Source organism: Melospiza melodia, chromosome 22, assembly GCF_035770615.1.
Source record: "Melospiza melodia melodia isolate bMelMel2 chromosome 22, bMelMel2.pri, whole genome shotgun sequence".
Taxonomy (NCBI): domain Eukaryota; kingdom Metazoa; phylum Chordata; class Aves; order Passeriformes; family Passerellidae; genus Melospiza; species Melospiza melodia.
Genome location: NC_086215.1, coordinates 5,396,408 through 5,640,200, shown reverse-complemented (window position 1 = coordinate 5,640,200; position 243,793 = coordinate 5,396,408). Strand labels below are relative to the sequence as shown.

General features: G+C 45.5%; 1 protein-coding gene across 1 annotated transcript; it reads right to left on the bottom strand.

Annotated features, from left to right (window-relative positions):
• Positions 1-4,019: 4,019 nt before the first annotated feature.
• On the bottom strand, positions 4,020-185,131 carry PAPPA (pappalysin 1). Its single transcript, XM_063174550.1, has 22 exons — positions 184,434-185,131; positions 157,208-158,276; positions 133,134-133,279; positions 128,237-128,530; positions 123,759-123,951; positions 117,665-117,786; positions 111,735-112,242; positions 93,512-93,640; positions 91,880-91,971; positions 79,275-79,471; positions 61,759-61,872; positions 61,221-61,356; positions 57,477-57,690; positions 47,979-48,150; positions 41,363-41,546; positions 38,486-38,696; positions 37,716-37,887; positions 34,200-34,347; positions 31,536-31,645; positions 24,964-25,035; positions 20,740-20,838; positions 4,020-9,882 (listed from the first exon to the last, which is right to left on the bottom strand). The coding sequence occupies exons 1-22, from the start codon at positions 184,828-184,830 to the stop codon at positions 9,775-9,777; spliced, it is 4,887 nt and encodes a 1,628-aa protein (XP_063030620.1). The 5' UTR covers positions 184,831-185,131; the 3' UTR covers positions 4,020-9,774.
• Positions 185,132-243,793: the final 58,662 nt, after the last annotated feature.

The window sequence follows — 243,793 nt, the reverse complement described above, 5'->3', positions numbered from 1 at the left end:
GCAGCTGGCAGGGCACACAGAGGGGCTGATTGTTTGGGTTTCTGTGCTGCTGATGACACACCACTTTGGGACAGCTTCTTCCCACGGCACAGGCCTCTGGAGTCAAGTGCTGCGTTTGCTTCTTTATTTATTTGTTTGGTTTCTGCTTTTCCTCTTTTCTTTCTTTAAAAAAGTTAAATGAAATAAAAATCTTTTCCTTGGTTGGATGGGACTCTGCTGAGGCTGGGGAAGGAGCCAAGGGAGTGCCAGTGGCTGTGCTGTGTGGGCAGCCCAGGTTCTCATCATCCCAGGGGGTTCCTGGGGGGACAAAGCCTTGCAGTGGCACCAGTACCACTGGTACCAGTGCAGGGCAGCCATGGCAGTGCCCTGTGGTGCCACAGATGACTCAGTAGCCTGCAAACTCACGCCTTGTTTCCCTGGGAGGATGTAAACCACACGTTGTACCTGCTGGGCCAGGGGCAGGATTAGCTGTCCAGAAGCTGAGCATCATGGCATGAATTGTGCACTGTGGGACACAAAGGAAAAGGCTTCTGGTTTATTTTCCTAAGCCTGCCTGCCTCCCAGAGTGTTGGTGGTCATGATGTTAAACCAGGTCCATGGCTCACAGTGCCACCACGGTAGGGTGCCCATGCCCTGGGCAGCTCTGACCTTGTCAGTGCCCCTCACAGCCCTTGGCTGGGGCTGGAGGACACAAAAATCTGCCAACAGACTCTTGGGGCTGGGCACCAGGAGCTGCCAGGGCTCCAAGGGTTGGTTTGAACCACTGTGATGTGCTTCAGCTTGGACATTTCCTGTTGTGCCATGAGGGCTGGGGGGCTTCAGGTGCTTGGGTGGAAATTTGAGCATTGCAGTAGTAATAAAGAGTGCAATAAAAAGAATTCCCATTCCCTTCCCTGCACCTGCCCACCCTCCCATCTCTCCAAGCCTGTTTAGCAGATACTGTGACATGGAGCCTTATGGAAACACAGCAGCACAGGGCTTAGGAAAATCCATGTTATTAGGGTGGTGTGTGGAAAAGAACAGGTCTGTGCTACAAGGTGAGTGCCCAAAGACATAGGTGGATTTTGGCATTCACCCAGAACCATCCCCATATCTCAACTCTTTCATCAAAATTACCAATGGACTTGAAGCATAAGTTGGTTCATCCCTGTAGGCTGGATGAGGATAAAGGAGAGCAGCAGTGATCTTAAGTATGGGGCTCTTATGTTTCTTTAAAAAACATAACTGGGGAAGTAATTTTTAAATAAAAACACTGGCAGATAACATCTTAAAAGCAAGACAAGGAAGGTGGCTACATGGGATGATGTTGCTCTTTGGATTAGTTCTTCATTCATCATAAGCAAAATGATCAAAAAGTTGTGAATAACCTTTTATCTGAAAAAAAAAAAAAAGAAATTGTTTTTAACCACTAACAACCCTCCCCAGGCCCGAGAGAAGTCAGCCAAAAGATTGTCAAGACCTTTAAAACTATTTTGACACAGTATTGCCTCACTTGTACTTAAAAAAAAATGAAGACCCTGGCCCTTTGGCTGCATTCTATCAGAGAACTTAGGCCAGTTGTTGACTTGCATGATGTAGGCAGCTGTTACTCCAATTCAGGGCAGAGGCAAGAATCTGGGGCCATCGCAGTGTTGTGGCAGTTAATTAGCAGCAAAAAGCAGAATTTCGGCCCCAGATCCACTCACTTTTCTTCACCTTACAGATGTGTGTGCCTTAGAAACTGAAAAACTGAGGAGGTGGAATAAACAAATCCAGGAAAGGGTAGTGCTGGACCAGAAAAGGTTTGCTGGGTTTGTGTATCTATATGTGTGCAAGCAAGTGAACCCATGGGCACAAACCTACCAGCCTGAACATTAATTTGATTTTCAGATGTCCTTGTTTACATGGAAAGGAGTTTTGTTTGTTTGTTTGTTTGTTTTTTTCATACTTGTGAGTAGTTTTCTTTATATTCCTGTCCTCCTACGGAAGTTTTTTAAGCCTCCGTGTCTTTTCGACATGAATTTTTTCTGCTGCTAACAGCTTCATTTTCCCATTTCAGGATGATCTTTAAGGTCCCTTCCAACCCAAGCCATCCTGAGATTGCCACAGTCACCAATGACATGCCTGTCTGAGAAGCTTTTGAGCTGGGAGAGGATTTTGCCACATGAATTCAGAGCAATTTAACCAGATTCCTTTAGTGATTGATCTCCAGACAAAACACATAACCTGGGCATAGAAAATGTTGTTCTGACTGTGCATTCCAATTGATCCTGGGGTGGTTTTGCACGTGCAGGAGGAGTGGAGCTGAGCAGAGCCCAGCAGGGGCGAGCTGCCTGCTGCTGCCTGCCTTCATGGCTGCTCCCACCTTCAGGTCTTTATTAATCCCTAATAGATAGCTCGACACACAGCCAATTGATTTGTGCATTGCTATAGACACAGCCCCTTTAATCCTTCATTCCTGAGCCTTTTTATCTACAGCATGTGCTATTGATAGGGCTGTGTGTGACGCACTTATACTCCATTAATAATGCATTGACCAAAGACAAGGATGGTATAGAAAACACAATGCATTCTTGCTCATGAGATTTCTGTCTCTCCCTGCTCAATATGTTGCAGTGGTTTTTCACAGGTAAAATGCACAACTTTTTTTTTTTTTTTTTTTTTTTTTTACTGAATTATTTATGCCAGAGTAAAGGGAAAAAAATATTTATTCTCAGAAAAAAAAATTATTTATTCTCATCCCTCAGTATATTGTCCTGATGACACACAAATTATTGGTGCACACCTCACAAGGCCTTGGTTTGGTGGGGACCAGAGGTGTCAGGGAACGGGTTGGACTCAATGATCTTGAAGGTCTCTTCCAACCTTGTGATTCTGTGAGACTGCAACCGTGGCTCTCTCTAGAACACTGGAGACTGATTTATCTTTATTTGTCTGTTTTTTCATGTGTCCAAAGGCTCTGTACATCAGCTCTCTGGCTGCACAAAACTTGCTTTCAGCCTTGCTTCCCTTCTAGGTAATACCCCTGAGCCAAGGCAGGCTCCCACTGGGAGTGGTTTTATTGATGAACATGTTCTGCATGTGATGAAGGAGCTAAGAAGAATATGGACAATATGGATATTTTCAGGCTCTTTCACACCAAAACCTCCACCAGCCTGCCTGGAGAGAAGGGTACCTGAACCCCCCTTGGCAGAGCCAAACCCACTGGAGGTGAAATGTCCTCACAGGGCCCTGGCCAGCGCTGGCTCCCTCCACCCTCTGCACCCTCCAACAAAACACAGCGGTTTTCATCCCCCTGCCCCAAAAGCACAGAGATGGAGCAGGATGCTGAGCAGCTGTGCAGCCAGATGTGGGACCCCACAGCCACTCAGTGCCCACACTGGGCACCCCCATGGGCGTTGCTCAGGACTGGCTCGACCGAAAGCAAAGGAGACGTGGCAAGAGCGAGGGGTCCAGTTCAGAACTCTTTAATACAAGCTTATATTGTTTGTGTTTCTGATTCTCTGTTCTCCCAACATCTGGGGACATTAACCCTCATATGTGTGTGAGCATGTGTATGAAGATATATACAAAATCACACAGTTAAATATTTAAGCATACAAGGTATTATATATTTATATAATATAGAACTTTAGGGTATAGGAATCAACAATGGCAAAATATTTCTGATGAATCTGACATAACTTTTTTTTTTTTGAGTGAAACATGACCTGTTTTTGAAAGACCAGAGGAAGTTGTTGCTTATTCAAAGAAAGAGAAAAAGCTGTATAAAGAAATTCTGTGAAAATGATTTAAAAAACATCATGAACCAAAAAAGGACAACTGTTAAAAACTGTATTGAAAAAAAAATAAATTAGATGAACAATTGTGTAAATATAAATTAAAAAAGATGACAATCTTAATAAATAAGCTTTACTATTTACATCTTTATATATTGCTTGGAGACTTAAATTAGATCCGTTAAAAACAAACGAACGCAAAATAAAACCCAAAATTGGAGCAGCAAACGTACAGGCGTGAGGTACAGAATTAAGGGTTGAACTGTATTTTGCTTGTTTCTTTTTTTTTTTTTTTTCTTTTCTCTTTTATACAGTAGACCAGTAGAATTCTTGTGAAAATAGATCCTCAGCACTTCATTGGAGTATTGGTTGACGTGGCTTCCAAAAGGTGCCAAGAAAGATTCCATAATAATAACAATAATAATAATAATAACCATAATAATCATAATAATTATAATAAAAAGATACAATATGATACATAAATATGGAAGAGCAGTTGGTAATATGAATACATTTTTCTCTAGACGAGATCACAGTTTTATTTGTAAATATTACACTGATATATATATAATATTACACATATAATATTATATATATATCACATATATATTTATATATATATTTATATATATAGTACGGCTCAATCCTGCTCCCAGTGAAGTCAACAGCAACAAAAACCTGTGTTGACTTGATGGGAGCAAAATTCAGCCTCTCATCTGCAGACAGGTACGTAATTACAGAGGCCGTACAATGCAAACTCCACAATGGTTCCAATTCCCTCTTGAATTGCTGGTGAAATGTTTTGTTAAAGCCCTGGTTCTTTGCACTCAGAAGATGGAAACTTGGTGGTTGAATGTGGCCTCACCAAAAGAAGGAAAAAACAAAGGACTAAAAACTAAGCCAGAATGGGAACCAAAGACAACTTGGACTCGTTAGCTCCGCATCTCGACCCAACAGGACTAAAACTACCAACAAGTAGCACCAAGACTCCTCACTCAACACCTGAAGCCAACCCAAGCTCTTGAGTGTGGCCTCAGAGGAAGTGATTCTCACTCTCAATGAATCTTGGGTGTGTAGATCCGGTGAAAAGGGGAAAACTCAGTTTGCCAAACGAAGACAGAAACAAAACATTAAGCCTCGCTTTGCTCCTGCTAAAAGGAACAGGGGGGTTTGAACCCCCCCAGGTGGCAGGAACAGCCCAACACTAAATCCCTATTGCCCAAATTGACCTTAGCTCCAAGGAAATACATCTTGGGCCACCTGGACCTGCTCCTGCTGATGTTCTGCACATTGCTCCCACTGAACTCAGTGGTCAAGATCCTCCAGGGAAATGGGACTCTTCTTGGGGCTTCAGTATGCCCAGCACATAAGGTCACCTGGAGGCAAGAGTGCTGCTGCACCCTCAACAGGGAGATGGCCTTCACCAGAGGATGGGGTAACATGGAAAAAATCTAAAACTGATCAGCTCTGCTGCACCACTGAGACCAAAATGGGGCCCACAACCATAAAGATATCTAGAGCATATCTCTGCAAGGCATGTGGTCCTCTCCCAGTGATATGAACATGCCCATCAACTCTCACTGGGGCCTCCAGGGATTGGGCAAGATGCTGCTGAAAGGCTGGGAGTTTCCATGGCATCCAGAAATAGTTCAAAGGCCAGACTTCCAACTCTGAAACCCCTTTGGGCATCCCAGCCTTGGCTGACTTCACCCCATCCCTTTTTTGACTTCTAGTTCAGCCTTGAATGGGTACAATGGGCTGGAGTGAGGGAAGGGGGGGTCAGCACCCCACTTCCCCAAAATAGGAATCACCTGTCTGCTCAGGTAGCAGCTTTCTCCTTCCCCCTTCACTCCCAGTCTCTCTCAGCTCTCTGGGATTCAGACTGTGCAGTGCTTCTGAGTGCAGTAATTAGAGCACAGTGAAATACTGATTAAATGCGTATGTACAGTTGGATAACGTAAAAATAAGCACAAATACACACTTAAAAAAATAATCTGGAAAAAAAAAAATAACAAACTCCACCCCCTCCCTCCCCCCACAAACAACAATATACCAGGGGATCACCCCTTAGCCTTAGTTCCTGGACTTATCACAACACACGAGGAAAACAAAACCAGACAATGTTATAAAACCTCACGGTACTTCTAGGGAAATCTACACTTAGTATCTAGCTCTCTACTCAGCTGGCAGAATCGGTGTTTTCCTTTCAAACACACAAAAATAGGCTTTGCTCTTCTTGGATTTGGATTATGCGGGTTTTCTTTTCTTTTTCTTTTCTCCAGTTTTTATGGATTTTGTTGTTTTCTTTTTTTCTCTCCTATTCCTCTCTGTAAAGCCTCACACGTTATTTTTTTTTCCCCACTTGAATCACTTGCAGCAAAAAACTTTTGTTGGCTATGGGGCTTTCTCTTTTTTTTTCTCTCTCTCTCTTTTTTTTTTCCCTTTTTTTTTCTTTTTTTTTTTTTTTTTTTTCTTCTTTTCTCTTAGACACAGGTAAAACCTAAAACAAACCGACAGTTACAACCAAGTGAAACTGAAACTAGTAGAAGGGAGGTAGCTGGAACCCGATTCCAAGAATCCTCTGGTGCCATCCTCCTTTCTCAGCCTGGGGGGGTGACAGCGGAAGATGCAAGAAAAGCAGGAGGACACCAGCTCAGCCCTGTCTGCGAGGTGGTGGGGAGGGAGAGGGGTAGCAGCTGATTGGAGTTTCCCACCCCACCGTGCACCATTCGCCGCTTTCTGCTCCAGCTTTCCCTCCTGCTGGCCATGGGCATCCCCCACTGCCTGGTGGCCCCACATAAGGTGCAGCCCCGGCTTACTATGACAGAGAAGATCTTGGCACTAATGTGAAATGGATTTCATGAGCAGCTAAATTTCACCAGCATCAGCACCCTCTTCTCTTCCCCCAGGCTTCTGGTTTGGTGTTGTCCTATGCTGCTGGCTCAGTGGGTGGAGGTGGGGGTTGATGTCCCTCTCACCTTCCACCCATTGCCCACCACAGTCAGGGAGGGTCTTTCCCAGGGCTCCATTTGAGGCCCATACAGTGGTAGATGATGTGAGGATCCAGCTGGCCTTGCCCAAGGTTGGAAGCACAGGGGACAAGATCTGAGCATGTGTCCATTCCCCATGGCTCCCCTCCTGGCATCTATCTGGGTGCTTGGTGCAGCACCTGGAAATGCAGAGGGGATTTGCCTCAATGGAAAAAAACTAAAACCCGACAAACCATTGGATTTAACATCACTCAGAGCAGATCTTTTTTCCCACTCCTGATCCCATCAGCCCTACTGGAGGAGATGGACAGTGACAACATAGTATTTAAAAACAAAAATCAAATAGCAGCATGGAAAGCCTGCTGGTGGGAAAGGGAGTTGGGGCACCCCAGGGCTGCAGGAGGGAAGCTGAGGAGTGAGGCTGCGCTGGTGAGAAGCCTCTCTCCCTTGAGCTGAGGTGTACAGCTCAGCAAGGGCCGGTCCTGGCTGGCCAGAGGGGCTCAGCTGCCCTTGAGCTCCTGTGAGCCCACAGCAGCAAGTGGCAATAATGTCTGTACAGACCTGTCTCTCCTGGGCACTGTCCAAGTGGGAAAAGCAGATGGGGAATCTCCTCCACGCTGAGCTCTGCACCGGGAAGGGCATTTTCAGCATGCACCCAGGAGCTGATCTGAGCTGAGGCTCCCTGCTGGGGTGAAACCCAGGTGGGATGGACAGGGGAAACCATGCCAAGATGCCTCAGGCATTGAGGACACGAAGTGCTGTCAGTCTGACAGGCTTTTGAGGGTGTGAGCTCTTCTGACAGGCTGGGTGGCACATGAACAAACTGCCAACAGAACAGGGGAGGGCAAAGGGACCAGAGGGAAGCAGCAACTTTTGCACAGTTATTTACTTCCCATATTAGTTAGAAGGTGAAGGGCAAAAGTGGAAGTTTATGCCACTGCTCTCTAAGCTGGGGGATGCTCAATCTAACTCCATGGCAGGAACCCTGATCCCACTGCACCTCCCTTTCCAGGACACCCCTGCACAGAGGGGGCAGAGCCATCCACACAGCTCCTACAGCCAGGCCTTCTCTAGGGATAGCTGGAGCTTCACAACAGAGAGCTCCTAATCCTCTTAGTGACAATCCCCTCTCCAGGCCTCTACTTCAGTTCTTGAGACTCTTCTCTGGTTCATTCCAATAGAAACAACCCCAACAGTGGATGACAAGGACCTGGCTCCCCGCACTTATTATTCTAGATTTTTTTTTTATTTCTAGTTCTCCAAATAATTTTTACCTCCATCTCTATGAGCTAAACGACTCCTGCCCTTACCCTTCTGCCTTGCTCCAGTGCCTAAAGCAGGAGTTAGAAAAAATCTTTTTCTCTTTACCCAGTAGATTATGCAAGTCATGACAGTTCCAAGGAACAAACAAACCTAACACTGGGAGGGATGCTCTTTTGGATGTGTGTTCTTCTTAGCAGGAGTTGGAGCACATGCCCAAGCCCTGCTGGAAAGATCTCTGGGATTTCCCTGGGATGGGCTGCAGCAGCAGCAGCAGCATTGGATGCCCTGGGTATGTCAGTGACTCAGTGTAATGAACCCTGTAAGGAAGGGAATCACTGAGGGTCTGGCACATGTTGCTGAAGCAGGAGGATGACAGGGAAGTGTGAGGTCTGCTGCAGCTAATGCCCTTCTTTCTGGAAGATTACAAACAGCTATAGGCTCTTGGTCTATCCCAAATGTCCGACCCACTGGCCTGGCAGCTTAATACTGACAAATATGGCCAAAATTCTAATACTGTCTCCTATGGGCCTTTCCTCATGGCAGCTGTCTCCTCCTCCTCTTCCCCTCTCCTGAGACAACAGGAGCATGAAGCAGTTGTCAGAATCAGCTCACCCCAAGAGTGGGGTGGAGGAGGCTGGAGAGCCACTTGGCAGGGTGGAGACCAGAAAGCAGATTCCTTTGGCTGGCTGGTGTCCTGTTTTCTTGCCCCAGTGCTGAGGAAGAGACCAGAGGGTTTGAAAGGCAGGTTGTAGGTAAGCTTTAAGGCAGACTGTTTGGTTGCATGGGGTTGTTTTTCACCCTGTCCTGACACAGTAAGGAAACTATTTGTATGGGACATAGCAGCAGGAGTAGCAGCAGCAGACATGCTCAAATGACAAGTGCGGGTGCGAGTTCCCCTCTCTGTGCTCCTCAGAAGCAATCACCCATGTTCTTCCTCAATGCCAGCCCTTAGACTCCCCACTCCCTCACTCCACCACGGACCACCTGCCCAGCTCCACACAGGAACACCCCAGAAGCCCTGCAGGCTACAAGAGGGGGCTTTTTGTTGGCTCTTTGAGGGCAGGGGGAGAAGGAGGAGCTGTACAGAAAGGCCACTGCAGTCTGCTGAGCTGCCTGGCTGGACGTAGCGTTCCTGTGAGGAGCAGATGCATCGCACACCTCGAGCTGGCCGGGTGCCTGGCAAGGCCCTTGCCAAGGGGCCCAGCCCTGTGGAGATCCCACCCCAACCACAGTGCCCCGAGCATGCGATACCTTGGCATTCAGCATCAGAAAAGGCTCAGCTTGGAGTCCTCCAAGAGCTCAGCCTTTTCCACCAACGGTCTGAGTTGTGAGTGCTGGGGAGGGGAAAGTGTTTTTTTTGCGTTGATCATAATCTCTCACTCTCTCTCTCTCTCTTTCTCTACTTATTTCTATAAATATGTGTACATAAATAGTTTGTTTCTTGCCTTGAATCTAGATATGAACTGTTCAAATTAGGTGGGCATAACATGCTGTTTTGATACATGAAAGTCATCTTGACTTGACTCTTGGTTGCTTTTTTTTTTTCTCATGATCACTATTTAAGATATAATTAATACATAAACCCCTACTTTGAGTTCTCCTTGGACAAAAATTAAAGGCAGACTGGTTGAATTCTAAGGGTCCCTGGTGCAGAAATGCCATCCAGTTGAGCAGCTAAATGTTAAAAACGATACCAAAAGGGATGTGGTGTCTCTCCTAGCCTGCCTTGAGCAGTGTGGTCCTCCTTTCCACGTCACTTGGCTTTACCCAAGACTGAAGCCACGGAGGTCTTTCTGGTTGTGCTCTTGGGCGTTGGGGTCCCGGCAAGCACACTCTCCTTGTAGGTCACAGGACATAGGAAACGGTGTCACCTGGGGAACAAGCCAAAAACACAAAGGCATGAAGGAAGGAACACACCTACAGCAGCCTGGAGAACAAAGAAAGATCTCTGGGGTGAAATCTTCAGAGATCAGCTGCAATCTTCACTATTTTATTTTTTACAGTGATTTGTGTTAGTGCTGAGCGGGTGCTGCATGGAGGTTCCTAAGGGCCTCTGGTTTGGGTGCTGCTGCTTTATTTAAGTCCATTTGAGCGCTTAACTATGTTCTTGGGTTCAGTTAAGAATGTTTTCAAGAATGTTCTTGGGTTGAGCTCCTCAGGAGCAGAACCGATCACTGTCACACAAACCAGCGCAGCTGGAGTCCAGCAGAGACTTCTCGGAACACCTCTCCTGCTTGAGGTCAGGAGATGCAGCTAACAGGCACTGAGGCACAGCACAGGAATGCAGTGGGAGACTGCTGCATTCACCATCTGTCATCTCTCTGTGACCCCTCTGGAGAAGCGTGGGAAGGAGCTGAAACAACAGCCTGTGATGTTTGCCCACTGGAAGCTGATTTGGGCCTCTTGCATCACCGTATTTACCTGCAGAAAAGGCAGTGGGACAAGTGTCTCACTTGCCCTGAAGTGAATTCCCAAGAATTTCTCCCATCTGCACAGACTGAACAAATGACCTCATTCCCCTCCTTTACACTCCTTCCAAGGCAGTGCCACAACCTGTTCCAATGTTCCCAGTGAGGGCTGCACAGGCTCTGTCTGCTCCCCCTGGCTCTGCTGCCACACGTTCACTCTCCCTCTCACAAACACTTTTCTCCAGGCTACAATGCCTGAGTCTGCCTGTTCCCCATGCATCACCCACAGCCCATCTAGGAATGTGGACCCAGCATTGTGCTGTCATCTCCAGCTAGACCTTCCACACGAGTCCCTGCCTGTCCCTCTCCGGGATGCCTTTCTCCTGACGCACACCATTTGGGAAGGAGGGGTGTGGAGCTTCATTTCACAACTGGGTAGCCTGAGGCAGGGACATGCTGACAGAGACACTAAATAGCCAACGTTCATCACCAAATCAGGGTTTAGAGAGCCTCCTCCCCTTGCTTTTGATTCCATTCACAGAAGACCTGACCCTCCAGGTGGAATAGGGTGATGACTCTCCATCAAGCCATGGCCTTGGTGACTTAGGAACTAAATAACCAGTGAATAATCTGAATCTACAATTGCACAAATGTGCAGATTGCAAAGAGAAGAAAAAATCCAAAAAGTTAGAAGCTAATGAATCCAAATAACTGGCAACTGAATAACTTTATAAACTACAGAAAACAATAGGAGCTTAAGGGTCACTTGATCCAACAGAAGCCAGCCCAAGCAGGACTGTCTCATATCACAGTGTTATGAATATTCTTAGATAGGAAAACAGAGAAGTCTGTAAACAATGGGGTTTGGGGAGGAGGCTGAGGAGGGGTTGTTTTATGACTGAGTTAAAATACTGGAAAGGAAAAAGAAAAGATACATGCAAAATAAAAATTAAGGGTTTTTTTCTGTTCAGTGTAGAAGGAAACATTTTGGTTTAGATTATCTGCTACATTTCAGGTTTGACCTTTCCCTTCAAGACAAACAAATAAAAAGACTATTTCACAGCAAAAGTTATGTCTTGAAACAAAAACTTGTTTCACTTAGAAAATGCTCAAACAAAACATTTAAGTACGCCTGGAGTTTTCCGCTATTTTCATTTTTTTTATCCTGAATCATTCAGTTCAATCTGGATTTGGCAATGATTTTGACTTAAAAAATCCTCCCTGATGTACAATGAAGCTACTGGTTGGAGGCAAGACCTGGGAACCTGATTCTTTCATTTGTCTTGATCAAGCTTTTTCCTCTGCCTGGCCTGGATTCCCTGTGTTTGCCTGTAACAACCTGACAAAGGAGATTAAGTAGCCCCTTCATTCAGAGGAGAGACAGGGAAGATGGATCCACACTCTGCACTGAACACAGGTCAGCCACACACCCAATTCAGGCATTCCAGTAAAGCGGCTGAAATTAGACGTGACAGCCTACTGCACTTTGTCTCTGCTGCTGTCCAGGCTTAAGCAGGATGTGCTGCAGGCACGGAGATCCCAAACATGCTCCCATTTCACCTGCAGGGACATCGGAGCCAGGAGAGAAAGCCATGCATGGCTCTGTCTCCAAACCACCAGCTCACATTCCCCTCACCTACTTTCTGCTGAAGCAGCAGCCTTAGACACCCAAACTGGCATGAGTTTGATATTGCCTGAAGTGCTCTACCTCCTTCATTCTCTCCTCCCATTTCTCCTCGTGAACCCCTTGTTTTCCTCTTTGCTTTCTCACAGGATGTGCTCAGCCCTGCGGCGACCTGAAAAGGTGCACGTACAAAACTGGATTGCTGCTGCATTACAGCCAATTCCTGGGGAGATGGAGCAACCAGAGAAGAAATGTCTGGCTGTTTATTGTCTCCCAATGGTGGTCATGGCTAGAAGAGCAGAAGCTTTCTCTGAGGCAGAGCTGTGGCCCCCAGAGCAGACAGCTTTGTGGCTCAGCAGCAGTTCCCAGCAGTGGGTAGCCTGATGGAGAAGGGTTTCTTCCTGCTCAGATCCGTCTTATTCACTTTATGTCCCTTATGGAGGCTTTTTATGCAATTTGATTTTTACAGTGCTATTGTCCAGATAGATGAATTGTTTTGTCTTATGGCAGTGAGCTCCAGAGATCAGCTTTCTATTATGTGAAAAGGCAGAGATTTCTATGGGTAATAAGCACAGTCACAGTCACATTAGACAGGACAAAATTCTCCAAAAAACTTAACAGTAATATAGGGTTTTCCAGTTTAAACAACATTTACAACAAATACACATTTGAGTTCCCCAAGGACCTGATTTCCATAGGTATTTAGGGAATTTAACCCACACACAGAATCTGCTGGGACTGTGTGAAGTACCCAGCTCAGGGAAACTGTGAAAGCCCTTAGAAGAAGAACTGTCTGTTGCCTTGGGCTCACACAGTGACAGCCTCTGGAGTGCACAGCCATGAAATAGAGCTGCTGGATGTGCTAGAAATAATAAATGCTGATCCTTTCACTGAATGATAGCCCATTTAGGTGTGGAGCCCAGATATACATACTCCAAGATTAACTACCTCTTTTCTTTTTAAATAGGTCTGTGAAAGCCCAACTCATTACCAGGATACACGACCTGCATTGAAATTTCCAGATTTCATTGTACCCATTGTAGAGCCAGGAGTAAGGAGTCGGCTCCTCTTCCTTCAAAACAAACCCTGCATTTCACCTATGGCCATCTCCCCATGTAGAAAACCCAGAAAATGTCTAGGAGGGTGAGAAGAAAAAGTTAAAATTAAAATTAGGGCTTGTCTTGGACATTTGATAAGGTAATGCAAGATACTGTATCCTCAGACCAGCTAAAGTAGATTGAAAAAGACATAAGTGAAGAACACAGCTCCACACACCTACACACACAGCTCTTGGAGATGATCCAGAGCAGTCATGGCACTGGATCAACAATGCTCCAGGGAATGTGAGTCACACCACAACCACACTGGACCACAGACTATTCATCATCGAGAGAAGAGACACAATCCATCACTCCTGCCACCTGGAGTGTGCAGGACATGACACATCCTGCTCTGAACCTGGGGGAGCAAGGGCACCACGTGTGGGCTCACAGGTTGGGCAGGAGGCTGGCACAGACACCCAGGTGTAACTGATGGGGCATCCAAAACACCTCGACCAACTCACCACCATTGCTGCACAGTGCATGACCTCAGACTGCAAGGCATGGGAGCCCTGAGCATCCTCTCCCACACGGAGTGAAGAGACTTTGGATAAACTCAAGCTGCCTCTTAGAAACAGGGCTACACTTGTGCTGGATGCTGCGCTCCCAACTGTGGGAACAAGGGCAACAATGCAGAACTGGGATGCAGGTCATGGAATGAGTGAGAGGTCATAACTCCTCACCACATGCACCTATCTGAAGAGGCTGGTGACATCCCAAGGCTGATCCCTGCTGAGAAAGGCCAGTCTGCAGGGAACTGGTGGGAATGTTGACAGCAGAAATCACAGACAGGTAGAGGGAGGGATGGAAAACAGCTCTGCGAAGGCTGCAAGTTTGTCCCTCACAGAGTCTGGTATCAGGCTGACCTGGCTGTGCCTTCTGCCCAAGCCTGGGGCTGGCTCAGAGCAGCACCAGGACAGGCAGGATCGGGCCCAGGGAGGGGGAAGCAGGGGAGGAGGGCTGCAGAGTGTTGGGAAACAGGCTGTTGTTAGATTTCAGCCCTGAAGTGTTTGCAAAATCTCCCAGACAGGCTCACTGCAGGCAGAGCCTCGGCAGGCAGTGTGGCCTGGGAGATAAGTGTGGCAGCCTGTGCTGAGTGTCACAGCCCTGTGCCTCCCCAGAGCCTCCCAGCTCAAACACCAGCGACTATTCTGTTCCCTGACAAGGCCCTTGAGGGATAAAAAAGCATCTTGGAAGGGTCTTCCCAGTGTTTTTCAGCATAGAGGTCACCAGCTTGAGATAACAGAGCAAGAGCGAGCCCCCTTTTAGCTCTGAGCGCTGGTATGTGGGTTCACACCTAGGGCACTGCTCCAGAGGGCCTGGGAAGACAAAGCTGGCAGGAAACCTCCTCTCCATGCAGCGCATGCACTTCTAAAAGCCTGAATTTTCATTAAGTACCCCACCATAAACTGAGCTTTCCCCCGGTGAAACCAGCAACCGCAGCGCATCTTGCTCAACTCATCGAGCAACCGCGAGTCGTAGCTCAGCCGAACCCAACAGATGCTCGCCTCTCTCCATCATGTGCAAACTGGGAGCTGCCTCAGCAGAAGCAGTGGGAGCAGGATGGCCCAGAGCCAGCAGGGATTCCCGGGGAAGCCCAGCCCGCATGGATCCCGCATCCATCCCCGCCTGCCCGCGGAGCGGAGCAGAGCAGAGCGAGGGAGCCCCGCTTGCCAAACCACACGGAGCTCAGTTGCTCAGCAATCAGCTGTGCTTCCTACTCTCGTGCTACTGATTGTGCAAACATGAATGTAATTAGTCTAAATAATCACCAAAGATTTAATAGGAGCCAGACCACCCAGAGGCCAAATAGCTGGCGGTGGAGCAGGGAAGGTTTGTTCGCTGTTTTTTGTAACACTTGCTAATGAAGTGAGGTCGGATAGCAAAGCAAACACCCTCCACCAGCACATCCCCTGGGAACGCCGTATGTTGTGGGAAGCCCCACGTCCCTTGAAGCCAAGAACAGTTCTCTCAGGATAGGCAACATGTGCTGCTACCATCACTGCTTTTAATTTATTGACGCCTGGAAAGCCTCCCTGAAGGATTATGAAACCAAGCTCTGAGCCCCAAAAATAAGGTTCCCATCCCAACCAACCCTGACTGGAAACGCTCCTCTCACATGGCAAACAGCTACAGCCACTGAGCCCGTGACTGTAGGGCTGGTGGGGAAGTGAGTTCACCCACACTTTGGGGAGAACCCGCGTGCTTGGAGCGCTCAGCCGCTTCCAGAGGCATGAAGCAACACTCAGCATTGTATCCTGCCTTCTTCCCTACTCACCCACCATTCATTCTATCTGGCTAATTATAGAGCTGACAAACACACCCAGCTGGGGACAGGCCAGTAGTTAGGAGCAGCATCGTGGCAGGAGCATCAGTTCTTCTGGATAAACAGGATTTCCTCAGCTGGGGTGGTCACTTAAGCTTCTAATGGCACCAAACTGCCTCAAAAACATGTTGTGGCAATGGAGAAAGATCTGAGATTGCCTAAGACAGGTCTGTGTTGCACTCAGAGAACTGGGAGAAGGTGCTTATTTCTCCAAAACACCAAGAAGTGGCTATTTCTGTTGGCTTAGGGGTAGGAGTGCAGACTCATTCCCCTCCCTTCCCAGGGAGACAGGGCCAGGCTTTGGAAATCCCTGCAGCAGCCCCTCAGTTCAAAGCTCCTTTCTTTAGGCCTCGAATTCTCGGCCATAAAGTCTCTGAAGAGGTTTTGATAACTGGCCTATCTTTTAGATAAGCAAAGCTTTGGATGAATCCCACACAGCCCTCTATCTACCACAAGTCCTCATTTGTTTTCCGCCAAGGCACTTGCTGGTTTTCCTTTCCAAGGTGTTGGACAGAAATGTCAAGAGGCTGAAAGGACAGGACAATTTTTTCTCTTTTTTTACCAAGTGCTATGGGGCAAAGCAGTTGAAGGAAAACCTGAGTGATAATTGAGTGAGGCAGGTTTTTCTCATGGGACCTGTAGGTTTATCCCTCATGCGACAAAAAGGAAAGGCAGAGAGGAAAGACAGATGAAAGTTCAACCTTACAAATGGTTGAAGTTGAGGGAATTTTAAAAAAGTAAATTTAGTGTGTTTAAATCTACAGAGATCAGACTGCAGGACCTTCAACCAGGCAAATCTGCCATCCCAGTCTGGAACAAAGTACATAAGCAGAGCCTAAAGAAAGAAATTCTGATTTCTGTAAGGTGTTTCTAGACAGTCCTGTCTAGGGAAAACTTATAAAAGGGAAATGGAAGAAAAGAAGTGGAGGAGACAGTTACTGGAGAGAAGATTTCCTGAAATGAATCAGAGGAAGCAACCAGAGCCTCTCCCAGCAATGCTGCACACCCCACAAGATCCTCACCGGTGGCCAAGAGCCCAGAGACAGCCAGTTATGCCCAGGTTATTTATTTCCCTCACGCTGGCAGTGTCACGTAGGTAATGTTTTAGAAAATAGCATCTTCTTTTATCTGCAGCAGGATACAAAGCAAGAAGCAGCTTCCTAGAGCAGCCAGGCAGAAGGGAGCTGGCAACCTGTGCTGGGTCAGGAGGGGAGGAAGATTAAAAGGAGATGGGATTTTGCTTTGTCCTTCACGGAAGACTTTATCCCCTCCAGATACACAACAGAAGCTTTCTCTCCCTTGGAGGTTGGCCCGCAATGGCCTTCCTGTCTCTCAAAGCTGCTCCTGGGTCACAAACAGGGCAAGCTGTGAGCAGCAGGGCCCTGTCCCCTGCCCCAGCCACAGATCTGCCATCAGCCCCCTGCTCCCCACGCTGCCTGCCCGTGTCCCTGCTTCCTTGGGTGGCACTCTGTGCCAGCCCTGGCTGCTCGCCCGCTGCAGGGCGACGCTCATCAATTAGCGCACAACAAATAATTAAGCTGATGAATGTCTCTTTTTTGCTTTCTGACTGCACTTGCCTCGAATTTATGCCCGGATTATGACTGAATTTATTCGTTGCCACTTGCAGCATTCAAAAGAGGCCGTTAATGATTTCTTTTAAGCTCTCCAGCCTGATTGTGAGCAGTGCAGGGCAAATACTCATTATTTCCTATCTAAGCAGCAGTGCTGATTAGTTGGTGCTCGGTCAGATAAGTCACACTGCTCCATTCCCCACTCGCTGACGGAATCCACAAGGTCATTCCCTGCTAATGCTCAAATGCAAAGGGAAAACATGGGATAAGCATGGAAGTCCCTTGAGCATTTTCAGGGCAACAAAACAGGAGCGTGCAAAGTCTCACATTAAGTAAGAGGGCTTGGTTTTAAAGTGAACTTGGCTTGAAGTGTTTTGCTTTCAGGCAGCCTGTTCACAGCACTGTGTGCAGCCCAAAGTGTGTTTGGGAGGGTAGTGGGACTGCAGTGAAACTTAAGTCTTGACAGTTTGCGGACACTAAAGATCTGAGGCCAGCTCTTACTCGACTGTTAACTCCTGAATCTTCGCATGGTGCAATGTTAATCTTCAGCCCTTTCCCAAAATAATGTGTGGAGTTGCTATGTTCTCTTAAATGTGAACCATGTGTCACCTCAGCAATGGCTGCTGCAGGGAAAAGATGATAAATCTAAAGCTTTTAAAATGCCCTGTGACATTTTGGGAGAAAAACAGGTGTTGCATAAATGTTGGACATTTATGGGCAAACTTGCAGGGGCTTTAAAAGACTGACACATCTGCCACATAGTATGTAACCCTGAAAGAAAAGGAGCAAAGCAGTCTCTTTCATGTGTCTCACTCTCTCTACAACCGAATGAAAATACATCCTCATCTGGTATTGGAATTAACAGAGCTGGACTCGCCCCTCCCTATGTCTCCTCCAGGTTTTTGGCTTTTACACCCAATGTGTATTTTAAAACTGTGCCTTTTTAAGTAGGTGGCAAACTGTGCTGGAAGGATTTGGTATGCGGAGTATTTTTATTCAGCTCCTTTTTCTCTCACCTTTCATTGTTTTTCCCTTTGGAATATCTCCTGTAATGCTCCACTCATAAACCTCTTCAAAGGGAGGGCTGTATTTGAACAGCCTGGCCTGAAATCTGGTCTCAGTCAAAGGCCTCAGATGGGAAAATAACTGGGAGAGCCAAGCCCCACGGCCCCACGGCTGCTGCCGCAGGTGTCGGCAGCCGCTTTGCAGGAGCCAGGTTCTCCTGCTGCCTCCTTGACTCTGACCCCACAGCCCCCCTGGCTGGGTTATTATTCCCCCTTTTACCCTATAAATGTAATAAACTGGGACTTAGCATCTCGCTTTTAGTGTGGAAGATCCAAGGAGAAGGTGGTTTTCCTCACTTCTCCCGGGCGCCTCATTCGGCTCCTGGGATGTTGTTGGAGTTCTGGGAGACTTTGGATGCTGAATGCATGCCAGGCTTGTGATGGGCTCCACGGCTCAGCCCTCCACCTGTGTGATCCTGAGGATGGGGCATTCTAAACCGCCAGCTAGGGCAAGTCTAATTCCCCAGTCACAACGATCCAGCTCCTAGGGGAGTCTGTGAAAGCAGACTTATCTCCAAAAAGCTACAAAACCTCCCCCTCCATGGAGAAAATCCATCAGACGTGTGACCAGCTGCCCGTCTCTGACCATTTGCCCTTTGCATCAAGCAGTTTTAGCACAGAGCACAGCAACCCACTGGGCTACAAAGTGCTTCCCCTCCTTGGGAGGTCACTTGGTTTCTGGGTGGCAGGGAAGCAGCAGATATTTTGAGCGTGAGTCGCCTGGCTGGTAAGTGTTCACAACTCTGTGCAGATCCCACTTGGTCTCAACTCCCTGCCCAGCAATAAATTCTGCTCCCAAACCTTAATCCTGTCCCTTCTCACCCCCCCCCCCCCCTCATCTCAGCTCTCACACCCCCCTTGTTCCAGCTGTGCCCTCAGCTCCTGTCTTGATGGGGCTGGTTTGGGTCGGTCCCCTCCCAGGCACCTCGCTCTCGTTCCTCTGACACTGTTTGGGGTTTTTCATCGCCTGCTCTCCAGCCTGCAGGCAGTGAGATAAAGTTTCCCAGGCAGGCTGCTTTGGGAGGAGAAGACCTACACCATGCTGAGCTACCGGGCCCTTCCAGCTCTGCCCTCGCGGCTGGTGGGAGGTCAGCGAGCAAGCTGTGCTGCTCTGGGGCTGCTCCTCCCAAGGAGGTGGAAAGGCAGCCAGAGATAGGAATCTCTTCTTGCAGACAGCTGATGTCTGTCATCCTGCTCATCTCCTCAGAGGCTGTTTCACCAGGGAGCCCCTTTTGGGGTCTCCATGCCCTACTCCACCCGTGGGGAGCTGAGGAGCTGCCCTGCCTGGGCTTCCCTGCATGTAGCTCCCAGGGATTTTTTCAAAAGGAACAATAAAGGGGAATGTTTGTCCAAAAAGAGCACAGCTAGGGAAACGACCTCTTCCCCTGCATTTTCCCCAAAGGAGAAATTAACTCCTTCCACCTGCCAGAGCATGCCCATCTCCTTTCCCCTTCCTCTCTGGTCCCAGATGGACCAGAGACAGCCCACAATGCAGAACCAAGGAAAAGAAGTCTCCAGACAAAGCTGGAGAGAGGACCTCATTCCTCAGCTGGTAACATGGATGGTGTCATATGCTGAGCCCAAGCTCCCTCAAGTTTTGTTATTTATTAATTATCAGATACTGAATGCAGCTGGATTTTTCATTCTGTTCTATACACAAATCTGGAACATAAGGTAAAATATTCACCTGGCAGATGATAAAATTTGCTTTATTTTTTTGGGAGGAACCTAGTTCCAAATCCCTGTTGGTTAGAAACATATAAAATGTTGTACTGCTCCAAGCCACAAGCTCTATCACCCCAGTCACTGTCTCTAACAGTGCACAGAAATTTGTGTTAAAGAAGCAGAAAAAGGGGGAATGTGTGTGGAGGGACTCTTCCCCAGGCTCAAACAGCCAAGGGTTCAAATATTTCTCAGCCAGAATCTGCATCCAGATCAGAGTGTCTAACAGCCACTGAAGGAGCAAAGCTACACAAATAAGCCTGTTCTTTTTTTGACTTCAAATATATTTTTGTTTTAATAATGCTCTGTGGCAACTCATCCTATTACTCAAACACACACTGTGCCAACAAGGATGTTCTTTCGTCTGTTTGGATCCTGCTTCAAGGAAATTACCACTGCACCCCCTCACTGCTGAGTGATAAAAACCAGTGGATTTTACTTTCCTAAGCATCATGCCTACCTTAAGTAATGATTTTATAGATCTATGTCACTAGCTTTTCTCTTTTTGCAGGTTTATGTGGTCTCTGTGCAAAAAATATTTGACATCTCCACCCAGCCCTGCTGCCCTGCTCCACATTCTTCTCTGTCCCACTCTTGGATGGGACAGTCAGCAGCAAGCCAGGCACATGTGGGTACACATGGATCAAAGAACAGATCCACAATGAAGCTTTCCTTTTGCTCTCTCCTATTTTCCTAATGAAAACTATTTTCTAACCTTTAGTTTCCCTTTGGAGCCTTGAGGATGGATGATAAATGAACCAGCAAGAACTCAGTGCCTATGGTGAGCTGATGCCTGGGCTGAAGGTCCTTCTGAGACCTTGGATCTTCCTTTTTTGAGCAAAAAATAATTTTTCCAGGCACAAAGCAGCACTCAGCAAGGAATTCCCATGGGAAGAGGAAGGGGCATCCCTACCTTTTTGGTCTTGACTGTTGAGGCGCAGCAGTCCCCACCATCATAGTTGCAGAAGGCTCTGTTGTTGATGGAGTCACAGTAGTTGTCCCCCATGAAAGGCTGAAAAAGGAAAAAAAGCAGGAAAAGGCTGAGAGTGTGAACATGGATAAAATTAGCTCGTTCCTTATGGAGACAGAGTGAGAAAGTCGTGGCTGGAGAAGAGAAGGTTGTGTGGAGACCTCACAGCACCTTCCAGTGCCTGCAGGGGCTACGGGGGGACAGTTCATCAGGAACTGTGGGACAGAACAAGGGGAAAGGCTTCACATTGAAAGAATGGAAATTTAGGTTAGAAGCCCAGAAGAAATCCTTCCCTGTGAGGGCAGTGAGACCCTGGCACAGAGCAGCTGTGGCTGTCCCTGGATCCCTGGAAGTGTCCAAGGCCAGGCTGGGCAGGGCTTGGAGCAGCCTGGGACAGTGGGAGGTGGATTGGAAGTGGTGGAAGTGGATGACCTTAAAGCTCTTTCCAACCCAAACCATTCTATGATTCTATAGTCCCGAAACCTTTAACAATATTTCAGAAGAAAACCACAAATATTTGAAGGAGCCATATAGTTTGTAACATACCAGCTGCCCTGAAAAGCAAGAGATAATTATTCCCCTTTCCCTTCTAAACAGACAGAAAAAAAAAAGGACAGTAGATGGAAGGGAAATGAGCCCTTGTTGCCTCTTCACATCCCACATAAGAGGATGCTTCAGGAATATTAATTTGACTAGGCCCACAGACAGCATCCAGGCCTCTAAAATTGTGGCACCTTTGATAATTTTAAGCTAACCTTCCTAAACTGTGTGGGATAAGAAGAAGGTTATGTATTGCAGCAAAATGGGCTTGCTTTTAATAGCTGAGCTTTTCACCAGAGTTCTCCTGACTCCGCAACACGTGTCAGCAACGAGGGCACAAAACAAATCACCAGGAGGAATGGAAGGGTCTGAGCTCAGCACAGGGACCATGTTCTGTTCTCTGAACAGCAGTGACTGTGTGGGACCTTGGCCATGGCACGTGATCTTCCTCCACTCCACAGCTCAGAGCTGGGATAATGGCAATTATTCAGAGGGACATTGTGGAGAGCTGTTAAGGGAAATTCATAAATCACCTTGAAAAAGAAAATGTGCTCATTAGGCTGGGCAATGTGATCACCAGTCCATGTGCTGCACAGGGCCTGAATAATAACCACCATTCTGAAGGAAAGGCCTGAATTCTTTCATTGAACATTGGAGCCCCTAGACTTCCTTGGAAGTCTAAGCTGTGCCTAACAGTTAAAAAGGTCCATACCACATGTGAGAATCCCAGGCAGCAATGAAAGCTCAGAAAAATGGATGATCAGCAGAGAGCACAGTCGTATCTCTGTAACTCTCCATGCACAGGCTCATGAGGCCATTCCCATTTTATCTGCTCATTGAAAAATTCACTTATTTTGCACTGAGAAAAACACACCAGGGACTCTCCTGCAAGAAGACATCACTGCAGAGCAGGCAGGATGTCTTGGGGAGGTTTCCTGGGAGGATTTTGCATCAGTTGCAGACCCAGAGTGTCCCAGATGATGGATACCTGACGAAGCAGCCATGGGAGATCACCGTGCTCTCCCCAGAGCTCACCATGGCCACACTCATCAGAATTGAAATGGACTCAATGGAGCGGGGCAAATGCACACTTTTACTGCTGATGTGCTGCAAATTTAAATATTTCTATCAGGTAGAGGAAACCCAGGCAATGATGGCAATATCAGACCACAGCAGGACTACCAGGAGGTGACAGACTCCCTCAGTGTCACTTGTTTAATTACGTGCAGATACTGCAAATGTTGGCAAGGAAATCAGAGTTACAGTGTGAGGCTCCTGCCCCTCTAAACTGTATTAACTCCACTGATTTCCACAGATATTGATTTATTTATACAGGCAAAGGCTTTGACTTGAAAGCCCCCTTCCAATTTAATTAATATTCCAAGAGTTAAAAGGGAATGATTTATAAATACATGAAGAGATATTTTGAGGCCAAGCTGGTCATATTTAAAACTGTGAACTTTGCTCAACCTCACAGGAAATTCTGCAGGCTTCTCCATGTTTCTCTTGTGTTGCCTGGCTCTGCCTGCTTGATGGGAAATCTTGACTTTAAATTTCCATCCCTATGCCTGTACCCTACACCTATGAATGCTGGAAAATCCATAAAGAGACTCGTGGAAGAATTTGCTCTGGCACAGAGTAGACAAGCCAATCCTTTGGAGGGGGAGAAGAATGGGACAAAAACCATCTATTCTGATTTGGGACCAAAATCCTTGTTTGGGAGACCCTGGAGGGTGAGGTCTCTGTTGCTCTTCATGAACATCTTGGTGCTCTGATATTTTTGGAGGATGACACAGGAAGCCCAGAGGGACTCGTTCGCTACTGAAACACCCAAGTTAGGTGCAGACAAGTACGAGGCTGACTCATAAGCCTCGGTTCCTGCCACTAGGGAGCGACAAAAAATCACATTGCAGCAGCTGCAGGGGTTCCCCCTGCGATCACCAAGAGCCAAATAATGTCCCACTTACAGCCTCCTGTTCAGGGAAGCCTCCCTAACGCTAAGGATGCTCATACATTAGGGGTTTTATCAGCTTAATGGCCCACCATTATTGGCTTATTAGTCTCTGTTTCCATAGTCATGGGAAAAAAAAAAAAAAGCTTGGTGAAGATGGCATTTCTTCTGAAATCTTAATGCCAAGCTCTGGCCCATCCATGAATCCTGCTCTGAAAATGATGCTAGAGGCCATTATCAATTGTCTGGGCAAAGCCTTCCCAGATGATGGATTAGGATGCAGTGACACTGCTGAATGAATGTTGAAAAGAAGAAAGTTCCTGTTGATGCAGAGGGCTCTGGCAATTAGCAGTGATGGAAAGGAAGAAAATGCTGAGAAGAAGCATGTCAGTAATAATGGCTTCTGGTAAATTATTACATCATTGCAAAGTTCTCTCTGTAACAGCTATCCTGAAACAGCAGGAGGATGGACACCCAGTGGTGCATCAGCACCTGAATGGCATTTTTTAATGGTGGCTGGATGTTATTTCAGCTCTCTTTGGAGAATGGGGGCACCCAGCCAGCCTGCATGAATGCGATGTGTGAGACAGCTTATGACATTCAGAGCCCTGACAGCAGAATGCGTTTCATTTAGGGAACAGCTAGACAGAAACTATTACATTGTTGGAGAGTTATTACCCTCCTGGGCCCAACATTTGTATGCGAAGGAAACCTGTCTTTCACTTCAAGACAAATCACATCCCGTAGCAGTGTGGTCTGGAGCTTTGTGTCATATTCAGGAATTCAGTCCCATGTTCTGACACTTTGGGCAAATAACTTCAGAGTGCTTGGGTGCTGAGAGCCTGGTCAGCGTGGCAGAAAGTCAGGACACGTGGAGGGAAGACACAGCTCTGCCTCTACCCTGAGCCAGCTCATTTCCAAAATGCACATGGAGCGCTTCCCAACCTTACAGAGGTGCCACAAGGACTCACTTCTTGCTGCGGGTGAGATACTCATGATGGAAACCACACGAGTGCCATGTCACAGGCTGAGGTGCTCCAGCCCTGTTTAACCACCAGAAGCATCTTCAGTCTTCTCAGACATTTCAAAAATTGCTGCTGGCAGAAGCAACGTCCTTCAAAATAATTACTTTTTTCCTCAAGTAACTTGCAAGACTCTAAAAGTCTATCACAGCTGAAATGTAACTGTGTGTTTCTGATTGTTTCTTTTCTGGTTTAGACAGAGGTGGCCAGTGGAGGGAGGCGTGATTTGCTCCATGTCCAGCTGTGCTGTCCACCCAGTGGTATCATCTCTGGCTTTCCTAAACTTTCTCTGCCCACACCAATGCCCAAAGCTTAGCTGGCCTTGGAAAGAATTGTCCCTCAAATAAGTCAAGATCAAGGAAAAACAAGAGAAGGCTTTTGCAACTTCCCAGAAACTCCCAGATTCTGGGAAATTCTTTTGGTCAACCAATGTTTTTGAGCCGTTTGATCACTTAACTCCTGTGAGAGTCACCAACCATCATCTCTGGGAAAACCACCAATTTCCCCGCTGAGTGTCAGAACCAATGCAGGCAATCTGTCTGTGCGATAGGTGGTCATTGAAAACCAGAATTTACAGCCCACATGCCTGCAGTGATTATTTCTGTAAGATTTAGGAGAGTCACCATGGACCACCTGAGCTAAAGCCAAACTCACCTCACAGCCTTTAACACAATGAATCAGGGAAGGGTGAGGGTACCACTTGAGTCCTGCCGTGCAGACAACACTCTGGAGGGAAGAAATAAAATAAAATAAAAAAAAAGCAACAGGTTAAGACAAAGAAATCAGTGTACAGAAAGTCAGTGTGCTGGCTCCTATGGCTCTCCAGTACTTAACCAATGAAGTTCAGTTCCTAACACCTCTTGTGTTCTCAGGACCTGGCTGTCCTCCAGGTATTTACAAGAAGTGTTGGACTTGACACTTGCAATAACAGAGCATTTGAGATTAAAATAATATTTGAGGTTCTCCTAAAATGTCATGCCCAATATTTCACTCATGGTGGGGGAACGTGGCAGGGAAAGGCAGAGGCACAGGTCCACTTTTGCTCTTGGGTAGGGGGGAGGCATTCTAGGAATTAATTTAGGGATTTCTTTGGTGCTGCCAAGAATTGCTTTCTTTCACTGCCCATCATACCTTACCTTTGATTATTGAAGATGGAAGCAGCTAAAGGTGGATTTTCAGACACATTTTAGCACCATCTTAAATAAAAGCACCTCCCACCACACACCTTCAGAATAACCCCCAGACAGGACAGCATCCTTGGCTACATTTTATGAGCTGTATAATAATTTCTCTTCCAACTTTGCCTATAGAAAATAAGTTGCACACTCAGTTTTGGGCAAAAATGATGACCATTCTCCTAGATAATGACACAGAGAGGGACACCTAAAGAGTGGATGAAAACTTTGGCTGGTCAGTGGAGATGGTGGTCCCACACCATGGGGATCCTGGAGATAGGGCTCTCCAATGTTCCTTTGGGGTTGTTGCCCATGGATGAAGCCCTACAGTGTCCAGTTGAGGAAGATGAACACACAGGGACTCACCTAAAGCGTGGGGTTGGGGTTGGATGGAGGCCTGGGGAAGGAAGGGATTAACATTTGGGAAGACCCAACGCACAACCCATCCCTTCCCCTGTTCATCTGAGGGCTAATTTATTCCATCTGCAGGGGGAACCTCAGCTTGTTTTTACAGTTCCTGTCATTGGAGGCTTACCTGGCGTGTGCTAGGAAAAAGGACTTTTATACTATCTGACTCGGGCTGTTTATCTTTCCGATGCTCTTGGATTTTCCACTATTAGTCAAGCCCAGCTTGCCCCACCTGCCTCTCAACAGGGCCTGTCTGTGTGAGCAGAGAAGTGGCAGGGGAGGGGAGGATGTTGTTTATCCCCAGGGAAGGAGGGAAGGAGGGAGGGCGGCTGCAAGGTGCGGGGGCCCCGCGGTGTCACACGTTCCCCCTTGACAGACAGCTGGAGATTTCCAGGCCGCTGCCTGCCACAAATGGTGAGGGCTTTTCTCTGCCCCCACCCCCTTCTGTTTGTTGCACTTCAGAGGGAAGAGAAAGGAAACTTTCCTAGGTTTGAAAATAAACAAGGCCAATCGACAGAGAGGGAGCGGGGAGAGCAAAGGAAGCGGTTCAAGAGCATTTGAACCCAAGAATTAGAACAAAGTGGAAAAAATTCAGGGGTCTGTCTCCTGTATCCAAGGCCAGCAGACAATAAGTGGAAGAAGTGTACTTCCAAAGAGCACCTCACATTGCCCTGGTAAGAAGCATCAATATTTACAAAACCTCACACCCTGTGAGTGTGTGAGCATGCAGAGGGAACAAAAGAAACCAAATAGCCCTGAACCAGGCTCTTCAGAGAGGAGCTTTCCACACGAGAGCAATCCCTCACAGAGGACGCACTGACTGTTTTCCTAACCCTTCAAGTATTAAAACACCAGCACATCCCTTAAAGGAATGGATGGGAGGTGAAGTTTCTCAGACAGTTCTCTCTGAGTGCTCACTCAAGGTCATCTTCAACCCCAAACACAGCCTTGGGCTGGGCATCCTCAGGGAATGGGAATGAGCCAATGCTCTCCACAGCACAGGAAAGCCTGGAGCCAGGTGAATCACTGAGTCCTTTGGACATTCCCATTCCTCTGGAGAGGGACCTGCCAATAGCTTCATAGTTCCATACCAGTTACTTTGTCCTCTCCTTGGATCATCCTTTGCTCGCAGAGACGACTAGAGCTGAATTCAATCCTGCTAACATTCCTGGAGCTGGAAGCAGAGGAAGGACCCTAGGCCATAGTCCTGACCCCTTTTTCTGGTTTTCCAAGCCCTCAGTTCCTACCACCCAGCCTGTTTGTACCCTCAGGTTGCTGCTGTGCTGTGTGCAGTGCACTGGGAGAGAGAATGTGAGTAGAGAGAGAGACTGGGCTGTAAAACCGAGAAATTGGGAATGATTTGGATTGCTGGGCATTGTTTCTGCCTATTGCAATTCAAAGAGGCATACAGGCGCCACAGGGTGCTGCATGGGGCACCTGAAATGAACAAATGTATAGAAAGCAAGCAAGGATGGGTGAAGGTGGGTACATGAGGATGACCTGATGGAGTTGGTGTGCACAGACAGGTAGACTCAGAATGCCAACAAAGGATGGCATGGTGCATGGAAGCACCACATCCACCACATGGTGCCTGGGGAATAAAACCCATCTGGCACTGTCTCCTGAGAGCTCTGTCCCTCCCCTGTGCTCCCCTGTGCCCCAGGCCCCCATGGTGACATCTGCTGCCCCCATGGTGACATGGGCTCCCCTCGTGCAGCACAGCTGTGCAGCCAGGTGGGGTGACTGGGGTCCTGTCCCCAGCCCAGGAACACCACCCTGCCACATCTGTGTGGGTGCCTGGGACTCCATCTGCTGTGGAGGGAGAGGGAGCCGGGCTGTGCTCCCACAGTAGGTGACAAAGAGCCAAGGAAGCAAATCAAGCTGTCATTTTCTCCTTGTGAAGGAAGACCCAGTGCCTCCGGTGCCGGCTTCCCTCCCGTGGTGGCACTAACACAATGATGTCAACCCTTTGTGGGCTGCAAGGGCATCAGGTTTCCCCCAGAGAGGCTGGTGGAGAGCTTTCCTCCACCTCAGATGGGTCAAGTGTCCCCCCAGGCTGGAGCCCAGGGACTGACATCTCCTGCTTTCAGTAACTCACTCCTCAGGCACTAAAGGAGCAGGACAATTAACCGTGGGCTTTATGAGCGAGAGGATCAGCCAGGAAAGGGGACTCCTCCTATAGCTGCAGATGGAATGGGATCTCCTGCCTTCCCAGGAGTGGAGCTGCTGCACCACAGTGGGTCAAATCACTGTTCTGTGACTCAGTTTCCCTGCCACAAAATGAGCCTGAAACTCTCCAAACCCAAAACCAATTCAACAAACAAACAAACAAAAACCTACCAACCAACCAACCAAACAAAAACCCCCAAAAACCCAAACCTAAAAAGCCCCCACAAACAAACAAACAAACAAAACAGAACAAAAAATACTGGGAGGGGAAGGAAGGAGGAAAAGCACAAAGCTTTAGTGATTATGGGAGTATTTAAGGAGCATTCCCACTAACAAGTTCTGGACATTTTTAATCCCAGGCTTGCAGCCTGCATGGGAAGAGGGGCCATGGTCACGCTCAGCCCAGCAGAGCTGGGACGTGCAGACCCTTTGAAAGCTCTCCCAGGCATGCACATGCCTGCACACTATTTAGCCTGTCCCTACTCAGCACTAAGGCAAGAACCCAAGTTCAGACAACCTAAGAAATGAGGTGTCTGCTCTGTTTCTCTGCAGTCAATGGGAAAGAGCTGTCAAGCTGTCTCTTGGAGATATTTCCCTTTTTTTTCTCCCCACTGCCTGCACAGTCAGTCTTGGCAGCTCTATCCATCGGTGTCTTCAGCAGCTCCTTGTGCCACACACAATGAAGGGAAAATTGTGGGGACAGCAATGCTGCTCTGAGCACACCCCACAGCAGAATAGAGGTACAGAACATTTCAGGTGATTTTTTTGGGTTTTTTTTCTTGCTGAAAATTCTGATTTGGAAGACACTGCCAGCTTATACTGATTTCAGCAAAATGTTTCAGACCCAATAAAGCAACTCAACCTAAATGAATTCTGAAAAATACAAAAATATTTACACATTTTGTGAAATGAAATATCTGTTGTTGTTTATTGTTTGAGAGGACATTTAATTTCTAAGTCTTTGCTGTGTTTTTGTTTGTTTCTTTCATTTTCACTAAACAAAAAGTTTACAAAATCTTCTTGGAAATGAAATGCTACGTTATGTTCAAACCAACTTGTTTTTTCTTCCAATTTTTTGGTTCACCAAAAATCACAATAACAAAAGGGTCTCTTTGATTAAGGATTTTTTTTTTCAATTCAGGAGAACTTTGAGTGAACTGAAAAATCAAGTGATTTCCACAGCTCTGCTCTAAACAACCCTCAGAGAAGGGATAGTTCCTTCTTTCCACTTTGCTTCCATAACAGATGTTGCTTGAGCTGCTACAGACAAATTATTTATTTTTCCTTGTCAGCTCTCCCTGTGTTTTCTCCGTCCCCATCCCCTCAAAGGTAAGCACCACAGATCAGTCCTGCCTTTATCTTCTTCCCATCCTGCCCTCATTTGTACTTTACTTGTGCCTGAAATTAAAGCAACAAAAAAAGTGTTTCCTTTGCGTCATTCAAGCGCTCCGAGGTGCACAAAGACTCACCGTGTAAATGCAACCAGCTGCTCCCTGTGCTCATATGGCACAACAGCAGAGCTGTCACTGGCCATAAACAGAGACACGGCTTATTAATGATATATAACACATTGCCATGGGGACCTTCCCCCAAGGCATCCCAGCCCCATCTCTCCAGGATGTCCCCACTCCCACCAGAGGCAGCGTTTCTCCTGGAGGTGCCCCAAGAGGCTCTGCTCCCCATGGGTGACATCCCATTATCTGCAGAGTTGGATAAGATGGATGTTTTACAGCTACCAGTTTTTTAATTAAGGATTTTTTAATCCCTTCCAACACGAGTTCTCCAGCCCAAACCTCACTCTCTAGTCACAAAGCATTTGTGGAACTTGTATCTGCTCAGGACCTAAAGCTCTTGCAAGATCTTCACCATCAGGGGTGAAAAAAGGGGCTTATTTACTGCTGTGCTCTTGGAAACCATGATTTCTCCTCCATCCCTCACTCCCCTTGTCTCCCCCTTTACTACTCTATGTTTTCCCTGCTGCCTAATGAGCCCTCCAGAGACCTGCAGGTATAAAACTCGTTACAGCTCCCTCCACGTACCCGCATCAATAAGTGAAGGAGTGCAGAGAGAACAGGAGGGAAGCTGTCACTTTATTTCCCCATGAATTACAAACCACTTTAAAGTCTGGCACTCAGGAAAGGGCCAGTGAGAAATTGCCCCTCATACAGAGATAGGGGTTTTCTTTATGTTTCATGCCAGAAACTTGGCAAAGCCTTGGCTTATAAGGCAGTCACAGAACATCAGCGTCTGGAGCGAATGGGAAGCTGGGAAGGACATTATGAGCTTGTCATATTCTCTGGACTTAAGTTTCCCACTCCTTTCCCAGATTTATTCTCTTACTCTGCATGAAACAGTGAAGTTCAAAGTGGTGGAGAGTTCTGGAGCCACTTGCTACCCACAGCCAAGGCCAGATTTCAAAAATCCCAAACCCTAGGCGTACATTTAGGCATGTAGAGAAGCAAATAGACTGTCAAAGCTGCTCAAGACATGCTGGGGCTTTGTTGGCTGCTCGTTCTCCTTCTTAATGGAGTTCAGGTGTGTAAAACAGACTCCTGCAAAGCCAGGCCCAAGTATGTAAAAGCCAGAGGTGTTTGCTCAAGCACCATCAGTAACTTGCACCCTGGTGACACCTGATGTGCCACCGTCTTCCACCACACGCTCGAGCGTGTGTCCAGTTAGACTTCCACACCTGCAGAAATGCCATAAAGCCACAAACACCTGGTTTGTTTGTAGGAACACGAGGGTTTCCAGGAAGAGCTGGGTGAGTGTGCCTCCCCCTGACACCCGAGCGTGGGCATGACACCCAGCAGCTGTTTGCTGCCAGCGGGGCTGAGCGTGTTTGTGTGTGTGTGCATGTGGTGTGCACGTCCCCATCAGGGCACGCTGGCACTGCTGTGTGCTGGAGGACGCTCAGGACTGTGAGCAGCTAGTGCTGGCTCTGCGTTTGCAGCAGGCAGGAGGGAGAAGTGGTGACCTCTGGAAGGGGCTGTGCTGAGCAGGCAGCTCTCGCATGCGGGCGGAGGGGCGGGGGGAGCGCTCAGCCAGCTCCGCGGGGTCGGGAAATGAAAAACCCTCTGTATCAGCTGCTTTTGTCATCCAGGAGCGGCGCAGAAAAATCCAGCCCTGCCACCCAAAGAATGCAAAAATACGGAACAGGAGGAAGAAAATAAAGCCTGGCCAGTGCCCTTTCTCTGGCTGTCCGTCACGTCTTCCTGCTGGATTTCCAGATCCAACCCCACTGATGTGAGGCCTCTACCTTGAACTGACTTTCACTTGGTAAACACAGACAGAAAGCAACTTGGAGAGAAAGCCACTTGCAAAGAAAGCCACTATGTTACTGGACACAAACACAAGAAAAATCTGGAATTCTTTCCTAAAGGTCCAAATTCCCCATTTTCCACAGGTAACACTGATCACTCACTGCTCACAAACATGCAGCAAAGGATGTGGTTGGGACAGTCGCCAGGCACTGACCTTCACTCTCTGAGGGTTCATCCAGTGCTGGATGTCTTGCACGGTCTCGTTCACGCGCAGGAGGATGGGCTCGTGACTGTGATCCAGACAGGAGGTGGTACACTCCGTGCCTGCTCAAAACACAAAGGGGATAAAGCTAAAGGATAAAGCAGGCAGCTTCTGACCCTTCCAACATCCTTCCAGCTGAAGGACAGGATTACGGCTCATTTTTCCTAAATTGCAATTAGCAGTCAACCATAACTATCACATATCTCCTAGCCACACGTGAAGTGCTGAGTACAACCCTGTACTGAGCAGGGGAGTGTGGGGGTGGCAGGTTTTCCAAGGCCTTTTTGAACAAGCTGCAAATCTAAGTGTTTCTCTGGCTATTAACTCCAAGAAGGGGGTCAGGTTTTGCGCTTTCAGATCAAGACAATGTGAAAGTTTTTTCCATTTCAACTGTTCTTTCAAGCAGTGGGGCTGATTAGGGAGAGGCTGTCGAACTCATCTCACCTGTGACATGGCAGAAACCTATTGTTTGGTGGGTCAGATTTACAAACATCCAATAATAATCATCCAAAGGGTGACCAAACCTAATGATATTGGAGACCTGCTATCACCCAAGTCCCACAGTCAATGAGAAGTACGCAGAAAGGTAATGATGGCTTTGTTCACACATAAACCTGCTTTTTCTCTGATTAACTGTCATGCCCAGTGGGAATCCTGTCCTTTCTTTATTAAAACATGCTGTGATACTCTGCAGCAATATCCCAGAGCCCTGTGGTGACACAACCATAAGCCCTTGTGTGTTGGACCATTACCATTTCCCCCCTGGAAAATCACTCTTGAATGGCACAGCTGCTGCAAACATGTCATTAGGATTTCTGCACTCCAATCAGCGCTGAGGGAGGAATTAATCTCTGCACTGGTTTGGAGAGCTGAACCTTTGGCTCAACACACGCCTCAGCCTGGAAGGGCAGATTAGGTGTCTGAGGAATTACTGAAGGTGTGTGGGATTCATAGTGACCACGACTGGTTGCTATTATTTTTCCCACCTGCTTCTGCCTTCTCACATTCTCCACTTGGAGGAGTCAGTGGGAGCAGCCAGATCTAGGCTGGAAAGATGGGGAGTGCTTGAGGTTTGTTTTGCTTTCCCAGGACACCTGGAAGTGGCTCCAAGGACCTACTGGATGAGGCCTATTGACACCACCCCCAGAGTGAATGACTGGCTCCTCTCCATGAGCGTGGTGGACACTTTTTCAAAAGGACTTTGGTCAGGCTTTAAAAAATGCAAAGAAGAGAGGAAGACCCCAACATCTGATCCCAAAAGTTGGTGCTGGGTGAGCCTACAAAGTGTGTGGTATGTCTCCATCTGCTGAGAACGAGAGCCAGCGGGGCCACTGTGCCCTCTCTGAGCTCCAAATCCCTCTCCAGAGAGAGCCCCACTCCTGTGCGGGGTTTGCCCCATGCATCCCTCACCTCCATGATGCTGTGTGGTCCCATCCTAGGGTCAGACCCACCAGTCCCTGGGATTGGCACCTGCTGACAGTCACTGTGACAGGAGCCAGAGCTGGCAGGCACCCAGCACTGAGACGCTGCCCTCCAAACCAGGAACTGGGGTTTCTCTCCTTGCAAAAACCTGTCTGGCCCTGGAGGTAACCTCGTCTCAAGGGTAAAACGCCTCTCCACATTAAGAGTCGCCGCAGCCGCTCGCTCTCCCGGGCTCCACCACGCTGGTGGAGAGGAGCGGGTCGGGATTGTTTTGATATATGATCTGTAATTGGCATCATTACAGAGCGGTGATCTCATCCAGGTCGTGTTCTCCTCCCCGGGGAGGGAACACAAGGAGGCTCGCAGTCCTGCGCATGGCTGCGATATAATGAGGGAGCCGCGCAAGGAGGAAATTTCTCCAAGTTCAAAGGGACAGGCGGAGGCAGGAGGGGGATGGCAGGGGCTGGGAGGGGGGCTGCAGGAAGGGGCCTCGCAAACCTGTGTGGGCTGCAGGCAGTGCAGCTCCTGTTGCAGCCCTTACAGCAGGGAGACCCCCAAAATGGGGGCTGGAAGTACAATATGGTGTGTACAGGTCAGAGTGTCTGTCCCTCCCTGCGCCTGGGTGACACAAAGCCAAGCTGAGCACAGCAGTCATCACCCCTTGCACAGGGAACAGGTATCCCAGAAAGAAGGAGGAAAACAGACCCTTGAAAACAGCTCCTAAACAACTGCCATACCAAAGGGAATGCTCAGCTGGTCTCATACCGTTTCTGGAGAGACCTGAATTATCCTAGTGCTGCATTCTCCTGTCAGCTCCCTGCCTTTCAACTTCTAGAGCACAGGTTTGTGCATGTGGCTGAAGGAGTGGGGCATTACAAAAGCGTAAGAACAAAAGAGGGTACAATCCCTCCCTGGCACAGCCTGGCATGTTGCTGCCCCTGAAAACCAGCTGGCCAAGAAGGCACACCATGAAACTGGAAGCCCTGCAAGGAGCCTGCAGTCAGAGCATGTTACATGACGCCTGGTCTCTCAGAGCTCCACTTTTCCTAAACGCATTTCCCTGAAAAGCCTCCCATATCAGGCTCTTGGGCAAACAGGTTACTTGAAGGACTCCTTCCTCCCTCCCTCCCTTCCATCCCCATCCTCTCCCTGGTCTCCTGCTCCCACCTGGGGGCAGGTGTGGGTGTCACGCACCTATGCCGTAGCCGCCGGCGCACTGCAGCTTCAGGTGGCTGTTGAGCTGGGTGGGCAGAGCACACTGCCCCTGCATCTCCCTGCACAGGTGGAAGGAGCCACTCCAGGTGCCATCCTTCCGGCAGTGGATCACGTTGCTGCCACGGCCCTGGGAATGAGGGAAGGAGATAGTGAGAATTAACAAAAAACTAGCAAGGAGAGGCTGAGAGATGAGGAGTGAGCAGAGCTGTGGTGTTGGACAAAGTTCTGTTGGAGCTGGAAAAGCCCCTGGTTGGGATTGCCAGTCCTAGGAGTGGCAAGAAGGAGTTTTCTTCCAAAGAATAAAGAAAAGGAAACCTACAGTGTTGATACACACACAGATCTCTTCTCTTCTGTGCAATTCAAGGTCTTTACAAGCCCCTTGCAAGGTCTACACCTTAGAACAGCCCCACTCCTGTTGCAATAGAGGTGCCTTCACCCTGTTTGCCTTCCTCCTTGTTACAGAGAGGTTGGTGTCGAATGCAGACAGCCTTTTTCCTTTCTGCATTTTCAAACCAGTTACATCATCTCTGTTGAAAAAGAAAGAATCCCAATGGCCGTCTGAAGGAGGAAGGGAGAGTGGGACACGAGCTTAGCAGGGCAGAACGTGCTCTTTAGAGCTTGGCTGCCTTGAGTGACAGCAGGCGAAGGGGCTGAGACGGACACGCACAGAGGCAGGTGGGAAGGATGAAAAGATCCTCTGGTGTGGGAATGGGCAAGGAACAGAATATGACATTTCTCTTATAGAAAAGATTCTTGGTATGATACTGAAGAATGAATACCAAAGTCCGAGGGGAAATATCATGCCCTTTAAAGACAACAAAGGAGTGCGCAGGCAATCTTTTGTCAGATCTATCCACGCGGCGTTGGGGATTTCTGTGCAAACAAGCTGTTCTGTGGGATCTGCAGGCCCAGCTGACATGGGGCAATGTGGGACATTCAACAGGAGGATGTCTGGTGTGGGTGGGCTCCAAAACTCCTGTGGGGGCCTTACTGGGTGGGAGAATCATGCAGGATCTCTGCTTCTCCTCACCCGGTTTTCACGCCAGACACGTTGTCTGCTGTCTACCCGCCCTGCTCTTGGACACTGTGCAGGATATCTTTGGGGATTCTTTAATGTGCTGTCCATGCTGGGATCCCTGCAGGACTGCTGAGCGTTTTGGAGGAGCTCTGCCCCACAACTCACACCCATTGTTGCACAGGGACCTGCAAAAGCCCCTGGTACCAGCATGGAAGAGGGTTCAGCCTTCAGTGCTACTCTTGTCCTTAATATCCTAATGCTTCCCTTTTTTTGCTCATCTTTGTTAATGAACACAGTGTTTAGTGAGATGCAAAGTGGTATTAGCAGCAGACTACGGTGTGGGACCCGCTTCCCCTTCTCTAGACATCTGGCCATTGCCAGAAGTAATAAGGAAATCATATGAAAGGAATAATGGAGCAGATGGACTCAGGGTGAGATCCTGCTTGGTGATTCTCACCTAAGGGCCAGTTTGGCAGAGATTGATTAATTTAGATCTGACTGTTTATATGATTTGTGTACAATATGCAGAAATGGAAGACCCTTGCTCTGGTGCCAGGGGAGGTACCTGCTTAAATGGCCATTACATTCCTGGTGATTAAGAGATGCTGTATGTGCAGCCAAGTAATGGTCTTCCAGCATGGTGACAGAGTCAGGAATAAATTGCTAAATTATAATTGAGCACAATTTGCTGTTTTAGCAAGTTGGTGCACTTCCCTTGCAATTTCCATGCCAGGGTTCAAATGTGATTCTCAAAGATGAGCCATGAAACCTGATTTATGTTCCTGGAGCTGGCTGTGCTTGAGGGTACTCCTGTATAGTTTCAGCAACATACTCAGAGATCCCAGGATATCCATTGCTATAGTAACATCCTGTCCATCATCCCTTGACCTGCAAAATCTCTTGTGAAAACCCCTGCTGGGTTTCTTGCTTGGATGCAACGTGTATTATCACCTTATATAGCTGAGAGAGACTTAGTGGGGTTTAATCCTTAAATAATTAACACCTCTCAAGTGGTTCTGGCTTGTGCCAGGAGCTCTTGCTCTTCTTCTGTAGCCTATTTTCTGAGATATCTGAAAATACTTTTCACTGTAAATACCTTTCTCAAGATTTTATCTGCTCCTTTGCCCAAGGTGCTTTCGCAGCTGAGCAGTCACTCCTCTCCCTCCCAGTGAATAGACAGAGTTGTATCTCTTCCTTCCCAGAGCTTACTTCATTACTGCTGTAACCCTGACTCCACTGCTTGCTCCTCTTCGTGTTCACCTCATTCAAAAGCAAACACAAGCCCGTTCCACCAGCTGTCATTGCCCTGGATGTCCCAATTTCCCCACACTGGCAGTGCTGGAACACAGCACGGGCCATGCTGCCCCTCTGAGCAAGTGGTGGATGCACAAGGCCACAGCTGCTGTGTCCCAGAGCTCCCACCCCCTCTGCCTGCAACTTCTCATTTCACGCTGCTCAAAACCTCACTCCAAGTCTTAAACAAGGAAAACTTTCCCAGGTGCCCTGATGTGAAACGCTGGGGCTCTGTCTGTTGTCACCATGCAGAAGGCAGGCCAGAGGACAGGGAACAGGAGCTTTTAACATGTGGAGCAGGTACCAGAGGTGTCTTTCACGTGACTGCCCCTAGAGCAGGGTTGGTACCTTTTTAAAGGTTCTCAGACTCTGATCTGATGATCTGAATTCTGATGATATGAAACAGCCCTTGTCAGAGCACACCCTGCTACAAGCAGTGCCTGCAGCTGCTGCAGCTTCCACATCCCCACTTTCTCTTCCCAAGCAGAGGGAGCAGCAGCAGCACTTCTGGGAGAAGTTACTTATCTCACAAACTATAATTACCTCTGGTGAGGAAAACTAGGCATTTAAATAAGATAGTAGAGGCCAGACCTTCTCATATCAGTGAACACAGCTCCCAGGAAGCCAAAGGCAACATGCTGATTTGTGCCAGATGGGGATCTGACCTCTGATGCCAAATGACACCTTCACAGCCAGAAAAACATGGAAGTTTAGAGAGAATTCACCTGAATAGCTGTAATCCCTATGGTGCTAAATTATCACACAACACACAGAGATAAAATGGTAAGAACTGGAGAGAAAAGTGAGGTAAAACAGAATGAATATATGGGATAAGTGTAGATAACTCATATTCTACTTACTTTGATTTGTTGCTGCTGATTTTCTAGCCAGATAAAGCCACTGTGGCAGATTTTTCTGCCATTTACTGTCTAGAAATGGTAAGTCAGCCACTTCTAATCCTCCACAGGTAATAGTTAATACTGTTACTACTATCATAGAAAATAATCACTACTATCATAAAAAAAATAATATTTCCAGGCTCTCCCTCAACTTTAAACATGATTTTTCCTTTTGCATTTCCCTGCTTTTGGAAGAGCTCAATATCCCTTGGCCTCTCCAAGAGAGGGAAGGTATGAAAAACCAGACTTGTGTGGGCTGAGGTGGTTTGGGTGAGGCAGACTCACCGACTGGCTGTCATCGTCCTCGCACTTGATGCGGCACTCGCTGTTGAACTGGAAGCCGTTGGAGCACTGGTAGAGCCCGTGGAACTTGGAAGGTGGAGGGTCACAGGTGACGGGCACGCAGGCGCCTGGCAGCCACGTGCCGTCTTGCGTGCACTGGATCTTAAAGGCTCGCCTTTTTTGTGCAGAAAAAAAGCAACATTTAGTGAGTGGCTGAGTCAGCAGGGAGCCTCTAAAGGCTCCGAGCTCTGCTAGCAGGTTGCAGGAGATGGGTGTGCTCGAGCTTCTAACACTCGGGGAACAAGTTGTGAATCTGCGTCATGAGGTCTCTGAGCAAAAATAACAATTATTTGAAAAACCAACATTGAGCTGCCCAGCCTAAACTCCTCTTTTGGCCTTGGACACATCTCCCAAGAACTCAGCTTCCCAGGCTTGTGGGCTGTGGTTGGTTTGAAGTGGGTTTGTGCAGAGTCAGAAGTATACGACAGCACTAACCCTTTTCTTCAGGGTTTCAAAGGGGACTCCCCAGGCTGCATATCAAAGGGGTATTTCTAAGGTAAAGTCTGTTTTTTTGACCACTGGTCAGGATTTTTAAAGAAGCCTAAGTGAGCTGGGTGCCTAAACTGACCCTGCACAGCTATCTGCATGAAGGAATTGTTCCATGCTATTCCCTACGGCACACAGAGCCTGTGACAAACAACCCCTTCCCAAAATCATTGTAACTCATGGCTTTCTGAACCAGGCTGATGGCACAGCTTTAGTCTTTCACGTACTTTCTTGATTTTCTGGAGGATCCAGGGACGTGGTAGCCTGGTTTGCATTTGTACTTGCAGAAGGAGCCCACTTTGTGCTTGTCCTCTCGGCAGCGCGAGGTCTGGAGATCCGCATTGGGGACGATGGAGGGTGCTCGACACATCAGCTCACACAGGGCCTCAGGAAAGGACCACAGCCCATCCTCCATGCAGGTCAAGTTGCTGTTGTTTCCTGAGAAGAACAGTGAGCAAAGTTAACGACGTTCAGCAGGGCTATTTTCTTTTGAAATGTTGTTACACCCATAAGATATCAAAAGCCCCCTCAGCCGATTTGACAAATTCAGCTGCATTGAGCATTCATATGTCCTGTGCATTCTCTCGCTCTAGATGATGTCATTAAATCATTTAGGACTCTGCTTTCAGGTGACAGGCAGGCAGTGCTTATTTCAGGAAATGCTATAGCATAGGGGAAGCCACACGGGCTTTGTCATCTTTTGTACTTCTCTTCCTTATTTTGTTCCTCTCTGAAAGGAAGCTTGTTTCATACATCAACCCCCTCCTCTCCAAAGCCATGGCTTTAACAGAGGGTTTGGTGCCATCACATTCTTCATTCTGCTTCTGTGTTATATCTTTTCCCTGAATCTGTCCCTTTTATTTCAATTTGGAACCTTTTGGAGCAGCATCTGTTAGTATTAGAGTCACTACTCCAACACAATGAGGAGCCATTCTCAGCTGGGGACTCTCAGTCCTTGGGGACTACTGTGATAAATATGATTCATAATACTCATTAGAGACTCATTTTCCTCAGGAAGCTTTCTTGGCCAACACCTCAAAGGTAAAAGGTACAATAGATCTATTTGCCTCTGCTATGACCTACTTGACTTCAGAAGGTTAAGCTAAAAGTAGCCCAGTCTCAGTGTATTTTACATTCTTTGTTATTCTATACCATATGTTGAAAAGGAATAAGCTTTTCCTAAGAAACAAAGCACAGCTATGAGCCACTAACCCTTCAAAAATCCCTAATATTCCATTGAAATCCCTGAGCATTGCTGCAGGAACTCTTCTCAACCCACAAGGCATATTTTCAACAGTGAGCCAACTTCGGAGTTATCCGAAATAATACTGACAAACTGCTAACCCCGGAGCAATGCCATCTCTCTGCAAGGAGAGGAAGAGAGCCGGGTCATGAGGCTGGAATTCAAAGAAGAAGAAAACAAAAGGCTCTGGAGGGCTCAGGAAGGTATGTGGAGGAGCCCTCCTGCCCTGGCCTCAAAGATAAGAGAAGCCACATTAAATCAGCCCCGGATTTCTCTCTCCCCTCCCCAACTGCAGATGATTGCAGAGGCATTTTGTGCAGGAGGGAGCTCTTTTCTGGAGCACCAGCATGTTCCTCTGCTCTGACTCATGCAGCAGCTCCCAGCCCAGCCGTGGTGATATCATACTTGCCACTGCAAAGCGATAAGCTGTGACATTACCAACAGTGGCTGTCATGACGTCAGTGATTGAATTAGGCATGACTCATTCCAACGCTGTTCTCCAGAAGCTTTGTGGCAACATTTATTAGTCATCAGTGATGGCTCTACACCAAACGGAGCCTTTACCTCACAGCTCAGTGTTTCTGGACAGAAGTGAAGTGATGCTACACACCAGAGCTGCAGCCCCTGATCTGGGGTTGGTTGTCATCCCTCCAGCTAACCCCTGCCTGAGTCATCGGCTCTTGTTGGTCATGATGACTATAATTATTTTCACCGCCTGCTCAAAAATATTTAAAGCACTTAAAATGAAATAACACCTTTTGTTGAAGATAGCCCTGTGAGTGTCTACACAGAAAAAGGGAGGTTTTTGCTAAAAAGTAGTCTTATTTTCTCTTAAGTATCCTTTGAGTAGTCATAACGTTGTGAAGTTTTCTAAACCTTTTGAGTAGTCATAACTTTGACTGTATGTTGGCTGGTTTTGGTTATCTCCCATCAGAATTAAAAATAATTAAGCAATTTGCTTATATATGAAGAAATCAACATAGCCTTTCCCTGAAATGAAGAATACTTCCCATGCCTTCCTTCTTGGGGTTTGCAATGAATCCCAGCAGAGAAGGAGATACCATGGGTACAAAAAAAAAAAAATTATACAGTGTTTGTACCTGAGTTGACAACAGCAGTTAAGTTTATTTACAAGATGGACAAGTTCCTTCAAAGTAACAATTTTCTTGTTTCCTGAGGACCAGATCAAAAAGGGAAATGTGCCAGTGAGCAGAAGAGTTGATGGTGATGAGAAGAGGATGGGGATGTTAGCAGAAAAGTAGCAGGGAAGAAGATCGAGGAGGAGAGGACAGAGGGTGGCAAGCTGTGTAATTTCTAGGGGAAAAAATAAAAGAAAAAAGGAAAGTGTAATGAGTGCCAAACAAAAAGAGGACAAGGAGGTCAGAGTAGAACAAAATGAGTGTGGAAAAGGAGAAGGGTGATGTTGAATTAGAAAAAAACAGTGATGGGGGTCTGTGTCATTGGGACATGGGGCTTTTCAGTCTTCTCTTGTCTTTCCAAATATATAGAGGAGGCATAGAAGGGAAACAGACAGTGGAAATAGACAAAGCATGGGAAAGAAGATGAGAGAGTTCAATCTGATTTATCCCCATGACTTTTCCATGTTTTGGTTGTATGGAAGCAATATTCCCTGTCATTACTGCCTGGCCAGCCACGATCAAGGAAAGGTCAAAGCAAGGTAATAGAGAGATGCAGAAGAACTTAACTTCTAATATAAATAAACCTTCCATAGAGTCCCATAATTCTTCCTACTTAAAATATCATGAATAACTCTAAACCGACAGCAAGAGCAACATGTATTCCTGAGAGCAGTCTGTGTTAGCTGTGTCTCTCAAGTCACTGCACAGACACCCCCCAATACCTTTCAGAAGAGCAGGAGGCCGGCAAGTGAAGGAGCATTTCTTGCCAAAGGTGGTCCCCTCGCTGCAGTTGAAGGTGGCAGGGTAGACATGGTACTGGTCTGGGACACCACAGTCCACGGGCTCACACGTCACCTGCTTGTTCCACTTCCCATCCATGCACGTCATGGTGACGCTGGACTCCGTCTGGAAAAAGACACACGGCTACAGCCACTACAGCCAGCAAGGGACAGATCAAAACCATTTCAATCCTAATAGCCACAATTTTGGCTCACAAGATAAGCACAGCCATGTCTGGCCCCAACCATCATCATTTGGACAGCAGCTACCAAACCCACCAAGGTTCATAAGGAGCAGTGTCAGAAAAAGGATTTTCTGTCATGTCTGGGGTGAGACACCAAAGCCCTTCCATAGAAAGAGTGCAGCTCTACAAATAATCCAAACTCTTGTCTGGCCTCCTGAGACAAGGAGAGAACCTGCTGCTCTCCCCTGCCATCAGAAAGCAGCACAAGCCTGAGCTGTTTGGAGCTGACAGCTGTCCCCCATCCCTGTCACCTCTGCAGTGACAAAGCCACTCCAAAGGGATCCCCCTGTGCTTCCAAGTAGTCAAACTTGTTTTTAGGTTTGAAATAAAAGCCAAACTGACATGAAGCCATTTGGGACTCTCACCCAGGCTCTCCCGAGAGGTGTCAGTCACCCTTGGATGGGGATCTCAGGGGAAGTGCCTGGGGCCACATCCGCATTGTGTGCAGACACTGACAGCTGCTGCTGTGGCTTCCCTGGCAGAGTGCCCCAAGGCTCCGCACAGAACCAGGGCACTGCTGTCCTGACACCATGGACACGAATGCCTGAGGGACAGAACTCTTCTAGGAGAAATTTACCATGAGTGTCCAGAGTGTCCTGCCCATAACTGGCACCTGGAACTCGAGAGGATGTACACAGTGTCAGTGCCTGTGCTCTGACTTCCTCAGAGTCACTCTACCATCACAGCTACACAGAAACTAAACTTCTGTGGATCTGGGGAATAATCCAAACTGCACAGCACACTGTAATCCTGGAGTGCTAGGGGCAAAGAAGAAAAATAGGGGGGGAAGTAAAGAAGCCACCCATCTAAAGCTAAGATGAATTTACTGAGTGACTGAAGGACAAACAGATGTTGGCAGAGAGAACTGAGTAAACAACATATCCACTTTCTAATTAAAAATGGAAAATTATTAAAAGCTAGAAGAATCTAACTCTTCCCTTCACACCAGAATAAAGAGAGGGACAGAGGTTAAGAAATGTGAGAAACCCAAACATGAGAAGGGGAAGATGCTGGCGAGGAATCTGACCAAGCCATACAGCAGCACTCCTCTGCCTCCAGGGAATATTTTATTCAGGGCTGGTATGCTCACAGGAGATTTGCACCGCCGGCCATTGATCTGGGTTTATAAAAGGAAAGGGAATTTTTCTAGCACACATCAAAGGGACCTGGATTCCCTTTTCGCAAAAACACCCTAATGGTTTCAACAGAAGTTCAGACCTGTCTCCCTTTGATATATGGTTGCATTCAGAATGGAAAAAGCAGTCCCTGAGCTGGGAAACTGGACACTTCCCAAGTGGGCACAAAACCCCTTTTCTAGACCGTGGAGTTTATTTAAACAGGGAGCACTGCTGATGGAAAAAAATGTCTTTTCTACAAACTCAGAGTAGCACATTCTGGGATACTCGGAGCCATCAGGTGAAGTGATACTGTGTGTTCACATTCCCAATAATCTCCCTCCCCAATGGCTGTTAATTCTGCCTTTGTTGTTTATCAGAATATCTGTACCATTAAAAAGTGTATATAAACTGTAGGCAGTTGATGTCCTGAAGATTCCAGGGTGTTGCAGTGTGATGGCCACAGGAGAAGGGATCATACAGAATATTCCCATGTCTTGCAAACCATCAGCACTCCAGGATGAGCTGCTCCAGCACCCAACAAAGCCATCCATCCATTGCCCTTTAACAGATGCTATTATCAAATAACACAGCAGCAATGTGGCTGTTGGAACTTAAAACATAAACCCAAGCTATTGATGTCAATAAACTCAAGCTAATGATGTCAGGGGCTATCCAAATATTATGGAAAAGACGTGGGTCTTGCATAGTTTCATGTTGGATACTGGATCCATGATGAGCAGAGAGAAGCTGTATCAATGATAAGCGATTCAGCTCCAGGAATAAAGTTATTGGTGTTGCTGTGATCTAGTTTAGGAATAAATGAATGTTTCTACTAGCTGTTACTGGCTGGTGAAACACAGTATGGTGCATGAGGAAGTTTCTCTAATGACAGCGTTGCACATCAGATGTACCTCTGCAGAGCACCAAAGAAACAGAAACCAAAATATAACACAACAATTCAAACAGAAGCAATATCTGTGCACGTCACTCACACCTTACAAGGACTGTTTTGCCCAGGCTACCACTTGTGAGAGTATTTCAGCTGCAGCCTGTGGCCTTAGTTAGCAGAGAGCAGCAGGACACCAGAGCATGCTGGAAGTGCCACAGGTTGGGACCTCTCTTTGGGAGAGAATCCTCTCCACAGCCACCTTCTCACTGACCTTTGTGCCCTTGTTCTGGACCTTGATATCAAAATGTTAATAATTAGTGTCTCCATGTTTTCATCTCTGAGTTTTTCCCTGTGATATTTTCCCCACAAAGCCCCTAACCTAATCTGTAAGAGTTCTCAGATCCCCTATGGATTTTCCTCTTCCTGGCACACTGGGAAGGCCATTCCCCAGCAGAGAAGCTGTGCCCTTGGAGGTAAGACCCTGGCCACTCAGCTTTTCCCAGTAATTTGTTCCATGTTTGGTACGATGGAAGCTGAGGTTTTCAAGGTCAGACATAATAATGGCACATTTTAGAGCATGTCTATCATGTCATCACTCGAAGCACACGCAATTCTGCAGCAGGACACAGCAGAGAGCATTCCCTGCAATGGACACAAAGACCAGTGGCTCTGATTGGAAGCAAAGAGGACAAACCTCCCCCAGAAATTATTGCTGATGGCAGCCACCACCTTTTGACTTTCAGCATCACACCTGAGGGTGGGATCACTGCAGCGCCCAGGGACAGCACCCCTGGCTGCTGAGCAGGATCCTGTCCCTCCCCAGCTCCATGCCTCACCCTGAAGGCATTTATGAACGACTCAGCCCTTGGATCTGGTGCTGGGTCTTATGGCAGCATCTGCCCGTGCCTGTGCAGCTCTCCCAGCCGGAGCTGAGCAGGCACGTGCCTGTTTCGCCTGTCTGATCTGACAAGGTCACCCAGCTCACAGCAGCCCACACGAAGCACTTGGCTTTCTCGTCTGGTTTATTAGCTGTCACTTTGGGCACTTTGTGCTGCTTTGACTGGCATCACAGCAACTGCTTCCCTTCATGTCCTGCCTTCCAAAAGAGGCTTGAGCAAGGAGGAAAGAGGGGGGAGAGAAAAGGGGCCCCCAAAGATACAGTGAAGAGGATGCAAACTTAAACAAATCTGGTGCCAGAAAGATTTCTTTCTCGGGACTTTTAACAGCCTGGGAGAATTCATGTCTCCTTCCTGCTGCCCAAGATCCCAGCCAGCCCCTTCTTCAAGTGATGCTTCACGTGTGAAGTTTCCTCTCCTTAAAAATGAACAGCTGTGCCCTCCCCTCTAAGTATTCTTCCACTTCTGCCCACTACTGTGCCTCTAATTGAACCCACATGAGCCGTGCTTTCTTTTCCTGGCATGATTGATGATGCCTTTGCACAACATTAGGGAGCTGCTGGGTTTTAAATAACACCTCTTGACCAGAGCAGCAGTGGTGGTAGCTTCAAGGAGAGATGACAACAAGTCACTGAATGAGCAGAGCTTTCAGTGAAGGACAAGGGGGAGGGAAGCACTGAAAGACAAAGGGGGGAAAGAGGAAGAAGACAAGAAAGAGCGATGGAGTTGTCAAAGGGGGGTGGGAAGAAATCAGGGAGGGAGAATGAAAACATCCCCAAGATCTTCTTTGTGAGAAAGATACATGAAGGATTTTGCTCCATCACTATGCAAAGCCCTTTGTTGTTGTTGTTGAAGTCCCTAAATGAGGACGAGAGAGAGCCCAAGAGTCTGTAAACAGCTCAGCTTTCTTTTTCTTTTCAAGCAGCAAAGAGTTTCTGCTGCACAGAGTGCTGACAAGTTTTAGGGTTTGGTGATTTTACAGGGTTTTAACAGAATTTGGGAATGGGAGTTTCTCAGAGAGGGAATGAATGAATGTTTTGCCCTAAAACTGATTAAAATGGTGGCTTCAGAAGACACAGAGTCTAGAAAGTGCAGAAACTGTTAAGAAGATTTTTCAAAGACCCTTTAGATGTAAAAGATTGATTTGAAATATGACTTGTGCCCCTACATCACCAAGGTGCTTTTGAAAATGCCACTTTTTGTTGCTCTCTTTGCCATATTTTTCTGTCTTTCAATGAAAAAGGAAGACAAATATGGTTCAGATGCCAAATAAAGGTGTTTCCACTGGTCTGTGGATCACCTTCACCAGCATGTAGTGGTCATGAGCCACTGATGGTCAGTTTGCTCTTTGAGACATTGCACCTCACCCTCCTTCCTACCCATGAGTGTGAAACATCAACATGTGCAAAGCTGCTTCCTTCCTCCTCTTCATCAGGCAGCTCCACACACTGACAGTCAAATGAGAAAAAAGGTATCTCTATACCCTCCAATTAGTCAAATAAGTGAAATAACCAATTAAATGACAAAAATTAAACAAGGAACAGCTTCGTGCAAGCCATGACAGAAGGTCCCTCTGGCCATGGACAACCACCCATGTGCCTTTTGTCACCCCCAAATGCTTGTGACTGGAAGAGGAACTGAAGCTGGAAAGCAAGTAAGGAAGAAGCACAATGCCTTTTGATGTGAGAAATCCAGACCATGGATTCTGGACTTTCTCAGATAATTCATTTCTTGCCTACACGTTCCACAAGTTCTGTTTTGAAGCACCTGACGCCAAGAAATAAAACAAGATGATAGTGAAAGAAGCTGTCTGTTCCTTTCCAGAGGATCTCTGAAGCACACTAACAAAACTTTAAAAGCACGTGTTTAATGTGCTTAGCTGGTCATGGGTATTTTTAAGATGCTCCACTCCTTCCCTGATTTGAACAGTGAATGCACAGCACTGAGCAAAACAAAGCCACTGGCCTCAGGGGGTTTTATTGGTGGAAAAGACACCGAAGTGCAATAGCAGAGCAGGGTGAGAGGAAGCATGTTGTAATAGGCAGTGAATCACATTAGTGAGGGGTGCTAAAATCCTCTGCTCCTGTCATATGAGTCTGATCGAGGCTCTGAAACCAAACTTCTCCCAGCAAAACCATGCCCAGCTGGCTGAGCCTCCCCAAAAGGTAATGCCTGCATTTAAATAACACAGGGCTGGTGAAGCACACTCAGGCTGTTTTATTTGGTTTGTGATCCCTGTGTGCTTCATGTGCCCCATGTACAGATCCCTTCCAACAATTTCCTGGTTCAGCCACTCAGGCTCGTTTTGAGAACTGGTTTTCTGTTCTGTAAAAATGCTCAGCTGGAGCTGGGGTTCTGGTGCTGATGCCAATTAGGATGGAAGAGGCCCCAGCTCGCAGGGTCCTGTATTTGTTTTGTAATTGAGTTGAAAGGGTTGACTCATTCCCCTCCACTCTGTCTCCCCCCTCTGTGAGCTTATGAAGAACACAGTATTTCACAAGCACAGACAGGCTGCTGAGTGTGGCTGCCCCAGCCCCTGGCCCAGATGTGAGGCTGCCCCAGATGTGAGTGCTGCCCCCACAACCAGGGAGAGAAGGTGCTGATGGGGGAAACCACCCCCATGTCTCACTCAGAGGATGTGGCAGTGGTAGAGATGAGGGCACAAAGTAGGGTGTCAGCCTGCATCCCCCTGTCCCCAGCATCCTGCTCCCAGGGCCATGCTGCACATGCACCTAATCCACCTGCCCCAGCACAAGGCATTGGATTTTTTTTTGATGTTTAAACAAATTGCTAGCTTTCCTCAATACCATCCTCACTGCATGAAAATGTGCTGCTTCTGTAGGACTGGATTATTAATGCATGGATTAGAGAGGATGGGGAGCATTGCCTGCCCTGCTGGGAGAGGTTTTTGGTGATTTGTCTGGAAGCAAAAAGGTTTGGGCGTTTCTGTGCCCTCCATGCTGCACATGTCAGGGCTGGGAACAGATGGACTGAAACACTGCAAAGGAGTTAATATGTTGTTAGCCTCAATCTGAGGACTCAATATTAGAAATTCGTTGTGCAAAACCACGAGCATCCTACTCCCAAAACACCAACCCCTCTACCCTCTCTACTCAATGAAACCAAATGGTTTGGCTGAGTAGCGCCAGTGAGATCAAACAAGGACTGAACTCAAACACTTTGGTTTGAAAATTTCTAAATTCAGGGAATGTCTGAGCTTTGCTTATTGCCAGAAACTCTTCCTACAGAGTCAAAGAGCTCCTGTTCTGACGACAAGAATTTGGACAAGACCTTATCCCAGGGCTGGGCTGAGATTTTAGCGTCTACCCTGAGTTACCCGTCAATTTCTCCACAGCTGTTTGCTCATCCTGGTCTTGCGCATCACAAAAAAACCACCGTGGCAGGACAAACCTGGCTCTTGACGAGATCATCATCCCTGTGGATGTGCAGGATGTAGCCAGCCTTGCAGCTGACGTTGCACTGGGCGCCGCTGTCCCAGCCGCTGCCGCCGGTGCAGTTGAGCAGCGCGTTCTCGATCTCCAGCCGCTGGCAGTCGGTGGCTTCGCAGGAGTAGTGGACACAGCTGGGAGGGAGACAAGGAGTGGTGGTGGTGTTATTTGATTATTTCAATCCATTCCACAAGAGCAGTGGCTGACTGACAGACTTTGGTCAGAGAGTTCTGAGCCCAGCTCAGGAAAGGGCTCCACTGCCTCTTGGTGCATGTCCTGAAGGACAGTGGGCACAGTGGTGACAAAGACAGCAAATTAAAGGGTTTGTAGCAAAAGGGAAGAGCCTACCAATTCTGCAGAAGCATCTTCTGTTCTGCAATATTCCACTGCACTATGACCTCCCTATTCTTGTATTAATGCCCATTTCTCCATCCATCCATCCATCCATCCATCCATCCATCCATCCATCCATCCATCCATCCATCCATCCATCCATCCATCCATCCATCCATCCATCTCTCCTGTGAAAACACTCCCTCCAAGAGCAGTCCTCATTCCCCATCCAATTTTAAATCTGCTCAATCCATGAGTGTTGAAATTGGCAGTGATAAGTGGCCACATGTGAGGGGGGGTTTCTGTGATAGACACTCTTATCTTGGAGAAGCTTGATTGAAATCATCACATTCATTTTATTCCACTTCACGAGGAACACCAAACATCAACTGTGTAGCTGTGTTGATAAGCTCTTATCAAGCTCAGCAGCATGCTGTCATTTCAGATCTCTCCAGTTGCTCTCCTGCCATCCATAAAATCTTTCCCCCATGGAAACTGTTTGTTCTCCCTCTGGAAAATTATTGTAACATTTAGCACAACTTGCAAAAAGAGATTTTTGTTTAATTTTTATACACACAGAGATGTCTGATTGACACAAAATCTTTCCCCATCTCTGGTGACCTGACTCAAACATTATAGCACATCTTAAAATATGAGTATCGGGTAGCCCCTCAACAAAACAGCAATGAAAATGTTGAAGATCATAAAGCATGAGGAGAGATTAGCCTAGAGAGAGGGAAGAAATATTTTTACAATGAGGCTGGTAAAACACTGACACAGGTTGCCCAGAGATGCTCCATCCCTGGAAAAATTCATGGCCAGGTTAAGATGTCTCTGTTTACTGCAGATGACCTTTAAAGTTCCCTTCAACACAAACCATTCCATGATTCTATGTGCAAAGTGCTTCTGGAATAGAGATGAAATTTCTGGGATAAGGACCCCTACAAGGTGGTATTTCACTGATAAAATTAATACTTAATTTAAGTTTAACACAGTTAAATTAGTTCTGGGGAGGGAAAACATTAACTTATTTCACCATCTGATTGTTTAGGGAAGAAACTAAAAGAGAAAATTATAGAAAGAAGGGAAAGCAATGTATCAATATACATATTTTGAAATAGATGACAAGCAGTTATTTCTGTCTACTAGAAAAAAAGGGTTAACAGCCCTGTTCAGCTTAGTAAGCCCTGACTTAACATGTACATGGTGTTTTGCTGTGTTCAAAGCACTGTGCAGACATTATCTAATTAATTTTTGTGACACCCCTGCGAGACACCTGGGCTGGTATTGTTATCCCCATGTTACTGATAGAGAAGCACATCTGCACATGTCTCTACTGAGCTTTAGATCAGATTAAATGACAGTATTTATGTACCTGCACAACTCATTGCTCTGTCCCCGACTAGTGCTATATGGGAAGTGCCCACTGCTTGTAATTTAAGGTTGCTTGTTCAGTGCTGGTCCTTCCCTGGAGTGTGATGAGCTATAAGCAATTTCCACATTCAGAAATATTTTATTTCCTCATGGTGCACAAAGCATTGCTGCTGACAGAGCTGAGGAAGGAGAATTCCACCCCTGTGTTGGCCAATTCCATACCCTTGCATGCAACAAACCCCTGGCTATCAGCACAGCTATGATGCTCATCACCTCTGCAGGATGAATGATCCTGTGCCAGAGCTGGCCTGTCCAGGGTGATCCTGCTTTCAGGAGGATCCCCACCCACTAACCAAGGGCTTCACACGGTTTCCAGTCACTGCATCTCACAGCCTGAGGTACAGATTTAAACTCCTGTGGATTTCACTCTGAAAGGATTGACATGGCTGTGGATGGAGCAGCAACAGGACAAGTGAGCAGCACATCCCTGTGCCCAGGTGGCCATCACCTGAGAAACAAGGTGAGGAGAACAGGTGCTATTGCCTGGCAAATGCCCAGCACAGATCATCCAGAGGTGTGAACCACAGGCTTTACACACTCCTTACACACCATGAGCCTCACACTCTGCAGGTCCCCAAGCAGAGCAGGACCTTACCAACCTCTCCCTAACCCTACCAACCTCAGGGTCCTGCTGTTTGAGTAAATCCTCAGCTGACATCAGTGATAACATCTGATACTGGATGTTGGGCGAGAGTGTAAATGATGCTTTGTGGAACCCTCCCTGCTACACATCCCAGTTAGTCTGGCCCACGAGAGCCAACTCTCACTTTGCTCCCCTCCATTTCTCAGATGGCGAGGCAGCGGCACGAGTGTCTCCTGTGCCAGGGCTGCAGTGCTGAGGAAGTTGACTCACTGGGGGGAAAAAAAGAAGAGCACTAATGCCAAGCCACTCTCAGAAGCACATACTGCAAACCTCGACTGCCCGTTGCAAAACTGCCCCAGAATCTGAAAGCCTTCTTCAAAGTTGAAAAAATAAACAATAAAAAAAAAAAAAGCAGACATTTAATCTAATACTTATGTGAATTAGTGGAGCACTGAATTCAGACTTGAATGGCTTCAGAGGGAAGGATGAGCCCAAGAAAACCCTTGTAATTTGCACAGAGGGAAATCTGAAGCAACGTCACCGCAGCCAGTGGCATCACTTTTCATTTCCATCAATGTAAAGGAGAAAAATAATCTGGTTTCTGGAGTTCAGATCAGGACACCAGATGAGCAAGCCTGGGCTTAGAAGTCCTACAGAACTGAAACGCCACAGACAAAGGCATTAAGAAACACTTATTGTGATGTTCTTCTTTCTGTTTACAAGTCCCCTTGTGGTCTTCTGAAATGGCCAGGGAACATTTTTAGCCACCCCCTCCAGGCTCCAGATTATGCCTTGGTTAGCAGATCATCTGGGCAGCTCTCTCTGTCTGTAACTCTATATGAATGACTTCAGTGACAAACAATACAACCATTCACTTTTTGTAAAAAAACAACCACTGCCACCAAATGTTTCTAATTTAAATATTTCTGGTTCTCTAGCTACTGGTTCCAATTTGGTATCAGCTACTGTCAGCCGTAAATCCCAATGAATTTTGAAGTCATGATCCTGAATTGAGCTCTGCAAATGCAGAATTAGGAAGGAGAAATTAATATCTCCAAGTAGGAAGTTGAGACAAAGAACCCATCATATCCATTTGTGGATTACAGAAGCTCTTGCATGGGCACTGCCATTTAGCAGTGGTCAATCATCACATGTTCCAGAAAATGTGCATTCCTCAGGAAAGAAACAATATAATGGCATCTGAGAATGAAATTGCTTCAGCTTTAACTCATGTTGACTCCTGGTATAGGACAGTTTATCCCGTTTTCTTCCAGTCAAAATCATGTGACTTCATCAAAACTGCCAATTTCGAATCATCTCTGGTCTATCCTAATTCCCAAAAATCCTTACCAAAGTACAGAGCAGTCTGGAGCAAAGCCTCACAAAGGACCCAAGGACCATGCTGAGGATTTACTCGAACGAGTGTTGGTGCCTGGACATTCCCTGACATGTGTTTATTTTACTAAGTCCCCTTCAGGATTCACTTGCTCCTCTTTTTGCCCTGGCAGTGCATGATTTTCTAAAACAACATCTTCACACTGAGGTGAGCGCAAGGAGCAGAGGATTTCTTGCACACATTCCACTGTGTGTTCAAAACAGATCAAGGAAGGCTGTTTCAATGATGCAAAAAGCCCTGGACTGAGTTAGCTTCCACATGAAGGCTGAAGTTCTGAGCCAGTTCTTACTTGATTCAAATCCATTCTGCCCATCCCAAATCTAAACGAGCTCAGTCATTAGGCTCTAAATCTGTGTTTCTCTGTGCCAATATTGGCCCCAGTTCAGCAAGGCACTTAAATATGTGCTTAACTTCAAAAGCACAGTTAAGTCCCACTGATAGATTTGACTACAGGGGGATGTAAGCAAATAGCTCAGGGCTTTGCTAAATTGGAGCTTTAGTGACACAATCCTCGAAACATTTGTATTTTAACATGTTTATAGAAAATTATAACAATTAAGTGGAGCTTCCTTCCTCACATAAAAACAATCCAGGACTTCCTCTTTTGTAAAGCTTGCAGCAGCCAAACTTTCTTTTCCTAACCCCGAGGTCAAGCACTTCTCCAAGAACTCATCTTAACATGGTGCCTTAATTATTTATTTCCTTCGTGATGGTTCTGACACGTATCTAAGCTCAGGTGAGCCTAAAAGCTCATGGTGGGCACATTTTAGGAGAAGGGATACAACATTATCTCTTGGACAGAGCAAATAACTCCCCTTTCCACATTCTGGACCAGCCTGGGCTGCAGATCTGAAGTGCAATTTGGATTTGTCCTATGCCACCATCCACACAACTCACACACACGTAGCCTTCTGAGGGTTTTTCTAACATATTTATCCTTAAAGTGGGTTTGTGTTCTCCTCTCTAGAGGTTACTCTAAAGGCAAGAGCAGGTTCTTTCTCTCTATATATATGAAGAAGCTGCTGGCCATATTTCTTGCTGCAGAAATTAAAAAAAAAAAAAAAAAACAAAACAAAAAACCAAAAAAACCAAAAACCCAAAAAAAACCCCAAAAAACCCCAAAACACCAAAAAAACCTAAAACCAACGAAATTGAAAAGGTGGCAGTGACTTTGTCTTCTTCAGTCTTCAGTTAAAGAACATTGTCTCCTTGTATTAACACAAAATCTTGAATATCTGCCCAAATCCATGGGGCTGGATGGGGACTGGTGAACCTGTGCTGACTAGAAAAAGGATCAAGCCCTTTCTTAAAAAGGTGCCTTTAAACCCGATCCATGAGAGTGACAACACGAATGGTGTCACCTATGGTCCCTTCAGTGATATCTCCTCAGTACTGCTGGGTTTGACTCTGACAGCAATCCCAGCAAACCCCTGTTTCAAACTGAAAGGGTCAAAATGAAACTAAACCCAGAAGTTTACAGAAAATCCTTGCTGAAAGGGTCGAAATGAAGCTAAACCCAGAGGTTTACAGAAAACCCTTGTTCCAACCCAAGGTAAGCCCAAGAGAAAGGAGAGGCACGAGCCAGCACGTCCCCCTCACTGTCTCCATCACTGGCAGGGCAAATTCTCCTTGGTCTGGGCTCTGCCTCCAGCCTGGCTGCACCCCGTGGTGTGAGCTGCTCCTGCCAGGGGGGTCCATATTGAACTGATAAAGCTCTCAAAGCCCCATCGCCCTGCCAGCTTGGAAGTGGGACCGTGTCCCTGGGCGTCAGCAGCCCCACAGGTCTCCCTGCCAGAGTCTGTCCAGGCAAACAAAGAAAACGCATTGCCTTCCACTTTAATAAAAGCCAAATGATGCCGCTTGCCAATTACCAAAACGGGGCGAAGGTTAAAAACCCATTGAATTATAACACATGTCACGGACCAAAGCTTCTATGATTAACAGTTCTGTGAGAAATTCATTAATTTCACCCGAAGCAAGCTGACAGAGATTGTGCTTAATGACAGAATGCAGGGCAGGGGAAAGGCGGCCGAACCGGGAAAGAGAAAGCTGCATTAATTCACAACAAAAAGAGACGAGGAAACCCTTTTTTCCTCCTTATGAAAAGGGGAAAAAAAAGAAAATAAAAATAACCAGAGTTGTAAAGAGCGGTTGCATTTGTTCTGCTGCTGAAGATTTATCTTCATCATTTCTTGTTGGGGAAGCTGACAGCAGGCGAGAACAAGACAAAGAGAAGAGCTGGAGTGGGCTATGAATTCCTGGGGCTTGTTTGGGGCAGCAAAGGGTGCAGCTCCAAGGGAACCTCTCCACAGAGGCCAGAGCAGGTGATGGTGTGGTGGCCAGGGGTGGGTCTTGGTCTACAGCGTCAAAAACCCAGATATGCACACTTACAGAGGAAGGAAAACCCAAAATCTCCCCTGCAGAAGCAATTTTGAAGCCACAGCAGTGAGGCTGTGCCAAGGTTTAACCAGAGAAAGCAAAGGAAAATGTTTTTGCTACACTCATTAGAAAGCATGGGGTGGTGGCAATGTGAGGCAAGAGGACTGGAGAGCTGTGGGCAGTCAGGGGGGACCTGTCTGAAGAAAGAACACAGAGGTGATGGTGGATTAGAAAGACGGAAACTCCTGAAATGCACAGTTCTGACAGAGTTCCCCCAATTCTGGATTGGGTGAATTGGGCTTTCCTGCCTGCAGTTTGCAGAAGGGGTGGTGGAAGGGACAGGTCTGGTGACCATGGCAGGGAAGTGCCACCAAGGAAAAACAGCACTTACCACAAACTGCTTTGCCAGGGATGGGTGACCCACAGCTGATGTTTCCTACCCAGTGACAAAGACAAAAATCTGATTTTTGAGGAACCACTGCCAAAGGCAGCCACAGCACGTCAGGCCTTCTGCTAGAGTGACTGCAGGGTGGGAAATTACACCTCTGCTTCTGCACACCCAATTTCACCGTCCACTGCACGAGGCTACATAGGAAATAGTAAAAGTATAATAATTCCAGCTATAAAGCACAAGAGAAGAACTAACCAGGCCATTATATCTGCTCTAAGGATGTAATGTGGAAATAAAGAGTGTCATTTTTACAGCACGTCTCCAGCAGTGAGGTAAACTTCTGCTGAAAACAAAAAAAGAGACTGCAGTCACTGACAGCAGGAAAAAAAACAACTGGATGAATAAAACCAGAAAGGACAGAGCAGGAATTTTCAAACTATAAATGTCTTCAGGAGTATGGAATGGATTTTCAAAACAACTAATGATGACTGAGGACAAGTACCTATAAAGTTCAATTGGACTTTAGATTTAAGCCCATTTTTCTCTAAAATATTAACTATAATACATATTTTAAGAAAGAAGACTAAGTGAATATTTTACTTTCAGTCATTAAGTTGTTGCTAACCCATGGGAAGGATCCATTCACCCTCAAAATAAAAACCGTGTTAACTTTTAAGGGACAATATATTTCTTTTCCCTCATAATTTTAAAATCTGCACCTTTGCCTAGAAATATCTGTATCTGGCTATAAATCCTCTCCAAGCAAAATAATTCTCCTTGAAAGAGAGAAATAATACTTCTTATGGAGAAAAGTCAAAAAGCAGGCAAAAATATCCATGTTGACCAAAGGAAAATGAAAGGGTTAAAATTGATGATCACCCATAGAAAGGCAAGTTCCTTTGAAAAAATCAATAAATACCTTAAAAATCATGTCAGGCAAATACAACCAGTGGGGAAAGGGAGAAGGGAAAAATGGGCAGTGTGGAACTGGCACCTCAAGGGAATCTGATGGGCAGACTGTGAGAAAGGGAGGCAGAAAACCCATGTCCAGCCTCTGAGCTGGTTAAGAAATCATTTTTAAAATCTAAATTTCTCCGTTCTTCCTGGATTAGGTAAAATAACCAAATAAAAAGACAGCAATGACAGTTAAGGTGTCACTTATTGCCTGGCTGCACAGCTTAATGCACAACTTTTTCTACCCCTTGGGTACCTGACCTGCTTGGAGCTTTTTGCCCAGAAGGAAACAGATCTGGCCACCCCAAAATGGTGCCAGCACAAGGCAAACTGGGGACTGACTCTCCACTGGAACACTGTCATCAGTGGAAATAATCCCACTGATTTCAATTGCCTTTGGACCAGGGCTTTGCTACGGAGAGTTTCTAGTTTCTTGTCAGACATGAGAAATTTTATGATCAATCCAGGGCTGGAACCTGCAAGACCTAAAACATTACTGTGAAAGAGTGAGGCTCAGATGGGGGTTTGGGACAGTAGGGGGCTGAGAGGGTTCAGTGCATCCCCAAAACAAAATAACGCCAAAAAATCAAGAAGAAACATAAAAGGCAAAAGCAGGTGATTCTTCCTCAAGGGATTTCTGAAGGTTGGGCTGCTGGGCTGCAGAGGCTCACTGAAGCTTTGCCTAAGGGGGATGCATTTTTTATTAAGGAAATAACTTTCTAAACACAGACCACTTCTAGTTCAATAAGTGAACAAATGGTTCAATTCCTACTGAAAACTTGAGAGGGCAGTGGAATGTGGCCCCGTGTCTCATTCCCCCTGAGCTCCCTGTTGCTTCTCACCATCTCCTTCCAGTGGGGCTTTCTTGCCCTTTTTCTGTCCTGCTTCAGCGCTGGGATTTGGCCACACTTCCACCACCAGACTCCTCATCTGAAACTTGATCCTGCTGTCTTTGGGCCTCTGAATTTATACAACCTATTGCACACAACGATCAGACGCTTTGAATCTAGGTCAGAACACACTGACTGGATTGATTTAGCTATAGATACACTCCTTTTTTTAAATTTTATTTTCCCTTCCCTCTCCCCCTTCTCACTCTCCCGCCTTTCCTGGAATAAAAGCAGGTCTTAAAAACAAGCCAGAGCATTATCAAAAAACATGACAGCTTGCTTAGGAGACTGAGCAGAGGTTTGCTGGGATATGCAACTTGTTTTACTATTGCTGCCTCTATGGTATGACAACTGCTCACAACTTTGAATTCACAAAAGAAGAGAAAAAAAATATTCTTTCAGGGGTTTTGCTAAATTCTCTCCTTTTCAGTGCCTCGCTGAAAGGATCCATGAAGCTGCTGCACCAGAGGCCATGAAAGGTCACAATCTCTGTGGGATGCTGTAAAGCAGAGACTGAGAGGGGTTGGTGGTGATCTATTGATGTGTCTGTAATAACAACAAGAATAAAACGGTAGCCATAAACCTTTCATCCTGGGGGGTCCCACAGAGCTTTTCAGAATGGGGGCCGGATCCAGAGAGGTGCTGAGGGCCTCACCCAGCCATGAAAGCACAGCAGATGCTGATGGCCAGGGCTGAGCACCTGGCAGGACCCGGCCCCTCCAGGGCACAGGCATCACTCCGTGTCCCTTCCCTGGGAGGTCCCTGGCACTGGGGCAGCACAAGGGGGTCAGATTGAGCTGCTGTGTGAGTTGCCAACACAGCACCAGGCTGGGGAATGTGTGCACAGCGAACCGGCCCCAATTCCAGGCTTGGCATAAAGGAGGGAGGAGAAAGGAAGAGGAAATAATTCACTAACAGCATCCCGTGCGGGTTAAATGTCCCATCCATCCTGATCAATGAGAACACTGCCGGTTTTTTACCCGTGACACAAAGGGGTCAGCAGGGTTCAGCTGCTGTGCCCCTCCTGCCTCCTCCCCAGCCCTGGCCCACGCTGGGGGTGGTGGGTGTGAGGCAGGGGGAAGCAGGGCTGACACGCTCACCTCTGCTCCGCGGGGCTGTAGGTCTGTCCTTGCTGGCAGCTGCTGATGGTGATGGGGTCGAAGTTGTGGAAGGAACGCAGGGCCACCCCGGAGATGGCCACAAACTGGGAGCTGAAGCTAATGAGGACAGCCTGGGTGTGATAAAAAGGGTGACTGAGGTCATGGATGACGGGGATAATCAGGGGATTGTTCCTGCAGCTCAGGACGTGGACACCTGCCAGAGGAGAGACAAGATCAGAGGAAGGGTCAGGCTTAACACAATTGCTTCCCCAAGCCGTGGGCACTTCAGAGGCATTTCACCCAGAGGAATGGCCCCATAGAGCTGAAAAGTTATGGTAAGCTGCCTGGAGGGGCTTCCCAAATGGCTGCAGAGAGCTTAACAGAGAAGCAGATCCCTCCAGACAGCTGAAGAAAGGCTGCCATTCTCTGAGCGAGTGCGGAGCCGCTCCTTTAGACCACAGCTACGTTCCCATTGTGCTCTGGTAAATCAGGAGCAACCAGCACGGGGGAAGCAGAGTCACACCATTGTAAAACGGGTCCTGGAGGACACTTTGGAGCCTTTATGTGCAGGATCAAATGGTGCCGGCAGGCTGGGGGGCTTTGTGCACCAGCAGCTTGTTTGGAGCTGTGCATGTCATTAGCACTCAGGGTAATAAAACATTTTTTTTTTTTGCATGAGTTTTCCTCTAAATTTGCCCAGATTTGATTTTTTTTCTTCAATAGTTTGGAGACTTAGGGTGTCTTGCTCTTTGCAAGAAAAGGCAGATTTGGTCATGGAGATAGAAGTGAGGGGGATGGAGCCACTGAGGATTTTACAGGTGATGTCACTCCAGGAGAAAAGAATCATGTTTTGGGGAAACAAAAGCATCTCAAGGTTGTGGTGTACAGAGACACCAGAGAAGTGGCAAGGAGACTCCCGAGTCCCTTTTGTCCAGTGGATAAGGCACTCAGTGACAGCTGGGAAGAAATCCCCACCTTCAGGTAGAAGCAACCTGAATTCAAATGGGCCAAACCCACCTCAGGGGGAGGGCAGAGGACAGACAGCTGTCTGCTGCCCTCAAAATTCATTAATTGAGATTCATGGCCTGCTGGCTGCCTGCAAGGCTCTGCCTGCACAGCTCCATGGCATCACTCCGAGGATCAGCTTGGCTCCAGATCCATTTGCTTCACTGGAGCTCCCCCAGCAATGGCTTTGGCCCAGGCCCCTTGGCTACCCTGATACACTTACAAATTTGAAAATAAAATAAATTCTATTTGCATGTTTAACTGGCTCAGGGATTTCTGTTATTATTTTTTCCCCCCCAGTTCGGATTTCTTGACTGAAAAGGGAAGGAATCAAAAGGCTTTCATTTTTCTCCTTAGAAAGTGATTTCCTGTGAATTAAGACATGCTTTTTAAACATCTATCTCCCACCCTCTACTTAAAAAAAAAAAAAAAATCTTCCTGTAATAATAAAAAAAAATAATATAAAAAAGCAAACCTCTTTTTGTTTTGGTCTTCACCTGACCCTGAAATAACCTCCCTGTCTACTTGCCTCCCAGAAGTCTTTTGATATCAGCTCCTTGTGGAATGGTGCACGTTTCTCACTTACAAACAGGTGCAGTTAATACTCAAAAATCCCGGGTTCCCAAATTCCTTGGAAGTTTCTGCCTTCTCTGATGGAAAGCCAAGACCTTATGGTATGAGGCTGTTTATTCACTTCTATTCCATTCCTTGCACTCAGGTGGTGTCCACAACAGAGCAGACCCTCAGAGCTGTGCTGCACTGATGGTTATTTCTTACCAGGAAAACAGTGGCTGGACAATTGAAGGTTTCTTAATTCCCCTGAAATACCCATGAAGATGGTGCAGGTGCCCACGGGGGCAGTCAGAGCTGTCTCAGGGTCCCCCCTCTGTTTCTGTGGCTCTGCACCCATCTATTCTGAACCCTGGTGTCTCTGATGGCTCTGAACCAACAGCACTGAGCTGTTTGGCATCCCAACCTCTCCATCTCCTACCAGCACTTAGAAGAAGCATCACATTATTTTCTGTGAATCCGCTTGCTCTGATCAAGGCAGGAAACTGCATGTCTGGATAGGCTATTCCTTGCTCGTGGCAGTGTCTTCAGCACAGTGGGGACTGATTGAGATTTAAATTATTGCTGCTTCCTTTTGGATGTACTTTGAGCTTGCCATGAGCTTCTGCTTAAGGCTCATTGAGTGTCTCAGTCAGTCCTGCCCCCAGTGCATGCCAACATTTGCATCTCAGCCGCAGCTTCCAGCTTGCCATGGTGATAATTCAAACACATGAACCACAATATCCAGGAAAAGGACCTCATGTCCTTGTCAGAAGTCAGACAGAGCAGCAATGGGGAGCTCTGCCTGAGGGAGAGCTGCTGGGTAGCCCACCTACACCTCTGCTCTGCTCCAGGCAGCCTCTTCTGAAAGGTCAAAGGGGCTTTTCCATGATGAAAGCAGCATTTCAGCTGGGAGGACATCCAGACATCAGGCTGAGCCATGCCAAACTCATGTTGCAACTTCATTGAAGATTTCAAAACCTAACCCTCAGTTTCCTCTTTGCTCCTCTTTCTTGTTCTCTTTCTCTCCCAGCCTGCCTGTCTGTCCCTATAAAATGTCACATTAAGTACTGCTGGCATGCTCGTGTCTCCATCATTTATTTCTCAGAGGGATAGAGCTATGTGCCACTGTTTTGCAAAAGGAGGGTGAGATTAATCCAAGGGCTCTGGCAAACTGGGAGCCATCCTGACTCAACCTGCACAACTTGCTGCAAATTTCAGTTTGTTCTTGGACAACAGACACCACACGTATTTCCTTTGTTCTCCTCCACAGCCCACCAAATTCTGTATTATCCTGGATGCTCATCCAACACCTGCCACTCTGTGCCCCTTCTCTTCTCATCACTAGCGAGAAGCTCATTTGAGTTTCAGCTTGTTAAAATGAAATGCTATGGTAAAACAGAAAGCTGAGGGATGGGAGCTTTGGTTCCTTAAAAACTGCTCTCAAGGTGACCTGGCCAGCTTTCTCCTCATTAAAAAAAAAAAAAAAAAAAAAAAAAAAAAAAAAAAAAAAAAGGCAAAGAACGTCTGGAAAGGGATTATGCAAGTCCTACCCTGAGTTGGGAGGTACGGAGAGCTCCTGGGTTCTGGAGCTTAAATGCAGCCTGCATCAATTCACCAGGCACAATGGCCCCAGTTTAGGGCCCTGTGCCAAGGACAGAGACAAAACCTGTCTGTGCCAGCACCTCAGAGCTGGCAGGTCCTGCCTCTGTCGGGCACATCTGCTGGAGGCCATGCCAGGAGCCTGGCAGGGCTGCACCTTCACTACCTGAAATACTTCACCTGGGGAATGTTGGCCATTCAATGGCTCTGGAGACCTCCCTGCAAGGAGGACTGGAATCACCCAGCACTCCCTGTGAAACAGAAGCCTTTGGTGCAGGGCCCTCACTCCCTGTAGCACCATCAGTGTCTCTCAGGGCAGTGCTGGTGTGAAGCATCGAGATAGTGCTGGTTTTAGTGACTGAAGAGGAGCTAATAACCTCTGCACAGATAGTGAACAGCTATGGAGCATTGTCTGTATAAAATAACACATCATTTCCAACAAACTCTAGTGAGACTCAGTGCTTGGAACATTGAGCAAGAACCTTTTTTGTCTAATTCTGAAAAAAAAACTGAGCAGGAGTACTGCTGAATGGGAGCATCACCAGATGAAGCAAGCAGTAAAGAGGGAGTTTAATACAACAGTCTTACCAAGGTCGTGGCTTTGCTCCTTGGTGTCAAACAGCTGCACACCAATGGTCTCCTGCTTCTGGTCCAGGTAGTAGGTGCCATCTGTGACCAAGTGAACAAGGACTGCTGCAGCCACCATAGGCTGGGAAAAATAAGCCTGGGAAAACACAAACCCCACAAAGCCTGAGGTGGAGAACTGTGGTGGGCTTTTAAAAATCCCCAGGAGCCCGTCCAGGACTTTTAAAAGAAGAATTCCCATCCCAGGTCACACAGAAGTCTTCTCTTCCAATCTCTCCTACACAAGCTAGATAAACTCAAGTCAAACAGCCCTGAAGCTGACCCCTCTCAGAAATTCAATAGCCTTGTCACACACGAGGGGACTTCACTACTGACTGTCTAGGGAGTGCTCAAAAACATTGTTTTGCTCTTTTGCTCTAAACACACTTCAGAAAGGAGCAGCTTGGCCCTGGGAAAGCTGGCCCATGATATTTTGCCTGCTGGAGAATCTTTGCAGAGGCAGGCAAAGAGGAAACTTCTGAGTGGTGTATGCACTGCCTACCTTGAGCCAGAAAATGGTCTGTGTCATGTGGGAGTACTGGAAGTTGGCTGTGCAGGGATACCAGGCATACTGGGACACACCATCGTTCAAGTCGATCACCTTGGTACGGCACATCTGCAGCAGGAAAAAGAGAAACGCCAAAACTGACCTAGAGGACAGCAAGGAAGGGCTCTCACTGCTTGGAGTGGGGAAACAAAGCCCAGGTGCACTCCTAGGATAAAGCAATGCACAGTAACTGTGATTCTAAATGCCATGAGATCACTCAAAATTAAGTTTCCAGGTCTTCCACCCCTCCGTAAGAAACACTGAAACGTGAACAGGAGCTAAAGACTCACATCAGCAGGATGGCAGCCAACAATCTCCTCTGAATTTGGTAGCAGGTCTCTGACAGCATTCAGAACAACTCTGCTCCCACCCAAATGGACCAGGACTCTTCCCACTGGAGTCCAGGCGAGGATCACTTCTGAACACCCCAGCTCCAAGCACAGACACCATGGAGGTGCTTCCACTATGGCTCAGCACTGCTCTATTTAAATCTGATATTACTGTAACCCCAGAGGAGCCACACATGGCCCTGTAAACTTGGAACCAGCTGTAGCCAGGAAAGCCCTGCCTCTAGAACCCAATTTAAGCAAATTTATTTCCTCTTTCCCCAATCAGTTCTGCAAGTGGAATCACCTTCTTCCTACACCTGCAGCCTTTCCGTGGCAGGCAGCAGTGAGATTGGAGGCAAACTGCTCTTTTCAATGAAGTACATGATTCCCAAGTCCTATTATGGATGAAAAGCTAAAAAAATGCCAGGATCTAAACACCAGAGAGCCTTGCAGTGCCACCAGTATGTCAGATGTGAAAAAGAAACTGCAAGAAATGATCAGAATTACCCTGAAAATACTCAGTGAAGCTGCTTCAAAAATGAAGCATGAATGACCATAGTCTTCACCTCCACAGCAAGCAGAAAAAAAGGGAGTGTTCACCATGGAAAAGGTTACTACTGCATTAGAAGGATATTAATAGCTGAGTCTCCTGGAGCATCTGAAAGGTACCTGTTGGATTCACAGCCCTTTGGTGAACTCACTGACTGTCATTACCATAGGAATAGATGGAATTCCTTGTGCTGGTGTGCTGTCAGTAAAGCTGTTTGGATCAGCAATTTAATTATTAAACCAAAAAGTGAACCCTGAAGTGAAAATAGAAAGTCAGCAGCCATCCAAAATCCTATGCCCACTCGATCATTCTGCATAGAAATGCCCTCTTGGTCCCAGCAGGCAAAGTCTGGTCACTGCAAAGACAGCCTGGGATGCCTGGGAATGAGAAACCAGATTGGCTAAAAGTGAGGTAATCCCCTTTAAAATCTGAGTCCTTCAAGATCCAGCACAGAGGAATCTTACAGGCCAAAACATAAATCAGCTTTAATGGGCTGGAAGAAGATTTTTAGTTTATTTATTTTTTGAAACAACTGGGACCAAGCTTCATTGAGGCTAGCCAGTGGATAGTGTTACATTTTACAGCAGAGCAAGGCTTTACATAAACTATCTTTGGCATTTGAAATCCAGGCCAGCAATTCGACATGTACCGTTTCGCAACTCTCCCTCCTTGTGTTTTCAGCAGCCTGTCTCGTGTTGGGAGCATGGTTTTTATTTTAATACCTCTCCAGCCAAGGAATTTATCTTACCCACATCTGCAGTATATATGGTCAGAGGGCTCTTTGACATGAACAAAGGTCTCATTACTTTTAAATGATTTTGTTCTTATTCTTACTTCTCCTCCTGCTCTGTTGGCCCAAAAAAGTGGCTGAAAGAAACACAAGCACTGACTTTTGGTGGTGCTTTTAAAGTGCCACTTAATGGATGAGTGAAAACTTGCATTAAGAAATCACCCAGACCTGCACCAAAAGTTTGATTCTAACCCAAAATAAACCCCTGCTGAGGTGGGCTGGAAATCTCTGATAACTTTTAAATGCCTTGTTTGATTTGTGTGTGTGTGTGAACCCTAGCACTTTCTGCTTCTGCTGGAGAATATTAGCAAAAAATCTGAGCATTGCATAAAGAGCCTGTGTTCAGGCCACGTGGGCTGTCAGGCTGGCCTGGTTTGAGCAGGTTAGATAAGCTTCCCCCTGCTGAGGCTGATCCATTGCTACCCAGACAAGTGCTTCAAAGTGGTCCTGGGGTAAAAGGCTCCTTTGGAACAGTCTAATTGAGAATGTGGGAAAAGTCTGAGAGAGATGAATGGCTACAAGAGCCGCTTCTCCACTCTGTCCAGTACACTTAGTTAATGGCAAAAAAAAATGTTTTTTAGATTTCTCTGGAAACAATTGGGTTGGATAAACAGCTCCTGTCACCTACAGACTCTACCATCTCACCAGGCTCCAACACACATGGCAAATCCATCCCAGTTTCAATTCTGCCCAGCCAATGAATGTCACATCACACCTGCCAAGCCTGAGAATCATCTGCTGGAAGAGTCATTCACACCTCTGCTTTTAAGGCATCCCTAGACTGTGGCAGCAGCCAGAAGGTCCTTATTAATTAATTAGGTTAATGGTTGGACTAAATGACCTTAGAGATCTTTTCTAAATGTGATTACTTCAGTACCAACACTTCTAGAACTACAAGTTCCAATGGCCAGGAAGACAGAATATCATCTCTCATCATTGCTATTCCTAGGAATTCACACTTATGAAAAACAGACTATACCCTAATGTCCTCCAGTTTGCTCCAGTGGTGCAAAGCAGCAGCTAAAACACCTGACAGCTGCAGAGGGAAGAACACATCAATAGCCTTCTCATTTCAGGGTGTTACCAAACACTGAAGTATTTGCTTTGAAGAGTGACAGCATCGCGCAGCGCTCCAAACTCCACTCACTGGGGCTTATCCAGATCCTCAGCCCCACACAGCAAGTGGGATATCCACAGGAGATTAGTGTGTGCTCCAAAGTATGCGGCCACTATTTGTGTCTAGTTACTGGAAGCCCGTGTCGTCCCCCTCCCGAGGAAGCTGCTTTCAATTAGAAGAGCTGATGTCTGTTCCTCTCAGAGGTTCAGATCCAGCTCGTCTCCCACCCACACATTCTGTACACAAACATCAGCAGACAGAACGATCAAGGCCAGGGAGCACTGTGGGATCTTCCCACAAGAGGGAATGCCTGGAGGATTCCCTTTGACTGATTTATACAACCTCTTGTCAATCAAAGACACAACATGTTCTTCAAACCGCCTCTCCTGTTTTCCTTCCCTTACTCAGGGGGACCGAGGAATGTGTCAGCAGAAAGGGAAAAGTGATATATTGGGAGCACTTAGCTTTTTGCCACATCAAAAACACATTTACTATTGCAATCAACTCCATTTCCTTCAAAGTAATATGGGAAAATTTGCTGAAGAGCAAATTTTGGAAGGCGCCCTCGTGAATGATTCCCAGCCGTCCCGTGTCTGCAGGCAATGTGAATTTGTGTTGATGGGTTCCTGTTGCAGCTGAGCTACATGTTAAGGATCACAAATCCCCTGGACTGGGCACTGGACTAAATCCCAGCACAACTGTGGCAGTGCATGGCCCCAGTACAACCTTCTGGGCAGCATTTGGCTTTTCCAGGCCTGAGCTCCCTGAAGATGAGGATGATGTTCTCCCACACCACACAGGTGTGCTGCAGATGAAAGCTCTGAGCTATGAGCCACACAAAGATGCTCAGATGTCACTGAGAGCACACACACAGGTGTGAGGATACAGCTCCCCACGGGAGCGGGCTAAACACAGATCCAATCCCACTCTGACCTTCCCACCGAACAAGCACAGTCAGACACCACAGGCTTTGCACACGCTGCTGGTTCCCAGCACTGTAACATCAAAATAATTCTAATTGCAGACAGAAAAGCTGCTATTTAAGCTCAGATGCTGCCCTGCTCAGCCCTGGCACCGTGGCTGGAGTGGACGTGCCTGTCTGCATGCCCAGGGGCGGCTGGAAGCAGAGCAAACCTCCAGAGCACAGATCTGTCTGCTCCCAAAATCCCATCTGCTGAACCACGGCAGGGCCTCCTCCAGACCGTGTCCTCGAGCTCTGTCTGGCTGCGAGGGGCATCGTGGGCACTTGGTCAGGCAGCGGAAAGCATCCTCCTTCTGGAGAGGAGGGTGAAAGGGGAGATTGGGCTCCAAAAGCTTCCTCTCCCCACTCCTTCATACCAGGGACTGTGCTGCTGATGCTTCTGCACCCAGACACACAACTCAGAGTGTTTCTGGGATGAAATGGGCTATACCCTGTACTGCAACCATGGAGCAGGCAGGAACAAGATCTCTTGGTAAAACCCACAGTACCAGCTATTTATTGAGCACAAAACATCCTCAGTGAGGCTGCAGAAATGCACAGAAAAACTCACAGACTGATACAAAACCCATGGAGGCACAAACAGAACATATTCTCTTGTTTGAAGGTCCAGCTAAAGAACAGATTTCAGCTTTAATACTGATATCTACAGTATTCTACAGTAATCTACAATATTTATCTGTTTGATCTGCAGAATGTTACTTGTATTTAACTCAACACACACCAGAGGATCCCAACCATGACATAAGCAGCATTTTAACACATCCCTTACAGTTGAAAACTTTCTCTCTCCCTTGCCAGGCCGGGGTGCTGGCAGTCACCCAGCCCTTTTATTCTTAAATATGTTATTGTTCTTGTTGAGCTAAGGTTAATCTCACCCAAGGATGAGAAGCTATGGTGCAGTTGCTAAATATCAGAAAGGTTCCTGCTTGTTTATTGCCCAATATTGTAAGGCAGCTTGACTGCCACATGGACACCACCCAGTTTGCCGACTGCAGCACAGACCTCCAATCTGTTCTCAAAGCTGTTGCACTGCTTTTCTCAATTAGGCTGGGAATTGGGTTGGAATTAGGGAAAAATGAAGTTGCCCACAAGTGAGCACCGAATCATTAAAAGGCCTCCAACAAACACCTCAAACCCCAGCCAACTTCTCTGACCATTCCAAAGCTCAGGAGCTCGTATGGAAATTGTACACACAGCAGCACAAGGAATTTTGCTCTGGGTTTTCTCCTAGATTCTGGTCAGAAGTGCTTTCAGACAAGTGTCATTATCAGATGTCTTTGTCAGTGGACTTATTTCATCAGAAATATGAGTCCAAAGTTGCCTGCCCAACTATGAATGTCAGCCTTGGGTCATTTTAGAGGTTGGCCTCTAAAACTTAAGGAAAACATTCAAGGTTACTTTTCCCAAACTGGTACACATATTTAACTTTCTGTGCACTACCAATGGGTTTCTGTTGCAGAAAATAAAATAAAAAGCTAAAACCAAATCTGAGATTCAGCAGCAGAGAGTCTAAGCAGAAAATGAGGGAAGAACCCTGAGTTTCCCTCTTTCAACAATCACCTTACCTTACAGTCTACTGCTACTTCCACAGCAGCAATTTCCCCTCATGTTTGATGCTCATCAACTGCATCTTCTTCCCCAAAATTCTCCTTGTCATCTGTGTCAGATAACACAGTTTTCCTGTTTCATGTTCTTTGCCAACTTTTACTAGTTTTCATTGGGGTCCCTAAAGGTCTGATGGCAAAAGATGAAAAACTGCAGCGTGTCCTGCTCCAGGACAAAGGCCTGTGGGCAGGTGATCCACAGAAAAGCTTTATCAACTGGAAGCTGATGAAACTCCTGGGGTAACACACTGATGCTATATTACTCCCAGATTCAGTTGGCTCAGAAGCCAGAGGAAACCTCATCTGTCAATTTTCCCTGTGTAATGAAGAACAGGATTTGGCTGTGGGATTGGGAAGCAGCTTACATCTCCTGCAGGATGAAATAAAGCCCTGCTGCCCGTCCCTGTGTCCAGTCTCAGCACAGCCACGTCCACTTTGAACCCAGAGCAGCTGATGTGTCTGGACCTCACAGACTCAGTATCCCATTAGCATGATATTACAGCTTCCTCAGCACAGAGCCACGATTTTCAGCTGAAGATTTGGCTGGATTTTTCAGTAATTGGAAAGTGACCTTTCTCTGAAAACACCACGGACAGGGCACCAATAGTTTGCCTGCAATGTGACAAGATGATAAATTCCTCTACTTTACAACAATAGTGTTCATCTCCAAAGGGAAATTTCCTCAGAGTTTTGGATGTAACACAGGGCTGTGATTCAGAAATGAGTGGGAGATGCAAGGGCTATTTCATTTTGTCATATAAGTTGGTTTAGTTTGAGGCAAGCGAAAAGGAGCTACAGGGATTTCCATTAGATGATGGCCCAGATTGCATGTGTATTCAAGGTGTGTTATTAACTTTAGCTTTCTCAAAAATGCAGTTATTTCACTTCCAAAGAGCTCGTATGAACAATATATTTCCATTTTTAAATCGTGTAGACCTGCATTCTTTGAGCTTCCCTTTGAATTTCTGTTATCTCAAGATTCAAAGCAAACTTCATTTAAAACCAGTGAGTTCAAATCAAAATCACATCAAACCATAAACTTCACATGGCATACCTGAAAAAACTGTAAATCAGTTCTGACTGGCCCTATCCCAAACTCACATGGGCTTTGACAGCCAGCCAGGTGTAATCAAATATCTAGGATGCTTGCTGGACTCAAGGAAAAAAAACAATATGGACTTTTGATTTTCCAACAAAATCCTAACCAGATGATTTTTGCACGGTTCAAAGGATCATCAGGAGGACATTGGTTAAGCCAAGGCCAGAAACTACAGAAAAATAGATCAAGAAAAAGAAGAAATAATTGCACTAATGGGATTTAAAAATCAACTCATCTTTCATGGCAGCTCACAAGCAAACCCCATCATCTGGAGTTCCTGGGTGCAATTTGCACATGCCCCTGCTTCTCTTGCCATTCAGAGATGCAAACTGAGGGGATGCAGAATCAAGAGGTAGTTCTGAGTGCACAACACAGCCTCCTGTGCAGCACATGAAAGTGCAATCCAGCAATCTGACATGTGCTCCTGTTTATTCCTGTCAGTCCTCTGCTGTTTCTTCAGCTTGGCAGTAGCACCTAAAGATGCTGCTCTCAAAAAACAGCATCTTCCACGCCAGCACTGCCGGGATCCCACCTCAGGATCAAGCAGCATCACCCAAACAAGAACTTGTGCCTTCAGTTCTGCAAGTATCAGCCTCATTAAAACTAAAAGACATTTTCAAGCTGCAGCACGAGCTCCTGTCTACAACTTCCACATTACTGCTCACAGAAGTGTGAAGGCATTATAGACTGATAAGTGCTTTAGCAGACTGTATATCCATCCACTGGAGAGCAAGGTTAAACAAATACAGGAGCCAGAACATTATTGTTGGCTGAGCGCTCGGGTTCCCGAGCTGCCCGTCTCTGCCTCCGGCGGGCCAGGTCCACTGCAGCACAGCTTCGAGGAGCTGCAGGCCAAGGCTGGCCGTGGGGTGCTGCAGCAAAGCAAAACAATCCCATCCCATCAGCTTTCATCACCGAGGAGCGGAGAAAAAGTGAATTTTTTTGGATTTGTTTTTCCTTCGGCTGGAGCGTTTCACTCGGGAGCAGCTGGCACCAGAAAATCAAACTGCCAAGGGCAGAATGTGTGCCACACTTTAGGAGGATCTTAAATATATTTTTGTTATTATATTCATAGCTCTGGCTCACTGGATTCATTGTACTTTTGCAGCTCCTGTAAGGCAAAGAGGGGTTGGTATAATCCATTGGTAACATCCCCTCCTTCTTTCCCAGAGTTGGTGCCATACATTTGTTTGGATGAAGCAGCTGGCACCAGAAAATCAAACTGTCAAAGGCAGAATGTTCCACACTTTAGGAGGATCTTACATATGTTTTTGTTATTATATTCATAGTTCTGGCTCACTGGATTCATTGTACTTTTGCAGCTCCTGTAAGGCAAAGTAGTGGTACAATCCACTTGGTAACATCCCCTCTTTCTTTCCCAGAGCTGGTGCCATACATTTGTTTGGATGAAGAAAACACAAAAGCGGAGAAAGGATTCTCTACCTAGAGAAAGTTTTCTCTAGGTAAAACAAAAGCAACAACAACAAATCCCTTAAGAGCTTGAGTTCTCCATCAGATAACACACTGGCTGAGGTGGACAGAGATGCTCAGAAGCACATGGACAATGACAGTAATAAAAAGAGAGATACATGAGAAAGAAATTAAGCCACAAAATTTTCAGCTCTCAAGCAGGAAAAAAACCCCACTGCCTTAGTTTCCAGTATAGTAGGAGCAAGCCCTAAATAATACCATGCCTCACCCCAACTCCCTGCACCAGCCTCAGTGCTCAGGGGGCACAGGAGCCACTTCCCAGAGATGTGAGCCAAGGCAGGTGCCACCCTGAGCCCTGCAGAGCCCTCCCTGAGCCTCGCCTGTGCCTGAGGCAAACAGCCCTGCAGTGGTTAATGTCAGCCCCGACCACATGATCACACTCAGAAAAGGTCAAAAGAGTGATTTTTCATTTAGAAACATCTGTGTGTTTAAAGAACAAAACTTTCTCATGTGCAGAAAACCAGGGGTTTCCAGTGCTTTTATTTCCAGAGTTAAAGCCGTGCTTTTCAGCTTTGTTTAGGGTTATGGCCCATGTAAACAGGCTGTGCAAACCACACACTGCACTCAGCACACAGCGTTTCCACAGGCAGGGATAATTGGGGGTGCAAATCTGGCAAATCTCCCCCTCCCTGGCTCCTTTTCCCTCTCCAGGCCGCTCAGCTTTCCCCACTGTGCTCCCAGGGAGCCAGCCAGACACCCTGTTGTTGTCCTTCCCTATATGAAGACATACACATGCCTCTAATCCTGAGGGTGTAAGCCTGCTCTGGGCTGTCAACAGGCCTTAATTGGATACATCCAGGGAGATGATGCATTGGGAAGAGGCCCTGGATTTAATAGGAAAAGGGAGGCTGCAGAGAGGCACCAGGGGAATGTGGAGAGGAGCTCAGAGGAGCTGCCCTGTGCTCCAGGGAGCAGTCACATCTCAGCTGGCAAAACCTTTCAGTTCCCACCCAGCTATCAGCCCTACATCAGTGGGTATTAATCGAGATTTAAACCCTCTGGCTTGTTTTTCAGTACCTGAGGACATGGCTTGCAGTATGCAAATCACAATGCTCCCCCTTGCTTCACTGGGCTTTTCCCACTGAAACTGCAGAGTAATGAAACCACCACGCCGCAAACAAACTCCTCTGAATGAGCTGGACCATCCAGGCAGATCCACAGAGCAGCTGCTGCCTCCAATCCATGCACATCTCCACCCAAAAAAAGCTTCTCTGGGATAGCCTGTCACTCCCCTCTCACCTTGGAGCAACGCTGGTTGCCCTGATAAACCCCAAACTCCAACAAATTAAGCCAAAATACTTGGAGCATTTAGTCCTTGATGTCCCAGGTTTGTAGGGGAGTTCAGAGGAACTCCCAGTTGCTCCCAGAAGAAGTTTCTGGAGAAATTAAAATGTTGTGTGAAAGAGGAACTCAGAATTTTCCACCTCAGTGCCTTCCAGGCTCTGAGAAGATGGACTGGCAGCAGAGGGGATGGAGCTGCCAAGGCTCAGCCTTTCTCACCAGGAACAACCTCTGGGAAATAGGTAAATTTCCACAGAATGAGGCTTTCCCTCTCCAGCTGCTCCAGCTCACTGTGTATGCACACACAGTGGCAGCAGCTCTGCTGGAAGGCCAAATGATTCAAAGGGATTTGGATGGAGAAAGGAGTGAGGAAGGTCATCTCTACCCTGTGCTTCACCTTCCCTTCTCTGAAGAGTGACTTGTGTCCTCTGAGTGTGATGATACAAGGGTTAATTACCAAAAAAATGGAAAAATGACATTCACTGCCAGCAGTGCTAAGTGTAGGGATTTTGGCCCAGTTACCAAAATGGCTGAGCAGAACTTGATGTTCTCCTGAGCTGAGGGCTTTCACAGAGAGGAGGTCCATGTGGGGACAGATAATAGCACTGATCCTGCAAATAACCATTTCCTGGCACATGTGAGAGCTTGGAGCCAGACCCTGAGACGACAGTGGAAACCCAGTCCCCAGGAGACTCCTGCTGATAGCACAGGGGGAGCTGGGCCACTTACCAGATGTGAATTTGAATTACCAGGGTGAATCATGTCTTCTTATCAGATTCCCCACTGAAATGACCTCAGAGGAAAGAGTAGTCCTCCAGCTTTGCAGGCAGCACTTCCAAAAGTGAGCACAGATGTAGGGTTCCTCCAGAGTTACAGCTGCAACTAAGGCAGCACAGCTCAGGAGAGGCTTGGAGCAGCTCAACAGGGCATCCAAATGGTCCCCACTATCTTGTTCGCTGGTTTGTTTATTTTTTCTCATATGTTTTATGAATAGTGTTGTTATTGTTATTATTGCTGATTCTTATTTTCAGGTGGGGACAGACGGATTGACTCAAGACACTTTCAGGACAAACACCATCCTCCAAAACCATGCCTTTTAGAGACATCTTAAGACGAACACCCTGAAATTCATTGGCATTCAAAATACGAGGTGTCTTATGACAATGTGGGCTAAAATGCCCACGGTACTCCAAACAAGTGGTGCAGACAATCCTTCATTTACAAGAAAAAAAAGAAATTCTTTGCTCCTGGCATGAGAAAGTTTACTTTCAGCTTAAAGAAATGACCGTGTGGTTTTGGGGATGGCATTCCGTTCTGCTGGAGAGCAGCACCCTGCCTGCCTGTACATCCGTGGTTTTGTAGCTACATTACAACCCTGGAGAGCTCTGTTTACATATTTGACATGTTTCCTTGTGCAGAACATGAAACCAAATTACAGTGTAAAAGCCATTATGGCTTTGCTCTTGCACCCTTTTCCATCCCATTGCTGGGTTTAGATCTATCTGGGTGTTTTTTACTGAGCCGGGTCTCCTGGCACCGCTTCAGGCAGGTTTATTTGCTGCTGCACGGGGAAATCAAGGAAAAGCTGGTGAAGCCACATGCCAGGGAGCAGGGAGAAGATGGGGGGGTGGGATGAGAAATGCCGAAAACCCTTCATGCATGAACAAAGCAGACGTGTTGGTGCATTTATGCAAAAATCATTCTGCTCTGAATGGAGCGGGACCCAAGACAAACAACCCGGATGGGATGCAGGGGAGCTATCCCACGCTCACGGCTGGACATGCTCTGCATCCCAAGGCTTGTGAGCAGCGGCAGCAGGCGGGGAGAGTGGCAGGTTGAGGGGCAAGGGCCGAGGAGGGGGGGTCTCCTTTCAGAGCAGTGCATGTTAATGAGCAGAGCCTCTGTCGGGGGGTCCGGCTGCCCGGCTCGCCAATGCCAGGGGGGTCCAAGCTGTTCTCTATTGATGCCTCTAATCTGGGTGGGTGGCTGGGTGTACAGCAGATATGATCATAAAATGGTAATTTACTTCCTAAAGGAGCACATAATCCCCATTGCTGCCCAGGACAATATTCCTTTCTTGCCTTTCTTCTTGCTTCTAGAAACAACAAATGGCATGGAATTCTGCTCTCGTTTCATTAGTGGTAAATCTCTCTTGGTTCTAGGAAGATGGGACCAATTTCCGGCACCTGAGGATTTTTGGTTTGACCTTCATCTCTGAAAAAGTCAGATTGAACCTCTCTTAGAGTACGGTTGGCTGCTTTGCTCTCTGCATCATTCTTTGTTTCTTTTATCTATTTTCTCTACAGTACACAAAGGGAACACAGTGTACCAGCCCCTGGTACTCACTGTTCTGTTTCCCTTAGATGACTTGCATATGTGCTCTTGAAAAATTATTCTAAAAACCAAGGGGGGGGGGGGAAGGGAGTGGAAAGAAAAAAAAAAATATATCCCTTGAGTGTTTGTCAAAATTGCTTGGAATCTCCTCTGACATCTCATTGTGTTCTCTCCATCCTCCCCTTACACAAATCAGCCAGAGGCTACAACATCAGCCATGGGGTCTGAGCTTCACTCCAGCCAGGAGCAGAGGAGCCCTGGAAGCCACGGAGGTGGAGGGGATCCCTGTCTGTCCTGGCTGGGAGCAGGCAGCCAGGTGAGGGGCAGCATCCTGTGGCCAGCTCTGCGCTCACTTTCAGGGTAACGCTCTTCCTCAGCCAACTCTGCAAATGAGCCTTTCCCAAGCCAGCCTACCTAGAAATCCCATTTCTCATTTCATTTAGCTCCCCAGAATGCTGAGATCATTCCTGAGTCATGGCACTGGTGGCATATGACACATCCTTGTAGCATCCCTCACCTCCGGCATGGACCACCTCCTCCAGCGAGGCAGAGCAGCAAAGCAAACGTGCAAATAAGGAGCAGTGGAGTTCCTTGGCAGAAAAGTTGCAGAATCCAGCTTTCCCAGCAAGTCAGGTGGGAAGCAATGATTCCAGCCATTAAAAGCGAGGAGATGGTGAGACAGTTTTCCAGTCCTTTTGAACAGCCAAACTGTGTTAGGATCAAGACTGATTAATTCCCAAACAGGATGATGTGAGGGGGCTGACAGATCTAAAATGCAGATTTAATGACCTCAAACCCCTCCAGGGCTCTGCTCCCAGGCAGAAACTCTCAGCAAGCCCTGAGAGTTTTCTTTTTATCCAAGATAGGAACACTTCCCTTTCAAGACATCCTGAACTCCCTAGTCCTTGGGAGGTTTAGGCTCAGTAATGCCCAGTGCCTGCAACGTCTCTGAAGGATTTTGAGGTCTAATCCTCAAACAGTAGCTTTACCTTTCCGTGCTCCCATTTCCACCTCTATTAAACAGAACAGAAACCAAGCAATGCGGCTGTGATAAGGCTTAATTAATCACTGCACATGGAAAAAAAAAAAGAAAAATATGAAAAGTATCATTACTTCATCCAAGGAAGGAGCATTCCAGCCTGATTTTGCTTGACAGTCAGGGCCAGGCTCATGACGCAGCTCTCCAGCCTCAGGCAAAAGACCAAATTGGCTGGTCTGTAGTTTCCAGGGGAAATGAAGACAAAATTTTGGACCCCTGGAACTAACTTTAGACTGGGAGACTGTGTAACCTAAGCTGAGGCCCTTTAGTGGATCAGCCAGTACTGGAAATGAGCTCAGCCACGCACAGCAAACCTACATTCCTCCTGTGACAGCCTGTGCACAGTGTCCAGTTCAGCTTTTTCCAGAACTGGTCTCTGATCACTCATGGTTCCTCCATTAATGGTTTTGCTTAGTGGGATTCTGCCCTCATCCTCCAGAGCTTAGTGGTTCAAAGTCTGGCTCGGCTATAAATAACAAAGACATTTGCAAAGCAAATCATCTTATTAAAAATGGGGATTTTTTATCCCTCCAACCACAACAAAACTCTTACCGTTGAAGAGCAACAGGATTTGGCTGTGAATTGGGAAGTTCAAAAAGGGCCACTTGCAGAGCCGACAGACAGACACCCTCCCTCTTCTCAGCAAGATCACCCCAAAGGAAAGGAATGGCTTCTCCATTAAAAGTTGCAGGTTTCCTCTCTTTCCACTCCTGTTCAAGATTACTCTATTTGCTGGCTCTGCTGGATCTTTGGGGAATTATCTTCAGCATTATATTTATTAGACAGAATAAAACTGCATGGCAGAGAACTTCATCATATTTCTCTTTAATTTTCTTATGGTATTTTCTTACCACTCTTGGAGCCCTTGCTCTACCACGTTATTTCTTTTAGTAGTCAGGATATTTTTGTGCTCCTGTCTTCTCCTTTTGTGGGCTATTCCAGACACAGTGCAATTCTAGACATCTTTGCTGCTGGTGGAAGGTTTGCTGCAGCAAGTCTGGAGGAGAGCAATTGTGGGAATGGTAATGGGGCAGGAGGGGGCCTCTGTTTGTGGGAAAGATGTAATAAGAATCCTCTTCCACAACTTCTTACTCCATAGAAGCCCCTGTGGGGTACCCAGAGGAGAACAGGGTGTGTTCTTTAGTCCGGGAATGAAAACGAATCCCAGGATCTGTCTGTGCCCAGCAGCCTTGGGAAAGAGTCCCCGCTCTGTTAACTGTGCCTGAGCTGGGTGGCTTTTTCCATGCACTGGAAACCCAAGCTCAAACAATGGCATAGGGCAAAAAAAAGTTTTATATATATAGTATACACGTATGGATGCTTGGTCTAAACAATTCCTGCACAGCTGGGAGGAAATGCAACAAAAGGCAGTTCCTGGGGGATTGTCCCTCTAAATCACCAACCACACCAACAGCCAAGTCTTGAGCACACATGGCTGTGACAGGAGTAGCAGGGTCAGGAATCAGCCACCTAAAGACACTTTAGTCCTTTCCTATAATTCTCTTTTCTAAAGGCCCAAGGGAAAGCTGCAGATGAATCAGTTCTCCAAAAGCAGGAGTGCCACCAGCAAGAGGAAAGGAGAAATGTCATCTCCAGTGTCCTGTGATCAGCCTGCACTCATCTGCCTGGGCTCTGCTCACCCCAGCTGCAGCATCCCTCCTGGAACAGGCCTGTCAGAGGCTTCCCCCAGAGGCCTTAGCAAAATATCCAAATATCCTCCCTGCTCTGACTGACTCCAGCAAGAGAGACTAACAGGAGCTAATGCACTCGCCCTGTGCACAAACCTGGCAAAAGAAAACTGATGTGCATGGAGAGGCTGTTTGCAAACTCACAGCAGAAGAAAGAGGGGGAAAAATGCCAGCTCAAGAGTGAGCAAAATCCTTATTACTGAATTCCTTCTGCAGCTGACAACAGGTACTGAGCAGCATCTGCTTCCAGGTCTGTGCAAGACATGAGATTAGAAATCAAACTGCAAAACTATCCTGCACTGGTGCTTACATTTCTGTGCTGGTGCAATGTTGCTGACTGGCCCTCTTTGGCTCTGAATATGATGCTGTCAGTACTGAGAATATTTCTTAATCAGCACTGAAGGGTGGCTGCCAGGAAAGTAGAAGTGGCTGTCTCTCAGTCTTGCTTCTGCTGAAAGGGTGATTGTTTAAAGGGGGGGGCTGTTTGACCTTTCCATTTCTCAAATCTGTATCTCTTCGCCAAGACTGTGTCATTCTTTGTAAGCGTTTTATTGTTCAAAACAAATCTTATACTGAGAACTTTCTTTTTTATCTCCCTTACTATGTTGCCAGTCGGCAGCCTCACACTAACAAGTGATGTAAGAGCCATCTCAAACTAATAACTGAGTATCTAAGGCAAAGCCAGCTGCAGACATGGGCAATGTGTGCAGTGAACTGAGCAAAGGGGTCACAGAAACAGCCCTGCAATAACAACAAAGTGCTCTCCAGCTTGTGCTTATCAGCAATCCCCCAGCAGGTAAACAAGGCACATGGGCAGATATTGCTGAGAGATACCACGACAACCAACCAACCTGGGATGCAAACTCCTCAGAAAAAGCCTTGACAGAACTATGACAGTCATGCAGAGAACCTGGCGTTGAGATATCTAAGGATGAGAAACATTTTAAGTCAGGACGTGCTTAAAATGTTTTAAAGCGCCTTGAGAACGCCGGGGCAGGGATGAGAGGCGGGGATGGCTGACAAACAGGCAGCTTATGTATTCTGTATATTGCTGGGCACTGCACTCAAACATATCTTTCATGGCATTCCTGATGGGAAGCCAACAGAAATACCACTCTGATTAATCAGGAAGCTACCCAGCAACAACACGAAAAGTTTGCACAAGACCAGCGAGCACACAACCTACTCTGAAAGGTATCTGGGTGAGGAAAGGTGCTCTTTTCATCAATACAGAAAACCCCTAAGGCTCAGTGCTTGTGCAGATAATGAAGCCAAACATGTTTACACACCAGTGATCATTACATGCAGTGATTAGAGGAGATCTTAGGTTAATTTTCATCTCCACAAGCTAACAGACTGATGACCTGCTGCCCCACCTCACTTCTCCAGAGCGACAAGTCAGGTGCTTTCCCAAGACAACTGTCTTGTTCCTGGGGGAAACAAAAACTTTCCCATCATCTATATGATTTAAAAGGTCAATGAACCCCATGCACTCTAACTGGTATAATAGGACCAGCTGAGCTAAAGCAAAAATTCTTTTTGCTGGAAGTAAATAGCACACTGTTATCTCCCCAGGGGCCAGGCAATAACAGGAGGCATGTTCCCATTCACTCTGCCAGTGTGTGATATGCCACTGCTCTGCCTATAAATACAGCAGCTTTTTTTGCCTTTTTTTTTTTTTTAAACAAGACTGTGACAACTTCATCTCATCTGGGTACAACAAACACGCCTGAGTTGTGGCTACACAGCAGGGCTTTGTGTTGTGTGAGTGCGTGGTGGTGGTTTTTCCACCACAGGACCATATGTTACCTACTGTGTGGTGTGGCTGAGCTCCTACCAGTGCTTCAGAGAAAACCAGGGCAGTTCTGGAGCAGCTGCAGGGGGACAGAATGCCTGGGGACATGGCCAAAAAGCAGCACCTGAGCTGGAGCCCCTGGCCTTTGTTCTGCACAGGGAGCTTGAATGAGAAAGAAGTTGTGAAGGCACAAGCAAGGGTCCAGAGAAAAGTTCCTTTTACAGTGTGAAATAATAAACGAGACAATGACAAAAAGTCAATACTGGGCTTGGGATTCTGTCTTGATTCTCTGCCAGCTAACCACGCTTTGTGCATTTAGAACTGACCTGGTCATTAATTTGTTACAGACTTGTGCAATGTGAGCAAGGCCAAGTCTCTTGCATAAAGATGTTTTCTCTTGCAAGCCAACTGGAAATGCTTAACATTTACTATTCACAGAGAGATCTGTTTGTCATATCTGTGACACGGCACTCCTCTCTGCACTGCCCACTCAAGACACCTATTGGATAATTAGATTCTTAGAAAAACTTTTCTGCATCCAACCAAAAGTCAGCCAAAGTTGATTAGTGTGATAAGTTCTCTGTCTCTAGTTAGGGATAACAGTGAGGGCTGAAGGAGGAATAAACAAAGCAGCTCTTATATATGAAGAGCCTTTCCCTCTAAAAATCATCAATAAACAAAGTGGGCTTTCCCAAATCAGGTTGCATCTGAACTGCTGCATCTGCATCATGTACAGCTCTGTTTTCCAGACATCTATCTAATGTTTTTTTTTTTTTTTTTTTTTTTTTTTTTTAACTCATTTGGATCTAATTCTCTCAAAGAGACAAAAGGTAAAGTTATGGTAACTGGAGCTATTTATGTTACAAAGGAGACATAGGAGAAGGGGGTTAAAGCTAATGAATGGCTTTGGGAATGGACAGGACCTTTCTCAGAATAGAACAATAGGGTGCTTTTATGGAACTGGGAGGCAGAAAACACAAAACTATTAAAAAAAGAAAGAACACTCTTTTGTAATATTCGGCATTAGCCTTCAGAATTCATTGCCACAAGCTCGTTCCCTGTGCTTGCTGTGAGGAGCCCGTCTATCTCTGAGGTGATGATGGTTGGGAGAGGTGACTCCTGCACAGCTCATTGAATCAACCCAGCCACAACTTCAGCCAGCTCCAGCTGGGTGACTGGCACTGAATTTCAACTCATCACTACTAATCAGGCTCAGAAAGAGAGAAGCTGCTGCCAGGGTTCCATCCTTGGTGAAGCAACAAGTGAGCAGGCAGGGGTGACAGCACCCCTGAACGCTGACCAGCGAGCTCCACCTGAGAGCATTGCTCCTCCCTGGACTTTCAGGAGAGGAGGAGGAACATGCTGTCCTTACCTGGGTCGCTGCTGGCTGGCCAATGACCACCCAGCCTGGGCACTGCTGGTCACTGTGGTGTGAGACAGAGACGTTGGAAGCCCACTGGTCCAGGAAGCCTTTGGGAGTGTACACGCCGCAGTCCTTGATGCTGGTCATTTGCTCAAACTCCTCACAGACTCCATCGCCGTCGTGGAAATAGCACCTGCTGGGCTCATCTGCATGAGGAAACAGAGAAAACAAACCACACGTGGCTGCAGGGTAGCTCCTAGGTCCTGATACCATCAGTGGTTGTGTATCTGCTGGGTCAGGTCGCCTTGAGTGGAAGCATTGGTCACTTCTGGGTCATACCAAGGTGATTTAAATAAAGCCAAGCAACAATAGCCAACTTTTGTATTGGGCAATTCCGTGAAGACATTTCCTAATGTTAGGGAGGTTCTGCTTATTTTCATCTATCTCCTTTTAAAAGAGATAGAAGAAAGCAGGGACAGAAAATACATAGAGAGGCAAATGTGGGTGTTGGCATAATTCCACCAGCTGGGGTGGAAAAATGCCAGTGGAGGGTTTGGTCTAAAATGTTTCCCTTTTTTTGTTTTTAAAAGATATCTGCAAATCAACAACAACAACAGCAACTGTGGCTGTAGAGATGGTGAAAACTGCCAAGTTCACAGTTGTAGTGACCAAAGGGCCAAACAGATCTGTTTATCCAAGGCAGATACAGTACACACAGTGTGAGGGTGAGTTTGCCACATAAACACACGGCTTCAACCAACATGACTCAGATTTGACCTGAAAGGATCAAAAGCAGCAGGAGACTTTATTATCCTTGCCCATTTATTCTGTGGCTTCTCTAATGAGACTGCCAACAAAGATGCCAAATTTTTGAGGTTGTTTCTGTAACACTGGCCCATTAAAAACTGAACTGAGATCCATCTACTCTTTTCAAACAGACTGCATAGCAATAATGACTTTCAGTCATTAGAGTACTCTGTGAAATGGAAACCTTTGACCTGTTGGTATCCTATTTTGTATTGTATTATCATTGCCAGTCCCCAGAGGTATCCAGTTCTGACAGCCTGTTGTATTTTTGTCTGGCAAATAAGCCTGTTGAAAAAAAAAACGGTAGGAAATTAGCCAGAGCTGCTAGCTGGACTGATGGAAAGGATCCCTAAGGAGAATCCTGTCGGTAGCACTGGACTATCATGAGCTAGGTGTCAGAAAATCCAAGGGCTGCTCAATTTTGAGCTACTTCAAATCTACTAAATCCCCTGTTTATTTTTTTCTCCTGGTTTACACAGTGAAATACCATCATGAGACAGAAAACACCAGTTTATTGCTAGTCAATTATTTAATGACTTTCACTCCTTTTCCTCCTGTGCAAGATTGCAGGTCTTTAAGAGAGGGTGGCTTTGAAAGAATAGAGAAGTCTATCAGGGAAAAATGTCATTATGGTTTGATTTCATCACAGCCTCTTTGGACAACTTGTGTACATGTATAAATGTAGGCAAACTGCATATTTGACAGGCCAGAGCTCCGAGCTGGTGAAAAGGAGCACAAGCCTGGAAGGGTTTCAGCTGTATGAGTGCAGTCCTGAATGAATTTTCCCAGGGTGGCCAAACTTCTTGCCCTTACATGTCACATCTTAACATCATCATTTGTCTGGGAGCCACCAAACATACATCCCACCCCTCAAAGAGCTCAGAGGAGGGCCTGGGGGAGTTTTCCCAGACAAGAGATGACAATGACTCCTGGGGTGTCTGGGTGGATGTGCTGATGGGCCCTAAGGCAACCCAGCAGTGCCACCCCCATGGGGCTCATTCATCCCTGGGAGAGCCATGCCCTCTGTCTGGGCAGCTCAAGGGATGGGTGGAATGAGAATGTCACTGTCATGGCCATGGAGAAAAAACTCTTGGTTCCCTCACCTTATCCTTCTGCATCTCCTGTTCTGCTCCTCTCCCATATCAAGGAATAAATCAGGTGTCAGGACAGTAGGATACAATTAATTGGCTTACCCACTATGTCCCAGTTAGAGTGAGAGGCCCAACAGAAATCTCTGAGAAATATTCAGCCCCAAAAAGACTGAGATCAGCAATCAAAAATCCTCAAAACCAAACGCCAAATAGATGCAAATATGTATTTTTGGGAAAAAAGCGCATTTCTTTGTCATTTTATGAAAAGAGGCTTATTTCTGAAAAAAGCGGTGGGGGGAATGAAAGGAAAATACCTACCCTGTTAAAAAGACCTGACCTTCAGCCTATAAACATATGCAGAGTCAGATACGCACACGTACAGTGAAACATCACCAGGCTGCTGCACACCCACGCTGACAGAAACACTGACACACAAACGCACGGGCGCTCCCTTTGCACATCCCCGACTCAGCCACCCCCCATGCAAACACCCAGTAACTCACAGCCTAATTTTAGGCACATGCCTTCAGACAGTGTTCCCCGGCCTTCCCAAAGCACTGACTTCTTTCCATGACAGGCGCTGAAGTAAGCACAGCATTTATAGAGCAACAAACTCCTGCGCTGGCTCCAAACGCTCCCTCCTAATGCGGTGATAAACGTAATGGGCTCCTGATAAGATCATGTGTTTGGGATAAAAGAATACTCAAGGCCTGCTTCAGCCCGATGACTTAATTCATACTCACATGGAGGGGAAAGCAGCCTTTGAATAGCTGTGATCCAGGACAGTGTGTGATCCTAACAGAGGCTAATTTGTTCCTGATTATGCCTAAGACCCCAATAAATCTGTCTGCTCAGAGTCTGCAAAACCCGAGGGAGGAACTGAACAGAGAGCCTTAGATGTCTGAATTAATGGGGGCTGCCTAAATGATTAACCAAGTCCTGCTGAGCTGCGCTGTCATGAGCTCTGGAGCTGTGCTGGCCCTGGAGAGCCACCACATCCATGGGACAGCATAGATGTCATGCACAGAAGCCGAGAGATGAGGCACCCACTTGCCTTGGTGTGCTCTGAAAAATGATGAGGGAAACTAGCTTTGCAACCCTAGTTGCTTTTAAGGAAGATCTGTTGGTCTCACTACTGACTCGGTGTGCGGTGCTCTGCATTGAGGGGAGTGCTGGTGAGAAGGGGGGAAGGCCTTTCCTGCCAGTGGGCTTCCCAATTCTGACTGATGGCAAACAGGGGATTGTCATTAAATCCTTCCAAGACACGAAGGCACCAACCTTCAACAGCATCACTGTGTGGGCTGCCAAAATCTAGCAGAGGTTCTTCCTTCAGTTCTGACTCTGGATTCTGCTGGTGATCTTGGATGACTGGCAGGTTACAGGTTGAGCTTTACATTTTCATGAGAAAAGCAAAGAACAATCAGATTGTTTCTTCCTACAACTGCCCTCACCAAATAAAACTAACAGGCTTTTCCCCTTTTTACAATGGTGGGAACAGAGCTCAGTTACATTCATAGAGTCCTACAGGCTCAGAGCCAGAGAAGACAGTGTCAGGAGTGGTGTATTTCTAGGAATGAGTAGCTAATGGCTTTATTCCTATAATGATGCAAAATGCTTTTTCTGTTCTCTTTGTAACTACTGTGGTACTAAATGCATTTGTGGCCTTGGCAACATGAGCTAATTTTTGTCTCCACAGAGGTCCAGAGGCTCCCAAGACCTGGGGATGGTCAGGGATTGCACCATGGGCTGTGCTCATCAACACCATGGACTTTGCTCTCCAAAGATGAATCTGATTTGCAGGAGATATGGAAGAAAAGAACATACAGGATATCTGATTTGTCCTCAAGGAAGAAACGACTTCAAAAAAATAAAAAGCAGTTGCCTGGAAATCCAACTGAAATCTAGAACAGTAAAATGTCTGCAGGCATAGCACCTGGCAGCAGGAGAGAGCATCTCTGGGGAATTAACAACAGATGCTGGAGGATGCTGAGCTGAACTCAGGGAACACGTTTTCATTCAGGCAGCCCAAGCTCCTTTTCCCTTAGAAAGTTCTTACTGAAGGCAGAAAAACATTAGGGCCAAACCGAAGCTCCTGACTTGCCCTTGTTTTGGGAAAAGGCATTCTCCAGTTCAGCAAAGATTTCTGTGACATCTGGGAAACCTTGAGGGAGGCTCTGTGGCAGCATCAACCTGTAGAAGTGTGACTTGAGGAAACAAATTGGCAAGACCTGTTTTGCTAACTCCTGAAGTCAGGCTTTAAGATCCAAAATAGTCTTGGGGCTCTTGTGTGCTGCACCAGAAAATTATGCAAACTCCATCTCTCCTTGCTTCCTAAGCTGTCTGAGCACAGTGCAAGAGGCAGCTTTTTGTACTGAAGTACAGATCCCTCCTCTGGGATTCAGAATTGAAATAATGCCTGGGATAACACAGGTGGTTTAGTGAGCACTGGGAAGAACTTACAAGAGAGGGCCTGGATAAGCAGGTAGCTCCCCATCTTCTTTACCAGTTTGAGGAGAAGCTGGAAAATCATCAGCAAAACGAGTGAAGCCTTATAGAGACCAGCAAGCAGAACAGGCAGGATATACATTTATCTGTGAGAGGCAGCCTTCCACTTCATGAAATAAAGAAAAAAGAGAGATCAAGAGATCCAGTTCATAGCACAGGGCACATCCTCAAATGAGGCTTTGAATGTCCAAGCAGGGTCCTCAAAGTGCTGGGGACAGACACTGGGGGCACTTTCCTGTTTTCAGCCAGGACTCAGTGATTGGCATCGGCATAGTCTTCTTTTTGTGCAGTAACTACCATTTTTTTAAAAGGCCAGACAAAAAAAAGGAGTATTTTTAAGCTCAGCTGTTTACTTAGGGATGTTTCCAACTATAACAAGTCTCATGCCACATAACTATTTGTCCAGAAAAAAAAAAGGGAAAAAAAGGGGGGGGACAAAAATGCAGAAGCATTGTCTCAGAGTAACAAATTTTTGGAACAGAACAAGATTTGTGTTTTAACCCCTGAAAGGTCTGTCCTGAAGTGTGCAAGCTTTCAGACAAAGCAAAGGCCAAACCCCAGGCTCACCAAAGTCAGCAGCTTCTGCAGAAGCAGGGTTTTACCACCACGTCACTATATTGGCATCTCCAGCACTGGTGTTTATGTTCACGCAGAGGAGGAGAAATGTATCCAGAGGTTTCTATCACAAAAAGGGAAATAATTCCATTGCAGATCACATGAACTCGGCAGCTGAGTGACCGCAGAACCTGCTCCATTTATTTCTATGGGAGTTTCACCTTTGGCTTCAGTGGGAAGAGAGTGAATAATATGGCCTGCTTCCAGGATATCTGCTAATCTCTCCTTTAATATTGAAGAAGGCAGAGACAGAGACATTTCCTGCTACAGTAAAATATTCAGGAGTTACTTTCCTTCCTGGATGTTCTGATTGAAAGGAGGAAAACCATTACATGGAGCTTGGGCAGACCTTTCAGAATAAAGTCACATATCAATAAATGGTGACGTGTTCCTCCAATGAAATAAAACAGACACCTTGGAAATGAAGGCAGCGTGGGTGTCGCAATCTACTGCGGAACATCCAGGGGCCTCGCAGGAGGCTTTCTTTCCGTGGAATATGACAATCATGTCTGAGCATCTCCTGAGCAGAGCAGGCAGGGATAGTGCCTTTGCAGAGTGAGGCTCCCTGGCAATTCAGCTGCTTGTGGAAATGCATTCCTGGGCGTGACTGGCTTTCTTTGTGTGGTGGGACTCGGCTCCTCGCTATGATATAGCAGTCGGAGCACCAGAATTATGCAATTGATCTGTCTGCTGCAGACAGATACAATTACAATTCCCTCGCAGAGCCCGGCACTGAAATTTGATATTTCACCTCCAAGAACATGAGTCTTTGTCACTTAAGAGAAAGGATATTTCCCATGGCTGGCAGTGGTAGCAAGACCTTGTCTGAGCTATCACTGCCAAAGTGGCCATCCCCAACCCTGGCAACCAGGCATGGCCAACAGGACCAACACAGACATCTCTACCTGGCAACTAGGAATGGCCAACAGGAGCCAACACAGCTCTCTCCAACCCCTGGTAACCAGGCATGGCCAACAGGAGCCAACACAGCCCTCTCCAACCCCTGGTAACCAGGCATGGCCAACAGGAGCCAACACAACCATCCCCAACCCTGGCAACCAGGCATGGCCAACAGAACCAACACAGACATCTCTACCTGGCAACCAGGAACAGTCAACAAGACCCAGCACAGCCATCTCCAACCCCTGGCAACCAGGTATTGTTGTAAGAGCACAAACACATATGTTCTTGTCTGACCTCACCTTGTTTCCCTCCCTGGATGGTTGGATAAGACGGTGCCAAGAAGATTTTGATATTACACAGATTTATCAGTTTAACTTGGAACCTGTTCAACTGAAAGTCTTGAGGTTTCTGTCACACAAAGGAGTAACCCTTATGACCAGGAGAAAGGTGGCCAGCATGACCTTTTGAGACACTTGGCACACTTGTTTCAGAGGAGGAACACAAGAGTAAAAACCCAGAGGTGCCATTCCCCAGGGAAAAAAAACCTGCTTGTTTGTACATGTAGTTTGATGTTCCTGCAAAGAAAGGTCTTGTGCTCAGACAGATACAACAACTGTGCTCTGAGCACAGTTGTTGTTGAGTCACAAAAGATGCTCTCAGGATGGGAGCACGACCAGATGTGGAAGCCTCTCAGATCCACAGAGAGTAATGTGAGGGATGCAACAAGCAGAGGAGTAGTTCTCCTGCTGGACTCTCATTGTAGCTGTGTCCTAAAAACTAAAGCTGGATTGAGCTGGGTTGGAGTCACTGGCCTAGGGAAAAATGCAGGCAAATACCACTCCAGCCCACATTCTCCCCCACAAAAAAGCATCTGTCCTTTGTATTTTGCTGCCCGAGATGTCTGCTCTCTCTGCTCTGTGGTTCAGCTGGCCTTCCTAGGATTGCACTATTAATGATGACAGTCTGAAAATCACTTTAAGAGACTTTACAAGGATGCTGTGATTACTAACTTGCCAAATGAGTGCTTAGACATTTCAGAACACGCAGCCACACTTCTGCAAGCTGCAGGAAACAGTCAGCTTCAAAGTATTTGCCTTAAGCTGAAGGAGTCACACAAATATCATCTGAATAACCCCGGCCAGTAAATTCATGACTATTTGCCATGAAATTCTGTTATAGAACCTCAGCTGCTTTAACAACAGCAACATTTTTTCCCAAGCTCCTTGGTCAATGCTTTCACCTTATTGATGCCCTGGGAGATGCTGAGTTTCTCTTGCAAGGTGGCTCTGTTTCTCCCATGCTGTTGTTCTACTGAAAGCCCTCGGCAGGGTCAGCCAAGGCCTATTTAATGCTGGTGAAAGAAGGCAAAATCACCATTAGCTGCTGCATGGGGCCACGGTTTGGGCAGCCAAAGCTGTGTTCCTGTGCAGTAGTATGAGGAAGGGAGGGGGAGAGGATGGGAGAGCTCTCAAAGCATGCCCACAATGAATATGGATGGTCATCCATCAATTTATTTTAAGCACATTACTTCTCTGTCAGAAAGGGAAAAAAGGAAAAAGAAAGAAAGGAAAGAAAAGACATATAAAATTAGGTTTGTGTCACTCATTTAACACTGCAATTTCCCCAGAGGATTATGCACCAAACAGAGATAGCAAGCTCATGAATATTAATCATTTCCCTGAATGCAATGCAGCCCGCCAAACAATAAGATTAGGGGAAAGTGCTATGCTTAATTTATGGATAATGGGAGAGGTAAAGGATAGAGCTCCCACAAAGGTAAGGCTCACAGCTGGAGGGAGAGGCCTCTGAGGAGGAGGAAGACAGATCCAGATTTGTAAGGTAGCAGAAAAACATTTGGGACCAAGCAGGAGCAAAAGAAAAGGTGTTTAAGGATCATTGTCAAATTAAAATCATACTTCTCCCAGAACAACCACTGGTGACTAATGTTTCAAGCATGCCAGAAATTGGTGGTAAATTCAAGAGCTAGATATATTTATTTTCTCTTTGCCTCTGCTCTGTGTCTTTTCTTTGTATTTTATATCCCTGAGGCCCTGATCCCACACACCACTGAGATGTGTGTCTAACCTGAAACATTCCCATTCTTCAGGGTGACCACTCCCATCTGGAATTCAGTGGAAGCTCTGCCCTGTTTTGCTGTAAAAAGGCTTTAGCCAAGAGTCCCTTATAAGCAAAGGAGATAAAGTATAGCAATAATAGCACCAATAAGATGTGGCTGAAACCCCTATAAATTACCTGGCAAACTTAAGGGGAGATAGAAGTTCTGGAGCTACTTCCCAGCTGTGTTTCAATGTGTCTATCAGTCTTTACTCATCTCTTTTCATATTACTTTCTCTCCCCCTCCCTCCCTTTTTTATTGATCTCTGCATCTTTTTTATTATATCCTTCTCTTTCTTCAGCACTGGTGAGCTAAATCAATGCATAATGCACATCCCACTCCACAAAAGGAATGCAAATGAAAGCCGGGCTCTTTTTCAATGTCCCACATCTATCTGGGTGCGCAGCGCTGGCGTGTGGGAGAGTGCACGCCAAGGACAAGGTGCTCAGCTGTGCCTCAGACACCCATTTCTCAGCACTCCTCTGGGAATGGATCAAGTGCTGAGCCCTGGGTTCCCACCACTGTGAATCATAACTTTCACAAATGGGGTCTGTTTCACACAGGACACGTGGGGTTGAACTTGGCCGAGATCCGCGGTAACCGCAAAAATCTGTTATCCCCTGAGTGATCAGGGCAAGGTGAAAGGAAAGCAGCCCAGGGGTGGGAGAGGGGTGCATCAGTCACACCGACACAGCTTGGAATCACCTGTCTCCTACCCATCAAAAGGCAAAGTGAAACTTTCCCCGCGGGACCAAATTTCTGTGTGGAAAAGATAAAAAATAGGCAAAATCCGCTACAGGAAGCGGCTGTGGGAGGGGGGAGAAAAGGTAGAGATGATAAATTTGACAATGGGGAAGGGCAAGAGTGCTGCAGAACTTAGAAAAAGGAGCACTGCCAGATGCTTCCATTAATTAATTAATTAATCTCACTGTCGCTCTTCAGCATGTTGCAGGAAGAAAATGCTATTAATCTTTTCTGTTTTCTGTTGCTTGGCTTTGTGCTTGGAGAAGGCCAGGACAGCCTGACAGTGAGACCACACAGTTTTCTTCCCTGCCTCCCTCCTTCCTTCCCCCGCGCCCCTCCTCCCTGGCAGAGCAGATTGATCCACTGTTATCTGATTAGAGAGGAAAGAAGGAGGAAAAACAAAAGCAAGACAAAAAAAAAAAAAAAAAAAATAAAAAGAAGTGTAATTTTATTACAGGCACTGGTGCAAAGTGTCTTGAGAGCCTTGTGCCATTTAGTCAAAGGAAAGTTGGGCCAATTAAAAAAGCCCATAAACCCCACGATCCTAAAAGGCAAAGGGAGTGAGAGAGGCAAAGGGACACCTGCAAACAGGCTGCCTCCATCCCTGGAAATATCCAAAACGCAGCTGAACATGACCCTGAGCAACATGCTCCAACTTTGAAGCTGGCTCTAACTTTGAAGTTGGCCCTCCTTGGACCAGAGACCTCCAGAGACTCCTCTGAACCTAAATTATTCTGTGATTCATGGCTCTGAATCTAAAGCCTGGTGGTGCTTGCGGGCTCTGTTGTATTTTTCCCCTACCAAGCGAGGTGCCTTGCGTGGTCTCTGCTTTAGGAGGCAGGAGCCCACTTGGGCTTTGCTATCAAACCTCCTCCTCTGGAACCCGCCCACGACGCCCCTTCAGCCCCGTCTTTGGCAAACAAAATGTTTAGCAGTTCTTTCCAGCCACGTGGGACCCAATCCTGCAGACAATTTGTGACAAGCATTGCATTCACTGTTGTGGTTAGATTTGCTGAAGTCTAAAGAATGCCTTGTGGTAGTTCAGAAACATGCCTGGAAGAAAGCATTTGCAAGATCAAACCCTGAGGCCCCCGATTCAACAAAGCCTCTGAACATGTGTTTGAGGCTCACTGAATTCTTTGGTGAAGGGGAGTGATTCCCGGGGCTCTGAAGAGCTACATAATACAACAAGAGCATCACTGAAAAAATAACACTCTCTGAAATAACTGCTTGTTGTTCTACAGGATTATAACATGTGTTAGCCTTGTAAACATGGAAATAAATTACACTTATTTTTCTGTGCTCCTGAAACACAGGAGAATTCTTGGGCACCCAAGAATTCTGTATTTTCCAGGAAAACACCCCACCAATATCAAAGAAGACTTTTTTTCAGCTTAAGGCAGAGGATTAGGTGTGATATTGTTAGATTGTGGAGAATGCTAAATTTCTGCTCTTTTTTACTATTATTTATTATGTAATATGCACAGCCAGTCACTTCCCCAACATCTTTATATTTTCTGGTGAGATTTTAATGCTTGATACACCAAGCAGAATATAAATCAGCAGTGTTCATTTGTCTGAAAGACAAACTGGTAGTGTCTCCTTAGCTCTTGGGGTCATAATTCATGGTGGTCCAGCTACCACAAGAGCCAACAGGATGAGTTTCACAGGTATTAGCTCCTCTGAACCTGTCCTATAGACCTGAAGGCAGTGTTTGCCTGAAAACAGCAGTGGGGCTGCCCTCAGAGACCCTGCAGAAACACTGAGCCCATCACCACCACAGCACAACCATAAAGTCACACAACCAAACATTTTTAAGGTCTCTGTTCCTGCACCTTCCCTTTGATTCAGCTAATTTGATTCATCTGAGTCCCTATATTCAATATTTCACAAGGAATTTGATATCATTTGTTTTGTAATCCAGGATCTGTGCAAACCACAACCTTCCAAAGCCCGTGACAAACAAACAACTTTTTTTTGCCCCTGGAATTCCCCTCTCCTTTCCAACACAAGCAAATCTGAAAACCCACTTCCTCTGTCATGGAGTAGAAAAATCTGTATGTTTTAGTTGCTTCATTTTCTAGTCAGATAGCTCTGTTCCACACTCTCAGGAAGCTCTGTTGCTGCTCCCGGAGTTGGATGGGGAATGAATGGTTGGATGATGGTGGGTGGATGACACAACTGGACTCCATTAAAGGTTTTCCCAACATAACTAATTCCATGATTTTATATAAAAAGGCATAAATCAGAGTGTTGCATACCCCTAGGACACCACTGTGTGGTCCAAGGCTTGGGACACCCCATTCTTACTGCTGTCCATGGACTAATTTGGAGCATTTGCAGCTCCCATCCAGCCCACATCACCTGGTTTCCTGGAAAACTGATGGGCACAGGGGATAACCTGCCTCATGTCCTAATGAAACACTGGGATGTGGTCAAAGTACAGACTTGGACCAAGGAATTGAGCCCCGCTGTGGAGCAGGGTGATACAGACACAACCACCCAGCACCAGCCCAAAGCCTTGCTGGAACCGGCCTCACACCACGCCTGATGTCTGGGGAACCCAAAACATTTGCGTAAGTGTTTATCCCACTTTCAAAATATTATGACTAAAATCTTGCAGTGCTTGGGGCTCTAAGGCAGCAAGTTACTTGAAACACAAATGTAACTTCAAGACCACCAGTTGTCGCAATTAGTCTCGACCATAAATATCCCTGATTTCAATACAACTATTTACATATGTAAATAAGTACATCACCAAATCAGGCCTCAAGTCTCACTCACAGCGTGGGAAGCTGAAGTAAAAATGTAGTTGTTGTGATGAGCCAAGCAGTCCCCAGTTTACCACTCAATGGAAACATGGCGCCTGTGAGGTCCATTCTACAGGCACAAGAGATAATGGTCAAATTGCCAAAAAGAGCAAATTTCAGACTTGCAAACGTTACAGTATCTGCTGAAGACTGATGCCCTGAGCTGAAGGCATGGGATCACTACATGGGCCAGGGTGTTTGCTTGGGCAGCCCAGATAAGGGATCTCATAAAATGCCTCGAGAAAAAGCCGACCCATTATAAACATTAACTTTGGTTCCTGAAGCTCTGTGTGTTTTGTTCTTTCCCAGACCTCACAGACCCCTGGGTGGAAAAAGCAACCCCACAACGTGGGGCTACTCCACAGAAGGTGCAGTGTAAATTGGTCTCCATTTCCCTTCTCTGTCCCCAGCATTCCTAGAGAGTTTAATAAATATGTAAAGCTCGAAACTGCAGCCCCGATAGCTCGAGCATCTTCCGGCCATTGTGCTTACAGGTTTTCCTAATCAGAGCAAACCAGGCTTGCAAATGAAATCTGATTAAGTAGTTTTCACCTCTGAAAAAGGGGATTAGCCAGACCTTTGATCCTCAGATACTGATTTGCAACTCAAAGGAGGTGTGACCTCAGCTGGACTTGCTTCTGGTCTCAGTCCCTTCCCCTTTCACTCCTCCTCCTGTTTACCAGAAAAAAAATCAGTTCATGTCTTCTCACGTAGTCAGATCTAAAGCCTATTGAAGCCAGTGGAAAACCACCCACTGACTTCAATGGGCTTTGGATCAGTCCCACAATGGCTGACTTAGCCCTAAGTCCTGGGCTGTTTCAAAGCCAGCAGAACCAATTTCCCATCAAAATGACCAGAAGCTGGGAAGATATGTTCACCTTTCAAACCTACAAATTCCACCTTTTTTCTCTCTCCCATGACAACTCTTCAGCTGGAAATGCTGAGAGCACTGCTGGTTTTTCCCTTGCACTCTGCACTGGGTTGCTGCCCACCGTGGGTCTGAGGGCTCTGGGCCAGACTTACCGATGCAATTAAAGGACAGCTCCTGCAGGCAGAACAGGGAACAGCCATCGCCGTTTATCTTGTTCATGTCATCACATTCTTCCCCGAGCTCTCTGCAGGCAAAAAGCAGTCAGCTGGCAAAGTAGCATCAACCCAAGAGTCTGTGCAACCCCTGGAAAGAACTCCAAAGCCCCAATATCTGTTACAGCAGCTTTGTGTACCCACCCTTAAAATACCTCTCCCTTAAGGGAGTCTCCTGGCTTCCTCCTTTTCATCATTCCTGGTTCACAGGCTCGCCCTGCACATGTGGATACCACTTGCTGTCCTCTGATGAGGATATGAGCAACTTCCTTCATGGCTGGCGTGGCTGTAGCTCAGCAGGTGGGGAAAATCAGAACAGGAATCTCTGAAACTCTTTGTATTAAATCTGGAAGGGCCAGAACTGTGACCCCATCATGGGAATGACAAGGCATAAAGCCTGGAGTGTGGCTATTCCAGGTGGCAGCACTCAGAGGAGAGCAGTCAACAGGGAGCAAGGGGTGTTGGGGATGGAGCCTTGCCTCGTGCCATCCCACATGGCTGGGGAGAAGAGTGGGAACCAGATGAGAAAGGGGCTGCCACAGCTGCAAGTGGGGCCACAACCAACCAAGCTGTGACACAGTCTGGTTCCTGCTCGCTCCTGAGGCAGCTCAGCTATTGTTTGACGCTTGCTGCAAAGCCACAAGTGATGTTTGAGGAATGTGCAAACATAACAGTAGCAGAAAAGTTATGTAAAGCAAAATTAATCTGTCTTTCTCCACCTCTCTTTCCAGGATTGCCCTGGATTCATTTGTTGTTTGATTGCTTTCTTTGCTTTCCTTGCCTGTTGGGCCTCTTCCTGCAAATATTTGCTGCCAGGTATATCATCTGACAGAGCTGTGCTGTGTGATTGCTGATCAGCATTATTTCAAGCAAATAATACTGGCTGGATTAAGCACTTGCTTGTTGTTACTTCCATAGTTTAAATAATTAAATTACCTAATGCCAGGAAGCTTTGAAGCATCAGCCTTAAGGGCCAACATAGTAAAGGAATAAACTCTAACATAGTCGAGAAGGATTGTTTTACATTTTCAGTGGCCTGGGGACTGGTGAGAGAGGGGAGCTGATTGAGAACATTCAATTCCCAGCACTCTCCCTCCCAAGCCAAATCTATCACTTCCAAATGCATCCCAGCTCTGGTGGTCAGTCAAACAAGGGGTAGCACCAGGACCTTGGCCCCAACACGTGGCAGGGTTTTACCCAGCTGCCACACACATGGGACAGCACCGAAGGCTGTGTGAGTTTTTCCAGCTCCAGGAAATGTCACATCCATGTATAAAGATACAGATACACGAGCAAACAGCATAAACAGCACAGAGCGTCCTTGCCTATCGATCCTGCTGTCTGGACTCCATTATCTGTATCTCTGTCTGTATCTCCTGGTGCCAGGAGAGAAGGGCCCACGGTACAATTAAATGTCATCATCCCCGTAATCATCAAGCACGTGAGTCATTATCTACAGATGAGAGCCAGCCTAACCTAAGGAGACACCAGAGGTCATCAATTCCTTCCTAGCCTCAGACTCTGGCTGAGGAGATGTGCCCAGATTTATCTGTTTGCTCTCTCCAGACTTACATTTGGATAATCCCATCTCCACAGTATCCACTCCCAGAGATGTACACGAGGGCAGGGGACGGCTCGCTCTCCTCCATCCCGGACACCACAACCACCTGGTATCTGTACGTGCTCCCGTCGCTCAGCTCCCTGCCAGACAAAAGGAGAGGCAGTCACTCACACAACAAAGGCAGCAGCAAAGGGCAGAGAAAGAGGGACTGGAGAGGGGTTTGGCTGCCAAAAAAGCAAGGTGTAGTTCAATCAGCTCCTCCCAGAGGTCCTACCTTGGTTTGATGGGATTAATTTTTGGTTGGGTGTCTTTTTTTGTGAGCACGATCAGCACTACCTTTGTCTATTGTTGGTTGCTTGATTTACGCACGACTCTGAAATAGGTGCAGTTCTTGACCACCTGACAGCTAAACCATTTCCTGATGTAAACCACTATTTTGGTGAGGTGCTGCTTACATCTGCCCCTGCTGGAGAGATGGCATTGCAGTGACATCGTGGCAGTGCCAACCATCACCATGAACAGTGTGAAACACTGAGGACATCCCCAGCACTACTTCAACACCTGAGGAACCAGCCCTATGCCTCACTGTGTTCAGCCTTGGGCACTTCTGTTCCACATCAAGGACAGCACTACCAGCAAGTCTGTTCATTTAAGGAATTTAAAATACCCTGTTCTTCATTATTATTATAAATACTCATTATTTCCTGAGCAGCCTTGAGCTCAATCTAATGGCACCTGGAGCCTGGATTAGTGTAAGCTGAGGATGTTTCAGTGATGGACAAATAAGTTATCCACATCACATATGAGCATTAAAACAGAAGAGTTAAATACTTGGTTTCTTCCAGAGCAAAAAATAGGATCCACACCACAGCACAGGATCAGGGTATTAGCACTGAAATATTCACAGAAAGAATTAGCAAATTGTTACATATTTATGCAAAGCCATAATTACATAAAACCTGTGCATTTGTAAATGAGGAATAATATTTTTCGCATGTAATATGGGAATAATATAATCCTAATAAAAATGTTTAGTTCTTTCACAATGTATTTTACACTACCAAAACTCAAAACCTTCCCCAAAGAAACTCATTTGTTGTCCGCATTGTGCGGATTTGTAAAGCCATGGAGTGGCCAAGGCAAAATGATTTGCTCAAAGTCATCAATCAGGTTAATTGCAGAGCAGGAAAGGCAACCCAGCTCTTCCCCAGGCCTGCCAGTCCTCTGCTCACTGAGCTCACATTGCCCCAATTACTGACAGCAATATACATGGCATTTTGTCACAGGAACTTGGTCAAAAAGCATCTACTAATGAAGTGTGTACTACGAGAAGATAAATCTACTACGCAGAGCAGCAAAGCCATTGAAGTGGATATCAATGAGTTACTGAAATCTTCAGGTTCATGAAATAAGCATCTCCTTACAACATTCATTAAATTAACAAGCATGACTTAAACTCCAATATTGCACATTATATTTTACAACAAAGCTGTTTCTCATGGGTACTGTGCCTCCAAAAGAAACTGGCATTGAATGAATTGCACGCCAAGAGCACTGGGATCTGACTCTTTGTTACTGCACATGGCAATGGAATGGGATTGCAACTCACTGGAAGGAAAACAGAACTGGCTTTCTCATTCCTTCTGCACCTGATTCCTGTCAGCAGCAGTCCGTGGCTCCTATTAGCTAAATTTGAGAGTTTGTGTAGCACAAACAGTATCTTAATTCACCTACAGGCTGGGGAGATGCCTACCCAGATATTGGTAAGACTGTTTATTCAATCAAAGTGAAAAGTTTCAAACTTCTGCCCCTTGGGGCTTGTTTAAAGCAACTGTTTTTCTGCGGGGAAAAAAAATTATAGGAAGTGAGTAAAGTGGCCAAACACATACTGTAGTAAAATAATGAGGGTTTTCCTCTAGATTTCACTCCCAGATAAATCCACTTACCAAGATGGGAGGTTTTCATATATACTGACGAAATCAAAGCAGAGCCAATCTTTGATTATTAAAGAGCAGTTGTTTCTCAAATTCTGTCTCAAAACCATTTGTAAAATATTTAAGATTAACAAGTACACTTGCAGAAATGTGGATTTTGTCACTGGGGATCTGCTAACCACAAAAAAAAGAAATTCAATTTTTGAAAATGGTAACAAATGAACAGTTGGGGCAGCTGCAAAATAAGGCCGCACTGCTTTCTGATGCACTGAAATTGTGGTCCTGAGTGCAAAATAGGAGTTTGCAGATTCTGATTTTTGGTGTGATTTCCACCAATACCTCCAGGTGATGAGGCAGGCTAAGAGCAGGGAGTGTGCCTTGCACATGGGTTTTACTGGAGGGAAGTATTGGTGTGCACATGTAAGCGAAGGAACAACAGGAGAAGCTCACATTTGTGTGGAAGTTTGCAGAATACAGTGGAGGAAAGCCTAGAACCAAATCAAGCACAAAAGAGAACGTGGTGTTTATGAATTATGAGGTGGCTGGAGATGAATGTTACATGTTACATGGGTGAATAAGACAGAAAATTGGAAATGAAAGTTATTAGGTGGGGAGAACTCTGACCTATTTAATTGTATGGATTAAGCATGGAAAACTTTGTATGGAGTACATTGGCTGCTGGCTTTGTGGCACTGGGCTGTGCTCTAACCTTGTCACCTGCTGCACATCAGGGAGGGGAGATATCCAACTGCAACCTGCTCAAAGATTGAATGCTCTTGGAACTTTGTGTTGTAACAGGCAAATGACCCTTCAAATTTAGCGACACAAAATATGTCTAACCAAACCCATTTATTCTCCAAAAAGACGGTGAACAAAATTTCTTACACGTTATTTGCACTGTCTGGCTCCCCTTATTCCTCTGAAATTTGGATAGAAAATAAGCGCTATTAAGTTATTTATGCTCATGATACCTCAATATTGTTGTCTTAGGTTAAATTCAAAGAAAGGGAAGACAAAAGCCTGAAGACATGTGGTGCCTATAGAGCAATGGCAGGTCTCCAGAGGGCTCAGTCCTCCAAATCCCAAATCCCCTTCTGAGCACCCTGAAGCTTCACAGTCTTCCCTACCCTGGGGAACACCAGGGTGTGACATCCAGGACAGCATCAACAAACCAGCTGTGCCCAGAGGAGCTCACAAATGGCATGTCTGCTCCAGAGGGGCTCTTCAGCACCACACAGGCAGAGCTGGAGATGTGACTGGACTAGAACATCAAAAAAACACCTCAGAAACTCAAAACTGAAGCCATCATGCTTTCAGCTAACCCTGGCCCCACACAAGGTGTGACAAAAAGCTGACTGAGATGCGCGTGGCATTTCACGATTCAACAACTGGAACGTGAGGTACTTATATCCTCCTGAACTGCTAAATGTGTCATATTGGCAGCAACTGGGAGTTTCAGCATTCCTTCACAGTGCCCACATTTCCGAGAAATAGAGCTGCTAAGAGATAATATGTGCAATACCCCAGGCAGTAATCCAGTCCCATAGTGAGGAAGGGAGTAATGCAGGAACCGGGGGTTTATTCCCTCTCTATAGCTATAGGACACCAAGGCTGATAGCTTAGACTTGTTGTCTTATACATTACAAGAGCTCTATTATCATTATATGTTGTCTTATATATCAAGAGTTCTTTTATCATTATGGTGCAAGGGTTCCATGTCCTCAGAGTTTCATACCTTCTCATTGTTTCTCGCAGGCATCTCCTCTGAGCACTGACTGCTCCTGGTCCTTGCAGCAGGTATCTGACTCCTCCAACTTCTCCAATCCACCCTTTTATGCCACTAGTGCTTATTGGCTCCAGGTGTTGCCTGTTATCATCCAGCCTGCTCCTAACCTTTAGTAATAGGGTCCAGCTGCAACTCGTTGGGGGATAAGATTACATTCTACATTATCTTCATTTACCCATACTGTGTCCCCCTACACAGACTGTATCTGGAGATGTCAGCAAGACAAGCTGTGCTCCAAGTGGTGATAAAAGTGTGATATTTGACCATTTATTTCTTCTCCCACGTGCCCTGGGAGCTGGTGGCACAGTGACAGCAACAAGGGGCCCTTTCCACTTTGCTGCCGGGCAGGACTTGGTGCACAGTGGCTCTGTGAGATGCAACTTAAGGAAGTGAGAGAGAAGAAAAACATCTTTAACATCAAGGATGTGAACAAACACTCTTTAAATGTATATCCATGGTCTTTTTATGACCTCCTCCAGAACTGAGTAAGCCTCATTGATCGCTGCAGCTTCCGCCTGTGGGGAGGCAGCCTTATTAAAAAGCAATGACTCAAGCCCTCTGCTTAGAGGGGGAATTAAGATGTGCCGTGTGAAATACCACCAGGGCAACTTTCCTGTCTGTTGTGGCAAGTGATCCAGGGTCAGGAATATAGAACCCTCTAATTCTTTTCCTGTTTTTACTGGGGAGGCTGGGCAGTGGAGTTAATCTTGCTCTCTTTCTCTCCCCCGGGCGAGGGACCTCTGCTCTCAGTTTGGGTGTTCCTGGAAAACTTAATGGGAAAAGTTATACCTGTGGGAAGTTGTTTTTTACTCAGACCAAGGTGGGTTTAAAGGATTATTGAATTTACAGAAGAAACAATCATGCTCTTGGGTTCCTACCCCAGCCACATGTGCCCCATGCATGCTGTAGGGTTTCAACATCTGAGGACACACCTGAGATGCAGTTAGAGCATTGAGGGAAAGCAAACATCCTATGCCTCTTTTCCTACTACCATGGCATATGTTTTTCCTACTACAAATAACACCAGGAGGGTTTCTTATACAGCAAAGACTTGTTTCCAACAGAATTGAAAATATCCTTAAGGCTGAGCCCAGCTTCTACCCTATGAAAAGACAAATGGTCAGACAGCAATGAAAGCAGACAGTGTTCCTCTTATTTAAAGACAAGATGACACAGACTTAAGCATCCCCAATTAAATTACAGCTGTCCCAGCCAGTGTTGTGTGAAACAGGCAAATTCTACACCTGAGGTGTCCTCATGAAGGACCCATCTGTCTTTGACCTTAAACAGCCACCAAACACTTGAGACAAAAGATGACACTTCCTTGCCACCTCTCTGCAGCCCAGAATGAGCCCTGTCCTGCTGGTGACAGCCCTGTTTCCCTCTAACACTGTCACCTTTGCTCTTCTCCTCTCGCAAGGAAGCCTTGCCGAGCAAAACAGGAAATCTGCTGGCAGCAAACAGCATCAACCCCACATCTTCCCTCCTTGCAATGCTTTAGATCAGCTGCCAGGGTGGACTGGGTTACAACCACAAACAGAAGAGCTGAAGGTCTACACCATCCCTTGCCCTGGAGCTGTCCAGTCTGTCCCCACACGCTGCTCACAGCCTCCAAAAGTGCCAGTTCCAGAGGTCATGAATTACCCCAAATATCCACAAACACCATGGTGTTCACAAGTTTCACTATCCTCAGGTGCTCCAAAAGCAGCTGATAGAGTAAGCCAAGGGGTGAGGTCACTTTAGGACAACCCAAACAAATCAGCTCCCCAACTTCCATTCTTTCCCCCTCATTGCCATTGACTGCACAAATACAACTGTTTTCCTCTTCTTCTCTCCTCTCACACATATGCTCCCCCTTGCTCTGCCGTTTTTTAATAAAAATGGCATGAGAAGCACGGCAGAAGATAATGAAGAGAATTCCTGCCTGGCTCTGCAGTTGGAGAGAGGAGGGGTGGGATGCTGTAAACACAAGAAGGACGTCAAAAATCCCGAATTGCGCCGGGCTGTTATTTCAGCTGTGGCCCAAGCTCTCCCTGTTTGGATAAGCACAGCAACATGGCAGGTGCAAAGGCCTCAAAACAACTCTCTTGCCTCTCTCTCAGATACTGAGCTGACTCAGAAGACACAAATGCCAAGGAAACAGCCTTGTAGAGGCTTTTCTCTCTGTCTCTATGAGGAGAGAAGTGCCAACAGGGGCCACGGGTGTGCTCTGTGCCCTCCAGCTCTTTTATGATTTGTTTACAAGAACAGGATTTGTTTACAAAACAAGGTAGTTGGAGTACTAAAGGAACACTCAGGGGCTGGATGGGAGACTGGGGATTGTATGGTGAATTTCTGCTCCCAAACTCAAACCTGAACTGGGTGTTTCCAATGAAGGACCATGGAGCAGCAAACAGCCTGAACAGATAATCTGAGCTGGACACTGGGTGGGTACATTCTGTACCAGCAGGACTTTCTGCTTTCTGCTTTCAACTTTTGCTTCTGGCTGCGTCAGAAAGTTTAACAAACACCTAAACCAGCCACCTTACCCACTCCTTACCCACTTATGTTATAACCCATGGGCTTGGCACCGAAGTCAGAGGTTAAAGGATCCAATGTATTAGAAAAGGAAAATATCCTTTGATCCTTAGAATACTTCTAGGAACCAAAGCCATCGCCAACTCTCATAATCACCACAAATCCAGATCAGGCAACTAGTCTGCAGCTTTGCTCTCATTTCCATTGGTGTAAAACTCAAGTAACTCAGCAAAACACTGCAGGTTCAAACCACTGTGATTCGGCTGCTCATCTGTCCCTCTGAGGTGCATTTGCTGCTCGGAGCAGCTCCACACCTGCACAAGATGCCCTGGGGCAGGATTACATGTCTGCCTGTAGCACCTCTGCTCTGAAATCCAGGTCCTGTTTAGGACCTTAAACACACTTCATTTTGAACATTTTTTTTTTACACATACTGCTCTCCTCTGTCTTTCATGCAAGGACTGTTAAGTTTTGTAAGTAGCAAACCTATAGATATGAATGCAACTGATTAACTCCTGCAGACTTTGATATAATCCTCCAAGCATTTGCCCTGCTATCAGTTGAAAACACAGTAGCATATTTAGTAAAAAAACAAAGTTTGCAGCCAAGGCCTTAAAGATAGTTCTTGAAAAAAAAACCAAAAACCAAAAGAAACAATGTCAAGAGATGGTTTTCTCCTCTCATGTTTAACAACAACAAAAATATGAATTTTTAAGATGGCTGATATAAATGGACAATCTCACTGAGATTAGGTTACAAATCCTGGGATAAAGTAAATCCTCAAGGCCCTGGGCCTCACATGGGTGTTTGCACCAGACAGGCAATTTCATGGCAGCACACAGGTTAAGTGTCAGAGCACCTGGTTGCTATTAGAAGCAGGGAATGAAGGAAGGGGAAAAAAAATCTGTTGTGTTTTCCTCTTCACTGCTGAACAAGATGGAAGCACTTCTCAGCATGAGGCTCAGATGTGGCCGCCACAGGAGGGGAAGCTGGGGTGGTTTAGCTGAGGAAGGAAAGACTGGGGACATTAAATGCAGAAAAACCTATTTCCAAGCAGAAACCTGGACATGAAATGCAGAAAAATCTATTTCCAAGCAGAAACCTGGACATGAAATGCAGAAAGCTCTATTTCCAGGCAGAAGCTCTCTACTGTGAGATGTGACCAGGAATAGAGCAAAGCAGGCTCCAGCTTAGGAATAGAAGGAAAAAAAAAAAAAAAAAAAACCTTTATTAACCTACAAAATATAAAAGAAGCACACAGAACTCAGGATGAAAACCTTCCAAACATTCCTGCTCCCCCCAACCAAGTTCCCAATACATTACAGTAAGACAAAACCTTGGACTCTCAATTCAGTTGCCATCTTTCAGATCACCAACTCTCAGTCCATCACTACCTTGCAGAAAACCCCATTTCCAGGCAGAAGGCTGGACATGAAATGCAGAAAACCCTATTTCCAGGCAGAAGCCAGCAGCTCTCCATTGATTTTGAGGGAATGGTGCCAGTATCCTCCACCTGAGGACACTGTTTGGTGTCCCAGTGCAGCAGAGAGAAAACAGAAACGCAGCCAGCAAGCAGGCTGGGACAGGATAACTGCTGTCAAGGCCATCACTGTCACTGATGAAGCTCTGCCTGTTGCATCATGCCTCTCTGAGCACTGCCTGGCTCCTGACACCCTTACCCATATCTCAGTTGTGACGTGGTGTCTGTAACAGCACCAGCCTGGTTGCACACACTGCAGGAGAATGCCTGATGCACACCCTGCCCTGCCCACCACACCCCAGGAGCCAACCTTTGGATCGCCAAAAAGAAGCCAAATTTTGGATGACCCCTCAAGTTTTGGATAACCACCTGGACTGGGAGAACTGCTGCTGCCCTCATGCCTCTGCCATTCCATTGAGTTTGGGCAGAAATCTCTTCCAAAGTTTAGGGTGGTCAGCTTGGCGGAATAATCTTCTTCACCTTCTCTGAATCCAGACCTTAGTTCTTGGATTTATTTGCAACAGGCCTGAGCCAAGAGCTGATTTTCAGTACTCAATACCCTCCTGTTTCCCTGTAATCCCACCAAAATGGTGAACAGAGCCATGGGAGCAAACACTCACAGTGTCTGATCCGAAGGCTCCTGGAGCCAGTGGAGGTTATTTTGTGCATTTTCAGTGGAGCTGAGATTGGGCCCCAAGTGAACACAGATGTTTGCAGTGTTCTCTGGTTTCACATCCACCATCCCACCTCACCAGGACCTATTTTGGGGGTTCCAGGCAGAAGGGCTGTGGAGGAGGGAGGGATTACAGACAGGGATGTGCTTTCACACCAAGAGCAGAGCAGAGCACAGAAATGGGTGAGGAGATGAGGCAACTCTTCCAGAGGAACATTTTGTCATTTCCCTCCTCAGGGGTTCTGTGTTTTGCTGTAAACCACTGCAGATTATGAGAAATCCTACTGGCTGGTCTCCAGTGGGATCTCTAATAGTTTAATAACTGAACATTACTGAACATACTTCCACTAGCCTCTTCCTAAAATCCCATCATGAGCTAATTTCCTCTACTGCCATTACATCTGCAACTGGTCTTACAGTTTAAAAAAATGCTGTACCACTGTGAATAAATGATCTGGTTTACTGCACTGGGCTTTCAGGGACTGATAATTTGGGGTATCAAATTCCAGGCACCGTCTCTGAAGGACAATTGAAAAGAAGGAGATTTCTTCTCTTGCTCTTCCTATCACAAAAGCACCAGGAAATTGCTGGAATTGGGATATCAGCACAGATATGGCCAATGTCACCATTCATTTAAGGAGATCCTGACCAGAAAGACTGAGAGAAGTTTGGGTGAAACAATCACAAGATGGGTGCCCACCATGCAGAGATAGATCTAAAGTCATGGAATTCCAGAATTTGGGTTGGAAGGGACCTTAAAACTCATCTTATTTCAACCCTTCCACTAGACCAGGTTACCCAGGGTCCTGTCCAACATAGCCTGGACACACTTTTGTCTTGTGTGTCACCAGGTTCCACAAGATATAAAGGACAGCAGAGGTATTTCAATCTCATTGAAGCTTTCTTTCTAAACCCTTGCCTGCTTGAATGTAGATTCAAATTTAACCGAGACTTGGAATGTCTTTCCTACGAAAATATATTAAAATAAAATGCCCAGGAAATGATCAGGCCAATAGTTCAGCAAAAGTAGCTGAGAAAAGCTATATTGGCTGGCTGATAAAAAGGTAGGTAACACATTTCTGCTACTTCTGCGGTATTCGAGGCTCACTCCAAGTTTTACAAGAGAGTTATTTTTAAATTGTTGCATAACACATGTCTGTCCAATATTTATTTCCTCAATCAAGCAAAGAAAATGCATTTGTTATTCCTGGGAGATTTCTGGTGCTTCTTATCTTATTTAGAGCCCAAAATAAAGATGCACACAAGAAGCCAAACATCAGAGAGAAGTTATTATCCATGAGATAATGCACAGCCTAATTTACCACATATCTGAGACTGTTGCACCTGCAATAAATTATTTTACCCAGCAGGAAAAGTCCTGTTTGACCTTCTATTTTTATTTTTTTTTCTCCTGCAGCTGAAAACTCTGCTACTACTTCTAGGTCATGAGTTCAAATTCCACCCTGGCTGGGAGTGATTAAATATATCAATTTCTAATAGTATCTATTTGGATAATAATAGGACAGCTGTTAATGTTCACTTTTTTAGGGACACTTGCACATGGCTAAGTTGTAGTCTACAGGTTGATCTCTCTACAGCCTCTGTGTATTGCCCAAGAGGTACTTTGGAGATTTGGAATGCAATGGTACTTGAATCTTTGGTACTTTGGAATTCAGTGTAGCAGCAGTCCTTGGGGAGTCCCTGGCTGGAGCAGAGCTGGTGCCAAAGCCAAGTGTCCCTCCGCAGATGGGGCAGTCCCTCTTTCCTGAAGTAATTTATTTAGGAGTGGCGGCTGTGGGGCATTTAGGGCAATCCCATCCTTCAAAAATAGACCCAGCCTGAAAAATTCCTCTGGGGTGCCCTGTCTTGGGATCACAAACCCATAAAGATATCAACCTGCCCTTACTACCTTTATTCTTGCATCATGTGCAGCCGAGCCAGAACAGGAGCTCCGGGTTCTGTCAAGTGCCAGCTTTAGTTCCAGCGTTACATAAGAAACCGCAACAGCGAGGAACCACAAATCTATCACTACAGCTGGCACCAAACGGCCTCCCTGCACAGGCTCAGCGGAAAAGCTGCCTCCTGAATGGGCAAAGAGTCTCAAATTGTTCTTTCTCCTCTCCAGGGCATGGTTAAGGCAATTTGGCAGAGGGTGGTAAGGGAAAAAATTGCTCTATCTGCTCTCTGTGTGAGGTCAGGAAGAAGGTTTGCTTCTGTTGCAAAGATAACCTGGCACCTTTAATGAAGAAAGCAAGGGAAGAAGGAAAGCCATCAGAATGTGGCTTCCAGCTGTCAAATCACATCAGCCAAGTGGAGATGCATCACCCATGAGAGCAGCAGCACCACTGGCCCCCAACACTTCATTGGGAGCTCTTTGGATGGAGACACTCTGTGAATTTCCTCTGCGAAACACCCAGCTATAAATAATAACAACCACCACCTCAGCATTTAACAGCACGACACCCGAAGGAGAGAAGCAGGAACAGGAGAGGGAATAGAGGCAGTTTTCATCTTTTTCCTCTTCCTGGCTCAGTGCAGAGCAGGGCTGTGTGCTCCTGCCTGGCACAGGGAGCAGCATCACTCACCCCTGTGCCTCCCTGTCCAGACCCGTGCAAGCCACAGGTGAGGAAACTGCTGGGAAAGGAAAGAATTTCCCCAGGGGGTGTTGGCAGTGCGTGGAGGAGTCTCCTTCCCACAGCACATCACCTCTGCTAGGGGCAGGTGAACCCATGAGCAGTTTCCTGGTGCTGGGAGGGAAGGGTGTGGGACAGGCAGTTGTCCCGTATTGTTCTGTTCTTGCATCATGGGGAATTTCCAGGTTCATTAAGCAAGAACAGCAATCTGTACTGGCTGCTGATGACACAGCCAGGGCCAGGAATGGCCTCAGAGCAGGACAGGGACAATGTCAGCCCCTTGGTCATCAGCAAAAATGCTACACTGTCCTACACCAGCTGCATATCAAACATCACAACTTGGCCAAAAATGACCAATGTCAGCTCCAACACACTCAAAACTCTTCACTGCCAAGGCTTTTGTGCAGTTACAGCATGGTCACTATTCCTGCTAGGAAAGTAGGATCTGCAAGGGGAAAATGAAATATTTACTCCTTAACAAAAGGTCTCTGCATGAAAAACTAGGCAAGTTCTTGAACCTGAAACTGGAAATTGCAGGGATAAGAGAAACCTGGTGGGACAGAAAGGTGTTTGCTTCTTGGGAAAGCTCAAAATACCTTTTTCCATGGAAAGCTAGTGTGGAAATCTAATGATAGGGAAGCTTTTAGAAATGAGCAAGAAAGTGTGAATAAGAGTAAATCTGTTCCTGCTGAAGCTTGGTAAAAGTGTTTCTACTGGAGAGGAGCTGTAAAATGTCATATGGATATAGCCAGGGACCTCTAACCTATTACTAAAGAAAAAATAATATGGAGATATGGAGAAGTGTGCAATTATGGCAAAGAAACCTCCTAGTTGGAGACTAGTGAAAAATGCTTTCATTTCCCTGGTAGTGTGCAATGTGAGAGTGGGCATTAAATAGTCAGTGACTCAATAACAGACACAGTGTTTTGCATTTACATCTAGTAGCAGCAATAGGTTGGATAGAAAAATTAATTTGAATGAAAATGGAATTTTTACATTCAGTTTATCACTTTGAGGCTGACTAACAAACATTTCCTGAAGAAAAAGAAAATCAGAAACCCAAAAGTTCAAATATCTAGAGACATACAGAATTGGTAAATAGGCTCAGTCAATGCAGAGAAAGATGGAGTTATAATGCAGAAATGAATAATTTACAGGTTTAGATGTCTTGAAATGGTCCATATGTTGGTATAAGACAATATTACACTTGTTAGGACCAGGAAAGTCAGAATAAACTGGAAACTCTTTATTGCAAGTGAGAGGTGAAGAGAGCAGTTAATTGGAAATCCAGGCTGGATGGAGCTCTGAGCAACCTGGTCTAGTGAAAGGTGTCCCTGCCCATGGCAGGGGTTGGAATGAGATGATCTTCGAGGTCCCTTTCAATACAAACCATTCCATATTTCTATCATTCTATGATTTATTCAATTGCAAGGCAACTATGAACCATCAGGGGGATGAAGAAGCATGGGAGGTCCTTGCACACATCAAGGCAAGGTTTTTCCAGGGTAGCTGGGTAAGTGTTCCTGCACAAGGACAGCTGGAATGCCATCTACAATTCTAAAGCCAGCTGAGAATCCAGATGTGTGGCACACCAGCATCACATGGACAACCTTGCAGATAAATCTAGGCATTCAAAGTTTCTATTTTCTTAATATTTCAGTCCCATCTTAGATACTCCCCAGTATTTCCTGGCATATTGAGAGAAGTTTGGCAGAGTAACTGTGGAGGAGGGATGAGCAGAAGATGGGTGATAATATGGGCTTCAGCTTTTGGTGTTGGGAGAAAAAGCACCCATTGATCTGTATCTTGTTTGGGTGGAAATATGGTGTTAATTATCTTCATGACAGACAGATTTGGCAATTCATTTTAGCTGCTTTAGATCATGCATTCCTCTGGCTGGTAGACCTTCAGAAAAAAAAATCGAAATAGATCTTTGAGGTGAAGGAAGGAATGCCACAATAAGGACAGATGTCGCTGTGACGTTTTAGTGTTGCATTCTGCAGGGACTTGGGTTTAGATATCATCAGTGTGATATTCATAATTTCCCAGTCCATTCAGCAGGGCCAGGGTCAGGTAAATGCACTCTTCTTCTTGAGTTCAGGGGATAAAAGGCACAGCCAATAAGTGGCTGTAAGGAAATTACAGAGGTAAGAGAAACCTGGGACAGAAAGGTGTTTGCTTCTTAGGAAAGCTCAAAATAGCTTTGTCCATGGAAAAAGAAAATTCTTTGTCTTGCTCATTATGATTCTTCAGCCTCTCTGCTTGTTCATATTTGCAGGAGCCTTCAGACTAAAAAGTCACTTTCCATTTGTCTCAATTTTCTCATTTCACTGACTATATTCCCCTTCCAACCAGTAACAAATGGTATATGCATCAATAAGGCAAATTTGGAAACAATTTATTGTGTTGGATGAAGTAGAGGGCTAAAGCACATGAACTGCTGAGGACTCATGAGCAATGGAACACTAAGGACCCACAAAGGGCCACAGGAGCCCTCCAGCCCCCTGCCATCCTGAGGGTGGCAATTTCTCTGTCATTCTGCAAACACTCCAGGAAGCCAGAGTGAGATCTTAGTCCACCACCTTGAGGTGTTAAAACAGAGTTAAAACCCAAGAAATGACATGGATTTTACAAGTTCAGCACTGAATGGAAGCCCTGATTCTAACAGCATATTTTAAAATATTGTACTTACTTGAACAAGAGATGCTGTTTACGCAGATGATGATCAGTCCCCTCCAACTATTATCAAGCAACAGAAAAGGTTTAGCCATTGAATGTCAGTGCAAAATAGCCAAAATTGAGAAGAAAGTGGAGAAGAAAAACCTATTCCCTGTACAAGAAAATGCAAGCTTCTCTCTCAGTGTTTCTTTTTTGAAGTCTGAATGCAGGATCTCAATGTGTCAGCTCGGTACCAAAGCTCTGGAAGGAATGGCTCAGAATAACATATCACAGGACTGCAAACTTGCCTCTCAGAGAAACTCAATTCTGCAAACCCAAACCTTGTACCAGGGCTTCGTGCTGAGATCCTTTCTCAGGTTATTTCAGTCAATGCCTTTGTCTTGAAAAAACCCTACTGGTTAACACCACAAAGACAACCTGATCCAGTGCTGTCCACCACACTTTGAGGCTTCTTACAAAGTTTTTGGAAGAAAACTTGGGAAAATTTCCAACTCTTTGAAAGTTTTTCAGTTAATCTGACAACTTTCCAAAACCAACCTCAGTGTGTCTTGGCTTGGTCTGCCAGAGGAGAGCACGTAGGTCTGGTAAGAGCACCCTGCTCCTCACTGCTCACAAACTGGGATACTGGGAGTGCCATGGGGAACACGGGCTGGGAATGACACCATCCAGAGAGCTCTGGGCACTGCCTGCTCACTGAGCTCTTAAAAAAATTAAAAATCAAAAAAGGTAAAAAAAAATTAAAAATCACTGAGCTCTTCAAAAACTCTCCAACACAACAATGTGAGTGTAATGGTGAAAAGCCACTACCTCAATTGCCATTGTGACCATGTCACTCAGTATTTCCAGAGAACAGCCTCTGAGCATGTGCACAACCCACACATTGCATTAAATTGTGAGCTGAGACTTTGAGACTTGCAGATGAGGCTCCTTCCTTATCAGTTGCTGTGGTGTGAAGACTCAGCACTTCTCTGCTGCACCTGGCCTGACCTCTTTCTTTCCCCCCACTGATTTATTTAGGTTTCTTCTCTTCTCCTAGGCTCTGAGTCTCATTTTGTATCCCAGATACCAGCAATCCTGGCTGATCACACGCTGTGGAATTGAGCGTGTCTTGCCTGGTTTCTGTAAGGTCCAAGGATAAGGTCCTGGATAAGGCCCTGTCCCTCAGAAATTAATGTTTAAGCCTCAACTTGAGCCAAGAATTGAGATTAAAATTCCGCTTGAGAACAGAAGGTCTGGCATTATTTTGCATTTCTTAATAAAATGTTTCCACTGTTGTAGTTATTTACTCTCCTCTCTGGAGCACCCACTGCTGACTAGGCAAGGGCTATCCATTAAAGGCTGTCTCTCCTCTCAGCTTTAAAGGAAGTTTCCTCTCTTTGACAGGAAGAAGGTAAAAGAAATTAATTTTTCTTTCAGCATCGCCACACCTGGGGAAAGGATCTTGCTTACAGATAACAGTGCAAGGAAATATTTTCCTTGGGAGAAAAAGAGAAAGTAAAGATCAAGGTCAGAGGAGGCAAGTGTAAAGATATGTGACTGCCTTCAAAATAGCCTTCCACAGAACATGTGGGGGTGTTGTTTTATTTAATATGGAAAACATGCAAGGGCACCAAGGAGGGGCAACTGGCCTGGGGCTCACAGGGAGATAAAGGGGCTGCAAAGGCTGGCTGCACAAATATGCTGAATTCCAGTGGTGCAGAATGAGGTAAACAGGCAGATGTAACAGGGGAGGGAGACAGCATTTACCTCTACACACATTCATAAGCAGGAGCATGGCCCAGTGCCACTGTCCCTGAATTCCCTTGTCCTTGCCTTCCTGCTAAGGGAATGCAGAGACTCTGGCTAGTCTTTGCACAGGGTTCCAATGGGAAATTCACATTGCTTTTGCCTCTACCAGAAAACCACAACCCCATGCAGAGTTTCAGGGAGTTTGTCGTGTCTCAAGGTATGGTCCAGCAGCAGCCCCTGGATCTCCCCATCACCAGGGGATACAGATCAGTGCTGTGCCCGGATGATATGATAAAAATTTCATCTCACTTCTCAAAAGTTCAGACACATGCAGAAGTCATAAATCACAGAATGGTTTAAAGATCATCTTGCTGCAAACCCTCTGCCATGGGCAGGGACACCTCCCCCTGTCCCAGGTGCTCCCAGCCCTGTCCAGCCTGGCCTTGGGCACTGCCAGGGATCCAGGGGCACCCACAGCTGCTCTGGGCACCCTCATTCAGCCAAAACAGTCTCAAAGCCATCTATGAGTGCTTAAGAATCTGCATATCTCCTCACCCAGTGACTGAAACTTCACTTCCCAGAGCTCACTGGTGGGATTTTCCCTCCAGTCCCAGTAAGACACAGAGGAAGTGAGCCCAGACAGCTTGGAGGGTTTGGAGGGGATTTGGTTCTCAGGTTGGTTGTGCCAGCTTCCAGGGGCACCCATTTCTGTCCACTGATCACAGGTGGAGCCCAGAAAGACTAAATTAAATGTTCTGTCTGATTTTTAGCTGGCTGTGTCACTACCTGAGACATACAGACAGGGACAGTGCTGTTAGCCAATGTGATTTAATCAATGACTCTCAGGAAAACTGTCATTAATTCCTGGCTACTGATTTAATTCTTAGAGCATTCCTCCACTTGAGCTAGCTGTAAGCTACCCACAAAATCATCATAAAAGACAAAGAAACAGAATTCAGAATGCAAGTTATGTTTTGGGTTTCTCTTTTTTCTTTCACATTGTGTTAAGAAGTCAAAACTGGACCTGTTTCTGTGGGAACTTGTGCTAAGGTATGCAAATATTTCAAACCAAACCAGTCCCATTTTCCAATGAGAGTGGGCTAGGTTTCAGGCAAAGATGCTTTCACAGCAAAATCTTGGGAAAATTCACCACTTTCCACATTTCCAATATGCCAATATCCATCTCATGCTAAGTGCCAGCAATTGTTTGAACAAGGCTACAACCCAAGAAAGCACTTAAGCACATGCTTAACTTTCAGCACATGAGCAATCTTAGTGATGTCCTGGGTTTTGTTTTTAGAGTCACTATTGTTAGTTACCTTAAATTTTTAAACCTGTAGGGACAATTTGCCTCTTCGGAGATGCATAATTGGGCTATGAAAAGGGATGGTAGCTTGTGATTACTGAATTGTTAATTAATCATTTTTATTCTATTTAAATATGCTTTAGAAGACCATAATGATGTATGCTTCCTTGATATTAGCTGTACTAATTAGATCATCTTTTCTAAATTAGAGTGCAGTTTTCTTAGCAGGTTTCCTTTTATCTGGTGTTCATTTTTCAAAAGAGCTTCATGTTGCTCCCACAGATGAGTGAATCATTTCCAGGGAATCATGTTATGCAAAAGATGTTTTTCTTTCTGGCAAATGCTTATGGGTAGATCATGGATCTCCTTGAAATTAGTAAATATTTTGAACTTTCCTTAACAGTAATGCATCTTTTTACTAGATGACTGTAACTGTATCTGGGATGACACACAGCTTCTACAACAAACTGGTGCATTTGCCATGTTTCCCATTTCAGAACAATCTCACACCAACACAACTATGTTTAGTGACCCATGAAAGCAGAAAATGGAGTGGGTGAAACACGTTTATACACATGAACATGCACATGTATTTCTTTGCACACTTTCTTGAGCAGTTAATTGATGCTCCAGCACTGAAAGCCTTGCTCTCTCCTTCTCCACCAAAATATTACTTTCAAAAGATTGCCAAGGAAATTTTGACCATGTTATTCCAGAGGTCCTCATCTAGGTTAGCTTAAACATTTAATTAGTGATATCTAGTTAAAGAAAACCTGAATGACACATCTCTGTACAGCCAGCTCAGAAATTTCTCAAAGACCACCAATGAAATCTCAGGCTATCTCATTTGGGTTTAATGATCCTGGTTTCAGATACAAACTATGAGGACATCCTGTCTTGGTAATTCTTGGCACATCTGTCTAGTTCAACACCTTAACCATCACTTGTAGTGCTGGACATTAGAAGGATCACAGAATCACACAGAATCATGATGTTGGAAGAGACCTCTAAGACCATCAAGTCCAACCTATGCCCTAACACCTCAACCAGACTATAGCACCAAGTGCCATATACAGTCTTTTATTAAACACATCCAGTGATGATGATTCTACCTCCCTGGGAAGAGCATTCCAGTACTTTATTATTTTTTTTGTGAAAAACTTTTTCCTAATGTCCAACCTATCCCTTCCCCGACATAGCTGGAGACTGTGTGCTCTGGTTCTGTCAGTGCTGCCTGGTGGGAGAGCCCAACCCCACCTGTCTGCAACCTCCCTTCAGGAAGGTGTAGAGAGCAATAAGGTCACCTCTAAGCCTCCTCTTCTCCAGGCTAAACATCCCCAGCTCTCTCAGACATTCCTCACAGGGTTTGTGTTCCAAGCCCCTCACCAGCCTTGTTGCCTCCTCTGGACACACTCAAGCATCTCAACATCCTTCCTAAAGATGAGAAGAACAGGGCATCGCTTTGATCTACCCAGCTCTCTGGAAAGCAGCTACTTACGTGTCAACAAATCTCCTGCTGAGGTTTGAGATGACCACTGGAGATCCAGACTGGAAAGGGGGGTCCCGGACCACTTTGTACTGGATGGGTTTGCAGCCTGAGCACAGGGTGCTGTGGGGGACAGAGCTCAGCATGGCAGCGTCGATCTCCAGGTGCTCATCCAAGGTGTAGATCTGGATCCCATACACCTCCTCTCCCACCTGCCCCACATCCAGCTTTATGGTCAGGGGGATGTCACAGAAGACGTTCTGCGGCCCCAGCGAAATGTTCTTGCCGCTGACGGTGAGCAGCTTGATGTCATTCACTGCTCCACTGGAGTCCCAGTCTGGGGAGACGAAGGTCACCCAGATGGTGAGGGACTCTGGAGTCAGGGGGTAGCGGAATTCCAGCTGCAGGTAGCAGCCCTGGGGCTCGGGGCAGGCTGGGGGCACCGTGTGTTGGTTGACGGCGGAATTGGGACTCCACGTCCTGACGCTGGATTTACAGGGCTGCTCAACGTCAGGGTGCCCTGGAAGGGAAGAAGGGATCAAAGAGAGGGCACAGAAGAAGTAGAAGTTAGAGAACATGAGTTTTCATTGGCATCAGTTTAAAGGCAGGCTGGTGGCAGGAGAGCATATCTGTCCAGGAAACCAATTATTTACTTCACCAAAACAGGCAGGGCCAGCACGGGCAGGAGGAACAGAACACCAGTGTCTCCTGGCCAGGTGGGAGACACAAACCCAGTTTAAGTGCCCAGCTGGACTGGACACCACACAACACACTCTGTGCCAGTGCAGCTGGGCCTGCATTTCCTATTTCTAGTGTTTTACTCTGTGCCAAACAATGCTATTTTCTACCTCTTCCACTCAGTAATTTACCTGATAAACAGTCACTTTGCCTCCAGTTCACCTCCTACTTATTCCCTTGCCTCTCTTTCGAAAATACAATATTTTTGCCTTTAACAAAGACAAGAAAAGAGCCTTTGTTTGTTCCAAGAAGCAGTTGTGCTGCTCAGGGGCAACTCCTGTGGCATTTACAGGTTGATCTAGCATGTTGTGCAAGGCCCCTTTTTTGGAGGCACATGGAGCACAGGTCTGAGCTGTCTCTTTGCTCTCATTGTGATGGAACAACAGGCACTTGTGCTTTTACTCTTCTCACCATTGGCTGTGTTCAACTACATGGGAGGTAGTACTAAAAAATAATGAAAGCCACAATGCTTGCTGGGTTCCCAAATACTATGGTAACATTACAACTTGGCGTGGAGTCATGGACTGCAAGATCCAGAGGGGTCAGACGGGTGGAACAGTTGGTAACAGAATCCAGTGAGAGCTATAAATTCCCTTTTCCTTCCCAAATAATCACACAAAAAGGGAGGCGAGCATGACAGGGAGAAGGCAAAGTACAGAAAAGAAGATAAAGAAAGGTAATGAGAGGAGAGAAATGCAGAAGGCAGAGGGGAAAAAAAGGACAGCACAGTTGTTTGCAACTGAGGAAAAAAGCAAGATAAACTACTGGGCATACATGGACAAACAGGACATCACTACTAATTTAAAGAGAAAAGGGCAACGTGTGAAGGTTATTCTGATTGTCTGTGATTCAATGAAGTGTTAGAAATGTGTCTCTTTTGTCAAGGATAAACAGCTCAGGGAATTCTCCTGTTCATACCAAATGAACCCAGATGCAGACTAGATTTCCTGGCAGCCTTCCTGCGATTCAATGTTATTGTCCTGCAGATGCCCAACTTTTCATGCCTCCCCCTCACCTCCCATATCCCAGAGCCCCTCTCTCCTCCTCACATGGCACAGAGCAGCAGCAATGCCACCAAGGCCAGCATCTGGAGGGACCACAGCAGCGATACATTTTGAAGAGAGCCAGAGGTCCATTTAACACGCTCGAGTTTCCCCCCTGGCAAGTGTGTGAGTGGATAATCACTGTGAGCAGCAATACCCCATTCAGCTCACGTTATCTCACCCTCATTGCCAGCTGGGTGTGCTTGGCTGAGCCCTCTGACGGCTTTCTCAGACCCACAGCAAACTCCTGACTGCAGCCCAAAGGTCTTTTTTAACTCCAGCATCTCAGAGGGCTTTGGAAAGATGTGTGAATTTTACCACTGCCCTCTTGCAGAAAGGAAAATGGAGCTAATGGCTCAGAGCCCAGTGCGTCCCCACCTGGGATCCTGCAAATTCACCTCTGTCAGTTCAAGGCTCAGTAAGACTTAAATTCCAAACAAACCTGCACGTTTTGTTAGGTCAGTGTGTGATCCCTGGAGATGCATGAATTTGACTCAGCCTCCAGGGAGCTTAGCACACAGAGCATTACCCCAAAACAGGTGGCAGATTGTAGTCATTCATAAAAACCTCAATGGAGTTGAGATAAAGAGACTCTTTTAAATATTATCCAACACCTAGACCTGGGTAAGAAAGATTTATTTAATTATGGAAAAGGACAAAAACCTTATTTCATATAACTGGATTTCTAGAGAGTGGTAAATACTCTGAAAATTACAAATATTTGTATGTAGAAAGAAAGGGTGTAGAAGCTATTCTTCCCTCTGCACTCGGATTTTGAAAATCCTTTGCCTTATGAGACAGATCAGACACAGAACAGCATCTCATGCAACATCACGTCTTGCCTAACACAAAACAGGAATGTGAGGTTTGTGAGGCAGAGCCAAACCCCATGTCCTGGTTGGAGAGCAGGGATGGCAGGTTTGGAGGGTGCCTTTCCCTGAAATGCTGTCCTACAGCCTGGTCTGTCAATCCCCCATTGTACAGTTAGTTGCAGTCCCTGGGATGAATTCCCCAGCACAAGGACAGAGCCTCAGAGTCCATCTGGCATCAGGAGTCTCTCAGAATTTCACCCCTCCTACAAGTGCAATTCACCTACCACATTTCCTAGGTGGTCAAGATAGAGGAACCACCCAATGGGACTCCAATGTCCAGCTGGGACAATTACGATACAGAAAGAATTGCTCTTGAGGGAAATATTAGACCCAGGAAAAGGCTGAGCTCTAGAGCAGTGCAAGGCAGCAACATTTTTATAATAATCTCACACTTCTCTCAGTCAGCAGTGAGCCAGGCAGGAGGAACTGACTGATATAGGCATATATTGCACAGCAAGAAAAGGTACCCACTGGGCTTGAGCCAAAATCACCTTTCTTACATAAAACCCCCATTTGACAGAGTTATGGAGGTGCTGTAAGGTTTGTTGACCTATCTGGTGCTGCTGGTGAGAATCCAGGTAGGTTAGAGCCTTCTGGCTCTACGGTGAAGATAAAGAGTAAATCAGAGCTGCCTGATCTCATGAGACTTCCAACAACCCCTGCCAAGGAATAAGCAGCCCCACGTGCAGGGGCCACAACTGGGATGAGAAAGAACCATGAGATGCTTCAGCCCTCAGTGTTGGATCCCACCATGCTCAGGAATGAGAAGGGAATTAGGAAGGGCACTGCCCACAGCAAGGTTTTGCAATGGGCACAGCTCCCACATAGCCCAGACCACTTCTGGTGCAGCTGCCTGGGGTAGGAGACCTCAGGAAAATGAGATCAAACCCAAGCAGAGATGCTCCAGAGACACGTGGGGAGTGTGTGGTTTTCTGCTCAGAAGCTGGATGAGTCCTACAGAACATTTTCCATGAGTGTCATCTCAGATTTTAAAACAAGGTCATTTTGGCCGTGCTTTTGCCTCTTTTGTCTTTGCTTTCCATGGACATTCCAGCAGTGGAGATTTACACCCACGAACCCCTGCAGAAAGTGAATTTAAAGCTTGAGTACTCACAGATAGACAATTAAAGAAGCCAGACAATGATCTAACTGCTATTTGTAACTCAAGTGCAAATAGGCAGAAGAGTGGGGTGGTGGAGACAGAAAATCATGGAGACAGAAAATCATGGAGCACCAAACACCATACACTGGGTATATTTTCTATCCTAAAGTGGCAACAACTCATTAATCCTGAGGACATGATTACCAAACTTCTGTTCCATAGAAGTAGCACAGGAGCAACTAAATGAGACAGATAAGGATCAGACTGCACCCTTCACAGTTAAGAACATGCAGGCACACACAGCAAGAAGAGGAAATTAAATGCAAAATGCTGCTGAGTAATAAATCTTAGAGTAGCTTAGTTTCTCTAGGAATGATGCCTCTGGCAAGACGTGTGAGATCTAGAATAAAGCCAAAGCTTGGTGGAGAAATTTTGATGGAACTGCATATTTCAATGGAATACGCAGTTCTTTCAAAATAAAAACACTTTGCAAAATTGGGTTTATTTGGCCAAAATTTTATCCTGGAAGAGAAAATGGCAAGAAATTTTTAACACTATGGGAACATTGTGTTTTGACATTTTTGTGAGAAACCTTTTCACTTTTGCACCTTGAAACACTTTCCATTTTGATATTCAAAGTTGCTTTTGCCCTAGATTCTATACTAAAAGTGTATATTTTCAAATGTGATAATTTAACCAAAGTTCATCCGAGCTAAACAAAACATTTGGTCCGGCCTCAAACATATTTTTTTTTTATTTTCCTTCATGTAGAATTTCAAATGTTTCAAGTTTTGTTCCAAATGAAAACAGGTTTCAAAGTCTTGTAATCCTTGTCTAAGAGGAAATTCCACCTTCTACCCTGATCTACTATTGCAAGTGATCCAAACTTTGCTAATGCTGTTTATTGGGTGATCCACTCACCCTCATACTCAGAGTGCTGCTTCCCAGGATGGAGCTTCCCCCCACAGGCCAGGTGTGCTCTGAGCTGTACCCAGCAGCCTTGCATGTCCTAAAATCATAGGATAGTTTGCTTTGGAAGGGACCCTAAAGCTCCACCCCTGCCATGGGCAGGGACACCTTCCACTATCCCAAGGTGCTCCATCCAACCTGACCTTGGGCACTTTCAGGAATGGGGAAGCCACAGCTGCTCTGGGCAACCCGTTCTAAATTTAGGGGGTGAGTTGGAGTGAAACACACCTGGGACACAGGTGTGTGGGGCAGAGGACACTGACCACAAGCAGCAGAGGCACAGCTCGTTGCACGTGTCCTGACCTTAGGACAAGGGAGAGCTCCTGTGCACCAGCCCAAATAATATTCCTTGCAGAATAACGCCCATGTGCTTTAGCTGCAGGACAAATAAACCCTCGACATAAGGAGGTATTTGTATAATGAGTTTGCAAAATCCAGGATTGTCCTTGGGGCTCAGTGACTCACCTGCGTGCTCACGGTGAAGTGTGGCTGCTCCGGAAGGAAAAGCTGGTGAGGGACAGGCTGAAATAATGCTCTGCTCTTTCCAAACTGTGATTTGGGATGGCTGACCTTTGCCTGGTACAATCTTAAATATGCTCCACCACACACACCCAGGGACATTGCGGAAGGGACGTGTGGAGGAGTTAATGATGGAGATCTAATGGCAGTGCTCAAGCAGCCCTGCAGACCATTGCCCCTCCAACAGGCTCCAAGAGAATGACTTGCAAAACACCCTGAACAAGAGGGCTTGACGTGGTCACCTGCATTCCTGCTGCAGGGCACTGGCCCAAAGGGCAACCTCTTTCCAGCCCGCTGCTATTCACTACAAGTGAAGGCAGCACAAATCAGGCCCAAATAAAAAATGACTCCTCACTTTTGGAGCTGGAGTAGAGGGAGAAAACAGCTCCCCTGAGGAATTCGTCTGGCAGATGTGAATGGTCAGCATTTCTTGGCACTCTGCTGCTTTGTGAAATTCATGTTCAGCTGCTGGAATTCACTTAATTCATGGGCAGGGGCAGGGCTCAGGGGCCAAAACACAGGTATTGGAGCCAGTGGCATTCCTTTAGGGCACAGTGTTCCTATGCCTCATAGCTCTGTCCACGTTACATGCAGGTGTAACCAATCACCCCCAGATTTTCCCCCTGTCTTTGTGGCTCCCTCTTTGCTCTGTCCCACCCTCTGTCCCACCTTGTGTCTGCTCCCACCCCTGTGACTCACCTTCAGCCTCCCGTGGGCTCCAGTGCCCCGAGGGATCGCAGGGCATGGGAGAAGAGGCGCTGAAGGCGTACTGCACCAGGACTCTTCCCTCTGCGCACAGATCACACGCTGATCCCACTTCTCTAGGAGGCCAGGAAAACAGGAAAACACACCAACTTAGTAACAGCTGAATGAGCTGCTTATTCAACTATATTAAAAGCAATAAGACTTAGAATCCAGGTCCACTTAACCCCCTTTTCTCAAGGCACTGACAAAAGTGTTTTCCGATGCTGACCTTCTGTAGATTTAAGTCAAGAGCCACTGTAGAACGCTTTTTTGAGCCCTCTATCCAACAGAAAATGACAGCAACCTGGGAAATCATATTCACCTATATTCTTTTCCCCTGGACCAAACCATGACAAAAAAAAACACGTGTTGCTTAGGGGTTAGAGCAGAGAAAATTGCCTCAGGAGTTTTCAGATCTATTTCTGCTCTCACCATGGATTTATTTATTGCTTGAACTTGCAGTATCTTTAGGATTGTTCTACCAGCAAGATTGGCTGAGCAGGGATATCCAGTTAAACACCAGTTCACAAATCACAAACTGGTTTGGGTTGGAAAGCACTTAAAGCTCACCTCATTGCACCCTCTGCCATGGCAGGGACACCTCCCACTGTCCCAGGCTGCTCCCAGCCCTGTCCAGCCTGGCCTTGGGCACTGCCAGGGATCCAGGGGCAGCCACAGCTGCTCTGGGCACCCTGTGCCAGGGCCTCACTGCTCCCACAGGGAGTAATTACTTCCTAACATCCAATCCAAAACTACTCTCCATCAGTTCAAATAGTTTTTCGAATACATTCACGAGATCAGTGTTTAAGATGTAGACTGGAGTAACCCTAATATCCTCCATAAGGTTAAGGTGATTTCTATCAGCTGAGGATGCAATTCACACAGTTCAGTCCTATGTTCCTTGAGGTCACAAATCTGGAACTCTGTATGACCCAAAGTACATGGTTATTTACCCCAGTAAGCTGCTTACTATTCAGAATTAATTGTTCTGTGTTAAGGAACACTTTCTGCTGAAATGGAAAGTTAAAAATTAATTATCCTAATGATCAAATGCACCGGAAAGCACAGAAGTTTTAGGCAAACACTTTGTGTGTAACACAGTGTACTCGCTATGCTACTCTAGTAAGAACGGCTCCAGTCAATTATTAAATAATTTATATCAACTACTATAATCAGCTATGCAAATTTTAACCATCATAACCACCACTGCATGATTTATTTCAGCACTGATGTGAAGAGAGGACTGTGATCCTTAGAGAGAGGTTATTTGGGATCCTCAGTGGCTGAGCCACCCTGAGAGAGACAGTAACTGGCTGAATTGTGCAGTGCAGGAAAGGATGCACCTGCTAAAAACGCCTGAAAAATACAACGTGGCAATGGGGCAAATAAAGAAGAGGGAGACAAAGGTGGCCCTCTCTTCCTTTCATGGTCTGTAACACTGGTAATAAAAAAATGTGGGCAAGTTGTGAGTAACTTCACTTCGTGTCTCACTTCACCCACCTGCACCACTGGCATGATACTGCCTCCCTATTTCATTTCTCAGCTGCCTGTTTAGCAGAGGTTTAGGTGTCTGACTCAGCTTGCCTGAATAATACATGCAAAACCAAAATTTTTAAAAAATCAAGAAACCTGAATAAATGGTTCTGATAAATCAAAATGTAAAATTATTGTTGTGCAGTTGTTCTTCCACGACCAGTCAGGATAGAAGTCCCTGCAATAATAATCCTTCAGTTTCTCTACAAAGAGACTCCTGCATTAGCACTTGGTCCTGGATGAGGAGAGGGCTCTGGAAGCCAAGTTTCCACAATTAGGACTGCTTTTTACTCAAATTAGCAGCTATACTATTTCATCACAGGCTGCCATGGTGGAAAAAAACTGTAGGCTTATGGACAAACATTTCCTTTTACCAGTGAGGACTTGGAGGTAAGAGAGAAATCACAAGGAGCATCATGTGGGAAAGGCTATGAGCAAACTTTCTCTTTTTACTTTTCCAGTTTGGGAGCCAAGCTCAACCCTGATGTAACTCCACTGGCTGAAAGGACTTACACAGGGGATGACTCTTGGGTTAAAGTTTTGGTCTGCAGACTCTTGCACACAAATCCTATAAAGAGCCATGAATGTCAAACTTAATTATGGAACTGCATTTACAGGCTTATGAAAACCTAAGCCAGGTCCTTATACCTTATGAAGCCATAGACAACAAGAAAATAAATGAGCATAAATTCGTTCAAAAAACACTATTTATTAGGAATGATGGCCATATCTGCCACCTTATACACGGTGGCACATGACTGCCCAAAGTGCAGGCTAATGGAAAATCTAGATTTCTCTGTTTTCTAATAAGCCAAGTACTGGGGAAATTCCAGCTTGTGAAGTTCAGAGCACAGGAGGAATTCATTCCTACAGCATAATATTTCAGTGAAGTGGGTTCAAAATTTAAAGATTACTAGTGAAAAGCAGACCATTTCCTTCAGGGCCAGCACCAGTTCAGTAGGCAACTCAAAACCACTAAAAATCTGTCGTTCCTTTGGGTAAAGAGTGCCTGCTTACAGACTAAATTTGAGCTGCTGTACTTGAAATTCAGGATTGGTCCTCTCCCCTCAAAGGCACTGAAACTTTCCAGCAAGGTTTAACAGAGTCATTATCAAGCCCAGCCATCTCTGGGACACCACAGTGACCAAAATATTTGCTTGCTAAGAATGAGATAGAATCAGATTCATGGAAATTAATGCTGTCACCTCAATGAAAACTTGGAGAAAGATGCATTCAAAGATTTCCGCCCAAATTTGCTGCAGAGCCCCATGACAATAACTGTTCACATCTGCCCACGCATCTCAGACAGGAGGTGCATGAATGGATGTTCGGAGACAGCAGATGAACACATCCAATGGATGCAGTCAGGAAATGAAGAGACTTCTCTTTTTCTGCCTTGTTTTCACTTGTTTCTTTTGCTTTATCGTTATTTTATTATTACATGTTATTGTGTGGGCATTTTTTCATGCTTTTTTGAAAGGGAGGATGGAGAACAGGAAAGATTCCAATCCTGCGGATAGGAGCTACAAGAAGAAATGCTGGTTCTTGATATATTTGATTATTAGGGATGTCTGGGAGCCCAACCAGCTGCTGGAGCTTAGGGTCAAAACATCTTGACAAATTTACATGCAGGTAAGTGACTCTCTAGAGTGAGAGAGCAAATATCAGTGGAACACTCTGAAGAGGGTCCCTCAGGAAGATTTTACTTCTGTGCACAACTCCTGTGTCTAGTTTTGTTAAATTGTGAGAACACAGGATAGCTGCCCCCAAATTTACAGGAACTAGGAGTTAATATTGCTCTCTGCCCCTAAATCCATGTAAGTAATCATGTGATTTGAAGACCTTATGAGGAAATCATCTAATTTACCTATGACAGAGTTGCATCTAAGCAGGGAACAGACACACAGTCTTTAATTCCATGCCCCATCTCCCTTCAACCTGTCAGGACCTCCCACATTTGCAGCCAGCCCAGCGCTACGGTTTTAAACAGAAGGCTAAATTTTCCCTCCCTGACTTTCATTAAGCAGAGGTCACTGCCTGTGCACAGCTCTGGAGAATAAAAGAGACATAAAAGGAACTTGAGTTACGCCGAGCACGCCCACAGCAGCATTGTAATTGGGATCAGGAGTGAGCTCTGGGAGTGGAATTCCTCCTGTTCCCTGCTTCCAGCACTCGGAACAGTCCTGGAGCAGGGAGGCTGGGCCCAGTTTTTTCTCACCCAGATTGGAGGTGTGCTGCAGGACCACACCTGATGTGCTCCTGTGGGAGCCCCCTGACGTCAGGTCTTCATTAACAACTGTTTTGCGCTGGAGATCTCCTTCTATTGGGCCACAACACTCGCTAATGTAGCCAGAGCCATTCATCCTTTGAAGGCCCTTTTACACTGTCAAAACAGCAAGGAAGGGGCCTCTGTGCATTAGAAACCAGGCCCAAGGCACTCAGCAGCTGAGTATCAGTCTTCTGTTTTTTACATGAATAGTCCCATTGAAGTGAATGAGTTTATTCATTCAAGTGAGGCAAGTAAAATTTGGGCCAATGGTGTGCACTTTGTGTAAAAATATCTGCAAAGATTTACAGTATTCCCACACACAGATAAGATTATACTTGGCCAATTTTACCTCCTACTTGTCTTGCACAGTGACCCAATTTCACAAATTGATACAGGCATGAGTCTCTGACCGAGCAGTGCTGGACGCGGCGGTTCTGGAAGCTCAGCACGTGGGCTTTTCCAGGATTAGTCACTAGAATAACACTATCATCCTTGTTTTGATTAGCAGATCAAAAATCTGGGCATGTTTTAGACAGGATCACTTATATGTTTCAGTGACATTTTTAAATGGTCACGGCAACATTGCTGTATCTGTTAGCAGTGGGAATCTCATTTTAACAAGGAATTGGACTCAAAGTATTTGAGGCTGTCTCTTTAAATCTCTTCAGTAATACTGAGCACACAGATTTGAAAACCCAAAGGAGTTTTTTTTCCTGGAAAATCACTCTTTATTTAACATATGATAACTCTGTTATGAAATTTTAGATTTAACAGGCTATCCACTGTGTGTTATTTAAGAAGCAAGTAACCAGAGGTTATTAAGAACATATTGATTGAGTTATAAGAAATATGTAATAAAGTCATATTTGGTTACATAACAATTAACTCCGCATCAATGTGTTTTTTAGAGGCAGATGGCATTTATTTAACGCACAATAAGCATCTTCTGAAATCTAAATTAAATTGGAGAAACTTAATTTACCTAAAAATGATTATGGGCTGAAAAATTCTGAATTAATTTTCAGAACTATATGAGACCTTTTTGCAGGTAGGGAATAAAAGGATTTGGTTACAAAACCATAATTAAAGAAAACACTGTTCAGAGCACAAGACCTCTCTTTATCAATTCCTAACAGGATTTGATTTCCCTCCCCATATTAATCTGCAATAAGGGTGGAAAATCTCATCTGAGCAGAAAATAACAGCTCTCTGCCTAGTGGGATAAAGCAGAGGCTGGCCACTGAAATGGCCACGGTGTCCTAGCAGTGCTGGAAGGAGTTTCATCCCTGATGGAGGCAGTGGTTTCAAGGTGCTCTCCCAGCACAAAGCAGCAGTGCTGAGGCAGCTTTTTGGGTGCTAATACGCTTGTAAATTTGGCCTCCTGTGCTCTGAACTGCTGCGGTCCTGAAGGACACTCCAAGTTTGCTCTCTATAAAACAACAAAGCAAGAGGTGGAGAAGAAGTGCAAACGGGGATGTGAGTTAATGGTAATGCGAGAAGGTCACTGATTTGGGAAGTTCTCTGCCAGGACTCCCATAGCTCCTGCAGCTCATCCAAGAGCTGCATAAGAGCATTTAGATGAACTACCCAGTTACTCAGGTCATACTGGGGCAGAATTGCTCTGAATGTGGTGTGCAGTGAGGAGCAGCTCCTGCCCAGAGCCCTCCATTTTCCATTATTGATATCACATAGCTGCATGCCTGCCAGACAGGAATACACACCCCTATGCTGACCTACAGGGCAATATTCACATCATATCCAGGGGGCTGGGACTTTGACTCTGCCTTGCTCAATTCCCATCTCACATCTACAGCTCAGGGGAGGAGGCAGCATTTGTCCCTGTCCCCAGTCCAGCCACCTCCTTGCCCATGAGCTCTGGGTTGTAAAAGCAAGATCCACTTTGTCCTTGCAAAGGGAGGAGGGGGAATGTGCAGGCACAGCTGAAGCCCACAGGTATTTGTGAGCAGCAACAACAGCAGGAACCACAGGGCCAGAATCTTTGATTGAAAATTCCTCCCATAACATATGGAGAAAGATTTGCCCTTTACATGGCAAATCAATGGCCTTCAACTGAGTGCTACAGGCTGAGAAAGGAAGAGCAGACAACAGATCAATAACCTCCTCAGTATGAACCAATTTAGGAAGGAGCCTTAAGCCAGGCTGAGCACAGCACACAACCAAGCTACACTCCTGGTTCATCCCCTTCCCATTTTTCAAGCACGAAAGTACAGAGCAGAGCATGATCACCTTTCAAAGAAGTGCCCATCGATGGGTGGAAACCACTCGAGGGTGACAGCAGTGGAGGCGCGAGCCACAATCTGGGGGGCAATTGCCACGGGGGCCGGTTTCTTGGTGGGCTGCCAGCTCTGGTAGACCAGGTCCAGGTAGCAGTGCATCCTGGCCACCTGGTTGGGCGTGAAGGAGTCGGTGCAGTCATCGTCTGCAATTCAAACAGAAGCCTCGTCAGCCAGCCACATAGGAGCAAGGGGAAGAATTACAACCTGGTGAATGGCAGCTCCTTGGAAGGGCCGGGCTGGGATCCCACAGCACTCCAGAGTTAATGGTCTGTGAAGGAATTAGCGCAGCCATCACTTGTGGAGGCAGGTGAAAGGAAACAATGGTTAAAAAGGAAGGAAATAAATCAATAAACGTTCCCTCCCCCTGACCTGGGATACACCTGAAGCACCCAGAGATCATCTCTAAATGAGGCAGAGACACGGAGGGGGAAAGAAACAGAAAGCTTCAGTGCAGCGCCGTCTGGGCCACCAGTGGAGCTCTGGGTTTAAAATAATTTCACATCTAAAATAATGTCTCTGGAAGGGTAAAGAATTTCACATTTAAGATAATATCTCTGGAAGGGTAAAGGATGGTAGTGTAAGGAAAAAGGACTGACTGGGAGTCATGCAAACTACGGGCAACAGACTGTCAGATCTCTCAGATTAAAACACAACAGAATTTAAAAATACATAACTTTTAAAGTTCTTAAATTTTCTAATGAGGAAATAAAAATGTTCTGAAAGATCAATTCAAAATATCATTTCAAACATTGACAAAAACATACGTTTTTGGTGCAGAAAATAACTTTAGTTCTATAAAATTCTCCCCCATTACCACTATGATTCTAACCCCTTTCTGAACTTTTCACAAACATTTCTTGATATTTCTTATTTCTTTTTTCATTCAAAATAGAGGAATAATATGCTGGATGACTTCCCATAAATACCCATTTCTCATTTCATCTTGTTTTCCTCAAACATGATTTGGCAACAAGAACACATCCAGTGCCCTCTGAACACCATACAGCTTTACAACTACAATGCCCCAGAGAAGCAGAAAATTGCTGTTTCTCTATTGTGCAGATCCCAGAGGGGATAAATATATTGTGCAAAGTCACCCAGCAAAGCCATGCTGAGGAACTCGATGCTAAGCACTTCAACCATTTTTTCTGGTGCTCTTCCCATCAGATGAAAAGCTCTTGAAAACACAGAGTGTTTCTTCACATGTGCCTGCAGAGTTCCCAGCCCAGCAGAGCTCGGTCCCAGCTGGGATCCAAACAACAATGACAGTTCTGCACAGGTCAAGTGCTGCACTTCTCTGGGAAGATGCAGGTCACCCCAGGCTGCTCGTGTAAGTTCAATATTGTGTGACAGCGTTAGGAGGTGCTCTGATGTTTGCAAGTCTGTGCCCTCTGGTACTCCAGAGGAACAAGAAAATATGAATTTCTTCTAAAGACAAACGGGTATTTGCTGGCTAATTTAAAACCTGGCCACATCTTCCCAGAGATGCAGGCAAAAGGAGATGGCTCTGGTGAGGATCCTGCTCAGACTCCAGCCCTCCCACAGTAGGGACACGCCAGCTCACGTGTTGTCCTGTGTCTCACCCAATCCCACTGAGCAGTGACACTCCTCTGATCAAACATGCACAGCAGAAATACACACACCACCCCCTTGATAATATCTACAAATCCCTGTGGGTATGCAAAAAGCTGCTTTAATGTGACATCTCTGGATTTCCTAAATAATTATTGATGGTCTACCCCTGAGCACGCTGTAAAAGCCATAAATATTCTTCACGGAAGCACAGAAGGAGACAAAGGCCCTTAATAGCCATCATAAAAGAACAATAAAATATATATAGGACAAAGCAGTGGGACAATGGCACAGGAGAAAGACGACCTGCATTCTCAATCTCAAACACCAACACCGCCTGTCTCCAGGGGGAGGGGAAGGGAGGAGAGGTGAGGGAGAAAGGTGTTTCACTCAATATCAAGAAAAGTTCAAGATCCTCAGATAAAGCAATAATTAGAGAAATTCTATATTTCACTGGGATGATACAACAGAATTCAGAGGAAAAATTTGCAATGATTTCATGAAATGTCATCTAAAAGACTAACTTATCTTTTATTTGGGAACACCACAGCTATTTGGACTTGTAAAAATAATTTACAAGTCCTATTTCTCACACTACTTAATCTTTTGGCCATTGTAACTTGTTATTCCAGGAAAAATAAAAATTATCATTTAAACTCTGTGCTTTGCTCAGGGCTGGGGGTATCTGGACAGATGGATGGGACAGGAATGGACAGACAAATACAACAGGATCAAGCTGTACACGAGCAGCAAAACAGAAATGAAAGAAAGGCAATTCCTAGAACTCCATGACCTCAACCTACATGTTTCAAAGGTATTTTGACAGCAATTTGATATCCTGCTATATTTTACTCCACTGGCAACAACAGAAAAGCAAACAGATTCATGCTTGAGCTCTAGAGATATCTATCACGTCACTTCACTTAATTTTTCAAGGAAAAAGAAGAGGTTTCAGCTCAGAACACCAGCACACATGTAGCTCCCAGGAGCAGATGGGTATCTCTGTGGTCTGCCTCTGCCTCAGCTCCCGAGTCAGCTGGCAAGGCAAGTTCTCTTTGGAAGATAAGAGCTCAGAGTTTTGAAACAGGCACGTTCCACCCCTCACCACATGCACATGAGCAGCCTTGGTGGGAGGATTTTGTCATCTGGAGTGGCCCTGTCTTATCTGAGGGATGTTACCATGGGGCTGGACTTGGTGCTCAGGCTCCCTGCCCGACCACAGGCACCACAGCACTGAGCACTGAGGAGCTCACTCGGTGTGTTTGTCCCTGAAAGCACCCTCTAAACAAATAGAAAAATAGAGAGAAAACTCAGCATTGCTTTTAGCTAGTGCCACAAAGGGCATAAAAGCATTTTGGTTATAAATCATTTCAATCCATGCCCCAGATGACATTAAACACTTTGCTTCTCTACAGTTTTATTACAGAATAAGCACTCCTGTGACCTTTTGAGTGGGAAATCTGTGTTTTTGCCTGGAGTATAAAGGTGCCCTTCAGTGTCTGTTAGTATATTGGTTGCCTTTAAAATGTTGTTGATTCTGTCAGCTCACTGTCATAGCTTGTCACCACAGAGAGACCCTGCGGCTCAAAATAAGGGAAAATACAAGTCAAGGTATCCCTTGCTCCTTCTGAGAAATAACAGAGGAGCTCTCAGCTCCCCTTGAGCTTCCAGAGGTGCACCAAGGACCCCACTCCAGCCTCACCCAATGGGCAGGGTCTGGAGCAATCGCCCTCTTTGGGATATGCTCTGTTAGGAGAATGCACATCTGGGCAGCAAAGCTGTGCCTGCAGAGCTGGACACACATCAGCTTTTGCTTTGACGGGTGGTTTTGCCACACTGATATGGAGCCTCTGTTGCTGCACTCCCAGCACAAACCAGCACAGCACACTGGTAGCCCTTGGCCAGGCAGAATCCCACTATTCACATTTTGGGATGTGATTCCAAATCAAACCTAAATGTGGCATTTCAACAGACACCTGGAGGCACGGGCAGTGACTCATTAGTTGTCCACTTGTCACAGGGTTATCTGACAGCCTTGATGGTATCAATACTCATATGACATTCTATATCTCCTTGGGAGAGTATAAACAATCTCTGGATTTGAGTTTTTCAAAGACCTCATAGATCAGGCATCCAGATCTCGGAGAAATAGGGTGTCAGGTTTGCTTAGAGCCTTTAGAAGCTGTTTTCTTAATGCTTATCTCATTTCTTCCATCCCCCAAACCTTCTGCCTGGTCTTCACATGAAGCCCTGTGAATTTGGGGAAAACTGAGATAAAAGAAAAGGAGAACTAGAAGGGATTTCTGATCTATTGGGTCTGACCCCTCATCAAGCCAGGATCTAGACCTTTATCAGCATAAAGAAATGGACTGAGAAATCAGGGGTTGTGGTATCCACATCCTCTGAACAGAGAGAGACATAATTCTCTCTCTCAGGGTTTTTTCTGGGGAAGGCAGTGAGAAAACAATTCTTACCTCTATTTACTGCTGCTGTTGTTTGGCCCGTGGAATGTGCTATGGAGATTGTTTACCAAAGGTGATGGTTGTTTGGATTGATTGGCCAATTGGGTCAAAGCTGTGCGTGGCTGTCTTGAGACAGTCACGGGGTTTTCTTGAGTATCTCTTTAGTATAGTTATAGTATACTATACTATATTAGTATATTATACTAATATATATATTAGTATAATATAGTATAGCTTAATAAAGCAATTGTTCAGCCTTCTGAATGATGGAGTCAGAGCACATTATTCCTTGGCTGGGGGGTCACCTGTCTCTATGATAAGGGGTAATACCACAATTCTTTGTTCCTGCTCACCCACAGACCCCTCCCCAAAAAGCCCAAGCAAATCCCAGTACCTGCATAGCTCATGAAGTTACTGAAGGGCGTGTTCAGGAAACTGTGGAAGCCACAGGTGTCATTGCCAGGCCCAGGGTCCCCACAGAGCTTGTGCTTGGGAGCAGGGTTGGTGTCACTGCACAGGTCCCCGGTCTCGAAGGAGGGCTCTGTCTCCATGCACGGGTCGCTGCAGGACAGGATCTCAGAGATGCCCCTGAAGACGTGGTAGAGCCCCAGGCTATGCCCAATCTCGTGGATCATGGTGTGTGTGTGGCCGGGGATTCCGTAGAAGGAGGGATTCAGCACGATGCCACCTGCAAGGGCAAAGAGAACAGCTTCTGGGTTGGCCTTGTGCTCCTCAGGACAGCAGGAGAAAGGAGAAAGAACACCTTCCTAAGGGGAACTCCTCTGGCCCTTTGTTGGATCATCTGTAGCAGAACCAGACACATTTCCTGCCCATGAAGTTTCATCTCACCCTTAATCTGGGGCTCCAAGGAGAAGGAACTGCGCGACAGAGCTCAACATCCCAAACCAAAAACACTGCCACAATCATTCTTTCAACTGAATAAACTCAGTGTAAGTTTTTGTTAGCTTAAAGGAAAATCCTGCCCAGCAAAGTTTCATCTCGCACTTAATCTGGGGCTCCAAGGAGGAGGAACTGTGCGACAGAGCTCAACATCCCAAACCAAAAACACTGCAACAATCAGTCTTTCAACTGAATAAACTCAATGTAGGGTTTTTGTTAGCTTAGAGGAAAATCCTGCATGAAATTACTTCTTACCATGCTGTTTTAGATAATTTCATGTGCTTGAAGAGTGTGACTCTGCCCAGAAAGGTGTAAGCAATGTATTTGACACCAAGAGTCAAACAAAACACACCTGGAACACTCTGTGTATAATATTCCCCAGGGTAAAGATGTGAGAAAAGCCTATTAACTTCTGAAATACCCTGAGAATTGCAGAAGACTCCACCAATACTTGCAAATTAAGAGCTGGGCAAAGTAAATTGTGCATACCCAAGGCTGGAGCAGTTATTTCAGGGTGTCCTGGAGACAGCTTTGAAGCAACTGTCAGAAACACACTGTTCATGTACTCAGACAAGCCTGGCTTGATCTGAACTGCACAGTCCACTAATGAATATGCATTAAGTCTAAAGTGTCAAAAAAATATGAAATCCTGCAATGTGATAACCCTGAAAGAACTATGTGTTTATTAAATGTTTTTGCAAAGAAAACTAATGGTGTTTTCTGTTGCATGAATTAAGGGATGTGCAAAGAAGCAAATGGCAAATTAGGGAGGATTTACAGTACATTGATAATCATATGAACTATATTTTTATCTCAGTTAGATGTACCTTTGTATTTAAAATATGCTTGATATTTTCATTATTTAGCTTGTTGATATCAACTTTTCCAAGCCCTTTATTTAAAATCCATTTTGTGTCCTGCCTATTTGAGGAGACTGCTTTGTAAAAGTTATAGTGGGAATATAAATCTTGGACATGGTACTCTAATAATTTAGTGACAATGAGGAGAGAAAAGGTTTTGGCAGCAGGAGCTTTATCAGAGCCTGTAGCACAGGGAAGATGAGATCACCAGGTTCTGATGCACCATAGACCCTTCATCCTCATCTGCCTGGAGACTTGGTTGTAAAAACCATGAAATTAGAGGAAAATGAGACCATGAAGTTCTTAAGAAGTCCTCTAAATTCCACTCTCAAAGCAATTATGTCTATACCATCCCTCACACACTCTGGCCTGTTGCCTCTTCTCAACCCCTGATGACATGACTGCCCCAGCAATCAATGTCAGCACTCAGCATCCCTACAGCTGCAAGGATTTAACTCACATCTAATCTGAATTGATTTTTTGGCAATTTAAGTTCATGACTTCAAGTCCTTCCTCACACAGATATGAAGAGCAGAAGATTCTCCTCCCCTTTCATCAGCTTTTATGAGACTGTCATCATCCCCACTTCAGGCTCTTTTCCTTCAGCCTGAATCACTGTAATTCCTTCAGCCTTTCCTTGGAGCTCAACCCTTTTCCTAGACCTCCCTGACTGTGGTTCTGCTTTGATTTTCCCCATTACCTCAGGTTTTCCTCTAAGAACAATGTCCAAAACACAACGTGCAGCACTTCAGTTGAAGCTGTGTCAGTGCTGAAGGAGCACTCTGAATGTCCCAAAGGGACACATGCACAAAATATCAGGAGAAAAAAAGATCTTCCCTCTGAGCAGGGGCACATGTGAAAATGTGCACAGGGTGGAGAGGAGTCCCATGGGCAGGTACAAATACATAAAAACTATTCTACAAAATAGAACAGAAAAATTAAATATGTACACAAAGAGTAAATAATGAGTATTTACAAGAGTAAATAAAATCTGCCTCAGTGCAGCATCTTCTCTCCTGTGCCACACATGGCATCTGCACCTCCTTTTCACAGCACTGAACTGTTCCTCACACCAGTTCTCCACATTCCCAATTAATTATATACAGACCTACCAGCATGCAGCTCAACAATAAACCCATGATTCCTTTCTCTCCCTCTCTATACAATACAAGCTCTGATTCCTCTGGTGCTTGGTTTCTACCCAGGTGGAGCCATTTATACACAGAGAGTACCCTGACATATTTTTTGGGGTTCTCCATCCCCAAAATAATTCCAGATTTATTTTCTTTTCCCAGTGACAGAGATATTGGTGAAATTCCTCAGCAGGATGTGCCTCCAGTAAAGGCTGGTTAAATTGTTCTGGCATTGGAAAACCCTGAGGCAGCTGGAGAGGGAGATTTTATTTTTGCCTTTGTTGAAAATTTATATTTTTTATAGCTGTCAAGAATCTAAATCAATTGCAGTTTTACAGAAAAGATAAACTCCCTCACCCAGACAATCTCTATCCCAGCCTTTAGATCTGCACCACAGGACATATTTCATATTTTTTATTAAGTACATATTGGATTTATAGAAGAGAGTAAAAAAGATTAAAGATGAATTCTTACAAACCAAGCACAGGTCTGGGAGGGCTATTTTGACAGGAAATTATGAGCATTATTTATTTATTTTTTACTTTTTTTTCCCCCTAGCAAGTCAAATTTAATCTGCTGTCCAATGTCTATTTTTTTTTCCTTGCAAGATCTTTTTTTGGTCAATGAACTCTGTCAATGCTCTGTAGGAGCTGAATTTAAATTGTTTTTCTCAGGCATGATGCTGACAATTAGCTTAACGAAGTGACAGAAGAACTCATCAGGGCTTTGGGCGAGCCCCAGCCCTGTTGCAGAAGGTTCCTCTTGGCACTCTGGAGCTCTCCCCTTGTTCTCTGCTCCCTCCCATGGCAACGCCAAGGGAAGCTGTGAAAATCCTCATTTCGGGAAGGAGCAGCTCTGTTGCAGCCATATCCCACTTGCACAGCGACACTGGGGCTAATGTTTCACAGACTCCCTGAACCTTCTGGGCTGGGAAGGGACGCACAGGAATCATCCAGCCCAACTCTTCAGCAAATGGCTCACACGGGGATCAAACCCACCGCCAGCAATCCACGCTGGTTGTCATCCCAAAGTGATGAAATCCCATCACTGTCGGTGCTGGGGTTAAAATCTTTGTTTTTGACAGATGGTGCCTTGGGGAATGGCCACTGGGCATTTACAGAACCTCCTGGTTTGGGTGCTCCCAGCAGGAGCCTGCAGAGATGAGGCTGCAGGCAAACCAGAGTGGTTTCAGCTCCAGCTGAGCTCAGCAGGAGTGTCAGTGTGTAAGTGCTGCTCCTCGGGAAGGGAAGTTTGCTCACACTCCTTCCAGAGCAGCTGCAGAGCTGGATGTTGTAATAAAACATCTCATAAAATGAAGGAGGGCAGCCAGTGCCAACTGCTTGGCCTGACCACGGAGCCTCTCTCTGCTGCAGAGACAGGTGACCATAAAGGCATGGTAACTTCTCTTCTTTGCAGTGTTTTTGACCTTGGAAAACCCCCCTGACTGATGGCTATTCCATACAGCTCAGCTTGTTTTAGGGTAATAAACTCTGCTTGTTCTCCTCATGTAGGTTTATGGTCACCATATCTTTTTATTTAGCTCAACATGGAGTTGGGTAATATAAAAACTGGCTGAAACATTCCGTCACAAAGATTTAACTTGGCTGAAACTGGACTTCACTCCCAGCCTAGCTGGTGAAATATCTGGAAAACCTATGTGACCTCCTGCTCAGAAGAGATGACCAGGCCAGGTTTGCAGCTCGAGGGAGGTTTGTGAAGTTAGGAGAACCTCAGTCAGTGCCTTCTGAACCTTCTGAGGCTCCTCTGACGTGCAGGGAGCACAGGTCCAGTGGCACTGCAGGTGGCAGCGAGTCATTTGGGAGCTGCAGAGCTTTGTCTGGATCCCCAGGTTCCAGCAGCAGCCTGGTTATGAAACACACCAGGCAAGCTGCAGGGCAGTGAACTCCTTCCAGTTCCACTCAAGTGAACATTAGAAATACAATCCCTCAGCTGTTTGCTCTTTTGCACATTGCTAGAGAAAAATAGCAGCAGATTTTAGCTACAGTCTGTGAGCTAATTGAATGCTTGCTAATGAACTAAGGATCAGAATGTAAGAGGCTAAGGTTAAAGATTCACCTCTGTCTCATCCCCACACCTATCCCCCAATCTTCTGCAAACTGCTCCCATGGAATGAATGCCCTGTGAAGTAGCTTCACTGAAAAGGTGAAATACTTTCAGCTTGACATCATCTACAAATACCATAATATGCTTTGGGTTTATAACCTAATATTTTCCTGGTTGTGAGCCAGTATCTGGGAATCGTGAAATACTTTTTTTCCCCCTGACTATATATTAGAGGAATGATAAGAAATCAGAACAGAGCTTAACGCATATTTGTCTTTCCTTCTTAGTGCCTCAAAAGAATGCTTTGCAAAGGAGAAACATCTTTATCACTCACCTAGATGCATCAAGGCTTCTTTGTCCCAGGGCCAAGTTGCCACTCCAGCCAGCTCTTCCTCAGAGGAATTGGCAAAAAAGATGTTGAGGTGTGTGGATCCATCCAGTTTGAGAATGTTCTTAAGTTCATTGACATCCAAGTATGCCCTGTAGAAAAAGAAAAGCATTTTTTTTCCTAAAGGTGACACAAAAGCAACAGAACACTGAAGAAGTGCTGCAATCCAGGCAAAGGTCTTATAATACCCTGCATATCAATCACCTGAAATGTTTTAATAACCCACTCCCAAACTTTGATTACTTTGCATTCATGTAGTGAATCTCATCTAAAACTTCAGACCATTGATTAACTAAGGCCACAAAATCCAAGGTAAATACATAAAGCTGTCCACATTCTCAAGATAAGTATAGGAATCTATTTATTATGAATGTAATTAACCAAGCATTATGGTCAGTAAATCTTTTTACACCAGCAGTTAGCTTGCACATTTCCTCTAAGCTGTTTGTTGTTGTTACCTCTAATTTTCCTTCACAATAAGAGGTTGGCACCACAACTGACTCCAGCTCACAGAGCCACTCCTTTAGCACCAGTGGCAGTCACTGGTGCTGAAATCCATGAGGCCTAACCCTGACATCCCATAGCTGGTTGGGAATTGCTGTTCCCAAAAGGAAAAATTGTGCCAAGAGGTTTCCTTGCATGAGCTCTCCCCAGGAGTGGTACCATAACATGACATAAATTCCTGAGGCTCCTCAGGTCCTCCCAGGGTGAGCAGCATTTCTCCTCAGCTTTTGGGATGCCTGGAAATCACAGAGCAATCTGTTTGCAGGCAAGCTAAGCCAATCCCTTAAGCTTGACGGCTGTTGGAGGTACTTTTTGCTCCTTTAAAGGAGTAGATTTTGTAATACTGGAATAGAGGAGCTACTTGCCAGTGCACATGCCATGGTGCCACACTGCTTGCACTGCTCCAACTCACAGTAAAGCTGGAGAAAACAAAATGTAAGATTAAACCCATTGGTTCTCTCTTTCCAGCTCACACTGGCTTTTGGTATGAAGTGTTGTGATAAGAGAAAAGCCAGAAGGGGATCATGTTGTGGTGTCTTCCCTTGACAAGAGAGAGGGATCACACTGAGCCAAGCACGGTTCAAAGGGTGTAAGGAACAGACACCACCATGGCCATGAGCAGGCTGATTCCTGCTGCCTGCAGTCCCCCTTTGCGAATGTGCATGGATGTGTGCAAGGCTCACACAGCTCTCCCAGGCCACACACCCCCACAAGCTCTGAGAAGGGTTCCCTGCATACTTTGCAAGGCTTTTGCTCCCAGAAGGGTGAAGAAAAAAAGGGGGGAGCTGGCTCAGCACCAAGATCTTTTTGTCCTTCCCCAGAGGACGCCCAAATGGTAAACACATTCATATTTCCACAATAGCTTCCCCTGCCACTTGCTGAAGTCACTGCCTCCAAAATAGATCATGGCTGGGTGTCCCCAGGCCCTGGCTGACTCATGGAGGAAGATGTGCTCTTTGGGGACACCAGTGGAAGGGGATGTTTCCGTTCCATACGGCGTTTATCTTCCAATCAAATGGGGCTGATGTCCTGAAGGACAGGTCAGCACTGTGACCCTTTACACATTTCTCATCTCTCCAGAGTTCTCAACACATCCATGGAAAGTACACAGAGCTTCCCCTTAGCTCCTCAAGCTTGTCCTGCCTGGATCTGCACAACTCCGAGGCTCTGCTCAATCTACTCCCAGGATCTTCTTTGTGGCCTAGAAAGCATCTTTTCCAAGCATGGGCTCCCACACAGACACATCTATGGAAAGTACACAGAGCTTCCCCTTAGCTCCTCAAGCTTGTCCTGCTGGATCTGGACAGTGCTCTGAGGCTCTGCTCAGTCTAGTCCCAGGATCTTCTTTGTGCCCTAGAGGACATCTTTTCCAGCCATGGGCTCCTACACAGACACATCCATGAGCAATAGCTTGAAATTACATGTGAGAACTGATGTGCACTTCCAAATATTCTCATTGTGAGAGCACTGGGGGAATGTGTGACAGGGGGTGTGACCATGGGGAGGGGACAGTGTGTGCCTGCATCCATGGCAGCATCACTGGCAGGGAGCAAAAGTGTAAGACACAATGTGGGAGTGATGTGATGCTTCATTCAAGAGAGAGGGGCAGAAACACAAGGCCCTAGTCTGATAAGAACAATGTTTATGTGTTTGTATCCCAATGGGAAGGAAGGTCCTGCTGCCTGGACTGACAGTGCTGTTGGCTCTGGATGCAGATGCTTTATGCACATACAAATCCCTGTAGGAGTAACCATAATCCAACTCCCCTCCTGAGATTACCATTTTTATCCTGCCTCTTTCCCCATGGCTTCAAATAATCTAAACTAATATTTCTTTATTCTCAGCTGTCTCTTTGCTTATCGTTTACACAATCCAATCCCCATTTATCTCCTCAGTGCATGGCCACAGTTGCTCTTTCTCTTCCATACAGCCCATGTGCTCCAGCATCCAGGGCTACATGGATTATTGCTGCAAAAAACATCCAGAACAGACAGCATTTAACTAATTGGCCAGTGATGGCAATGCTTCACTGAGACTGGACTCATGCCTCATGTAAATCCATCCTACTAAGTCCTTTGGAATGGAGTTTCTGATATTTCTCTGACCACTTTTCTCTGCTGGCCAGGGGAAGGCTGTGAGTGAGCAGAATGCATTCAGTGGTGGAAGATCAGCATGCCAAGAGGATTTTTAGCAAAGGATCTGCCCGGGTGTAGGTGTCCGTAGATCCTGCTTGGAAGGCAATAAATGCAAACTCCTTCATGGAAGCAGCCAGCAACCCCCAGCACGTAAACATGCCCGAGCCCTGGGAATTGTGTGTGTCCCTGTGTGAGTGTGCAGGAGCAGAGATGTGAGCGTGGCAGTGAGGGCTTGGACCCTGCACACACGTGAGGCAGACAGGAGAATGTGAGGAACCAGTGTGTGCGTGTGTAAGAGATAAAAACACGAGCTGGAATTCCTTCCTCTCCTTCCTCCCCATGTTTCTAATAACCTCCCATCCCTATCCATCATCGCCACATTCCTACACTCAAGGAGGCATAAATTAACTACTTTTGCAGTTCATGTCCAACTCCGCAGCCGCAGGCAGCAGACCCAACAGTTACCAGGTCAAAACAGCTTTCAGTTATTGCTTTGGACTAGGCTGACTCCCCCCTGCTCCCTTATCAGCCCAGACTATCTGACCCAGTGCAATCTGTGAGCGCTGCTTACACTTCTCAAGGTTATGTGGGTCCCCTGACAGAGGACATTATGTCTGTCACATGGGCTCGTGCCAGAGAGAGCCAAAGAGCCCAGCCTTTCCTGCACTGCCAAACTCGCATTTCAAAGACATGAGTGCAGTCTTGGAAAGGGATCAAAGCCTTCCCAACTGTCATTAGAATATTTCCTTTATGCATCTCTCTGTCAGTGCCAGCAACATATTTAATAAAATTCATTGGCTCGAGATGGTACCTCCAATATAAACCTGAATGGGGGAACTGTCGGGGCAAGTCTATGTGGAAAACAAAACAAAACCCAAAGCACAACAAAACACGTGTAATTCCTGTAATGGAAAAAACATACGATGCTGTGAGCATGCCTTGCTGGAGAAAGCCTAATGAGCCTATTAGTGCATCATAAAAGGTCTCCTTTGCTGGAATCTGTTTTGGACATAGAAATTCTATGGGCTGTTTAAGGCCATTTGGGACACCAAATCATATCAGGCAATGCTCACATTCCCACCCAGATCTTTTCATCGACTTATTTGTTCAATGCACAGTTTTTGTTTTCCTTTTCCCTCTACTGCAGTGCAAAGAGCCCTCTGAAACTGTTCTTTGCAGCAGCTCACTGTTATCCAGTGAACCCCAGCCCTCAGTCAGGGATATGGATCCCATGCAGTGCTCCAGTTTCAGCCTAATGGAGGTTTTAGCTCGCCCAGCAGTGTCTCTCCCATCACCCAGCCCAGCCCATCAGTCACCCAGCCATTATCCCCATGCCTGTCTCATCTGTCAGACCCATTTCCTGTCCATCTGGGCTGTGACTGTCCCCAGGCAATGAGGTGAAGCCCTTGGCCACCAGCCCCACCTGCCTTGGGAGCCACTGTGAGGAGCTCCCTTTGCTGGACCCGAGCTCCACATCCAAACCCAGCCACAAACCCCTCTGCTGAGCCACAAACACATTTGGCAGTGGCTCTTAAATTCAGCTGATACCAGGTTTGATCATATTAAATCTAGTTTTGGTGACTAGAATTGAGCGCAGTTTTGTTGAGGGTTGGCAGCTCTTCCTCCTTTTCTTCTAGGTCAGAGAGTGGTTTCCCCAAGTTTCCCAGATGTAGCTGAGCTGCAGTCTCTTGCACTCCTGGTTGTTTTTGCAAGGAACACAGAGTCTTCCAGACCTTATTGTTAGGAAATTTCCTACTGTTTGCTCCCAGTTATTCTCTATTTGCCTTTGTTTTGTTTTGTTTTGTTTCCTTCAAAGACAAGTGTCACTTTACAGCAAGAAAACAAACAGGGTACTTAGGAGATTATTTGCAAGATCCCATCCAAACACAGAGTAGAAACTTTGCTATCTGCTCACTGTGGAGTATGGTTTGCAACTGCCTGGTGAGCTTGTTAGGAACAGAAGGTACTACATTTCATCCTTAAAAGAATCCAACCAACAACAGCCAAAAACCAACAACACTTCTGGAATTGGGAAGTCAGCCTCAAATATCTCAGTTTTCAATATTGACACACAGTGTCCTATCCTTTACCTACTGGGTTCAGCACATGGCAGGACAGGGTAAATCTGCCGGAATCACAGGGACCCAGGGAATCACTCTTCGTCCCAAGACTCCTAAGAAGTGTCAGCCCAGGCCAAACCAGGGTGGATGGTTCAGACAAAGAGAAAGCTTTGTTTTGGACAGCCCTGGAACAGTCTCTCCATCAGCCTGTGACAGACCCTGGTGTGATTCCCAGCATGGTGTGGCTGACAGGCCCCAGTGGTGTTCCCTGTGTCCTTCCAGGTCCCGTCCTGGCCCCAGGGTTCAGGGGAGCAGCAGTGACCACAGCAGTCAGTGTGTGCGCAGGCACCCAGCACGTGCACACACTGACTGCTGTGCCCAAGGTTTCAGGGTGCAGTGCACGCCTACAGGTTCTCAGTATCTGCAATGAAGAGCAAGAACAGTTTTGAGATAAAGGATATTCTTCCTGAAGGTAGTGGCAAGAGCCACGACTGCAGCAGCACTGAAAGCTGACCTTGAAATGGGGCCATTTGGCAGATGTGCACAGCTGTAATTTATCTTTTCCTCTTGTGATTTCTCAGTGCTGGGTGGTTAGACAGCTGACTGCCCTTTTGGAGAGGCAGTGCTGATGCCAGTGTGAGAGCTGCCTTTGCCCTCTGTCGTAGGGTCACAGACAAGTGAGTCTGGAAAGGATGTCCAGAGACCACGGCTGCCAGCGCTTCACCCCCAAGCTAAGGCATCTTCCTCTGTCACCAAGCAAATTTTTATTTAGCTCACTTAAAGCCACACATGACAGGGACTATGTCACTGTCCCAGTAACCTGCAGCCCTTGTTTCAATTCCTTTATGGTCAGAAAGTTGGTGTTTTATCTAAAGGTCAGGCTAAATATTTTTTGCTCTATTAGAGGAGTATTTGTGCCATTCAACCACTGACAGGGAGGTTGGATTCCCTTCTGCTTTATCAAACCTATTACTTATTTGAAAGCCTATATCTCCTGTACATCATTTCATTTTTAGGCTAAAACCATCTTATTTCCTCAGCCTTTCTCACTGCTTTTAAGACCTCTGCTTGTTTCTGATGCTCTTATCTTCACTCTCCACATCTTTCCCAAAGGCAGGTCATCAAAAGGGAACACAGCCCTCAAGCTGAGAGTTTATCAGTGCCATGTAACTGCTACGTTTGTCCTGTCTGTCACCTCCAACCTGACACAAAGACACAGGAGAGATTTCAGACCTCCAAATATTTCTAACTTCTTTTTTATTTTTTTTTTTAAAGCCTGAAGTGTTACAGTCTATAAAAACCTGTATAAAAAAAAGACAATCTACAAACTCTCTTTAGCAGTGGACGTGCAATAAAATTTGTGTCTGACCTGCTGTTAAAGATTTGCCTTTGCTGGCAAATTCAATTTTGCTCCTCATTTCAGACGGATTGCCATAAATCATGCGCAGCAGGAAGCGTGCCTCATCTACACTGAGTTTAGTGTTAATTTAAGACACTGGTGTAAGTGTAGTAAAAGTCACGATAATTTATTGATAAAGGTATAAATCTTTCAGTGATTGGGACAGAGCCTGAAACAGAGCAGAACCAGAATCCTCCAAGTGAGAGGCTTCAGGTGCCGGTTTAGATCCAGATCACTGCCCGTGTTCACACTGAAATCCAAGTGTGCAACTGTAATTCCAGCCACATCCAACCCAGGCAGTTGCTAGGTCATGTCCACAAGCATAAATTGCAAAGCACTGTCAGCACATGCAGGCTTGGCAGCTCTGAAAGAATTCTGGTTTATCTGCTGTAGCAAAATGTCCTCTGCAGGACCCAAATCTGATCTTCCGTTACAAGAGAGGAGAAATGTTTTGGCAAAAAAAACATAATAACGACAAGGATCCAAGAAAAGCCACTTAGGATAATTGTTCAAATGTAAATCCAGCTCCTTGGGAAGGTTTGTAGCCCCTGCTGAGCTCTGTGTCACCCTGTGACACTGTTCATGCATTCAGGTGAGCCTGCTAAACCTGGACCAGGGGTTTTTACATCACTGATAGGTTTTACAGTTAACACTGACCCCTAAGCAAAAATAATGCAAAATAAAAGCCAAAGTGGCTATAAAACTCTGGGTGTTCATTGATCCCAGGTTTCCCTTTCCCAAACTGAAATAATTCTACCACTAGGATATGACTCAGGCTTTACTCACCCAATTAAACAAATATGTAAAAAAATTATAGAAAGAAAATAGGAACCTTGCTGTACAAAATATGGGAATCCTTTGGGTCTGGTTTTTCTTTATCCTGCAACAGAGTCTGAGACCACTTCCTTGTTTGAAAGTAGAGAATTTTTACAACTGTAAGGTTATCAATTTCATTCCATTTGCTTTGAAACCTAAGCTTTCCAGCAGGACAGTCCTAGAAATACACAAATTTCTACTCTGACAACAAATCCATAGGACTGAGAGGAAAAGGAAAACACCTGATACATAAAGGAAATCATTTGCTGTTAAGTTCTAAAATCAGGATTATCATCCTAGAACACTAAGGGTGCATCCCTGCCCAGCCCTCCCTGACCTCAGAAAAGACTTTAAATAAATGGTACAGCTTTATTTCATGCAATCACTTAACTCCTGGAGGTTGTTCATGCAGGATCTACTTAACAGGCTGAACCACAGCAACAGGCTGGAATAAATTTGGTGACTTGACTACTCCAGACTTTGTGCTGGGTCCTCTCTTGGTTTGTTCATGTGAGCCTGCACTGAGCCAGCCTCTGGGCTGCACATAAATACCAGCACTGACTGTGATGTATTTGGTCCAGTGTAAATCTAGAATTAGAGCAAAATTTGATTCTCAAACTGCAGCTTCAGGTTCAAATCCAAAATCTCAAAGGAAACATCAGCTGAAACGACCAATTTTTGCCCAATTTCTGGCCAAGGCAACTTGCTTTTTTAGAGGAGGGAGGCGGGTTTCCTTAGATCTCCACACGGATTCTCTCAAAGGTTTGTAAATCCTTGCCAATTCCTTCACAAACCTGGGCTCAGATTCAGAAGTACAGTGAAAACAGATTTTTTTTTTTCTTCCCCCCCCCCCCCCCCCCCCGGCACTTCTGCTGCTGGTTCTGGCCAGGATAAGAAAGAGCAGAGGCTCAGGGAAAAAGATGATACAAAAATTTTCAAATGTCTAACATGTTCTGTCTGAGCTCTGGGCAAAAACTTGGGATGGCTCTTCATGTATATAACATTATATGTTCCTTCTCTCTCTTTATCCTTCATCCTTCCAGGCTTTACTGCCCAGTTCTTACACCCCACCTTTAGATAACTTTTACATAAGTTTAGAAAGAGTTGCAGTGCTACAGACCATAAATATCTGATCACTGAGCCTTCAGATTTTGCAGGGTCTACATCCAAGAGTGGAGCAACTTTTGAGTTCCCTCAAGCAGCAAGAATTGAAAAGCCCCATTCCCTTGCATGACCATAACAAATTACCAAGCTAAACACAACTCCAGAATATACTACAGGGAATAACCAACTGCACAGAACTAGGAAAAGATACTCTGGCTGGCCAACTTGCAGGGAGAAAAAAAAAATAGAAAACAAAGGGAAAGCCTTGGCAGAGAGAATTGTGATCTTACTGTACAATTAACTTCTGAGACAGTGAGTAGGATTAAAGGATGGAACATTTCATTTAAAACAGCAGAGCATTCTGAAGCATATATGCACATTTCACAGGCCTTTGAAATCAGCAAAACTGGCAGGTTTATTTGTTTTGATTGTCTCTTTTTCTTTCTTTTACAACTTTGGGATTTTTTTCTCTTCTTTTCAAGACTAGAGCCAAATGACCCATGAGAAATGTACTGTAATTTGCCTCTTATCTATCCCTCATCTCCATCTGATATTCCCTCTGCCCTGGTTACCCTGATGTTTTTCCAGACTCTCCAGCCTGAACCATTGTAACAAGGAGAAAAGTCAAACCATAAAGAGGGAAGTAGCATAAGGATATTTTCAAGAACCTGTTCTGTTAAAACAGATTTCCTTTGCCACTTCATGAAAACCTCTTTTGGCTGCAGCCAGCCTCATTCACATACACAGGAGAATTTAAACCCATAGAGGAAGGTGTATAGATTTCAGGCTAGTTTAACTCTCACTTGTGCTGCTTGGCACTTGCACACTGCTTCTCCCCTCTGGGCCTCAGAAAGCTTCCTAAACATGAAGAGAGAAATTCCATTCTGGTCAAAGCCCTGACACCAGCCCTGCACTGCTCCAAGCCCCATCCACCCACTGAAGTGATGCTGAAGCAGGACAAAACCCCTTCTGCTGGGCCTCCCCTCAGGACATTTTACCATGAGTGAAGAAGTCATGAAATAGGCAAACAGAATATTTTTCCTTGTCTTCTGAATGGGAAAACTGACAGCAAGGATTAGCTCCTCTATCCCTTGAGCCTGCGTTCTCTGATAATATGGATCATCTTTCTTTTAAATAAGTGGTGTTCTGTGTTGCAGATACTTGAAGTTTTCTTCTGGTGGCCACTAATCATACTTTACGAGCCTTCACTCATATTTTACAATCTTTGGCTTGTACTTTACAATCTCCAAAAAAGTCCTGAAGGTCTGGTGCTCCACAGATGGAACAGCAGCACTCCCTACAATGAGCTGGTCCTTCCCAAATCCCTCAATTTCACCATTCCTGAGGACAAAGCAGCACATTAACTTCATTCTTGTGGAATGAAGGCTCTGCTTTCAATGAGGGAGCAGCCACTGTTCTAATATTTGGCATCTACCACCTCTCAACCCAAAGCTTTCAAGAACAACCAACAGATATGGGCACAACACTACAAAACAGCTCAAGTAAGGGACATTTTGGTTTCAGTCAACCTGATTTTTTTATGAAAACACCAGAGATCAGGAATGCAGCCTGTCATAACACCATTGAACAGGGCAAGAGTTAGGTAGAGCCTCTGTAAATTAGAGATCTAGAAGAAACTTGTGATTTAAGACAGAATTTTCTTTAACCATGAGACTAACTCAGAGCAACTTCTATATTAATTTTTTCCTTAAAATTTATAATACTAACACTCAACTCCAGCCTGTCTTCCTCATCTCCATCCTAGGTCAGGCTTGAGATCACTTTTGCAGCCTGCCCAAACATCTGCCCTGCTGATGTGGGAGCCACAGCTGGAGTGACTTTGGTTTGGCACTTCTGGAACACTGGGAATGCTTTGTGTCCCCTCTGTAGAGTGCAGGAAAGAATGGAATTACCCCACAGACACAGCCCTGTCCTGGGCTCGCTGTGCCCTGTGCCCTTGCAGTAGCAGCCTCTTGTGGGTGGGATGGGTCAGGATCCTGGGTAGGCTCCGTGGGTGACATATGTGGGAATATTTGGGATTTTTGGGATTTTTTTCACATATTTGAATATTTGGGATTTTTAGAAAGCAGCATAAAGGTCTGGGTTGGGAGCACTGTGGCCATGGGTTGTTCACAGTGCAATTACTGCTCCTGCAGGAGGGGACAGTGGCACTGTCCCTGCCAGTGCTGCTGGCACTTTAAGGGGCTGCTCCTTCAGCATCTTCCCTAATTACCACACAGCAAAAAATGCAGGGTGAAAAAAGAACAAGACCAAATTCTTCGCTCCCTTCATACCAGTTTTTGACACTAATCCTCCCTGCACATAAACCCCGTGCCACAAAGGCAGATATACATTGAGATTGGAATGAAGAGCGACTTGGAATCAGGCCGACATCAACATAAAAAAATAAAATAAAATCACATAAAATCACAAAGGACCTAGCATGTTTATTGCAGATCCTTCTGGAGTTGATGGGCCAAAATAACCACTCCAAATATGCAGCTTGCAAAACATTCCTTTTGCTTTGGAGATGCCGCTTCTTTTCTGTTTTCATTTTTACAACTCACGGACTTCCAAACCTCCTTTCTTAACCTCCTGGCAGGATTGTGCATGAAGCGGGTCCTGCTGCAGTGGGAAGACCATCAATGGTCTAAGCCAAATCTTCCTCTTTCGTGAGAAAGAAATGAAAATCTGATTCAAATGAGGCTGGCTGAAATTTCCTCTTATTTCATCTTATGCAGAAAAGTGTAGGAGACACCCAAGTGAGATCACAAAAAACATGGTCTGCTGATGGAAACTTCAGTTCAAGGAAACCAAGTGTCCTGCAAGAGAAGCCTCACATTTTCAAGGTTCAGGAGATTTTTTATCTCTGTCACAACAAAGGAATTATATTTCTCTCTATTTGGTTTCTAGGGAGTTTTTTTCAGGGGATATTGATGGATCATAACAATAAATCTTTATCTTCAGCTGTGAAGCCTTGAACACACTTTCTAAGGAAAAGAAAAAATTGAATAGTGAGATGCAAAGGACTACTAAATATTATGAGATTTACAAAAGCTGGTTACTCTTGTTCTTTCCCAGCCGTGATGAGATTACAAGGAAATAGAAAATGTCAGTCGTTGAAACAGAAATTTTACATGAGAACATTTACCTTTGAAGTTCCCAGAATCCACAGTCAATTGCCAGGTGATCTGGCAGAAACAACAACACACCTGCAGTGAAAATAGTTCAGAGTTGCAAAAAGAAAATATCGCGGACAGTGTATTTCCTAAAGCCAACTTTTTTTTTTTTTTTTTTTTTTTAATTTCTACTCTTGCTCTCTAGGAAAACAGAAAGAAATGAATAAAAGAGCAGGAGAGAGATGTAGTAGATCATACCTTTGTCAAGGAGACTGCTGGGAAGCAAAACATGCCAACAGCGTCTGTAACAGACACCACAAACATAATGAACTCCTTGACATTGAATTCCTGCCCCTCATTTCTCTCTGCTGAGCAGGAGGAAAGATGTAAATGAGCATTTTCCCAACACTCCAGAACTTTCAGAATTTCTGGGTTTTAAACCTGTGCAGGGCCCACAGCTCCTGCACAGATGCCTGGTGTTCATTTGTGCTTCCCAGAGTGGACAGTTCCTGAACTGGAGGAAGTAGCCAGCAGAAAATCAGCAGTGGGCAGCAGCCTGAGCCAGTGCTCAGGTCAGGAGTTGGATGGAAGGACGTTTGGATTTCCTCACATATGGATCTGCTAACGTGTGTACCAGAAAACAGGCACTATCAGCCCAAAACACAGGGCTGATTGTAAGCGTTCCCTGGGGGACACATTTCCCCAGACCCTGCTAAATTGGACTGGCAGCTTATGAAACACACAGCTCTGATCCAGCATGTAACTGTAAACTATAGGAAATCATACCCATATATTTGGCCTTCAGACACGAGTGCAGAAATTGCCTGTTTTGGCACCACAAGCCTGTGGATCCACGTGAATCAAACCCAGACCTCTTGCAGAGGGCTGTAAGAATGCAAAGATCTGTTCTCCACTGCCAAATGATATCACAAGAGGGGGAAAACTCTAATTCTCCTTAATGGCAAACTTCTTGAGCAACTTTTGTCCTGATCCTGACTGCTGTAGACAGGCCATGCAGTTTAATTTCCCCTAAATTTTCACTGCATTTGCTCATTCAGCCACACATCAGCTTTTGCTCTGGTTTGCTCCTGTAATTTATTGGTGATGTGTCACTAATCACTTCTACAGCACTTAAGATCTCAATGGCTACAAAACCAGCTCTGCAAAGGGTCCAGCAAAAACTGCAGATTGTCATTTTTGCCCCTGCACACAGACCCCAAATTACACAAACCCATACTTACAAAACCTTTGTTAGCATGAGATGTCTTACACCTCCCTGTGATGGTCAGAGGGAACTGTTATGAATTCCCTCACTTCCACAACTCTGTGCCAGCCCAAGCACTTTGCAAAACCTGACATCCTGCCTTATTCAGTTATGGGGGAAGAGAAGGCATCCTGCAAGCACTACTGGACTATCTCCTCATGATGGTTTTATAAATCAAAAACTAGAAATTCTTCAGTTATTGTTCCCAGTAGGATATAAAAAGAACTTTGTGTCTGATCAAGATGAGAATAGTTGAAGGTTTGAGCCTGAATTAAGACATAATCACAGAGTCAATTAAGTTGAAAAAGACCTCTGACATCTTTAAGTCCAACCTATGACCGAACACCACCTTGTCAACAACACCATGGCCCTAAATTCCACCTTCAGTCTTTCCTTAAACACCACCAGGCACAGTGACTCCACCACCTCCCTGGGCAGCCCAGTCTAGTGTCTAATCACCCTTTATAAATAGGACATTTTATAGCACAAAGACGAGAATAAATCTATCCCCAAAAGTAAATCTGTCAGAAGAATTCTGAGCGTATGAGGGGGGAGCCAGGAACTTGCAGCCCTTTTCTGAATCAAATTGGATGCAGGGAGGGAAATCAAACGGCACAGATTTCTCCAGGCAAACTGGGAGAAACACTCTGATGTGTCTGAAGGAAGTATTTTACTCTGTGTTTGGAAGTTTATCATGACCGATCAATTCTGGAGGAATTAGTGAGTGTGTTCTGGGTTTTGGCACTGACACAGTCGTGGTAAAAAATGCTGGAGGCAAAAGGGAAGTGATTTTTATAATGCTGTGAACTGTTGCCATCAATCCTTTACCCAGAACATTTCTCCTGCTCACTCCAGTGCAGTTCTGTTCTGTAGGAGCTTTGCTCTGAGCTATCACCCTTCGTCTCAGGGAGGCTCCCAGCCTCTCATGTTCTCTGGATGGGGAGATCCAAGCCAAAGACCAAGGTCTTTGGGAGTTCAGTCTTTCTGTGGACTTCAAACAGCTTGGGATATGCAGCTTAGTCCAGGCAGAAAGCACAACATCCATTTGGAACAACATTATGTACTTAAAAATAGGAAATGTGGAATGGTTGTTAAGGAACACAGCGTGATGGGGGAGCCTGATGTGAACTGTGAATGAATTTGGATTCCTGTTTTTGGGCTCTAAACTTGGTGCTCTAAATCCTAGTGGAAGGATCTACCTTTTCCCAGCAATTATAAAGACTTTTAAGATTTAATTCTCTCAATCATGTCTATACCTGCAGTGAACAGATGGCAGGAACAGTTTCCTAAGGAACTGAGAAACAACTACAAATAGCCAATGCTCATCCTCAGCTCTCAGTGCAGTAAGAGTGACACCTCACAATTTGGGAGGAATCAGCATGAAGGCAAAATAAAACCCCTTAACCAGAAATGCCAAGCCCAAACTTATTCAGGTGTTTTGAATAATATAAGTTTATGCAATTATGACTATTCCTCAGGCATGCCTGTGTTTGCCTCCAGATCCATTTTCAGGGATTGAGGACAGGAATAGAGCATCATCAAGCTCATGGGAAACAGGAGATCACAGAAAAATGTTGTTTTGTAATTGTTCTCAGCCAGTTGTGCAAACCTAAGCAGTTCAGATAGTTTGGAAATATTTCCATTCTCTCTCACACTCACGTGAATCAAACTAAGCTCTGGCTTTTCTGGTGTCTACCCACATTCCCTAAATGAGTGTAGCACTCTTTATTTACTTGAAATTAGTCACCAGTTAATCTCTCCCTGTCTCTTTTTCAATTTAAAAAATCAAATTAAGTAATTAAGGGAACACAAAGCAATTTAAAGCAAAGCTTTTCAGAGTGTAAAGGGGATTTTGATACCCAGACTCTCCCAATAGTCAGTGGATCTTTTCTTGGCTTGGGATGTAACTCCCCATTGTGCCTTTGGAAGGTGCACAAAAAATGTGCAGATGATTACAGTGATGGGTCTATTAATTGAAATCATCTGGATTTTATGATATTAAATCAATGTCTGAGTTCTGACTTCAAAAGCAGCTTTAATTGTCTCACTCCTCTCTGCTCCATGCTCCCAAACCTGTCGTCTTTGATACACAAATATAATTTGTGAGTCTGACAGGGCCACCGGTCTCATTACATTGTATCATGGAAATTAGAAATGAATCAATAAACAGAGAGGCAAAGTCCTGATCAGCTCCCTCCATCCACACATGTGGAATTCTTCACATTTTACCCCTAATCCCATGCCTGATCAAAATGAAATGTCTCCAGGGTCAGGAATGCCTCCGCTTCCTTTTGGTATTTAATCACATCTCAGAAAAGCTGATATTTCATGTCTATGTGTCTTATCTTCATCCTCAGTACACTTTGTGCTGTTTAATGCTGAAGAAATAATTCAGCAACATGTTTCATGTGATGGGGCAGATCCTTAATGGAGGAGAAATGCTGGCATGGCCCAAAGTTACAGATTAAATCCCCTTCTTGGCATATTCATTTTTACTGTGTCTTCCAGCATAATTTCAACATGGAATTTTCCTGACATAAATCCCACAGGTTTCCCTCTTCCCCTCCACACCACACTGCGTAGCTCTGTGTTTTGGTAAATCTCATCTATTAATAGTTGCCCTCTGTGGCTATAAAAAAATACCTCAGTAGTCAAAAGGCAGCCCTTGGTAGGGAGCAGCTGTGGATGCCTGAACACACACAGGACCCAGCATCACACAGCAAAGCCCTTTCTTGGCTGCGTGTCAGAGCAAACCCATTAAATATGGCCATGGAAAGCTAATGGAAAAGGAGCCCCTTCCCTGCAAGAGGGAGAGAGAGACTGGCTCCAGCACTAGGCTGGAGAGCATCAGGGTATTTCCATTTTCTCACTGACATTTTCTTTTTTCCTTTTTTAACTCAGCAAACCCCCTCCCGTGTCTTCCTCACTTCGCCCTTCTGCCAAGTCCCAATAAAATCCTGCACTTAAAGAAACAGGACAAAGACGTCATCGCAGCGAGTAGCAAAGGTTGCAGGGTAAATTTTAAGGTCTACTCTATCTTTTCTTTTCTTTTTTTTTTTTTTTTTTGATTGATTTAACTGATTAAAGCATTTCTGCTCTTCCTGTGCTTTCAGCAGCATCCTGGGTAACTCGGGAAATTCAAACCAACCAGCTGTGATCTGTATTACAAAGTCGAGGCTGGAAATACAACACAAGGATGTTGATGGGGCCATACTGGAGAGGGTGAAAGGAGAGGAATATCGTCTCCTGCTGAAGTGACAAAGTGCTTTTATGTGCTGGAATAAGAAATACTCAGCTTAGCAAAAGATACAGGGAATTGCTCCTCCTCGCTGGTGCTGCAGGGTACCAGTCCCAGCATGGAGCTGCTGGTGGGTGATAAAGGAGCCTGTGGCAGGACTTGTCCCCAGATTTCAACTTGAATTTTTCATTTGCATGAACTAAAGTTGTTGAAAATCCTCAATAAGTTCTGAATTTCAGGGTTATCCATGAAAAATGTACAATATGACAGTGATGGGAAGGGAAGGGAAGGGAAGGGAAGGGAAGGGAAGGGAAGGGAAGGGAAGGGAAGGGAAGGGAAGGGAAGGGAAGGGAAGGGAAGGGAAGGGAAGGGAAGGGAAGGGAAGGGAAGGGAAGGGAAGGGAAGGGAAGGGAAGGGAAGGGAAGGGAAGGGAAGGGAAGGGAAGGGAAGGGAAGGGAAGGGAAGGGAAGGGAAGGGAAGGGAAGGGAAGGGAAGGGAAGGGAAGGGAAGGGGCTCTCCACACTCCCAGCACACCCGGCCTGAGGCTGAAGGAACTCACAAGCCCAATGCCACATAAATTCAGTATTTTGCCAATTTCTCTGTAGACATCTCACTAAGATAAAGTCTCCTTGCAAAACTGATGGGAGTGATTTGAAAAACCAAGAGAATCTTGAGCTGGGAAAGTTGACTGCCACAGCTTCTCAGTGAAGCCCACAATTTATTGACACAACAAGGTTATAGAATGAGAAGCAAATTTATTCTGTATTATCTACTGGCAATGTAGCTCCAAAGATGCATTTTGAGGCAGCAAAAGGAATTTTACTCTCCAAAGCCTTGTAACTCAAGCCTGCTGAAGCTGCCCTCACACAAATCAGTGATGACACATCTTTTCAACATCTAGGACCAAAATTATTTTTAAAAGCATTGCAGGTAATTGCCCACTGCTCTCATTCCAAACCACTGCTGTTTCCACTCTTTTACCATCACTGATGTAACCAACAAGTGTCAACAGCAAACATGGGCTGCTTCTGCAATGACTGAATTAATGGAAATAGTGCATTTCACAACAAGCAGCTCACCACTGTCAATGGCCATGGCCAGATCTTTAACTGCAATTTACAGGATACGTTCTATATTTCCAAAGTTTCTTATATACTACTCAAACATCTGGGTACCTTCTAAAATAATTGGTCTGCAAGGTGTGGATTTTATTGATCTTTTCCACTGGGGTGGATTGGCCACAAGAGTCTTTAAAACAATGGTAGAAAAAAAAGCTGGTGCTTCTGAAGAATTTCAGAAAGATCAAATTAGGCCAAACCCTCTAATTTCAGTTTCAGTGGGGTCCCTTTTTAGTAGGGGTCCTTTTAGCAGGGTCCCTCCTTTAAAAGAGAAAGGAAATTAAAAATGAAAAACAGCACTGGGGAGAAGTTAAGCATGTGCTTCAAACTCACACATGCCAGGAAATTTAGAGTTAAAGGTGAAACTCCACCCTAAAGAGTTCCATATTGGAGATATTTCAGTGAACAAACGTAACATGTTCTGAAATACAAAGACCCAGTAGGGTGCACTAGGTATGGAGTTTCAGCCTTCACTCCAAATTTCCTGGCTTTTTGGAGGTTTATTAGAGTTTCATACCCCAAGCATTTAAGTACTCCAAGAAGTTTCCTCAGTGCAGCTCACCCTGATCCTTTTGGAAGCTGAGAGCAAGCACTCTGATGGTGTAGCCACCCATCCATTATTAATGAACCCAAAAACAACTTCTTGCAAATTTATGGTAATTTGGAGTGCTGAAATTACATGCAAACTAGGTAGTCTCACTTGAGTTACCCTGAGAAACTTCAAAATTGCAAATCTACTCTGAACCAAACAGAAGGACAGGATTTCATTGACCCCAGCAGAGCACATGCTCCTAATCTTCCTCCACAGTATGTGGGTGCTGGAGCTCTGCTCCAGCTACAGTGGAGCAATCTCAAAATTTCTTCTGGCAGCAGGGGCTTGTATGCCTGGTCTAAACCCTCTGCTGTGCTATGGGGTGGGGATGTGTCCATCCTATTTAATGAATCTGCCTCTAAGGGAGGAAATGTGACAGTGGCTATCAGCATCACATTTTTTTACAGTACAGGTTTCACGAACACCTTGAAAATATTGAAGGGGTTCCTGTATATCTCTGTAGCCCTGACAGGTCTGTTTGAGGCTCTGTGTCACCGCATGCCCTTAGAGAAATTATGGTCAGCATCTCTCTGAAGCCCCTCCATCCTTCTCAAATCACCCACAAACAAAGTTTTAGGAGTATATGATGATTCCAGTGGGTGTCTTGACCTACATCTAATGGAGAAGGCATCACATATAGTGTGAAATTTGCCCCATCACTCTGCACAAGCGTGCCTCATGGTGGGCAGGTACAAAAGTGATGGGACAGCTCCACACTGTCCTGATCTTGGGGTGTTTGAGGCACAATTAATTCACTTCAATTAAGAGAAGATAAGCCAAAACATCCACTCAGTTTCCCCAGCCCTGTGCAAAAAAAGCCCAACTGAAATACTCTTTGCCCAGGTCTAGCAATCCATGAGAGAAGCAAAGTCAAATGCACCCAGTTTGTGGGTGCTGTAAACGGAGCACAGTGGAGGTGACTGCTCTGCATTTCCCCAAGGGACAGCTATTGCTTGCAACAACTGTGCTTAAATCCTTATCAGAAAAGAAGTCTGAGGGATAGAATAGGAATTGCAAATGTAAGCATTGCACCTGGTTAAGCTTGCCACAGAACTGTACTGTGCATCTTTTTCAGTGTGAAGGCTGGGTCCTCCTGAATTTACACAGGAGGTTCAGCTATGTTAATTAAAAACCCAAAGGTCACCCCACAACCAGAGCTGAATAGAGGTTGTACACCAATGGCTATGGGAGAAAACCAGGAGGAGGAATACAAGGCCCCACAGCACTGAAAGAGGCCTGTTGGACATGATCAGACTGTGGGTTTGTGTGAGAGATGCTGCAATTTGAATTGACCAGCAAAGAGAATAAACCAGCTCATACCCATGGCCACATTGCACATTGTGCTCCACCTCATTTGCTCAACCAGAGGCTGGTAAGGTGTTGCTGGAAAGCATCCATGGGGCAGCTGATCCTAGAGGATGTGGTGCTGCCCAGCAGCAAGGGGCAAATTCAAACCCTGTCAAATCTGCAGACTCTGCACTTGCAAATCTTCCACGTGAGGGTTCAGAGACAAACAGGTCTGCATGAGCACTGGGGGTATAATAATACTTTAATCTGTTGTCTCCCACAAGGAGTCTTAATGATTTCTGGTAGCTTACTCCATGGATTTTATAAGCCCCCTTCATCCCAAGCATCCTGCAGTTTGACCAGACAGTGATCTTTTTCCTTAATGGATAACATCCATGAAAGAAACCATGAGTTCTATGAGTCTTGGTGAAAAAATGTTTCTTGAAAAAAAGCTGTTGGAAAAGTTGACTGTGGGTCAAGCTAAACTGAGCAAACTCCTACTGTTCCTAGGGTGTGGAATCGTATAGAAATAGTTTCTTTAGCACTGCAGTCCTGCCTGTATCAGAATTCAATACTAGACGTATAAATGTCAGTTGCTAGCATGGGAACAGATGCAACTCCTCCCAGCTGATTAACATCCCTGACATCTGGAACAGAGGACAGAATAAACAGAGGGAACAGAGGATTTCCTGTTGGGACTTGGCTTTTGGGGGACAACTACCAAGATACAGCAGTTCTCTCCTTGACAGAATTACTCTTCGCCTCCTAAACAGCCCTGGAGCTGCTAATTAAAGAACTGGGCATTTAACACTGAATCCCTAGACAAAAACTCAGGTATTTGCTATATGTCTGTCTGATACCTATGTGAATGCAGGCATCCTTGATGTCAAGAGCTGCACAATGGTCTCTTCGAGGCAGGGGATTAAGTTCTCAAGCTCCCGGAACTGAAGAGCTTTGAAGAATTTCTTCTGTTCTTTTTAGTGTTTAGGATTAACTGGAAATTAGTGCTTTATTGGGAATCAAGGAGTGTTTCTTACAACTTCAGCTCCTGGAAAAGGGCATTCAGCGTGCCTCCCTCCTCCAGAGTAAGCTGACCATAATTTTCAAGTACATCTCATGAAGAGATTTCTAGCAGAAGAGAAGGAAAAGAGGTTGAGCTGGTACTCCATGGAAGAGCCCTGAAGTGCAGCTCAGTCACCTGTCTGAGACTGCCCTGAGCTATGGATTAGCCACCACCTCCTCCTCCTGATGCCCTAGCCCAGTGTGCCCACACACAGCTCTGTCACACCCACTGCTGCTCAAAACCACTGTGGAAATTCCTACAAATGGGTCAGGCATGTATTTCAAATCTAATTTATGTATGCCTGGGATGTGGTGTGACACGATGTGAACAGAGCTGAACTGTCCAATACAAGTGCTAGAAAAGGACACAGAGGCTCCAGCTCTCAGGGAGGGCTGGAACTGGATGATCTTTAAGGTTCCTTCCAACCCAAATCATTCTGTGGTTCTGTGATTCCTTGGTTTGGTGCCAACCTGAGTTTGCTGCAAAAGGACCAGAGCTTGTACAGCTCGTCCTGCCTCTCTTTTAGGCAGAATTGAAAGGCTCTGAGCCTTTGGGGCACACATGTGGATGTTGAGAAAGCCTGTTCCCAGGACATTTATTCTGGGGTGATTTCCAGCAAGTATTTGGTAGGCCATATGGATCGAGGGAGCTTGAAGAGACTCCAGTACTTTTACTGCTTCAGGAATTTCATCAACGTTTTCCTAAGAAGGCACCGAGGGGAATGCTTCCTTATCTGTCCATGGAATCCTGTGGTGAAGCCTGATGTGCAAGCCCAATATTACATAAAAGGAACGTCTCAGTTAACCATAGGATGGTGCAAGAACTCACCACATCAAATGGCATTTACCGAGCATGGTTTCCTATGATCCCTTGCTGCTTCTTTCAAGTTCTTTGAAAAGCAGCCATGGTAGGTGTCATAGGCTCAAAGTCTTCCCTGTTTTGTAACAAGCAATATACCAAATAACACAAAGAATGAGTCTTTCTGGCAAGGGTGCTTGTTCTTGCTCCTTCCCTTTTGTATTGGGCCAAACTGTATGATCTTAGCATGTTCTAATTTCCCGGAATTGCAGAAAAGCAGAACAATATTTGTAAACCTTCTGCTGGGACAAAATACATTTTGTCCCACTCTCATGAAATTAATGAAAAGAAGTGAGGCAGATATTCTTGGATAAAGCCTGCTGTGTGGCTAATGATAACCAGTCCTTTGTTTTTTCCCTGCAGGCTATTAAAAAAGAGGAGAGATGATCTAGTTGGTACCACAATGTTTACAGCTTTTCTGCTGAGCAGCTCTGAGACCAGAATTCCCATTCTTACTGCTTTCCCGCTGACAAACTTAAATCTCTGCCACCTCACTGTGGCATGGAACATCAGCTTTTTGGAGTTAAATATTTTTGGAGAGGTGCCACAAAGACAGGCAGGAAGCAGAAAAGAAACCAACCAGCTGTGCTGCTGGGATCAGCTCTGAAGTCACCACAGTTTCACCACCACAGTGACTGAGTGACACCATCAAAGTACCTGAGCCCTTTGTCCCAGGTGCCCAAAAGGATCACAAGAAAATCGTAACACAGATCAGAGGTGTCTTGGAATTGTTCCAGTGGTATCACTTAGTCACAAAGCACCCACAGTGGTTTTTGTATCAAGGCTCAGAGCAACTCTGTCCCAGGATGGAGCTTCATGGACTGGGACTCATAATCAGAAGAAGGAAAGTGGCTGGGAACGGATAAATCATCTTTTGGGGATTGGGGATAAAGAGGCACTGAGGAGGGTTCCTGTTTATTACAGCATTAATCAAGCATTAGCACTTTTTGGTTGGTTCCAGAGGACAGAAGTATTTCATGAATAAGCTCTGCTTGGCGAACAGCTGGCTGCAACTGCTGACACTGAGGGTGTGAAGGAACAAAGCCCAGTACCAAGGAAGACTCTGAAAAGTCTTTAGAAATAAAGTTCAGAAAATTTTTATTGTTATCATTTCATCTTTCTTCCCTCTTTTTCCTCACCAGATTGAAGGATCTTTGTCCTTTCTTCTTCTATTATTGGACTGAACTTTGGTGGAAGAAATACCTGAACTGAGATGTAAGCTCTCCATGGCTGCAACATCTTCACTGCTGCGGTGCAAGGTCTGCACCAGAGGGGAATGAGGACTCTTGGCCAATGAAAGCGATGACAAGAGGGGTTGGGGATGCAAAACGGGCCCAGATGGTGCCAACCAGATTTTTACTTTGTCACTAATTGACATGGAAATCTCTCTCTCAGGGGATGAGGCTGACAGCAATACCAAAGCCAAACACAGGGTTTGAATCTTCACCCTTGTACTCAGTAAAGGCTTTGCTGCCAAAATCACTGCCCTAAACCTGTATTTGTTAACCTAAATTCCCAAAACAGTGTGAGTCAGGCTTACAAACTTCAGTGATAAATCCACAGGCCTAACTGCTCTATTTTGCCTTACTGAGTACAAACTCTTGCCACAGCAGTGAATTTGGGCTCTGCCAAAGCACATCAGCCACCAAATAAAGGCTCCAGAGACATGGAATTATGGAATTTCTCCTACTACCCTCTGTGGTTTCATTGCCAATGATCAATGCTGCAATACAATGCCTGTGCAAAGATAGACAAATTAAATCTGTCACAAAAAAAAAAAAAAAAAAAAAAAAATTCTTTGGAACATCTCTGGATTTTCTGAGGCTCTAGGCTGTGGAAGAGGATCTTCAGGCCTCCCCTACTCTTTGAGGTCAAGAGGAGGTTTTTCTCAAGTCAAAATGAACTTATAGACGATCTGTGAGATCAAGGCCATGAGATCTAAGTCCTCCAGACAAGCTCAGCCAGGTGGTTGTCTCCAAATTGTAATATGCTGGTCACAGAACAAGTGATAAAAGGGTACTGTCAGATTAAAAATAGTGTATTTTTTTTCCTAAAAATTGTATTAGTTGCTACAGCTAACACCTTGAATTCTCAGAACTACAGTGTTAAAGCAATCCAATTTGCATTATGCCTTTGATGATATTTGCTTAGTTGAGTTCCTCTCCATTTGAACAGTATTAAAAATTGGTATTTTTCCTTTCAATATTTTCAAGCATTAATATTTAAAGAATTTCCTCATTTGAGCTTTGTTCACTGGTAAGTGACTGAAGTCAAACTGAGCTAGAAGGAGTTTTTAAAAAACAACCTTGCTGGAGTAAAAAAAATTGGCTTTTCTTTCCAACTTAATTATGTGTATTTAAAGCTCCAGTAGAGCTGATAATGTTGTTTAAAAATTTCTCTCTATTAAGCAAGCTATAAATATAGCCTGAATTGCTGCAATGGAAAACACTCCTGAAGAGTTTGTACTTTCCTTCTTTACCTGAACTTTAGTGTTGGGTATTTTGACCATTTAGAAGTTTACCCTCTATGGCTCCATGAATTGCCCTAAAAAAGCTGTAACATGGAATGCAGACAACAGAATGTCAGCTTTAATCTTCATCTTTTCTGTGCTTATACTTGTAACTCATTCACAAGAAACACAATATTACTTTAACATACTAACTTGTCTGAATTTGGAGTAATTGTAGGTATGTGGTACACACCTGATGCAAGTTATTTGACAGTGCCACTCCTCAAACTGCAGCCCAAGGAAGCCTGAGCTGAGGAGCTGAGGATTTTATGAGCTCACATCCACCCACAGAAAGCTGCTCTGCAATGAAGTGGCATTACCCCTGTTCGTATTTATATTTAGAAAGGGGCAGAGAAGAGTTTCATTACCCACACAGAGTGTGCAACAGGAACCTGGTACCCACCTCCCTCCTCACAGCCCCCAGACTCAGCTGTGCCTCCACAGCTGTGCCCACAGAGAGCTGTACACAGCACTAAGAGTATGGAGTTACCTACCTACCTTCACAGAAGTGCTACAGAATTAAAGTCTACCTAAGAGTATTCATGTTCTGTTTGATGCCTGAGGGCCTTTTCCCTCTCCAAATACACATGAGCTTTCTGTGACATCTAATCCCCACTCCTCAGAGTCTGGAGTTAAAATAAACTGTGCACTGTTACAATATGCTGCTCATAGCCAACAACTAATGGGTCTCTCAAAATTGGCTGCTTCAGTCTTTAGCACAGATTTTCCTTAGCCAGGCTGGAGAACACCAATTCAGGGGTAAGACACTGCTGAGACCATTACTGAGATTGCATTTGGAGAACTGCAATATGAGCCAAATACTGAGGAAAAAAAAAAAAAATTCATTAAACTCCAAAACCCATAATAGCAACGATGAAAGCCTTCAACAGCCAGCAGGATGATCAATACCCAGACAGATATTCATCAATACGACCATAAAAAGAAATTGCCTACCTGTAAGGAGAATATGGGTCAAAGCAGGTCTTGGTGACTTCTGTTATCTCTGGGTTGCAGCACTCCCCCCCATCGAAGTTGTACCTCTCGTAATTACAATCCATGTCACACACCCCGTTCTGCTTCTTCTTGTTGAAGAGCGCGTGGCGCACGTGCCGGCAGTCACCGCCGTCGTAGCCCGTCAGGGTGTGGTTGCACTCGGGGTCACAGTTCTCGTCCCCAATCTTGCTGATGTCGCAGTTGGCCAGGATGAGCCGGTGGCGAAGGGAAGAGTTCTTCACCTCCAGCACCTCCAGCTCCCAGGTGATGTTGTAACGGCTGAAAGCCTCGTTCAGGTGCTGGTGCTGGAACTCGATCTGCTGCTGGCTGACGGTGGGGTTCTGGTGTTGGTCGTCGTACAGGTTCACCACGCGGTAGCGCACGGTTTTGTTGCGGCGGAACCTGGGCAGTTTGTTGTAGCTGGCGATGACGTCCGTGTTGTCGCACACCGTCTGCCCGCAGAGAGGAGGCTCCAGGCTGGTGTCCAGCAAATAGCCGTGGTGGTAGCTGAACTTGGTCTGAGGGCTGCTGCCGTCCTTCATGGGAGACCAGGAGCTTTTCACATTCAGTAAACTGTCTTGAAGAACGAGCTGAGGTAGGGGCATGTCTTGCCTGTGGACCGCCTGCTCCATGTCCAACAAGATCTCCTTTTGAGACCGGGCTGTCCTCCAGAGGCTGAAGTGCTCCACGTAACCCCGATAGTTCTGGTTCAGGGCGTTTCCTCCCAGCATGAGCACCTTGCATTTCAAGGTCAGCAGGCTGAAGATGCTGCCCACTTGCTCTCCGCTCGTGGCCACCTGGGCGCCGTTGACGTAGAGTCTCATCAGGCGCCCGTCGTAGGTGGCAGCCAGGTGCACCCACTGGTTGGGGAGGTAGCTGCGGTGTGCTGCAATGGTGGTGACTTTGCGAGCACGGTCCGTCTTCAGCGAGAAGAAATAGCGGGGGTCTCTGTTCCCCTGGTCACTGACGGTGTTAATCCCCAGGACCCAGCCTCGGTCACGGGAGGTGTAAGAACATTTGTCATACAGTCCTATGTGCCCCCAAAAGAGAAATAGGAATAAATAAGGATGACAGAATGAAGGCGTTAGTCTTTAAATTGTGTAAATATATCTCTCTAAATGTATATACACACACTCACCTACATCTGTTAGATAGTTAGTGCACAAGGAAGACTTTAAATCATCTAGTGCACCATTGTGGGAGGTCATGTCAAGAATTCCTATTAAAGGTAAAGATTTGCCAGTGGCGTGTACAAATGGGATTCCCTTTTCCTGACCAAAGTCCAAAACTTTCCTGCAAATACCTATCAGCAAAATGTTGGACTGTGCATTTGGTTCTTCCCTTCCCTTCCCTCAAGCCATTCATCAGTGGTTGAAAACAAAAACAGTCTTGAGAACCAATCCCTGCTGATGTCACTCATCCCTCATACCCCTGAACCGTGTGTCTAATAAGGTCCAGAAGGAAAATAAATACAAAATCTAAATTCTGTACACTTTGAGAAGCACTGAGCAGCTGCAGTCACCTTGTTAAGTTCAACCATGCAAATCCTGCAGAGAGTGAATGGGATGTGTTCAGGCTGCCTTCAAAGTCATACCCAACAAAAGCCAGTGGGCACATGGCACACACTGGTATATACCACGCTGGGAAAAGGACAAGAAATCCACACAGATGGACATCCCCAGAAAGATGGACATTCAGAAAGGTTCCTGCCCCCTCACAGGAACACTTCCTAACACCTCAATGCACCGTGGAAAGACTTCTCTCCCAAAGAGTAGATCCATATTTGGAGCTCTCTCACCCAGCCCTCAGACAGCTCCAAGCAGTGGACAGAGCCCATTCCTCCCCAGTTTGGGACACAAGGCTCAGCCAGTTAAAGACGGACATTTCTATCCTTCAGTCCTCAAAGGCCAAGGGCTGCAGGGACACCCCCTCACCAAAAACAAAATCATTGGAGCTTTCAGCACCAAATGGCCTTTCTACTATCAGCACATAGAAAACAATCCTTCCCCAGAGCCTCCACTTCCAAAAGCCTAAAGGAAAATCATAAATCTCTGACAGTTCAGTCCTCGTGAAAAGACTAAATATCCCCTTACCTCACCCCTGCACCCTCACCCTCCCCTCACTACAACCAAATAACATCTTCTGCTTCTGACTAAGTTGCTCAAGAGCCATCTGTTAACAATCACTCATTAACAGTGCAGTCTTGTCTAGTATCAACAGAGCAAAGGTTACAGGAGCATTCACTGTATTTTTCCTCCCCTCTCCCAGCACCCACCTTCCCCCCTTCTCCTCACACCCTGCCCCTCTCCACCTCCTCCCCCTGTAAAAAAACTCTTCTGATGGGAAAGTTAAAAACATTTAAACGGCCCTTTTTTCTGCACGCTGGTATTTTGCTAGGGATTCTGAGCTCCCCCTTTTCCTGTTTCCTTTGGAAGAGAGATCCCAGAGTTCGGAAGGTAATGTGTTTATTCATCTGTAGGGTGCACTCAGTTCAAAACCTTTTCAAGACCAGCTTCTGGTTTATACTGCTACTTCTGATCATGAGAAAGGAGAGGAGGAGAACCAGGCAAGGAAAAAACAAATGTGCTAAAAAAAAAATTACATTTGCTGGGATGGGTATTTACCCGAGGAACTTGTGATACGAGAGCCAAAGCTACCAATAAACTTCTGGAATCTGTTTTTGAAGCATTTTTAAGTTTTTCTTTAGGAAATAAATGCTTTTACATAGCATTCATTTTCAGTTGGATGAGAGCCCATAAAAGTCTGTATTTTTATGCATCTCAAATGAAGGTATTGTCCAGTGATAGTGGGTGGATAATACTGCAATGAATAAGAATACAGCTGGCAAGACAAGTCCCTCTCCCAAATAAGTCATAAAAGTCTCAGCTTATTGTAATAAGACCATTAGAGCTGATCAGGCATTTTGTAAGAGAGTTTTTGCCTGCCAGGAAATGCCAGCATGGTGAGAGAAGAAAAAGTGATGCAGAAATGGGCTTGTCCCAACAAATCCCTCTGAGAATCTGCATGTCTTCAGCACAGCCAGGGGAACCCCAGGGACTCCCTGGGCTGTTTTGACTGAGGCACAGGAGGACAACTCAACCCTGCCTCAATCCCCACCATCTCCAGCCTCATTTGCCACCTCCAGTGACCAAATCCTCCAGGTGTGTGGATCACAAAGCAGCTGCACACACACATAAGCTGCTCCACCTGTTTCTTCAGGCATCCAAGATCCCCACGGTTGGATGGACAGCTGGAAGTCCTGGAACAGGTCTCCAGTTCCAGGAAAGTCCACCATACAGTTTTTAAGGGTCAAGAGTTTTTGCTCTTTACACTGACCAGGGCTAGAAATATTCCCCCAAAGAACTGAAATTATTGCAGGATGGAAATCCAGTTTCCCAGGCAGCATTTAAAGAATATCTTCCTCTCTCTGAAGCGCTGCCTGATGCTGGTGATTGACCTCAGCTGAGCATGAGGAGCTGCTGGAGGAATACTACAGAATAGTAGCAATCCTCCCTTGCCTTTGAGCCTTTAAACCCTGATGTGATGCAACGTGTCTTGAGTTGGGCTCAAACAGCTGCCATCAATTCAAGATTTACAGGGAGCCAAAGAAGGACAGGAAAAGAAAAAATCCAGTGACAATAGGGACACCACTGAACACACCAGTATGAAAGCTGATGAACTAAAACACTCTACTATTCCAGTTCCTTGCATTTTCTACTTTAGGGCAAAGGTCATTGCTGAATCCTTATGCCACGTACAGTATTATTTTCTCAAACTTTTACTATTGCAGACTCCAACTCTTGATGAAAAGATGGATTGAGCACAAGCCTTTCAGCAGCAAGAGTTTGTTTTATTCTTAAGAGAAATGAAAAAATTTAGAAAAAGGGACAAGAAACCCACAGCCCCTTGTGCTGGGATAAGAAACCCAACTCCCTTGCAAGTTGTACCAGTTCCTCATGACCCTCTTTTGCTTGAATGCTTCACCTATTTTCCCAATCCTTCCCTTTACTTTTGGCTTTGGACTGAGGATCCTCCGGCTAAGGGAGTGTCACTTTTCCGTTTTGTCCCCAGCACAATGAAACTAATTTCAGCTGGGACACTGGATGTCATAATAAAAGAATTTATTACTTCTTCTATGACAACTAATAAGGGCAAAGCCATTGGAAGAGGGACATGTGAAATAGAACTTCTGAAAACTGAATAATTTGATGTTTTCACAATTTATTTCAATTTAGTAAAAGGTTCCATAGCCGTGAGTTATTTCTCAGACATAATTAAGAACATTTTAAACAAGAAGAGGCCTCTTTTACCCCAAACAAGGCTGGTTTTGAGCAAAATCACCCCACATAATGGTTGACACTCCAAATTTTAAGTCAGCTGTGACCACAATCAACATTTACATAGAAATGTACAGAGTTTAAATTCTCATTTACACTGAGAAATCTTTACAATAATGCAGTGAAGGACATTTTTAGCTACTTAATATCTCTTTACCAACCAAAGAGGCCTCATGGTAAATGAGACACAGCCAATGACTGAAAAACCACAATTTGGCGAATGTGCCTGAAGTTTCTGAGCCAAGAAATGGTGTGAAATAAAACTGATGTTTGTTTTCCCCACAGAAATTAGATTAAAAAAATATGTACAAGCTTCATACGGCAGCAAACAGTTTTCTTCACTTCTGCTTGCCCTGAGTTGCTAGAAAGGGATGGAGCTCCAGCTGAGGAGAACACTGACAGCCCTTCCTACTCCTTAGTCTGAATGATTTTTTCCTTCTAAAGCTCTCGTTCCTGAAGCCCAAGGGATTGAAATGGAATTTTGTATTTAATTAAAAAGAAAAAAAAAAAAAAAAAAAAAAAAGAAGAGGTGGTAGTTCAGCTTTCCAGCAAGAGGCTCTGGAAGCCTCCCTTCCCCACAAAGGAGTGAGTCACTTCTTGGAGGACTTTGGAGAAGTGCACAAACAGAGGAAGATGCCACATTCCTTTATGCTTGGCCAGAGACAGACTTCAATGGCCCACAAGGCTTCTTCCAGTCCTATGATGTTTGTCCCTTATAGGAAAAGTAAATTCCTAGGCATCAAAAGAGTGGGGAAAGTTGGATAATTCAACTCCAGCCGCTCAAAGCCAAAAGCCAAACATGGAAAATGAGAAAGACAGTCTCCTTCTTTCCTTTTACAAGCAATATCTCAGTTCTTTGGCTACTGACCCACAATAGCTCCACCATCACTGTCCATCTGAACTCTTCCAGCACCCCCTAACCAACACCAGCATTTATGACCCACTTTGTTTTCAGGACTTTTCTGGAGATTTAAATAAAGCCACATCTTTATGTGGTCTCTGTGCACTGGGCAGGGTTTGGCAGCATGAGCACAGCACGGAACACCAGCTGCTGAACTTGTGGGAGACAGCCCTGGGTGAGGACAGGAGGCATTGCTGTAACTGGGATGGGAGCAGAGGAACAGGAACTCACAGCTGGAGGCTGCTGGAGCCAGAGCAGCCCTCTGTGGGCAGAGTTTGACACAAGAGAGGCTGGAGTAGCCCATCCAAGCTGCTGTAACCCACTGTCATGCTATAAATAACATCCTCCAGGGCCTCCTTCTCTCACTTCAGTGCCATTTCTTATGTCTGGATAACAGCAATCTTAGCAGCAACCAACCCAGCCATAGAACGAACGAAGAATTTCATTCTCCACGCAGGAAAAGTTTCCTCTCTTTGCTGAGCAATGGGAAGTGGGGGGAGAGGGAGAGGGAGAAAGGCAAAAGTAAAAGTAAAAAAAAAAAAAAAAAAAAAAAACAAAACTTGTTATGGTTTCATTTCCAGGAGGGTGAGGTGGGGGAAGGGGAAGAGGGAGCTGAGTTTGACTTTGAACACATCAGGTGCTGCGGAGCCGTCAGAGCCGCACAAGGCAGAACAGAAAACAGTGCCCTGCACTTCTGAAAGTTGGCCGTGCCTGTTTTGCTGGGAGACTCCAACCAGAGGTGACAGGACTCAGTTATGAAAGGGGAATTTAGGTCAACAATCAAAGCTGCAGTCAGGGGGCCCAAGAACAGGGAGCTAAAGGTTGGGGCTGTTTTTTTCTTTAGCATGCTTTAATCGTTCAGTATCAAAGCGCAGAAGAACGCTTGAAAGAGCAAATATTCTACAGGAACCTATAGAAAGCTTTTATCTGTCCAGAGGAAAATAATTAAAACCGACAGATTTGGGTTAAGTATCCCCATGTTCCATGCAATTGGATAAGTCAGTGAAGATCCACTGGAGCAGTTCTTGAGTTCTGCACTGGATATTTCATGGTGTGACGTTGAACCCAATATAGTTTTACAAAGGGGAGAAATAATCACTCCTTTCCTTTGCTGTGCTTCCCCCAGCCCCACTTCCTTCCACAACAGTTAAATAATTCAAAGTCCAGAGTACTTAAGGCAACATCTCTGTCTATACCATTTCCAACACAGCTAAGAGGCCTCCTGAGGTCACCCCCTGAGACAAGGAGCCGTTCAAGAAAACCACCTAAGGCTTGCTCAGGTGGCAGTGTACTACTTAAAGAGCAAAAAGGGGATGTTTGCTGCTGCTATCAATCTAGCTGAATTCACACCAGGCTTTATCCTTTACAAGCTACGCCAGAGGATTCAGACCTGAGAGAGGACGGAGTTCTTTTTGTTCTGCTGTGAAAGACAAGAACTTCATCGTGTAGAAACACAGAGTCTAATACAGCCATGCCTAATTAACATTGAGAATTTAGCCCCAGGCTCTTTAAAATCAAAATCTTTATATCAGTGTAATTTAGCATCAAATTAGGCGTACATTGTGTACTGTTTCTCAAATTCCCAGTCACTCATTTGCTCAATGAGATACCTTGAAGTCTGAAAACAGGGAGGTGAGAGCAACTACAGCAGCAAGACATGAATTTATAGTGGCTGGTTAGTTATGAACATTACATAAATCCTTCCCTGTTGATAACGAAATCATGTGGACTGCAAGAGAGCAGCCACTGGCATGGACAATCATATTAGTGACACTCCAGCGAGCCTATTGTGGGAATACACCCGCTAACAGTATAGAAGAGCTTACTGCAAATACATCTGGTAGGCTGGGCTTAGTGAGAAATTACAGATTGTGAGGGTTTTGAGGTGTAAGGAAACACACAGCACAGGGCAGAGGAGGAGCTGAATCCTTGCAGTGTTCTAACAGGGCCAGCTCAGGGCTGGGTATGGCTTTTCCTTTTTCTCCTTCATCTACAGCCTCAGCGTAAACAAGGGTTAGTGGGAAGGTTTGCTCCTTATCTAGATCTCCTTAAGCATTTCACAATAAAGCTGCAGGACCAGTGGAGACTGGTGCTTGGTGAATAAACTGTTTATGATCTAATAACCAGCTTTAGGCAGCCTTTTAGATGGACAGAAAAATGCACATCCTTCACAAGGGTCAAACTTCAGTCCTCCCTACGAAGTCTGGGATCACAGGAACATTCCAGACAAGGGTAAAGATATTGTAATATGTGCAAAACTATTTATTTCCCCTGCCTTGTTCTGAGAAGCAACTGGATATTTTTGGATGAAGCTTGGAAAATCAGTATGTGTCCATGTTATTAGAGATGATTTTAACACGCACAGGCATAGGAACAGTGAAGATGGTAGAGACAGGCTTCCCTTGGATCCTGCTTGAAGTCAAACTCTGATATTCCATCAGGAAATCACTGGTGTATGTCACAAATATGGGAGACTTTGCATCCAGCTTGATTCAGACAAGAATTCAGGGTTTTGGCTGCCAATTTAGACACTCTAGTGTTGCCTTATTAAAAAGTTGAGTTTAGTGTTTATGAAAACCCAGATAACCTTCAAATATCAGAATGGAAAGCACTCAGTAAGTTTGTTAGTTTGGCTGAAAGGGATCATCACACACCTCTGAACTCCCAAGCTTATCTCGGCTCACTTCTCAGCAGAACCAGATTACAAATTAACCCTCCCATTGTACTGAGGCATCTGATTCACCTCCAGAGAAACCCAGCATTAGCACCATTCCCACTTGAAAAGCAGGTGTTGCAAAACACAGGGATATACATCAGGAGGAATGCATGGAAACCATTCATCTTTCACAGACACATGCACAGCACACACAATCCTGAGAAAAAGGACAGGAAGATAAAGGCACAGCAGCACAAGGGTCACTGGACTCACACAGATTAAGGAACCCAGGAATGTTTGGTGGAACACAAGTCACCTCTGCTTCCACATCTCCTCTTCCTCCCTGTGCTGTTTGCCAAACAGTGATTAGCTATCAAAGCTCTACACAGAAATTTACTCTTGCTCACACTGAGTGGCTTTCCTCCCCTTTGTAAGAGTTAATGCTTGAGAGCAACCACAGAGTATCTTCTGTGGAAAGAACAGACACGTAATACCATAACTTCCAGGCAATCTAAATGATAAAGAGATATTCCTGGGCTCCTTTTAGAAAACAGCAGAGAGAATTGATCATAAACTGGGTCAAGATAGGTCAGCATACCTCAGAGCAGATCAGATGGCCAGAGCATCCCAGGAGGAAATATCCTCCTGGAAGGATTATTAGGGGCACATCTGTGCCATCAGATGACCGTGCACAATACCCATCAGCTCACGGGGAGTTCAATATGGCATTTCCTTTCAAAATGTGCTTTGTGTCTGACAAGCAGTGCAAGTCAATCAGCTGCGGCAGCGCCCGAGCCCGGAGCGGGGCTGGAAACGCGCCCGACACGCTGCCCTGGACGGCCACAAACACGGGGCTGGGAGAGCTGGAGCCCTGCACATGAGGTGCCTTGTGGCGCTGATCAAAACACACAGCCAGGATTAAAGCGGGGGACAACAACATGGCTTGTTTTGCCTTTTAGAATTCCCTTGTCTCTGACCTTTACGGTGGCTTTAGGGCAGCGCTGGAACCAGCTGAGCAGTTACTACTCCCAGCTGCAGCCAGGAGAGCTTTTACACCATTGCACAATGCTTGTGTGTGTGTGTGTGTGTGTGTGTTTGCAGGGGGGAGGTTAGGGCTGGAGAACAAAGGAGGAAATCTAGTGGCACCTAAATCAAACATTATGATCAATGAGGCAGTGGGAAGAGAACCTGGGGAGCAGGGACAACCTTACAACCTTTCCAGGATCAGACAGATGGCCAACATCCACATTATTACAGAAACAAAACAAAAACAAAAAATTCCATGAATGCAAAACTAGGGCACCCTGCGAGGAGACTGTAAAAATCACATCATGATAGCTTAGACTTGTCTTTGTAATTGAGGGGCATTTCCACATGAAACAGTTCTAGTTATTTAATTGGATTTTGAGAACATTCTTGGGCAGACACTTTGTGAGTGCAAAACTGAGTAGTTCCAGTGCATTTGAGCTGATTTATACCCTGCAAGGACTTTGCCTTGTGAAAATTAAATATCTTATTGTAAAAAATATCTCAGATCTTATCCAGACCCAAATATCTTATTGCATCTGGCTTTCCCATATGACTGCATCTTTCCTGTACTAATAGAAACAACTGAGGCATTTATCAACCTTCAAAGAACTGACTCCAAAACAATCCACAGAGGAGGAGGCTGCAACAGCAGTGGGGAGAAGGGAGCTGATCCTGCCTGTTCTCTGCTGTTGCTTATGAAAGGGATCTGGGCCTTCACTAATCCTGACTATTTCATGCCTCAAATTCCCTGCTCCATACTTGCACACAAGTTCCAAACCCATACACAAACCACAGAGATATTTCTGCTTTCTAGGAAATGTCCTACTGAAAAAAAACCCTGCCTCTCTAACATGATATAACTATTATAGTATGCATTCCAGATAGGCTGGAGTCACCACATACTAACCTAAGTATAGAATTTTAGAGCTTTATTATTCTGCTCGGTTTGAATCCAATTTCATTTGTTTTGGTATGATTTTCCTCCTGGAAATACCTGAGCCTGTATTTCTGCTCTACAAATACCAGTGATCACTTGATCTGTGAGCACAAATAAATAGACATCTAAAAGCAAATTCTCACACAGATACTCATGATGCCTTAGAAGTGCACGGAAACAAATTCACACCTATTAAACCGAAGACTGTAGCTGTGAAAATTCAAACTTTAGTTCTTAAAGGACAAGATGGGACAACGATGGGCAAACCTCCAAAAGGTCACAATTCTTCTTCGCTTTCCATAAGTGTTGCCAAAGCTAAATCCTTCTCGAAAGTAATTGACCTTCTCAAGTCTGCAGAACTGGGAGAAAAATGTAAAAGAAACAAGCTACCTTGGAAGATTTTTGGCAATTCTTGTATTTAGCTGAGCAGCAGGAAATATCATATGTCCAACCTTTCTTATGTTATTTCAGCCCTTCTACTTCTGGTTAAATTTGGAAGCAGAGCAATGAAGACTAACAAAATACCATGTACAGGCACGATTTTCTCTGTGCAGGGGCCTATATATACATGTGCACATGGCTTGGAGGGAGCAGACTGGGGCATTTGGAGCACTTGGCTTAAATTTGAGTTTTGAGGAACAGTCTCCAGCTGGGGATGGCTCAGATGAAATTAAATCCTGTCTCTGAACACTAATTAGCTTCAACAGGGTTTTGGTCAATGTTTGCAACTCAGCTAAAGCCACAGGAATAGGTCATTCCAGTATCCTGCATCCCCTGGACAGGGGTTCTGCCCTGAGAGTGAGGCAGACCACCCAGCAAGGGGATGAAAACTTAAAGTCACCCCCAAGTTATTCTCTGCTTTCTCATCCACTTTGTGTTTAAGGGTTTGCTGTGTTGGTTTCACATCCCTGGCATTGTCAATGGTCCCACTTCCAGAGGGAAACTTTAATTTTTGCTCCCCCAAGTCTGTTCTGGAGGTAAACTCTCAGCATCATTGAGGTCAACAATAAAGCTCTTAAAGCCTTCAATGAGAAAATATTTCTGTTTTGTTTTTCAGGTGGTTTTCAGACAGTGCACTGGACTGTTTCTAGGGAAGAAGTCAAGTCATTGCTCAGCACATCATTCTGGAAAAAGGTGACAATATCTAAATAGGATTAAAAATACCATATGGAACAGAGCCTTACAATTCAACTGCAGTGATGGTGAGAAAACACCACAATCAGCTGAAATTATTGTGGTGATCAGCAATGGCCTACCAGTGTCAAGGAGAGCCCATAGAAATTAAAATGAGAAAAATAAAAAGATTTGAAATTAGTATCTTAGTGCTGCTTGTGCTTCACTGTTGGCTTCAACCATTTTTCCAGTAACAGCAAAAAAACCCTCAGAATACTCTGACATTAGAAGTTCTTAGACACAATATAAGTGATCACTGAATTAATTCCTCTTTGAAGACCTTGCAGTTTGGAAAAACAATTAGCTCTCTATTGAAAGCTATGGTGACAGATATTCCACCACTCTGCTCAGAAAGGTTTTTCAATTACTGACTACTTTCAAGGCTAAAACACTGCTAAAATATTCTGTTCTAAAGTTGCTTAGTCTCCACTGGATCCACTGGATTTACTTATGTCCTCTACTATTCATTTCCAACCCACAATTATGAGTTTAATATTCCCAAAACACTCATTTAAAGATCATGGTGATCAAGTCACCTCCTAATCTTCTTGAGTCCAACACTTCAAGACTTGTTAGAAATCATATAATTATTGTCATTGCTAATTGTTTTCTCTTTAAATCCTCTCCCATACAACATCCTTCTAAAACTGTAGACACCAAAATGGGACAAAGTGCTTTGGCAACAGCCACTCCAGTGTCACTACAGGGGTAACACAACCTCCCCAGTCCTGCTCAATATCTCCTTGTTTACCCAGCCAACAATGACTCCAAACCTTTGGCCACAGCCCCGCATTGGCAGCTCACATTTGCATGCTTTATCTATTCCAACAGGCAGTTGCTGCTCCACATTCAGCTTCCAGGTGAAAGATCCTTTCCTCCCATCCATCCTTTGTGTGTGACCTGCTGCCCCTGTCTCTATATGAATGACTTCACATTTGGCTTTACTGTAATGCATAGTTTTCATGTTCTCAGCTTTTGAAAACACCCAACTGAGAGTCCTGTTTTGGTCATTGTTTACCACTCCCTGCACTCTGCAACATCTGCAAATTTTATCAACACTGATTTTGTTTCCTTGCAGGTTGTTGACAGAAAATATTAACTAGTAAAGAGCCAAGATTGCATTGTGCTGAATAGGAGGGAATGTGGCCAGAGTCACACTGTTCAGGCAATGGCTCTGTTTTTCAGCAGGGGAAAATAAATACCTGCGATACTCATGAATACGAGCTTACACAAGTCAAGAGAAAAAAAGATGGGACAAACAGATAAGTAGGAGATTGGCAAGATGTGCCCCCTGTCTTTCTGTCTCTGTGGCATTCCACAACCTCAGTCCTCCCTCTACAGCAGCACAGGAGCCCAGCACGACCCTGGCCAGCAGGGCTTCTTGGCTGGGCATTCCAACCTGTTGGTGCAAATGAGTGGCATTTGTCATTCACTGCTTCATTCATGAAGCATTTATGACATTTTCTCTCCCTTACAACAGCATCTCTCTGCAGGCTGCTGAGAGCCATTATCCCACCTTTGGAGATGGAAAGGACAGAGCTTAGGGTACCTTGCAGCAATTGCAGAGCTGCAACTAAAGCCCCAAAGCAATTCCTGTGCACTTCCACTCTGCCACAGAACCAGCAGCTGGAATTATCAGGAGAGGGAGTCTGCTTCTCTCACAGAAGACTTGCATCACTGCTGAAACAAACACCCTTTCTTTCTCCCCAAGCATCTAATTTATCGCTGAAGGAAATCTCTGTTCTCTTTCCGAAAGCACCAGCCAAGAAGGAACCTCTACCCTTTGCAACAGCCTCTGTTTTCCCCTCTGCCAACTGGTCTCTGTCCCTCCTTCCCTTATAGAGCATCTTGTTGTAATGCCCTGCTAGAATAATGTTCACATAAACCCGTGTGCCTGTTCCAGCTTGTCCTGTCACCAGTGTGTGACAAGTGTCAGAGAAACCCATAAAAGCCAGGCTGTTGGCTCGACAGGGCAAAGGACACCATGTGTTGAACACATTGACAGCTCTCAATAAGTAACAGCCCTGCTGAACAGCTGGTTGGATTGCTGGGGTTTGGAAGAATGCTGGCCACATTGCCTACTTGCGTGCGTCCTCCTCAGTGAGGCACAGAAAATCCTGGTGTGGGGAGAGGAAATACATCACTCCCAGATTATACCAAAGAGGAATAAAAAAAGAAAGTATCTGAACAGAAGTTAAAATCTCTACTCAAGTTTTGTGGCCAATTTTGGACATACAGAAGTGCAATAGGTTGTTGGTTTGTTGATGTAGGTGCAAAAGATGTTCCTCCTGAGGGAGTGGAGAGTTGGGCGGTGGTAGGAAGAGCTGTCCTAATCTCATTTCCTTCTTCCCTCTCCCATGGAATACATAACTCCCATTTCATTCAGGCTGAGCACTCTCAAGTCTGAGAGCACAGAAACTGTTCACAGAACAGTTTGGCCTTCACAGCATGAGGCAAAAACACAAGGTTTTGGCAAAAAGAATTTTGCTTCTCTGCCTCTACCATCAGTGTTTGAGGCTCAGAGAAGAGTTTGGACCAACATTCAGCCTCCTCCTGCTGCAAGGTCTCTTCCTCCAGGAGTGCAAGTGCTCCCAGCCCACCTTTGCTGCCAAATCCCAGCCCTGCAGAAACCTCTGGAGAAGAAACACGGCCCCCTTGCTGTCTCATTTTGCCTCTGTGAGACACAGCTGCTGTTGCTTCCCTCTCTGGCCTGTTCCATGGAGCCTGCAGGTGTTTGCAGATGGCCTTTTCCCAGTAAAACTGGTGGTATGCTGATGTTTAAAACAAAATAAAATAAACCCCCCATGCTACAGTGTCCAGTTGAAGACCACTGCTGTTTGAGCATTGCCTCTGCTGAGACACAGAATGTAAACAGTCTGTTTGATTAAACCATCCCCAGCAAGAGGACTGCGGGGAATTCCAGCCCTTCCCAGCAGAAGATCCTCTGCTCTTCAATAATTCAGAACTCCTCAAAGGACAAGAATGAATTGCTCAACTTTCCTGCGAGGAGAAACTGTTGATAGTTATGCTGGAATTCTTGGAGGAAGCTCACCAGTATAAACCAGGTCCATTTCCACCACTGCTCCACCCTGCTCCTTTATTTAACCTGCTGGCAGGCAAAGGAATTGAGCAACAATGGATAAACTCTGTCCATGCTGCAATGCAAAATGCTCACTTCTGATTTTCTTCCCCTCATTGAGATGGGAGGTGGAGGGGCCACACTGGGGTAGCCTTACAGATAAGACTTGACAGAAAATTGTTCAGTAAGAGAAACTACTCTTTCAAAAAAAGGCAATAGATAAGACTATTTTAAACCATCCCATTTTAAGGTTTGGAGATTCTGCCAGCACTGGACATCTTTTATAGTACACTTCTAAAACTTCGAGGCTCTTAGAACTAAAAGTGGGACCACAGCTTCTACATCTATTATATCTGTAAAAGCTCCCTTAGCCCCAAATTCCAAACACACTCCTTATGGAAGAGAGGGAGCCTGGAATGGTGACACGAGCCCTGCATTAACACCCTACCTCTGCCCAAGTGAAGAACCATGGCCCTGACCAGGCTGCTTCCCTTACTGACAGTCTTTCTATATCTGATGATCTTCTGTGCATTTTGAGTGGCCAGAAAGATTTATTAGAGGATCCATCCAATTATCTCCTGGAAGGAAACAAACATCTAATCCACTCACCTGGTACCTGAGACCAAGGTGCAGTGCTAAAGACAAACCAGGAGCAGCTACAAGAAAACTGACTATTTATTCAGAGATTTGTGGGACCTCTGGAACAAGTCAAAAAACATCCTGTGTTTTCCAGCTGCTGGCACCATTACCGTGCTTTGCTCATGCCCAGGATGACCACAGTCCCGTGTTACCCACTCCCCTGGGTCCTGCTCACTCCTGCCTCCTGAAGGGGTGGTTCTGTGAGAATGGTGTGCAACACCAAATGTACCATCAGCCCTGTGCTCAGACTATAATGGACAATTATCCTTTGGGCTATTTTAGTCCTTTTACAGCCTTTGCGCAACTCAAGAGCAACAGTTTTGCCAGGAGCCAGAATCTAGATTTTGATGTTAAAACAACAACAACAACAACAACAAAACAGACAGAATCTGTGGATTTACCAAGAAGAAAATCTACAGGGTTACTGAAGTCAACCTTCCTGCTTGGGGTTCCCAAATGCTGTCCGTGCTGATTTCAAAGCAAATTTAGACCACAGTTTTTCCCCACTTCTTTTACATTTTCCATAACGATGGGAAAAGATGAGGAAGACACAGAGTTAGACAGGCAAACATCTCATCAAAGAAACTCCTACAAGCAGATGGAGGGTAGGAAACATCCAGCAACCCTGCTGGCTCCAACCCACAGCCGGGCTTGGGTGCGTGGTTGATTTTCACTAACTAACTTTTCTTCCCGTGAACTTCCTCTGAGGGTGTTTGTTTATAAACAGAGGAGGGAATATTATTGCTGGAGATGGGACAGTACGGGCGGGGGTGAAGGAGCTGAGGCCACAAGCCTGGAGAGCAGAGTTCAGGAGTGTTTGTTGCCGGAAACACAAAGGGCTCACTGTAACACTGGTATATGGCCTGGTGCCACAGCCTGCAGGGATTACGATATAGGTATATGCAGAAAATACTTCAAAAAGCAAAAAACAACGCCACATTGTACAAATGTTTCCCACTGCATCACCATAACCATTACACACCCAAATAAAACCACCGACAGTGGTGACGGTGGCTGGAGGTTGCTCTCCACAACATTCTTCTCTCAGCTGGGTCAGTTTCCCCATTGCATGCCCTCTGTCTGTGCCCCAAGTTCTACACGCTCACAGGTCCCCCTCCCTGGTTTCCTTTCCAAAGGAGTTACTCTAGGTTTACATTGGTGTGTTCAACAGCAGAATCTGGCTTGTATTGCTCGGCCTTCCCTCTGCCAAGTATGTTTCAAAACTGTGTGTGTAATCCATTTAGTTAACATTTGCTTTTTCTCCCAGTACTCCTTTTCTCCCTGAACATCTCCATTCACGAGCTACAGCACAGGAGGCTTCCAATTCTTGTCTAGTTTACGCTGAAAATAATTCTCATTAAATTATCACTGGTGAAAGGTGCTGTTTTGACCTCCAAGAGGCTGCTCTGTTTATCCACAAGACAGATGACATGTAAGACAGTAGTAATGCAAGCTCCAGATTTCAACTTTAGCACCTCAGACTTTACAAGCACAGATGCTGCTGCATTCAGAACAAACTCCCATGGACTGGATGTGCAGCCTCCCTGGTGATGCTCCTGACAGAAACACTGGCTGTTCAGCCATGAGGGTGTGCACTGGGTGGGGATCCCTCCCCAAAAATCCCTTGGGGCCCCTTCTGCAGCCTCTCACCTGGCCTGGATTTAACTATGGGGTAAGATTTATGAAGTTGCTTTTGTCTCTAATTTAATATACAGAGGCAGATTTTCAGCATTTCCTAAGATAAGCACTTACAACTTCAATGTTTTACAAGCCATTTCAGCAAGTCAATACAATAATCAATGTGCAGACGGATAAAAAAATATCAAAGTATTCCAATTTAAATTGGAGTACTCTGAACTAAGGGGCTTTGCTGATATTTGTTTTTCTCTCCCATTGGGGGCTGCACTCACTGTTCCATCTGAGAAATACAATAATTTGTGTGGATTCAACCATCACCAGTGTGTCTGGCTCAGAGATATGAACTCCAGACCATCTGATTTTCTGCCATCTCCAAAGAGCTCGTGTCACAAATTCCAAGCACCTTCTTCCCCCAGGCCCTGTGTTGTCACCAGCAGGATGTCACCTGGCAGGTGACAGACTCCATCACCACCATGGGCTCAGTACTGCCATCATCCACTGAAGAACCATCAACAGCTCCAAGGAAACATCCTACAGGAGTTAGGGCATGTGACTCCACATGGAGAACAATCTCAGCTGAGGAATAACCACCATCATCCCTAAAAAGCAATAATAAAAAGTAACAAAAGGGCTGCTGGTGGGTTTGATCACTGCCACATCCAGGACAAATCAGAGCATGTCTCCGTTCCTCGGTTTCCCTGATTTTAAGGGATATGTTCTCCCACACCTGAGATTTATCGTCATCAGCATCAGAACTTTTAGTGGCAAGTTCAAGACTATAAAACCATAACCTTGCTGAAAAGATAAAGCAAAACAACAGCACGAGGATACATTAGTACAGGAGGAAAAAAACTCCATTCAAAACTAAGTAACAGTGGTAACAGCAAAGGCCTTTCCTCTCTATTTCATTCCCTGCCTTAAATAAAACAAACAAAATAATGGTGATAAAATCTGTTTCCTCAATCCAGTGGATGATCTTTGTGAATATGTTTCCAACACTAACAGCAGAGAACAGACAAGGAAGAGAACGAAGGAGGGAAGGAGCCTGCAGCTGATGCTCGGTGTCGGGAGCAGAGCTGCTCTTCTCCCAATTCCATGACGACAGAAGACTCCTGGGAATCAGATGAGGGAGGGGGAAGATGGGTCAGAAGAGAGAAATCCATATGGGAAAGTGATTTAAAGCAAACAGAGAGACAATAAATTAGATAAGGAAAAGGAGGAAAAACACGACAGAGAGGAGGAAGGAGAAGAGATAAAAAAACCCTTAAATATCACCCAAAAGGAAGAGTCGAGAGCCCACCAGGCCCCAGGAGGTGCCCAGCACAGAACAGAGTGGTTTGTTTCTCTAACACAGCAATCCTTTTGCTTTCATGAGCTGGTATCATATCTCTCAGCTGCTGCTTCACCAGGCCAACTCCAGATGCTTCTCAGTTTCGCTTCCCCCTCGCTCCCTCTCTGCGCTCGCGAGCGCTCGCTCCTTGTTTGCGCACGGGCGAGGATGGATATTAAACAGAACAATATCAATAATTCCCAGAAAAGAGGCGAGCCCGTGAGCCTGGCTGAGCACACAGCACACTGCCTGCTTACCCTGCGTTCCCACAGCGCTTCCAACGGCAGCTGGACAAAGCCACCAAGCTGTGGCCACCTTGGACGGGACATCACACCCTGCTGCAGCACAGGCGGTGGGAGAGGAGCAGGAAAGCAGAGACAGCGCAGAGAGGGAAGGAAGGAAAACAGGGGAATCAAGGACACCAGATAGTAGGGGAAAAACTGAGGCTTGGATGGTGATAAGAGAGGGTGGAGGGATTGGACAGGGAAGTCACACAATTACATCACCCTGCAGATCAGAAGATGGGAGAGTGGGTTTGGAATAGGGGAGATTTTAATGTTAAAAGAAAAAAAAAAAGGGAAAAAATAGAGGGGAAGAAAAAGAAGAAAGGCTGAAAGAGAGGCCAGTTGGAGATTTGGAGTATAGCAAAACAAAATAAACATGTCTCCTTCCTCTGATGTTAGGGCTTCACAGTTTTGCTTCTCTCATGTCCAAAGCAAAAAAAAAGTCTGCAAAATAAAGGATACTGAAGCAAGAACCACAGACACGTCCAGGCTGTAGAGAAGTGCTGTGGAAAACTCTCTGAAATCACAGTCTTTGCCAGGTTCAGCCAAGCTCAGTGGTATTTATCATGATCTTGACCAGGTTTAGGATCAAGTCCATGCTTCCTGTGTAATCCAGCCCCATTCTGCCAAGGGATAATTGACCTCTATTCATATTTGTTAACTTTTAACTCTGATACACACTTTTAACTCTGATACACAATGTACCCTCACTTGGTGCTGCCAAGCTTATGGATGCTCAACAGTCCTCAAATTGTTCTGATCACTGTCAATGAGGATAGCAGAAAGCAAATTTCTGTTGTAAGAGATTTCATTCCTGTCCTCTTTTTACCTTGCCTTTTTGAGTTCTGCTCTGCTCCTGCTCAGAGTAAGAGTACTTTAACTTCATGGATGGCTTTGGGGAGAGTAAACTTTATAATAGGCACTAACATCAAATCAAAGCAGTTTACAAGATGTGCCACTTGTGTCAGGATATGTGGGGAAATAAACAAGCTGCTCCTCCTTGATCATTGGAGTTTAAATGCTCTATTGATCTGGGAAGAAAATCAAAGGGGCTTTGGAAATGGTGTGTGTGTGTGCATGCATGCTCACAGCAGAGAAAATGAAGAGAAATGTGGAGAGACAGAGAAAACAGCACAACAATCAAGTATTCATTCTCCACAGAAAGGTGAAATAAAGTCAAGAATCATATACAGATATCAACAACCCCCATGTTGGGAAATGGGCACAGAGCAATTGAAGGGTGAGGTCAGGGAAAAGGTACACCTTCATCTTCAGAAACCTCTTTATTGGGAAAACAAAGAACCAAAATGCACGGCACAGCAACTGTGCCCAGAACAATGCATGAAGCAAATACCCAGAATCCAGGCAATAGAAGAGTCCAGTATATTTTGCATTTATGAAATATGAAGATTAATCTATACTGCCCATGTAAACAGTACTAGATGGAAAATTTGGTAGCATCAAGAGAGGAGGGTAAATGAAGAAAAAGATTGTATTAGACTTGCTGATGCATTTGAGAGAAAAAAACATAGACGATTTTGATCAAACAAGTATTTTCTGATGCATTTTCTCAATCATGTGGAATATAAGATGTGAAGAAGTAAAAACACAATCAAGCATTCATTCCTACTACAACTGTAGGGATGTAGGAACTGCCACACAGGCTAAGAGCAGAGAAGGGTGGGAAATGTTTGATAAAATATTTTTCTCAGGAAAAGGGGAAATTAATCAAAACAGACTATCTGTGGGAAAGGATCAGTTTTGGCAAATATTCCAACTTAAAATTTCAATAGAAGTTTCGTAACTGTCAAAACACCTGATTCATTTTAACTCTCTGAAAATAACAAAGCTGATACCTTTTACCAGCCAATGTTTTTCTTTCTCATACTTAACAGTTTTCTCAACCAATGTTTTGGATTTTAGGTACTTAAGATGTTGTCGATCTGTCCTTCTCTTTTCCTGTCTTGCATTAAAATGGTGACTCCCAGTCTTAGCTAAAGAGCTTTGGTTTATAGTAGAGCACTGGGAAATCTTCTGTGGCCTGGGCTATATCAGAACTTACAAAGTGGATTTTCTGTGAATGTTTGGACTAATTATCTGCCGTTATATCCCTGACACTGCAGGGGACTGAATTTGGCAACCCAGGTGGTCCCTCCTCTGCTTCTGCTCCTGTAATTTCTACTGGGGAAAAGAAAAGAGGAGCTGAAAAAGCAACAGATAAAATTAGAAGCAAAAGTATTATATGGGAGCATTTCAGTTGACCCCAGTCATGGAAGGGTTTATTTTTGTTTTTTCAATATGTCTTTTTGAAAAAAGACACTATACTTTGGCTCTTTTTTTTTTTCTTCTGGCTCAGGCCAGCATGAAAACTCAATGTGAAAGCACTTGGTTAATCCTGTTGCCTTGAGAGCACCTAAACCCTGTTGGTTCTGCAACATTTTTCCATAAAATGTTTTGGGTTGGAAGGGACCTTTAAAAGTCGTCCCATCCCACCCCAGCCATGGCAGGGACACCTCCCACTATCCCAGGTGCTCCCAGCCCTGCCCAGCCTGGCCTTGGGCACTGCCAGGGATCCAGGGGCAGCCACAGCTGCTCTGGGCACCTGTGCCAGGGCCTGCCCACCCTCACAGGGAACAATTCCCAATTCCCAATGTCCCATCCATCCCTGCCCACTGGCAGTGGGAGCCATTCCCTGTGTCCTGTCCCTCCATCCCCTGTCCCCAGTCCCTCTCCATCTTTCCTGAAGCCCCTCCAGGCCCTGCCAGGCCACCCTGAGGTCCCCCCAAAGCCTCTCCTCTCCAGGTGCACAATCCCAGCTGTCCCAGCCTCTCCTCCCAGCAGAGCTGCTCCATCCCCTGATCCCCCTGGAGCCTCCTCTGGGTCTCTGCAGCAGCTCCAGCTCCTCCCTGTGCTGGGCCAGGGCTGGGGCAGCTCTGCAGGTGGGGTCTCACCTGGGCACAGGCACAGGGGCACAATTCCCCTGCCCTGCTGCCCAGACTCCCCTGACACACTCCAGGACAAAATTGGCTTTCTGGACTGCCAGGACACAAGACACTTTTGAGTTAAATGTACTCCTGGATGCATTGTGGCTTCACCTGTCTTATGACAGACCCCTGTCCTGGCAGAGTCAGATCCAGGCTCCAAGGAAGGCATTTCTGCACCAAACCTCCCTGCTCCCCTCAGCTGGCTGCCCACAAGCTGAGTCAGGCCCCAGTGACCAGTGAAGTGTCCACTGGCACTTGGATCCGTGCTGGGCAATGTGCTCAGCCAAGGGCCTCTCCCACCCTTGGCAAAGGTGAGTGCACTCAAAGACCATGGAGCTGCCTCAGCAAACACCTGGGTCAGCTGTGCAAGCTGAGACCTGTCCTGTTCAGCCCTGGAAAGTGGCTCCTACCTGTGTGGAGGGTCTGGGTTAGGGTTCCCAGGGAGCCAGTGTCACAGACATCTTTTATGAAAAATCATTTCCTTAGGATTTTTCCTCCTGAGAAGCTGAAAGGCCTCAGGAACAAAATGTAAGCAATGGTTATCTGCTGCTGTGGAATGCAACAGGTGCATCTGTGATTGGTCTCATGTGGTTGTTTCTAATTAATGGCCAATCACAGTCAGCTAGTTCAGACTCTCTGTCTGGGCCACAAGCCTTTGTTATCATTCTTTCTTTTTCTATTCTTAGCCAGCCTTCTGATGAAATCCTTTCTTCTATTCTTTTAGTACAGTTTTAATATAATATATATCATAAAATAATAAATCAAGCCTTCTGAAACATGGAGTCAGATCCTCGTCTCTTCCCTCATCCTCAGACCCCTGTGAACATGGTCACAGAGCCAGCATCAGTGAACCCCTCTGGCATTTGGGGTTTCAGCTCATCCCTCCCCGTGCCACGAGTGCCTGGGGCTGACAGGGGCCACCTGTGCCCAGTGCAGCCCCAGCCCCAGCACCCCTTGGCCACCTCCAACCCCTCCTGGCACGGTGGGGTGGGAGTGGGGCCTGCAGAGCAGCTCCAGCCCGATTCCCAGGCTGCCCCAACCCCGCCCAGGGCTGGCTGTGGCCATGGCTTCGCGTGCCAAGGCTCTCCAAGGGCTTCCCCTCGCCGTGAGCAGCGAGCCCGCCCTGCACAGCTCTGCTCTGTGCTCCTCCAGACATCCCCAGCAGTCCCTGAGGACAGCCCTGCTCCTGCTCTCTCTCCAAACACCATCCTCGCCTCTTGCTTGCTGCCTCACGCGAGTTGTTCCGACTGAAACAGCCTGGCTTGAAATAAATCAGGCTGAAATGAAGCTCGGAGAGGCAAACTCAGCCCGGGACACAACCCTGTGCCTACAGGAGACGGCCATACGTCATTTAGGAATCTAAATTTGCCACCCTTCACACACAGAGTCAAATTGTCCTCACTGTTTTATTACCATTTAATTAATTAGAGCAGCCTATGTGTAAGTGCTTTAAGGGAAAAAAAAAAAAAAAACAAAAACCCAGCTTTCTTCTAACTGAGCTGTTCTGAGTCTAGAGTGTAGCTGGTCAAAAGAATGAGACCAGATTAAATTGGAAATGTTATAGAAAGAAAAACCAGTTTCTGATTTTTGTCTCAGCTTCCACAGGCTGAAGGAAATATGCTGTTCAAATGCAAATATTTAGCAAATGACAAGCTGTGAGGGTATTTTGTTCAGTGACCTATGAGTCAAGCCATGTCCAGATCCATAGTCATGAAGTGGATAATCATTTGAACCCATCCATGGGGAAGCCAAACCCACACAGCTTCCCCCACCCTTCAGGATGGTGTTTTAGAGATTTGTCACCTTGCAGGAACATCTGTGCAGGTGTTCCAGCTCCTGCCACTCCACTCTCCCCACCATGGCCAGCACCCTGGGACCTTGCACATGCCAGCACTCATTAAACAACAGAACTACAAGTTTTATATTTGACTGCTCCTTCATTGCAGTTCTTCATTACAGAACACAACTAGAAAGTTCCTACAATTGAGAGACAGGCTGTTGAAAATGCCACATGATCTACCTGCCTATCGTTTTAATTGTGAAACTCTGAATAAAATCTCTTTGAAAACATCCTCAAGTTCCCAGCACACCCAGCACGAGGATCAGCTCTGGAGATAGGACCCAGCTCACCAATTCTACCTGAAGTGCATCAAACCAGTATCATAGTCCAAAACTTCAGAAAGAAACAACTCTCCAAAACAAACATGTATTCTTTAACTCTGTAGAGAGACTAGACCTATGCAGTATCAATTACATATCTTTATAATTGCTTAATTATCGGACCTGACATGGATGTTTCTCAGTCCTTTACATGCAAAAGCTGTGGCTTTTAGTGAGCTCCACCATGCTGATTTTGGCTCTTCTTTCCCTTTGGATTCTGCTGCAGTTTTATGTTCGTCAAGGACTGAAGTTGGGAAAACACAGGCACTCCCTTACATATAAAGCCTTATTAAGTTGGGATCATGCTCCCTGTTGGCAGGCTGAGGAATAGAGAGACAGAGGGGAATGAAACCAAGAAGTGGGGGAAATAAACAACAAAACAAAAACAAAACAAAAACAAACAAACAAACAAAAAAACCCAAAAAAACTTTCACTCTTCAGAGCAGGCACGCCTTCTTACTCCGACCATTCATCCCGCTCCTCTCAGCTCCCAGCCAGTAAAGAAAGAGTCAACATCTCTCTCCTGTGAAAACACGAACCACCCCAGAGCCCAGAAAACACCCTAAAACACCCTGACAGGGACTCGGGAGCATCGCCTTCCTTAGGCTGGGCTTGAGTTTCCACAGTGCAACCCAAACACCTTTGATTCCAACAGCAGCAAGGTCAGCAGCGCTTTGATGCCCCTCATTCCTTATGGTGTGTGTGTGCATTACCCAAGCCAGCACAGCCCCTCCTTAACCCTTTCGTGCCCCAGCGGGGGAAGGTGCCGGGAGCCGCGGAGTGGCTCCGTGCGCACATGGGAGTGTTTACAGAGGGATGCGCTGGGTGCGCACAACCCAGCGGGGTTTGTGCGAGAACTCTGTGACCCGGGAGGGATGGAGGGATGGAAGGAAGGATGGAGGGATGGAGGGTGAGTACGCAGGAGCCGGGAGCCGCTCCGGGAGCCGCTTCGAGGAGCACAGCCCAGCCCCGACAGGGCTCCTGAGCTTTTGCGTAACGCAGATCAATGGGTCACACTTGCAGTTTCCCAACAGCTTTGCCTCTGACAAATGCCAGAGCAGATAGCAGCGGAGTCAAGCAGGGCGGCAATAACATCGCTGCCAAGCAGCGTGAAAATTGGCAGAGCCTGGCACCAGGGCTGCCTCTCATCAGACACAGGGCATGGCCCGGCACAATGACGAACCCACTTAACAGCGCTGTAAAATTAGCCATTTATGAAAACAAATTGAATGCTGCAGCAGAGGGTGACGTAAGGAGAGTTGGCTCCAGACAGAAACTCCTGTAGCCTGGATTAGCAGAAGAACTCCGTTATGTCAGGGCTCAGGCACAGGAGCTGATAACAACTCGGGTCCTGCATGGGATTTTTAACAGGCACCACAGGTTTCCCCGATAGGCTCCTGTACATTTGTAGTAATTTCTTATATGCCAGCAGAGAGTGGTGCAAGGGGAGCAGAGCAGAAAGTAGGGGGCAGAAACTAGAGGAAAACACAAGAGCAACTCCAAAAAAGAGGTGTATTCCAGTCAATCCCACCCCTCCCCTCAGATCTGTACAGCCACACAGCTCCCCACTTTGCCACTGGGACAAAAGTTGGGGAGAAATTCACTTCTGGCACTGCCAGCAAATGTGCCCCAGTCCCTTCCCCTCCAAACACCCGGATGGGCTCTTGATTTCAGTGGGGTCCTACAGATGCAAATGCAACAGCAGAACTGAGCTCCTCAGTCTGTCACATCCCAAAACAGTGAGAATGTGAAAGCCAAGAGTTTTGGCAGCCAGAACCCTTGATTTCCTCATTGAGGGAAGCGTAATCTCTCCCTAAGCTTGCTGCAGGTCTGGGAGGCTGTGGTGTGCAGAGGATACTCCAAGTGAGTTCCTCTTGGACCTCTTCCAGGTGTTTACACACAGAGCCAAACCTGGCTCCTCTTCAAGAGTGCTTGCGAGGGGGGCAGGGGGAGCTTAAAAATAAAATAAAAAATCACAAAGTCCTCCCGAGCTGAGCTGAAGCTCCACGGTGCAAAACTGGGGCATTTCTCTTCATTTTTCACAGTAGAATGTTATTTCCATGCATAAAATGGGTCAAGTGTTTTATACAGGCAACAACCTAACCTCCCCCATCCAATTAAAGTATTTTACTACAAATGATCTTTGTGTGTGTTTGTCTAGGTTCCCTGTCGTGAGAATTAGAGATACTTGCACCAAAGACAGACACGGGGTCCTAGGTGTTGGATTAAGCACGTTAAAAAATACCCTGACCCTGTTTGAGATCTGCGTAAACCCCAGTTCTGCTTTTCCTAACTTGAAAGGGAAGCACTTTGAGCCCTGGGGTTTAAGTTAGGGTTGGGAACCAGAAGAGCAGAGTGTGAGAAAGCCAGGGGGGAATAAATCAAGGAATAACGTGGTTCACCTATGAAATCACTGCTCTGGAGGCACACGGGACCAGCCCATGCCCGGCACCTCCTGCCCACCCCGGCAGCCCCGCACAAGCGGCGTCTCCCTCCTCGCGAGCGAGCGGAGAAAGTTAGGGAAAAGCACGGCTGACTTCATCTCGGTTTTTTTTTTTTTTTTTGGGTTTTTTTTTTTGTTTGTTTGTTTGTTTTTTTTTTGTTTTTTTTTTTTTGTTTTGTTTTTGCTTTCTTTAGGACAAAGCAACTTTCCTGCGAGGCGGCAGCGGCGGCGGTCGGGGATGGTGGCAGGGGACAGCGGGGACAGCGAGCGGGGCTGGCGGGGCAGCGGCACAGGCAGCGCTGCCTCCTGCGAGCAACCGGCTCCGCTTAAAGGGAAAGGGGAAATCCTCGCTGTCTCTTTAAGGCATCCTAGGACATGGAAACCTTGTGCTTTCAGGGAATCTCCTTGCCAGAAGAACTGTAAAACATGTCTTCCCCCCCGCCCCCCCAAGTACCCGTTTCTCTTTCTGACTTGTTTCCTTTCTTTTTTTTTTTTTTTTTTTTTTTTTTTAAGGGCATTTCCATTTTCTATGACTTCCTTCAGAGCAAAGATGGATGTGGCGACATTTATAAGGGTTTGTAACCCTCCGAAAAGTATCCGATTTCACGACAACTTCGCTGCACTTTATCACTAAAGCGAGGAAAGGGCGGGAGGTAGAGGGAGGGAGGGGGAGAGGGAACGAACGCGGGGAGAGGGACCCAAATTCAGGATGGGCTCATAAAATTTAAATAAGAAAAGTGCAATGCTCCTTGTTATTGTCCAGCTCAGACGGCTTAGACTGGTAGCTGCTTTGAGTACTAAATGATTTTATAGGGCTGTTTGACCTTAGAATCATTGATGTTACACTTGCCATTTCTAAGGGGAGACAAAAATACTCCACACATCCTCTAGCTGCAGTGCGAGTCCCAGCCGTAGCTGAGTGTCGAGGGGTTGGGAACTTTATAAACTCATTTGATTCATTTGAGGTTTCACAATAGCCAAAAAGTTCCTTTATAGCTTTTTGGAAACCACACGCTAACACTGCATCTAAAGAGCGAACAGCGGAGTACACTAAAAAGCCAATAAAACCAAGGAAATCGTAGGGGGACCTTAGATATGCGTTTCTTTGCAGCCACACACCAGTCACATACATTTCTTCCCATACATACAAACAAGCCACTTTCAAACGCTCTACTTACAGATTTCCAACCTGAAAAATCAGACAAAACCCCACCGTGAGAGCTGCCTCTTCTACCTGCACCTCACTCCGCGCACCCAGCGAGACAGAAACCACCCCGGGGCACTGCCATTTCCCCTATGCAAAAGTTTACATAACTTTTCCTGCGAGCCTATACTTCCAGCCGGTCCGCAGAGCTCCGGGATCTCCCGGAATATGTGGCGGGGCGAAGGCGAGCCCGGCGCGCTGGCAGAGGCGCTGCCATCCATCCATCCATCCATCCATCCATGCATCCATGCACGCATCCATCCATCCCCCGTGTGCCGCGGGGCACTCCCGCGGGGCTGGGTGTGCACAGCCCGCTCCCGGACACACGCACGCCTCCAGCCGGCTCCCGGCACCGAGCGGGGATGCTGCAGCCACAGGCACGGCCAGACCTACCTGCAATGACAGCCGGAGATCTCTGTCCGCCCTCGGCTTTCAGCCACACTTGCAAAGTGAAGGCATCTCGGGGCAGCTCCACGTCTGCCTTGAGCCGCAGCTGATCACCTTGGCCACTGAAATAGAGCGCCCTGCTCGGGGTAAGGGACTCCTCGTCGTCCTTTACCTCCCGCTGTTGCCTCCTGCGGGGGACATGCCCGGGCTCCAGCCCAGCAGTGGAGCGCCTTCCTCGGGCTAACCTGGTGGCACAGGTGCCCGGGGCAGTGTGGAGGAGCTGGCGGCTGTGCCTGGTGTCCCTTCGTGCCCTGCGGGAGCGCTCGTCCATCCCACATTCGGGTCCACTGGCTAGGGCTGTACAGAGAAGCGCAAGAGGCAGCAGCAAACTCCAGAGCTGCATTTCCAATCTTCCCCCCCCTTCTCCCCTGCAAATCCTCCCGATCTGCCAGCTTTGGGCTCCTCCTTGCCTTGACTTTCTTCTCTTGTTCACCCTTCTTGGTATTTGCTCTTTTTATAACCCTTCTCAGTTGCTTTTTCTTTTCTTTTTTTCTTTTTTTCTTTCTTTCTTTTTCCTGCTTATAGATTTTTTTTCTCCTTAAAACAAATAAAAATCAAATAAATCAAAACTCCTTCTTGGTTGAAATGTATTTCTCTGTTCTTCCTTCTCTATCTGTCTTCTTCTCCTCTATTCCTCCACAGCTGGAACTCCTCTCTCTCTTCTTTTCTCTGCTGAATTTTCTTCCCTTTATTTTTTTTTTCTTCTTAAAAAAAACCACATACACACACACTCACACACACTCAAAACAAAACAAAAAACCAAAACAACCCCCCAGCTTTCTCCAAGACTCAGACCCACTGATTTCCCTCCCCCCAAAAGATGCTCTAATCTATTTATTTTTTTGGCCTCCTTTATAACATAAGCCACAACCCCCTCCTTTCCCCCAACCTCCCCCCCTCCCTTCTTCTCCACAAAATGAAAGAAAAGAGAAAAAGCCCCTCAGAAGATGAGTAAACAAGAATATGCTAATCTACTCTAGGGTGCTCCACCTTCCCAATTGAATGATTCCCATTAAAACTGCAGGGATCATGACTAATCAATCAGCTTGAAGGAGCAGATAGCTCCAGAGGTTCAAACACTTTTGCTGTTTTCCTTTTTCCCCCTTCTTTTCCTCTCTTCCTCTCTTTCCCCCTATCACTTCCCCCCCCTTATTTATTTTTTAAAGAAGACAATCAAGATGAATGGATCAATGTGACAAAAATCCTGCACCCCCCTTTTTGCAATCTCCCCAGCTTTCTTTCTCAGTCCAGTCCAAAACACACATTCCTATTTTTTTTTTCTTGGCAAAGGAGAAAGCTATTTCTCCTCTCAGACTCCCCGTTGCACTTTGCTGGTAAACCTTATGCTCCTCTGCAGCACATAAAGAGTCTTGAAACTTGAGTCTCAGATATTTTTTTTTTAATTGCTTTCTTTCTTTCTCTCTTTTCCACTCTCTCTCTCTCTCTCTCTCTCTCTTTTTTTCTAATTCCTTCTTTTCCTCTTATTATTTTCTCAAAGTTATGCAATCAGCCAGGCTCCCCCTTTTGTGGTCCCCCTCAGTGCAGTTGTGTGCAGCTAATCCAAATGTTGCATCAAAGGTCCCCATCGAATCATCAGGAGCTAAAAGGAGAGAAGCTTTTTGAAGAGCATTTGCCTTCCAGAAGCTGTAGCAACAGAGTAGGACTTGGCTTTTGAGTGCTCCAAAGACTCCTGGGTTATTTTTTTGGAAATAATAATTAAAAAAAAAAAAATCAATCATTCATTTTATTGGTGGATTGAATCAAAAAAATCCTCTTTGAATATTGCTAATTTTCAGCCTAAGGAATTCAGCTCCTCTGGTTTCCTTGGCTTGGTTGTAGCCACAGGTAAGCTCCTGGCTGCTTGCTGGTTTGTAGATCTCTGTTTCTGAGCTGGGACGTTTCTTTTTCTTTTTTTTTCTTTTTTTTTTTTTTTTTTTAATATTTTTTTTTCACTCTTGAAAGATCTCAAAAGCTCCCCCTGATGGCAACAAAAAGGATTTTTCTAAGTCCTTAGTCAGTGGAAATGACTTGGCAGTGGCGCTCACAGAGCGTCGGGGCCAGTGCTCTCCTCTGAAGAAATCCAGTAAAACCAAGTTAAAAAATCACACCAAACCCGGTCACAAACCACTCACATCATCATCTTCTTCCCTCTTTAAATTGATGATTGTCACATCTTACTTTCCCTATATATTTTCAACAGGAATCATTAAACAGTTTTCCTGGAACTGGCATCTCTCTGCTTCTGCAGGCAACCCTGTTAGCATTGCTTAGTTCTGACAACTTCCACTTAAAATATACATCATAACGGTAGTGAAAATCAATTTTTCCAATGGAAAGGGTTGTTGCATGATCACAAGCCTTCCAAAAAAAAGTTCTTTTTAAGTTTCTTGCTAATTTGAGCACTCCATGATACATAATTGGCATTTTCAGTGGTGCTGGGTTTATCCACAAAGTCCCACCAGAAGTCAAACACATGCACAACCTTAGAGCCCCTCTCTATTCTCCTGCCCATCCCTCCACCACAGCTCTTCCTACAAAAAAAGACAAAATACTGAGAGCATCTACAAAGTTTATAATACAAGACCTCCAAGCCATTAAGCCTCTCAACAGCTGAGAGGAAATGTTTAACTGGGAAATAAACGGTACAAACTCCTATAAATGTCCTGAAGAACTCTCAGGGATATGAAAAAGGCACTTCTCTCTCTGTGCCTGTTTGGCAGAAGCAATTTAAGATCTGAGCTAAGTGCTGCACTGCACTGCTCTAACTTAGCTCATAGAGGACACTGCAAATCAACCAAAAAAATCCAAAAAAGTTTAAAGTGAACCTGTTCAACTTCAGCAAGAGCTAAAGCAGGAGGAATCCTGCTGCCAGGACACTGCTTCCTCCACATGACAACTCCTCTGAGGGCCCTGGGAACTCTGCACATGTCCAGGCTGGGAGGGCAGGCTCTTAAAATAATGCTGGTTCCACTTTTTCCAGGAGAAAAAGCTAATTCTGTGAAATCGTGGTGTTCATTAGGGACATCACGATTTGGCTGAAATCATCAAGGAAATTTACTGAAACACTTCAATTCGATAGCACTGCATCATTTAATTTTGGACATACTTGACCTTCTATCTCTTACAAAAGGGTTTCACTGTGACCAAATCACACTTCAATGCATCAGCCTGCAGCTCCAGTGACAAATTCTGGGATATTCTTGCTGCAGAGGAAAAGCCCAGAGCTCTGCTTCCTGTACTTATGGAAGACAGAAAAAAAGTATGGAAAGATGGGATTTACCTCTAGCCCACAAATTACATCTTCAATCAGTTTTATTCCAAAGACATAGTGAAAGCATAGAGAAAATGTAATATATAAACTCTAGATGTGATAGAAAATGAAGTGGAAGAGATTTGATTTTAGGAATAGTGAGTAAATCTTGGATTCCTTAAGTGTGTGGGTCAGATCTAACTTCCCTGACCAGATGAAATTCTCCCCTGCACAGATGGACATTTATTCTCTGCTTAAGCCAGTGCTTAAATGATGTACAGACCTGGCAGAGAGGTTCCTGCCCAAGGAGAATAATCTTACTGCTGCACTTGAGTGCAATATCCTCCTCAGGAAAGGGAGAGGGAGATTGTCTTGCATCTAGAGGTATTTTCATGAGAAAAAGGCAAAAAAAAAAAAAAAAAAAAAAAGCATCTAACCCTAGTTACTCACATAGAGAGAAGTATTAGAATAGATATTTATGACACTATGCCAAAAAATAGCATTGAGCTAAATGCTGTATGCAGTCATTATAAGGAGAAATACTCAGCAGGAATCTTAGCTGAAGCTGCCAATAACTCCCAGGTTCAAGACTGGAGCTGAGTGAATAAATCATAACAAATAATGGTTTTGTCAAATTTCGACTTTTTTTCCCTCCTATTTGCAAGTAGACTGCGAAACCTCTCAAATATGTTTGAAATTACATGGCCATTTCTTCCTTGTCGTTAGTATTTCTCCAAGGCCAATTAGCACACAATTTGCTGTAATGTACACATTTTCACATTTGTTCTGTGTTAATTGGGCAAGGAAGTCACACAGCATTATTTTTGGCTCCCCGGGGGGTCAGGTTTAATCACTCATGATACAGTAAAATTACTAATTTTACATACGATGGGAGTTTCCATGCTTGAAACTCTCCTTGTGAAAAGCGGCGCTGGCTCTTCAAATTACTCACACGAAGGTCAATTAAAAACAATATTTCTTGAAAGTTGAGCTGAAAAGTCTGCCAGATACAACTGAATTGAGGCCCTACTATTCTGGGTAAGTATTTGTGCATATTTGTCCTCTCCATGCACAACTCCATCAATCACAGCAGAGGTTTCACAGTCTTTACCCCTCACCGATATCCCAATCAAGTCTCTCCCAACTTGGCTTGGGTTAAGGATGGCTGGAACACAATCCAACAGCTACTCTGCTCAGAATCAGACAGGGCCCAGACACCAGATTTTAACACAACGTGTTGGATTCAGGGCATATTTTATGCAATCAGCAATGGTATGATCGGAATCACGCTGCCTCCACAGAGCAGCGAGGAATGAAACCCAAAGAGCTGAGAACAGCTTCAAAGAAAAGGGGATTTGGGCACCCTGGTTTGTGAATCCCATGAAGTCCAGCACCTTTTAGGAGAAACAGAGTGACTTGGTTGGTGACATGGTTGTGGAATGCGGTTGCATTGGGTGGAGTGAGGCCACAGCTCCTCGTAGGCCTGAGGAAACATTAATGAATGAAATGCTAATAATTAAAAAAAAAAAAAAAAACCAACAGTGAAAACATGTGAAGCATGTTCTGTCTTGGAAAAGACTGAACAGAAGACCTAATGTGGACTCAGTGTAAATCCACCAGATTTTTCATTGTTTTCTCTATCTGTCATTCCTCCTCTTATTTTAAACAGAGTGATTAAAAGTCTGTGTTCTGCCTCCACTGTCGCACTCCATACTGATAACAATCCTGATTCCAAGGATTTATAACTATTGCCTGCACACTCATCATTCCACACAACTCCACTCACTTGAAATCACAACACCAGCTCCGGGTTGCCTTTATTAGTGGATAAGAGACTCTTCTGCTGCTGGTCCCTCAGCTGCCCCTTATGTAAAATACTCTGTTAATTTACATCAATAAAACAGCCCCCATGTCAATTTGAATCACACCCTTTAATCCAGAAAAGTTTACTGAACAATTAAGAAGTGCAATAAATGACAATCAAGACTAAAGGCATAATTGATGACTTTATGAAGGTTTCAGTAATTTTATAAGGTAATTTGCAGTCAGCGGCTATAAATTCCTATTTAAACCTGGCATACCACTCTTTTTTGCCCTGCAGAGAGCTGTATTTCCTAACAATACTGATGCCTGTTTGCCTGGAATTCAGTTACTTTATCCTTCAAATTTCCCTCATGAAATATTGTATTTCCAGAAGAAGTTACATACTCCTTGTATTTTTTTCACCACATTCTTGAAATACATTCTGGGGGGTGGGGCAGAAATCTCTGTTCTACATTGTGGTGAGAGTGATAAACCATGGTAGATGAAGGAAGCAAAGGGGCACAATCTTCAATTAAACCATGTAAATGCTGTTTAAATTAGTGGACCTATTTTGATTTGGACTGATACTCTAATTCTGGGTGCTCAGGATGGGCTGTCCAGGTGAAATCCTAGCACTGAAATCCTGCCCTGACTGAAATCCTTGCTCAGGGATGAAGAGAGAACAACCGTGACCTCAGCTGCATGGTGTCACTCCAAGGCCATGTCCCTGTGACCCAAAACATGCTCATGGGGATGCTCCAGGTTTATGGGATCAGCCCCAGTGAGTCCCACAGGGTGAGTTTAGGACCAGACCCTTCACATCCCACTTCTCCAGGGCCACATCTGGATGCGGGAGAGCACCAGGCAGGTTCAAAACCAGCAGACTGTTGGGGGCAGCAAAATCACAGCCTAAAGCAAAAGGTGCTGGGAGGAGGGAGGACCTCGTGGGTCTCAGCAAGTGCCCACAGCACCCAGCCCAGCCAGCCCCACAGCCCCCAGCCCAGGGCATCCCTGTGTGCCCTTGGCAGGCACCAGCTCTCAGCACCCTCCCCAGGCCTTCCTGGCATTGCCCCTCCATCAAAAGCACTGCCTGGAGCCACCTGCCCCTCTCACACAAGTTTAACATCCCAACAAGAACACAAAACATTTTTTCTCCCCCTCCTCAGTTAAGAAGCCTAAAATGATGCCTCTTTTAAAAGTCTGCTCACCCAGAGATTTAAGTTTCCCTGATGAAATCATGATGGTGAGAGCCAGAAGTGCAGAATGTTGTGTTTATCTCTTCTGCACTGTTTGCCCCATGAGGAATTCTGGACATGCCATGAAAAAAAAACAGGGAAAACCCTGTGGAGTGCATGAGGAGATGCCTTGGTTTTCCATCATGCAAGATGTGCTATGTGGTTCCCAAACCATCTCACTTAAAAGCAACACATTCTCCAGTACTTCTGGGTTTGGATCAAAAGCTGGAAGAGAACAGGACCTGGTTGGGATTGAATAGGGAACAAGACAAGCAGTCAACTGCCCAGGAAGGAAACAACTCCTGGTAATCTCTGTCTCCTGGTGATTTGCTGGTAGCTGGTTCAAGGCTGGCAGGAAAGGGACAGAGCCATTTCTTTATGAGCACTGTCACTGAGTTTGGGCTTCCTTGAGAGAGCTGTGCCCATGACAGGACCCACAACCCCACCCTGACTCTGCTGGGGCCACCCCAAATCCACCTCTGGAATGCACAGCAGTAGCCAGGCTCCCACAGCAGCCAAGACCAAATCGTGAGGACTGGCCAGAGAAAAGATTGTTTCACTGAACCAAAAGTGTATCTGACAGCACCAGACAGCCAAGTAACCCTGCAACTGAAAAAACTGGTTTTGCTTTCTACCCAGGGGTTTCCTGGCTCTGTAAGCACAGAGTGCATCAGAAGATGTTCCACCCCTTCATCCACACACAACCCACACCACTGCAGTCACTGGGCATCAGTCACCTCCCCACAGCCCAGAGGTCAAGGACTGGCTGGGCTCTGGAGCCTAAACTCTTCTCCTAGAGCTGCCAATGTCTTCCCCACAAGATAAACAGCTTGCAGGGGTGCAGAGAGAGGAGGGGGCTGCCTTGGGAAGGCACAGGGGGGCTCTGCTGTCTGGGTACCTGTGCAGAAGACACATGGGAGGTCATCACTCTTCCAGGGCTCTGCTGTCACACCTTCCTTGAGCCATACATCACTTGAACAACATTAATGAGAGCGAGGTCAGCAGCAGCTCTCCTGGAGGAGGAGCCCAGGAGAAGCAATGGGGTGGCTCTCCAGGCCCTCACATAGGGTGGGCTCCCTCGGGCAGAGTGGGGACCAGGAGGTGGGGATGGAGAAGAGGATTCTGCTTGTGCAGCTCTCTAGGGAAGAGCCATGTCACAGACATCTTTTTATGAAAATACTTTTCTTGGGATTTTTTCTTCCTGAGAAGCTGAGAGGCTTCAGGAACAAAATGTAAACAATGGTTATCTGCTGCTGTGGAATGCAACAGGCGCATCTGTGATTGGTCTCATGTGGTTGTTTTTAATTAATGGCCAATCAGAGCAGAGCTGGCTCGGACAGAGTCTGAGGCAGCTGCCTTTGTTGTCATTCTCATCCTTTCTATTCTTAGCTTAGCTAACCTTCTGAGATGAAACATTTTCTTTTATTCTTTTTAGTATAGGTTTGATGTAATGTATGTCATAAAATAATAAATCAAGCCTTCTGAACATGGAGTCAACATTCTTGTCTCTTCCTTCACCTGAAAACCCCTGTGAACACCGTCACAGAGCCACACAAGCTGCTCTGAAAGCCAGAAGGGAAGTTTGGTGCTGGCATGTGTGTACACACAGGGAAAGATGAGGAGCAGGACCCAAACAGATGGAAATGCAAGGCTCAGGAACAATCTAGACAATTCAAATATATCAGGCCATGCATGATATTTGGTATTCACAGGCAACATCTTCAAGAAAGTTTAACATACCCAAATGTTTTTCCTAAACCAGATTTCTACTTCAAAGCCAGTACTAACAGGATTAACACAAGAGACCTGCCATGTCTTGCTATTGGAGATGAAAATCAAGCAAACGATAAACAAATTGATCAAGAGAAAGACACCATGTGTCAGTCTGCAGCAAAGAAGCCAAAAGACAGAATTCAGAGGAAAAGCTGCTCGGCATTTGAGAGCTATTCCCAGTGAACCGGGATTTCCCCTCTCTGCTTTCATTTGAATGGCATTTGAAAAACACAGCTGAAGAGTCCCATGCACACCAGGGATGGAGCCAAGAGGGGGAACCCTCCCAGCCCTCAGCAGCAGATCTGAAGGGAGCACTTTGTCCTGAATTCACAGCACCCAGAGCACGAGTGAAGCCTTTCCCTCAAACCTTCCCAGAGCTCCACAGGCACCTGGCACCCCGAGAGGCCCCATAGGTCAGCAAAGGGCTGATTTGGGGCTTCTGCCCCAAGCTGGCACAGGAGGCTCCCTCAGACCAAAGTGTCGCTATAGGACACGAGAAAACACAAGCGCACACCGCTGTTCTCAAGGTGAAGTAAAAAGGGAAGTTTATTTTCTGACTCTAACATTAAAGTTTTCCAAGAGTGGCAGTGGATTGGAGGGTGACAGTGCCACCTCTCCAATGACACTGGTCAAACTAACAGTCCATCAACTTTCTCCTCTTCCATAAAGGCATGCAAAACAAAGAGTTATTTACAGAAAGTGTGTGAGAAAGTTCACTACAAGATTGTCAACATCAGAAGGCTTAGAAAATCTTAAAAAGCCAAAGTGACACCAAACAGCTCTCCTGGCATCAGAACCGACCTCTGCCAGCTGTGGATCATCCCTGAGGCCTGGAGCTCAGAGCAAGGCAGCACCTGGCACTGCAGAGAGAGGAGGCTGCCTGCCTGGAAGGTATAGCCAGTCTCTGCAGTCATGTGCTCAGCTCCAGAATTTGAAAAATCTCATAACTTTCTGTGTCATCCCCTTGCACCTGAAGCAGCCCCTCCCCAGCCCTCCCTTCCTTATCCCAGCCAAGCTTCCCCAGCCTCATTCCAGCCCTGCACCCCAGGTGCTTCATCTTCCTGTGCCCCCAATGCTCTGCCCCCAGAGCCCACAGATATTAATTGATTTGTCAAAAGAGAGTTCAGGCAAGGATGTATTAAATCTGAGCATTCCACTCATACCTCCCGGGCTTCCCAGTGCAACTGAGATTCCTCAAACATGGTAAAAAAAACAAAACAAGACAAAACAAAACGGAGGAGGGAAGAACAGAAAGAGTGGAAATAGAAACCAGACAGATGAAAAGCAGAAGGGAAAAGAAAACCAACAACAAAACACAAATAAATTGGAGGACAGCCCTCACTAAAAGCTGCAGGTTGTGGGGGTTTTTTTGGCTAAAAGTTTGGCATCTGTGGCCTCCTGTGATATGTCAGGGGATGACATAAATACAGTATAGCAAGCTTTATAGGAAACAATTGCCATATGTGAGGGTGGTGGCAGCCTGTGCTCTCCCCGCCACCCCCTATTGCTTTCGTCTGCACTAAAGCTGAGTTTAAACAAGTGAAGCCCGTGTCTATCTGTCTGAATGCATAAATGCATTTTCAGCCAAGACCCACCACTGGCTGCACTTGCATGGCAGCTCTCAGTCGAGATGTTTAAGCAGGGTTCTGACTTTGTCCCCAGCTCATTGTTAATGCATTTAACAGCAGTTTCAGAAATTCCCTTTGCTCTCAGAGGTGACACCTGGGTCTCCAGCAGATCCCTCTGATGCAGCACAGCTCACCAGTGGGTGTCAGCCCCCGTTTGCCCACGAGCATAGAAAACCAGAAAGCATCATATGGACAGCTATAAAAGCTGCAGAGAACGAGATCTGAGCGAGCTACAACCTTGTTTGTGTTGGAGGAGATCTCCTGTATCCTTCTTTTAAAGCTGATGGTTATGGCTCGAGCATATCTGTGTGCAGAATTGGACACGCTGCATGGGCTGAGCTGCTGAAAAGGCAGCTCAGCTCCTCTGCTCAGGCAGGTAATTAAACCCATCAGTGAGTGAATGACCTGGTTAAGAATCTCAAGAAAATAGAAAATTCCTCAGGAGGCAAAAACTGGAATTGAAATATCAAAATTTATCCTGGAGCGAAAAATAGCCTCCTTTCATTCTTTTGCCACCAATGCTTTAAAAAAGGATGAGGAAAATGAAAAGTGCACCAAATAATACATGAAAACATTCTCCCCAACTAAATAGACATAGAGACACAAAGCCCTGTATATATTCAGTCATATTTTTAGAAAACATTTAAACCTACAGACTTCAAAATTAATTCTCCAAAGTACATTTCTATAGTGCAATCCAAATCTCATTAAATTCCATAGTTCATAATATTTATACAAGAAGGTACCCTTTGTTATTAAATGCTATAGGACCTGCCCAGAAAGGTTAGCAACTCTTTCTAGGATCCAAAACCTTTTCAGATCAGTTCATCTCTAAAAAAAGCCGGGGCTGATTTTAATTTGATCAGCCTTGAGTTGTTGTCAGAATAGTTTACTGAGCAGCTCCTATGAAAAACAGTGAGGCTTTTTATTGACAAATGAAATCAATTTTGTTAGGAGTATTCACAATATTTCAGCCCTTAAAATGTCATGTGCTCCAATTCAGCACAGCTTTGTGGCAAGGAGTGCATTGCCAGCTTTTAATAGGAAAAGCTGCCTGTGGAATTTACAGCAATGACTTCATGGGGAATGTGGGGAACTTTCTCACTCAAGGTGAGTGGGGTGATGAGCCCTGCTGCACAGGTTGGGACAAATCAAGCAAAATCAAGGTATACTGGTGCCTACTTTTCCAGTTATTTCAGTGGAAGTGAAGAATTTAAATGGGAGGTGAATATTTACATATTCTGTATAATTTTCTAGTAGGTCACAGTGAGAGCTGGTCTTTGCTAACCATGGCTGCTCTTGACAAGGGGATGGAGCTGATCTGATCCTTTTTGATTGCCTCCTTTTTGAGTGACCCCATGTGTTGGAAAGCATCAAGAGCCTTCACTCCTCCAAACACCACCTGGAATCCACCTGAACATGGGAAGGAGCTGGAGCTGCTGCAGAGACCCAGAGGAGGCTCCAGGGGGATCAGGGGATGGAGCAGCTCTGCTGGGAGGAGAGGCTGGGACAGCTGGGATTGTGCACCTGGAGAGGAGAAGCTTTGAGGTGACCAAATGACCAAATTGTGGCTTTCCAGGGCCTGAAGGAGCCAAAAAGGGACAGAGAGAGACTTTTGACATGGGCTTGGAGTGACAGAACAAGGGGGAATGGCTTCACACTGAGAGAGAATAGGGTTAGACCAGATATTAGGAAGAAATTATTTATTTAGAGAGTAATGAAGCCTTGGCACAGGGTGCCCAGAGCAGCTGTGGCTGCCCCTGGATCCCTGGAAGTGCCCAAGGCCAGGCTGGACAGGGTTTGGAGAAATCTGGGACAGTGGAAGGTGCCCATGCCCATGGCAGAAGAGTTGGAGTAGACAACCCAAACCATTCTGCAGTTCAGAGGGACCAGGGCAGAGATGCAGCAGACAAAAACCTGTGCTGACATTTATGAGACAATTTCAAGCCTCCATCCCACGTGTAGCATCTTCTGCCAACACAAAATTGACCAAGGCTGCCATCAGAGAAATGCCATGGAAAACTGAGAAAGATTAGCAGGCCCAAGAACCATTTCTTTAAACTGCATCCTATATTGGGGTTTTGTTCCCTCATTCCACCAGCTCACTTCTACTGAGGCTGATTGTAACAACAGCATGAAATTAAGAGAGGGAGAGGGGGGAAAAGGGGGGGGGAAAGGAAGAAAAAGCACTCTGTCTATTTAGATTGGGTCACATTGTGAATTTAGGTTTCATTTTTCTCTTAATTTTTTGCAAAGATTGGCCTTAAGAAGAAACACATTTCTGGAATTGGGAACCTACAGCATGGTACAGCTTTCAAGACACCATGCCAAAGTGTCTCTTTAATTATTTTTTAGATGAATTTTCCTTGTTCTGAGCTAATGGGTAACAGACCATGTCACAAAAATATTCCACATCCCTATTTGTTCAGCAGAGGAGAGCTTTTCCTTGGAGTTTTCAAGGAGTCTAAAAAATATAGGCAGAGACTCCTTGGAACAATTGCCTACAGGCTGTAGGCACCTACTTCAGGTTCACTGGAGCCCCATTTAGCCCAGGACTTTTCATTTCAGCTACAATTTAAGATTAAACATAGGATGCTCATGAGGCAACAGACCTGTTTGCGTTCCTGTTCCCAGAGTAAAACCCTAAGAGAGCTCCCAGAAACTACAGGTACAGCCCCAACAGCCCTTTAAAATGCACAGAATAAGCCTGCTCGAGCTATTAAGATGTTTTTGATGTTGAAGATCACTGAGAACATGAAAGTTAACAGATAGCCCTGAGTTGTCTTCAGCCAGAACAGCCACAAGAACCCCTGGAGCAAGGCATTTTTGGCTTTAAGAGGCGCCAAGGTCCATGGCAGCAGGGACTGTGGGAAGCTGGCTGACAAAAGGGAAGCTCTCAGCTCCTCCACGATCAGCCCTACCCTTCAGGAAGCACTGCCAGAGCACTGTGCTGGTTTGGGGCACCCCAAACAAGAGGGATGCCCCAAAATGGTGTGGGATGCTGATGCTGGAAAGAGGGAGGTGCAAAGCCCCACCCTGAGGGACAGGGTGGGATCCTCTTTCCACAGGAAACACAACTTTTCTCCAACAGGAGCCCTTCCCAAAAGGGCTGCAGAAGCCAGGCTGCTTTTTGTTCTCAGTAATCACTTTACCAATATTTCAAAGGCATTATGTAACTGAAACAGTGTAAAGTTATTGCTACCGACATTGTCAATAAGTCATTAACATTTCTTAACAGGAACAGCACGACTGTTCATGTCATGGCTGTCTCATTCACTTTCAAATCAAAGCTTTCAAATTAAATATTCATTTAATATTAAAATATTAATGCAGACCCACTGTTTCTGTAATATTAATTTCTTATGGCATTTCCAGGCAAATGCATATATTATAAACTTCATCTCCCACAGGAGGTCCCTCAGCCTTCCCTTTCCTTCTTTTTCAGCATTATCCTGATCCTGGGCCAGGAAGGGACTTGGAGGGAAGGAGGGGCTGCCTGATGAAGGGGAAGCAAGGTGGATAATTTAACTTCAAGTATCCCATTCCTCCCCTCCCACACAAGCTCCCCACCCTTAGATCAGGATATCGAAGGCTGCCATTATATCTCCCGCCTCCAGAATGAGTCATTCATACATTCAGCAATTCCTGTTAGAAAAACAGTGAATGCCTCTGTCACCAGAGCCCATTACAGAAATTAAACTTTGCAAATCATCAGGGAGGGGCAAGATTTGAGGCATTTCAAGGCACACTCCTGGTCTCCCCGTGCTCGGTAGGAGCAGAATTGATTTGACAATGAGCTTTTACAGCCTTAATGCCTATGGTAGCAGGAGGCACATACCCAGGTGGGAAGCAGGGCAGAGGAACACAGTGCTGCCCTCCTGGATAGTTTTAGTTTCTTCCCTTTTTTTTAATGTTGTTTATGTTTTTTAAATTTTTTGTTTATGTTTTTGTTTTTGCTTCTGTTTTGGGGGCCTTTTTTGGGGGTTGTTTTTTGATTTTGTTTTGGGGTTTTTTTGTGTTGTTGTCTTGTTTGGTTTTGCGGGGTTTTCTTTGTTGTTTTGTTTTTTGGCGGTGTTGTTGTTGGTTGGTTGTTTTTTTATTTTTGTTTGTTTTTTTCCTTTAATTTTCTTTCCCAGTGGTTCATCTCAGGCAAAATGACACTGAATGGAAATCCAGAGAGGCTCTTCCATGGCTGTACCATGGCTCAGCCCCCAGTCCATTTGGCCCCTACTGAGGCTCCCCACAGGCACCAACCTAGAGGGAGCCTGTGGCACCCCAAGGAAAGCTTGGGGCTGTCAAAGGTTTCACCCAATAATAATAATTCTGCTTGGGGGGATCCAAAGGAAAAGTTAAGAATATTCACCAACAATTTCTCAAAACAAAACCCCTCTCAGAACTGCTGATTTTCTGCACAGTTGTGCTGGTTTGGACTGAAGGGGGAGTTAATTTTCATCATAGTGCCTGGTAGGGGGCTGTGTTTTGGATTTGTGCTGAAAACAGTGTCAAGAACTAAAGAAAATTTTTATTTGGTATGGCTGAGCAGCAATTACCCAGCAAGGCCTTTTTACACTTTTACCCTATTCCACAGAGCCTTTTCTGCCTTTCACCCCAGCAGTGGAAAGGCTGGGGGTGCCCAGGGAATTGGGGGCACATCCCCCAGCACAGGGCATCATGCTCAGCACACAAAGCTGGGCAGAAAGAGGAACAGGGGAATATTCAGAGGGATGGAGTTTGTCTTCACCTTATACACACTGGGAAATGCCTGAACCTCTGCTGGGATGGGAATGAATTCCTCAGTTTGCTTTGCTTGTCTGCATGGCTTTTGCTCTACCCATTAACTGTCTGTATCTCAGCCCATGGGTTCCTCTCCAGGCCTGGCAATCAAGGACACCTCACTGCCTCAGGCCCTGAGAAATGTAAACAAAAATGAGTTTGGGGTTGGGGGAGCAAATTGGGGTGAATGACTTCATTACCTGAAGCTGTAATTGGCAGATTAACGCCCAATATGCAAATGGACCAAACTTTTATAAGTGTGAAACCTGTGATCTATTTCTGGGTGTAGCCCCTGCGGGGCTTAATCTGCCTGAAATGTACATGAAGGCCCTTCAATAAATATTCCTGCTTTTCATTCTCCTAATTTTGTCTGGCCTCTGTTTTCAGGTAGCCTGAAAAAGGCAATGCTCTCACTTTTCCTCTTCCCATTCTCCCCCTCATCCCCACATGGGGCTGGCAGGGAGTGCCTGTGTGGGGCCGAGTTGCTGGCTGGGGTTAAACCACAACAGTTTACTATAATTACTTCTGCTGCCTGGAGCTTCCTTATCCCTCCTCCTGAGACCATTAAACCTACGCTGCTCCTCTTCAGAGCAAGGAAGAAAAGCTCTTCAGCCTTTAGTCTCCTTGGTGTTTTCTCTTGCTCTTTCCTTCCCCACTCATGAGACATCCTGGGGTTTGTTTGGGGATTTGGGCTGGTTGGTTGAGGGGGTTGTGTTGCTCTTTTAAACTGAGTATATAAAATTTGCATAAAATTAATTCACTTGCATTCTTCAGGGGAAGGGAAATTATTTCCTGTCTCAATTGGCCAATGGCTCCAGACCTTTCCATCTCTGCATTGTCTCAAGGCCTGTAGGGTCTCCAAGACAGGAGCAGCATTATCAACATCAACTTCTAACAGGAATGGACACAGGTTGCAGCTGACATATTCCAGTGCTGGATTTCAGATTAGCTGTTGGTTGCTGATTTTAAAATGATGGGAGATTCACAGAATCCTAAAATGGTTTGGGTTGGAAGGGATCTTAAAAACCATCTAATTCCAACCCCTCTGCCATGGCAGGGACACCTCCCACTGTCCCAGGTGCTCCCAGCCCCGCCCAGCCTGGCCTTGGGCACTGCCAGGGATCCAGGGGCAGCCACAGCTGCTCTGGGCACCCTGTGCCAGGGCCTGCCCGCCCTCACAGGAGAGAAAATATTTCTTATCCAATCAAAAGAGCAGGAGATGCCAAGATGGAGATAGCACATCTCTGTGTCCTTCTAGTCCTGCTCCATGCCAAGACTTTGTGTCTGGATATCCCTGGCTTGAGTGCTCAGTGGGATTACAAGAGCCACTTTCTCATTTATTCTGGATACAAGAAAATTTGTTTGCTCAAAAGCAGTCTTGCCTTTCTTTGAGGTTTGTCATCACAAGACACATTGCAGAAGCCATTTCATCACTTGTGATTAAACCTACAAAGGACTATCTTTGAGAGGGCTAACTTTTGGTATTATCTCTGAGAGAAGTTGGTCTACCTGAAGGTTCTTCTGCTTATCAATCTTTCTTTCCATGTAAATCTCATACTGAGATCATCCTTGGAAACTGCATTCCTGGTACAGAACTAGTAGTATGACCAATAAACTTAATATTGGAATTGTGTATTCTTAAATTCCCATGAATCACATACCAGACATCACCTCAGAAGAAGAGAAACCCACCAGTTTTGTCAGCAAAATCTCTCTCCCAGCCACCCTCCCTTCTCTCCAAGCCCTGCCCCTCTCCCTCCCCTCCCACTACCCCATCCTTCTCCACTCCTGCCAAAAACTGTTCTTCCATCTAACCCCAAATCTAACATTCACCTCTCCTCTTGTTTCCCGTTCTCTAATTGCATCCTTCAAGTTTTGTATTGTCCAGCTCCTCTACATCCATCTTCTTCCCTCCATTACTCTCACTTTCCATTCTACTCCCCTCGTCCTCCCTACCTGTAAATGGTATCTGTCCTTTAGATACCACTTTGCCCTTTCTCGCTCCAAATCACCATCCAGCCCCTGGAAGCACTCCTTGCCTATTTTACCTTCTCCCTGTAAAATTTTTCCTAACTTTTCTTATTCTCTTCCTTCCTTTTTTTTTCTTTTTCTTTTTTTTTTTTTTTTAAGGATGCTCCATAAAAATAAACTATCTCCTTTTTTGAAAGTCCCTGTGACCATTAAACCACCACACTCAGCAGTGAGTTTTTACGGCTCCTCATAAAGCCTCCTGCAGTCCCTTTATAGTTGACTGAGGGAATAAAACATGGTTCAAAAATAATCCCAACTGTCTCCCATTACTGATTTCCTCCTGTGCCTCTTAACCAGTTTAAAAAAAAAAAAAGAAATCAACATATAAGAAGCACTCTGTCCCCAAATTTCAGAGCAGTGTCCAAAGGGAGAAGAGAGCTTCCAGGACAACTCCTGAATCCATCTTGATGCTTCCCAGTCCTTGCCCAACATAGGGAGCAGATAAAACCCTCCCAACCTCTCCCCTTGTCCTGCACCACAGAGGTGACCAGTCAAACCTCTGCCTCCCACCAGAACACCTTGGAGGGGCAGTCATTCAGTTTTTTGGACAGAAATCATGGAGGGGAAGGAACTCAAGAAACTGAGAAAAGGAAGGTATGAAGTGGGGAAAAAGGAAGGGAAGGGAAGGGAAGGGAAGGGAAGGGAAGGGAAGGGAAGGGAAGGGAAGGGAAGGGAAGGGAAGGGAAGGGAAGGGAAGGGAAGGGAAGGGAAGGGAAGGGAAGGGAAGGGAAGGGAAGGGAAGGGAAGGGAAGGGAAGGGAAGGGAAGGGAAGGGAAGGGAAGGGAAGGGAAGGGAAGGGAAGGGAAGGGAAGGGAAGGGAAGGGAAGGGAAGGGAAGGGAAGGGAAGGGAAGGGAAGAAGCCCAGGAGCAGCTTCAGGCACAGAGGACAATTCTGGAAGAGGCCCCAGGCTTGCCTTCAGCAGCAGGTGGCCAAAGGCACCACTCCATGGACGTGTTTTGGGATAGGGGAGCAGGAGGAAGTGACACAAACACCAAGGGTGAGTCAGAGCCACACCTCACCAGGGGCTGTCCCCAGCCCCTCTGGCTGCTGTGCACAGGCTCTGCCTCAGCAAGAGTTTTCTGGGTTGTGGCCAAGGAAGGGATTGCTGTGAAGGGTATTAGGTGTAACAGGATGGTTTCCCAGAAAGGGCTAAGGCAGAAGTTATGTCATTGCTTTGACTTCCTTTCTTCCACACCTCAACCAGGGATGAAAATGGATCCCAAGGTGGGAAAAAACTTTGAACATGCAGTCAGCCACTGACTCTCCCTCTTTTTGAATGAGTTATTTAGAAGTACTAATAATTGAATTAGGGATGAGCACATTTTCTGGCTGTCCAAGCTTTCTCTCCTTCCCTCATGCTGACGTTCCAAACAGACTGTTAGACAGTTATACCATTACTAGATTAAAAGGATGTCACAGGCAGCTTTGATGATAAATTCAAGTGATCGTATTAAATGAAAAAAAAAACCTCTTTAAAATAATGATGTTGGCTTTATAACATTATTCTCTGCAGCTGTGGCAGAGAGCAGGAGAGTGATAGATCCATATCAGAAGATGGGTAACGTCAGCCTAAAATTTCTCTTAGAATCACAGAATCATTAAAGTTGGAGAAGATCTCAAGTCCAACCTTTGACCAAACAATCCCTTGCCCACTAAACCACATCCCAAAGTGCCACATCCACTCATAGTTTGAACACTTCCAAAGATGGAGACTCCACCACTCCCTGGGCAGCCTTTTCCAATGTTTCACCATTCTTTCAATGAAGAAAATTTTCCTAACATCCAACCTGAACCTCCCTGGTGCAACTTGAGACCCTTGTCCTATTAGTAGTTGCCTGAGAGAAGATTGATTAATGCTAAGAAAAAGTGTAATCTTTAATTAATTTGTCATTGCTCAGCAATTGCTCTACAAAGGTAAAATGCAAAGTGTATTTTAATGATAATTATGACAAGGAGATGTCATTTGGGATAGGAACATTTCTTCCCAACACTTGGGAGTGAGGTGTTGCTCCCAACTTTTGTTCTCTAGTTTTCTCCAGTTTGCTTGTCTCTATATGAGAATAAGGACATTTTCCATAGATCATTTACAACTCCCCAGAAGTTCAGAATTTTGTTTGAAGGACCATCCCCAAAATTCAGATATTTTGCTGCCTCTGCTATAGGCTCTCCACATTTCTTCAAAATTCAAAGGAGGGCAGGAAACTTTCCCTAGGATTCATGCATTGCCTCTGGTTAACTCTGACATCATCCAAAACCCCCTGATGTTTTGACATTCCTGGTGCTGACAATCCAGGAATTGCACTTTTTTATGGAAGCTGAAGCTTTCTGCAAAGATAACGTGAATCTCCTCTAAAACACAAAGTAAATTAAAGCAAAGATTAGGGGGAAAAGACACATTTCCTTCCTCCAAACTTGCACCAGCTATCCTTAGCTGGCAGCCTGCAAGAAAGACAAGTTTAGACCTTCCTCCTATGCTCTGTGTCAGCTCAGTGTAGGTTGAGGATGATGATGATCCACGTGAAGCTGTCATGGCAGAGCTGCAAGAGTTAATGCAGCAATGAGCAACACTACTTAAGAGAAATAAGTGAACTGTAAGCTGTACACAAATATCAGCAGAGTTTTTGACAATAATGATTAAGAAGATTTCATTTTACAGCCAGGTAATGCCAAATGTATTGTTTGCACCAGAGCCTGACACTTCCCACAGTGCATAACGTGACAGTCCCCAAGACTCTCCATTTTTCCCTCTTTCAGTTTTTTTGCCTCATCATGTTATAAAAGCCCAGCCATCTGTTGCAATTACAGCACTGAATTACACCACCACAGATGGGAGAAAATTCATAAGGCTGCAGAGTCAAGATTTCAGTGATTGGAAATCTCTGAATTATGCTCGAGCAGAAATTGATCCCCACACTACAGCAACATCACCAACGCTACAACCACGAGCTCTGATATCACATCAGCCTCAGGGCTGCCCCTCTTCCTGCACAGATCCCTCATCCAGGAGAGCACTGCACAGCAAATAAAGCTGATTTTGGCGCATGAACATGGACAGGAGGCTCTTCCTCTGCCATGCACTGATAATTCAGGAGCAGGGGCTCCAAAACCAGGCAGCAATGCACAGTTGGAGGATTAGCTGAAGATACAGGATGAGAGAAATGCACATCACAAGAGTGAGAGGCCCCCACAAGCTATTAACAAATGTCAAGTATTTTTGTGTGGATGTTTGAGAGTTTCACATTCAAACAGCTGTGAGCTTGTTTGGGCTTTTTTTTTTTTTTTAATGGGTAATACAAAATAATTTCCTCCCAATTTGTTCCTGGAAAGAGAAGATGACTTTGGCTCAAACGTTTTAAGAGATGAACCAGAAGGAAAAATTTCACTCTGCATGAGTAACTGAAAAAAAAAATCATAGTTTTATATTGACAGCACTAGAAAATCATAACCTTGGCCATTGTCCTGCACCTGGCTCATGCTCAGAAGCAGCTACACCTGAAGGCATTTGTTTTAATGTAGGTTTGGGGTTTTGCTTTGGTTTTGTTGGGAGTTTTAAGCTGCAAGTGGAATTCTGGATCATTCACAATTCCTCTTGAAACTATATAATATTAAACTAATAGTTCTGGCCAAAAGAGATGAAAATTAAGAGAAAACAAAAGCTTTTGAAAGAGTCCAAATATTTCAGTTCCAACTTTTTACAGTGATGGGAATCAGTTTTTTACTCCATATGAAGTTTGGAGACCAAATTTACCTCCGTTTATGTTTATAGCACTGAACATTCAATGCTTTATTTGGAACTACACAAAAATTGTTGCCCAACCAGATGCCCTCCATGTCTTGAGGGAGAGGCACTTCACAAGGTGGCAAAGACAAGAGGCCATTGCATCAAATATCAGCAGAACTCTTCTGCAGGCTGAAATCTTTTCAAGATCTGCAGGAGCCTCTTTCCAGGACTTTTTGCATACATCTTAGGGAGACAGAAATATTTCCAAGACTCTGGTTATCTGAGGCTCTGCTTTCCCTCTTTGGGTGTGGTTTGGGAGATGCTTTCCAGAGGCATCCTCCTCAATCCTGCAGGCACTGCTGTCTGCATTAACTCCTCCATATTTGGCTGAATTGCTGGCCCAAGGTACTTTCTGGAAGTTAGTTTTCCACTCCTGACTTCCACACTGGAAGGTGTCTCTGCCCATGGCAGGGGCTGGAATGAGATGATCTTTAGGGTCCCTTCCAACCCAAACCATTCCATGACTTGCAGCACTGACTGTTCTCTGCAAGGGCATTTTGGTTCATCTCTGGGAAGCTTCCAGGAGACTGTGGAAAAGATATTCATTAAAAACATGTCAATGTGGTGTTTGGCCTGTCCTTGGAGCAGTCCAGAAGTCTCTTCTTTCAGGGGTAGTCTCTTGTCTTCCAAAAGCTACATCAGAAGTTATTTCATTTTTTTTGTCTCTGGGAGGGGAGAAATTTCCCAAATTCATTGAATCATCCCGATTCTAATTTGAGCTATTTATTAACAAAGGAATCTGTCACCTTGGAGGAGAGAGCTCAGCTCCAGACTGAGGGAGGATGCTTCTTCTCTTTGCCATGCAGGAAGCACTGGCCAGATTGTGCTCCACTATCAATGCACTCAGTCTCTTTTTCAGGACAAACTATAAATTTTTCCAGCAAGTGCACTTATTATAAGTTTGTTTGCCAAGTGGAGTGGTGTTGCCTCCCTCCTTGATTATGGTGATATAAAAGTGTTTTTGTTTCAAATGAAAAACAAATGGAATAGATTCCCCGGCCTTCCAACCCTCACAGGCACCTTTGGTAGGAAGTTAATCACTCAGCAAGGGTGAGGGGGAGGAAATAACTTTTTTGGATGCCCCTTGTTATGCTATGGACAGCTGATCATGCTACAAGGTAATCCACAATGAATTATTTCTGACAATGTTTTACAAAAGTGACACAATGGTGTGCAAGTCAAAAAAGAGCTCTAGGCCAAATCTCTAGAAAACATAAATTGATTTATACAGGAGAAAATGCCCCTTTGTCTGTAGCTCACATATTTATTCATGCCAAATCAGTTAATGGAGAAGTTTGGGGGTTTTTTTCCACATTGTTGGACAATCTGCTTTGGGATAGTTTTGCTGGTTCCTGCATAAGAGGAACCTCATGATCAGAGCCAGTCTCCACCCATATCCAGCTGTGCCCAGCACAAGGACCAGAATGTTCATCCACATGACAGAACAACAGGTGAGACCAAAGTTAAAACAAAGCTTTTTATCCCAAAGGAAAAATGAACCAAAAATGACCTGCAACACAATGTGGTTTTTGGGGTTGCAGCCCCAAGGGACTGGATCCATGTTTCCCCACCAACTTTCCTTCAGCTGTTACACATCCATTCCTAACTATCACTTTCTGCTAGATCCATGCCCAAAAAATCAGTGTGTGCACCCATGGAATGCCACGGGCCCTCACTTCTGGGAGCTTAGATGGAGCAACCATATTTCACTGGCAGAGTTAAAAGAAAGCATTACCCACTCCTCTCATCCGAGACTGCAAGGAACACTCAGAGAGGGATTTCTTATCTCCCAAACATTCCGAGGCCTGGCCTGAAGGACACGGGCTCCGTCTCCTTGAAATAGCACACGGCGTATTACATCAGGCTCGCGCCTGTCCCAGGCTGAACTACAGAGTAACTGGAGAATGGAAAAATGCTGCCAGCGCCCAAGTTGCCTGTTGCCACCTCCCACCGTAAGCTCCTTATCTGGGAAAATGCCTCGTGAACAGCATGGCAGATTTTCAACTGACGAGCCACTGCCCCTTCTCGTGCCCATCCTGCCCAAAACTGCCCCCGTGGCATCAGAGCTGACCCCAAGCAGGACAGTCCTGACCCCAAAACCCCACAGGAGGAAGGTTAGGGTGAAGGGACAGCTCTGTGGAAGAGGATTGCCCTTTCTGGGCTTTCGTAGCTTTACGTGTAACACACCAGGATTCTGATAAGGAGGGAGGGGGAATGGCTATTTTGCCATCAGCTGGAATAAAATTAGCTTAGGTGAGTAAGGGTGTCTGGCTGGCAGGAAGCCTATTTCAAATACAGCCCAGTGAGCTCAGCTCCATGGCCAAGAAAACAGTGGGATTTGTATTTTAAAGTGCTTCACTAGATCAAGTGCTCGTAGCCAAAGCCGAGAGAAGTCGGAGGGGGAGGAATGGGGTGGTGGCAGCTGGGAGTCTGGCAGCTGTGTGATCTCTGGGGGCTACAAATGAACATGTAAATTTCTATATTAAGCAGCAAAAGCATCTATTAGAGTAAAATTGCTCCAGCTTAATTGTTAGATAGGCATGTTTGTTAAAATACAATTTAGGCAAGATCGTATCATTCTTCCTCACTCAGGAGCGTATTCTCGATAACGTCGTTTGTCAGCAACTGCCTATTATGTTAAATAGCTGAGGAATTGCTGGATAACTTTCTGCTTAGATAATAACATTAAAGTTTCTCGAAGCATTTTAGAAGTCTGACTAATCTCGCTGTCTCTCTATTTTATTTTTCTAAAGTGAATTTAGTGCTGGTGAAAGGTTCCAGATTGACAGCCCTGGAGACAGGAGCTGATTGCTTATCCACATAATAGGTATGGTCCAGACAGCTGCAGTGCACACATGGCTCCCTCCCAGCCACAGGCTCTGGTTCCTGCACCTTGCAGAGTCATCTTGAGCACTGGAGAGTGGCTTCAAGGCACATGCATGGGTGATGGTGAAGGGAGCTCACACAGGGCATCCATGGTGTTGTCAGGTTAATCCTCTTGGGTTTCCTTTACAGCCAGTTATTTATATATGTAGGTATATTTATATATATGTATATATTTATATAATGATTCACCCTCCAGAAAAGCCAGCAGGAGCCCACCTTTGTCTTATCCATCTCCTTTTGACCACTGAGGGAGCCTTGGGGCTTCAAGCTCACAAAGCTGAAGCCATCTACGTGGCTCACTCAGACCTACAGAGAGTCACTGTGGCTCACTGACCATCTGGGGACTGACAGCTTTTGTGCCTTTCACCACTGGCAAGCAAACAGCCACAGCCTCAAACCAGTCTTGAAGCCCAGGCCTTGAGAAACACCTGCAGCTGAGAATGGGCAGAGGCATGGAAAACAGTCTTTGGTCACAACTGCCTAAAAGTTGGAAAAGAGACTTTGGTCAAAGCTGCCTAAAAGTGCAACAACCGCAGCCAGACAAATGACAGGGGGTTTGTTTGCTTCTGACACATCCAGAACTGAAACCACCTGGGTGCCTGGACAATCATCTGCTGGCAGCAACGTCCAGACAGCAACAACCCAAGATGCCTTTGAATGACAAACTGGTTACAGGAAACCTAATGGCATGTATTGCTAAAGCTCTCCAAGTCCCTGACTCACAGCCTCACTCCCCATTCAGCTCTCATTCCTGGGCATTCCCACATACTGAAAGATGGATGCATTCATGAGAACAATATCACCCTGCAGGAGACACAACAGCTTGTGAGAAAGCACTTGGTTAAGGGTGAAAGGTGGAAAAGGCATTTCTGGAAAATGCATTGAGCCAGAAAAGTCCCCTTTACGAATTGCCCCAACACGTTCTCTCCTGCTGACAGCACTGGAAGGTCTGCTTTGGCAAATCCTACTCCAAAATTCAATCAGTTAGGTTGAATCCATGCACAGCATGCAGCAAACAGGCTAAGAAAGCAGCACATCTAAGCAAATTGGGTAGATCTGGATGATATTCCATCTAAATGAGGGGGATTTTTCATTTTGCTGTCGTTTCTGTTCTCATTTGGAGAAATATTTTCTCTCTTTGGATACTGACATGACAAGCAAAGAGGTGATGAACTGAACCAGGCTATGGCTTCTTCACAGAGGAGAAGGCCTTTCCTCTCTCCAGCCAGCTGCCTCCAAACATCCACATCCAAGCTCAGTGCTAGCAAGTCATTCCTGTAATGAATTAGGGCATTTTCTGGCATCAAACCCTTGTGACAGCCAGGGTGAAAAGCAATCCTAGGGAAAGCCATGCTAGATAAATGACCTTTACTCAACAATTCTTAGGTTGCTCTTGAGAAACTGTAATTGTTGGAGGAGGGAGGAGGAAAAACCACAAGCCTCAACAAGGAGAAAGGGTTTATGCAATAGTTCCTTGTTTTCCAGCATTCCCCCAAACAAACATCACAATGGCAAAGTCTGGACTTTCATTTCATACTCTTTTGGCTCTCAGAGGGGGAATATCTACATCCCCAGTCTTGCAAAGGTGTATGTACATTCTTAAATATGTATCTTATGATTGCTGCTTCTTGCAGCTACTCCCAGAGTGCAGAGCTTTGTTTACACACAAAAGCCTTTCCAGAATTGGGGGTTTGTGTTCTTCTGTGCTTATTCAAATGCAATCAGACATTATCAGTTTCATTTCCTACCACTGGAGCATTACAATTGCAAATAATTTCTCTTTCATCCCAAATATTGACTATTTCAAGCCACAGAGTGAAACTGCAAACATTGGAGTTATCGCTCTAAAGAACACACACAGCATAAGAGTTGAGCTCAATCCAGTCCCAAAATTGATTTGGCCTCCACACTTTTGCAAATTAAGTTACGTATTTCCATGCTCAAGTGAAAAAACCAACATGTAAATTTAATGCTTAATATTTAAACAAAGTGCTCAATGTTTACACACTAAGTTCTTTTTTTTTCTAAATTTAGGCATTTGCCTAAGTTAGACAGAAAATAGTAAGAGGTGAACCTCAAACCATTGGAAGGTTGGGCCCAATTCAGAAGCTTATCCAAACGACTTCTGTGTTTGAAAAACATTGGCTTGAAAACTTGCAAGAACATGAGTCATCTGGATGTCACTCTGACTTATTATAGACCATCAAACTTTGAGAGATGGTCCTCAAGTTCTTTCTGATCACCTGTTCGGCCATTGCTTTCAAGTTTAATGATGCTGAGTCACACCAATGATAAAATCTTCTAGAAAACCACTTTTGTCTGTCTGTGGCAGAGCCACAGCCAAATGAGGTCTGTCTGAGCCATGCCCCGGTTTGCTCCCATCTCAGCCTGTTCCAGTCCACCCTGGAACATTCCCCAAGGCTGTGGCTGATGCAGAGGTGATACAAAATTAATAGATCTGCATTGGACTCCCCAGTCCTGCTGTCACCAGGGGTATTGCAGAAAGGCCCTAAGATTTCACCCGCAGCACCTCTCTGTCAGTTCAGTTTATGTTAAGAGCCACAGAAAAAAAATATCAAATCAAACCTTGTGGCTGATGCAAGATGTGGATGTGAGAGAGTTATGTAAAGTGATGAACAATGACATTCACCCCAACTACACCCCAGGGCTGGGCAGTGCACCATGAGAAGAACAGTTTTTCTCCAAACTAAATGTGTATCCACTCTGAGGAGAAACCTTCATGGCCTTATCTCTAGAGACTGTCCAAAAACATCACGTGGATCTCTTGTTCTGTTAAAACTCATCAGTAACCCACCACGTTGGGGCTCCCATCTCTCTTTATCTGTTTATTGTACAATGATGTGATCCACCACGAAAATCACAGCAGCCCTCAAAGACCAATAAACAATTGAAATATTCTTAGCTCAACAGTCCAGGAATAATAACCATTCTTATCACTGAGAGATAAAGGGAGACAAGAAAAGATAATAAGAGGATAACCAGGGTTTCTGGAGCCTAAGCAAAGCTTGATACCACTCAGAGTTTCAGTTAAATAATGTTTTTTCCTGCTTTAGTCTAAGAGAAAATAAACCTGAGTGCCACTGAGTTAATAAAAACCAAAACCATCGGAGCAGAAGATGTTTTGCAGAGAACAGTAAAGCCTGATTTTTAAAGAAAAAAACAACCAAAACAAAAACAAACAAAAAACAAACAAAAAAATTCCTGTTTATGCTCCATAAATACTGCATTCAAGTCCATCGATGTTAACAGAACCTTCACTGACTTTATCATCCTTTCCTTCAAAATTGCTTTTCCTTCGTGGAATTACCTAAGTGGCACCCATCCTGCTGTTGTGCAATGTTAGGGCAGAAGATTCTTTCCACTGGCAGACCATTGGGTTGCTCTGACATGGGGAATGACCTGGGGATGAAGACCACCAGGTGGGTGGGAATTTGCCCTTAGGTATTTCTGCCTGCAGTTATATCATTCCAAACAGAGACAGAAAAGACCAACAGAGAGAGCCAGAATGTCAAATAATAAATAAATAAGTGCCTTTAAGTAATGGCAGTAACTTAAACCAAAATTAGCCATCACCTATGATGCTCCTCCAGGAATTTCTGGACTCATTCCTCTAACAACTTCAGAGAAGAAACCCAGGCTATGAAAGGACCAAAGCTGTGTCCTCTGATGGCGACATCACAGAGATCAAACCGAATTAAGGAAACCTAAAAAAAACCCCTATTTTTATTCCTGCAACCTCTGGTAAATTTTATTTCTGTGTCTTGAGGTGATTATTTTTCCCTTTTGATACCATTTTCAGTGCATGCCCTTCATCTCCCCTGCGGAGCCAGCCCAAATGTCAGTGAGACTATTAATGGTGTGTACTTAACACACATACTTACAGTATGTTCATTCTCTGGGAGACTAAACATTATTGAAAGGTTACAGCATTTATTTTGATGTGTGTCTGTTTAACCAATTCTAGCAAATGTTACACAAACACAAAATGGGTTTTCCTTCTCTCTTACTCACAAGCCACCCTTTACCAAAGGTTTTCAAACAGAAATCCTCCCTCAAATCAATGAGGAATTAGAGAAACCCTGATGCCACGCTATGGCATGTGGAGATATTTTGAATATACAGCAAAGAGATATGTAAAGGAGAAAGGAACATTTCATCCTTACTCCTTGGAGCCCTACTAAAGTCCAGATTCAAGTCCATCAGTTTCTATCAACTTCTGGCTGATTTCAGGGACCACCTCTCCAGCAGCCATGTGATATTAGAAAGAATACCTAAAAGAATCAGGTAGGTTTGTTCCCCACTATCTTGATTCCCATTTAAAGGAGATTTGGATGGATTTCTTGTGATTCCTCAATATTTTCTGTTTCCATTAGGACTGGACACAACAGTTGGTAAGCATCATCCTTTGTGTGGCTAAGTCCTAGCAAGAAATAAAACCATGGAGAAAACACCAAAACCACTGCAAATCACTATTAAGAATTTAAGTTTTTTATTATCTCAGCTGCAGTTTAGAGAGGATTCAGCCACGCACGCATTCTTAACAGTTGCCACTACTTTGCAAAAGTGGGATTAATAATCCCCACTACAGCCACTAACAACTCTATTGACTCTTACGTGCTATTTCAAGAGAGACCTTTAGAAAGAAAAACCAAAAAACCACAAACAAACCCAACCAAGCAGTTTCCCCCTTCTTACCTCAAACTCTGCATAAGGACACAAAGATTTAGTGCAAGGGAAACCCCACCTCACACCTCATCTGACTGCACAGAGAGGCGAGGGCATGTGAGGCCAGAGCAGAGTCAGGTGTTGTGTTTATCATGTGCTTGTTCCACCTTGTTTCACTGCACCTCGGGGGCTGCTCCTGGGGAATACATCCAGTGCCATCAAAGCAGAGAGCTCACATAAACACTGCTCACACGAAACCAGAATCAGAGAGCAGCAGCAGCAGCAGCAGCTAGTGGGCAGAATATTAGGGGAGCTGATGAATAGGTTCCCTCAGTGTACAACCCCAGCCCAAAAATGTGACTTTCCACTGCCAGTCATCAATTAAATTCAGCGTCTTTTCTTTATGCTGGAACGGATTGGACTGACTGGGTTCCTTAACCAAAAGGTCAAATGTGAAAATAAACTAAGGAAAACCAGGCTGTCCTTTCCTCAAGCATCCCAGTCCTCTGACACCTTCTTCTTAGACTCCAAACTGCTCTGTTTCTCAGCTACTCTTCTGCCACCAACCCTCGGCTCAGCCCCTGGTTCTTACCTTCCTTCCAGCTGCCAGCCAGCACAGACAGCTGCCCAGGCACTCTGAGACCTGGAGAAGCTGGAGCAGCAAGGAGATTTGCTGCTGCAGGCAATTGGGAAGGGTGTCAGAGACCTCTAATTGCTCCCAGAGAGCCCTGCAATCCTTCCTGTGCCTTCTCCAAGGGGATTGTAGATGTGTCCTGGGTGATGATATGGAGCAGAGGAGGAGCTTGGAGTTGAAGCAGTAGGAAAGAGCAGCTGGTTCTCCATCTCAGCCATGCTTCCAGCTCCTCGAAGGGTTCTTTAGTTCATATCCATCATGTCCCAGCTCTACCAGTAAGCCAGACTGTGGAAGCTCTCAGTGCTCTGCCTCCAGCCAAGCAGCCTTGGAGGAGGAAAGAGAAGAGACTGTCCTTGTGTGAACACAGGAATCCTTGGTCCTCAGGAGATGGCCTTGGAAGAAATGCTCTTCCCAGGGCAGACAGCCTAGAGATGATCTGGAAGGGAGCTCAGCAGCTCCTGCACAAACAGCCACTGGCATTTTCCTATCACCAGGGCTGCAGCCTGACAAATCAGTAAATAAAATAGAAACCTGAGAATGGCCATATCTCCATTCCTTGGCCAGCCCTCAGAGTAACAGAGAAGGTTCCACTCTGTAGAAGAGGGTCCCTGGGGCAGCAATTTCCAGATGTTTTGCCATTGGCTTCACTTCCACCTGGAAGCATCATTTCATGTGAACTTGTCCCAGATTTATGAGCACCCATTGTGCCAGATCTGCTGAGAACATATCAGCCTCCCCTGGGACCAGTGCACAGTGAGTTCAGTGATCCTTTCTTATCATGGCATCCCATTCCCTGCTCACAAAGGACATAGGGGGCTGGACTTCTGGGGACACCCAGAGCATAAAGGAATGCCCTTCTCTCACCTGGAAAGAGAAATGACCCAGAAAAGCACAAAAACTTCAGCCCAGCTGGGATAAACCAGGAACTATTCCCAAACACGACACCGAAGCTCCCACTGAAAGTTTAAAAGCAAATATTTTCAGAATTCATTTTTCAATTTCATGCCACCTCTCCACTAATTGCTTGTGGCCAGGATCCTGCCTGCCAAGACCTTACAAAACGCTACCAACCGATGCTAGGAGAGGAATCTTCAGGGGGAATTCTCACACAACAGCCCCACAGCCACAAGGAACAATGCACACAGACACACTTTGAAGGAGCCACCCACTCCTCGGACACCTCTCCAAAGCAGTTCCCCAGTTTCTGGAGTGCCCTCCCTCTCCTGTGCCCCTGTTTGCAGCAGGATGGGCCCTGCAGAGGCTGCATTGCACGGTCTGTAGGGCCCTTGGGGTGTCAGAGCAGCTCAGGCAGAGCAACCAAACAGCTGCAGAGTTTCCGACCATCTCAGCATAACAACCCCAAGTCAGTGCGCGGGGAGGAATGCGGAGACCTCGACGGTGCCTCTCGACACCCATCTGTTTTTTAGAGTCAACTGGCCTGAACTCCTCTGCAAGCTATTAGCGCTGAATGTCCAGTCGAGGGCTGTGTTCTCTGGGTGTGCTTTAATTCCAAAGTAAACTCTTTTGCCTCGAGAAACATGCAACACAATAAACTAATTTGAGTTGAGCTTAGCGTAATCTTTCTGGGCTTTTTGTTGTTTTGATCTGATCCCAGAAGTGGAAGTCTGGTTTAGGTATCGTGTTTTTGTTTTGTTTTGGGGTTGAGGGGTTTGGGTTTTTTTCACTCTTTCTGGGATCTGCTCTCCACAAGCCAGATTCCTGGATTTGACAAGTTCTGTTTTATTCTACTCACACTGCCACCTGCACAGCAAAGAGATTTAAAAGGCTGACTTCTCTGTTGGTAAAAGCAACAACAAGTAAACACAGAGCTGTGTTCAGGACAGGCTGAAAGGAATTCCAGCTTCCTTTCTTCATATTAATTTACAGCCTGTCCCTCCCCATTTTCCTGTGCCCTATCCTTGTACCTGGCCAATGCTTTTCCTCCATACAGTGCACTTAAGTTGTTTTTCTGACACGAGATTTGTTTAATAATCCTTTTTTCTGCACTTTGTAATTTTTCCCCTGCCTGCAGACAACATGACGAGGAGCACACAGTACACAGACTGCCTCAGGGCCACTGCTGTGCTGAGCAGTGTCACCTCCATGTCCTCTCACCAGGCCAGCAACACCCAGAGACTGCAGCAATCCCATCAAGAGCCTGGTGATGTCATCTGATGCAATTTGCCCGAAATCCAGACAAAATGAGGCCAAACCTTGCTGATGGTGAAGTGACTCATGTTGTACAGAGAGTCCTGCACAGGGTCAAAGGGAGGTCCAGAAGCCCTGATTCAAGATCTCTTGTGTGGCTGACCAGACCACAGCTCAAACAGGAAGGGTGGGGAGCAGAAAAGAAGGAGTTTCACTGCAGCCCAGACCCAGCAGCACCAGCCTGGGTTTTCAGGCGATAAGCCCAAGGTACACACTTCTGCTGCAAACTTTAATTTTGGAAACCCAAAGGTCAGGGGATTGGAAGTTTTGCTCGGCTCCTGCTGAGGTCTGCCAAGCACTGCTGTAACAACGCTGCTTTCTGAGGATGTTGCAGGCACGGTAATGCAAAAGGGAAACCAAGATTAATAAAACAGAAACAAGGAATCCCTTCATATAAAAATAACAGCAAATAATGCACTGTAGAAGCTGTTTGGTGAGGTGAGATCTGATGTTATAACTCAGTGGGATCCTCCAGCCCAGTGCAGAGCTCACAAAACTTCTAAGGAAAACCATGGTTTTTCTGGACTTTTCATCAATTCACAATAATATCACTATTTAAAATAAGTCCATGAAGTAAGAATCTAAAAAAGTAATGTCCAACTGTTTCTAAACATAAGCAGGTCTTTCCCTTCAATCTGTGTACCCTTCCCACTCCCTCCAGGTTCCCTCCCTCCCTATTCAGATAAACCAAAGTGAATAAGCACACCAGGATGCAAGAGCAGAACAAAATGACTAAGACTCTGATGTGTAATAATATGTCTGTACTGTAAGTAGACATAAACCTTTTAAAAATTCAAAATAGGTGACTCAAAGCTATAGAGAATTTTCCAAACACCAGATGGAACAAAGAACCTCACATTAAGATATTTTCAGTTAAGGCAATTACACTTAAATAAAGCTGCTTATTATTGTAATTGCAGAAAAGCTCTACAATGCAGCTTGGCTTTGATGAAGAGGCTCTGCCTGAGAAGCATTCAGGGCTCACTGCCATGATTTGACATCTGTCTTGCTCCCAGTCACTCATCTTCACTCACTGGAGAACAGAATCATAAAATGGTTTGGGTTGGAAAAGACCTTAAAGATTATCCAGTGCCATCCCTGCCATGGCAGGGACACCTCCCACTGTCCCAGGCTGCTCCCAGCCCTGCCCAGCCTGGCCTTGGGCACTGCCAGGGATCCAGGGGCAGCCACAGCTGCTCTGGGCACCCTGTGCCAGGGCCTGCCTACCCTGACAGGGGAGAATTCCTTCCTAATATCTACCATCAATTTCCCCTCTTCCCATTTGAGCTCATTACTCCTTGTTCTGTCAATGCAATTCCTGATGCAGAATCCCTCTCCAGCTTCCTTGTCGCCCCTTCACAAGAAGAACAAGACTGCTTGTTTCAAGACTGATAATTTCAAGCAACTGCAAATTAGATGCTGTTGCAAAAGAGCTTTGATTTTGGACAAAAATCACACCTCCTTGTGAATATCATAGTGCCCCTTGGTCTGCAGAGAAGGAGTCAGTGCCAACAGGTAGGAGGGGATAAGGACACTGTTGTGCTGCAGATAATGGGTAAACCAGGGACTAAAAGCTTGACTTGTTAGTCTGAGCTCAGTGCAGGACTGAGACTCAGAACTAAAGTGCCAGACATGAGCAGAATGCTGCACAGCTTGTACTGTATACACACCAAATCCCTCAGCCCCTTAGCAAGGCAGCTTCACAAACCAAATTCTACAATTATCAGCTTTCAGCTACAGAACTCATAGGATGACCCAAATCCACAAAATGCATAGCAGAGAATAACTGTATTCAGTACCAGTTGATCAGATAGGCCCTAAAATACCTTTTAAAAACAGGAGTAGTGTAATTGAATATTCAATCTACAGTTAACAAAAGATAACTCCACATCAAGGTACTTCTGGAACGCAAGAATGCCAAATATTCCGCTCCAGGCCTAATCCTGATTAGGTGCCTTGGGCTAAAAGGAAATACTTTTTATTTCTGTTACAAAACATGTATAAACAGAAGGGCTGGGTAATGCAATGTGAAAACCCCTGAGCAGGGATTCCAAGATTTACCCCATTAATCATAAATTACTAAGAAAAACAAAATATAGAATAGCTCGCTTTGTTTCCTTTGCCTTCCGAAAGAAGCGGCAGCCACAGACACGTAGGTAGGGATGATAAACCCGCAGTGATGGTGTAGAAACCACATCCAGTGTGTTTGCAGGGCTGATTGTTCATGAGGGTGGCTCACTTCCGAAGGGGAGGGCTGGGTTTTGCAATGATTCCTTACCCAGGGGAGAATTCCCAGCACAGCCGTGTCCCCTCAGCAGGGCTGGGGACCCCGCCAGGAGCGTGGGGAGCTCTGGGTCTGCCCCAGCTCCGGCCCCTCCTGGAGCTGGACAAGAATCCAGCTCGCCTCCCTGCCAGCGCAGGTTTGTCTTTAAGGACGTTTTCTAGGATTTTGTCCAGCTGCTCTGAAGGCCCAAACAATTGGATTCCACCAGTGCGCTGCAGTGATGGCTTCATAGCCCAGCACCCTTTGCTTCTAAACATTTCCCAAAAAATTGGGTTTCTCCCCTGTTTTGCTCCTTTCTTGATTTCCCTTTCTGGCAAGGGCATGACACAGAATGAAAATCCTTCAGGAGTCACCTGGTTGGGATAGCAGTGTTTTATCCCGTCTCCTTACTTTCAAAGGATAACAGTAATCCAATAGTCTTAGGAGCCACTCACCGTGGTGCAAGTCCAAGTGAAAGTAATGGAACTCTCACTAGTCCTAAACACATTCTAACCCTAGTAACCCTCTCCACCCCCATCCTATTTCCACTTCTATCCAAAGACAAAATTTCTCTTAAGGAAATAAGTATGGGATTTTGCTGCAGAAAAGCAGATATCCCCTGAACCTTTATGATCTTAGGGGAGCTTGGTCATCAGCTGAACAGGGGTCTGGAAAAGGTTGCTGCAATTGCTTTTTTCAGTCCTACCCAACACCTTGCCCTCTTGATCTTAAGAATGGTTGGGAGCTTTCCCCTCTCTTCCCTATATATCCATATCCCTCAGGGACATTACTCTCTCACCTGGATTTCTTGCTGTCTACTTTACAAAGCCTCCTTTGGCCATGTAATTCCCAAACTATTATTATTAATATTTTTATTATTATTATTATTATTATTAGTAGTAGTAGTAGTAGTAGTAGTAGTAGTATTTTGCTCTGGATTTTGAGTTCACACCCAAAAGACCAGCGCACACAGTGCAGCTTCCTCAGGCACTTTATCAAGCAGTTCTCACCACAAGGCTCTATGAATCCTCAAACTCTGACTGATAAATAATGCATTCCAGCAAAATATAAATCCATTTCCTCCTATTAGCTACAATTACAGCCTAAAATAGTAATGGAGGGATCGGGTTACTAAAGCAGCCACGCTTTCATTAAGAGCATTCACCATTCACGTCGCACTTGGAACCCAAATAGGATAATTTCACGTTCACCTTTCCTTTGGTCATCGTCTCCCTCCACTTATTGGCAATGAGAGGTTTTGCCCAGTTTTCTCCTGCACCACTTCCAGATCCTTGTGGGGGCTAATGACTGAATCAAGCCTTCCTTTGCCTGGGTTATTTAATCCCACCTGGGCATAATAAACGGGAAATCCCCAGCTCTCTACAATATTTGTAGCACTGGGACGCTTTTACGACATTATTACAACTGGAGCATTGTTGTACCTTGAGATTTTTTTTAGAGAGGTTTCACTACAAGGAATTTTCTCTTGATATTTGGCCTGAGTTTCACTTATTTTCCTTCCGCTGCCTACAAATTTGCTTCTGTTGGCTCAAATGAGACATTTCTGTTTCTCTCTAGTATTTATGTGTTTGAAGATAGTTATCATATACCTACTTAGTCATTTTAAACCAAATTTAACAATATTTAACTCTTTTTAATCTCCTACTCATAAATCATCTCTCCCTGGTCTCCTTTACCAATGTCAGGAATGTTTTCCTACAGTTCCAGGAGAGAAATATGTCCCTGTTACAAAACAGCTTATATCTGATTGCAGCAAGAAGAAAAAAAATCAATTCAGAAATTACAAGAAAAGGAAAGCCGAATATCCTCTGGCAGGTAAAATTCCCAGGAGCCCAGAGCTTCATGCCTTATGTTCCCTGCTTCAAAATCCTTAAAGAACCTCAGAGCTAAGCACCGGCATCTCAAAATACCCAATAAGGCACCTAATCATTCATGTCACTTCTGACCCTTGCCACTTGAGATCAGGGCACTTCCTTCCTTGCACTTTGTTAAATGTGTTTTTAATCTGCTTAAATTGCATGAAAACATGGCACAGTGTGAATGGGCGCCCGGCCCAGGGGGTTTTTTAAAGGCCTTATTACAAAGGTGGCTCTTTCCCTCTGGGTCAGTGAGATGGATTGGGCCACATCTCGCCTCAGCCTTGTTTAGGGTCTGAGTGAGGGAAGGAAAGCAAAGTCCCCAAATCCTTTGTTCACGTTGCTGACCATGTGCTGCCTCCACCTACCCTGGGATTTGCTGCAGGGTCTGGCTCTGTCCTGCCCCTGGAGCAAGGCCAGTGCTGCCCCAGGACTCTGTCCCTTCCAGCAGTGTCCGCAACACTTCTGGGAGGCAGAAATGCTTCTGTATTGCTCTGCCTGACCCCAGACCCAGGGATCCACACCCCACACCACACATGTGTCCCACTGCTGCTTGGGTCCCTTCCCACTTTTCATCCTCACTTCTCTCCTGGGGTGGCAGGTAGGGAGCTGAGTTCCCAAGGTAATTATTCAGTAAAACAAACCATCTATCCTTCTTTCCTCCCCACCTCCTCCCTTTTTAAAGAGTTAAGTCATTGGATTTCCGTCTGCCCTCAGTCAAACATTGCAGTACAACTCTAAAGACAAAACAAGGAGGTTTTTTTCTTAATACATTTCTCCCACTGTTCACTTGTTTATAGGATTCAGTCATTCTCATCGAGCCAAACCTGGCACGACTAACTCTGATCCCACGTTCAACAAAATCTCTGCTGTGTTTATATATCCAGGGGGACTTTTCAGAGGGGGGAGAAAAGCACCTCTAGTATGTTAATTCCCAAGGACTCAACGATTAATGAACTAATCTTATTACACGTGCCGGGGGCGGAATCCTGGTAGATGAAACCTGAGCTAATGAATTAAAGCCCAAAAACTCCTTTGGCTGCATAAACGTGCTTTTAATTTCAGCTAACCTTTCAATAATAATCCTTCAGGATTTTTTTTCCATGATGCTTATACTTTCTGAAGATATGTGACTCCTCTTGGATACAAGCTCCTTTGTTATTTTATTTCTTGGAAATATTTAGCAACGTCCCAATAACTTTCTTGTTAAAAGTGTATTTGTCTTTCCTGTCCTGAAGGTTGTAGCTGAGTTTTCCTCTCTCTATGGAAGGCCCTTGGCTTTTTACTGAATTTTTACTGCTGGGAGTAAACACAGAATAGGAGAAATGTTTGCCATATGTTGATATAATGGTCACATTGTGGGAGGGGAGCAGAGAGGAAGGCTGGGCCCCTGACATCATGGTAGAAGTGCCCTTTTTCACAGTTAAAAGTAGGTAAATAAATTATGGTAAATAAAAACCAACCTGAACTTTCACTGAGGACTTCAAAGGAAACCTAAATACCGTGTGATTACAGAGGTTGAAAAAAGCTCAGTTAACATTCCACAAGTTTAGAGACCTTGGTCAGAAAGACATTCACATTTAGAGCAACTGATGTTCACACAAGGACACCTAAAAAACAGTCACTTTTTCCTGTGAATACTTTAGATGTCATATTGGACAGCAGCAGAGGAAACACAGAGGGAGAGATCTTCAAATATCATTCCCATCTCTCTATTTCTGTTCAGTTTAGATCCTTAGCAATCTCCTTTGATTCATTGCCTGGTTGTTGTCCCTCAGAAAGCACACAATACTCTCTTAATCCTTCTGTATATTCCCATCATAAATCATGATTGATCTAAGAACCTGTACCAGAACATATTGATTAACCTGCTGCCTTGGTTCTATTTGAAACAGTTTGAAAGTTTGCTCTGGGAGGATCGAATAAATTTTATTTTCTTACTACACAATATAAGAGGTCAGTGAATAATAAACAAACACGAACAACCCTCTTCCTCAACTTCATCCATCAAACCGACTGCCAAAGTTTCGGTAATTTTACCTTGATTTTTCCTTCCCGTGCTATTTTACACCAAGACATGAGTCCCTGTTGATGTGCCAGAAGCCAAAGCTGTGCTCTCTGTCTCGGGTAGGGCAGTGGTGGGGAGGTTCTGCATCCTGAACACAGCAAACCCCACACAGAGCAGCTCAGCTGCCCCAAGCCCAGCAGCTCCAGCAGCACTGAGGAAACCTCCTCACTCAACATTCTCTGCCCTGTCACACACACATTTCCAGGCACACCATTACAAAACATCACTTCAAACGATATTCCTCTGCTACAGAAGGTTACAAATCATTCTTTCAGATGGGACAGTGGCCACCCCAAACTCTTCTCACAGGCACTGCATGGGCAAACAGTGGTTTTTGTAGGCAGCCCTGAGGTCTGAGCCCCTTATGCTGGGAGGAGGATGGAGGGAGAAGTCAAAAGCCAGTGCAGGCTTTGGCAGGCTCATAGCAATTGACCTTCCTCATGAGACCTACTCACACATGGGTTTATTCCACATGCTGCCATTGGCTATTTTGGCTATTTTTTTCCCCTAGACTCCCCCTCTGTCACCTCCATGAAGTAATACATGACTATGCGATACCCCAGAATTTGGATGGGGAGATCGCAAGGCAGAAAAAACCCGTTATTTTAAATTCTGTGGAAAAACAGGTTAGAGATTCTATGTTTAAATAAAGGTTAGAACAATAAAACGGCCGGGTTTTTCCACAGTAACTCTCACCTCAGACAGCAAATGCTGAGTAACCGCTCAGCCCTCCTCGCCTGCTCCCTCCCGCGCCCCGGCCGTGAGGCTCTGACTTCCCTCGTGTTTACTGAACGTCTGCAGCCATGGCGGGGCAAAGCCACAAGGCCTCTCTCTCTTGGAGCCCGTTCCACCTTGTCACCACCTTAGAAAAAAACACAAAAAGGGGGAGGGAGGCAGGAGCAGCCAGCCAGAGCTCAGCCCTTCCACACGCCTCCAGCCGCGATGGGGCACGGCGGCACTGCCAGCCAGGAGCGCGGATCCCTGTGGACACAAGAGGGGCACTGCCTATTTTTAGGCAGCTGGAGTTTCCACGAGGATTCCTAAATCTCTAGTTTCATTAGGCTGTGTGGGGCTTTTTTAAGAACAGGTCGTTTAAAGTTGTGGTTGCGCCGTTCTACTTCTTTCCCTTCCACAGCGCAAGGCTCGGAATAGAAATAACAAACTGATGAAATCAATGTGTGAGCACAGCATAGAGCAGGGATAAGGCCCGGCCTAAAGGCAAAACCAGGGTGAAGAATGAGGATAACAGTGGGGTATGGCCTGGCACAGGGACAGGGTGGCAGTGCCTGATGATGAGTGGCATGTGCAGTCCCTGGCCATGGCCAGTTGGTTCAGTGATGGACCTTCCCCTGCTCTGGCCTGTTTATTCCAGGCCACAACAAAGTCAGATTTACCCACTCAAGCCACTCACGGTCCAAACCTGACTGTTTCCCATATGCACACGATTTCTGTACACTTTGAAATAAACAATGTACATCAGGCCCAAGCTCTCACGCCAAGAATTGCAGAGTTCTCACTGGGATCTTCCAGTTTTGAGGCTCACACAGCACTTACAACTGTGCAGTGATTTGGCTTGTCAGCTCACTGGCATAGCCACTTGTGCACATTACCCTCCCGACCCCAAAATAACAATTCCCCCCCTTTTATTTTTAATTCCCCCCTTCCTTGACGAGGCTAAACTGTCTACTTACCGTTCCCCACACAGCAGCAGCAGCTGGGAGCATCTGGCATGGGACATATGGAATTTAATTTCCCGATATTTACATAGATTGAAACAATTCCGACTCCAGACTTCAGAAGGCCCATTGCAGCAGACCTCAAGGCAAAAGCTTTCTGTTCATTTCATTTTCCTCTTCTTCTTTTGGCAAATGAGCTGGGAATACCAGTTTAAAGTCTGCACGGGCCTTAGGATGTTGAAAGATACTCAAGTCCTTGATCTATAAGGCTTACAGGGTAAATGCTGCTTTTTTGCTTCTGGGGAATCCAAAAGGACTTTTAAGAGCCCTAGCCACTTTAAAAATATCTTTTTTCGGTGACCTTGAGTAGATTTGAAACAGTCCATTTCAGAGTTTTGCACATGTGGCTACAGATAAAAGTTTCTTTAGGAAAAATAAAATAACTGAAGGCAAGTATTCGGTCATAGAAAGGAGAATGAAAAGGGACACATCTAGTGCTGAGTGCAGGGCCAGCACTGCTGCTATGCTGCTGTTGAGCAGAGAGTTAAATGAGGACTTGCTCCTGAGCAAGACAGATTCTGTATGAAAATGGCAAAGCAAAAATGTGGCTGAAGCACCACACTCCTCCAAAACAGTTGGTTGTCTTTACTTTGTCTGTCAGTTGCCATCCATGACATTTCCAATAATTGCAGAAACAGAGACTTTAGAGGTGGCGGAGTCCATTATCAACAAAGAATTGCCAGGGATGGCTGCACACCAGTCCAGCTTTGCAAAATCCCTCTAAAATCCCTCTTGTAACAACATTTGAAGAGAATGGTTTAAAATTCCCACCTTATTTTAAGGACGTCCACAACAGATTCAACAGCTAGAAGAGCTGAGAAGATGGCTCGCTTTCTTATGGCTATAAGAGACCAAATTCCTCAGATGGCAGTGGTGCAAATACAAATAGCAGCAGTATCAGTCATGGAGCTCCTCCAACGTGCAGCATCTGAGGACCTCACACATTGAGTCACATTTTGCCAGTAAAACCCCAGTGGCTGAGCTAGGAAGATACTATGGTTTCCTGGGAGAGTTCATCCAACAGAAAATATGTCTTGCTGTATATGCATTTTTTAAGACCATGGCAATTTTTTTGAGTGAGTCAGGATGAGGCCAAAATAGGACTTGGATCTTCAGATTTAGATTCTGAATTTGGATCTCTATGTGCAAAACATTTCTGCCAGCCCTAAGGGCACCTTACTCACTTCCTTTGAACCCCCCAAGTTCCTCTTGGTTTTGCTTCTTTACTTGCTCAGCTGTGCCATGGGAAATGCTTTAGCAACCTTGGAATTACAGCTGGAACTCAGGTCTCCTGTCATTAGCAAAGACAATTTTACAAGGCATCAGGTTTTGGTTTTTTCCCCTCCTCCTTATCCAATGACCCCTGCATTCTGATTCAGGGACCAGCAAAACCCACTGCCATACTGGAAAACTCACCCAGTGCAGAGGAACCAGCTCTCTGGTCAAAGATCTTTCTGGAAAAAAGGAGATTTAGGTCTGAATTCTCCCAGGCAGAAGAGAAAGCTGAATGGGGATCTCCAACATCCTGGGTAAGCTCTGAGACACAAGGGTGGGATGGAAGGAAGGGTCACTTTGGGGAATCTGACACACCACGAGAATCAGGTCTTCTCTTTTTTTGTAAAAATACAATCTCTGGTAACCCTTCAGGTACAGTCATCACCAGTAAAAGTTTGCAAAACACAAGGCAGATCTCCACTTGTGCTGAATTAGAGCAACTGAGACTGGAAAGGAGTTTAAAATCCCCACTCCTAATTGCTTATTTAACTTGCTTGTTAAATTTGATTTTGTACTTGTGTGCCAAAGGATCTCCTTGTTATGGACTTCTAAAAAAAATCTAATAATATATAGGGTTTTAATACTGTGTTTGTTCAACTTTTGTTGCTCTATTTAGAAGACCTTATTATACTTTTATTGCCATTAAAGAACTGTATACTCCTTATGATTATTTTACAGGGCTCAAGACAGTTGATCTGGATGCTGTCTTATTAACTGTACCAGGTGGTAGAAACACCATTTAATCCTCTTTAATATCAGTAATTCAGACTACATGGCAAGACTGACCTCAGCGTCTCTCATACCCCTGGAGGAACTATATTATATCACTGCATAAGGGTCAGAGATGAGAGTGCTTTTGGCAAGGGACTTTCACTTTGTAGATGAAACATCCTGATTAAAAATGATGCTTCCTGCATAACACTGCTGTTCTCAGCTCACAGTTTCCAAACCCACAAAAGCTGCTTTCTAAAGATGGGTAAAACGATCCCTCTATGGTTTATGTAATATATTTGCTGTGTAGTTTTAGGGTTTTCAGGATGAAAGTTACTGGAGTACAGTCAGCCTTTTTTGGATAGGTCATTTAGCACCCAAAAGTAGTTGGCACTGAGGAGGAATAAAAAGCTGGAGATGCCCCATGGCTGCTCTAAAGTGGATGCATGGGATTTACACTCTCTATTAGCTTAGTTCCCAAACACCATTTATAGCATTCATGCATTTGCCCTCACAAATCCATCGGAGGCAAGAATTTTAGAAGGCAAACAAACACCCCAAGAAATCAGAACAAACCAACTAAGAAGTGACTGAGAAATGCCTGCGTGCCTTCACTCCCCCACCTCATTTGAGAGGTACATCCAAGAGCAGAAATAGGTCTCAAAGACATATCCTTGCAGAGCATCTTACTTTTAGGACTCAAAAGCTGCATTTGACCCTCAAACATCCCTTGAGCAGCCTGAAACTCCCAGCCAAAGACCCTGAAAGCAGAGCAGGGAAGGAAATGCCCATCTCCCATATTGGAGGCCCCTCGCCACTTCCTCCCACAGCATCCCACAGGATGCCACACCAGCCCCACCACTCGCCCTGGATGGCGTCACAACGGTGGAAACCCCACAACCAACAGGCAGAACCAACCCTGAGGTATCCCCAAACATTCCTGTTTGTCCAAGAACAAGAAATTTGAGGCCAGTTTTCTGCGAGCCTTGAGCCCCAGAGTAGACGTGAAATGTAGACTCTATTTTCACAAGTGTTCAGCACGCAATCTGTGGAGCTCTTCTGAAAATCTGGACCTTATTTAGACGAGTAAATGAGAGCCAAGCTCTTTTTAAAAAAGAGGGTTTAATAGAAATGTCTGCCGCCTCCTATTCTTAGGCCCCTAAGTAAGTGGTGCTGGCTGTGGTGGGAGCTGCTGGTGCATGACTGGTGACTGGCTTTGTCATCCCAGGAGCTCTCCTGGGTTGCTGAAACGTTCATGAAAAGAAAAAAAAAAAAAAAAAAAAAAACCAAAAATGTGCACGGATGGAGCAGACAGGGGGAAAAATCAGCTTCACGCTACAGCAAATGCGCAGTGAAAATGTTTGCACAGGTCTAATGAGAACTGGTTAAAAGTCAAACCCAAGTACTGCTCTCCTGGCAGCTGAACATGGATTACAAAATCCCATTGCCTCAGTTCACTTCAGTATTGTCTCAGCTACTCATTCCTGTATCAGTGGGAAATTTGGAAGTGACTTTGGATTTGCAGTTTCCTTTTGATAAATGTATTAAAAATACCAATATAACAGCTTTTTATATCATAATAAAAATACATAGAGTATTAAATCCTGCCTAACTCTTGCTGACTTGGAAGCAAGTTTGCATGCTTTCCTCACATCCAGATTCGATTACACTAACTCTTAATGCACAGCTTTGCCAGAAATGTTTTTATTAGAAGAAATTGCACTTGGTCCAGAATGTGGCAGCAGGAATGATCTCTGGCATGCATGGTAACAGGCTTTTTTCACCAATCTGAAATCTCTACATGGGTTTCTAATTTCACTCAGAATTGAGTTGAAAAATTGACTTTTGGATCAGCAAGAGATTGGACATGATTATAGGTAATGCTGGACTTTGGAAGTCTTGGACAAAAAACTTTTGTCCAATAGGCTTTTTGCATTATATTCCTCAGCTCTCTGCCAGAGTGTACTCACATTCACTCTGGACTTGCCTCCTCTAGTTACTAGTGTGTATTTTATTCCTTAAAACATCTTTTTTAAACCCTTTCTTTCCCAAAATAATTTAGTTGCATCTGGAATTGTGCTATCTATCCCTAACAGCTCTTAGAAATATTGATAACTCGGTGAAGGGCTTTGAAGTAGCAGCTGTGAAAGATATTGCAGAGATGAAAAGAGATTGTATGATTGACTGTCTTGCCTTTTTTATTTTTTTTTTTTTATTGGCCCACTTTGTACTTAATTTAGTCAATCAACCAGACATCTTTCCATAGGGCTTTTTGTCCAAACACCTTTGGCATCATCCACAGATGATATAAAGTGACCCAATGATGGGTTTGAAGAGTGAATGATGATTATTGCATTCATCTTTCCATCAGATGAATAATTTTAAATAAAAAAGTACTAGAATCATTCCCATCGCATTGCTGGAAGTGAGTGAAAGCCAAGGGAATGTATCTCCATGCATTTGGCACAGTGATTCTTCAAATCTCCCTTGGACAGCAGTCTACTACCACTAAAATGAGGCAGTTGCAAAGCAAGACTGGAATTAACACAGAGCAGACTGAGCTCCATCTAAATCTGGCTAAATTCTGCGTGGTTGTAGACTCTGAGGAGGTGCAAGACCTGCAAGTAACTGCAAGAATCACGTTGGGAGTTAAGATTAAAATGAAGGACAGATTGAGGTTTCTGAAACCAGACAAGGAAGCCTGGGTCTCAATCTTGCTGGATTCCTGAGTTGGGCAGAAGACACTTTAATTACATGATCAATAGAGTTTCAAAGTAAGCACAGAAGCCACAATGACTCTGAGGGCACAAACATTATTTGAAGGGTAAAGCGCAATCCCGTTGAAGGAAAATGAGAGATCTCTGCCTCACAGAAACCAATCAATGCCTTCTCAGTCTCCTATGTGTTAAGTTTAGAAACATTTGAAGACATCTGAAATGGAAGTGCAAAGACAATTTTGCCAAAGCTCAGCAATTTCCCAGATCCCTGAGAGACTGTGCAGTGGAACAGTCGATCAACAGCAACAAATTCATCTTCCTGAGGAAAAGCAGGTGCCTGAAACATGGCTTTGCTTGTCGAGAAATCATGGGACTCCTCTCATGCACAACAAGGCTTGAGAGTGGCTTGTCCCCTTCTGTGCAGCCTGTTGCTTCCTTGGACAAATTAATGAAGATTTCCTTTTTCACTGAGAAAACTCTGGAGCCAATATCCCGAGAGAGAAATTAGACTGAGATGCTGCAGCAGTGAATTCATAACCTATCCTGTCTCTACTAATTAAGCTGATATTCCATAATTACAACATCTACAGCAGAGAAGATAAAGGAAGAATATTAATGATTCTTGTTGACATGTATTTGTTTTTTAGAGGAATTTTTTATTTCTTGAAACAAACACTGTAGTGATAAGTTTCAGCTACACTATTGTTCTAAAAGAAGATCAAGATGGAATTCATAAATCTATTCCAGAATGCCCTCTAATGGGATTAAGGTACCCACCTAGATTTGACTCAAGGCCCAGATAAAGAAAAGGAAGACTCTGAATTTGAGTCATCTCAATCCAAGCCACTGGACAGTGATGGTTTTGGATGGATGTAATTGGATCCTTCCATCTCCCCCAACCTGAAAAATGTTGAAAGATTTAAATCTGAGAAAAAATGAAAACAAACATTAGAAAGTCAAAAAATGTTTTCTGTTGAACTGAGTTCTCATTTTTGGGCCAATTGTAACAAAAACATGAGCAAAGCCCAGGCTTTTCAGGCTGGAACACAGCACTGGTCCATCAAATCTAGGACATCTGAGTCTGGTCTCTCCTGCAACACCTGCATCATTTATCCACCTGCAGAAATCTGTCCTTCTCCAAACAAGAGCCACTGTGATTGTCAGCAGCCGAGTGATGCCATCACAGTGAAATGCAGAGCAGAGGTGTCAGAAGGAATGACTGCAAAGCTCAAGAATTAGAGAAATTTAGTTGATAAGGAAAAAAAAAAAAAGGCAAGCTGGTAAAGAAGAGCTTTTTCCAATATGCAACACACACTGAGTTTGCATTCCCTCTTCCAATCTTTTTTGGGTTCTTGAGAAATAAAGTCTTTGTGGCAGGGGCAGTATCAGACCATATATCTGGAGCAAAGAGCTCCATCCAACTCAACACTCCAAGTCTGTCCCAAGAAGTGTTTATATGCTCAAAAAATATACACACATCCTTGGTAATGCCCCACGAGGTTTTGCTGAGGCTTTGAACAGAGACAGTGGAACTTCCTCTAAAATTCAATAGGATCTAAGTCCCAACTTCTTTAGGCTCCTCAAAATGCCCCCTCTAAGTATAAAAAATTTAATTTACTTTTTCCTGCACTGTTAATTTCTCTTATCCAAAATTAGCCCAGAGTTAAATTTTATGGACTTAGATTTAAGGGCAAACACATCAACAGAATGATAACACACGTCCCTCCCAAGGTGTCCCTAATTCCCTGCGATTACAGAATGAGGACACTGCAGGTTTTTATTGCTGATGCACTCCAAGAGCAAGAAATTTTCTCTGTACTTATTGAGAATGATAAAGATGCAGGAGTGATTATTAACGTGCTTCTCATGCATTTGCAATTATGCAAATACACATGCAAATGAAACACAACCTTTGGGCTCCTGTCATGTTGCCAATGCTTCCCTCTGTGGCGCAAATTTTGGATACACTCCTTGCTTTAATATCAGGAATTACACACAGGGTTCGGATGCCGTAGCATTCTGAGCATCTTCCCGCCAGCCCTTAATGGCATGGGGCACCCTATGACTTCACCAGGTGCTCAAGGCTCTTCTTACCATCCCCAAATCTCAAAACTTCTCTTGGGCAGGTTAGGAGGACACAGAACTCCCCACCCACAGGGGGCTTTGTGAGGCAAATCGCTGCTGTGTGAGGAGAGGCACAGAGCAGTGGCCCAGTTTGCTGACTCTGACATCATTCAGATTAGTTAATGCTATGGCTCCCAGTGAAGCTGGAGCATATGCCCACCTTTCTGCTTAATTAAGGCACAAAATGTAATTGGTAATTTATTTGGGGGTTCTGCTGGGATGCTGAAGAGCAGAGCTGCTAAGGAAGCCAAGGCTTTGCAGTGCTGAGGTGAAGCTCATCAGAATGCACCTCACAGGGAGCGGCCCTGGGTGTGCAGGAACAGCTCTCCTGCTTTCCCCCAGCCCAGGAACTGCTGAGGCAACATTAACCCACATCCTAAAGGAATCAATGTGTTGGATTTATCCCTCTCCAGCCACACAAAGATAGGAAATCTCGATAAATGAACATGTTGTTGTAAACTTCCTGCAAGAACTGCTGCCTGTACATCAAAGTTACTGGACTTCCATCACCCCAGGGTGGGGGAGCCACTGCTGATGATCCTCTACATCCAAAAGCCAGGAGGGGCTGGAACTAAGTGCAAAGCAGTTTTTTCTGAGGGTGAGGGGCTGATGAAGTGACTTGGTCTGAGCCTGAAGTGGCACAATGTCCTCTCTTCCATTCTTCAGCCAAAAGCACAGGAGGTACTTTGCTCCACAAAGGTGGACTTGACGCACAAATCTTGAGCTACAGTTTATTCCAAAAGTTGTGCAAGGCATAAGAAAACAGAAGCAAAAGGCTTCTTGTTACACCAAAGCAAGAACTCTAACTTTTAGTCACTGCTCTGGTTCAGTGATGTTACTCCTGAACAGGAGCAGAGTCCTTTGACTCAAGGAGCAGTAAAAACAAAGTGAGGAGCAAGCAGTGAGGAGGCACATGACCTGCTGGGATTTTTCCCTGCAATGCAGTCAGCGCCGTGCCTCCCCTCTCTTTGAGAGGTGTTGAAATCCAACCTGATTTGATTCCCATCAAGAAGTGCTAAATAGAACTCCCAGATCACAAATGTGCACAGAGAAAAGCACTGCCTGTGAGTACTTGCAAGGTGACAACTGCTAAGGCAGTCTCTGTACAAGTCTCCCACACATCCAATGCCTAAGGATCATCCCCCCAGAAGGGAAATTTTCTTAAGGGACAAAGCAAACCAATAATCAAAACAGGGGTTAAATACCAAAAGGCCTAAAGATATTAACTAAGAAAACACTTGGCAGAATATTTTAAAACTTTCTTTGGTGTCTCTGGGACTGCAAGTGTGGGTGGAGGTGGAGAATAAGCCCTAAAGAAATCTTTTCCCAGCCAGTTATCTGAGAGGCAATGTCAGTGCACAAAGTTTTCTACTGTGCTCAGGACAGCAAGGGACTTCAAGCCCTAAGCCAGGGCCAGGAAGGATTGTGCAAGAGTCCTCTGGACCGTGCTCACTTTGTCGCCTCATCACAGCACTGGTGGACCAGCCCCTTATTTCTCTGGGGTCAGAAATATGCTATAAGTTTCTTTTTAAAGCGACCTGGATCTGGGAAGAGCTCTGCTCTCATAATATCCCCCACAGTTATGCCTGATTCTTAATTCCTGCATATCTGGAAATCTTCCCTTGCTTCTTTAAAGCCTGTAATGCCATTGCTTTCCCTCACAGTGCTGGAGTGACTAAGAAGGCTTCCACACTCCCCCCATCCCATCAGTTCAGGTAAAAACAGATCAATAAAATCAATGCCAAACTGAAAAAAGTAACCCACATCCTTTTTCATAACTTTCCCAACCATTCACCTTTTAATGCTATTAACAGTGAGGGCTGTTGAACCACAACTCCTTTCTCTTGCTTTCCCCTGGGACTGCCACGGTGCCTCTTGCTCCTCCAAGAGTGTCCCCACCAGTGAGCGCCCCATCATCTATCAGCAATGCACAAACACACGGGGGAAGGAGGGAAAAAATGCAGAAAAATAAGCCAAGGAGCCAAGAAACCCTTCTCACACAAAGACCAGACACGCTGCTGCCAACTGCACTTAGTCAGGATGGTGTCTTCCTCAGCTATGCAAAACAGCTGAAAGGAGAACACCATGCACCGGCCAAAATTCCTCATGTAACGGGATGTCATCAGTAAGGCCAGAGACATCACAAATGTGCCAGATGACACCAGGATCTGACCTCTGAGGCACTGGCAGGCACCCGTCAAGACAGTCCCTTGGATCAACGTGGCTCAGCGTGTGCTGAGAAAGTTGTCATAGGTTGAAATTCAGAAGAAACTGGTTCTGTCTGCTGATATCCTTTGTTGAGTCTGCACTTCACAAACTATGCAGTGGCACCATTCAAAGCACGAGCAGAATAGTCCATCATCAGCATATGCTTGAGTAAAGGAGATGATTTTGCCCCCACAAACCCAAGTGCAGCAGAGGCACACTCTTGCCCAAAACAGTCAGAAATGTACTCCCAGCTATAAATCAGGGCTTGAAGTGCTAGATAGGAAAATATCCCACTCTTGCACTGAGCATCTAAGAACCTCTGTCTATTAAAACTCCTGTTTCGCCTGTGTCCCTTAAAAATATACCAAGATCAGAAGAGAAAAAACAGGGCACAAACCAAGATTTTTAAAACTCTTCCAGATATAATTCAAGAAGTTATAACTCATTGTTTGCTTTTTCAAAAGATCCCAGAAACGGAAACAACCAGACAATTTTTTTTTGGTCCCATGCACCAACTCCATCAGTCAACCATTTTTCTTGTCCCAGCAAACAGTGTAGAGTGCTGAAACCATGAAAACACACAGATGGTTTCAGAACGTAGGGTTGGGAAACGCCAAACTTATTTTCATCAAAGCAGTTGAACTTTTATAATTTTCCCTTTAAAAAATAAAGAAATAATCAGAATTTAAACGGAAGCCCCCCATCTTCCTTCCCTTTCAGAAGTGTTTGATCCGGTCCAAATCGGCTGGCTCAGCTCCTACCACCTCCTGTTGAGACACGACCTCACGTTCACAAAGAGCCTCAAACATGCAATGCCACACCGACTTTGCTGGGGGAAAAAAATAAAACTTCGGGAACCAGAACAATGCCAACTTCAGCCTTGCAGCTCTTTCACGTTCACTTTCAAAAAGGAAAAGTAACAAGCCTGGGAAGCTGCATTACCGCAGGCACGGGTCCCTCAATATGCATGTGAACTCAAGTAACCTCCTATTCATCCAGGCCCTAAAATAGGAAGGCACAGTTCTGGACAAGCATATTGATCTGGATTCCTGTAACTATCCCTTTGAAACACAAATAAACTATTGTTAAAAAACCCCAACAGATCTCAGTGTGTGCTCTGGTTCCTTTGCAATGTGTACTATCTGACTACAATCCATCTTGGCAGTGGAGCAGCTACGCAGACGTTCTTCTGAGCCAGCTCTAATGTAAAGGGATGCCAAGTATGTCTTCCTTTTGTATTTACAGTAATAGTCTCAGCTTTCCCCACCGCTGGGAGTGCTGTTGGGGATCAGCTGGCAAAAGTACACTGATCTAAAAGGACCACTGTAATTCCACTTGAAGCTGAGCTGTTTTGCAGGGGTTGTCGGCAAAGACCTTCTCCCACATTAATCTACAACAAGTAACGTCGTGGTGCTGTCAGTGGCATGGAGCTGAGAGCAAATCCTGTTCCTGCCTCCTCCCAAGCTGGACTATCTGTTGACAGACCCCTGGCCTCAGTCTGGCTCTCCTACACTGGTCTATATTTGGAGTGAGGCTCTCTGGCATGTCTGAACTGTGCTGTCTGCTCTGGAAATGGAAAAACAAGGGTGATCCATCACAGAAACGGGTGCTTCAGAGGGGCAGGTACACAAAAGTTGGAATCAAAGAGTGCTGGAAAGCAGCTGGGGTATTCTGGCCTCCAGGAACCATCAAGGAATGGGGAGGGATGAAGGATGTGCACCTCATCACTGAGAAACCTGCAAATAGGGCTGGTTTGTGGTAGGAAAATTCACCAGTTTTGGGCTGCTTCACTCTGCAAAGCCTCTAGCTGGCCTCCAGCTGCCCTGACAACACAGCTGGCAGGTCACCTCAAGGCAGCCTGTGCTGCCAGGGACAGCAGCACTGACAGACAGACAGGCCACTGACTCATATGAAGTTTTAGAATATCTGGGAATAAGAGAAAGGTTTGCTGCTGATCACAGAATCCCAGGATGGGTCAGTCTGGAAGGGACCCTAATGGGTCATCTGGCCCAAACACTCATCGCAGGCAGGGTCAGCCCAGAGCACAGGGCACAGGGTTGAGTCCAGATGGTTCTGGAATATCTCCAGTGAGGGAGAATCCACACCCTGTCTGGGCAGCCTGTCCAGGGCTCTGCAGAGGGAGGTTCTGCCTCTTGCTCAGGTGGAACTTCCTAAACATAGTTTCCTGCTGATTCCTCTTGTCCTCCTGCAGGGTTCCACAGACCAGAGCTGAGTCCCTGCTCTGAGCCCTCCCTGCAGACACTGACAGACATTGATTAGGTCCCCTCTCAGTCATCCCTTCTTGATCACCTCCTTTAGGACCTTAACTACACTAAAAACAAGAGCTGGAGACCAGGTTTTCTTGAACTATGGATGGGCCCACGGGTGTCAGCACTGCCCCAAGCAAAGCACCTGACAGACTCTGGGTTTGCCTGCAGGACACCAAGCTGCTGGTGGGGGCTCAGATTTGGCAGACTGTGGAACAGGATTAGGATTATCATTTTTCACACAACATAAATGAGCAAATCTGCTCTAGATCTTTGGGGACTTGCTGCAGTTCTCTTGCACACTTCTGTCACATCTGCCCAGCTGAGCATTGCATTCTCTCTTAATAAAACAGATGGAAGATTACTCTGCATAGGAGCCTGAAGGAAGGAGAATTTATTTTATGTTTCCAGGATATATTCCTGGGTGCCAAAGCTCTGCCCAAGGCACTGCTGAAGACAAAGCAATCACTCAAGTCTGTGAAAAAGAATTGCAAGAAGTGATTTCCCACTGCTAACAGCAAACTCAGCTTAGAGAAGTTTGGAGTACAGGAAGTCTGAAACCATCACAGAATCACAGAATGGTTTGGGTTGGAAGGGACCTTGGAGGTCATCCCATCCCACCCCTGCCATGGCAGGGACACCTCCCACTGTCCCAGGCTGCTCCCAGCCCTGCCCAGCCTGGCCTTGGGCACTGCCAGGGATCCAGGGGCAGCCACAGCTGCTCTGGGCACCCTGTGCCAGGGCCTGCCCACCCTGCCAGGGGAGGATCTATTCTTGATATCCAATCTAAACCTGACCTCTGTCAATTTGAAGCCATTCCTCCTTGTTCCATCACTCCATGTCCTTGTTAAACACCTTTTTCAGGCTCTCCTGTTGCCCTTTTAAGTACTGAAAAGTGCTTCAAGGTATAAGAAACCAGCCCATAACTTCTTCCTTAAAACAGGGCACAACCTCTGTAAGACTGTGCTGTCTTCTCAATATTGTAGAATAATGAACAGGTTTTGCCACAAAGCTACAACTCCCACCAGGATTTCAGAAGGACTTTGTTTGTTTTTTTTTAATGTGATAATTCATGTAAATAAACCACCCCTCATGACCATTTAACATTTAACTTATTATACCATTATCCTAATTTATATTTTGTTAAGCCTTAGGGGATTTAGCTGAGAGCACAGATCCATTGCAGCAAGTGCTATAAAGACACAGTAGAAAGCAGTCCTTGCTTCAATGAATTTACAGTCTGAATAGACAAAAGGCAGGAGAAAAGCAAAATTATTCTCCAGGCCCCACCAAAACAGCCAATAAACTTACCCTCACTTCCTGCTGACTTGTGCTCCAGAACGTCAGCTTTCATTAAAAAAAGCAACAACAACAAAAGCCATTTCTGGCTCCCGTGGTTGTAAAAAGACTCATGAAGACACATTAAATCAGTGCAATCTCATTCACCCAACTATGCAAATGACTTCAGAGAGAGACACAGCCATTCATCTCTGACAGGGAGCAAATAATTACACATTTCTGCAGCCCCAGAATCCTCCACCGCAATCCAGAAACTCTTAGTCCATATCTCCCTGTTTTACTCCATCCAATGTGAAGTGGTGACTTATTCTCCAGTTTCCCCACCCCCAGTCCACAGGAATATGCATATTTTCATCACATTGCATGCAATCAGAGACTCAAAGCTCTGTCTGTCACAGCTGGTGTCCTCCTTACCTTCTGTAGTGGAAGCACAGCACAGTTGGAAGAGGAGCTGGAAATGAACTGGAACCAAGGTCCAGTGGGAATGTGCAGAGAGGGGAAAAAACCCCCAAGGAAAACCTCCACCTTCCACAGCAATATCCCCATCCTGAGAGCATGAAACTTCCAGTCTTGGGGACAAAGGGATTTCATGGAAAGGAAACAAAGCATTACCATGCTCCTGGAATCACAGAATGGTTTGGGTGGGAAGGAACCTTAAGGATCATTGGGTTCCAACGCCTGCCATGGGCAGGGACACCTTCCACCAGATCAGGCTACTTTGGACAACCTCTGCCAGGGCCTCACCACTCCTATTTCTTCCTAATATCCCATCTAACCCTGCCCTCCATCAGCTGGAGGCCATTCCCCCTCATCTTGGTCCTTTTGTGTCCTTGTACACTGCTCAGGTTTGTACTTCACAACAAGGAAAGCACCTTTGAGCATCCCCACATCCAGACAGATCTTTTGTCACTTCAGTGTCAGCTCTGGTGCCAAAACTTGATCTTCCTGAGTGAAACCAGTGGTGTCCCACTACCTCATCCTCTTTCCCAGCAGCACATGCTGAGCATTAACAAATTCCCATGTAAGTACTGAGAGCACAGACAGATCTTCAAACAGAACCAAACCCAGCCCTGTCTTCTCATCTTGGAAGGACATGGCCAGCCAAGGTGATGTTGGGAACACTGGTTTGGGAGCAGACTGGTGCTTCCCCCACCTGCTGGCATGCTCCAGGCAGATCCAGCTCCGAGAACTTCACCTCCCCTGCCAGCAGGAAATAAATCTTGTGGTTTTAGAGTTGGAGAGTGAATCCATATTCAGTTAGGAATTTATGGTGACTTTATGGATCCCACAAATGCTTCACTACCACCATTTTCTGGAAACTGTACAATTCCTGCAGTTCATTCACTGTGTTCAATTGCCTTTTATTTTAAGGGAAGCACTTCTAATTGCGTTTTTACAGATATGGGTTTCTGTAACAAACAGAACATGCTCATATTGTATAAAATGTTACGATTGCCTTTTCAACTATATATAGGTTTAATAGCTAGTTTTAATTGCCCAGAGTATTCATCCCTAAGGGACAAATCTATCCCTCCTGTGACTCAAGGGATGAGCACCAAAGTGTATTTGACACAATAATCATGTTGCTACAATTCAACCAAAATTTTCCCATACAATTCCTGCCATCTCACAAGGGTCCTTTCTCTCAGCTGCAGTGAAATGTAGCACTAAGCACAAATACCTGTGCAGCCTGCTCTGATTTACAGCCCTGCAAACAACTGTTACCAGCCCCTGCGTCCCCATGGCTGTTTGTTTGTTGTTGGGTGGGTATTTTTTGGCTTTAATATTGCATCTGATTGTTTCACTCTTTCCCTGGGAAGCATTTGTACACGTTTCTGCACCACAAACACTGCAAAGCCAGTATCAATTTTCTTCCCCTCTATTAGCCCCTCTGGTACCTTTACATTAACCCAGAATGAATCACTGGCCTCCCAGTCATTTCTAGCTCTATCCAGCATTTGAGAAATGGTGTAACTCACATTTTGGAGCAGGCCTGGTTCCTGCAGACGAGTGTGATGGCTCACACTTCCTCTGAGGACTCAACCCCTCCACACAACCCCTGGAAGCTCTTTCCATTTTTTCTCCCAGCTCTGCATCCAGTGTGCTGCCAAAAAATCCCCACTGCAGCCAGTGCCATGCACACAAGGAATGGTGAGGTGACTCCAGTCCTCCCAGCAGCATTATTTGTTTCCACTAAACAGGCGTAGCTTGGAGTGCCAGCTTTCAGGGCCAGCTTGGGGTCCTTTTTCTATCCAAATTGCTCATCTTTATCAACAGCTCACTTACAGAGGGAGACACGTGTACACTGTGATGGGGACAAAACCAGACAAAAGGCTCAGCATACACGAGCTGAGCCAAAGTTTAACAAGCTGTCCATCCATGGCAGACTCTGTGCAAGCTAGAAACAAAAAAGAGCCCTAAAAAACCTGTATCGGAGCAGTAAAACGTGAGCTTTGTTTAGATTATAGCACACTCAATGCCTGTTTCCTAGTGGTGGAAGGAATGTGGGAATACACAGGATGTATCAGTGACATGAGGATTCAGATTCTGCTTGATCCTGTCCTGCCTGGCCAGCAGAAAACAAAAACCCAGCAGTGTCTGCTCCTCTCACAGGGCCCAGAGCAGACAAAAAGCCTTGACAGCAAAGACTGAATATTTGTTGTCTTCCTCTGCATCACCGCCAGGTAACTGCAGAAAGACTCACATCATACTTAAATTCAGCATACTTAAATTCAGCATCTCCTCTTGGCCCCACAAGTGTCACCCTCAACCCCCAACAAACCCTGTCCCAGGTGACTTTTTCCCTCACTATGGGAACAGTAGCATCAACACAGAGAGCCACTAAACAACCCACAAAGCTGGAGGTTGTCTACTAGGTGTGTGCATACCAGAACACAACTGAAAGGAAATTCAGTCACTATTTCAGGAGCAATGAAAACAGCAAAAAGGAACAAATTCATTTAAACAAAATAACAGGGCCTAGGAGAGAAAATACAATTTTTTCCATCTTCCTGGGCAGAAGGCTCCTTATTTCATCGGCCTTACTCACTCCACTCTCAGAAATGTTGTTATCCCCACTTAACTCGTGAGAAACTGGGGCGTAATAGAAGTGAGTTGTTTTTGAAAAGCCATGTAAGGTTTGTATGGCAGAGCAAGAATAAAATATTTACGGTGTTAAACGCCCAGGTCTTTATTCCTTCAGGCACTGGCGTGCTGAGGTATTGACTTCTACAGCAAATCAGCCCTGACAACTCCAGTAAATCTGTCACACGACAAGGGTATTAGGATCAGCCCACTACAAAACATGGCATAAATCTGTCCCGTACAGTCTGAGGAGAAGGTGTGCATTTGGGTATTAAAACCATTGAAATCTCCCATTAGAGACCCCCAAGCCTCATGGAACCCATCTGTTCCTCTCAGGGCCTGACTTTCAGATCGCTGAGGTCCACACAAAACTTAATTTGAGTTAATACATTTGGAAAATACAAGACCGAGATTCAAGAAACGTGGCTTGGGTCCACGGTTTATGGCATGAATCTTGTGTTGCTTTTGGCCAAGTGAGCCCCCTCTCCTGCCAGGCTGGAATAGCTGCTGTCTTGTCTCCTTAGCTCCTAAGTTCTTCATGGAGAGGTTCATCCCTACAGGAATACACAGGCACCGGAGCTCGAGCCCTGAACGGGAGGATCTGGGAGGCAGGTCACTTAAAATACAGCTTGAAATGACCTCAGACACATTCTGATATCCCACAGAATTCCAGTGTTAGCTAAGGTTTGGATCAGGGTTTTTTTTTTTGGTGAAAATTCTGGCTGGAGCCTCACGGAAAATGCCTGAGGGCTCCCCACGATGAGGAGTCAGTGTGAAGTGAAAAAAAATCATCCCTGAGCCCACACTGGGGCCTCAGCCCCTCCAAAGGCACCGTGCTGGTGCCTCCCTGAGCCCTCTCACCTGCACAGCACACCCAGAGCCATGGGCAGCATCTTTCCAGGGGGGTCCAAGGAAAAAAACCCAGTACATTTCAGATTAATGTGTTCCTAGGAATGTAAACTGCATTAAAGAGCCCACTGAGCACTCCACTGGTCACACACTGCTCACCTTTGTCAACCCAACACAAACCCATTCGAGTGGAGTTCCTGTGGCCTTTTATTTATGAAGGGAAAGTCTCCCCCATTCTCTGGGCTGCTGAGAGCCTCTGCTTTCCTTTCTAATCTCCACTGCCTGTTATTAGCAGCCCCATTTATAGAATACCCCTTTGCCTCATATATCCCAAGTACCCCAGTTTTCCATGGGCACGTGGCAGGGGAAGACACAGAGCACTCAATTAGTGGCATTTCAATGTGCCTTTTGCAGCACACTCCTACACTTGGGATAATCTAATTACACAGGGCAGAAACCTCACACAACCATGTATTTTCCTTAGACCCTGTTGCCACCAGCTACTTTTACTCCTCATTGAAACAGAGTCCCCCTCTTTTTTTTTTTATTTCTTCCTCCTTTTTTTTTTTTTCCACATCGTTAAAAATTTATTATTTAGACTGATGATTACATCATCTGGAAAGGGACTCAGGCTGTGGTCATCAGGGCCTTTTTCTGCATTACAGAGAAGCAGTTTCTCCTCTCTCCCTTGCAGATCATTAATTTTTAAAATAGGGCTTTGCTTTAAATATATACAGCTCATTTTGCTTTCAGCATGATGAGTCAGAGGAGCTGTCTTTCAACCAGGTCAGGTGCCCCCTGTGCCATGCTTAGTGCCCAAACCAGCACACTCAGACCCCAGTGAAGCTCTGCCTTCAGGGCCCTGCAATGAACAGGAGGGAGTTTCTGTGTAAATAAACAAATAATTGTATTTACAGGCTGCCCAGCTTAGCTCTGCCGTTCATCCCAAAGTGGTTTGGAGAGCACAAGCCTGGCCCTGCAGGTGCTCCTTGGGGATGGGATCTCACCAGCTTTGCCTGCAGATATTTTGTCTATGGAAGGCTCTGAAATACAGCTCTTCCACAAGGAATGCGAGCAGGTTTCAGCCCACTATGGGTGTATTTCAGCACAGCACACTGAGCTTTCTTGGAGACTCGTCCATGAATGCTCACACTGCCCTTTTCAGCACTGTGCTTTCCTTCCCCCTGCAGGCACCAAGCGAGGTCTCTGCACTATCTGGAGGATTACACCCGGGGCTGACAAAGCAGATGTTAATTGTGGGATGCAGTTCTGGCATCCTAAACCTCATCCCTTCCAACCAGCTGGAGCAGGCAGACAGGCAGGGGAGCCCCTCTGCTCTGCAGGCTGGCTGGGAGCAGCAGCAGCAGCATCACACAGAGCCCTCCAGGAGATGATGGATAATCTGACATGGGCACCTCACAGTGGGACCAAGGATGGGGCAGGTGGAGCCTGGAAGTGGAGAAGCTGCAGAGAGAGATGGGGCTTGATGATGAACATTTATTTCAGCCTAAATGGTTCTGTGATTCTGTGAGCTGTATGTCTGTAGTGCCCTTGTTTGCAGGGAAACACCTCTGTCCCTGCAGAGCCCATCATCCAGATCTTGGCTTGATGGAAGCAGGAGCTCTGGGCAGCATTCATCCACCTAAACTTTAATTCAGCCCTAAATCTACAGGTGCTGGTTGTTCCTTGTATTACCTGGGGGGAATCCACAATTTTTCTCAACTGCAGCTATTTCTTCACCTCTTATAGACACAAATCCCTGCAAGCATTTCTCTATTTCAGGCAGTATTTTCCTGCTCCTTCAGATAAAACAGATTTTATCACCCCCGTGCACAACCAGGTATTCACAGAAGCACACGGAATCAGGATGGATGTGCAGCCACCTTGGAAACACTTTAACAAGGCACAGCAATTGAGGAGGAAGGGACAAGATGTATCTTATCTGAATGAGGATGCAGGACACAATTAGATACCTGGGTGTAAACACCACTTACATTTAGACACCTACCTTAGCCTCCATTGTGAGACTCTTGTACGCTAAGTGATCAGAGAAAAGAAAACAAAAACAAAGAAACAAACCAACTTCCAGGAGAGAATTGAGAAAAGAAGCTTAATTTAGATGTACTCTGCCTTCATAGACTCAATGGAGAAAGAAAGTGATGGAGAGAGCCTCCTGAATAAGGTGTTATAAATAGCTGCCATCAACACATAGGAGAGACTCACTTGAATATGTGTCTGACCAGGGCAAGGTTTGCTCATCCAGCACAGTGAAAGCAGCCACGAGCTCTTTAATGAGTGCAAGTGGCTTCAGCTTTGGTTTTAGGTTTACTCCAAGCACAACAGCAGCCCTCAAGCTGTGCTGGTGCACGGGTTCAGGACAGGTCCGTGAAGAACAGTGCTCCCCATTCAATCCTGTCCAGCTATTACCTTCTTTAATGCCTTGTTTTTCACTGAATTTTCCACATCTTAGGACAGGCCCATCCCTTAACTTATGAGCCCTCAGAAGCTTTGAAACCCAAGCATGGAATGCATGGGTTTTGGTTTAAGGAAAAGGGTTTGATAGTCCTTTATTACGTTATTGTATTATTTTCCATAACTCTCCAGTAGACAAGGGAGGCTGTCAGAGCGCATACATAGAAACCAGTGTCACACTCCTCTTCTGAGAAGCAAATGAAAAGGTCAGAAGCATGAACTGGCTGTTACACTGACATGTGTTGTAATATTTTCTTGGCCTCAGTGATCCAGTAACACAGTTCAACAAACTCTGTCAGAACAATCCACAATGCGTTGCTTGCTCTCCAAATCCTGCTTTCCCCTCTAGCATCTCCACCTGACTGCTTGCAGGTCCTCCCCACCCTCTGAGCTTCCCAGGGATGAGCTACAGAGCATGCAACAGCCCTTCCTTTTGGGCTGAAACAAAGCAAAACGGATGGGAGATGGAGATGAAACAAAGAGCAAAAGGAGACAGCGCAGTCAAATGTGTTTCACTGCACTTAAAAACTACAAGAAGTATTCTCCAAACACAATTTCTCCAGGGAATAGAAAGGGCAGTGAAAGGAGGGTAAAATGCCATATGGAAAGGAGCAGCCTCTATCAGGGTGCAGGCAGGCTCTATAGTATGGACATTTAAAGGAAAAGAAAACAAAATTTCTATTTCAAATTATAGCACTGCACCCCTTTGAAAGCCCAGCATTTTATCTTTACCTCCTGGCTCTTGATTCTCCTACTGACTCCTCAAACTTTGAGTCCCTCTTTCCTAGATGTCCTGCTACCTTCCACAGAGGACCTTTGCCACCTCTACCACCACCCCTCTGCCCTCGCCCAGGGCCTGCTGCTCAAACCCTCTCAGCCCCACTGTGCAGGAACCCTCCCATTATCTGCCACAAGCTTGTGAATTGGGTCCTAATTGTGCTGCTGGACGAGAGAGGAAGGTTTTATATGCAGCAGAAAGAAGTTAAAATGAATTAGATTATGGTCATATTAATTCAGGGCACCCACCCAATCCTTTCATTAGCTTGATTCTCCTGCTGCTGTAGCAATCTATAAATGTTACAAGCTTTAAATGCTCTATGTACTTTAAGCTTTACAGGAGACTACTACTATTAACAGTTCCACAAGCTGGGAGGAAAGGGAGATGCTATTCAGGGTTATATACGAGCCTGTCAAGGCCATGAATGTACAATCTTATGCTAAACATTCCCAGAACTTGGGATGAGCCTTCCAGATACTTCATCTCAAACAGCTCCCAAGGTGACATCTAAAGCAATGTTTCCAAGAGTAGTCATGTCCCACCAGCAGTGTGTGTGTGTCACTTTCCACCTTTTTGGCCATTGCTTGCCTGGAATGAGGACATCACACGAGTGTGACCACGTCCCCAGCACCGAGCGATTCAGCCCAGCTCTGCCGCCTGCAGCCCAGACAACCACAAGCGTGTGGTTTTCAGGAGAGCTCCTTGAACTTCTGAACTCTACTTTTTTTCTTTTTTTTTTTTTCTCTTAGTGGGGGAATTAAGTGGACTTAGTCACACAGAGCTTCAGTCAGGGGTCTTTGAAGAGAAGAGCTGGCAGTGATAACACTCAGGGTGGATGTGTGGGGAGGCATTTTTTCCTCTTAGTCCTTAATGCCATGTTCGGCTTCTC

Coding starts and splice junctions, on each gene's coding strand:
- PAPPA (XM_063174550.1), bottom strand. CDS start 184,830: ATGCAGCTCTGGAGTTTGCTGCTGCCTCTTGCGCTTCTCTGTACAGCC. Junction 123,952..128,236: donor TAACTTCATGAGCTATGCAG/GTACTGGGATTT, acceptor TTTGAATTGCAG/ACGATGACTGCACCGACTCC. Junction 34,348..37,715: donor AGGACGATGACAGCCAGTCG/GTGAGTCTGCCT, acceptor CCTCATTCCCAG/GGCCGTGGCAGCAACGTGAT.